The sequence below is a fragment of the Acomys minous genome (assembly GCF_964271855.1).
Source record: "Acomys minous genome assembly, chromosome: 13".
Lineage (NCBI taxonomy): Eukaryota > Metazoa > Chordata > Mammalia > Rodentia > Muridae > Acomys > Acomys minous.
In genome coordinates this window covers 56,470,892-56,730,751 of record NC_140495.1, presented here as the reverse complement: position 1 = coordinate 56,730,751, position 259,860 = coordinate 56,470,892, and the positions used below count along the sequence as shown (strand labels likewise).

General features: G+C 43.9%; 9 protein-coding genes and 2 long non-coding RNA genes across 43 annotated transcripts; 5 read left to right on the top strand and 6 right to left on the bottom strand.

The window, feature by feature from the left end:
- Positions 1–5,496: 5,496 nt before the first annotated feature.
- Positions 5,497–10,832, top strand: LIPT1 (lipoyltransferase 1). 10 transcript variants are annotated; one of them, XM_084753267.1, is made up of 3 exons: positions 5,545–5,629; positions 7,855–8,014; positions 9,374–10,832. In XM_084753267.1, the coding sequence occupies exon 3, from the start codon at positions 9,375–9,377 to the stop codon at positions 10,494–10,496; it is 1,122 nt and encodes a 373-aa protein (XP_084609393.1). In that variant the 5' UTR covers positions 5,545–5,629; positions 7,855–8,014; position 9,374; the 3' UTR covers positions 10,497–10,832. The 10 variants fall into 10 exon arrangements, with proteins under 10 accessions (XP_084609391.1, XP_084609393.1, XP_084609388.1 ...); XM_084753269.1 differs by lacking the exon at positions 5,545–5,629 and adding an exon at positions 6,465–6,594; XM_084753265.1 differs by lacking the exon at positions 7,855–8,014 and having other exon boundaries at positions 5,497–5,629.
- Positions 10,833–14,066: 3,234 nt separating this feature from the next.
- On the bottom strand, positions 14,067–26,815 carry MITD1 (microtubule interacting and trafficking domain containing 1). 2 transcript variants are annotated; one of them, XM_084753273.1, is made up of 7 exons: positions 26,516–26,815; positions 21,105–21,206; positions 17,814–17,950; positions 16,998–17,084; positions 16,192–16,307; positions 14,692–14,752; positions 14,067–14,531 (listed from the first exon to the last, which is right to left on the bottom strand). In XM_084753273.1, the coding sequence occupies exons 1-7, from the start codon at positions 26,664–26,666 to the stop codon at positions 14,436–14,438; spliced, it is 750 nt and encodes a 249-aa protein (XP_084609399.1). In that variant the 5' UTR covers positions 26,667–26,815; the 3' UTR covers positions 14,067–14,435. The 2 variants fall into 2 exon arrangements, with proteins under 2 accessions (XP_084609399.1, XP_084609400.1); XM_084753274.1 differs by having other exon boundaries at positions 17,034–17,084.
- Positions 26,816–26,836: 21 nt separating this feature from the next.
- MRPL30 (mitochondrial ribosomal protein L30) lies at positions 26,837–39,427 on the top strand. 3 transcript variants are annotated; one of them, XM_084753287.1, is made up of 5 exons: positions 26,837–26,943; positions 33,160–33,236; positions 36,223–36,303; positions 38,632–38,778; positions 39,158–39,427. In XM_084753287.1, the coding sequence occupies exons 2-5, from the start codon at positions 33,186–33,188 to the stop codon at positions 39,359–39,361; spliced, it is 483 nt and encodes a 160-aa protein (XP_084609413.1). In that variant the 5' UTR covers positions 26,837–26,943; positions 33,160–33,185; the 3' UTR covers positions 39,362–39,427. The 3 variants fall into 3 exon arrangements, with proteins under 3 accessions (XP_084609413.1, XP_084609414.1, XP_084609415.1); XM_084753288.1 differs by lacking the exon at positions 26,837–26,943 and adding an exon at positions 26,950–27,129; XM_084753289.1 differs by lacking the exon at positions 26,837–26,943 and adding an exon at positions 26,971–27,040.
- A 3,100-nt stretch (positions 39,428–42,527) lies between these two features.
- Positions 42,528–67,921, bottom strand: LYG2 (lysozyme g2). Of its 11 annotated transcripts, none has more exons than XM_084753279.1 (7): positions 55,089–55,162; positions 54,576–54,648; positions 48,092–48,232; positions 46,633–46,829; positions 45,551–45,689; positions 44,348–44,475; positions 42,528–43,759 (listed from the first exon to the last, which is right to left on the bottom strand). In XM_084753279.1, exons 1-6 carry the CDS (start codon positions 55,155–55,157, stop codon positions 44,357–44,359), a joined length of 738 nt encoding a protein of 245 aa, XP_084609405.1. In that variant the 5' UTR covers positions 55,158–55,162; the 3' UTR covers positions 42,528–43,759; positions 44,348–44,356. The 11 variants fall into 11 exon arrangements, with proteins under 11 accessions (XP_084609405.1, XP_084609406.1, XP_084609407.1 ...); XM_084753280.1 differs by having other exon boundaries at positions 44,352–44,475; XM_084753281.1 differs by having other exon boundaries at positions 44,357–44,475.
- Positions 67,922–68,560: 639 nt separating this feature from the next.
- Positions 68,561–85,944, top strand: LOC311581272. The gene is made up of 4 exons (XR_014773726.1): positions 68,561–68,747; positions 69,367–69,408; positions 84,262–84,390; positions 84,944–85,944. It is a non-coding gene; the product is annotated as an uncharacterized lncRNA (long non-coding RNA).
- LYG1 (lysozyme g1) lies at positions 76,078–84,368 on the bottom strand. Its single transcript, XM_084753386.1, has 5 exons — positions 84,290–84,368; positions 82,340–82,444; positions 79,021–79,214; positions 76,464–76,596; positions 76,078–76,334 (listed from the first exon to the last, which is right to left on the bottom strand). Exons 1-5 carry the CDS (start codon positions 84,330–84,332, stop codon positions 76,216–76,218), a joined length of 594 nt encoding a protein of 197 aa, XP_084609512.1. The 5' UTR covers positions 84,333–84,368; the 3' UTR covers positions 76,078–76,215.
- Positions 85,945–86,275: 331 nt separating the features above from the next.
- Positions 86,276–86,707, bottom strand: LOC311581288 (large ribosomal subunit protein eL33-like). Its single transcript, XM_084753393.1, has one exon. It carries the CDS (start codon positions 86,639–86,641, stop codon positions 86,309–86,311), a length of 333 nt encoding a protein of 110 aa, XP_084609519.1. The 5' UTR covers positions 86,642–86,707; the 3' UTR covers positions 86,276–86,308.
- Positions 86,708–123,784: 37,077 nt separating this feature from the next.
- TXNDC9 (thioredoxin domain containing 9) lies at positions 123,785–132,151 on the bottom strand. Of its 2 annotated transcripts, none has more exons than XM_084754128.1 (5): positions 131,510–132,151; positions 129,978–130,191; positions 127,887–128,005; positions 125,637–125,891; positions 123,785–124,219 (listed from the first exon to the last, which is right to left on the bottom strand). In XM_084754128.1, the coding sequence occupies exons 2-5, from the start codon at positions 130,164–130,166 to the stop codon at positions 124,102–124,104; spliced, it is 681 nt and encodes a 226-aa protein (XP_084610254.1). In that variant the 5' UTR covers positions 130,167–130,191; positions 131,510–132,151; the 3' UTR covers positions 123,785–124,101. The 2 variants fall into 2 exon arrangements, with proteins under 2 accessions (XP_084610254.1, XP_084610255.1); XM_084754129.1 differs by lacking the exon at positions 131,510–132,151 and adding an exon at positions 131,279–131,430.
- A 382-nt stretch (positions 132,152–132,533) lies between these two features.
- EIF5B (eukaryotic translation initiation factor 5B) lies at positions 132,534–178,588 on the top strand. 2 transcript variants are annotated; one of them, XM_084754123.1, is made up of 24 exons: positions 132,534–132,722; positions 146,844–146,960; positions 147,054–147,138; positions 147,889–148,552; positions 151,059–151,276; positions 151,651–151,801; positions 156,093–156,188; positions 157,047–157,142; positions 158,117–158,191; positions 161,253–161,530; positions 162,443–162,550; positions 163,061–163,171; positions 164,859–164,926; positions 165,950–166,091; positions 170,380–170,511; positions 171,210–171,392; positions 171,523–171,684; positions 172,448–172,579; positions 175,399–175,530; positions 175,621–175,697; positions 175,784–175,948; positions 176,935–177,073; positions 177,809–177,970; positions 178,165–178,588. In XM_084754123.1, exons 1-24 carry the CDS (start codon positions 132,688–132,690, stop codon positions 178,270–178,272), a joined length of 3,636 nt encoding a protein of 1,211 aa, XP_084610249.1. In that variant the 5' UTR covers positions 132,534–132,687; the 3' UTR covers positions 178,273–178,588. The 2 variants fall into 2 exon arrangements, with proteins under 2 accessions (XP_084610249.1, XP_084610248.1); XM_084754122.1 differs by having other exon boundaries at positions 161,250–161,530.
- Positions 178,589–178,966: 378 nt separating this feature from the next.
- Positions 178,967–257,950, bottom strand: REV1 (REV1 DNA directed polymerase). Of its 8 annotated transcripts, none has more exons than XM_084754114.1 (24): positions 257,646–257,950; positions 256,377–256,439; positions 241,331–241,394; positions 240,474–240,600; positions 222,566–222,734; positions 214,666–214,818; positions 211,576–212,279; positions 209,292–209,399; positions 207,745–207,861; positions 203,000–203,108; positions 198,397–198,525; positions 196,295–196,449; positions 192,617–192,736; positions 188,060–188,280; positions 186,780–186,952; positions 184,716–184,818; positions 183,214–183,379; positions 182,777–182,979; positions 181,945–182,178; positions 181,447–181,567; positions 180,733–180,950; positions 180,488–180,644; positions 180,213–180,315; positions 178,967–179,833 (listed from the first exon to the last, which is right to left on the bottom strand). In XM_084754114.1, the coding sequence occupies exons 3-24, from the start codon at positions 241,382–241,384 to the stop codon at positions 179,722–179,724; spliced, it is 3,756 nt and encodes a 1,251-aa protein (XP_084610240.1). In that variant the 5' UTR covers positions 241,385–241,394; positions 256,377–256,439; positions 257,646–257,950; the 3' UTR covers positions 178,967–179,721. The 8 variants fall into 8 exon arrangements, with proteins under 8 accessions (XP_084610240.1, XP_084610241.1, XP_084610242.1 ...); XM_084754115.1 differs by having other exon boundaries at positions 203,000–203,105; XM_084754116.1 differs by lacking the exons at positions 241,331–241,394; positions 256,377–256,439; positions 257,646–257,950 and adding an exon at positions 224,617–224,731 and having other exon boundaries at positions 240,474–240,601.
- Positions 209,419–238,656, top strand: LOC311581663. 2 transcript variants are annotated; one of them, XR_014773836.1, is made up of 4 exons: positions 209,419–209,803; positions 217,903–218,078; positions 218,346–218,520; positions 238,156–238,656. It is a non-coding gene; the product is annotated as an uncharacterized lncRNA (long non-coding RNA). The 2 variants fall into 2 exon arrangements; XR_014773837.1 differs by lacking the exon at positions 238,156–238,656 and adding an exon at positions 233,733–235,057.
- Positions 257,951–259,860: the final 1,910 nt, after the last annotated feature.

Genomic DNA, 259,860 nt, shown 5'->3' with positions numbered 1-259,860 from the left:
AGGATATAAAGCCTCGCGAGACGTTAAATACCGTATCGACAACTTTTGACCCCAAGTTTGTTTGGCCTTCTTAACCGGTGTGGTATTTTTTGGCTGTCCAACTGCGTTACAATTGTATCTTGGCCAATTTTATTTATTTATTTTAGTTTAGCTTGAAAAGATACTTTTGTCTGACTGCTTCTGGAGACTTTAACCTCTCCTACCCATCTTAGCCCAGTAGCTTTTTTTTCCTCCCTCTGTTTTTACGATTAGAATGCAAAGTAAATGGGTTTTATGGTGGCATTTGCGTTCAAATTTTGTTTCTGTTGTTCCTCCTGCCCTTTTTCCCCCTATCCCCTCCCCTCCTTTCCTTTCCACTCCAATGGCTCCTCTTCTACTTTCATGCCTCAAGTGTCCAGTGAACCCCTGAACCCCTTTCCCCCCTCACCTGCAGTTTCATGACCTATACTCACACCCTTATATATTTTCTGTATACAAGAAAGAGCATGCGGTATTTAACTTTGTGAGTCCGGGTCAACTCAAAACAATTTCCAAATCTTATTTTCCTGCAAACTTCATGACTTCATTTTTCTAAGTGGGCTGGTTGATTTTTGTCAACTTGACACAACCGAAACATATCTGGAAGGGAGCAGTCTTGCTTGTGGAGTCGCCTCCATCAGATTTGCCTGTGGGTGAGCCTGTGGAACAATTTGATTAAAGATGGACCGGGGGGGGGGGTGTGAACAGCCCACTGCGGGCCATTGTCCCACTCCTGGGCACTGAGTTGTTGAAGAAAGGTTCCTGCTTCTGCTCCTGTTGGCGCTCCTGCCTTGACTTCCTCTAATGATTGTGATCAGGGAGTATAAGCCAAGTAAGCCCTTTCATTCCAAAGTTGTTCTTTGTTTTTTGTTTTTGTCATAGTGTTTATCACAGCAATAGAATGCAAACTAGGATACTGTGAGAATTCAAAGGGTTAGTATTAGGTCAGGACCCCCAAGACCAAGTTCTCAGCACAAAGATTAATCGGCCCCAGGAGGACAAAGTGCAGGGACAAAGACTGGAAAGAGAGGATGAAGGAGAAGAGGAAAGGGGAGGAGAGGTATTTGTCTCAGGGGGACAAAGGACTGCCCCTGGAGAGAGAGGAGGCAGACCTGGCCCATAGGTAAATGGCTTATAAAAGTAAAGAGGGGGGGTTTAGGTGTTTCACTGTGACTGGGCATGTTGGTGAGTTAAAGGGAGCTTTTGATTGCTTCTTTGGCTTCTTGGCTACAGGTTAATTTTTTTTCTGCTTGTTTTTATGCCTAAAAAAAGTTTATTTTCTTTTTTTTAATTAATACAGTTAGCATGTAAAAATAGATTTATAGGACACATATATGTACATATATAAAATTGCAAAATCCTGCTTTGCGTTTTCTCCTTCTATTCGCCCCCACCCTACACCCCACTTGTTCCTTTTCCCCTCTCCAGTGCTCTCCCTTCTACTTTCATGTCATTTATGGGTTTTACCATTTTTTTCATGTATGTTTGGCTTATATGTGTGTGTTTACATGTATATGGGAACACACTGATGTATGCGCATACATGGGTATCCTGAGGTTGACTTTTGGTGTCTTCCTTGATAACTCTTTACTCTTATTTATTCAGACAGGATCTCTCCAAGGTCCCAGAGCTCGACAGTTCTGGGTCATCTAGCTAGCCAGCCTGCCTCAGGGATGGTGCAGGAATGGCAGGAAAGTCGGCCTGGCTTATCTTAGAGGAGCTGGCTTTGGTTTCTAGCACCAACATAGGGGCTCAAACTATAACTCTAGTTTCAGGCATACAATGCCCTCTTCTAGGCTCTATGGACACCATGCACAAGTAAACAAACAAACAAACAAACATGATTTTTAGGTTGATTACAAGGAAATCAATAGACTGTACATATCATCCCCCAGAAGAATATGTAAATAAGTGTAAATGGGAGCTGGAGAGATGGCTCATTATACAAGCATGAGATCTGCACTCACAGGCTCCACGGTCTCAGCACACCCATTAGACATACAAGAGCCTGTAACTCGGGTTTTAGAGGGATCTAGCACCCTTTTCTGGGCTCCCTGAGCACTGCACCTATACACACAAACCCATGCATAAACACATAATTAAAGATAAAAAATAAAATATTTTCCTAAAAAGGAAAATGTAAGTACTGGGAGGTAGAAGGTGCCTTTGTATTTTTCACCACCTTCAGCACTCCACTCAGAGAAACATCGCCTTGAACTTGCTGGCGCGCCTGTCACCTTTCAGTAATGGAGTTGAAGCGTCTCCAGTGCTTTACAGAGGTCCTCACACTCCGCTGATGTCCTGATGGCACTTCTGCTCATGCACCAGCTCCAGTGATGGATTCAGAAGTGAGCGATCGATCCCTGTATGCAAGGAGCCGAGGAGAGTGGGTTGGAGCCAGTGTTACCTCGAGGCCCCAAGAGAATAAAAGTGGAAGGCACAAACCAAGAAAGGAAGGGACTGACACAGGCTGGCATCACATGGGCTATGTAAAGAAAGTCATCGGGACGTATTACCAAAGAACCCAAAGGCTGCTTTTGGTCAGAGGATGTGTTTAGTGTAGCCAAAGCCCATTAGGAAGCCTAACAAAATGAAGGGCGACAAGACCCTTCTGAATCCAAGGTAGAGGTCTGTGGACTGTGCCTGAGCCCTGTCAGCCCCACAGGTGTCTTTACTAACACCTGTGCTATAATTATGGGAAACTTTTTAGCAAGTAGTATAAAAGGGGGGTTAAGCAAAACACGAGTGTCCCACACCTTTCTGGCCAGTGCTTCGTTACGCTCGCTGTTCGGGGACTTTGCTTTGGAGCCGGTTACCTTCCTACAATAGGTTTATTGTTTGCTAGCTTGGTTTATTGTTGTTTAGTTTTGGCTTTGGTTTGATGCTGGGGATTGAATCTCAGGCATTTTACATGCTAAACCTGCAACTCTACCACTAAGTTCCATCTCACAGTTTGAACATGTTCTTGTATGCTAACATTTAATGACTATATCTACTGTCTAATTGCATTATTTCATTATTATTAAGGGATAGAAAAAGGCATCTTGGGATGGGATGGGAACAATATTTTCTTAAAGCAGGCCAATACTGAAGAGATGAATCTTGGGCTGGAGAGATGGCTCAGCAGTTAACAACACTGTCTGCTCTTCCAGAGGTCCTGAGTTCAATTCCCAGCAACCACATGGTGGCTCCCATCTATGCTGGGATCTGATGCCCTTTTCTGGCATGCAGGCATACCTGCAGATAGAGCACTCATATATATAAAATAAATAAAACTTTTAAATTTTGAAAAAAAATAAATCTTGACCTTAATATGAAAAAATAGTTGAATGGAATGTGTTTCTGTCCTTCACAAAACATAGTTCTTTATTGTTTTTGCTTGTTTGATTGTTTTGGTTTTTTCCAAGACAGGGTTTCTCTGTATGTAGCCTTGGCTGTCCTGGACTCGCTTTGTAGACCAGGCTGGCCTTGAACTCACAGTGATCTGCTTGCTTCTGTCTGCTTAGTGCTGGGATTAAAGGCGTGTGCCGCTGGGCCGTGCTCTCCCCCACGCCCCTCTCTCTCCTCCTTCTCTTCTTCCTCCTTCTCTTCTTCCTCCTCCTCCTCCTCCTCTCCCCTCCCCTCTTAATCTTCTGTGCATGAATGTTTTGCCTGCATGTATACCTTTACCCTGTGTGGCTGCCTGGTGCCCACTAAAGCCAGAAGAGGACATCAGATGCCCTCAGACTGGTGTTGCAGTTGCGAACTGCCATATGGGTGCTGGGAAGTGAACTCGGGTCCTCTCGAGAGGAGCCAGTGCTCTTAACTGTCAATCCATCTCTCCAGTCCCCAGAACGTAATTCTTCAGAAAAGAAAAAAAAATGCAGAAAACCATCCACTGTTTACTGCAATAGTCAGGATTGATAGGCAACTTAGCAGAACCCAGAGTCATTGAGACAAACTCTGGGCATGCCTGTAAGGAAGTTTCTAGACAGGGTTAATTGAGTTGAGGCAGAAAGACCCATTCTGAATATGGGCAGCATCATTCTATGGGCTGGGATCTCAGACCAAATAAAAAGACTAAGAGGAGAGCTAGCATTCCTTGCTTTCTGCTTCCTGGCTGCTAATCCAGTGTGTCTAGCCGCCTCATACCGTGTCATACCTAATGCCCTCAAACTGCAATCCCCAACCAACTGTTTCTTCTGAGTTAGGGTGCTTCTGTCAGATGTTTTGTCAAAGCAACAAGTAATGAGCTCGCCTAGTCCACCTCTGACCCCATCTCTCTGTCCCAACTCTGACCCCATAGCCTGACTCTGTAAGAAGCTGCCGCACTATTCCAAAACTTACAACTTTGCATTTCTGTCAGTTTCCAGCTTTGAAACTATTTAAAACTCCTTGTTCCTTTAACCCTTTGTAGTCATTCTGTAACCTACCTATATGCCTACGTATAGATTATTTGTGATCTCAGAATTAACATAGTAGTTAACATTTAAATGAAAGAACCTGGGCTGAAGACCATAGCTAATGCTGTTAATTCCAGCCCTTGGAAGACAGAGGCAGGAAAATCTCTGTGAGGCCAGCCCACCCTACATAGTGAGTTTCAGACAAGCCTAGTTTACAAGGTGAGGCCTTATCTCACACACCAAAAGACGTTTTGGGATTTTGAGGTTGCTTTGTTGTTGTTGTTTGGTTGGTTGGTTTTTGAGACAGAGTCTCTCTGTGTCCTAGAACTCACCACGCCCAGCCTACCAAAAGAAGTTTTGACAGGAGCACATGCCTTTGATCCCAGCTCTCTGGAAGCAGGGGCAGGCAGATTTCTGTGAGTTCAAGGCCAGCCTGGTCTTCCAATTGAGTTCCAGGAATAGCCAGGGCTATACAGAGAAACCCTGTCTAGAAAAACAAACAAACAAAAAGACAAAGGCAGAAGGAGCAGTGCGGTCACCAGAGGACTCTGTTGTCCATCCATGTTTGAGTGTTACTGGAAATCTCGGTAAGGAAGCTGAAGAAATAGGAGAAGAGGGCAACTGGTCAAAGGACAGCTACCTCCTAGTAGGGAGTGCAGAACTATGAAGGAGATTAAAAGAAAAAACTCTACCATCTTGGGTTTCAAAAACTACAGTTTAGAAGCAGAGGACACAGTATGTGGAGCAATTTCAATAACTATCAAGATTCCTCAAAAAAAAAAAAAAAAGATTCCTCAGAGATAAATGGAACAGGATCCCTTCCCACTTCCCACCCTCATAATGCCAGCCAGCCAGAATGACCTCGTCAACGTTGCAGTAACAGGCAGGAACCTTGTCTGTGACAGAGCATTACACACCCCAGATCAGCTCTGGCCGTTCACAGTCCTAACAGCGCCATTCTAACTGACAGAGAGACGGTTTTCTGAGGATGGTTGAGAGATGACCACAGATTCTTTGGGCTTCACTCACCAGGATGTGGGTCTGGCTTTGTTGTTCCCGTGGCGGAAAGAATGTGGCTGGAGTGTTGCTTCTATCTGCTTGACTGGACCTTCCCAGAAGCTAAATAGCCCCGCCTGAATGTGCACAGAGACCGTTTTGAACTGCACGGTCTAGCCAATTCTTGCTGAAGGAAATCAGCAGAGGAGTCACCCAGTTTGCCCTTGTCACGGGTAAGTCACTCCAGTTTGAGACAACTTGCCACCATGCAGTAACTAGCAGGAAATACTGCCTTAGACCTTGGCTGCTGAGGAAGTGCCCACGTATTAGTTCTGGAGAGTTTTGCTGCTTTTCAACAGGGATTTCCTATCCAACAGCGCTATGGAGCACACAAACCGTAAACATTACTCCCTGGTCTGCCCAGTCCAGTTTATTATCAGGTCTGTATTGCGGGTAACAATTACTTCTTCAAATGCAATTTGCCTTTCAAACTGATCTTGAATTTCTTCACGTTCACTATAAAAAGGAGATATGTAAAGCCCAGGGCATTGCCTACAAGTTAGTAAATTGCTGGCAGTAATACCTGGTATGTGACCTGCCTGCTGTGGATTCCTGGGGACTTGTCCAAAACGCACTCCAAGACACGTTCCTCTCTTTGCTCCGTCCTTGACAGCCCTCGTCTCCGCTGTCACTCAGGGAACCCCATCTGTACTAAGACTTTACATCTTTTGCTAGTTATTCAAAAATGGCCTGCGCCCTTTCCATGAATCTAGTTTTAAATCCCTTAAATTTAGCAAACACTCTTAAAAACCTATCACGGACTGGAAAAAAAATAGGAGCGTCTACTTCATTCTTGACCACGCCCCTTCTAAGGCCTGAGAGTGGTTTTCCAGGGGGCGGGGCCTGTGGGCGTGTCCGTGCGGGGCGGACCTCTATGGGCGTGGCTGGAGGGGAGGAACTGAGTCACGCGTGCTGAGTGCTCCGGGTCTCAGGTGTACTTGACAGAGCTTTGGTTTGCCAAAAATCTGCAGCGAGGCGAGACCGGAAGTGGCAGGTGGGTGAAACCGGAAGCAGATATAACTAGTTGTGGCGGTTCATGCTGATCCAGAGTGGGTGCTGCAGATACCACGCGTGCGACAATTGGGCTCCTCTGGCGGGACTGATGGCTCTGCAGGTTACCGGTGGCGCTCCGTACACTGTAATTTCACTATTAGAAACAATTGCTTTCTAATAGGGCGGAGCATAACCTAAGCAAACTTAAGTCGGTAATGACTTTCCGGGCTTGGATCGCATTGTTGGGGAGGTAGCAAAGTAGTATTTTGGTAGGGCCTTGTGAGGAGGGTGGGCTTGTGGATCGATCTGGAGCTGCTCTCTGTCATGGAGAAGCATGTTTGGTAGTGCAAAATGTCTTCTAGAACACAGAAGTAAGTGCTTTCTGAGAAAAAAAATTATAACATTAATAATGAAGATGAAAGCAGAGGGCTGGAGTTTGCTTGGCGTTACAGCTCAAACCTAGATTGAGCAGGTTCCTGAGCTCGGTCCCTTGCACAGCTAAAGCTTTTAAAATACAAGTGTACATGGGTGTATCAACTACACTCTAGGGCAGGCACCATGCCCAGGAGTTGCTGGCCAACACAGAACAAACTCCATGGGTTTGCTTGCTTCCTTTCTTTTACGCTTTTTGTTCGTTTTGTTTTGGCATTATTTGTCTCGTTGATCTTTTGATTGTTTAACTTTAGTTTTGGAAGATTTTGTTTTTTAAAGAAAGAAAAAGCATAAAGTTGGGTGGGTAGGGAGGTGGTGGGACCAGAGAAAAGGGGGAGGGGAAGACGCATGATCAAAATATATTGTGTGAGAAAAACATTTAAATATATGAATGTAGGGAAATACACAAAGTGACTTTGTAGAAGCAAAATTCTACCAGGCTTTCAAAGGCGGGACTGCTTCATTTAGTTGGGAGTCAGTCTGCTACAGGAGTACAGAAAAAAAGAAACACATTTGTCCCAGAGGGTATTTGTATTCCTTGAACCCAGAGGCAGAGCTCAAGGTCAGCCTGGTCTACAGAGCTAGTTCCAGGACAGCCAGGGCTACATGCATGTGCGCACGCGCGCGCGCGCGCACACACACACACACACACACACACCCCTGCCTGGGGGTGGGAAGGAAGATTTATGTGTTCTAATAACTAAAATAGTGTGGCACATGATAACCATCCCATGTACCTCCTTAGCCTTGACTCACATGGAGGCCCAGGTGGACAGTCCGTTTAAACTTGCCTCCCATACAGATGTCCAGTGCTCACTGTTCTAGCCCTGTTTTTCTTTCCCGTGACCCTTCCCACTTTTCATGTAGTTCATTGATGAGTCCCAACTGCCAAGAACAAAACATGTCATGTAGTAAATGTGGACTTTGTCACGTTATTTACTCTTGTTGTATTTACTTCACACTCTGTGCTTAGGCCTGCCTGGGTGGAGACGCCTTAGGTACTACTGAAGTGCGCGAACTAGACACATGTGCAGCCGTGCATTGGCCTAACGCGGGAACTAGGACAGTTCTAGAGCGCTTGCCAAGGCCTCGTTTTTGGCTGGTTAATTGTGGACTATAGTTAATTTTCCAAGGTAAATTCCAGTTTGACACATCTTTTAGGAATCCTTGTAGACTTGAAAGGCTATATGTTAAACGAGAGAAAAAAAAGATTGGAAGAGAAGCCCTATACACAGTTGTCTCAGGCTGTCTCCTGTTGGTCTGGTAAGAAGGGTAATGCATAGTGCACTTAGTTCAATCGCCTATGTGCTCTTGAATTGAATTCAGTTAAAGGCAATAGAATCAGATAGAGATTAAACTATTTGCCTAAAGCTATTCAATTAGTAAATTGCCAAGCCAGCATTAAAAAGTAAAAGCAACTATTTTACCTTAACCTCTATATACGAACAAGAGTGACAGCCTTAACCTTAGGGAAGGATATCATGAGGGCTTTTCGAATCTCAGCTTCCATGGACACATTCTAGTCTATTAGTGTTCAACACATAAAGGATCATGGGAGAAGAAGATCTTAGGCCAGTGAGCCTGGACAATCACTAAGCTCCAGGTTCAGTGAGAGACCCTGTCTCAAATAATATATAGTGGAGAGCAATAGAAAAAGACTTCTAACATACGCGCCTCCCCCCCCCAAAAAAACTGATATAAAAATTATGTTGGGTGGAAGTAAAGAACGGTAGCGTATGTCTGTGCTCTGGCTGAAGCTAGGCAAGAGGACTGTTCGAGCTCTGTGAGACCATCTGTCTATTCTTGGGGAGGAGAATGATTGAAATAACACCACCATTATACTTTTAGGGGAAAATGTGTCTGTGTGAAGGCGTATATACATGAACAGAAAGAAAGCAGGTTGTTTATACCAGAATGTTAACTGATTTTTGTTTGTTTGTTTGTTTGTTTGTTTTTCGAGACAGGGTTTCTCTGTGTAGCCTTGGCTGTCCTAGACTCGCTTTGTAGTCCAGGCTGGCCTAGAACTCACAGCAATCCACCTGCCTCTGCCTCCTGAGTGCTGGGATTAAAGGCGTGCGCCACCACGCCCGGCATGTTAACTGATTATGTCCAGATGCTAGGACTCTGGATTCTTTCATTTCCTCCCATTTGCTAATCTGTTATTTTTTTCTCAATGCAAATGTGTTGTGAATTCAAAATAATTTATTTGGCTTTGTTTGTTGTATATTACTTAATGTATTTACTCCATACACTTACTGTATGAAAACTGCTCACATATTTCATTTTAGTTGAAATTATCTAAAGCTTATCTTCATTGATTTCCTTTGGCCACGGGATCATAGAAGGCCAAGGGTAAAGCTGAAAGGCAAGAGAGGCAGCCAGTCTGGATCCTTTGATATGCTTTGGAATAATTGACCAGTAGCTAAAGAATAGAATTTGATTTTTTTTTCATTGAATTAATTTACCTTCTTCTTTTGTCTTGTTTTTAAAAGCATGCTAATTCCATTTTCAATGAAGAACTGCTTCCAGTCACTTGGTTACCACAAGGTCCCAACAGCTGGTTTTAAAAATCTAGCCACGCGTGGGCTCATTTTACAGTCGATCTCTAATGATGTGTATCAAAACCTGGCTGTGGAGGACTGGATCCACGACCACATGCGCCTGGAAGACAAGCCAGTCCTCTTCCTTTGGAGAAACTCCCCCTCTGTCGTCATCGGCAGGCACCAGAATCCATGGCAAGAGTGCAACCTGCATCTGATGAGACAGGAAGGTGTGAAACTGGCTCGGAGGAAGAGCGGAGGAGGAGCCGTGTACCACGACATGGGCAACATCAATCTCACCTTCTTTACCACCAAAGCCAAGTATGACAGAATGGAGAATCTCAAACTGGTCGTGAGAGCTCTGAATGCTGTCCGACCCCAGCTGGATGTGCAGCCGACCAAAAAATTTGACCTGCTGCTCGACGGGCAGTTTAAGATCTCAGGAACTGCGTCAAAGATCGGCCGGACTGCGGCGTACCACCACTGTACCTTGCTGTGCGGTTCTGACAGGGCAGCTCTGTCTTCTCTGCTGAAGAGCCCGTACCACGGGATAAAGAGCAACGCCACGCCCAGCATCCCTTCCACCGTCAAAAACCTTCTGGAAAAGGATCCCACGCTGACCTGTGAAGTTCTGATGAGTGCTGTTGCTGCAGAGTACGCTGCTCGTCACCAGATGGGGGACCGAGTTAACCTGATAAACCCCGCAGACGAGGCAGCGTTTCCTGGCATAAGCAGCAAAGTGCAGGAACTGCGAAGTTGGGAGTGGCTGTACGGGCGGACCCCCAGGTTTAGTGTAAACACCACGCTCCGTGTGTCGCATGAACAGGCACATTTGGAAATTCAGGTGTCCATGGATGTGAAGAATGGACGGATCGAAACGTGTGATATTAAGGCACCTGGTCACTGGTTGCCACTGGAAATTGGGGACAGATTAAACTCGAGTTTTATTGGCAGCAAATTCTGCCCCATTGAGACCGCCCTGCTAACGAATCTGTTAGTGAGAACGTGTCCGGACGACCATCATTTACACAGTAAATGGAATGTTCTGTGCGAAAAGATCAGGGGAATAATGTGACCCTAAGTGTCTTTCTTTTTACTGGCAGTTTCAGTGAGAGAATTTAAAAAAAAAAAAATCACAACTCATTTCATGTCTGTTTAAAAGAGAAATAGGGGTGTCAGATTTGGCTTGTCTCGGTCTGGAGGTGGCCCGTTCCTAGCTTCCTCTCCTCAGCTTTTGTCACAAGCTTTGACTGGTGACTTGATGCGTCTTCAGACATGCGCCTTTCTGGCCTATCTTCTTCAGCATTTCTCCCTTCATTAGACTTCAAAGAAGAAACTGTGCCCCTTTCCTTAAAGATGCCTCCCTACCGGGATTGTCTTCTCCTTCTTGTTTTTAAGCCTGTACCACCGATGGGTTGTTTGTGTGTTTGTTTGTTTACTTTTTTTAAAACAAAGGGTGTTAGGTAGGGGTTCTAGTGCTGGGCTAAAACACCACGACCAGAAGCCACTTAGGGAGGAAAGGGTTTCTTTCATCTTACACTTCCCCATCATAGTCCATCATTGAAGGGGGTCAGAGAAATGCAAGGTTAAAAACTGAGGCAGAGGCCGTGAAGGGGTGCTGCTTACTGACGCTCAGCCGGCTTTCTTATAGCCCCCAGGACCACCAGCCCAGGCGTGGCTCTGGCCATAGTGAGTTGGGTCCTTCAACATCAACCGTAACTCAAGAAAACACACCACAGCCTTGCCCACAGGCCAGTCTGGTGGGAGCATTTTCTCAATTGAGTTCCTTCTTCCAAAATGACTGTACCTTGTGTCAAGTTACACAGGCTTGGACATGCAGTCCTAGCCAGCGTAGGACTTGCTATTTGGACCAGGCTGGCCTCAAACTCAAGAGATCTGCCTGCGTTTGCCTCCTGAGTGCTAGGATTAAAGATGTTCACCCCCACGCCAGGCATGGTGGCACATGCCTTTAAGCCCAGCATTCGGGAGGCAGAGGCTGGTGGATCTCTGTGAGTTTGAGGCCAGCCTGCTCTACAAAGGGTGTCCAGGACAGCAAAGGCTACACATAGAAACCCTGTCTTGAAAAACAAAACAAAAAAAGATGTGCACCCTCAAGTGATGCATGTTTATAATCTTGCATCTGGCCTTTCTATTGGATCTTTAACCAAAGTGAATCCAAACATCCTCTTCCCTAGACTTCCTGCTAAGACCCCTTTCTTCTCATCTTTTCTCTTCCAACTTTTTCATATTTCAAACTTCTTCAGGGAGCACCATCACCTGTGGCTGCTTCCTACCTCTACAACTTAGCCATGCCCACACTGTTCCTACAGTACTGGGCATTTATCGGGTGCCCAGTACTATATACCAAGTACTGCTCCAACCGTTCACAGTGTGTGAAATAGACTGTGACCTCAGTAATTGGCAAGTTTAGTAAAGCGGTGTTTTAATTTTTTTTTTTTTTTAAACATGGAGCATACCTTCATTTAGTTCAGAACTGCGATTTTTTTTTTTTTTAAAGGAATGCTTCCACATCTCAGTCTGCAGCTCTTGTGGTAGTTGGTGCTCTCGTCAGGTAACCAAAGTTTCTGATGCTCAACTGAGCATTCCTCCTAATGTAATCATTTGGGAGAGAGTACAGATTGACGTTTAGGAGGACAGTAAGCACTGTTGTTTTTGTTCCGAAGGCTGAACCCAGGCTCTTGGGCCTGCCGGGCACACGCCCTACCCGGCCGCACAGGGTCAGGCTCCCAGGCCTGCCGGGCACACGCCCTACCCGGCCGCACAGGGTCAGGCTCCCAGGCCTGCCGGGCACACACACTGCCCGGCCGCACAGGGTCAGGCTCCCAGGCCTGCCGGGCACACGCACTGCCCGGCTGCACAGGGTCAGGCTCCCAGGCCTGCCGGGCACACGCACTACCCGGCTGCATCCAAGACAGGGAAGTGTGCTTGAGGAAAACACAGAAAGCAGTGGGCAACTGGGTTAAATGCTTGTGAAAGGTTATTACATTTCAAAAGTGCCCATTAGACGAGGATGGGGTTAAATAAGAATGAGGATAAAATGGAGAAGTGGGTATGATCGTGATCATATAATATACACACATGAAAATGTCACAGTAAGCCTGGCACACATACCTATAACCCAGCACCCAGGGAGCCAGAGGCAGGCAGATCACTATCTAAGACAGCCAAGGCTACACAGAGAAAGCCTGTCTTCAAAAAAAAAAAAAAAAAAGAAAACGTCACAGTAGAACCCACACTACTGATAATGAATATATGCCAATAAGTTAAACATAACTTTAAAAAGTGCTCATCAGAGCTGGGTGGGACAGCACACACCTCAATCTCAGCACTTGAGGCCTGAAGCAGGGAATTGTCATTCTGAGAGCAACCTTTACTACAGAGTGAAAACCCAGGCTTAAAAGATGCTGTGCAGCCAGGCGGTGGTGGCGCACGCCTTTAATCCCGGCACTCGGGAGGCAGAGGCAGGTGGACCCCTGTGAGTTCGAGGCCAGCCTTGTCTACAATGCGAGTCCAGGACAGCCAAGGCTACACAGAGAAACCCTGTCTCAAAAAAAACCAAAAAAAAAAAAAAAAAGATGCTGTGGAGTTAAGGTGGTCTTACCTTACCCCTGACCTTAATGACCTCACCGGAGTGCTCTGGGCAGCAGCTAAGAGTGAAGGGCATGGAAACACAGTCGGTGAGGAAATGTAAAACCAGCTCCTCTGAGAAGTTTTGTTCATGGGAAACAGAGAGCAGGGCAGCAGCTTGTGGGATGTGTGTGTCACTGGCTCCTCACTAAACAGGATCTGGTCTCCCGGGTAGGGGCAGGCTGCCTGAATTGTCAGAACTGTGCAAAAGAGATTTCTTCCTGGTGGCAAGTTTCTGCTCTGGCTGGTACCACACTTCAAGTCTTCTCCCATCCTGAGGTTCCTGGGAAAATGCCAATTTACTGGAGACCATTATTTCACCGTCTGATAGCATCAGAGAGCGGTCCAAGCATCTCTGAGAGACCTCTGGGTCCTGCCAGCACAGTTACATGAGGATAACTAGACAGGCTGAGCTGACTTTATGGAGCTCTGCAGTGTGGGACACTGAGAGTCAGAGAACATCTCCCTAAGGTTATCACTCATTGTGTTTTTAGAGGCAGGGCATCATCCAGTGCAGGTTGGTCTGAAGCTCTGTATAGCCTAGCATGACCTTGAACTCTGGATCCACCAGCCTCTACCTCCTCGATGCCGGAGTACAACCATGTTCCATCAAGCCTGGCTGACAACTATCTATCTTAGCCGTAACCACTGTGCTTGCTTGTGGTACTAGAGATGGAAGGCAGGACCTGGCACATGCTAGGTATGTGCTATACCCTAAATGACATCTTCAGGCACACATAACACATTTTCTTCTCGCTATTAGGTCTTCAGCGCATCTGTCTCTTACAGGCACTGTAGTCTGTGGCCTTCATTCAGCATCTCTGGACTCCCAGGAGCAAGAATAATATCGGCTGGTCTCATAACAGTTGTACAATACTTGCTGACCCACTCCTCAACCGCACAGACACCAGTAAAAATCTTTCAATTAACTCCATGACTGAAAGTGAAACACTGTGAATCGATTGGGCAGCATATTTACAGACAAGGGGATCCAGAAAACAGTAGAAACTTAAACATTTATTGTTAAATGTATACATTGTAAAAATATGTTCTAAGTGAATAAAAAGAAACAAACCCAACAGTTGCTTGCTATGGTTTGACTGTGATCCCCAAAAGTTCATGAGTTAGAATCTTGGTCCCTAGTACAGCAGGATAGAGGGGAGACCTCTAAGGTGACTGGCTCTGCCTCACGAGCGTGCTTGATCTTGTTGTGTTATGCCATGTGGGATGCAGAAGAAAGCTCCTCCCCAGAAGCAAAGCCTAACCTTCTGTTCTTTATCCATCATCCAGTGTGCGGCACTCAGTTACAGCAACAGAAAACGGGCTGAGACACCTCAAGCAGAGATGTGTTACATGTTATAACATGTCATAATTTTCTTGTGTGCTTGTTATGAAAAATGTCCACTGTTGTTTCATGGCACGGTCTCAGGTCTAAATCACAATATCCAAGAGAAAAGCGACCCTGTAAAGAAAAGAAGAGCACTGTTAAAAACGGCCCCTACAGGAGGCACGCATGACGTTCCTGTCTCAAGTGCCAGCTACTCTGCAGACTGAGAGCCCAAGAGTTCATCAAAACAAACAAGAAAGCAGCGCCGACACTTAATCATAAAACCATATCCTACCTGTGGCCTCTTAAAATAATCAAGTCCCCTTCCGATTTTAATCATCCATCCATTGTTGAACCTGTTGAAATTAGTGTATAGTATTATATTCCAAAGCCACAGTGGGCTAAGAATCAACAAGATTTCCCCCTAAATAAAGAAAACATGAGTCAGCCGGGGTCAGGCAGAGCTGAGTGCAAGGGAAGCAAGGACAGCACTCAACTACAGCAGCTAGCCTGACCAGGCGGGGACACCAGCAGCTAGGCTGACCAGGTGAGGACACCAGCAGCTAGCCTGACCAGGCGGGGACACCAGCAGCTAGCCTGACCAGGTGGGGACACCAGCAGCTAGCCTGACCAGGCGGGGACACCAGCAGCTAGCCTGACCAGGCGGGAGAACCTGACGAAATGGAAAGCTACTTTTGAATTTCAGCTTGCTCGAGCTCTTCTCTGATAATTAGTGGTTTTTCAGGCATCGGGATGCATGTGGAGGGTTTCAGAGGTACCTGTGCTGGCTGCTCCTGTTGTCAACTTGACATCTGGAATTAACTAACATTCAAATGGCTGTGCCCACCAGTGAGGGATTTTCCCCCCTTTAATTAAACTAGATGAAGTGGGAAGACCCACTTCTACCCAGATCATTTTTGGGGGGGGTGTGAGGGGTGGGGGGGGCTTGCCTTGAATCTGGGCCACACCTTCTGCTGCAGCCTTTGTAAAGGACATGGAAGAAGGAAGCTCGCTCTCTCTGCCTGCTTGCCCTCACCTTGCTAGTCCACGCCTTAGGATTCCAGTGTCTACTGAAGACCAGCCGAGACCCCCAAGCCTCATGGACTGACCAGCTAGTGGTTCTTGGACATCCCGTGGGTAGATAGCCACTGGACTACCCGGCCCATGGCCTGGAAGCTGGCCTGAAAATATCTCCTTTAAGTGTTTTCTTCTCTGTTCCTCTAGGGAACCCTGACTAACAGTGCCACTATGCAGAGATGGGGACTGGGACCCGAGGGCAGCCCAGACCCTCACCTCGGCTTCAACGTTAACAGCATCACCACCCGTCTGCATATTTAGCTTCTGATTAGAAACAAGGGTCCCCTTGCCGTATCCTGTGAGATGACTATGCTGAAGGGAAGGAAGGGGTCACTAAGAAGCTGCATACGTGTTTCCTGACTGACAGCACACTACCAGAACATACCACAAGAGCCACCCCAGGGAAACAGTAACTGCAGTAGGATGGGAAAGGAATTAACTATCTCCTGCCATAACGCTGCCTATGGTCTGCACAGAAGAACTTCCCACGTGACCCAGGCCCGTAAATATTATTTGATTAAGAGATAACTGACTGACCCTACAAAGGCAAGCCAAGGTTTACTGTCCAAAGTGCAGTTACTAAACTCGAGCTTGATTTGAAGTGTGTGTGTATATATATATATATATATATATATATATATATATATATATATATATATATATTACATTAGAATTCTTAAAGTATATCTGAGCTAGAGAAAATAAAATATACACTAACCTAATTTCTCGGTCATGTATAGACGAAGAATAGCTTACTTCCAACAGCACTCCATGACTTCTGAGGGATTGTTTTATTTCTTCCAGGCCGCTACTTTGCTGTACATTCCCAAGCGCCTATTGGTGGCATGAAACATACCTTACTGCATCTACTATCGATAACTTAAGTTATGCCTGAACTATACAATAAATACTACAGAGAGGATAAACTGAAAAGAGTCTATATTAATTTCAGCATTACTGCCTCAAAGGAACAACCAAAGGATGGGCAGTTTTATTTTTAATATTGTTTTTATACAAACAACTGTTTTCCTAACGTGGATATCACACAACTCCATCCTACCTTGGCCTCCCCACTGCTCAGAACACAGGCTTGTGCACTGTGCCCGGCTCCCTTAGATGCACTTTAGTAATGACACTCCGTCCTCCACGTGGGGCTACTGCTTTAACTAATCTTAGAAATTATAATTATTTAGATGCACTTCTACTTAAGTCAAATTTGAGAGAGATGCAGCAGACGGTCTAATCCCAGACACATGGAGTAAGGGACAGAATTGTCACGCGTGCAGACTGCATGGTCACTGACACCCGAGACTAAGCTGACAAACAACTCAACCTTACAAAGCTCAACGAGATGGCCAAATACGAAGTCAACACTCTCAAGTCAATAGCCTTTTTCTTAAGCTAACTCTGCTTGGTACGCTACGCGGTGAGCTATTGCCAAGGCCATCGTCTAGTGGAAGGACTGGACTAGTCACTGTCACTGACCCAGTAAGTTAGGAAAGAGTGAGGGTTTCAGATACCTACTTCATCCCCGGAGGTGAGAAGGTGAATAGTTCTTACTTTACATGGCTTCTTAATGAGCATCTCACAAAAGCGGAGGAAGTTGTACAGCTGAAAGGGGATCGGGATGGATTAGTGCCAGCGCCACAGTCTCTCCTCAGTGTCCAGCAAGCTGAAGAAAGTCTGCAGCTCTGCCCCTACTGCGCTGTCCCGGAGTGCTGGCGGCATGCCTGGGGGAATACCTGGGTGCCTCCTTGGTGGTGCTTCTTGAGGACCCACCACTGAAGAGATGTTTTAGGTCAATACAAGTAGAGGCGGAGTGCTGTTCCGCAGGGACAACGCAGGGAAACACGTGAAGGACCCCAATATAGCCAGTTACATGGCAGTTTTAAATGTCAGCTGCTATAATGAATTATCGGGCACTGGGCACAGGAAGGGGTAATAAAACACTGCACTTTTATAAGCACTGTATCCTAAATGGAAAAGGCGATGTCTAATAAAACTATTTAAAAGAACTGATTGTCGGACACCCTCCCCCAGCCAGATACTAAAGCCCACAAATGCTTGTGCCCCTCATTCAAAGGGATGTAGTGCCAGCCCAAACCTGCACACTGCATCCTGGGTGCTCCAGAGCACCTCAGACAACCGATGCTCCCTAATTCAGTGTAAGCGCCACGCATTACCATCAGACTGCCATGCTTGCTTATGTTCGGTACAGATGGAAATTTTAACAGTAGCTTTGATTCTCCACTGAATGCAAGGATAGGAAACCCATAAACACAGACTGCTGACTGCTCATTTAATGTTAGATTTCTCTATATTTTAGTACATTCCACTCACCTGATGAGTCTGTCTAATATAAGGGTCTTCTATCCAAACCTCTGTAACCGTCTCATGCAGGTATTCTTTAAAAAGGGACTCGTAACTGAACCCAGTTGCGTTCTCTTCGATTTTAATTTGTTTGTGATATTTCCCATCTACAAAACACAAGCTACAGTAATGTGACCAGTAACTACTTTAAGAAGTTACATCTTAAGCCGGGCCGTGGTGGCGCACACCTTCAATCTCAGCACCCGGGAGGCAGAGGCAGGCAAATTGCTGTGAGTTTGAGGCCAGCCTGGTCTACAAAGCAAATCCAGAACAGCCAAGACTACACAGAGAAACCCTGTCTCAAAAACCCAAAAGAAGAAGAAAGAGAAGGAGGAGGACGAGGAGGAGGAGGAGGAGGAGAAGAAGAAGATGATCTCTTTTCTCTTGTGCGTGGGCACACATGTGGGTGTGAGCATGCCATGGAGAATGTGCAGAGGTCAGAGCACCACTTGTGGGTGCTAGCTGGTTCTCCCCTTCTTCCACGTGGGTCCCCAGAGGTTGAACTTGGGTCTTGACATTTGTTGGCAGGTGGGGTTCTACCCACTGGACTATCTCACTAGTGCCTGTGAACACCTTCCTTTTACACAGTTGATAAACTGGACACAGTGATTAATCAGGGTTAGTTACAGTCTTTTAAACTTACCCAATAGCTATGGCAAGCCTTCTCTGTCTCATGCACATTGCAAAATGTTTCATACACACAAGGAAAGAAGATAAACCACCTATTCCAAAGGAGATTCCGGCCTTCACAGAGGCTAGCAAAGGGGACTATCCAGATGTGCCCCGCCCTCCCTTTTTTATTTTTTTGAGACAGGGTTCCTCTGTGTATCCCTAGCTATCCTGGACTCACTCTGTAGACCAGGCTGGCCTCGAACTCACAGCGATCCCCTGCCTCTGCCTCTTAGGTGATGGCATTATACCCATCATAGCCAGCCAGATGTTTCCTTCTTAAAATTAAAAAAATATTTACTTTATCAAATGTGTATGAATATTGTGCCTGCATGTATGCATCTGTACCACATACATGCAGTGCATTTGAGGTCAGAAGAGGGCCTTAGATTTCCCCAGAACCAGAGTTAAAAATGGCTGTGAGCTGCTGTGTGGGTTCAGGGAACTGAACCTGGGGGTCCTCTGTAAGAGCAGCCCCACAAGCGGTTACCTGAAGAGGGTTTCCTCAAGAGAGGCCTGACTGTGTGGAGGTATGGCTAAGACCCTGTCCTTCAAGAGAGGGCTGACTGTGTGGGGGTGTGGCTAAGACCCTGTCCTTCAAGAGAGGCCTGACTGTGTGGGGGTGTGGCTAAGACCCTGTCCTTCAAGAGAGGCCTGACTGTGTGGGGGTGTGGCTAAGACCCTGTCCTGACTGTGTGGACATGTGGCTAAGACCCTGTCCTGGCGGGCAGAACGACTCAGCTTTTTTTCCAGGCTTGCCATTTCATAGCTTGTACTTTCGTGGCTAAAGCCAGTGTTAAACGCAAACAGTACACTGGAGTTTAGAAGCAGTTTCCAGCACTTTAAGAGTGGTTTTATTTTTTAAGATTTATTTATTCATTTTATGTATACAAGCACGCTATCTTCATGTACACCGAAGAGGGCATCAGATCTCATTATAGATGGTCGTGAGTCACCATGTGGCTGCTGGGAATTGAACTCAGGACCTTTGGAATAACAGACAGTGCTTTTAACCCCTGAGCCATCTCTCCAGCCCTAAGAGTGTTTCTTTAAAGCTTTGTTTTGAAGACAGGGCCAAATGTAGCCCAGGCTGGCCTCAAACTCCTTACATAGCTGAGGGTGACCTTGGATCTCTTATCCTTTTGCCTCCATCTCTCAAATGCTGGGACCCTAGGCCTGTACCAACACAGCCTGGCTGTATTTGTTGGTGTTGTTTTGGTTTGGTTTTGGTTCTAAGGCTTTCTGTTTGCTTCCTTGTTTGTCTGCTTGCTGTTGGTGCTGGGGATTGAATTTAGGGCCTTAGCATCCTGCAGAATGTGTTTTGTTTTTAAGATTTTTTTTATTTATTATGTATACAGTGTTCTGCCTGCATGTACACCTGCAGGCCAGAAGAGGGCACCAGATCTCATTATAGACGGCTATGTGCCACCACGTGGTTGCTGGGAATTGAACTCAGGACCTCTGGAAGAACAGCCAGTGCTCTTAACCTCTGAAGGAGCTCTGTTAGTGGTTCATGCTATGAAAACTAAAGTTCTTATGAGACTGTAAAAACAAAACAAACAAAACCCACTTCATTGGAGTTCCACGTGTGCTCCTGTGTCTACCAGAGCCAAGTGGGCTTTTCTTATCAAGGAGCTGAGTATCACCAAATGAGTGAAAGCATAAGAGCAAAGGCAGAAGGTGGCCACGCCCACTTACACATATGCTCATGAGCTGGGAACTCATAATAGATCCAGAGGAACTGCAAATTATTAGGAATATATACCTTTTTTCCCCCTTCGAGACAGGGTTTCTCTGTGTAGCCTTGGCTGTCCTAGACTCACTTTGTAGACCAGGCTGGCCTGGAACAGAGATCCACCTGCCTCTGCCTCCCGGGCACTGGGATTAAAGGTATGCACCATGCCAGGAAGGAATATATATATTCACAGCAAGGTTTGAGAAGCCACTGGAGTTTCCTTAGCTATTCTAATGATTTTCATCTTTTCATTAAAGGAAGTACAAACCCAGGATCCACATTTAGTACTCTTCTGCAATATTCTTTTTGTTATTATTATTAATGTATTCAGATTACAACTCAAATGTTCTCCCATCACTCGTATCCTCCCGTTCCTCTTACCCTCCCACCCCCACCCTATTACCCTCCCTTAGGTCCATGTCTGAGGGGGATCTCCTCCCCCACTTTATGGTCACAGGCTAACAAGTCTCATCTTGGTAGTCTGTCTATTCCTTCTTTGAGTGCCACCAGGGCTCCCCACCAAGGGGAAGTCGTCAAATATTCTTAAATTGAGGTCCACAAATACACTTCACAACGATCAACGAATAACCTTTAAAATGGCCAAGTTTTCCTCAGATGCCCAAAGGATGTCTGAGTCCCCATGTCCCAAACTGAAAACCAGACACTGTTTAAGAATAACTTCTGGATGAGGGAGAAGGAAACACAGGGCTAAGACATTAAGCTCCCAGGTTCAAGTGGCCCAGACCACACCAACCCCCAACAGGCAGGAGTCTTGGACCCAGGACCTCAAGGAGCACCAGACTCTACACATTGAAAAAAGGAAAAACAACAACAACGACAACAAAACAGCCTTTTACCTTCTTTTTCTTGATCTAAGTATTTCTTTATATTTTCTGCTCTATCCATATAGCCAGAGATTTTCGTTCTGAGAGCACATCTTTTAGTGGAATCTTTGGTGCCTATGAATTGGAAAAAAGAACAGGGCGTTTTTTCAAGTTCCAAAATGGCTTTTCTGTTTAGTCCAGCAATTTGTCAAGTTTTTCCACAAATTCCCTACCCTTTACAATGTACTCAGATTCAGTGTGCCCAGGTGAGGATCGCAGCTTCAACACCGTGCACCTCTTCCTACTTATCCGTAGGTTGGAAAGCCTAACACAATTAGAAGGTAAAACACCATCTACCAATTATCAACCTCTCTTTCAGACCTCCACATCATAGTTTCCCTAGCCACCAACAAAGCCAACCCAAACAAACAAACAAACAAACAAAACAGTAAGTTATTTTTCCCAATATATTATCAATAAAGCTCACTCAGCCCTAAGCCCCAAACTACATCGGTTCCCTCCTTCCTTTGACGTTATTCATAGTTGCGTAATTATCTTTTAATTTCATTGTTTAACCATCTCATGTTGATTTGTGAGCTCAGCCTCTAGTGGATGCTAAGCACATGAGTTATCACTGAGCAAGAGCCCTAGGTCTCTGAATTCATCCATGCTACGTACCCAATATGGAATCGGTAGAGCAGGAAAATTAAACTGGTAGACTGTGAACTCTTCTACAACCCTCAGTTGAAGAATGCCTTTTTATTCTGAGTCGTCTGCTGTATTCTTAGTGAGTAAACTGAATTTATGCGTTTGTGGCAAAAATATCAGAGAAGCGAAACACCCTTTTAGGTTAGTTCATGCTCGTGTGTTTTGTTACTGATTATCCCACCAATTTTGATTATCTGGCCAAGGAGTAGTTTAGTTTTTTTTCTAGCTGTCACTATCTACTCCTTTATAGTTAAGAGACACCCTGTAGGAGAGTGCCTTGTACCTCTCACTTCAGTATCTGTTGATGCTCCATGCTGCCAACAAGTGACTCATGGCTTACAAAGAGGCGATTTTCTCCATCATCATTTGCTTTTTAATCTAGTTATACACTTCCTTATTTACCGATCAGTGTGGACTTCTGGGTGTTTCTGTTAACTTGTGGTGCACGATCCAATACAATTACCTTTTATCAGCTTTGGCTCAGACGTGTTTCATGCTGGTCCTTTTGTCCTTTCCATATGGTCTGATCGCTTTTGAATTCTTTCTTACCCTTAGGTTTTTGCAAGGTAGTTGTTGTTTTAAGACGAGATCACCCTATGTATCCCAGACTGGACTGGCACTGCAGAGCCTATGCCGGCCTCAAATGTGTGATCTTCCCACCTTCTCCTCCCTGCTGCTGGCATTACAGATTGTGCCACGAGGCCTGGCACACCTCCTTGCTTTTGATGCATCTTTCAGAAACCTGCTTCTTTTTATGAAGCAGGTTTGGGGGCAGTCCTACCATTGCTTCTAGGCCCTCTCAGCTAGAAGTTCACATAGGTTTGCTAAAATGCATACTTTTAAAAGTATTTCTGTTTCTATCTGACTGCATGTGCATTTTGGTTTTTTGTTTTGTTTGTTTGTTTCGAGACAGGGTTTCTCTGTGTAGCCTTGGCTGTCCTGGACTCACTTTGTAGATCAGGCTGGCCTTGAACTCACAGAGATCCATCTGCTTCTGCCTCTGCCTCGCTGAGTGCTTGAATACAGGCGTGTGTCACCACGCCCAGCTTGCATTTTAAAACATGAGTTATGATGATAACTTTGACCTAGTAAAGTCTATTCCGCAGCCTTCCGCTTCTCCTTACGTATAACTTCCTTGACTACTTAAAAATATTTTCTTCACTTAATTGAAGGGTACACATACGGAAGTTACAGGAATCCTACCCCATAACTGTGTGAGAAACAAAATTACCAACTAGCATACAATACGTGCATGCATGGAGTCATCTTTTTTCTCCTTTCTCACTCTCTTTCTTTTTTTCTTTCTTTCCTTAAGGTAGGATCTCATGCAGTCTGGTGTGGCTTCAAATTAGACAAGTGTCCAAGAATGACCTTGAACTTCTGGCCTCCCTGCCTCGCCTCCCAAGTGCTGCGATTATGGGCTTGCCACACCATGCCCAGTTTTATGCCGTCCTGAGGATCAAACCTAGGGCTCTGTGCAGACTAGATAAACATTCAGCGAACTGAGCTGCAGCCCCAGGTCACTTATTTCCTCTCCCTTCCTTACGCAGACAACTGAGGGGCTCAGTTGGGGGGCAGACGAGTACTGCCCGTCACTCTTCATCCTGCCCGGTCTCTTCTCCCTCCCTCCTGCCACTTTCTCACCCACAACACTTTAATTATAATGATTCCCATTAGTTTCTGGCTCCTTCCTTCCTGTATTTCTTCTGAATAAATAAACATCTCCTCTCTTCTCCAGGATATGGTCTAAGTGCATCCCCTCCCTCAAAGCTTTTTGTTTTTGTTTTGTTGGGTTTTCTGGTATTTGGTTTTGTTTGTTTGTTTTGATACAGGGTTTCTCTGTGTAGCCTTGGCTGTCTCTGTAGCCTTGGACTCGCTTTGTAGACCCAGGCTGGCCTTGAACTCACAGCAATCCACCTGCCTTTGCCTCCTGATGCTGGGATTAAAGGCGTGCGCCACTACGCCCGGGTCACAAAGCTTCCTGAGTCCGTGTGACAATGTCAAGAAGCACAGAGCCTCAGGTGACTGTGGTTAGGACTCACTGAGGTACCTACTGTGAGGGATTAATGCAGTTCCCCTAAGGGGCCAGGTATCTCCCCCAAACAGTTGCTACAGAAGCATAAGATGGGCCAGCAACGCGGTTTGGCAGGTCCAGGTGCTTGCCACTAAGTCTGAAATCCTGAACTAGATCCCTGGGACACAAATGGCCATGAGCAACGACTCTGCCAAGCTGTTCGCTCACCTCCAGATGTGACATTTAATCACTAGTCCCAGACCTTAGGCCTTTTCTCAATTGAGGTTTTCCCCTTTCAGGTAAGACTAGCTTGTGTCAAGGTGACATAAAACTAGCCACCACACCTAGGAAGGAGAGCATTAGCCAAAAACGGACAATGCTTATATTTTGTAAGTGTGCTCAGTAGTTTTATGTCAACTTGACACAAGCGCAAATCATCTGAGAGGAGGGAACCTCAATTAAGAAAATGACTCGTGGGCTCTAGAGATGGCTTCAGTGGTGAAGAGCACTGTCTGCTCTTCCAAAGGACCGGGGTTCAATCCCCAGCGCCCACGTGGCAGCTCACAGCTGAGTGTAATCCAGTTCCAAGGAATCTGACACTTACATACCAATGCACATAAAATAAAAACTAAAATAAAAATATTGAGAAAAAAAGAAAATTAGTTACTCACTGGGAGTTATGGCACATGTCTTTTAATCCCAGCACTTGGGAAGGAGAAGCAGGCAAATTTCTGAGTTCAGGGCCACATGGGTTTACACAGAGAAAGTTCCAACAGAAAAAATCCTGGGGCAGGGGTGTCTCCACAGGTTTGTGCTATAGGCAAGTCTGTAGAGTTTTCTTTTTTCTTTTCTTTTCTATTCTTTTTTTTTTTTTTTAAGATTTATTATGTATACAATGTTCTGCCTGCACTACACATGCACGCCAGAAGAGGGCATCAGACCTCATTATAGATGGTTGTGAGCCACCATGTGGTGCCTGGGAATTGAACTTAGGACCTTTGCAAGAGCAGCTAGTGCTCTTCACCTCTGAGCCATCTCTCCAGCCTGAGTTTTCTTTATTACTGACTGATGGGGAAGGGCCCAGCCCACTGTGGGTGGCGCCATGCCTGGGCTGCTGGTCCTGGCTTCTATAAGAAAGCAAGGGGAGCAAGCTAGCAAGCAGCACCCCTCCATGGTTTCTGCATCAGCTCCTGCCTCCAGGTCCCTGCCCTGCTTGAGTTCCTGTCCTGACCTCCTTCAGCGATGGGCTACAGTGTGGAAGTGTAAGCCGAATAAAACCTTTGCTCCCCAACCTGCTTTTGGTCATGGTGTTTCGTCATAACAATATAGCAATAGTAACCATAACTAGGACAGTAAGCTAATTTAAAAAAAAAAAAAAGGTTTTGGAGGTATTCCCTGTGTGTGGATAAAGCTGCTCCCAGAAACACGACCTACTAAAGGTAAATCTCAGTGCTGGGAGTGGGCTACCTACCTAGGTGTTGGCCACAGAGACCTGTGAGGTTTCCCCAAAGCAATACAGGAATTGCCACTGCTTTTGAATGCCCACCAAAACGAGCTGGCAAGACTCTTGCTGAAAACACCACATACCTTGGTCACAGGACAGAGATACCGAGCTCAAACTGGCTTGAAAGCTTCCTCCTTGTTGGATAGCCCCACGGGGCTGGAAGGTGCTACACTGGGCTCTTGGGGGAAAGCTGTCTTACTCGGCCACACACGCTGTTAAAACCAATAAGCTGGGCAAACTGAGCCCATTGGTGCAATAGTGGCAAAAAAAGTGTTCTAGGATAACCAAGTGCTCTCTGGTTGGGTCTGATGCCTGCTTGACAGAAGGGAATTCCTATCTGGCACTTTAAACCTGATTGAAAGTCCAAATCTGTGGAAGTCTTAGGTCCTAGGGGGAAAGCTACTGCGGTTGATTTATTAAATCAACATGATGTATCTGTCAAACTGCCTTCTACATCACTGTTTATGCCCATAGAAGAAATATAAATTACATATTTTACAGCTAATATAAGAAAATGATAAGATAATAAGGTACCAGTCAGCAGACATTTGAATATATGTATCATTATACAATATACAATGAGATCATTGATGGTAGAGGGAGAAACAGTGTATTCAGTGGTATAGTCGCTGGCAAAATGCACATGTTCCTGTAAACAAACTTCCACCTTAGCCGGGCGGTGGTGGCGCACGCCATTAATTCCAGCACTCGGGAGGCAGAGGCAGGCGGATCGCTGTGAGTTCAAGGCCAGCCTGGTCTACAAAGTTAGTCCAGGACAACCAAGGCTACACAGAGAAACCTTGTCTCGAAAAACAAAAACAAACAAACAAAAAACACAACAACAACAAAAAAAAACAAAAAAAACTTCCACCGTAATGAAACTCATTGGGGCATATAGTTGGGGTGAGTGCAGTAAGGCAAGACAGAGGGAGGAGAAAAATCATGTAGCAAACTGACAACAACAACAACAAAACTCCAATTCATTGGGACGCAAGCCCTATCAGGGCTCATATCTTATATTTGATTTATGCCTCTTACAAACAGTGGCCGGTGCTTCTTCGGTGTAACATCAGTCTATTGCAAAGGCCGCCACCTCCACTGTCTTGCAGAATATCAGAATATCCCTTCTGATTTTGGATGCTTCCTGGTAGTCAGAAAAGTTTCGTTTTCTCAAGGCTCACTCAGTCCCAGACAGAGCGGAAATCGAAACCAGCTCACCTTTCAGAACCTGCAGGAGCATGTCAATGCCCTCCTGGTAACACACCAGAGCCTGCTGGTACCGGGACTCGGCATCCAGCTCCACTGCCCGCTTTAGCACCGCCACCGCGGCGGTGCTGTCGGAATCCTGCCCCAGGCTGGACTTCGCCATCTCTGCGAGAACTGGCTCCACCACCTCTTCTAAGGAGGGGGACAGGCCCACTGCGCTTGCAGGAAGCGCGCACGTAACACCGCTGCGCCTGCGCAGTCATCTATGGCGCGTTGTGAATGGGAGCCACTAAGCCGGAACGAAAATATCTTTTCAGGAACCAAAGAACTGTACGCACTGTGACCGCAACGGAGTGGTTTGAGTGTCGCACTGGGTCCGCTGGGCTCCGTTGCTCTCCTTCCGGTTACCCGGGCGTTTGGAGTGGATTCAGCTGTCGCGGGTGAGTGCGGCTGCGGGAGCTGGAGGCGGTGTGTGCTTTTCACATGGACTTCTCTGCCGATGCTGATTTCCTTTTCCGTTACGAGTTGGAAGTCCCGGCAACCCATTTCTTGACCTTCTGAAAGCAGCCGGGTTGTCACTTTATTCGCGGGTTGCTGCGTCCCGCGTCTCTGAGAGTCTCACTCTTGTAAGTTATAGGGTCGAACCATCCAAGCCTGGCCTCTTGGAAGTGTTGTAGCTTTTCGGTGCTTCTGGTTTGTTTATAACTCTGGGACGCTCAGTGAGCGCCAGTAAAATGGGTTTTTGTTTTGTTTTGTTTTTGTTAAGAAGGCAGAACTTACTTAATTTTAAGTTGTTGCGACTTAGAATACAGAGTTTTGGAGTTGCTGTTTTACTGCAGACTGATTTTGCAGGCTGCTCTGATCGTCAACTATCCAAGCTGCTGCTTTTTATGACTAAGAGACCGTTAGGACTGCTGTCTACTACTTTTAGGCCCTGGGAATTCATGGGAGATAGTGATATTTGTTGATTTAAGAGATATCGGTTAATTGCACCGGAAATTCTGTGTTCTGTATTTTCAGGAATGTCCACTCCTCGTTATAGATGTGTACCTTGTCTCTTTAGAAAAAGAAAGAAATTAATGAGCCATTTCAGAGCTGGTGGTGTAGTTTAGGAGTAAAGAGCTGTTTACATGCATAGTCGTTGTAAAAAGCAAAACAAACAACCCCAAAACAAAAACTAAGAACAAAGCGTTAGGGGTGAGGCCAAAAAAAAAAAAATGGTTTTGATAACCTTCAGTCTTTTCTGTGTATACACACATATTAACATATTAGAAAATATAAATAGGTTATATGTCCCATGTGATAAATGGTATTTTTCAGTTTGCTTTTATGTATAGGCGTTTTGCCTGTCTTATCTGTGCACCATGTGCATGAAGTGTCCAGGAAGGCAGAAGATTGCCAGAAACTCGGGAACTAGAGTTACAAACTGCCACGTGGTCACTGGGAATCAAATGTGGGTCCTCTGGAAGAGTGGCCAGTGCTCTTAAGTACTGAGCCGTGTCTCCAGCCCTGTGTTTTCTGGTTTTCTGGGTTTGCCACAGTACAGAGGAAAGCTGCTGTACAGTAGATGGCAGCACAATTGCTTCATGATCCAAGGGGTACAGCTAGTAAGAATAACATCTACTGAAAGTTTTGAAGATGGATGTGCCGCTCAGAACACTGATGTTCTGTATACAAGGCTCCAGGTCCAGTGCCCAGTACCTGCCTCCCCCTCCCTGAAAACCCAACAACAAAAAGCAGTTAGCTTTGATGGTGACACCTGCGTATATCTGAGAATTAAACTTCAGCAGAATATCCTGAGGAGCAGAAGCTGCTCTGAGAGACACATCTGTCTCTCAGCAGATCAGTATAGAGTCCTTGGCTCCTGGCACTGTCCTGTGTTTAGAAGAAAACGAGCCGCTAAATGGTAAAGCTTTCAAGGCAGACAAGGGACCGAGAGTGCCTGCAGTGGTATGACTGAAGATGCTAAACAGCTTGGTGAAGGTAAGCCTTACTCAGAAGATAAGAGTGAAACTGAAACATCAAGACCCAGGTAGACCTCGAGATGGTAAACTCGAGCCAAAAAACTGAAAAAGGAAGTCAGGGTTATTCCAGCCACTCAGTAGGAAGAAAGCACTCCAGCTTGGCTGGGTCCAGGTTGCTGCAAGGCCAGCTACCCTGTGAAGAAGCAGGGACGTCGGCTCAGCAGTTAAGAGCACTGGCTGCTCTTACAGAGGTCCTGAGTTCAGTCCCCCGCACCCACATGGCAGCTCACATCTGTCTGTAACTCCAGTTCCAGAGGACCTGACAGTCAGTCCTAGGCATATATACAACCAAAACCAATAATGTTTTAACTTAAAAAAAAAAAGCAGGAGTTAGTAGGAGATGTAGGGGAATATGGCAGTGACAAGCAATGGCTTGGTATGTGAGGGTTAAGGACTTTTACTTTTATCTTTGAGAGATGCCAAAGATGCTACGAGGTGTTGAGCCCAGGCATACCAGGCAACCGTTCTACCCATGAAACATATTCCCAATCCCACTTTCATTTTTTTTTAAATGAATGAAGTTTACTTTTAGCCAACTTTAGATTTCAAGAGAACTGGTGATGCTTAGTATAGGGTTCCTGTACCTTCCATTGCTGTTTCCCCTTTTAACATCATATTACTGTAGGGTGCTCATTGCAACCGCTGAGCCAAACTGGTACACATCATTCGCTTCTTTTGCGTTATTCAGACAAATTTCTTTAGTTCTGCCTGGTGTCTTTGTGTCCTTTAATGCACCAGGGTCCTACTCAGACACCAGTGTGGTGTGTATGAGGCAGAATGGCAGTAGCTCTGGAGTCCCTTGTGGCCAGTTTCTCAGGTTACTACTTTGTGATGACCTTGACAGTTTTGACAAATGAGGTATTTGAAAATGTACTAATGAAGTGGTTTCTACACTGTCTTTGTTAGGGTTACAATTGCTACGATGAAACACTATAACAAAAAGAAAAAAGAAAAAAAAAAGCAAGTGGTGAGGGGAAGGAGGCATTTGGCTTACACTTCTGCATCACAGTCGATCACTGAAGGAAGTCAGGACAGGAACTCAAGCAGGACTTCCGGCAAGCTGACATAAACTTAGCCAGCACACACAGTGACCCTCAGTTAGGCACGGTATTTCTCCTAAGTGCGTATGTATGGGCTTCGAGGTGGACGGCATCTCATTACATGTTCTCGCGTCAAGTACAGGGACTGTCAGCACTCTGTTTTATGTTGTGCTAGGTCCCCGTTATGTAGCTCCGGCTGGAATGCTGCCCACTTTTATCCCTGATCACCTGGTGGAGGTAGTGTTTGCCGATTTGTTTTCTATGAAAGTGATTCTCCTTTTCTGTGCTGCATTACAGGGGTGAAGTCATTCGGTGTAGCTCACACCAAAGCAGTGAGTAGTTTTCTCTGCCGCCTTGAGGGGAAGTAGCATTGTAAAAGAATTCTGTTCTTTTACGGCAGCTTTATTTCTCTTTTCCAATTAATTTACCTATGTAGATAAATGTGGACTTTCCCATATTTATTTTTTGGTTCTGATTACAAGGTGATATTTTTGCCAAGTATTTGTTGAAATTGCTTCAGCTTGGCCGTTGGGAGTTCTTTCCGTTGTGTCCGTGTCCCTGTCATACACTCCCATGGGGTGTCATTTCTGAGTAGCTCCTTTCTGGTTCTTCAGGTGGTAGAAGCTGTCAGCTAGTTCTTGAAGGAGCCCTGATGGGTCCTTTGAAGAGAATGCTGTTAAAAGCCACTGTCTGAGTGCAGGGTGTGTGCATTGCTGCTGATGTAATTGATTTAGGGTCTCTCAGCAAGACAGTGAGCCCATGTACACATACTTGTGGGGGAGCAGGCATGGGGAACACAGCCCCAGAGGTTGACTGGGGCAGAAGTCGTCAAGAGGGGTCTTTTTTTTTTTTTTATATTTATTTATTAGAGTATACTGCCTGCATGTACACCTGCAGACCACAAGAGGGCACCAGATCTCATTATAGATGGTTGTGAGCCACCATGTGGTTGCTGGGAATTGAACTCAGGACCTCTGGAATAGCAGTCAGTGCTTTTAACCACTGAGCCATCTCTCCAGCCGGTCAAGGGGAGTCTTGAGCTCTCAATGACTAGCAATCAGATTGCTTCTTTGTTTATACAGGTTTTACAGAGCAAAGACAGACTAATGATTATTCAAGAAGTACAGATTATATTATTTTGTCTCTTTACATGTGTTTGAGTTTTCATCATGTGTCCAGGGTTACAAGTTTAGGCAAAATTAGAATGTACAAATAAGACAGATTTAATATTATTATTGTTGTTGTTGTTGTTGTTAGCCCTATAACTCGCAATTCAAAGAATCTACAGAAGGTCTCCACCAAAGCAAGCACATTTATTATATGATAACCTGCCTTTAGGCTGGCAATATTTGTAGTTTTAAAGCACTCCAAACAAATAGAAAATATCAGAACTTGTATTTTTTATGAATAGCAAATGTTGATACGTAACTCCTGTTATTTATATACTTTCATCATCTACACTATTAAGTAGGAAAAGTTATTTTAGTCAATCTATCTTACTTAATGAGTTCTATTCCTGTGGGGTATTCCTGTGGGGGCATACCCTGTACAATCCCCCCTATCTTTAAACCATATTTTCTCCTGGACATAAGGAAGACTTCCAAATAGGGCCAGATAAAGTTTATTTCCCTAAAAATAGAAGGGATAGTTAAGTTTAGGACTTTCCTTAAAAGACTCAGACATAATTTTCTCAGGAAAAGATATAAAGTGAGTCATAATGCAGAAAGTCCCCAAGAATGCAACACACAGAGACCAAAACCTAAAAGTGAGAGCCAGAATGACAGCAATCACAGCATTCGGCTTAGTTTTGCTGGAAGTGTCAAGCAGTTGTGCTGGCTTCATGGCATGTGATGTTTCCAGTGGCAGTGGCTGCACCACAGAGCTATGGTTATGTCCATATTTGATGTTTCCAGTGGCTATGGCTGCGCCACAGAGCTATGGCTATGTCCACATACTTCAGTGGCTGTGGCTGCCACAGAGCTATGGCTATGTCCACATACTTCAGTGGCTGTGGCTGCCACAGAGCTATGGCTATGTCCACATACTTCAGTGGCTGTGGCTGCGCCACAGAGCTATGGCTATGTCCACATACTTTAGTGGCTGTGGCTGTGCCACAGAGCTATGGCTATGTCCATATACTTCAGTGGTTGTGGTGAGCTAAACACACACTCCAGCTTCGACGCATTGTACTGAACCAGACTAGCCTTTCTTCCTTTGTTTTCCTAATAGTAACTTTCCTCTTCAGCAATAATCTGGCCCCTCGTGAAGGTTTTAAGCAGAGAGGTACAATTTAATGAGATGAAAGCAGAGCTGGAGTGGAAGGCAGAGGGCTAGTTCCATAGACTTTCTTGAAACCTAACTGAAAAGCTAACAAACCACACTGAATGAGTTGGATTCACAGATGCTTGACTTGGAAAAAGCGTGAGGAAGTGGCTTGGCATTTAAGTAGTGTCGCTGTTGAGCAGTTTCTCTGAGGTCCAACTCTTCTCAGGTGATATCTTGGATGTTTCTTCCAACTCTTACTGCGTTGACATCACAAAAAAACAAAAACAAACAAACAAAAACGGTATAGACCTTGTGAGCTAGAATCTGGTCAGGATGAAGTACAGTGCTAACCCTTTCTGGGGGCGTAGAGCTAATATTGCTGATGTTATATAAGATACTTAATTGTAAGGTAGGTAGTGTTTTCTTCGGAGGAATAATGATTCACACATGCCCAAGGTGTGTGTCCAGTTCATGAAGTCATCTGTCTGCTCTCAGTGTGCAACAGGCTACCCCTGTTTCATGCCTATCTTATAAATAGGACTTTTTGAGGTTACAGAAGCAAAGCAGAAGAATCATTTTTTAAATACAAATATGTAGAAAAGTGATCTATTTTTGTGTGTGTACATATGCATACTAGTGTGTGTGCCTCTGTGCATATGTGTGTGGAGGCCAGAGACACCTTCTTTAGATATCTTGCGTCTTCTTTGTGAGACAGGGTCACAGCTTGGAGCTTTCCGGTTTGGGTAGGCTGCCTGTCCGGCGTGCTCAGGCATCTGCCTGTTCGCGGCTCCCCTCCAGCTAGCCCTGGCTTCTTCACAGGCCTGCTAGCTCAGAATATTGGGTTGGAGCACATGGTTGTAACTCCCTCCCCCCATTTGCACTGTGTCATCCAGGATGGCCTGGAACTCAGAGTCTTCCTGGCCCGGCTCCCCAGGGTAGGATTATAGGCATGTGTCACCAGTGCCCATCTGTGCATAGGCTCTTAGTGGCTGGCTACCTTGGGTAAATGATGACTTTCTGGGAGCCCTTTTCCTCATGTGTAAAAAACCAGGCACTTGGCTCTGATTCTAAGAGATGGAATTTCTTCAGTCCTGTCCAGTTTCACATTTTCTGTGATCTTTCTGACAAAGAAAAATGACTAATACTCATCGTGACAAGTTTTGAGTGATAGAAACTCCCATTTCCAAGTTTGTGGAAGGAGCGTAAACGCTAATCTCACTAGATGAAAATAGGTTTACTTAATGGCTACCTATGGTTTTCGCCACAGAAGGGGGAAATCTGCCCGTATGTGATGTATTTGACCACAAATCTGTTTCCTACTTCTCAGCTTCTAAGGAGAAGAATCACCACCTAATGGCTGGGGTTTTGCGCTCAGTATTTCAGAGGCCTCCAGGCAGACTGCAGGTAAGTTTTAATGTTTCTCATATAGCTAGGGCTGACCTCAGACTCACTTGGTAGCTGGGGATAACCGGTGTGTGCCCATGTCCATTTCCCCAGTGCCCAGTGTCCTGCAGTGCTGGGGACTCTGCTCTATGAGAGCCAGGCAGGCACTGTGCCAGTTGAGCTACAGCCTTAGCCTAACATGTGGTTTTTTATTTTTCTCTTTTTGATTACAAAACACAAAAGCAAGTTAGTCTTCTTTTGTTTGTTTTGTGTTCGAGACAGGGTTTCTCTGTGTAGCCCTGGCTGTCCTGGATTCACTTTGTAGACCAGGCTGGCCTTGAACTCACAGAGATCTGCCTGTCTCTGCCTCCCAGAGTACTGGGATTAAAGATATGCACTAACCAAGTTTCTGATATAAGTTAACTGATGCTTGTTTGTTCTAGTGTCTTGTGCTAGAGCTCAGAACCTTGTGGACAGGGGCATACATGCCCTGGTTTATTTCTGCGTTGTGTGCTATTTTCCCCTAAGGATTTTGAACCACTATTCATCTTTTCCTGTAGATCAAGACTATAAAAAAAAAAAGCTACTGCTGCTTCCTCTTAGTCTCCTTTAATGTTACAGGTTTAGGGGAGACCCTTCAATTATGAAAAGAATATATTTTCTTTTTTTCTTTCTTTCTTTCTTTCTTTTTTTTTTTTTTTTTTTTTTTTAATATATCTGAGTACTCTATCTGCATATACACCTGCAGGCCAGAAGAGGGCATCAGATCCCAGTTTAGATGGTTGTGAGCCACCATGTGGTTGCTGGGAATTGAACTCAGGACCTCTGGAAGAGCACCCAGTGCTCTTAACCTCTGAGGCATATCTCCAGCCCCCAAAAAGGAGACATTTTCAATCACAGAAAGTCAGATAGACATAAAAACAAGCAGAAGATAAGCAATCTCCTGAAAATAAGAAATATGTTCACATGTATCTCCTCTAGTGTTTAGAGAGGACAGTGGGAGGACTAATGCACTCATGGAGACCAGGCTGCATACAGTTCCAGACAGCTTCCGGCTGTAGGGGTGGAAGCGTCAGCTACTTCCAGTTAGCTTGTGAGTTCAGTAGGATTTCCTTTTTGGCTTCTGACCTTGGTCCTCTGGGAGGCTGTGTGTTTCACATCTTAGAGCTGTGAGCAGCAGACGTGGGATCAGAAGCACAGGGTTCCTGGCACATGAGAGCCAGGGTTCCCCTCTTACCCTATCTGGCCTTATCCTTTAGTGTTGGTGTCAGTTCTGTAGCTCAGGGAAGGCTGAAAGAGAAAGGCTACATAAAAGGCTGTGGGGAATCTCTTTCCAACAGCAACAGTAAAGTAGGCTTGAGCAGTAAAAAAAAGAGGTGGGCGCTGGTCCTGATGGTACTGTTAGGGCTAGGAAAAAGCACTCATAGCGGCTTTGTGTGTTTGTTGTTTTGAGACTGTGTCTTGCCCTGTAGACTGGCCCTAAACTTGAAGCAGTTTTCCTACCTCAGCCTCTCAAGTGCTGGGAATACAGGTGTGAGCCACCACCCCTACCTCATTTTGGACTTTTTGTATATGATTTTGTTGAAGATAAATTATTGCCTAATGCCTAGTGTAAAAGTTGGTAAACCATGTGTTGTAGAAAATATAAAAATATCTAATAATGTTTATTATTAAATACCTACAATTGCTACGGCAGTATTATATAACCTGCTCTCATAATAAAAGACACAGACACCTGTTGTGTTTTAGGATAGGCCTTATTTTATCTGGCCTTGGGCAGATACTAACCAAATAAATGACCTTCCATTACCTCCCAGCCCCTAGCCCATGTCATCTGCTTTAACCATTTCTATCTGGGCCGCTTCCCATCCATAGTCCCAAAATATTTGTTTATGCTGCACAAATGGGCCGCTTCTGTCCATGTGGAACTTGAGCACTCCTCCTGCCATGGTGAGTCTGTCCCATCAGGTACCTCTCTCCTTCCCAAGATCCTTCTGTCTCCAGAACCTTTGCTCCGCCCTTTCCTTCTGCCCTCCCCAGGTGTAGGCCTTTTATTGGTCAAACAGGGCGGCAGAGTTATTCAGGCAGACTTGGGGTATGTGACAGCCTGCTCAAAAACAGCAAGAATCCTGGGAAGCCGGGTGCAGGCGGTTAACACACGCAGAGCAGCAGACCATGCCGTAGCACTTTGGGGAGGGCAGAAATGAGGGAGGCACGCCTGGGGCAAGAGGATCTGGAAAAGAGAGGAATGGGAGCTGAGGAGAGAGAACAGAATCCCCAGGGGATAGGAGAGAGCCACGTGGGCAGGAGGAGGGACCCTGAAGCTTAGCATGGAAAGCAGCGGCCCAGATGAGCAGCATAACAAGCGTTTGGGATTATGGGTGGGAAGCAGCCCAGATAGAAATGACTACAGCAGATGACACTGGGCGGGGACTGGGAGGCAATGGGAGGTGGCTTAGGGCGTTAATATCTGCCCAGCGCCAGGTAAAACGAGGCTTGTTCTAAAGCGCTACAGGTGTCTGTGTCTTTTATTGGTTATGATAATACTGATGTAATAATTTTAGATCTTAGTAATAAACATTATTAGATATTTTTATATTTTCTACACCAACTATGGCCTCCAGAGCAAATTCAGGGATCATGACTTACTTATAAATCAGATTTTTTGAAACACCCACTCCTATTTGTTTGCATAGCACTTGCTACTACATTCATCCTATGATGGCCGAGGCAAGTCTTGGCAGTAGAGAAGCCCCAGAGGTAGAAATATTTGCCTCCGCTCCCTCAGAAAAGGGAGTCGTCAACCCCCGGACTGGGGGGTCTATGTGTGTGCTTTCTGCTTTGCCGTCATTAGTGCTTAAATGGGAGGCATCCACTCAGTAGGGAAGCCAAGTAAACATTAGCTGCAGTAGATTACATTAGACCAGACGTTTGTCATCTACAGCCTGGTAGATATGGATTTTTTACACTAGGCAGAGTTCTAAATAACAGGTATTTTCTGCTCCAGACGGTGAAAAAAGGTGTGGACTCTCTGACTGGCACTGACTGGATTCGTCACAAATTTACCAAATCAAGAATCCCAGATAAAGTAAGACCTGTTTCTTTGTAAAGATACCAGTTTTATAAAATTGCAAGTTATTTGAAAATTTATTGCAGTGTGTGTGTGTGTGTGTGTGTGTGTGTGTGTGTTGCATTGGCCTGTGTTTCCTTGTACATGCATGTGTGTGTGCACTTGCTCTGGTTTTGTGTGTGAAGGGCTAGAAGACAGCTCTGTGGAGTCAGCTCTCCTACCATCACGTGGCTCCTGGGGAATGGAACTCAGGTCATCCTGCGTCAGGCACACGCACGCTCAGTCCGCTCTCAGGCTGCTAATGCAGGTTCTCTGCTAAGTTCTGCGTGCATACACTACAGTGTAGACTGACGCGCCGTAGGCTGGTGACTGTTCTGCTCCTGGTCCCGCCAGCCTTCAAAGGAATGGGCTCGGATTACTTCCTGGTCTGTGTATCCCTGCTTATCCCTGCTTATGGTTTTAGACAGTGTGGGGTTTTTGTTTTTTGTTTTTTTAAAGATTTATTTAATTATGTATACAGTGCTCTGCCTCCATGACACAAGAGGTCATTAGATCACATTATAGATGGCTGAGAGCTACCATGTAGGTGCTGGGAATTGAACCCAGGACCTCTGGAAGAACAGTCAGTGCTCTTAACCTCTAAGCCACCTCTCCAGCCCCTACCAGTGTCCTGAGAAGACAGGGAAGCTTGTTGGGGCTTCACTGTGTGACTTCATTTTTACTTACTAAATCAGTCGTTAGTGCTTGAGTCTTGGAGGTTTGTTTGTTTGTTTGTTGATTTGTTTTTAATTTTAGATAACATGGACTAAGTCTCCATTGATTTTGTGTTGTTTCCATTTTGTTTGGATTTTACTTGCTTTTAATTAATTAAAATTTATTTTGTAAAACAGTTAATTATACAGAAGAAAATGATCAGAAAGTATGAAGGCTTCCTCTCTCCAACACGCTCAGTTTCCCCTGATACTTAACATTTTGCACTGATACAGAGCAGCTGTTAAAGTAGATGAAACAGTGCAGACGTCGGCTAAGGCCATCGCGTGCACTGGGCCACTCTGTATGCCGTATATCCTGTGGATTTGGGCAAATGCACAATAACATGTATTCGCTATTGCAGTGTCACATAGAAACTTTGCACTGCAGTGCCCTAAATGTCACTTGTGTCCCACTGTTAACCCCACCCATAACTTCTAAACCCTCTCAGTGCATGATCTTTTTACCCATTTTCTGGTTTGACCTTTCCCAGACTCTCACATAGATTCGTATATTCTGTGCACACTGGCTTAATCGTTTGTTTATTCTTCTGGCTGCATAGCAGCCCACGGCAAGGCTTTGTATGGTTTACTTATGTGCTCACCTACTAAGGACACCTGTTGCTTCCAGTTTGAGGTGTGATGAAGCTACATAAATGCTTGTGGACTTGGTATGGCTGTTGGGTGTGGGTGTATTGAGTAGAGCGCAGTTGCACAGTAAAGGCCATTTTGGCCATCAGGCCTGCTGGAAAGGTTGTTTTGTTGGAGGGGAATGAGTTTATTTATGTTTCTGCTACTGTATTCTTATTTATTTTACTTTTAGATACTTAAATTTTCTTTATGGTATAACAGCCTGGCTGCCTACGTGTATGTGTACCATGTGCGTGCCTGGCGCCGTGGAGGTTAGAAGGCAGCAGCAGGCCCTGGGAACTAGAGTGAGATGCCTGTGAGCACATGTGGGTGCTGGGAACTGAGCCCAGCTCCTCTACAGACGCAGCCCTTGCTCCTAAGAGATGGTGCTGAGCTGCCTCTCCAGCACCATCTTTGATGTGATAAAATATAGGGAACAAAATTTCCATTTAACCCTCAATTTCAGACCTTGAGTTTTTCAGCTTTGGAGAGTTTTGTTTATAGGAACTGTGTGGGCCAAGCGTCCCTTTCTGAACACCCGAAGCCAGCAGTGCTCTGCACTCTCTCGCTGCTTAAATCCTTTCATGTCATCCAGTTGCTTCTGCTTTGTTCAAAAGTGAAAACAAAATACACTTGTTTAGTATTTTTCTTAAAGTCTGTAAATCTTAGACTGTCTCAACTCTTCAGTCTGGGGTTGAGGACTACATAGAGATTAGGGATGGGATCATTGCTTAATTTTGTATGTTTATGTGTCCATTATTTAAGGGAAAAATAGGCAATATATAAAAGCAGTAAGTTGGAAGAGTTATCTTTGGTTGGTTGGTTGGTTGGTTGGTTTGGTTTTTTGAGACAGAGTTTCTCTGTCTAACAGTGCTGGACTCGCTTAGTAGACCAGGCTGGCCTTGCCCTCACAGAGCCTGCCCCTGCCACCTCATGCTGTTTACCATTTGTAATTCTCCCTCTCTAGGTGTTTCAGCCTAGCCCTGAAGATCATGAAAAATATGGAGGGGACCCCCAGAACCCTCATAAGCTGCACGTTGTTACAAGAATAAAAAGTACAAAACGGCGTCCATACTGGGAAAAAGATACGATCAAGATGCTTGGACTACAGAAGGTACACAGCTTTCCTGCCAGTTACGCCAGTCGCCTTTGCTTCCGCCTCATGCCACACTGCACGTGTTTGCTATTTCTTATGTTTAAATGTGTGTTTGTTTGGGTTTTTTTTTTTGGTTTGTTTGTTGGTTGGTTGGTTGGTTGGTTGGTTTTTTTCTCTGTGTAGGCCAGGCTGGCCTCAAACTCATAGCAACCCACCTACCTCTGCCTCCCAAGTGCTGGGATTAAAGGCGTGCACCACCACACCCAGCTTAAATGTGTTTCTTAATGTGACCTATTTATAAGTTAGTTTGAAGAGGGTGACCCTTTAATTTAATGTTTTCTGAGCTAGTACTGCTGCCTTCTAAATTGATCTATGACATTGCTCCTCTTATTCATAGGCGCACACCCCTCAAATTCACAAGAACATCCCTTCAGTGAATGCAAAGTTGAAAGTGGTTAAACACTTGATACGCATCCAGCCCCTGAAGCTGCCACAAGGACTTCCCACTGAAGAGACCATGTCGAGCACGTGCCTCAAGAGCACTGGCGAGTTGGTGGTGCAGTGGCACCTGAAGCCCGTGGAGCAGGAAGCCAAGTCCTGATGCCACACAGCCCGAGATGGAATGCTCACTGTGGAAACCGTTTTCATTAAAGTCTGTGTTAACCCAGTTATGAAAGCAGCTGTGGCTCTTCCTCCGCATCTGCCTGGGGCTTCTGATGTTGTCACTTGGTTAAATTCTCTTCCTTCGTCCCCTAAGAGTGGGCAGGAATGGCATGTTTTAACATCCAGCTGTAGGCCTGACAATTGCCATCATCTCTTTGATGAAGAGAGAAGAAACTGCTCTCTTCTTTAATTGCTTTCTTATTGAAGTCTATAAATGTGAGAGGCTACATAGTTGTCAGTCCTGTGTAGCTGTAACAGAGTACCCCAGGCTGGGGAGCTTATCAGCCAAGGGCTAAGCACTGAAAACTCCAAGCAAGGGCAGCATATCTCATGAGCAAGCTCAGCTACTGACACCAAGGATCCTTACTAACTCAAACACTACACTTTGGAGCTTAAAACAAAATGGCCTGCTGGGAAACTGCTAACGCTTTTCGTGTATACCTTTGCTTCAGCAGAACAAATTTACACAGAAGTGAGTGTTCTATCTAGACAGAGTGCAGTAATACAGCCAGCTAGAGCTGCAATTCCAGAACACATGCTATGTACAGAGTGCAGTAATATGGCCAGCTAGATTAGACCTGCAGTTCCAAAACACATACTATGTACTTTAGATGGAGGCCGTTACAAGAACCAAAACTAGTCTCTTGGGTTTGTTTTGAGATAGGGTCTCACTACATAGTCTTGGCTGGCCTAGAACTCAATACATAGACCAGGCTGCCTGCCTTCCACTCAGAAGAGATCCATGTATTTGTGTCTATGTGCCTAGTTGTTCCTTGCGGCCTCTTATGTCTACCCTAATCCATAATGAACTCATCTTAAATCCCTACATATGCAAAGACCCTGCTTTTAAGAAACGTGTGTGGGAGGTGGGGTATGTGTCCATAAGTGCAGGTGTGTGAAAAGAGCAGAAGAGGGTGTCAAATGCCTTGGGTCTGGGGGTACAGACGATCGTGAGCCACCTGTTGTGGGCACTGAGAACCAAGTGTGTGACCTCAGGGAGAACAGCATGTGCTTGTAACTGCTGAACTGTCTCTGATTTCATCTCTCTTTTTCAGACAACTGGAAAAATAGGATATTTTAAGAATTCTAGAGGAGGCTGAGTAGTGGGAACCTGTCCTCTAGCAGCCCTGCGTTTTTCTTTGTCCTCAGCAACATTAGCATACTTCTTTGTCCCAGTGTCCTGTGCCAGGTCGTAACGTAAAGTACCTCATGAAGGCACAAGCGTCATGTGAACTATGGGCCGAATACCAGATTTTATCTATTAATGAGCTCAAAGGTGATTGCAGCTTTAACTGTAAGTATGGAATGTCTGGCATGCGTATAACATGGAGGAACTAGGAGCCCAAAACCACTTTTAAATGCTGTCTAGTTGGAGCAAAACCTACCTGCATACTGCCCCGGAACATGCCCCTGCCTCCAGTGTGCGTGGAAACACCTGTCTACGTAGGAACCGTTTCCTGTCGTCCCTCTGGTTAATGTTAATTGGAGATCGGAAGAAACCACATTGGATTGTCTAAAGGGTACAGTTTGGGTAATACTCCTAACCCCAACAGCTGGAGGGTCTGAGAAGAAACAGCTCCACAGGGCACGGGCTACTGTGGGGGCTGGCTGTCCTTACACAGGTAAAGCAGCTTGCAACACATGGTTTCTGCGAGTCAGAAGTGTGGTCACAGCCTCGCTGAGCAGACTGCCCAGATCAGTGGTTCTCAGTCTGCCTGATGCTGTGACCCTTTAATTCTAGGACCCGAACCATAAAATTATTTTCGTTGCTACTTCATAACTGTAACTTTGCTACTGTTATGAATTGAAATATAAATACCTGTGTTTTCCAGTGGTCTTAGGTGACCCCTGTGAAAAGGTCATTCAACCCCAGAGGGGTCATGACCCACAGGTTGAGAACCATTTAGAGTCTCACAAAGCTGTGGTAAATAGTTAATAATGTCAGGTTCTCAGAGTTAGGACTGAGCTGGGATCTGCTTCCAGACTCTGAGCTTGTTGGCAGAATTCACTTCTTTGTGACTGTGGAACTGATGGAAAGTCGCCTCTCTGAGACCAGCACTGGAGGCAGGTAAAGCAGGCACGTGTAAGCGTGTAAAGCAGGCACACGCATGCAGAGCCATCTCCAGGTCACAGGCTGCTGGCCAGAGCAAACCACAGGCCTCGCCCCTCTCAAGGAAGAGAGAAGTTACATGTGTGGCTTGGAGGGGGAGCAGCTCCTCACAGTGCTCCAGCTGAAACAACTCCATCCTGTGGTGTACACCAAGGCAGGGCTCTCTGGGTGACAAACTCTTCAGACTGGGTTCCTCTGCTTTACTGGTGGCAGACGTTGTAAACACCAGGTCCTTGGTCCTGACTTCCTGTCTCTCAAGATTACTTCCCTTAGGTTTATGTGCTTTGGCCTGCGTTTGTCTGGCCTCTGGTGACCATCTGACCATTTTCTCATAAAAGTCAGATATAAGACACTGGTCACCAAATGAAGAACTTTACCCTTAAAATAGCATTGGCAATTAGTAAGACAGGAAGTAAGTGATCTTAGGCACTAAATCTTCATATTCCGTTTGGTGGTTTCCTTGTATGGAAAACATTGTTAGTTGATAAAGATAATTATACTAAGTGCAGTAATTACAAAGAAACACAAGGGGTATAGTTTTCACATGATCCTGTATGATAGGGCATGCCTATAATCCCAGCACTGTGAGATTGAGGCAAAAGACTTAGGAGTCTGAGGCCAGCCTGGGCTACATAGCAAGACAATTTTTAAAAAATACACTTATTCAGATGGTGTATAAGAGAAAACACAAAGCTTTATCAGTTCAGTGTTTCCACATTTCCCGACCTCCCTCAGTTGGGAAGGAATGGAGGGAAGGGAGGGGCTGGGACGTGATGTCACTTCCAGGGTGTGCCCTCCATGGCTAGACCCTCCATCTCTTAAAGGCCAAGTTGGGACCAAGTATTTAATGTTTTGGGGGCCACTCCAGCTCCAAGCAGTCCTACTCACCTCAATTTGGAGAAAACGTTAAAAGTGAAAAGTAAACTTTACAATCAGAAACCTGACCCATAATCAGTATGTCTAAAAGGAACACAGGCAACAAATATAAAGAAAATTGAGATGGCTGAAGACAAGGAAATTTAATGGTACATGTTTTGGATTAACATCTCAGGTTAGGCAGTGCTCTCAGTAAATTCCTGGGTGGGAGGAGGATGGAGACTCAGATGGTTCGGCTGTGTCTAATTAGCCACTCTAATAGATTCTGCAGAAGACTGGCCCAGGGACCAGGGCTCATGACAGGCAGGTGTATTCTTTCCAGATTATCAGTAACATGGTCCTCAGTCAGAGATGGAAGCAGGAAGCACTGAAACAGCGTTCCGTGCTGTGTGAATCGAACATGCCAGGGCCTCCTGTGCCCCTTAGCCTCTCGGGATTCTCACTTGGTCTTCCTGTTATACCTGTAGCTTCTCACTCTTGGGAGTTTACACAAGAGTGTATATTTGTACTGTTTTACCAGACCAGACTAGCAAGAAACTACACCCTCTCCCTACAGGAGGGCACCTCAACAGCTGACCATCAGAGGGGCAGAGGCTCCACTCCTGCGCCGGCGTAGTGGGCAGTTGTACAGTGAGTGCTTGGCACAGTTGCTCACTGCTTTCCTGCAAGGTTGAGTCCCCTTGTCACCTAGGGTAGCTGGCTTGGTGACACCTATTATTCACTCACTCCTTACCACTGTACCACTTTATAACAGTGACCACCCCACCCCCACCCCATACATCCACATTTTTGTCACAGGTCTGGTTCTGAGGAAAACAAACCAAGAGATCTTTATGTGTGGCCTCCTATAGGACACCTCTCTGTGACGGTCAGAACAATAAGCCTGGGAAACAGATTCAGGGAGTAAGCCAGTGAACTATTTCCTATTTTGCAAGCACTTGAAGGTTATCCAGGCTACACCTTAGCTATCTTTGCAATTGTGACATCAAAGGGGCTGGCGTTGGACGAAATTAGTGCTTCCACGGTGAAAGCCAGAAGAGATCATCCCGGAGCAGCGTGGCCATCTGAAGAACATCTCAGATGAACACACGCGGGGACCAGAACAGTGACTCAAAAGCTGGTAGAGCTTGGGCCCTGTCAAGTCCTAGGTGATGATTACACAGCAGGCATGGTGGCCCACAGCTACAATTCCAGAATTTGGGAAGCGGAGGCAGGAGGATTTCAATGAGTTTGAGGACAGCTTGGGCTACAGAGTGAGGCCTTGTCCCACTGCTGATCGTGGCCCCTTCTTCAGGTGAGGTTGAGTGGTCACTGGGCAGAGAACGGGTCGCCTGGATCTTTCCAAAGTGGCTAAAGGAAGGATGGTAAAACTTTGGCTCAGAAGCTGAAAGCGTCACAGTCCAGCACGTTACCAGGCAACCAAACCAGCACTGTCTCCTAGAGAACTGTGTCCTCCCCAATCTACTGCCCCATGGTGGATCGGAGACGGACGCATCTCATGAGCAGAACCCTAGCACCTGGGCTGGATACTGGGAAAGGGACAAAGGCTTCTCATTAGTAATTCTGGTAGACGGGGTAGAGGTGATCATTAAAATCATGGGCTAGAAGACACACATGCCACGTGCCATGATATTCACACTGACCGCAAAGAAATTATGTGTATGTATGTTTCCTAGGAACCACATGTGAAGTTCTGGCTCTTTCTTTTCCTTGTGATAAAGATGGAACCTGGGGGCCTTGCACATGCTGAGCAAGAGCTCAACCACCTCAGCTACGTCCCCGCCCCTCTTCTTTCTCTCCTTTTTCTTACATTTCTACTTTTATTAAAGACTTTGGAGATGAGCTTTCTTTCATAATTATAACCATTTCTTTCTTGTATTGAGTGTATTGAGCTACTATTGAACTTTGGGAGAGGGACGAGCTGAGAACCTCACTCACTCACTCCACCTAGAAGCCGTGTCTTTTGTAGAATTTAGCTCGGGCAATAACATCATCGGCTAAGTCAGCTTCTATGTCTGCAGGAGTGACAACAGCATCCGTTCCCGACTTAAAAGCAGTCAGGCCACCTGAAATGAAACACACAGGTTAGATGCCAACACTAGCTGCTAGCAAAAGTAAGAGGTGAGCGCACAGGACGTCACCTCGCCATCAGCCTTCAGGCAAGGATGTCACCTCGCCATGAGCCTTCAGGCAAATAGTCCAGAGGAGTGAGGTTTCTGTTCTCCCTTTACATAGCCCAGATCTGGCAGAACTAATACAAGATCGATTGTAGCATTTTCTCATTTATTCAACAGTTCACTCATGGGTTCATCTGTTCATCCAACATGTTTTTAAAGCACCCCTTATGTGCCAGAAACGGTTCCTCACTGAGTACAAAGTTCCCAAGATCCCTCATGACTTCTCGCGAGGGCTTGTGTACATGCATGCACTGTCTGCCCCTAGAAGCTTATCTTCAGTCATTATATATTTAAAAGTTTGTGCTTTATGCTGATGTTGTCATTCCTGCCTTTGAAGAGATGGGAATAGAAAACTCTTTGAGTTCTGACTCTTAAAGAATGGGAAGAGAGTGCATGTGAATATAGAGGAATCCTGATCCTATAAGAGGCAGACTGCGGAACTGATGTGATTGGATGGATAGAAAGAGAAAGGTTTTCTGCCTGCGATGGCTGGCTACGTGAGTGTCTCTGAAGACAAAACAAACAAAAACATGGTGGTGGGGCAAGTTCCATCTGAGAGCTGCCTAACTTGAGGGGCTCTGAGTTTTCACTTCGACTTCTCAAGTTATTTGAGGCTCTGAAATTTCTCACAGCAAAAGTTTATTCACACATTTTGGAAAAAAATGGTGTTTAGCTCAGGAGAAAAAAATATGAGACTGTAAACACTGTTTATAACCATTGTGTTGATGCTTAAGGTGTCATTCAATGGCTTGATAGTTAATCAGAGGCACAATTTAAAAAACAACCCCTTCCAGGAGGGTAAAGGATGCAAAGTTGTGTGGCTCACAGGAAGCTAACGCATCCTTTAGCTGGGCTCCCTCCTAGCCAGCCCAGTGGGGGATGTTCCCAGGGGGCCTGGGGCACAGTGGCTCTTAATAGTTTCAGTCACCGCTCCTTTAAATAAGGTGCTAGGCAAGGGGCTTACCTTTGAGGTGCTGGACTGCATTCCATGTGGGGAATTTCCTCTGGATTGCCTTAAGTTTTTCTGCTAGAATCCCGGCAGACTGTAGAAGGTGTTCTTTGCTGTCCCAGGAACCAATAGGATGATACAACTTTTTATCAAGCTAGAAAATTCAAACAATCACATCAGTATCTGGGCAAGGCAGCATACTTTCTGCTATCCCTAGGTGTCCTCCCCTTCCCTGCTGTAGTAGAGTTCACAAACTGGCTTTGGCATCTTTCTTTTGATCCACAAAAGTCTATATTCTAATGCCTTGTCCTTCATAGACAAGAGAGACAGAGACAGCCTGGTGTGGGAGAAGCTCACTAGGTGCATTCTCATATGGCAAAGGAGGAAGGGGGAAGGGAGGAGAAGGAAAAATAATTGGTTTCCAACCTCTAGACAGTCTCCATGAAAACAGTTATATGCAGGCAATTCAAATATAATATTGTTTCTAGCCAGGCTTGGTGACACATAAACCCAGCACGGGGGAGGCAGAGGCAGCAGGCACAAGCTCCAGGCCAGCATGGAAAACAAAGCAAGTGTCTGGTTGGCCAGAGTTACAGAGTGAGATGCTGCCTCCAAACAAACAAATAAGAGGCCTGGAAACAGGTATCTAAGTTGTTAGGCTCCGCTCCGTCCAGTTGATCCAAATGAACAGAGATGGACGAAGCAGGGCTTATTTGTGGCATTTCGATTTGTGTTTGTGAATTTTACTACTTTGGGAGCCCCAAGAGGACAATGATTATTACTGTCGTTTTATAAAAGTCAATGAGAACCTTCATAAAAATTTCCTGGTCGAAGTATAGTTCATGTTGTTTATGTTAGATACAGGTATAGTTGAGATGGTGTAGTTACGATACACAGGAAACATTTTAAAGTAGTTCCCCCATGGCTGCCTTGAATGAAACACCACAGATGCATCGCTGTCACAGCAAAGTGTGCTGCCTACTACATAGGTATGCCCAGTCACTCGGGTGTTCGTTTCTGGAATGGAGTTTGAGTCTGGGCCGAGCTTCTGCGAGGAGATATGATGTTAGGTTGATGGAAAGTCTCAGGCACCCTACCTGCATCAAGCCAAATCTCTGCCCCTTATGGTCCCAGCCATTTTGCAGGACGACTCCACCGTGGCTTTCCCTGGAGATGATGGCTGCGATGACAGCTGGGTCAATGCAGTGCCTCTGTCCTACTTCTTTGATGAGGACCCGGTAAGGCTTTATGGCTTTCAAGTCCATCTCGGCAAACATTTCCGAACCGTGAACCCCTGTATCCAATGAAAAGAAGCTGTTTCCTCCACTGCGGAAGACGTCTACTGGGAAAGTCTACAAAATCAGCCTCAGCTTCTGACCACGCCCACAGCATATGACCATGCCCACAGTGTATGACCACACCCCTTGCCCAGAACACTCCTTCTAATAGCCTTGGGACCTCTCTAACCGCAGAAACCCAGCAGGTGCACCAACCCTGCAGGAGCCGCTGTGGCTATTTCTCCCCCCTCCTTCCTGCACTGATGTGCGTTGGGAGGGCCAGGAGTCTGTTTTAACCTGGCTCTGCAACCAGCTAGCTCTATGCGGGAAGGTGAGATGACTTTGTTGAGCATCTGGTCTGTGTACTGAGAACAGGGGCTTACATGCGACCTCGCTTGAGGAAGAAGAGAAGCATCCAGAGCAAGAAGCTCTGCTTAGAATGGTCATGCACCATGAGCTGGACACAACAAAACCCAAACTGAACCTCTTATTTATGGAATGGTTTCGCTGTGTTAGACATGGTTTGGAAAGAATCAGGAGAAAAGAGAAAAAAAGAAAAGCGGTCTGTAAGGTTGGCTAGGACTTCTTTCTTTCTTTCTTTTGGGAGGGGTTGTTTGTTTGTTTGTTTGTTTGTTTTTCAAGACAGAGTTTCTCTCTGTAGCCTTGGCTGTCCTGAACTCGCATTGCAGGCCACGCCGGCCTCGACACCTGCCTCTGCCTCCCGAGTGCTGAGATTAAAGGCGTGCGCCACCACCGCCCGGCTTTTTCTTTCTTTCTTAACTTTCTATTTTATGGAGACGGGGTCTCACCGTGTAGTCCTGGTTGACTTAGAACTCAAAATATAGAGCAGTGGTTCTCAGCCTTCCTAAATGCGGCAAGCCTTTAATACAGTTCCTCGTGTTGTGGTGACCCTCGCCCCCCAACCATAAACCTATTTTCATTGCTACTTCGTAACTATAATTTTTGCTACTGTTGTGAATACTAACAAATACCTGATATGTGACCCCTGTGAAAGATTTGTTTGACACTCCCACCCCAAATAGGTCACAAGCGACAGGTTGAGAACCACTGGTATACACCTCAGATCCATTTTCCTCTGACTGGGGAGAGTTAGGATCAAAGTGTGCGCTACCACACCCAGCCTATTTTGAACTTTTAATTTTGATTCATAATTGTTATTGTAATGTTGGTACCCTTTCAGAATGTATTACCTCCTAAAAAAACCTCTGCAGATGGCAGTGGTGATGGGGGACAGGACTCCGCTCTAGTTTGTACCTACCACAGTACATCAGACTGTTTATGTCACAGGGGGCCCCGAAAGTCTCCATGGTCATGATGTCTCCGTAGCAGCCATGGTACAGGCGATGAGGCAGGTGAGGGTTTACCGGGTGGGTGAAAGGGTATGAGCCCCCGGAAGTGCCTGGAAGGCAGAATGAGTACTTATGTAAAGCCTGCCAGAAACTATTGCTTGACCTGGACACACATACACACACACACACACACACACACACACACACACACACACACACACACACGGAAGCTGTGCAACAGTATAGAGATCATAACTTATCCTGCTCAACTCCTTTCCCTACCAAGAATTCATCCAACAAAGCAACAGTGGCCCTTTCCCATTTGATTGCAAACTTCTTTTTTTTTTTTTTTAAATAATGTATTTAATTTTATTTCATGTGCATTGGTGAGGGATGTCAGATTTCTTTGGACTGGAATTACAGACATTTGTGAGCTGCCATGTGGGTGCTGGGAATTGAACCCAGGTCCTTTGAAAGAGCAGACAGTGCTCTTAACCACTGAGCCATCTCTCCAGCCCGCAAATTTCATCTGAAATTTTGTTTTAACTTCTGGACTTTATTTCAGAGGAGCATGGAAATGTGTGTGGAAATCGGTGTGTGTGTGTGTGTGTGTGTGTGTGTGTGTGTACGTGTATTGCAGTCCTCATCAGAATGCAAGTGGCTGCAGGATTTTTCTCCCAGTCCTGGGATCAAACCCAGGCCTCCCACGTGTGAAGCGTGTTCTCCAGCTCCGAGCCGTGTCCTGCCCACCACAGACATAGTGAAAGTCTTAAAGCAACTTCTAATATAAACATTTCTGGCGCTGTCCACAGTTAAGCGGAACCTTTGCCTTGTTTAGAAAAACAAGAGGGCACTGTGAGTGCTTCTGTGACTCTCAGTTGTGTCATGTTGGTATAGGCTAAGGTTCTGAATCCATTTGATGACATTAGGAGTAAACGGTTTAAGTTAGCATAACAACTTATGTCAAATATGTCTATTTTCTACTGTGCAATTGTAACGTACTTAGTTCTGTTTTGGATCCCACTACTAAAAGGAAGATGACATTATTTCTATATTGCTGTGATGCTTTCTTAAGATTGTTTCAAGGCTCATTATATTGTATTTTTAGTGATTTTTAATTATCTTTATTTTTAAGATTATAATATAGTTGTGTCATTCCCCCTTTCCTTCCTCCAAACAAACAATGTTTTTAAAGATAATTGTATTGTCTCAATCATGCTAATAACTTTTTAGAGGTAAGAACTGGGAGCCAGGCATTGGTGGCTCGCGCCTTTAATCCCAGGAGGCAAAGACAAGCAGATCTCTGTGAGTTCAAGGTCAGCCTGGTCCACAGTGAATATAACAGTAGAAAGACTTTACTTTTCTAGAATCAGGCATATAACAAACAAAACTCTTATTTCTACTATTTATTTTATTAGGAAACCAAAGAAATTCTATTTGATTTGGCTTTCTTTCTTTCTTTCTTTCTTTCTTTTTCTGAGATAAGGTTTCTCTGCTTATCTGTTCTGGAACTCTCTGTAGACCAAGCTGGCCTAGAACTCACAAAGATCCACCTGCCTCGGCCTCCCAACTGCTGGGATTAAAGGTGTGTGCCACCACTGCCTGGCTTCAAATCAATTCCAAGGATTACATTTTTAAAGTATTTTAAAGTAAAATTCTGCAAAATATATGTATGGATTTAGCAAGATTGTGTGTGTGTGTGTGTGTGTGTGTGTATACATACATACATACATACATACATACATACATACATACAACAACAGCAAAGGAGAAGATGTCTTGAATTTGAGGAGGAGTGGGGGAGGACACAAGAGGATTTGGAGGAGAGGGTAGAAATGGTGTAAACACAATGCGTGAAATTCTCAAAAAATTAAAAACTGTTTTAAAAGAGGACGAAATAGGAAGGACGTGGGTGTGGATCTGGGCAGACTATGAGTGTATTACCCACACATATAAAATTCTAAAATAATGTAGTAAAACCATTACTTAAAAAGCAACGAAAACACAAACGTAACCCACCCACTCTCTCGCATTCACGAATAGAGTTGCGAATGGACCCGAGTTAGGCAGCAAAAGCACCGTGTGAATAGGGCCGCTGAGAGAGATCACCTGCGTGATGAAAGCAGAAGCCGTCGTGCGCTGTGAGGAAAACGGGTTCCTACGTGGTGCGCAGAGCAGAGCTAGCACACAGTCACCTTCTGTCGGCCTTTACTGGCCTATCTTGTGCCTACAGTGCGTGTGGTAAACATCAATGGCCTTGCCAGACTTTGGTTCCTGCATCAGGGAATTCAACCAGCCCAAACGGAATATCTCATGCCTGCACAACCACGTAAGGCTGACTTTTCGCATCATTCCTTAAGAAATAGGAACTATTTACACAGTGTGCAGAAGATGACTTAAAATACAAGCGCTGTGTAGGGTCTGTGCAGATCATGTTCCCTTTTATTTGGGTAAAGGGTGGAGCACCCTCAGATTTTGGTATTCACAGGAGTCATAAAGCCAACACCCCGTTTCTCAGGAACAACTGTACATCTGACTGAAGGAATAATGGATTCCCCTAACACAGGAGCATCTAATATTTGAGGTACCTGGTTTGGGGATGAAACTACAGAACAAAGAATTCCATGCAGAAGCTGGTCCTCTGCCTGCTTGCTTCTCTGCCACCAAGACAGTGCCATTGCTTGCCTGGTACTTCATAACCCTCCTGGCTGAATCTCCGTGCTCTACTGTTTAGAGTCTATTCTCCACCAGAGTGACCCTGGGGACATAGATGGCACGTATCGGTCTTCTTTCTTAACCTTCCTGGCTTTCTGTCATCACTCAGAGAGATGGCCAAGTCTATGTCTTAGTTAGTTAGTTTTGGTTTTTCGACATAGGGTTTCTCTGTGTAGCCTTGGCTGTCCTGGAACTCTCTTTGTAGACAAGGCTGGCCTCGAACTCACAGAGATCCGGCTGCCTTTGCCTCCCGAGGGCTCAAACTAAGTCTTGCACGTATGGCCAAGTACTCATTGCTTCATTCCCCTCTACTTTGCTTCATCTGACCCGTAGCTCCTCCCCAGCCTTCCCTCCCCTCATTCTTAATCACTCCCTGTCCTCATTCTCAAGCACACAGGCAGGCTTCTCCCACAATCCTTTGCACAAGGGGTTCTGTTTGGAGTGCAACTCCTCCAGTGTCTACGCTTCTGCACAGCTTTCAGATATGTTCAAACATCAAGTGATCAGTAAGACACATAAACAGAATGCATAGAGAAAAATGAATACATCGTTAAACATGAACGAGGCTCAAACACACTAAAAAGAACAGATGTGTCGGCACATTTCTTTTGTTTGTTTGTTTGTTTGTTTTTCAAGACAGGGTTTCTCTGTGTAGCCTTGACTGTCCTAGACTCACTTTGTAGACCAGGCTGGCCTCGAACTCACAGAAATTTGCCTGCTTCTGCCTCCCAGGTGCTGGGATTAAAGACATGTGCTGCCACCACCCAGCTGTGAAATGTTTTGTTTGGTGTTTTGTTTTACTTTCTGTGTGTGGATGTGTTGCTTCCCTGTATGTCTGTGCACCAAGAAGAGGGCATTGGATCCCTGGAACTGGTGTTAGAAACAGTTGTGAGCCACCACGAGATGCTGGGAATCAGATCTGGGGCCTCTTAAAGAGCAACTAGTGCTCCTAACTGCTGAGCCGTCTCTCCAGCCCCAGGCAAGAGGGTTTGATGTGTTGGGTTTGCTCTAGAACACACACACAAACACACACACACACACACACACACACACACACACACACACACACACACAGAACAAAGCAAGGTAGGAGGGAGGGTTTGATAAGCGTGGCAAAGGTCTAATGCCGTTAAAGCTGGTTATGGCTTTGTGAAAGGTGACTATACAATTCTCTGTTTTGTAGGGTTGAAATTTTCTACAGCCGAAAGAATTTTTAGACCTGGTAATGTAGTTCAGTTCATAGAGGGCTTGCCTAACTTGCCCGAAGCCCTGGGTTTATCACCAGCAAGCTGTACACTGGGAATGGTAGCCCATACCTGTGACCCAAACACTCAGTAGGTGCAAGTGGGGATGGGGGAGCAAGGGTTCAAGGTCGTCCTTGGCTACATAGTGTGCTCAAAGCCTTGGCTTCATGCATCACTATTGGCTACACAAAGGAACCCTGTCTCAAGAAACTATATATATATATAGTGTATGTATGCATGTATATATATATATATATATAGTGTGTGTGTGTACACATTTATAGTTTATATTAATAGATATTAAATTTTTTTCAAAAGTTACTTTAGCAAAGGGAGTGGAGGTTATTGCAGGAACAGAATGCTTGTTCAACATGAAGGAAGGTTTGCTCCTCAGCACAAAAACTATTGCTCTGTCATAGAGCCTTTTATTCACCTGTATTAAAAAGAATCACCCTCACACTTCATTCCTCAGCCCCCATTACCTACATTACTATAACTATATTGACAGAATCATCCCCAGTCATCACAGTAACCTGGGATACTTATAAAACATGCTTGCCCCTGGGCTCCTCATACCAGGTCTACTGAGTCAGAAATTTTAGCCCAAAGGCCAAAGAGCCTGCACTTTAGCAGCATTCCCAGCTGACTTTTATGCCTGTTTGAGAGCCATTGCTTTCAGGGACCACGGGCTCTCTACTGCTTGTGCTAACATCGTCGGCACACAGCTCTGTTAAGACCTGGGCATCCTCCACCTGTGCACAGATAGTACAGCGGCTCATAATTAGCGTGGTGGCTAGGCAGCTCTGCTCCCAACTGGCAATTAGAAATGAGCAAACATTTAAAAACACGTTCTCTGCTTTTGACCACAAGGAGCTGCAAATTATTGTTCTTGGGGTGGGCTCCCACTTCCGAGTTTTGAAGTGAAGATTTTGGAAGTACTTTCTCTTCAGTTTATTATGACAACTGGACACTGCTTACAAAGGGTCTACATTTTTCTTAGGCTACTGTTTCTATGTTTTCTTTTCTTATTTTTTTCATCTATGTATCTTTTCTTTCTTTCTTTCTTTCTTTCTTTCTTTCTTTCTTTCTTTCTTTTCTTTTTTTTGAAAAATGTCACCCTGTAGCCCAGCCTAGCCTGGAATTCACTATGAAGCCAGGCTAACTTCAAACTGTGGCAGTTCTGCAACAGCCTCCTGAGTGCTGAGATTACAGGTGTGAGCCCTACCCCAGGCTCATCGCTTCTTGTTCACTGTCCCTTACTGTCCCACTAACCTTCTATAGGTCCAGAGTTCAGTTCCCAGCGGCCACACAGTGGTTCACCACCATCTGCTATTGCAGGGTTAGGGTAGCCAATGGCCTCTCCTGCCCTACAGGCACACACAAGGTGCATAGACATACATACACAGGCAGGCAGAACACCAGACACATAAGAGAAAATAATTGCTAAAAAAAAAAATTAAAAGAATCTTTTTTTTTCTGGCCTCACTGGCCAGCTCACTCTATCCCGAGTACCACCACAGTGCTCTTACCAAGTCATTCCTTCTATCCAGCGGGCTCTCCCTTCCTCATGTGAAATCACCATACACCAATCATTTCATGACCTTCCCCAAAGCTCTTCAGTTTTGAACTTCCTGACTGGATGTGAATTTTTCCTTCTAAACTCCCACACTGATGGATTTTCCCCCTCTACATATACTCATTGAATACTTTTTTTTCTTTTGGTTTTTCAAGATTTTTTTTTAATAGCCCTGGCTGTCCTAGACTCACTATGTAGACTAGGCTGGCCTCGAACTCACAGAGATCCATCTGCTGGGACTAAAGGTGTGTGCCACCATGCCTGGCTCCCACTTAATAATTCTTATTTACCCACTGCCTGGCATCAAGTTTTCTCTTCATGAGCCTTGACTCTTGCACTGTTCCATATCCCTCTTTACAACAAACCTAGCCAAACAGGTGCACTGTCAGAAAGTACATAGGTTAATTAGAATTTAATTGTTTTAAATCCCCACTAATATCCCCTTTGTGTGCTTAGCAAGCAGAAGGCTCTCTTAAAAATAAGAAGCAGTTGGGCCAGTCAGTGGTGGCACACACCTTTAGTTCCGCCACTCAGGAGGCACAGATCTCTGAGTTAGAGGCCAGCCTGGTCTAGAAAGTGAGTCCAGGACAGCCAGGGCTACACAGAGAAACCCTGTCTCAAAAAACCAAACCAAAATAAAAAAGGTGGAGAATGGTGGTAGAAGAAGACATTTGATGTCACTTCTTACCTCTCCCTGTGTGTATGTGCCTGCATGCATGTGTGCGCATGCACGAACTCACACTCACCTACCTGTACACACATACACGCACACACACAAAGAAAATAAGTAAGTAATTGGTTAATAAGCAAGCAGGCCAGGAGAGCCTACTCTTTAGTTGTGTGTAATCTCTGTCCTTTCTCACTGTGCTCGAAAACAGACACTCTGAGAAAAAGGGGAAAAACCAATCAGCTACTTACCAATGAGGGCTAGAAGGCCGCAGAACACTGCCAAGGGCACCATGGTGATGACGCTCATCCGTTGAGACCTGTCCTGGTTTGAAACAGAAACATTAGTTTTGAAACCTGAAAGTTTTCAAACAGGAAGTTCTTGTTGTTTAAAGAATAAATCGAGGGCCAGGCATGGTGGCACATGCCTTTAATCCCAGCACTTGGAAGGCAGAGGCAGGTGGATCGCTGTGAGTTCAAGGCCAACCTGGTCTACAAAGCAAGTCCAGGACAACCACGGATAACACAAAGAGACCTTGTCTCGAAGAAGAAAGAAAGAAAGAAAAAAGCCAAAGGGGGAAAAAAAAGAATAAATTGAAAAGCTTGGAACCATTTCCAAGTCAGCGTCTATGTCCCAGCTTGGCGACAGCATCCCTGCAACCCGCGCGCGCGCGCACACACACAAACACACACACACACACACACACACACACACACACACACACACACACACTCCTACAGAATCATATCTTATACACACCTTACCCCACATACACTTAGCAGAGGGCTGGTGCATCCTGTCTTTTCCCAAATGGCTTCTTCCCCTGGCTTCATTTCCAAAGCACCCTCTGTGTTTTACAGGATGGAAGGAAGGAAGCTAGCACTTACCTCCCTTGCAATCTCTTGGGGGGAAGTCTCCCGCCGGGGAAGAAGCCTTTAGCAGCAGCAGCCTGTAGATTAAGATTTCACACACTGATGGCCTTTACTAGAGCATGTCCTACAGCGCAGGCACAGCAGTTGGAGACTCCATCAGGCAGTGGCTTGCTGTGCCTCTGGCTTTGTTCAACTGTGCCGATCTCACTGTGGCTCCACCACCAAGAAGGAAGCTTTTAAATGCCCGCACCTAGACTCGCCTGCCTCGTCTACTTTTGCCCTGTACCCGTGATTGGCAGAGGAACTTTATATATGATTTAAAGGCCTCTCTTTAAATCATTGACCTCATTAGACCTGATTATAGTAGTCCTTTGAATTTAGGTGGCTCCTTTTAATAAAAGGACTTCAAAGTATTTATTGGCCATGATGGATTATTGAATCTAATGACCTCCCAGGCTATGCTGTAGGCATCTATGTGGTGGATCACTTCTGGAAACACTAAAATGGTATTAAGCACACGTATTGTAAAGTTGAGAATAAGATGCTGATAGTTAGCTAGAAAGGAGAAATAAACAAGAAATGCTAGCTCATTTCAGGATGGATAATTCACCTAAAATGCTGATTTCCATGTTCCTGTACCATAGGACTCCCACACAAAGATGTCACACAGTCTTATGCCAGCATGTCACTTGACTGGGTCCTGGCTCCAGATTCACCTCAAACAGGGAAGCTACCCGCTGTAGAAGAGAAATACAAAGTCGGGGAATAGCGATCTGAGTGCTCCTTGCACTCACTGCTTTCTATGTATGCACATGCATGTGTGTGTAGAGGCCATGGGTCAATACCCCACTGCTTTCTATGTGTGCACATGTGTGTGAGGGGGCCATGGGTCAGTGCCTCACTGCTGTCTATGTGTGCACATGTATGTGTGTGTAGAGGCCATGGGTGAATACCCCACTGCTCTCTATGTGTGCCCATGCATGTGTGTGTAGACGCCATGTGTCAGTACCTCACTGCTCTCTATGTGTGCACATGCATGTGTGTGTAGAGGCCATGGGCCAATATCAGTGATTTCCCTTTTTCACCCTTACTTTGATTTCCGAGATGGGGGCTCTCGCTGAGCCTGAAGATCACTAATTAGGCAAGAATAGCTGGCCAGGGCACTCTTGTCTCTGCCTCCCAAACATTAGGAACACAAATGCATGCCGCAGTGCCCAGATCTTACCTGTGTGCTGGGAATCTGAATTCGGGACCTCTTCTTTGCATGCTCAGCTTTGCTGACTGAGCCCTCTCTAGCTCTGTCATTTCTCCAACTTTCCAAGGAAGTAGGAGAAAAAGGGTTTTCTGGGGGGTAAATATATCTTCAAGGAGATGGTATCTTTTTCCTCACACTTCTAAGAGGTTAAAACACACAAGGAAAATGGAAGAACAGTTTTATACTAGGCAGAGCATGTTTCCCAGAGTGGAGGAAGAAGTCCATCCTGGATCCCTCCCTGTATCAGAGATGTTTTCAAGACCACACACAAGTCTTCCATCCACCAGGAGGCGGATGACAAGGGCACTGAGCTAAATGACATTCCAGCTTCCTAGGGAAATGGCAGGGCCTAGGAGAAGTTGCCTCCATGGAACTGGTCTCTGTATCTCAGGACACCCACTTCTGTCCTGTGCAAACAGGAACATTCAGGAAGGTGAGGCTGGAATGCTCTGAGCTGAGGGGTGAGCCCTGATCTCTGCATTGGGTCTCAGGGAAATGACTCACAGAGTCAACACTGTGGTCAGGGCTGCTCATTAATAAGGAGTTTTGCACAGGACCAGCTGCCCTGAGGCAGCCTTTAGAAGCACAGAGGTTATTACCGGCAACCACGCCAACAATACCACCTTGCAGGTCACACTGAGGCATAGTGGTAGCGGACTGCCCAAGTGCTGTCCAGGGCCGAGCTGGGCAACTGACATGAGCCTTTCAGGACAAACGCAATGAGAAAGGTCAGGAAAGACGTGAGGAGAGAAAGAATTTAAAGGTGAAACCAGGGGGAAGCTCATGCTCTGCCTAGATGCTCCTGAAAGCTTCCAGCATTCAGAGAATACTGTTGAACATGTAGCACACCCAGTTTCTCTATCTACCTCTGGAAGTGACGCTGTGCATCCTTCCAACACGAGGACCACCCTGTCCATACCCTTGGCAACTTCAACTATTGTTTTCAAATGTGAATCATTCTGCTTGGTTCAAATTGAGGGAGGGGACTTATTTGACAGTCTTTAAATGCCAGACTCCTTTGTACTTATGGTATTCCAACTTCCAGCAGCCCTGTGGGTAGGTCTTATTATTTCAGAGATAAGGAAACCAGGACTCACAAAAAGTAATTGGCTTATCAAAGATGGTGCAGTAACTGTGGGCAGAGTCAGGATTGTAACTCAGGTCCACGAAACTCGGTAATAATGTTTTCCCCAAACAGCTGAGGAATCACTCTCCAAACTAACCACCCTGCAGCAGCTGTTACAGCAGCTCCAAAGCCATCTGCACACAGCCTTACCTGTGCTCCGAATAAACAACAGCAGCCACAGAGGGCCACACCGGCACCTCTGTGGATTGCGCAACAGCAGCCACAGAGAGCCACACCAGCACCTCTGTGGATTGTGTAACAGCAGCTACAGAGAGCCACACCGGCACGTCTGTGGATGGTGTGTGAGTTCTAAGGCACAGATTAATTTGAAGGACCAAATCCATCCATGTCGCTCTGTTTTCTCCGTAAGGATTCAGTTAGTATATGCTGAGCTTGAGCAGTAGGCTCAGCAGAATGCCCACAAAGGCATGATAAGGGTGGCGGTACTCGTTGATTTCAATGCCTACACCCTGCTGACCCAGAGGATGGCAGACTTCTAACACATGAGAATCCTAACAGTAGCTTGACACTGAAAAAGAAATGACTCTCCTTCACTTTCCGAGGACGGCAAGAGTGACTGACGACTCCCAGAAGGGTCTCGAGGTCTCGGCACCTTGCACAATCTCCACTAGTGGGGATTTCCCAAATAGAAATGGAAACCGCATAAGCAGCATCCTTGCTATGCAAACAGAACTGCCCGTGCCCAAGACTCTTGAGTACAGCAATCTCTGGTAGCCTCTGATGAGCTCTCATCATTTTACTCTTCTGTGTCTGGAGCGAAAAGGCTGGACAAGAGCAGATATGCTATGAGCAAAACGCTGCGTGTCAAGCCCTCTCTACCTGCCCAAGGATGCACAAAGGAGGGTTGTGTAGCAGAGCGGCTCGGATAGAGACTAGGTTTGTGATTCAGTTTTTGTCATTGTTCACCCTAACCACAGTGGCAGTTAAGTCACCATGTGCTTGGGGATGACTTTCGAAGTGAATTTTCTTCCCTATCTTGCAATGAATCAATAGCAGAACTCTTTTATAATGTGGAGGCCCAGGATTTACATTAAAGACCCCACTTTCACCCATTTTCATATAGAGATGGGTGGTATAAATCAGTGGTTCTCAGCCTATAAGTCAAGACCCCTTTGGGGGGTCCAACAGCCCTTTCCCAGCGGTCCAAATCAGATATTTACATTCGATTCATAATAGTAGCAAAAGTACAACTAGGAAGTAGTGATGAAATCAATTTTACGGTTGGGGGTTGCCACATGAGGACTGTACTAAAGGGCCACAGCGTTGGGAAGCTGAGAGCCACGGGGACAGAGAATGGTGCTGTTTGACGGCCTGGCTGTTGGTCTCTCTTAGATTTCCTGCCCAGCTGTCCAGGTCATGGCGGACAGACAGACTGCCTCTGGAACTGTTTAACCTTGCATGTGTCGAGACTTGCCTGGGAGTTTAACACAAAAATGGGAATGCTAGCAAATACATTGCGTTGAAAGTCAAGATAGTTTTCATTAGAACTGTCAGTCCTGGTAGCTACCGTTGATAGTTGGAAGCCAGGTAGTGGAGGGGGCACAGCTCGGGGCGGGGGTCATGATGCCACCAAGGATCCATTGCTGCGGTGCTCAGCTAAAAGTCAACTACATCTGGAAATTGTACAGAATGTCTACCTTTTCTTCTTGTGCCATTCTGACTTCCTGTTTTCTCCGAGGTTAGTGTCGCATGGCACCATATCACTGACAGGCGATAAAGACTTGAAGTGATGTCATTTCAAGGCACAACTGAGACATTTAACCAGGATATGCAGTGCCTTGTGCTCCTGAGAATGAAGACAGCACACATCCTTGCAAAGCCCATTATTTTCACAAGAAAATGCAAACATTTGAAAAATCCATACCTTTATAATGGGGAAGAGGGTGAAACTTGCATGAATGTTTAAGACAAAAAGTAGCATCATATCCAAAAGCATCTCTTTCAGCTTTGTCTCAAGGCTTGCTTTACTCCTAGTGGCCCCGAGTGGCCCTTATAAGCCTGTACATTGCCCCTTGGGCTGTGGCCAGACGCCCCACAACATGTCCAACAATATCATCTGATCTTAGCTAAAGTAGGTTCCGGCCTATGGAGTGCTTGGATGAGACAAAATTAAGAAGCACAGCCATTCCCCGCTAGTGTGGTCATGGGTCTTAAAGGAGAACCTACAGCCACCACCTAACTAAACCAACATGGTCTCTACTCTCTAAATTTTTGTCTCAGCCCTCTCCAAGGAAATGTCCTTTGTAACATTCAAAGGCAGTCAGTGCAGAAAACCACAGCCAATCAGTGCAGAGCTGTGGAGCCCAGTCCCAGTGGGCACATCTGCAAAACACTCCCACACCCAAGGCTCAGGGAACATTGTGGAAGAATGGGTGGAAAGACTGTGGGAGCCGGAGGATGAGGGCGTTTACTGTGAGATGATGTCTCCTAGTAATGGCAGCAGCTATGCCCATAAAGTCTCACCGAGATGACTCATGCATAAACACAAGGATGTGCTAAAATGGGTTGGAGAAAGACTGTGAGGCCCCAGCCTACACAAAGAGCAGACGGCAGCGAAGGCATGCTGAGTGTAGGGAAAATACACCAACAAGTAACACTATTCAGACTGAGCAGGTGACATTTAGGATTATATATGTATATACATATAGGCATGTGACAAAGTATTAAAAAAAGGTCATGAACTTGGAAGGGGGGATGTATGAGAGGCTTGTTTGTTTGTTTTGTTTTGTTTTGTTTTGTTTTTGAGACAGGGTTTCTCTGTGTAGCCTTGGCTGTCCTAGACTCCCTTTGTAGACCAGGTCAGCCTCCAACTCACAGAGATCCACCTGCTTCTGCCACACAAGTGCTGGGATTAAAGGTATGCGCCACCACGCCTGGCGTATGAGAGGGTTTATACAGTTGGCTCTGCACCCCATAAGCATGTGGTGGCACATGCTTATAACTCTGACATCTAAGAAGGAAAGGCTGGAAGATCAGAAACATAACAACATCTTTGGTCACAAAGGAAGTCTGGGGCCAGGTTGGATACATTAGACCCTGTTTCAGAGACAAACGCATCAAATACATGAGCACGTTCCAAATGGAGTCGCAATTTGCTCCCAAAGAGGCATACTGAGAAAGCTGCCTTTGTGTCCTGAGCTAAGCTAGGCTGGTCCTCCTCAGGCTTGCCAAGGAGTCCAGCATCCCAAGGCCCCATGATCCACTGTCTTTCATCAACATTGCCGTTGGTGCCATCTTGTTGCCTGCGAGTACCATCCACAGACCTCCGTTCTCAAAGGGAACAGCCAAAGACGATGGCCGTGCTCCCTGAACCTTCCTGAGCCTTAATTTTCTTCCTCTGCTAAACGCGGATGATAATGATGCCTCGCAACTTTGTTTTGGAGATAAAAAAATAAATTATACACATGGGAACATGTTATAAACCGCGGTGCCTCCTACTCAAGCTGCTCATTATCCTGATGAGCTGTTCTCAGGCTCAGCTTCTTGTTGATTTATTCATTTGCTTGTTGACTTAGCCACCGGCTCAGGAAAAAAAATTAAGGGTTTGTTTATAGGGCAGGAAGTGGGAGGCAAAGTCTTCCTTTAGAGTCAAAGGGAATGGAGCAGGACAAACTGCTGGGACTCTGCAGCTCTCCTCGTGAGACCGGAGGAAGGGCAGGAGCAGAGATGGCCGCACATGTAACTAGCCCAAGGCACCTGTTGCAGGCACCTGTTGCTCAGCTCAGGCACGTGCTGACGGCCGTAAGCTGTCCGAAACATATAACAAAAGGCACTTTGGTGTCCGAGGCTGGAGGCAATGCAGAAAGGGAGCTCTTTCATGAAGATCTTCCTAGAAACCTCCATCCAAGCCCTGAGATTGCAGGACTTAGACATCTGGTTGCTTTTGAAACATGGATTGACTTAGGTAAAGCTTTACACGAAAGGTGAGTTGCTGTATTGCCTAGAAAAGCAAGTTCACACAGTGGCTTGTGTATCCATCAAATGCTGAACCAACATTTCAGAAAGGAAAGTATACAAAGGTCCAAAAAATCTTGTGGGAAACGTGGTGTGTATGTGTATGTGTGACACACATACACACACACACACAGACACAGCACACACACACACACACACACACACACAATAACAATTTAGTTATCTCACATATTGATAACAATGTAAAGAACCCTCAGTGGCTCTGGGAGTGAGCCTCCGAGTGCTGCTACAGCATTCCGGGAGGGAAGATCAATCGTCCCTGGATAGAACTGAAGAAGAAATTGTTCAAGTTGAGCAGGTGCTGAGGGTGCTGAGCAGGTGTCGGCGATGGAAGTGCCTGGTGGTCGGGCTGTGATAGACGAAGGGCTGACTACCAGGCACCAAGTCAAGAAGTGGGCACCCAGTGCACGTGCCAACATCTCTCTATCTGGGAAGAAGTGCAGGAAACTCCTGTAGCAGATCGGCCTTGTCCAGAAAGAAAAAGCAGTCACGGAAGTGGAAGCCCCTCCAAGTCAACCAGGACTAGTGAGCACAGCCCAAGTGGCACAAAAGATGATACAGGCTCCCCAGGATGCAGATACAGAGGATCTTGGAGATGAGAGCTAAAAGTTCCTACCTCTTCTACCGGAAGGTTCTCAGCAGCAGCCAGGAGGACTTAGAGGATGTTAGAGAAAATATCGTATTTCATTATCCCAGACACCTCTTCTATAATGGCTTTCTGACCTTCCCCGGAGGTATGTATTAGGAGGATATAGAGAAAGACTGGAGAGGGCCCCCTCTAGCAGTTAACCCGTTTTGCAATAAAGCTCTAATGAAATATATATATATATTTCACTATTGAAATATATAAGGGTTTGGCTTCTTGGAGAACTGCTTAGCTGTTTCTTATAAAGGTAAAATTTCCAATGCCAAACACAGATTTCTCCTTAAAGAGGAAGGGAGAGGGGGAGGAGAGAGACAGAGAGACAGCGGGACAGAGATATTACTCTGAACCAAATATAAGCGACCATGACCCAGGAACACAGATTCTGAGTCCCCTGAATAGCATGTCACACTGTAGAGTGATTACATGTCTTCTGTCGTTACAGAACAAAAGATGATCCTAAGTCAGTGGATTTCTGAAATGCATTCTTGGGGCAGGCTGGCAGGCACGGAAGGAGACTGCTATTGGTCCCACACACTATGGCATTCTCAGCTTCAGGCTTGGTGGAAGCTAGGGGCCAGAGCCTGTCCGGTGACTGAAAGGGTGCTAGGACAGATGTAGATGGTAGGCAGGAATGGCTACTTAGGAACTAAATACAGCTCAAGCTAATGTTGGCTCTGGACGTCCCAGCATCCCACAATTACACATTCTAATCGGTCCATCTGCTCGTGGAGTCTTTAACACCGACGCAGGCTTGGCTATACTCCCCAGAGCTGCGGTGGACAGGTCTCCCCGCCGGTAAACGTCCACAGCGCTCACTTCAAAAGGTGAACCAAATATGAGTGCCCATGGATTGAGAACAGAGATTCAGGTTGCCCTTAGTAACATATTCTACCATGGAGGGGTGAAGGGTGGGAGAGTTAGGGTGAGGGGGTTGGGTGGGGGGTGACCCAGGAAAGGAGATTCTGGAGGACACTTGAAGTGGAGGACAATTTCTTCCTAAGCCAACTTCTCCATGAGCTGAAACAGCACATGACAGCTCACCCATGCGCACATATGAACAACTGTGTGATAAACACAGCCTTGCAGAATGCTTGGCATTAAGCATGACTTTTTCTTGGGAATTTCACACCTATAGGTCAGGAATTCCACTCTTACTACTTATCCAAGGGGACTAAAAAGAAAGGTCTCCAAAGAGGTTAACAGCTTTACTCTTAACAACCCCAAACTGGAAACAACACCAACTCAAAACAAAACAAAACAAAACAAAACAAAACCTACCAGTGGAAGAATGATTTACCAATTCCAGCATAGATTTTAAAAATAGAATGAGGGGCCTGGAAAGATGGTTGGTGTTTGCTGTGTCAGCATAGAGCCTCAAGTTAGATCTCTGGCGCACATGTTGACTTGGGGTTTTTTTTTTTATTTCTTTCTTTTTTTCTTTCTTTCTTTCTTTTTTTTTCTTTTCTTTTTTTTAAGATTTAATTTATTTATTATTAAGCATACAGTGCTCTGCCTGCATATACACCTGCAGGCCAGAAGAGGGCATCAGATCACATTATAGATGGTTGTGAGCCACCATATGGTTGCTAGGAATTAAACTCAGAACCTCTGGAAGAGCAGTCAGTGCCTTTAATCTCTGAGCCATCTCTCCAGCCTCTTTTTGGTTTTTCGAGGCAGGGTTTCTCTGAGTAATCAATCGCCTTGGCGGTCCTGGACTTACTTTGTAGACCAGGCTGACCTCAAATTTACAGCAATCCGCCTGCCTCTGCCTTCCTAGTGCTGGGATTAAAGGACATGTGAGGTTTTGTTTTGTTTTGTTTTGTTTTGTTTTGTTTTGTTTTGTTTTTGTTGTTAAGCGGGCATGTCACATACGCCTATAACCCCAGCATTGGAGCTGTGGGAGTGAGATCCTAGCAGCTTGCTCCCAGCCAGTCTGTCTGAAATGATGAGAGACTCTGTTCAGTGAGAGACCCTGTCTCAAGGAAAGGAGATAATGATAGAGGAAGGCATCCAAGATCCTCCATGAGTGTGAACACAGGCATACACACCGGAACACATACACTACACTACATTACACACACACACACACACACACACACACACACACACACACACACACACGGGGGTGGGGGGTGGGGGGAGGGAATGTATAGTCAGTAGTCAGGCATGATGTCTCACTTTAATCCCAGCACTTGGAAGGCAGGTGGATCCTTGTGAATTCAAGGCCAACCTGGTCTACAAAGTGAGTCCAGGACAACCAAGGCTACACAGAGGGAAAAAAAATCAAATATAACATTTAAAAACAAGCCAGGGGGAAACACCATTTATTATATGGTGGGTCAAATACTCCTAAACCATTGAACATGTCTAGGAATAGGCCTGTCTGAAGGGACTCTGGCTAGGAATGGAGAAGGAGGGATGGAGATTGTCCGAGAGATGTGCCACAACTGTCACTTACATATTTAATGGAGAGGAAATTGTAGCAGGCCGCTTCATCGTGGCGTATGCTGGGACTGACTTGGACAGGGTCAATGGCAGTAGAAGATGCTGATGGCAGAAGAAGGGTTCCTGGATAAACCAGGGTTGAGGGAGTGGGTTCAAACGTAAAGATGGAGACTGGCCTCAGAGAGGAAAAAGAATTTCTCTTCCATTGTAATAAAAATGAAGGGAAAGGCCAGGCGTGGTGGTGCACGCCTTTAGTCCCAGCACTTGGGAGGCAGAGGCAGGAGGATTGCTGTGAGTTCAAGGCCGGCCTGGTCTACAAAGAGAGTGCAGGACAGCCAAGGCTACACAGAGAGACCGTGTCTCGAAAAACAAACAAACAAACAAACAAAAAGAATGGAATTAATGGATGAAAATGGAGAGACCATCTTTCTTTCACAGTTCTTAGCTGTGATGTAAGAGATCATTCACTCTGAGAAAGAAAACCATGTGCAATGGAGGTGCAGATAAAGTAGGAAAGCTGTTTTGGTTGATCTAGAGAGATGCCCGGTAAGAGAACCAAATGGACGATGGGGGCGGGGTGGGGGTGGGGCCACACAGGTCCACAGTTCCTGGAGTAACGTGGGGGGGGGGGCGCCTCCATAAGCCACTTGGAGGCATCCTAGTGCCAGGCAACCTGACTCAGTTGACTCAGCAACCTGAATATATGGTGAGAGAAAGGAGAAAGCTGGATGGATCCAAGGCTGAGGAAAGCAGGAAGAATGTTCAGGAGGTTTAGTGCAAAGACATAGACCAGCAAGCTGAAAGGCTGCCAAGAAAATGGTAGGAGGAGTCAGGGGTGGAAACTGGTAGGCAGCGAAGGGAAGGAAATAGGGGCCAGTGGGCAGGCTTTTTAGTTTAAGGTTCTGGAAGGAGAGCCTCGTCTGCCTTTCTTTTGTCAAGCTCCTGCTTCCTTTCTGGTCCCTGAAGTCTTGTTACTTAGGCCACACGGAACTCTCTCTTTCTGGATGCAAAATTAAGGATGAGAGGAATAAAGTGTGCACAGTGCTTGGGCTGGCCCACGTCCCGGGGGACAATGAAGCAGTGTTCAAGCGTGGCCCTGGGCTGTCTGTGCAAAGCTCTGTGGCTTTCCTTCCATCAGGACTGTGCTCCTCCCAGGTGCAGAGGAAGCAAGGGTTAGAGCCCCCAGCTAGAGGCTTTTTAATAAATAATAAGTTTCCTTGTTTAACAACAGAAAACTGTTCATGATGTGTTGTTCAACTCTTTGCATAAGGAGGTTATTAAGTAGTTCTAGATGTTTTAAGTGTTAAGTATACGTATATGCAGACACACAGGAAGTCAAATGGAATCTTCTGCCATACCAGATATCATAAAATTGTTTTCTGTGGCTAAAAAGAAAACCAGAAATGTCTTTCCACATCTCCACCAAGGTTTTCTTTCATAGGCATAAACTGGAGATTGTCTTGTTTTACTGACTGAGATGGGATATCTTTTTTTTTTTTAAGACTTATTTTGTTAGTGTTTTGTTGGCGTGTATGTATGCTTGTGTGGCACATGTGTGTGCCAGATGCACCGGGAGGCCAGTGGAGGGCTTTGGGTCCCCTGGGCCTGGACTTACAGATGGTTGCAAACTGCCACGTGGATGCTGGGAACCCAAACACAGTCCTGTTGGAGAGAAGTTAACTGATCTTAACCCCCTTTCCCCCCCAACCCCAGGCATCTCTTCAGCCCCAGGGCATCTCTTCTTATTGCCTGTGAGTTTCTCCTCTGAACTCCCTGCTGAACTCTTTTGATTCCTTTACATTGTTATCACTGGCTTTTTTTTTCTAATTTTGAAAATAATATTCTCTATAAATGTTTCACTCTTGTTTGTGGGGTTGGGCATGTGAGCCACAGCGCAGAGTGGAGGTCAGAGGTCAGCTCTGTGGAATTGATTCTCTCCTTCCTCCTCACCTGGATTTCAGAGATGAAATTTTGGCCTCCAGATTTGCATAGTCAGGTGGCAAGCTCCTTTACACACCAAGCCATCTTGCCATCCTAAAAAGTAATATACTTTTTTTTCTTAATATACTAAAGTCCCCATGCTAGAAAAGACAGATGAATATGGAAGAAGGTTGGGAACAGGAGGAAAAAAAGATAAAAAGAAGAAATTGTGTAGCAAGAGATAAAGCATTAAAACACAGTAATTCTCCAGAATCCTGCAAAAACTTAATGTAGCTCTCAGATAATTGCTTTAAGATAATTTAGAACTTTAATAAATCCCGCTTGGTCTGTAAAGTTTGGCCAAGTCTGACCCCCACCAACCTGGCTTCCCTGGGTCCAAAGGGCATCTCCCAGAATTCTACCCCCTTCTGTGGCGGGGAAAGTGGAATGGTAAATCACAACGGTTCCTACTTCTCAGAGTTAGCTTTGGGGTCAGAAGCTGGACTCTCAGTTTAATGGAGTTTAAACTAGAGGAAAAATAGCTTTAAATTCTCCTTCATGATCCTGTGTCCCTTCACCTCCCATCCTGCTTTGTCACCTATCATTCTGTCCCCTTTCTGGACTGTAGGCTACACCCAGCTTTCCACAATTCATGTCCAAATCTGCTTTAATCTAAGCATTTTCTAAATATCACACAAAGCTTAAAACTAAAATCCACCATTTCTTCCTCAAGTCTGATAAAGCTGTCCTGGGTGTTTGACAATGAAAGCCTGACAGACTGAGCCAATGATGAGAAGAGCAAAAGTGACAGCCAATATTTAGCCCTTTCCCTCCTGGGATAGGCAGAGCTCAGGGAGCAACAGGACCCTCTATAAAAAGGCTCTCCCTACAAAGATGGACAACTGTCTGTCTTCCTCATTAGAGAGGCCATGGAGACAGCAGGGTTTGGACTGTAACAAGTTCCTTTACATTCTTCAATGAGTAAGGGTGTGTGTGTGTGTGTGTGTGTGTGTGTGTGCACGCGCGTGCACATATGTGTCATGTCTCCTGTGCTTCCAAGGAAACCTACATGGTCATCAGAATTCTGGGCCATTACAGCTGGTAGAACAACTGGAAGAGAAGAAAAATAAATGTGCAAAGGAGCCCTCCATGAGTCCCTAAGACTGTCTCTGAAGGGGTTAGTCTTCCTGACCTCGTTTAGTTCCAGTCACCTGAGGAGCCGAGGAGCCGAGGAGCCGAGGAGCCGAGGAGCCGAGGAGCCGAGGAGCCGAGGAGCCGAGGAGCCGAGGAGCCGAGGAGCCGAGAAGCCGAGGAGCCGAGGGGCCTGAACTCTGCTCCTCCTTCTTTCTTCTCTTCTTCTTCTTCTTCTTCTTCTTCTTCTTCTTCTTCTTCTTCTTCTTCTTCTTCTTCTTCTTCTTCTTCTTCTTCTTCTTCTTCTTCTTCTTCTTCTTCTTCTTCTTCTTCTTCTTCTTCTTCTTCTTTTCCTCCTCCTGCTCTTCCTCCTCCTCCTTCTCTTCTTCTTCCTCTCAAGAGAGTCACAGCAGGAGAGGAGGACAGATCCAGGAGTGGCTGCCTCTGCTCCAGGAAGAAGACAGCAGGGAACTGGGCAGACACAGCCTCTATATAGGGCTTCTTAGGGGGGTGGAGCTTTCTGGAGCAGGGATTTCCAGAGTGGGGATTGGTGGGATTTCAAGCCTGAGCTGGGGGAAGCTCAGGGACTGGTGGCTTTTTATCCAGACTTCTCATCCCAAATTACCATCATCTAGGATGAGTCCTACTGAGGGGCTGGAGACGGCAGATACAAAGGTCCAGGGGCTAGAGGGGAGGGAGTCCTGCTGGAGCTTTCTCAGGTAGAGGTTGGGCCACTTTTCTGCCCTGAGGGGTAATAAAGTTTATACAAGGTGTCCAAAACTTACAGAGTCCATTGTGACGGCAGCAGGACGAAGCAAGAAAGGACATCGTCATGGACAGCTCCCATGGCGGCAGCAGAGGGCTTTCTGAGGCAGGAAAGGTGTCTGGCTTTCATAGAGCGGTTGGCAGAAGCAGGAATCATCACCATGGACAGCTCCCGCTGAGCCGCTGGCAGGTGGCAACATTTTCTCTTCGAAGCCCCAGGACTGGAAGGAGGGGCTGACTGCCCTGAGGCTGAAAGGAGGACCAGCTGTAGGCACTTTAAACTTCTGTCACAGACCTAGGGGAGGGGAATAGGATGAAAGAGGGAGGGAGGGAGGAACAATTGAGATGTAATCTGGATAAATTACTTAAATAAAAAAATAAAAAATAAAAATATTTAGTGGCTGGAAGAGGGCATCAGATCCGTGGAGCTGGAGTCTGTGGCTGTGAGCACTCAGCGTGGGTGCTGGGATACAAACTTCAGTTCTTTGCAAGAGCATCAAGTGCTCTTAACAACTACCCATCATGCAGCGATTTTATTTCTTTTTAAATTTTATCTAATTTTGCTTCAAAATGTTCTCATTATTGGGAAATCTTTTCTTGCTTTTTTCTTTTGTTTTTTGCTTTTTTGTAATTTTTATAATATCTTGTTCTTTCCTTTCCCTGTCACAACATTCTTCTCTGTGTCTCTTCTTCAGTTTCTCTTAATTACTCTTTCTTCTCTTTATTCACTCTGTCTCTGCCTGCTTTCTTTATCGCATTAATTTATTATTTTTATATTTATTATAAAGGTTTTTATTTTTGATATGGTGTTCTGTGTAACTTAGATTAGATTTGCGCTTGCTATGTAGCTAAGACTGGCTTTGAACTCTTGATTCTCTTCCCTCAGGCTCCTGAATGCTAGGATGACAAGCACGAACCTGGCTCTTAGGTAAATTTTAACTTCATAGCACACTCCACATTGTTTTGCCCTCCGTGTTTTATGGTCATTAGTGATGTATTATTTATTGGGCACTACCTAGGGCTAAGTGTATTTCTGCATCTTGTTTGAGTAGATGCTGCTGCTATTACAGCAGTTTGTTTTCCACTCTGTGAGTGGTACTGAAGACTGGGCTCTCAAGAGTGGGCTGCTTAATAAGGGGATTTCTCAAATACAGCCAGAAGAGATATTCAGGCCAGAACACATGCAGATCACAACACACAAACGTGACAGTGGAAGGTCCTATCATCTTTCCAAAAGATTGTAAGTCCTCAACTACTGAGTTCAAAGATACAGAAATGGGAAAAAATCTAGACAAGGATTTTTTAAACTTTAGTTATAAAGGTAGCCAGCAACTTCAAAGTTGCACAGACAGGCATGTGAACAAGCCAAATTGATTGACCTGGGAGTTGCAGGGCGTCAATAAGACAGAAGAGAAAATTAGAAGAGCGACTCAGGCAATTATCCACACAAATGACAAAGTCAGAGATGTCTAAGAGAAAGTCAACAAAGAGTAAAATAAAAACACAACAGAAACTATTAACATAGATGAACCAAGCAGAATAAAAGCAGCGGGTGAAGGATGAAATCAAGGAGTATTATGGTCAACATCAATAAACCAAAACTATAAAGGAGCACAACTTTCAAGAATTCTAGAAAATAATAAAAACAACAACAAACATAAGAATCCACAGAACAGATGGAAGAGCTGAGTTTAAAACAAAAAACACTATGAAGCTAATCAACAACATAGGAACAATTTCCCCAAATCTAGAGAAGGAAGTAGACAGCCAAACACAGAGGCATTTGGATTTCCTAGTAGACATAATTTAAGAAAAGTATCTTGATGACATTTATGAAAATACCCAAAACAAGGAATCAATATTACAAGCTACAAAATAAAACACCAATCAACTGGAAAAGTATATGAGGATACTATTAGATCTCGTGTGAGCTGTTGCTGGGACCCAGGCCCAGGCCCTTTGGGGGCAGGGGTGAGCTGGTGCAGAGTCAACAACACAGACTCCGGGAGTTCGGCAAGTGGCAGAAGTAGACTTGTTTATTGCAGAGGTAAGGCACGCCTTTATACCCCACTCCCAGTGTCCCATTGGCTCCCAAACTGTGAGATGCTGTTGTGGCTCCTCTTCCCTGGTTACCATCATGATGTCACCAGTTTCTTGGCATGCCTGGGCATGTCCAGTCAGGTCTCAGCTGACTCTACATGGGCCTCCTTCTGTGCATGCATGGTGCCAGGAAGGCCTTGTTCTTGCTCAAGGCAGGTCTCCTTCTTCTTATACTCAGCAGTCCAGAAATCCAAGAAGCATCTTAGAAGAAAACAACTGCCCACCAACATTGCTGCATCCAACAAACATATCTTTAAAACTAATGCACAAACAGATACATCTCAAGATGACTACAGACTAAGGCAGTCTATGACCACTAGTCATCATTACAGAAAATCCTTAGGGGAATGAATACTATCCGCAGAGGAGAGAGAACATTCTAAACATGAGGGAGAGAAGATATCTTATGAGAAGAAAAAGATGAACAAAGTAGAACAAATAAAGGGTTTATCATGTCCAGCACAATAAATAGCAAACCAGTAACACTGATCATAGAGAAGACAAAGAACAAATAACAGTTCAAGCAATCAGAAGAGCAGCCAACAAAATGACAGGAATTAACAAACCTCTCTGGAGAGTTCTTTTAAGTGTAAATGGCCTCAACTCAAACAAAAGAACAAGACCCAAATATTTTCATATCCAAGGAACACATCTCACTAGTAAAGACACTCGCATAAGGAGAATCAAAGAAAGTCCATTTATCAAGCAAATTGAAGCTGAAGCAAATGCGGCTAGCTGTTCTGATATCAGATAAGGTAGACTTCAACCAAAACTAGTTAGAAGGAATAAAAAGAATAATATCAGTAGAGTGAACAATTCAAGACTATGTAACAGTTATCTATTCACACCAAATGTTGGACCTCATAAGACAACCACAGTTAATGGGCACAAGAAGTCATTCAAGCCCTGATATAACACATGAACTCAGTCCTCATCCTTAGCTATCTCATCAAGCTAAGCAGCAACAACGGCATTTCAAAGTTAAACTACACTATAGATGAGATGACTTTAACAGGTATCTATAGGCTATTCCATACATCACAAGTTCTCAACGGCCCATGGAATCTGCCCTGGACCATATTGCATTCTAGGGGCACATGGTAGAAAGAAAGAACTGACTCCTGTAGGGTGTTCTGTGGCCAACACACACACACACACACACACACACACACACACCCGCGCGCACACACACACACAATGGCAGGCGCATGCCTTATCTCATACAAATAAACAAACAAATAGAAAAAGTTTAAAAAATAAGCATCTTTTTAAAAAACAACAACAAAGCTGGACGTGGTGGCACACGCCTTTAATCCTAGCACTTGAGAGGCAGAGGCAGGTGGATTGAGTTCGAGGCCAGCCTGGTCTTCAAAGAGAGACCAGGACCGCCAAGGCTACACAGAGAGACCGTGTCTCAAAAAAATCTAAACAACAACAACAAAAAACCCACCCAGGTGATATTTCCTGAAACAAAAAAGCTTCTGCACAGCAAAACAAACTATTAGCAGTGACAAGACAGTGTTCAGAATAAGAGAAAACATTTGACAGCTACACATCAGAGGATTAATATTTAGCATCTACAACCCCCCCCAAAACTTCTGGTCTACAAAACGAGTCCAGGACAGCCATGGCTACACAGAGAAACCCTGTTTTGAAAAACCAAAACCCAAAACAAAACAAAAACAAAAAACACCCAAACAAACCCAAAAGTTAAATAAGAATCTCCCAAGTCATCTAACTGATAAATAGGCCGATGAACTGAAGAGGTGGTTATCAAAGAAAGAAACACAAACAATGGTCAATAAGCACTTGAAAAAAATATTCAACACTCAACACCTTGGCCACCAGGGAAATGTAGGTAGCCAGGAAGCACAGTGCCCTTTGTCCTGTTTCACTCTTCCTGAGAGAATGGCTGGCAGGCAGCAGGTGTTCAGTAGCATTTGCTGAGTCCTGTGTAATCTATGCCCTACTTCTCAAGTGGCCTTTGACTCCATTGCACCCTCCCCAGTGCTCCCACCTCAGTAGCATGATGCCTCTGGTATGCTTCCCTTGGATGAGAAGTGCTACTCACATGTACACATGCCAGGCCCATTGCTGAGCACACACATCCACAGAGGGAGCCAGAGCATGGCTCCAGGAGGACGTTATTCTCCCTAATGTTTCCCTACACAGATTCATAGCTAGAGCTTAACCCTCTATTTTCCTTATAGCAGTGAAATGTACATCTCCAAAGGGGACAGTGCATTCCTTTGGGCTTCTCTATGGTGTCTTTGATGGGAATCTATTAGCTGGATTCAAGCTTTGAACATAGGACTTGGAGCAGAGAGTGGGGTGACCAAAAAAGAAAGGTCAGGGTTGGAGGATGCCAAGGGCCCCAGAGTTCACGAGCAAGACAACACAGAAAAAGAACATTGCCTACTTACCAAGTGCAAGCCCTTTGTTTGTGCCCAATGCACAAGTATGTTTGGCCACCTTTTCTTTTGCACGGACTGCTGACTCTAGAGGGGTTAGAGGCAATGGTGTGGTGCCTCATGCATTACTTAACACTTAGGAATTTCTTCCAAAGTTATTTAGGGGCGGATCAAACATGCTTGACATGGTGATGACTGTAACAGAGTGACACTGAAGTGCTGAGATTGTTAAATTGACAGATGGGGATAAATAGACACTGTCACAAATTCAAACATGTGAACTTGCTAATTAACAGTGTAGGACACGGTCAGTGTTCTTGACGTACTCTCCCATCCCCTGACTCTGTGGATGACTGGGGTGGCCTCTACTTTAATTAGACTTTGTCTCCGATAAAATACATGATATAAATAACACAATGGAGGAACACTTTATCCAATTCATGGTTTCAGAGCATTTGGGCTAAGGTTGGTTGGTTTCATTGTTTTTACTTCTATGGCAAGGCTGAAAGATTATGATGGAAAGAAATGGAAATTCTGGGATGGAGGAGAGAGGGGGAATGAGGAGGGGGAGGAAACAGGGAGAGAGAGGGAGGGGGAGGGGGAGGAAACATGGAGGGGAAGAGAAGGGGGAGGGGGAGGGGTAAAAGGAGAGGGAGGGTGAGAAGGAGAGGGAGGAGGAGAGAGAAGGAGGGATGGAGCGATGGAGGAAGAGAGAGAGAAAGAGACTTCAGACTCTTTCAGTGACCTACTTTCCTCCCTGGTCACAAAGCCCATTCAACTGTGAGCTCATCAATAAATTAACCAATTTATGATGCTATATTCTCATGATTCAATCATACCTCAGTAGTGCCACTAGCTGAGGACCAAGCCCAAGGGAAGAGCTCAGCTGAATTCCAGATACTTTGAGTAGAAAATTAAGGAGTGTTTAGCTAGAAGAAGAAAGGAAGTGGAAATCTTGGTGAATGAAAAAAAAAAAAAAAAAGAACAAGGACATGATGCTTCAAGGTATGGTTGAGGAGAAGGTTTATTGTAGCTGTAAGGGAGAGAGCACAGCCAGAGGCATCTGGAAGGATCCAGAGTGAACATGGCCAGAAGGCTGGACCAGGCAATGAAAGAAGGAGGGCAGGGAGAGTGAGAGAGAAAAGCCGGATGTGCTATGAATCCAGGAAACCCAGAGCACCAAAGAGGGCGTGGAGCCAAAGAGTTTAGTTGTACAGGAGAGAGAAGCTGGGGAGGAAAGTGACACGCAGAGGGTGGAGAGATTTAGGGTAGAGGGCAGGCTGTGCCAGCTGGGATGACAGGGTAACAGGTCCTCAGGATGCTCAGAACCTGGCTCCTGTGGGTGTCTTCTTTGATATGTTAAGTAGGCACCTCAGCCATTGGTCCTGAGTTTGAGACCTAATACTCAAAGGACAGTGAGATGGCTTTGGAGTTAGGATGCTGCTGCACAGCTGCTAATGTTCCCCAAATATGTTTTACCCAGTGCATGTGACTGGCCACTGTCAGAACGTGGGCCTGCACCTTTCAGTTAGGTCCTACAGCCTGAGTCAGGCCATTCCCGAGACACAGAAGCAGTCTGTGCTGCACCTGAAGACTTGGAGGGTGTGGTCGCTGGTTCCTTGTTGTCACACTCTGTGTCACATTGCTATGTTGAAGTACAGCTTCCTGCCACCCCTAAGAGGTTATAAAAATCAGCCCAAGTGCTTTGTTCTGAGGACTTTGTTCAGAGATGCTCAGGGGGATCTGCAGGGGTAGGCTTAGGCTGCTCTCACTGTTTCTCCCTGAAGCCTTTCTCCAGGCTGCAAAGGAAAGCCCCCTCCTTCCCCTTAAGGCCCCAGTGTGTTTAGATTTTTCCATATATGGTCTTGTTTTTGTGTAATATGCTCCTTTCTACCTTACAGCCCAATCATGGCCTCAAGGGCCTCTAATAAACCTCATCGAAAGAAATTGTGTCAGTTCCCTTTTCAACCCAACTGTCAGTGTTTTATGATAGTCACCGCCATCTTATTCTGGAAAACACTGAACTTTTCCCACTAAGCTTTTGTCTAACAAAGTAATAACAGGGCAGCCAAGTAAAATATAAGAAGTCCAGTTAAACTGAAATTTTAGACAGTGATAAATTTCTTTTTTATAATTAATTAATTAGTTAATTAATTAATTTTCTTTTAGTGAATAAATTCTTTTTGTTCCATTAGCATGAAACTTAGACTAGAAGGATCATTTATTGGGGCTAGAATGGTGGCTCAGTGGCTAAAAGCACTGCATGATCTTCCAGAGGACCAGGTTCAATACCCAGCACTGACAAAGAGGCTCAGAACCATCCGTAACTTCAGTTCCAGATGATTCGATGCCCATTTCTGGCCTCCACAGGCACTGCATGCATGTTGTTCATAGACATACATGCAGGCAAAACAGCCATATATGTAAAGTAAAAGTAAACAAAATTCTTTTAAAATTAAAAATGTTATCATTATGGCTGAAGTAGAGATGGCTCAGTGGCAGAGCATGTGTTCAGTATACATGAGGCTCTAGGTTCAAGCCCCAACACTGCCCCAAACTCAGTGCTTAAGTGGAATTGCCGTGTAATCTGGCTTTCCTGAGCTTTTATTTGCTGAATATGGCAACTGGATTCCTTGATGCATAGGACGCATCTCACAGAAATCCACATTAGAACTAGTATTTTGGGAAGTGTTTTACAAATCCACAGTCTAGCCGGGCAGTGGTGGCCCACGCCTTTGATCCCAGCACTCGGGAGGCAGAGGCAGATGGATCTCTGTAAATTCGAGGCCAGCTTGGTCTACAAAGTGAGTCCTGGGCAGCCAAGGCTACATAGAGAAACCCTATCTCGAAAAAACAAAACAAGGGCTGGAGAGATGGCTCAGTGGTTAAGAGCACCGCCTGCTCTTCCAGAGGTCCTGAGGTCAATTCCCAGCAACCACATGGTGGTTCCCAACCATCTATATTGCAACCTGATACCCTCTTCTGCAGATAAAGCACTCATATGCAATAAATAAAATAAATAAGTCTTTTTAAAAACCAAAACAAACAAACAAACAACAACAAAAATCCGCAGTCTGTAATGCAGGTAATGACTTTTCCTTTAATAGAATTCATGATGTTCTGACAGGCATCAGGTCCAGCTCAGAGTTGTGTCTCAGGCTACACCAGCTAACCATATCGGCAGAACAGGTATACGATGGTGAACCTGTGTTTCATCCAAGGTGCTAGAAGCCGTGATTCTTGAAGTATTTGGCTCGTGCGAGGACGTCATTGCAGAAATCACAGCTCAGGTCCTGGTCGCTTCGGATAAAGCTGGGACCCTTACTGTAGGCACAGAGTCCACCTGAAATTCATGTGACAGGTTAACCCTCGGGCGACACCAGGACAGGCAGAAAGCTCCGGATTCCCCTACCCGAGCATTGAGTGCTGCTCAGCAGCAGGCAGCGGGGGCGGAGGCCCCTAGTACACCTACCTCTGAGGTATTGGTCGGGGGTCCAGGTTGGAAACCTCTCCCTGACCTGTTTGATTATAGATGTCAGAGTCTCAGTTTTCTGGGAAACCCAGGATTCACTCTTCCAGGATGTGGGAGGGTAGACATTTGGGCCCTAGGGGGAATGAGGCAGAAGAAGAGCCTGGTGAGCGAGGTAGGCAATGAGGTCGCATTCTCGCATTCTCTACCACCGCAGGTGCTACACTCTCACCTCCCTTCTGCTCCTATGGGGAGAATTACTGTCCAGAACACTTGAGACCAGTGTTGTCCAGGACATGGAAAAAATGAGACGCCTGTGCCCTGCAGGTGGGAGTGCAATAGTTGTCATACCATGGACAGCCGTACAGAGGCCTGGTCTTTCAAAAGTTCAAATTAGATATGCTGTACAGTCTAGCAATGCCAGTTCTGGGTGTTTATTTAAGTGAATAGTCTTGGCCTAGCATATGGGGGGGGGGGTAGATGGAGGGAGAGAGAGGAAGAGAGAGAGAGACAGAGAGACAGAGAGAGAGAGACAGAGAGAGAGACAGAGAGACAGAGAGAGAGACAGAGACAGAGAGACAGAGAGAGACAGAGAGACAGAGAGAGAGAGAGACAGAGAAACAGAGAGAGAGACAGAGAGACAGAGAGAGAGAGAGAGAGATTTTATTTAAATATCTCCTGTTACCTCAGTGTAACAGAGAGAAGTCAAGCCAGGGGACAAGACGTTAACGCATGTAGAATCCAGTGTGATGCCTTTCCCCAATGCGGCAAATCTAACTCCAAATGAGCCAGGAAGGGGTCCTGCCTGTGCTGCAGGCATGCAGGTGACCAGAACGCTTGACGGTGAGCCTGACCCTTCTTGGATGCAATAGGTCACCCCTTTCACAGAAATATCATTGGACTGAAGAGAGATGACTGAATTTAGGGGAATTAGATTTCACAAAAAAAAAAAAAAAGCAAAAAGGGGGAATTAGATGGCACAGTCCTAATAGCACAAGGCATCCTTGGCCAGCGTTTTCTCTTTCCCAATGCAGCCTGACAACAGTGACTCTTCTGTGAGCTCTGTTCCTCAACGATGACTCACTGCCCTGTCTCACCAGATTGCTGATCGGGTTCACAAATCAAAGTGACATAACGGACACAAGGTACTTTTAAATTGACGTTCATTACGAGTAGCCAAGAGAAGCCAATTCAAAGATCATTAAGTAATAAATTTTCCTAAAAGCTTGAAAATGACAAAATGAGCCGGGCGTGGTGGCACACACCTTTAATCCCAGCACTCAGGAGGCAGAGGCAGGCAGATATCTGTGAGTTCAAGGCCAGCCTGATCTACTAATCAAATCCAGGATAGCTAAGGCTACACAGAGAAACTCTGTCTACCCTGTCTCAAAAACAAAAACAAAATACCCCCCCCAAAAAACAGTAACAACGAAACAACGAAAATGACATAATGCCCACAGATTTCTCAACAATGGGGTGAGAGGCAACAGGACCCTCCATCCTCATTTTCACCCCAACAGCGGCTCAGCTCAGCCCCAGAAGACTCTGGTGAGTTTCATTGGGTCCAATGAATGAAAAAATAAAACTCAACTCTCAGAAGAGTTGCAGAAAAAGAAGACAGAGAGAGAAGAATTTAACGTTGTTGAGACCTACCAGACACAGCTACTTTTCTACGTTATCCCATTGGCTCTCTGTAATAATTCTATTGGAGTAGCCTCTAGGGGCTGGAGTAGAGACCAGAGGTAGACGCCCACTTATCAGGAGCAAAGTGTAACTCCCTGGCACTGCCAAAAACAGAGTGGAATTTTATAGGTAGGACACCACGCCCAGTGATGTAAAATGGCCCACTCCGTATCACACACAGAAACTCCAGAGCAAGGATGCAATCTGTGGTCTTCCTTTTGATCTAGTGCCTCATTGGGAACACAGATGGCGCACGCTTGGTGGTGTGCCCTGGCAAGAAAGTCACTCACTCTGTGTTCTGTGCCACCTATGGTGAAGCCGTAATTGTGTACCCTTGGAGTTGTGTCACTATGCAGAAAGGCCACATATTCTCCCTCCCTCCCTCCCTCCCTCCCTCTCCCTCTCTCTCTCCCCTCCTTCTGTGCATGTGTATCTGTGTTTGTGAGTGTGTCTCTGCATGCATGTGTATGTATGCGTGTGCATGAGTGTGATGTGTGTGTGCATGTGCATATGAGTGTGATGTGTGTGTATCTGTGTTTGTGTGTGCACACGTGCATGTGCACATGTGCACATGAGTGTGATGTATGTGTGTGCACGCACACTCGTGCGTGCCTGTGGAGGCCAGTGATTGCTATGGAGTGCATTCTTCAGTCTGTTCCTAAGCATGGAGCTCACTAATTCCGCCTCAGAACAGTGAACTCTAGGAATCCACCAGCCTCCACCTTCCCAGTGTGGAGATGACAGCCACAAAGTACCATGGCTGGCTTTCATGGCATGGATGTTCCCAACTCAGGTCTTCATGCTTTCCCAGGAGGAAAGAACTTTGCCAGCTGAGCCATTTCCCCAGCCCCGGTGACCTTGATGGATGGAGCCTTACCTGTACCACCCCAACTCCATTGCCCACGTTGCCCATGCCGACCACCAAATTGCCACCCTGAGACTCCCTTGACAAGAGACCAGCGATCACTGCAGGATCCACACAGTATTTCTTGCCAGTGACTCTTATCGTGGGTTGAAATTTCAGCAGATATGGTCTGTCTATTTCAGCTAGCCTTTCAGAGGCACGGACTCCTAGAGAAAACACAGACGGGAGCATGTGACTGGGGGTGATTTAGGCTTACACTTAGACCTGCGGCTGCGAACCCCAAATTTAAACCCCTGATCTCAGATTAAGACTTTTTCTGGTTTTATGTTGAGGTCTTTAATCCACTTGGACTTGAGTTTTGTGCATGGTGACAAATATGGGTCTACTTGCATTTTTCTACATGTAGACATCCAGTTAGACCAGCACTATTTGTTGAAGATGCTATCATTTTTCCACTGAACAGATTTGGCTTCTTTGTCAAAAATCAAATGACCAAATGTGTATGGATTCATCTCTGAGTCTTCAATTCGATTCCATTGATCCACCAGCCTATTGCTGTGCCAGTACCATGTTGTTTTAATTACTGTTGCTCTATAGTACAGCTTGAGATCAGGTATGGAGATTCTTCTGGAGGATCTTTTATTAGATAGGATTGTTTTTGCTATTCTTGGCTTTTTGTTTCTCCATATGAAGTTGAGAATTGATCTTTCAAGGTCATCAAAATATTTTGTAGGTATTTTGATAGGGATTGCATTGAATCTGTAAATTGCTTTTGGTAACATGGCCATTTTTACTATGTTAATTCTCCCAATCCATGAACAAGGGAGATCCCTCCATCTTCTGATGTCATCTTCAATCTCTTTGGGACACATTGGCACAGGAGACAACTTCCTGAACAGAACACCAACAGCCCAGGTCTTAAGGTCAACAATTAATAAATGGGACCTCATGAGGCTGAGAAGCTTCTGTAAGGCAGGAGACACTGCCAAGAGAACAAAGCGACAGCCTACAGACTGGGAAATGATCTTCACCAACCCTGCATCTGACAAAGGTCTAATATGCAAAATATATAAAGAACTCAAGAAATTAAACACCACCAAACCAAATAACCCAACTGAGAAATGGGGCTCAGAACTAAACAGAGAATTCTCAACAGAGGAATATCGAATGGCTGAGAAACACTTCCAGAGGAATATCAAATGGCTGAGAAACACTTAAAGAAATGCTCAACCTCCTTAGTCATCAGGTAAATGCAAATCAAAACAACTCTGAGATTCCATCTTACACCCATAAGAATGGCTAAGATCAAAAATTCAAGCGACACCACATGCTGGGGAGGATGTGGAGAGAGAGGAACATTCCTTCATTGCTGGTGGGAATGCAAACTAGTACAGCCACTCTGGAAATCTATCTGGCGCTATCTCAGAAAACTGGAAATAAGGCTTCCTCAAGACCCAGCTATTCCACTCCTTGGATATACCCAGAAAATGCTCCAGCACACAACAACAATATTTGCTCAACCATGTTCATAGCAGCCTTATTCATAATAGCCAGAACATGGAAACAGCCTAAGTGTCCCTCAGTAGAAGAATGGATAAAGAAACTGTGGTACATATACACTATGGAATACTACTCAGCTATTAAAAACAAGGAATTCCTGAAATTTGTGGACAAATGGATTGAACTAGAAATGATGATGAGTGAGTTAATCCAGAAGCAAAAAGAGTCAAATGGTATATACTCACTTATATCTGGATACTACCCCCAAGGGGTATGTCTCATGAAAGTCTTCACTTACCAGGAAAGTGGGACAGAGGGAAGGACATCCTATTGGGACTCTAGGTGAGAGAAGCATTGGGAGAATGGGGAAATAGAAGGATCCAGAGGGCCCTAGAAACCTACAAGAAGAACATTATGATGGGTGGATATTGGCTCAGGGGTCCTGCTCAAACTATGGCACCAGCCAAGGACAAATAGTGCACCAAACTTTGAACCCCTACCCAGATTTAGCCAATGGACAGGGCATTCTTCACAGTTGAGTGGAAAGAGAGGACTGACTTTCACATGAACTCTGGTGCCCCATATTTGACCACGTACCCTGGATGGGGAGGCCTGCTGGCACTCAGAGGAAGGATAGCAGCCTACCAAGAAGAGACTTGATACCCTATGACATATACGAGGGAGGAGGTCCCACTCAGTCACAGTCATAGAGGAGGGGAATTAGGGGAAAATGGGAGGGAGGGAGGAATGGGAGGATACAAGGGAGGAGATAACTATTGAGATGTAGTATGAATAAATTAATAAAATATACTTTTAAAAAAGACTTTTTCTGAAGGCTGGAGAGATGGCTCAGAGGTTAAGAGCACTGACTGCTCTTCCAGAGGTCCTGAGTTCAATACCAAGCAACCACATGGTAGCTCACAACTATTTATAATGTGCTCTGATGCCCTCTTCTGGCCTGAAGGTATACATGCAGGCAGAGCACTGCATCCATAACAAATAAATAAACCTTTTTAAAAAATAATTTTTTGTGAGCCAGAATCAACACCCATGCATCTCCTGATGTTGGAGTCCAGTGGCCATGAGCTAGGCTCCCTCCCATCCATGGCAATTCTGTAGGCACAAGCACCACTGGTCCAATCCTGAGAACCCAGAGAAGGTTTTCCAAGAAAACACACAGCGCCAGCATAACATGTCAAGAGGAAAGTCTAACCCTTCAGGAGGCTCTTGGTGAGTCTCCCTGGAAATTTTTGCTCAGAGCTGCCTGACTTTCAACCCCTACATGATGGTAAGGAATCATTCAAGTTTAAACTACAAATAAGAGTTAAACATAAGGCTGGGCAGTGGGCTGGAGAGATGGCTCAGTGGCTAAGAACACGGTCTGCTTTTCCAGAGGACCTTTGTTCAATTCCCAGCACCCACATGGCAGCTCACAACTGTCTACAACTCAAGTACCAGAGGCCCCAACACCTCACACAGGCATACTTGTCGGCAAGCCACCAATACACATGAAATAAAAAATAATACGCTTTAAAAAGAGGGTTAAAAGCAGTGCTGATTTACACGGATTTGCCTCAGTTCTAGTTTCTTCTATAGCTCACGAAGCACTCTCTCCCCATGGATGGAGTTTGTAAAACCTTTGTAAAGACGGTTATCCCAACTTCGGAAGAGCCCTCGGAAAAGTACGTGACTGCTTAAGTCTACTTAAGCCCGGGCCCACACAGGGCTTCGGAGTCCATGTTGAGCGTTCTTTCCTGCCAGTCCTTAGTGTAGGACCGTGAGAAGGAGAAGGAGTCAAGAGAAAGGAACAGATACAGAGCTTGTGAACTACCGCAGTAAGTCAGGCCATAGCGTCTTCCAATCCCGCAAGATGCTCCTGGGGTATTCATGGTGCGGATGTTCCCGTAGCATCCCCAGTTGCTGCTTTCAGAGGAGCCTGCGGATTGAGAAAAGTTCAGCCTGAGTTAGAACGCTGTGAGTGAGTCACACCGATGAAACAAACAACACGGTAAAATCGGCGAGAGCTGGGGCACTGCTCTACCCTCGAGTCTCTTTTGAAATTAAACTAGTGGTACACCAGAAATATATCACCGCATTGCTTGGATTTTAAGTTTTCACCTCCTTTTCTGCAGACATGAGGAACTGTTGGAGCAGTTCCTTCTCTGCAAAGCTCGAGCGCTGTCTCATAGCTAGCTCATTGGTCGGGTGAGGTATGCACGTTTGCTCTGGGGAAACATGTATTTTAAAGCCAGAGTCTTCTTGGCATCTCCCTCCAGCCCCCAAGTAAAGGCATGGTCTATAAACAGGGACTGGGCAGGGGGCAAAGGTTGAAGAGAGAGAGAGAGAGAGAGAGAGAGAGAGCATGCAGACAAGTGATAGGATCAGGTCTCTGTTGGAGGTCTCCTTTGTCTGCACCTTCTCTTCTGTCTTGCATTTATCTCCCAAGATGGCTGCCTTGTGACTCTAGTCATCACTCAACGGGAGGCATTGCTTTAACTAATTACTTGGCTAATTACGGTAATTAATGTTTTTTGAAACAGGCTTCATGCAGCCCAGGTTGACAGCTATGTAGTCAAGGGTTATCTTGAACTCCTGATTTTCCTGCCCCAACCTCCCAAATGCTGGGATTACAAGTGTGCAATGACCAGCAAAGCCCAGGATCACTCCTGTCAGTAAAAATTAAGCAGGTGTCCCTTTTAATGCCCGAGACAGTGCATGCCTGTCTTCTTGATTGTTGACAAATACCCCTAGCGTGACAGTTGATTGTGTCGTTGCTCTCTACCTTGCCAACCTCTCCCTAACCACACTGGACCATTGTCACAGCTCCTTATATTCCCCACGCTTGACACCTTACAGGAGCTTTAAAATGTTGGTTGAATGAATTAGCACATATATAGTAAATAGTAAATCAATAACTATTTCAAATAAAAACCAAGCCTTTTTACTGTTTGCCCTAGCTACAGCCGATGTTAGAGCCAAAGCTGAAATTCTCTGTCACATCTGGATTCTCCTAGCACTGCTTTTCTGCTTGACTTGTGTTGAGTCATGTAGGAGGCACCTCAATCTCTCTGTGGAAATCTTGAGTCTCTAAATACATCCAGCATTGTGGTGTTGGACCCTTGGTCTCTGTTGCCATGTGGTGGAGATTTACAGACACCATGGAAGCAAAGCCCTCCTGCGTCTGTGAGGAATTGGCTAGATCAGGCAAAGTGAGCTGGGAAGACCTATCTGCTATGTGGGTGTTACCATCTCATGGACTTCTGTCCTGGGCTGAACCATAAAGAGACAATGAGGTGGGCAGCAACACTCATCTCTCGCTTCTTCCTGAGGACAGATGGTACCTGATGACCGGCCTCCTCAAGTCCCCACTGCCGTGGCCTCCCCAACATGATGGACAATAATCTCCAAATTAAGCCTTTCCTTTTGCAGCTTGCTTTTGTTCGGTTCTCTGTCCCAGCCATGAGTAAAGTATGTAACTGGTATAGGATGGAGTGGGAGTTTCTGTAGCAGCAATGAGCAGCTATCAATGGTGATGCTTAAAGCCTGGTTTCAAGCAATGTAGTTGCAAACCCACACAATTGTAGGGAGCCCCATTCTTTCATGGGACACGTGGGTGTGTGCTCATCAGTTGCTATCCCTAACTGCAGGATTTATCAGACATCTTAGAAGAAAAATGATGCTTTCACTTTAACTGTGTAAACTGAAGTATAGCATTACCTTTTCATGTTTTTTTCTCCCTTGTCCATTTCCAAGTTATTTGGAAAAAATGAAACACACTCACCAGTCAGGGCCAAGAGGCCCAGAAGCAGCCACAATGGAGACATGCTGAGTATCTGGTTCTACGGCACCTAAAATGCTTTTAAAATGGAGATTAGCTTAAAGGTATGAAACAGCAGTCGTTGTCATAACAACACATTTTTTCTATGGGCTGTGTGAATGAAAAGAGATCACCCCCCACCCCACTCCCTGACCGGCCCTCTGCACTCAAAGTACAAAATGAGTCACTTGAATCATTACGGAGATGCAAAAGTTGGGCAAGTGCACCATTTAGCCTTTTACTAGTTCACAAGCCTGCTACAAATCTGTGATCTTAGCACTCAGGGAGCAGACAGGAGGATCTCAAATCCAATGGGGGTACACAGAGGCCCTGTCTTATAAAAAGGGAGGGAAGAAAGGGGAGGAGAGAAAGGCTGGGTGCTAATTATGTGTATGGGGATGCACGTCCGCCCTTCCTGAGGCAGAAGTACTGCAAGTTCAAGGCCAGTCTGGGCTATGTAGTAAGACAATTGGGGGAATAAACAAAGCTGCGATGCTTTGGTTCTTGGCACTGAGAGACACGATCACCTGATTTAGGATGTTGAAAAGCAATTTACACGATCAACTGTGACACTGAGACGCAGGATTTTGTGTTCATGGTTTCCACTTTTCTCTTTAGGTTGGAGAAAAGGATACGCCTTCCTCAGCGTCTTGGAATATACCCCAAGGAAGAAAGGAGTGGGGACACCTGCCCTATTATCGCTCTGATCCCCATTCCGGGGAATCCCAGACTCCCTGGATCCCCTTAAACTGTGTTCCTAAGTCTCTTTTTGTGACACTCCAGGATCATGGTCCAGGGAGGGTGGATAGACAGGGCCCTAGAAAGTAGGGCACAGGCAGGTCCCCAAGATGGAATTAGGAGGTTCTCCCTGCACTGGAGACTGGCCAACAAGAACGGTCAAGCATGTGCCACCATGTTGTCTTTTTATATCATCCTAAACAATTCTTCCAGAAACATAGCACCCTTCCTCTCCAAGCAGCCTTGGCTCCCCCACTACCTCACTACGCAAATGTCACAACCCACCCACTGTAGGTGTAGGTGTTTCCCACCGTCTCCCTGGTCAGCAAAACTGGGGATGTGTCATTTTGACTCCCTCTCTGTCTCCATCTCTGTCTCTGTCTCTGTCTCTCTCTGTCTCTGTCTCTCTCTCTCTGTCTGTCTGTCTCTCTCTCTCTCTGTGTCTGTCTGTCTGTCTGTCTGTCTGTCTGTCTGTCTCTCTCTCTCTCTCTCTCTCTCTCTCTCTCTCCCTTCATTTATTTGGTGTTGGGACGGAATCTAGATCCTCTTTCATGCTAGGTAAACACTGCAACTAAGTTACACCCAGTCCATCTTCTAAGTTTAACCATATGGGTGGGTTCTTCTGAACATGCAGGGTGAGATGTTCCCGGATGGAGAGGCATTCAGGAAGTCACCTGACTTCCACCTTTACAAACTGAGAGAGCTCGTGGCCCTACAGGAAGCCGTCCATTCTGCATATCTTTTAGAGATGGCCTGTCCGATTTCCCCTGGTTCCACAGAAACGTCATGCTTAATGACTAGAAATGTTTAGGAACTTGGAATGTCAGCTTCACCCGCAGGGGTGCTCCGATTTCTTCCCTCAATAAAAAACAACCATGTACTCAGCATTTCTGGTCTCTGTAAGGGAGGACAGTCAGTCTCCAAAAAGAACCGGAGAAAGAGCTGCTTAGGGACAAAATAAATGTTCAAATCCTCACAAAAACAAAATGCCTTTTCTTTTGCTTTGCTTCTGTTGCTTTAATGAAGACTATTACCAACAGCAACATGGAGAAGAAAGGATCTATTCTGTTCTACAGCTTAAAGACCATCATTAAGGGATATGGAGACCAGGGCAGCCACTCCAGCGTGGCAGGCACTTGAAGCAGAAACCACACAGGAGCGCTGCTTACTGGATTGCTCTCAAGCTCACACTCAGCTCCTTTTCTTTTTTTCTTTTTCCACTTTTATTATTTACTTTTCATTAGTTTAAATCCGAGAAGGGTTCAGCATCACACAGATTCTGTGTCCAATGGCCTTCACAGGAAGGTTGCTTCGGAACTTGGCACGAACCATGCCACTGTTTCCATGAGCCTGAGTTACTTTTCCCCAGATCACTCTGGTTTTGTTTGGTTTGCCTCCAGGAGTCACTGTGCTGTTTTTTGCTTTATACACGCAAGCACATCTCTTGCCTAAGTATAATTCAGTTTCATCCTGGACATAAACACCTTCAGTTTTAAGAAGAGCTGTGTGCTCTCTTTGGTTCCGGAGACCTCGTTTGTAGCCAGCAAAAATGGCTTTGCACCACAGCCTTCCAGACATAGTAGCATTTTAGAAGTCCTGTTCCCAGCAGGCCTGCACAGGCGCTAAGATGGCGACTCAGCTCCTTTTCTTACACAGCCCAGGACCCCCTGCGTAGGAATGGCACTGCCCACAGTGGGCTTGGCCTCCCTCATCAATCACTGATCAGGAAAATGCCTCTCCAGACACACCCACAGGCCAGTCAGCCGGACTCTTGTTTCCCACGTCTTCTTCTGCTGAGGCTTCCTCTTCCCGAGTGTGTTAAGTTGATAATCACGATCACCCATCAGCTTCGTAGAGATGTATCATTGTCTTTATAGAAAGCTCCTTTAGAAAAAGAGCTCTGCTCACGTCCAGATGCCAACACTGGAGCATTTTAATTCTTTTTACTGATTTTCCAGGCAAGAAAGATGCTTCCTACTGAAAACTTAAGAGGAAAGACATAGCTTTCGTTGCAACACAAGAGTTACCTCACTTTCCAAGTGTGGAACCTGTGTTGCACAAGCCCTTGACTGAGTCTATGTAAACACACGCACCAGTTACTTAGCAACACAAAGCCACCTTCTGGTGTCTCCTGTGGTCAGATATGAAGAGCAATTATTTTCTATTGTATTAGGCTCATAGCAGAAAACGACAAAGGACTTCTTGTATGGATAGACAAGGTCATCCATTCATAAACAGCATGCAGAGTGACTCAGACTTCATGACCCAGTTTGTCCGGGTGTCACAAGTACTCCATACTTAAAAGCTGAGGCGTCCCAGCGGTGTGCTCAAGGAGTGTCCCCTGTGTACAGAGGACCCGTTTGTTAGTGCCCCTGCCACTCCCCACACTCAGAAAATGGCAGCAAAGGAAAGAAAGGCACCCTGATGTCAACCACATTATCGACTATGACAAAGAACTAAAGAACAAAGGCAGCAAGGGTGTGTCAAGCTGCAGCAACAAGCCACCTTCGGAACAAACAGCCCGAGCATGAGAGCCAGGTCATGTTCTTCATAGTCTCTGCCAGGACATCTTCTCCTACCTGTTTCCCCCCACTGGGCTGTAATTCCTAACGCATTGTACAGACCTGTGATGGATAAAGACCATCAGCTCTTAACAACCAGGGCCAGGAAGTAGCAGTAAAGGCCTCTGGCATGTACAGTCCCTCAGCAGAGAAGTCCCAATCCTTTTCTGCAAATGTCATGAACGTCACCTTAACCTTGAAAGATGTCGGCTAGGACCTCGGAGGTCGGGTAGGGGGGTGCTCCAGCCAGCTCGGAAATGTGTTGCATCAACCCGGTGGTGTCTGAGAGATGAGCGTGGCCCTGCCTCACTGTGGCCCTCATTAGATCTCGAAGAACTGAGAGCTGAGCTAGGTAGCCACATTAGACATGGCTTCTCACTGCAAGTTTAGCTGTTGCTCTTGTGCTGTTGCTAACCCACCTCTCCAGCCACCTTCTCTGGGTGGGCTAATGGGCCATGCCAGCAGCATCCTTTCTCGCCCATGCCTTTCCTCACTTCTTACATGTATGTGGTAAAGACCCAGGCCACTGCCCTGCAGACTGCTTTGCACCAATGATCCTTACATTCAAATGACAGCAGCAGTGGCAGTCATAGGCATAAACGGCTTCTGCCACTGGGGTTGCATTCCCAGAGGAGTAAAATCTACTTTGTAGACCACAGTATAAGGCGGCAGCATCTCACGTCTTTGCTCACTTGTGTTTTGAGATAGAGTTTCATAGCCTGGCCTAGAACTTGGCATGTAGCCTAGGCTGGCTAGTGTTCCTGCCTCTGTCTACTGAGTATAGAGGTTACAGATGTGAGATACCAGGTCTTGCCTAGGAACCCAGACTGCCCTGGAACTGGAGATCCCCTAGAGTCACCCTCCTTGGTGACTGCTAGGATGGCAGGTGTGTGCCCATGTACCATTAAACTGTTCCTATTCCCAGATTACATTTTCCCGTGGCCTGTGAGTACACACACTCTCTCTGAGCTTGGATGCTGAGCTGTGAGCACCAGCTAGGAAAACTTAGAAGGTTTGAGAAAACCTTTTCTCTCCTTGTTGGCAAGTTGTAAAGGCTTCCTTTACCGTGGAGACTGTCTGAAGGGGGCTTCTGTCTGTGTGCCTCTGTTTCGCTTTCCCATTATGCTAGAGTTAAGAAATCTGGGAAGGCTGGACATGGTGGCACACACCTTTAATCCCAGCACTTGGGGAGGCAGAGGCAGGCAATCTCTGTGAGTTCAAGGCCAGCCTGGTCTACAGAGCAAGTCCAGAACAGCCAAGGCTACACAGAGAAACCCTGTTTTGAAAAACCAAAAAATTAAATCAAAACAAAACAAAAACAAAGAAATCTGGGAAGGCTGTCGTCCTTGTGTGAGCTCAGGGATATCCCCTTCTGAACAAATATTATAGAACTTTAAAATATACCTGTCTCTTAAGTCTGATAGCCAAGGCTTAAACTATTAGACGCACTGGTTTTAGCTCTTTCATAGCTTCCAGGAAAAAGCAGGGCTCTGCAACAGACACCACCCCTAAACCCCATATACCACACTACCACCCCCCACCACACTCCCGCCTTCACCCCGCCCCTCCCCGCACACTTGTGATGTCCGAGTCAATGTTTCACCCGTGAGATTGTGCGGGGAAAGGAGCAGGAGGTTTACCACCTGGCAAGGTCCCAACACTTTAGTCCCTCGGCTTTAAAAGAACGAGAAGACTCTATTTGACCTGATGTCAGCAGAGAGAGTGGAGACACACAGCCCCACAGTCGTGCCCTCAGCACCTGAGGAAGTCCTTCAGACTTTTAGGGACCTCAAGCAGGCAAACCTGATCACGGCTTTGACATAAGGAAGATTTTTTTTTCAGGACTAGACAGTATGAAGCAAGAGTTGCTGATTGTAAGGAAAATATTTTAACACCAGCTGTAAGCTTGAGGGCTAGGAGAGAGAGGCACCCAGGGAGAAAACAAAACACACCTAAGTGTGGCTATTGGCTTCCCCCCCCAGGAGAATAGCAAAAACTAAAACATGCCCAGGGATGGGCTCCCAAGGGGAGTTGCAGTTAGCGTTTTATCGTTAGCTCTGTATGCCCTTTTTGGGGGGTCTCAAGCCATATCTCAAAAGTGGTTAACAATCCCCCTTTTTCTTTCTTCTGATAAATGACATTATGAAGCAGCTCTGGAGAAGCTTTGAATGGAATTATAATCTGATATGGTGAAGCCAGGAACCACTTAGGATTACCCGCGGCATTTAGGACATCTTTCCTGTAACTGTGGTTTCTGGTTGAGATTTCTAGAAGACCTCAGGTTTTGAGAGCTGGAAGGGAGCAAAGCAGTTGCTGACCATTCGGGAGTTCTTGCTTCTCTGCTGGTGAGAGACCTCAACCAGACTCCAAAGTAGGGCCTCCTTTCCCCATCATGGTCCATAGTTTCCCCCATCTTTTCTATATGGCCCCACTATTGCTATTGGTGTTAAATGAGCACATATTTTGTCCCCCTGTTCCTGCTCTTGCAAATGCACACATATTCAAAAGAAGCCCTGTGCAAGGATAGAAAGAAAAGTAAGTTTGTATAATGATTGTACTGACTAGGAGGAATTTTTCTACCGACTCATTTTTCTAAAGCCTGGGTTTTCTGGCAAGGCCCTTAAGTTTCATTTGATCCAATCTTATTTACTCAGAAGCAAAGCCACAGTCACTATCAATTGACTAGCATATCCTGGGGTTTTCATCTTAAATAAGCTCACTACAAGTCCAGTGTCAGTTTCGCACTCACCTGTCCTCAGTCAGAGCTTCTTCTTCTTAGAGGAAGCGAGCACATGGCACTTTATATAGGGTCCCAACTTGCTTCCTCTTTTAAAAAGTGTTGACCTCATCTTATTATAAGATTTACAGCTAAATCTCATAAATTATAGTAATAATCATAATAATTACAAATACTTTGAACTCATATAGGGATTTGTTCAAGAATGTCCTGGCACTCTGCACACATCAACCAATTAGTTTTTTACCACACCTCAGAGAACAGATCCTAATTGCAGGTTCAGGGTGGCACGGTCAGGTCCAACATCTGTTTTTATTCACACCCATTTATTGGTTCGGTGTCATGGAAGGAAGCAAGAAAGGAGAGAGAGAGAGAGAGAGAGAGAGAGAGAGAGAGAGAGAGAGAGACAGAGACAGAGACAGAGACAGAGACACAGAGACACAGAGAGAGACAGAGAGACAGAAAGAGGAGGGAAACTGAGACAGGAAAAGACAGAGAAGAGGGAGAAGATGCTGGAAGAAGGAAACAAAAGAGGAAGGGAGGAGAAAGAGAAGGAGGAGGGAGGAGGGAGGAAGGGGACTGGATCGCCGTAGCTTCCTGGTCTGTGCTTGGGATGGGGAGAGCTTCTTGTTGAGTTTACAGCTCAGCATCCCCACCGCAGATGTTGAGAATTTGGATTGTGTTGCTCCCTATCCCCGGCTGAGATAGTGTGAGGTCTGAGTTCCCATACCAGGGAAAGAGGAGGGCCCCAGGAGGCTGAGAGGCTGAGGAGAAGGAGAGTAACTATAGGCAGAGAGAACATACTTCACTCGCCAGTTCATGGGATGCTGAGCAGGCAGACGCCAGCAAATGCCCAGGCACATGCCTGCGTGTAGTCCAGCACACAGGCCACAGAGAGACACAAACAGGCTGTGTGGTGAAGGAGACGGCTTCTAACCTCAAGACCATTTTTATACAGATGCACACAAAAGTGGTATTCTCCCAGGAATAGTCCTATAACAGATTGTGTGTGTGTGTGTGTGTGTGTGTGTGTGTGTGTGTGTGTGTGTGTGATTATTATTACCATCACAAACCAATTGAGCATCCAGTGTCAGCCATTTTTGTTATAGCCATAGCCCCCCGGTCCAGTGTTAGCCATCTTGCCCATCCCAGATATCCTATCAGTGCCATGTTGTCTAACATAAATAGGCCAGTTCCCTGCGTTCCTTGTGTTTGTTTGTTTGTTTTTGTTTTTGTTTTTTGAGACAGGGTTTCTCTGTGTCACAGCCCTGGCTATCCTGGAACTTGCTTTGTACACCAGGCTGGCCTCAAACTCAGAGATTCACCTGTCTCTGCCTCCAGAGTGCTTGGATCAGAGGCGTGTGCCATGCCTAGTTATATTCTCCTCACTTTAGACAACAGTTGCCTCATCAGAGCAGGCCCATAGGAGTGTTGTCTGAGCCAACAATCCACAGAAACACTAGTTTTTAAACATTCTATGGGGGCTGCAGAGATGGCTCAGAGGTTAAGAGCACTGTCTGCTCTTCCAAAGGTCCTGAGTTCAATTCCCAGCAACCACATGGCGGATCACAACCATCTATAGTGAGATCTGGTGCCCTCTTCTGGTGTGCAGGCAGAACACTGTATATGTAATAAATAAATAAATAAATAAATAAATAAATAAATAAATAAAATCTTTTTTTAAAAAAATAGCCTTCAATTATTAAAAAAAAAAAGTTCTATGGGATCTCAGAACCTTTAGTTTTCCAGGCTTTCCACTCTTGTTGTTGTGATAAGACACCCTGACGCAAAGCATCTTGGGAAGGAAAGAGACTGAAGTTGGGAAGGAGCTAGAGAAGGACTGTAGAGGAGCAATAATTACTGGCTAGACCTCTGGCTTGTCCCCTGACCCCTGCCTCAGCAACCTTTCTTAGGTAGCCCAACTTCCTAGGAATGGCGCTGCCCACAGTGGGCGAGGCCCTGGGCCTGACCACATTAACCATCAATCAATATAATCCCTCATAGATACAGCCACAAGCCAACCTCATCTCGATAACCCCTCAATTAAGAGTCTCTCAGGTTACTCTAGGATATGTCAGTTTAACAGATGCACTGTTGGGGACAGATGGCAGGACCACAGGTTGGGACACTATGGGGAAGGATAGAACTTGAACAACCCGGCATTCCTGAACTCTTTGTTTTTGTTTTGATTTGTTTATTTTATGTGCATTGGTGTTTTTTTACCTGCATGTATGTCTGTGTGAGGGCATCTGATCCCCATGGTACTGGGGTTACAGACAGTTGTGAGCTGCCATGTAGGGGCTGGGAATTGAATCTGGGTCGTCTGGAAAAGTAGCCAGTGATCTTAACCGCTGAGCCAGCATTTCAGTCTGTCACTCCTGAACTCTTACGTCTGAGAAGGGAGTATGAGAATCCATGATTCTTCCTCCACATTGGGGCCAAAGGGGGGGGGGGGCGGGCATCATGCACCTCACTGAAAACCATATCCTCGCCTTCCCAAACAGGACCCAGGGCCTTTTCTTTATTTTGTTCAGAAGCAGCAACTAGGACACACAAGTAATTAAAATTTTTTATTATAGTGTGGGGAAATCAAGGAATTCCCTGGCTCTAGCTACAAAGACACCACACCATCATCACCAAGGGCATGCTGGCGTCCTGGGAATGTGCCTCTGGTCAGCAGCCAGCATGTTGCCTGGCAACAGCCCCACAGAAATGATGCCCAACTGCATCCTCAGGTTTGCTCAGTTCTTGGCCAGATTTCTTGTGTGTGGCCTTCCTTTCAAAGATGTAGTTTATACTAAACAAAAACAAAAACAAAAACCTTCTGTCCTAAGACAAAGGGAGGACTCCAGATGCCCAGTGTGTGGAGATGGCTGTAGAAAAGAAATGTAGCTGGGCTTAGTGACATGCACGGTAGTCCCGGCTCCTGGGGGGAGGGGATGGTAGGAGTATATGGCTTGAGCTCAGAAGTTCAGCCTGGGCAACATAGTGAGGCCATATCTCAAAAGTGAATGGAAGAGTAGAATGGAGAACCAGGAGCAGCGAGGATAGAGAAGGGAAGGGGAGGGGAGGGGAGGGGAAGGAAGGGAAGGGGGAGGGGGAGGAAGGGAAGGGGAGGGGAGGGGAGGGAAGGGAAGGGGAAGGAAGGGGGAGGGGGAGGAAGGGAAGGGGAGGGGAGGGGAGGGAAGGGAAGGGGAAGGAAGGGGGAGGGGGAGGAAGGGAAGGGGAAGGAAGGGAAAGCAAAGGAAGGGGAGGAAAGGAAGGGGAGGGAAGGGGAGGGAAGGGAAGGGAAGGGAAGGGGAGGGGAAGGAAGGGAAGGGGAGGGAAGGGAAGGGAAGGATGAGTAAAGGGAGGGGAGGGGAGGGCAGGGAAGAGAAGGGAAGGGGAGGGAAGGGAAAGCAAAGGAAGGGGAGGAAAGGAAGGGGAGGGGAGGGAAGGGAAGGGAAGGGAAGGGAAGGGAAGGATGAGTAAAGGGAGGGGAGGGGAGGGCAGGGAAGAGAAGGGAAGGGGAGGGAAGGGAAAGCAAAGGAAGGGGAGGAAAGGAAGGGGAGGGGAGGGAAGGGAAGGGAAGGGAAGGGAAGGGAAGGATGAGTAAAGGGAGGGGAGGGGAGGGCAGGGAAGAGAAGGGAAGGGGAGGGAAGGGAAGGGAAGGGGAGGAAAGGGAAGAGAAAGGAAGGGAAGGGGAGGGAAAGGAAGGGAAAGGGGAGGAAGGGAAGGGGAGGGGAGGGGAGGGGAGGGAGAGGAAGGGAAGGGGAAGGAAGGGAAAGCAAAGGAAGGGGAGGAAAGGAAGGGGAGGGAAGGGGAGGGAAGGGAAGGGAAAGATAGATAAGGGAAGAAAAGGGAAGGGGATGGGAGGGAGGGAAAGGAAGGGAAGGGGAGGGAAGGGAAGGAAGGGAGAGAAAGGAATGCTTCCACGTGGTAGCACATACCTATAATCTCTGCACTTGTGAGGCGGAAGCAATAGGATTATACTTTTTGGCTAACTTGGGCTACATACCAAGAAACTACCTTAAAATACACAATGGACTAGTACTCAGATATTAAAAACACAGACATCATGCAATTTGTAGGTAAATGGATGGAACTAGAAAAGATCATCCCGAGTGGGGTAGCCCAGACCCAGAGCCTTCACTTATACATGGTATATACATTCACTTATACATGATATGCCTTCACTTATACATGGACAGTAGCTGTAAACTATGGTATAACCATATTACAATCCACAGAGCCACGGAGCTAAGTAACAAGGAGGGCCCAAGGGAAGATGCTTGAACCTCACTCAGAAGGGAAAATAAAATAGACATTGGAGGTAGACAGGGGGGAACTGGGTAGGTGAGGGGAGAAGGGGTGAGATTTAGGAGTGGGGGGGGGCTGGGTGAGAGAATGGAAGTCAGAGGTGGGGGGCATCTCTGGGACTTGCTGGAGACCTGGACTGGGGAGGCCCCAGGAATCTATGGAGACCACTCTAGCTGAGACTCCTAGCAGCAGGCGATATGGAGCCTGAAGCGGCCACTCCTGTAGCCAGGTAGGACTTCCAGTGGCCGAATAAAGACCTTCAACCCAAAATTTGCCCTGCCTGCAAGATGTACAGGGATGAACATAGAGCAGAAATTGAGGGACTGGCCAACCGAAGACTGGCCCTACTTGAGACCCATCCCATGGGAGAGAACCAATTCCTGACACTATTTTTTTTTAAGATTTATTTATTTATTTATTTAGTATACAGTGCTCTGCCTGCACGTGCTGCTGCAGGCCAGAAGAGGGCACCAGATCTCATTATACATAGTTGTGAACTACCATGTGGTTGCTGGGAATTGAACTCAGGACCTTTGGAAGAGCAGACAGTGCTCTTAACCTCTGAGCCATCTCTCCAGCCCCCCTCCTGACACTATTAATGTTACTCTGCTGTGCTTGTAGAAAGCTTAGGCATGACTGTCCTCTGAGAGGCTTCACTCAGCAGCTGACGGAAACAGCCAGACATTAGACAGAATTCAGCGAGTCATATGGAAGAGTTGGGGAGGTGATTGAGAGAGCTGGAGGGGGCAAGGACTCTCCAAGAAGACCTACAAAGTCAACCTATCTGGGCCCATGGAGGCTCACGGAAACTGGACCACCAACCAAAGCGCATGCATGGACTGGTCCTAGGCCCCCTACACATATGTATCAGCTGTGCAGCTTGGTCTTCATGTGGGCCTCCCAACAACAGGAGGCAGGGCCCTCTCTGATTCTGATGCCTGCCTTTAGGTTCCATTCTCCTACCTGCGCTGCCTTGTCTGGCCTCAGTGGGAGAGAGTGCACCTAGTCCTGCACCTACTGTAGCAGGGTGGGCTGGTACCCATGGGGCACCTCCCTTTTCTCTGAAGAGATGGAGAGGGGACAGTGGGAGAAGAGGGGTGTGTGAGAGCAGGCCAGGAAGAGGAGATGTGATCAGGATGTAAAGTGAATAAATAAATACATTTTTTAAAAAAATAGTTTGAGAGCCGGGCGTGGTGGCACACACCTGTAATCCCAGCACTCGGGAGGCAGAGGCAGGTGGATCGCTATGAGTTCGAGGCCAGCCTGGTCTACAGAGGGAGTCCAGGACAGCCAAGGCTACACAGAGAGACCCTGTCTCAGAAAAAAACAAAACAAAATTAGCTTGAAAGAATCATGCACCATCGAAGCCAGGCATGGAGGCGCACACCTTTAATCCCAGCACTCAGGAGGCAGAGGAAGATGGATCGCTGTGAGTTCGAGGCCAGCCTGGTCTACCAAGAGAGTCCAGAACAACCAAGGATACACAGAGAAACCCTGCCTTGAAAAAAGGAATCATGCTCCATCTAGCATTATATTCTTTGTCTCAGCCCAGGACTAGGTCGAGGTGGGGGAGGACTTCCCACCGTACCTCCTTAGACCCGGCCTTAGGCTGGGGTCTGCATGGTACTTGCCCACAGCTTCCCCGAAGTGAAAACAAAGTTTGTAGACAATTACTTCAAGGAGCTTTCAAAACAGAATTGTTCTACACAGCACAAGAAAAAAACAAAAAACAAAACCATAGGCTGGAGAAATGGCTTAGAGGTTAAGAGCACTGGCTGTTCTTCCAGAGGACCTGAGTTCAATTCCCAGCAACCACATGGTGGCTCATAACCATTATATAGTGAGACCTGGTGCCCTCTTCTGGCCTGCAGGCACACATGTAGGCAGATAGGCAGAGCACTGTATAGATAATAAATAAATAAATGGTTTTGTTTGTTTGTTTTAGGTTTTTCAAGACAGGGACTCTCTGTGTTAGCCTTGGCTGTCTTACACTCGTTTTGTAGACCAGGCTGGCCTTGAACTAAGAGACCCACCTGCCTCTCTGCTTCCCGAGTGCTGGGATTAAAGGTGTGCACCACCACACTGGCTCATAAATAAATCTTTTAAAAAACAAACAAACAAACAACAAACAAACTTCCTAGAAGGGCTGTGCTTTCCTGTCTCTCCAAAGCATCAGAAAGTGTCTGCTTGTCCTCATGGTTTCTCCTCTGTAGTGTCTTGGCAGCCTCCTCCTCCTGCTCCTCTTCCTCCTCCTCCTGCTCCTCTTCCTCCTCCTCCTGCTCCTCCCCATCCCCTTCCTCCTCCTGCTCCTCTTCCTCCTCCTCCTGCTCCTCCCCATCCCCTTCCTCCTCCCCAACCCCCCTCCTCCTCCCCATGCCCCTCCTCCTCCCCATGCCCCTCCTCCTCCTCTTCCTCCTCCTGCTCCTCCCCCATGCCCCTCCTCCTCCTCTTCCTCCTCCTGCTCCTCCCCATCCCCCTCTTCCTCCTCCACCTCCTCCTCCTCCTGCTCCTCCCCCATGCCCCTCCTCCTCCTCTTCCTCCTCTTCCTCCTCCTGCTCCTCCTCATCCCCCTCTTCCTCCCCATCCCCCCACCTCCCCATGCCCCTCCTCCTCCTCTTCCTCCTCCTGCTCCTCCCCATCCCCCTCTTCCTCCTCCACCTCCTCCTCCTCCTGCTCCTCCCCCATGCCCCTCCTCCTCCTCTTCCTCCTCAGTTTTCTCTCCTCCTGGCACTCAGCATTGCTGTGACTCCAGTAGTGGCATTTGTGTCCCACAATTCTGTACGCAACTTTCGAGCATCCATTGCCTGTGCTATCTCCAACAATTAAGCAAATACACTTGCCCCTCTTTTTTCAGGTTATTTATTTATTTATTTTTAATATTTATTTATTTATTTACTTAGACACGTCTCACTATGTAGCTCTGGCTGGCCTGGAATTCACTCTGTAGACCAGGCTGGCCTCAAACTCACAGAGATCCTTTTGCCTCTCCATCCTGAGTGCTGGGATAAGGAAGTGTCTGTGTGTGTGCGTGCGTGCGTGCGTGTGTGTATGTGTGTGTGTGTGTGTGTGTGTGTGTGTGTGTGTGTGTGTGTGTGACCACACCCAGCAATAGCCCCTCTATTACTATTCATTTACTCATCTAAGGTGGTGGCTGAGGAAAATGGAGTCCTTGGGAATGCAAGGTCTGAGTTTAAGGCTTGGGTGTGGCTGCCCATCAGAGTTTCTCCTCCCATGGTGCCCAGAGGCATTTGGCTCTCATATTCTGGAAAATCCTTCTTAGCCAGGTAGCTCCTGTACTCTTCCATCTTCAGGCTTCTGCCACCCTCTGACCCTCCCTCAGTGCTGAGGAGACTCCTTTTGAAGAACTCTGTTTCTCAGCGATGACTTCCAACTCCTTGTCCACTGTTGTTTGGGTTCCTTAATTCCATGAATCTCCGTACAGCCCGCTGGGTTCTCAACAGAAAAACAATAGTCACAGTCACAGTTTTTAAAGTGGTCTTTGGCTGTTGGGCAAGAGAGAAGAGACTCGTTGTAGGCCATGCAGAAGGCTGGCTGAGAGATGCTTGCTGGACTGGGAAAGTAAGACAGAGCGTAGACATACCAGCAATTCATTTTAGGAGTGAAATTGACAGGTCAGAGGGATTGACGCAAGGTTTGGTGGCAGATGCCTTTACTACCAGCACTGGGGAGGCAGATCTCTGTGAGTTCGAGGCCAGCCTGGTCTACATAGTGAGACCCAGTCCTAAAATATAAAATAAACAAACAAATAGATAGATAAATAACTTTTTTAAAGAAGGGTAGCACTGGATGTCAAGGACAAAAGGAAAAGAGGCCACCAACAGCTGGAAGAGTGGTCCTATTCTGAAAATTTTTAGACAGGGCAAATTTGTAAAAGACTAGGGAGGGGATTTCAGATGCTGAAGCTTTGCTGTGTGTTTTGTGTCTAGGATTGCCCCCCACTTTCAAGCCTCTTGCAGTACAGGTGAGTGCCACAAGAGTAGCCAACATGACCTTGCCTCCTGCGTCATGGTCTCACTCATCGAGGATAAGATAATGATCAACAGATTGTTGAACTGACTTGTGGATCTTATATCTGCTGGTAATCGAGAATTGAGATTAGCAACCTGTGGTCCCAACGCCCCCACCCTCTTTGTAAATAAAATTTTACTGGACCACTGTCAGGGCCGTTTACACTGCCTGTGTCTGCTGTCTGCTTCAATGCTACAACAGTGCAGGTAAAAGCAGTCCCAACCGATCAATCACGTGTTCCTCCAGCATATCTGGATCTTTAAGAAGAGCTTCCAGCCAAAGATCCAGCATCTCCATTTGGCCCAAGGCAGGTGAGAAAGATGAAGCAGTTGCTCACAGAGAAGGAATGATAGGACAATCTTTTTTATTTATTTATTTATTTATTTATTTATTTATTTATTATACAGTATTATGCCTGCATATAACACCTGCAGGCCAGAAGAGAGCACCAGATTTCATCGCAGATGGTTGTGAGCCATCATGTGGTTGCTGGGAATTAAACTCAGGACCTTCTGAAGAACAGGCAGTGCTCTTATCCTCTGAGACATCTCTCCAGCCCCCGAAGAGGACAATCTTGACAGCACCCCAAACCAGAAAGCTCCATGGCCTTCAAGTCCAAGCATATCCCTGTCCTCATGCTCAGTTGAGACAAATCAGTTGTCTTCTACTAAATTTGTATTAGGACAATGTCGTTCGCAGTGAAAGGACACATCTGATTGATCATTATGTGTCCACTATTGATCTGTGCTTCATCTATTCATTCAGACATTTCTGGGATGGCTTACTTTGTATCGGGAGTGGGGATGGCTGACAGAGCAGGAAACAAGACAGCCTTAGTCTGTGACTGTGAAAAGCTAACACTCCAATGTAATGAGTTAGGTTTGCAGTTTTGTGGGAGACATCTAAGTAAAGACATTACTACAGCAGTCACGGCTCAGAAATGAGGTTTAGGTTGGTTACTATAAATCTGAGAGTCATTGCTATATAAAGGGATTTAAAGACGGGGGTGGGGGGTGGGGGGGTGGGAGGGAAGTCATTGCCTAGGGATGTCAAAAGAGAAGTAAAGCATCGTGTGAGCAGCCCCTGGAGAGCCCCAAGTGTGGTGTGAGCCCCAAGTGTGATATGAGCAGCCCCAGGAAAGCCCCAAGTGTGGTGTGAACAGCCCCAGGAAAGCCCCAAGTGTGGTGTGAGCAGCCCCAGGAGAGCCTCAAGTGTAGTGTGAGCAGCCGCAGGAAAGCCCAAAGTGTGTGAGTAGCCCCAGCAGAGCTCCAAGTGTGGTGTGAGCAGCCCCAGGAGAGCCTCAAGTGTAGTGTGAACAGCTGCAGGAAAGCCCAAAGTGTGTGAGTAGCCCCAGCAGAGCTCCAAGTATGGTGTGAGCAGCCCCTGGAGAGCCCTAAGTGTGGTGTGAGAAGCCCCAGGGAAGCCCCAAGTGTGGTGTGAGCAGCTCCAGGAAAGCCCTGAATGTGGTGTGAACAGCCCCAGGAGAGCCCCAAGGGTAGTGTGAGCAACTGCAGGAGAGCCCTAAGTGTGTGAGCAGCCCCAGGAAAGCCCAAGTGTGGTGTGAGCAGCCCCACAGAGCTCCGAGTGTGGTGTGAGCAGCTCCTGGAGAGCCCCAACATTTCAGGATATGCTAAAAGCATTTGGTGAAAGACCCTGAGCAAAGGAGAACAGGAAAGAGAAAACCCAGGGAGTATGAAGTCACGGAAGTCAACCCAAGAGACTGAAGGAGTAAAATGTGTATTTGTCAATTGCTGATGAGCAGAGAAGAAATTGAAAAGAGACCATTGTATTCAGCCAGGTGGAGGTCACTCGTTAAGCAGGCAAGAACACTTTGTAAACAGGAACATCCACATTTGTTTTGGTACAAGATACTAAAAGCTTGACTTAGTCTGCCGTCAACACTAAGGAAGATTTCTTGTCCTGGCAAGTTGTCTTCTGACCCCTATGTGCATGCCGTGATGTGTGTCTGTACTAACACACTTATACATACACTAAATAAATAAGTTTTAAAATAGATTTTAGCTCAGCCAGCAGGAAGTCGGCGGTAGGATGTGTTTCAGGTATAATTTGGCTCAGTAGTCCAACCCCTGAGTCATCGGGGCCCTGGAATCTTGTCTCTCCACTCAGCTTTCCTGAACATCAGCTTCATGACAAGGTGCTCTCCTCCCCGACTCACCAGAATGGCTTCCGGTGACTTCTGGGTTCACACTTCCTCATTTCAATCCAAAAGAGAAAGAAATGATCCTTTTAGGAACTCTCAGAAATATTGAGAACGTATCTTTCCCACAAACCCTTTCTTCTGGCAAACTGGCTCCTGTTGAATCAGACATCCGTCCCTCATCGATTACAAGCAACAAATATAGCTGGCTGGGGGGTGTGATACTGGGATTAAGTGGGACCTGGGCTTAGAGCCTAGACAAGAGGAGCATCTAAAGTGAAATCAGATACCCCCAAAGCACCCAAACCATGTGCCAGGTGTCCTTGGACAAGCCAAAAAAAAAAAAGGAGCAAGCAGGAGAAGATGAAATCCTCCATGGGGGTGAAGGTCTGGAGACTGCCTTCCGAGAGGCGTGCCTGTGCTGAGAAGCAGACAGATGGACGGTGAACAAGGACCAAGTATTTTAGCATCTGTTTTTAGTAGATCATCTCTGAACAGAAGGGATCCACCTAGAAGCCAAGGTTAAAATGCACCAAAGACACACACACACACACACACACACACACACACACAAACAGAGCAAATTGTGTGTGAACAGGAGGAAGTGTGGACTTGTGAGATTGTGTGGGGAGCTGCCTTTTACTGGGAAAGGGGCAGAAGACTGAATTTGAAAGCTGAGGGGTTGGATGGCTTGGGCAAGTTCATGTATTTGAGCTCAGACTTTGAAATGGAGAGATATTCTTGTTCAGGGGACTCTGTGAGAAATAAATCAAATAATCTTTGTAAACAACTCAACGTTTTTAAAAAAAGCCTTCTTCAAAACTGTGAGAAATAAATCAAATAATGTTTGTAAACAACTCAACATTTTTAAAAAGCTTTCTTCAAAACAACAACAACAGCAAAAGCTTTCTCCATGCCTTTTCCTCCCAACTCCGATCAACTCCACTAACTTATTTTAAGCCAGTGGCAAACATCTGGCTAAGTTTTAGGTGGGGAGTTGAGGTTAGTGAGACACTAAATGAAAGGAACAGAAGGGAGATGGAGAAAGATGACATAAATTTATATTTAAATTCATAATTGCAAGCCATTTGTCATTGAATAAGCCGTATATTCCTTATGGAAAAAATAATAATCAACAAAGTCCTTGTGGAGCTCGTGGAGGTGGCAATTAAAGCCATCCTGCTGACTAGCACTGACTACCCGGAAAAGAATGCTATGGGTGGCGTCTTCCCAGGTAAAGGAAGGACCAAGGTATCATTACCTGTCACTCACTTCCAGCTTCGCAAGCTCCTGAACAGTTCTGACTGCAGATGCCAGGAAGAAAATTGAAGGACACAGGCAGGGAAGAGGAAACAGGCAGTCCATCATCAACCACAGCTTCTGGGCACCACTAACTCGCTTTGGGAAGAAACAAAGAAAAAAAAAGCCCAAAATTATATAAAGGAAGTAGAAGCAGAGCCCCTTCTTACACAGCACCAGGTCAGGGTGAAGAGTTTCCAATGATGGGTGCTTGGAAGTAGAGTTTGTTGGACAGATATCTAATATTTTATATTTAATTATTATTTTTGTGAAATCAGTGGTTACTCCTTAACCAGCTTTATACCCAAATAACCGCACAGAGAGACCAGGATGTATTTAATTAGCCTATCGCACAATGCTGTGCAATAATTGCTCAATCCTAAACCCCCATCCTAGTGTAGTTGTTTCCCATGTTATACTTGCTTTTAAATCATCTCCTTGGCCCGGTTCATTTCTCTTGATGTTTCCCGGTCTCTCCTCCTGGCTCCATCCTCTCCTTCCTCCATTTTTTTCCTCCCCTCACTGGACCAGGATGTCCCACCCTATTCTCTGTTATTGCTCAGCATTGGCTAGTTTGTTTTTATTGACAACACAGAGAAGAAATGGTGACATGTTTACACAAGCTTGAGAAAGGAGATACTTAGAATAAACATCACAATGCCAGGAGGTATCAGCCCCCCCAGAACTGGAGTTACAGGTGGTTGTGAGATCCCTGGTGTGGGTTCTAGGAACTGAACTTGAGTCCTCTGTGGGAGCCATCTCTCCATCTCTCCTCATGCTCTCTTGAGATGTTCTGTTGACTGCTCCCTAGCATCTTCTGTGGTTCCAACCCTGTGTGGCCTTTTGTGTTACACACATCGGAGTCCAGGAATGCTCCTGGTGGCATCTTTACAAGAGACTGCTGCTTGGGTCGGATGCTGTGGTGACTCTAGTAGCATCTCCTGGGAGAAAGTGTGTCAGCTCCTCCTGCCCTCCCATGAGGCTCTTCCTGGACAGAGGCTTGGGGTCCAGTGAGCTAGCTCAGGACATGTACCAGGTGCTGTCGGTTGTGGCATGCACTCTCTCGCTCACTTCTGGCAGGAAGATCAGGAGGCGTTCCCATTCCCATACCTTGGAAAGGCCATGTCAGTGTTTTCTGAGAGCAAAGGAGGGGATCAGTCTGACCTGATGTGCACATTTGTCCTTTGGGCCCACTGGATGGGACTCCATGGCCTTATTAGCCTCATCATGATGAACACCGGAAATGATACGATCTTCAGTTTCCACACACCTCAAATGTGGGGGTTCCTGGACCATGTCTCCGGGGAATTGACGTGGAATTATCGAGATGGAGCATGTTAAAAACCAGAAATAAACTCGAGATTTAAAATCTCATCCTGAGAACGGAAGGTGTGGGACAAAGCTCTCTCCTGGTCTCTGTGCCGGCACGGGACAACCCCCAAGATGGTTACAGGTGGTCAGTCATGTGAGCTTGTCACCTTCCCTGTGTGTGTCCTTCCCTGTGTAAATAGAGCCAATGAAACACGTTCACACCCAAAACCCCTCCCCACCGCCCAAGGTTTATAAGTCCGTTTCACATGAAATAAAGCACGCAGCAACTATTTCGGCGAAGATCGTCTGAGACTGGCTGAAAAGGGCTCCCGTTCTCCGGGAAGAATTCATCGTTGAATGCCCAGACTTGACTGTCACGGGATCGTCGTGGCCACTGCGGAAGCTTGCCTGGTCGCCGGAGGGCATCTGCTGCTGTTGATAGGCGAGCCAGCACACATCACCGTTGCCATCTTTTGTGCCGCCGCCGTGCCCATCTGCAGTATCAAGTTTCCCGCTCTTCACCGTGGCTCTCTGAGTTGGACTGCTGGTACCCGACGGCAGTGAAAGCCTGACCTGATTCAGGTGAGTAGAATGGCGGCTTCAGGCACAGTCAATGGCTCACAACCACGGATGGCAAGCAGAGAGCCCCACTGGCTTGCTTCTCCTTCCGACATCATCTTTCTTCCTCCTCCAAAGTCCTGGGGAAGCTTGCTCTTGATGCACTGAGGACTGGAAAGACCGAATGGATGAACAGAGACGTGGGTCAGCCTTTCTAGAGAGAGAGACACACACACACACACATAGAGAGACAGACAGAGAGACAGAGAGAGAGAGAGAGAGAGAGAGAGAGCAGGAAAATCCATACACTCTGGGGCAGAGAGAATTCTCACATCTCTCTGTGGGAAAGTGCCCCCGCTGTGTCTCTCAAGTAGGGAAGAAAGCTGTGGCTTAGGAAGTGTAGAGGTTGCCAAACTTACAAACCAAACTAAGACATCCAAAAAGCAAGGAATTAAACTTTAATGTGCGTTCTGTGTAGTTGGGTGAGTCAAAAGGCAAAGGGGGGGAAGCAGGGCAGGAGAAGGACAGGTGACCTGAAGCTCCAGGGGGAAGGGGCCACCCCCTACTCGAGAGCCTGGGGATCTTAAGGCCTGAGTTGTGAAAGAGAAGAGGAGACCCCAGGACATGCCTTCTGTTTACAGCAAATCTCCTGAGAGCCCCCTCTCTGGAGCAGGAACAGCCCCTTGTTAATCTTGGAAGTTCCTAATCAAAGCAGAACCAGGTCTGTGACCCTTTTCACCAAATGGTCGAGGCCTGTTGGGAACAGAAGGGAGTCACTTTCTTTTCTGTGTTAACCTGAATTCAGAACAGGACTCAACCTTTGTCCAGAACTTTCTGATGAACAGCAGATGCCCGCAGCGCCGGGGTGAGCTTCTAGCTTCTACAGTGAACACTTCCAGTGGTGAAGGCTGGCTGGCACTCAAACACAGAAATTATGGCGTGTGTGTGTGTGTGTGTGTGTGTGTGTGTGTGTGTGTGTGTGTGTGTGTGTGTACACACATGTGTACATACAGGTGGATGCCACAGAACACACATGCAGGGCAGAGGAAAACTACTAGGAGTCACCATGTAGGCCCCAATGATTGAATTCCTGTCATCAAGCTTGGTAGCAAGCATCTTTCCCTGTTGTAGCATCCTACCAGCTTAAATTATGGAATCTCCTCCTCCTCCTCCTCCTCCTCCTCCTCCTCCTCCTCCTCCTCCTCCTCCTCCTCCTCCTAGGTTTAAGTATGCAGTGTTTTGCCTGCATTTATGTCTTCACACCAGAAGAGGGCACAAGATCTCATTATAGATGGTTGTGAGCCACCATGTGGTTGCTGGGAATTGAACTCAGGACCTTTGGAAGAGCAGGCACTGCTCTTAACCTCTGAGCCATCTCTCCAGCCCTTTTCTTATTATTTTTATATAAAAGTCAAAATGTGACCAGAGATTGTTACTGGAAAAAAATTATATTTCCTTGTTTTCAATAAAGTCAATAAAAGAAATTATAACCTAAATCCTTTCTTGTTTTCTTTTTGTTTTTCCGAGAGAGTGTTTCTCTGCATTGCCTTGGCTGTCCTGGACTTAGTCTGTAGTCCAGGCTGACCTGGAATTCACAGAGATCTGCCTGTCTTTGCCCCCCTCCTCCCCCAAGTGCTGGAAGTACAGGCTCGCACCACCACGCTTAGCTGTAACCAGCTGTAACCAAAATCTTTTTTTTTTCTGTTTTTCGAGACAAGGTTTCTCTGTGTAGCCTTGGCTGTCCTAGACTTGCTTTGTAGACCAGGCTGGCCTTGAAATCACAGTGCTGGGACTAAAGGCATGTGCCACCACACCCGGCTTGTAACCAAAATCTTAAAGACAAGTTTGATTGCTTAAAATTGTAAAAACTGAAACAAAGGGATGTCTAGATTTTCCATGGGTTAACGAAAAGTAGTAAGAATTTTGCTTCTTTTCTTGTGTGTAGTTTCTGGGAAAGAAATAAACCAGTCATTCTGTGTAGGAGAGTCTCCTGCCAAACTGTGCTGCTTTCTTAATAATCAAGTCTTAATTCATTACCTGGTTTTACAACCTTTTTTGTTTGTTTTGTTTTTAATACTTCGCTGGGAAACAATATCTATGTTTCTGCTTTTTCTTTCTGTTTGAGGCAGGGTCTCACTCTGTAGCTCAGGCTAGCCTTGAACTCGCCATGTTCCTACTTCTGCCTCCCAAGGGCTGTAATTTAAGTCTGGGCTACCGTGTCTGGCTGCACTTCAGCATCTGGGTAACATCTCTAAATTGTGTTTAAAAAGCACTGGTTACCAGCTTTTGAGTACTTACATGGGTCCAGGCATACAACAACTTTCTGCTTCCTGTTCTTTTAGATTGAATGAACTCTGCTAGGGAATACTTTTCAGTATAGAAGCTAAAATTATTTGGACTTGAATTTATCTTTGTCTGAAAGGATTAGGGAGAATGCCTATGGATGAAGGCTGGTCGTTACTTTGTTTTACATGTCTTCTAGCTTACATGTAGAGAAAGAGCAACAGACTTAGGAACTGAATGATCAAACTGATGTTATACGTATATTTTAAATTTATACTCATAGGGTATCCTCTACACATATTGGTGTGCTAATAAATGAAAGAAAATGCTGAACCAGTGTGGCAAAAAAAAAAAAAGAGCAATAAAAATAAGGCAAATAGGATCTGGCAGCACCATTGCACGTGTAGGCACAGAGTGGCTTCAGGCAGAAGACCAGACGTGCGATCAAGCCAGCCAAAAATCCCAGCATGCACAGGGATGGGCTCATGAGGTCCCACCCTCAGCTGATGCTGTGAGAGCTGATTGCTGCTGGGGAAGGAAGAGTCAGTTTCCCTGAGAGGCTCCTCATGCTGTAGTTGACGGTCCTACATCCACATCAGACGGCAGCACCACAGGGACTCAGTAGGGTTTTTTACTTTTTGTTTCTTTTTAAGAGCTACATGAAGTTGGGAGGGAAGTTGGTGGGAGGGCGGGGAAAAAATTGGAGGAGAGAGAGAACAGGGATGGATTTTAGGAAAATGCATGTATTTGTGTATGAAATTATCAAATAATAAAACAAGAGGCTATAGGGAAAGCAAGGCACACAATGCACAGAGTTTAAACTGGCTATGAAAAGCAGTTTCAGAAAGCAAGCCAACAACCTTATGTATTATTCCAAGCACTTCCTACTATTCATCAAATAATGGCTGACTCTTTGCCAAGCACTGAACTTGTGCAGCTTCTGCCTTTAAGAAGTTCGGGACCAGGTAATGCATGGGTGTTTATGACATTTCCCAATTTTATGATGGGTTAAGTAGGGTTAAATCACCGGTTCTCGCCTGAGCCAACGTCAAACCTTCATTGTAGACCATAAAATTCCTTAGAATCTGGCCAGCAGCAAGGGCTGATGAGGAAACACTATGCAGAGCTCTTCCCGGTCCACAGGCATGGAAGTGAGAGATGTGTCCAGTAACTAACAAAGCTGTCTTTCATGTTGTGACTCACGTGGTTTGCCTAAAAGGCCTTAGACATGGGAACCTGTTCCCCATCATACCTCACCACGGTTGACTTCTTCCCAGGCTGCAAAGCACTTTCACCTATTCTGCTGTAACCCCGTGACAAGTGTAAGGCACGCATAATAAATGCCCGTGCAGATGACTAAACTGTGATACTCAGTAACAGGATGGCTCTTCAACTTAACAGCTCGTGGACAATGGTTGGGTTGGGTAGGGTGGACCTGTTTGCCTTCAGTCACATGTCAACGCCTTAGAAAACATGGAAAGCTCTTTCCCTGAATCTTTGGGAGGAACATCAGGATTTGGGAGCTACCATCAACCATGGTCATACAACGTGATTATTATGTGGGAGCCAGTGTCCACCATGGCGCCTTATGGGGTGATTGTCCTCAAATGATATGGGACATTCCATAAACATAAGGACGCCATCACCCAGTGGAGTCAGGACAAGGCTGGATGCTGCCTCAAGAGTGCTGGAAGCACAGATGCCACACACTGGTTTTTTGTTTGTGTTTGTTTGTTTGTTTTTTGTGAGTCTGTAATAGTTTCCAGTCAGCACATGTGATGTCTGTCTGCTTTGCAGTTAACTAGAAGTGCTGTGTTGTTCTGTGGCCTTTTAAATAATAAGACCAAGGTAGAGCAATTGGGCCACTTTTCATACGTGTTTGCTCTGCAGAGCATCATGGGTGTTTTCTCTATACTTTTGAAGGTTGAGATTTTTGCTGTGTCTGAGCATAGACAAGGGCAGTAGCAGACTCATCTCAAGGTCTATATTAGTCAGAGTTCTCCAGGTAGAACAGATAGGAGATGTATATAGGAAAACAATATTTTACTGTCATTGAAATGTTTAATTTGTTTCTATCTAGTTGCTTCTTTCTTTTGAAGTAAGATCTTGCTGTGTTGACCAGGTTGGCCTTGAACTCATAATCTTCATGTGCCTTAACTTCCCAAGCAGCTGAAATTACAACTATGCATACAGACCAGATGTCTATTTTAAGAATTTTAAGAGGCTAGCAAGTCTAAGATCTACAGACAATAGACCAGGGGGGAGGGGGGAACCAGTATTCACGTTCACGGTTAAGGCTTCCTGTTGGTAGAGTTCCTTCTTGCTCAGAGAAGAACCAAGAGTCTTTCTAGTAGGGTCTGAATTTATAAGATGATGCTCTTTGCCTCAAACACGGTGTGTGTGTTAGCACATTGCCCCCAGTCTGCCTAGCAACCTATGATGTCATTACCTGCTTGCCACTAGGTAGGCCAGCTGCCCAGGATATAAAACGGGCAACCCCACCTTGTCTTTCTCCCTCTTGCCCCCTTTCCCTCTCTTACCTCTCTCACTCCCCTCCTCGCTCTTCTTTCTATCTTCCTCTTCCTCTCTCTGTCTCTGTCTCTTTCTCTCTGGAGTGCTCCTCCTAATCCCCTGCTCTCCCACACTCTTATAATAAACTTCTCCGTTTATCTGTTGCCTGGCATCTCACTTTTAATCATTATATTGGTGTTGGAAACCGGGGAAGGATACTTTCAGCACTGGCGCTGAAATCCCTTCTATTGAACCCTCTCCAACAGATCTGCTTTCTCTAAACTCTGTTCTCAAGCCACTGCCAGCCCTCACTCCCCTCTCTGCTCTCCCAGTGGGCAGCTGCGGCTGCTCAGCTCTTCCACCACCCACTGCCACCTAGTCCCTATCTGCCTGTCGGAGCTACACCATCAAATCGCGCATGCTGGTCCACACGCAATTCCAGTTCCATCCAAGGTTAGGAAAGCATAGCCCCTAATGCACTCCCCGGGCTTGGGCCAGACTCTGGAGGCTGCACACCGAGCACTGACTCGGCCAAGGTCCCCTCCCCACTGCGAGTCCCTCTGCCTGCCCCAGATGTCCATCCTTGCTATGGACAAGGAGAGCTCACCCCAAAGATTTTTCATGCTCTTAACACAAAGATTTTCCCCCCAAGCCTCTGCTAAGCTATATGTCTACTGCCTTTTTATACAATGTATATTTCACTGCAGATTGCAAACAGCGATGGTGCTAACATGTCCAAAATGTATCTCCCTTTATGAACTTAAAGGATTCTAGTAAGCTACAGGAAATCCACCTCTCAAGTCAAATGGACTCCAGATAAATACTACCAATCAACAGTCTAAGTTTCCCACCTATTGATTGTTTTAGAGGGTGGGATTCCTCCCCCCTTCACTGGTTTTGGGACTCCCTTTCCTAATTACGCGATTGCCACCTTTCTGCACCCAACACTGGCTCGACTAGTAAATTCCCACTCAGCGTAAATGCTTCCCTTTGTCTGACAGACTGTTGTCACCTCCTGGTTCACAGGGAGCAGAGGTACCCAATACTGGTTTGCATGGCTGCAGCTGGTCTTCCTCACTGACGTGCAACTAGGACTTTTCCCATTGGACGAGACCATCTCCCACACTAAAATCCTAGTGCACTAGGTGACTGTCTCTCTGGGCTCAGCTCGGTCCTATTTGAGCTGTCCTCTTCCCGGGTCATTGGCCAGCATCGACGGATGACTGGAACCTGAAACAGTTGGCACCAGTTTTTTTGTTTGTTTTTGTTTTTGTTTTGTTTTTTGTTTTTGGTCACAATCCATTTTTGGAGACCTCCTAATGGATTACTGACTTCACCTCCCTATAGGAAATAGTCCATTTGCCGCCTCTCCAGGCTCCTCTGGAATGCCTTCTGGAAAATTTGAAATCCCTATACCCACATTAAGGACTGCTAAGCTTACACTCCTCGGCAACCAAACTTGGACAGATCCAACACAAGCCTTCTTAATCACAGCCAGTAATTGGGTAAGATGGGAGGGAGTTCCCCGTGTTCAAGCCTTTCCTCTTCTTTGTTCTCCCAAGAGTCTCAAATGTACATCTAAGGTAAAATACAAGGAACTTCCCTATATTCAAGTTTTTCCCTTCTTCACTCCAAAACTTCCATCTCTGCTCACTCTCCCAAGAATTTCAAATGTCCACCTAAAGGGAATTTTCTCCCTAACCTACTAACTTTGTCTTCTGCCTATATGCGTGTGTGTGCATGTGTATATGCTCCAGTTTTCTGCCAGACTTCCTACATCCAGGACAGTGTCAAAGCAGCTACCTACAGTTGCTCCTGTCCAACCTTCACAGACCGTGTCAGTGGGACCTGCACTGTCCCTCCTAGCCGCAGGAGTTCTCAGACCCTGGACAGCAAATGCAACAGCCTGCTCTTCCGGGACATGGCCAACATTTCAGCCTTTTAACTCCCTGTCACCTCTCTACTGTCAGCAGGAAGCAGTCAAAGACATTGATTTTTTTCATCCCTCATCCATTTACAAAAGACTGGAATGGTGTGCTTCAGACCTGGACAGACCAGGTTCTCCCAGCATTCCTCAGTCCCTATCTGCTGCAGGACATGGCTGGCATACCCTGCCCTCTACCCTGAACTTTCCAGGAAAAGAGCTCTTCCTTTCCTTTCACCATATCATCTGGACATTTATTGCTCTTGTCTCTCTCTGACCCCCCTTCCCCCCCCCTCTCTCTCTCTCTCTCTCTCTCTCTCTCTCTCTCTCTCTGCACCCCTACATGTCAGCCAAAGTGTTTCCAAGAAACCTACATTATTATTATTATTATTATTATTATCATCATCATCATTATTATTATTATTAGTTTTTTAAGACAGGGTTTCTCTGTGTAACCTTGGCTGTCCTGGACTCACTTTGTAGACCAGGCTGGCCTCGAACTTACATCGATCCACCAGCCTCTGCCTCCCGAGTGCTGGGATTAAAGGTGTGCGCCACCTCGCCTGGCCAAGCCTACATTTATATACTTTAATTTACCTTTACATGAAAAGCAATGCAACATCCTCATTTTTTTTTTAATTATAGGAAAAGGGAGGAATGCTAGCATGTCAGTCTGCCTAGCAACCAATGATGTCATGACCTGCCTGCTACAAGTTAGGAGAACTGCCCAAGGTATAAAAGAGCAAACCCACCATATCTCCCTCTCTCTTGCCTCTCTTGCTCCTCTGTTACCTCTCTCACTCTCTTCCTCTCCTTTCTCTCTTCCTCTTCCTCTCTCTGTCTCTGTCTCGTTCTCTCTGGGGTGCCCCTCCTCCTCCCCACTCTCCTGTGCTTCTGTAATTAGCTTCTCCATCTCATATCTTTGCCTGGCATCTCATTTTTAATATTGCAGTGTGGATATGCTTTGTACAGAGTCTGATGATTAAAATATTAATTTTATCCCTAAACACTCTTACAGAAACAATCATAATAATGTTCGACCATGGTATAGAACAGAACAGTATGCCGGGCGTGGTGGCTCACGCCTTTAATCCCAGCACTCGGGGAGGCAGAGGTGCGCAGATCACTGAGTCTCAAAACAAAAACAAAACAGAAAACAAAACAACAAAAAAGAACAGAGCAGTTTTTGTTGTTCATAATTTTCCTACAAATCAAACAAGCCCTGTTTACTCCAGAGTTCAGCTGTGCCTGCTTGCAAAAGATTATCCCAGCTGGGCTTGTAAACTGTTTACACAGGGGGAGGGTCAGGCTTGTTGACTGTTTACCTCCCATGATAGGAGGAAGGGTTCGGGAAGAGTCACAGGACCCTCACCAGAGTGTCTAGCCACTCTATACTACCTGCTGTATACAATTTTGCTCTCCTTTCACATGGCTTCAGGTAGGGGCTCCAGTTTATAGGCCAGGGAAGTCTACAGGACAGGAAGATCTATCCATGAGCCTATGGAAAAGTCACTGTCCCTGCGGGGTAAAGGCTTTCTGATGCAGCCTTTGGAGATGGAGCATCTACACTCCTGTAAGGAGTCCCTTGCTTATGCTCTATAAGTCAGTCCAATAAGTCCATTGCTTCCTCTGAGTGGATTCTGGTGAAATTGTGCCTTGTTGGCGGGGGAAGTTAGGAAGAGTGACAGATACTGTTTTTTATCTTTCCCAGGGAAGAGATTTTAGCAACAGCTGTGCCAAGACACTTGAGTTAATCACATAGGAAGGAAAGAGGGTTATTGTAGCTCACCGTTTAAGAGGTCTTAGTCTACAGTTCCTTGGCTCCATCACTCTGGGCCTGAAGTGAAATTCAACATTATGTCAGGGAGAGCATGTTGGGGAAAGTTGCTCATTTCACGGACATCAGAAAGGAAGCCAGAGGAAAAGGAGAGTAGCTACCAGTGTTCCTTTCAAGGGCAGTTTTCCAAAGATCTAACTTCTTTCCTTCTTTTCTTTTTTTTTGGGGGGGTGAGGGGCGGTTTCGAGACAGGGTCTCTCTGTGTTAGCCTTGACTGTCCTGGACTCCCTTTGTAGACCAGGCTGGCCTTGAACACACAGAGCGGCCACCTGCCTCTGCCTCCCAAGTGCTGGGACCTGGCTCAACCTAACTTCTTTCAAACAGATACCAGTGCCTAAAATTTTCACCACCTGCCAACAGAATCACCATTTGGGGATTCAACCTCCAATCTATTATTAGAGTCCAGAATGTGCTGAAGGAAAGACCCTAGACTTAAATAGTATGCAAACAGCAAAGAGAGTTTATTCTGCAGAAGTCCAGCATGCTGGGGTCACCACTTAGACAAAACGGCAACCCCAAGGTGAGCGTGAGTGCTCTTTTTAAGGGCATTCAGGGGAATTCCAAGAGGGGTTAGGTAATCTTTAACATTATTTGAGCATTCAAACTGAAAAAGTGAGGGCAAACTGAAAAATTGTGGGCAACCTTAGTCAGTGGTCATGAGCTAAAGAGATTTCCAGACCAGCAGTAAATCATCCTTAAGCAATTAGACCAGCAGTAAATCAACCTTAAGCCATCTTATCTTCCTCTGAACAGGCGGTTAGGCTGTCTCTGACTGGCCTATGTCATTCTCTGCAGTATGCCTGGTAACCACTGAGCTCATGTTTGAGGAATGGGGGCTTAGGCCCCTGTCATGGAGTCGGCTCAGCTTCTTTAACCAGGCCCCCTCCTTATGAGCGTTTGAGAGACAGTCCAAACCTAAACTGTAGCGGCATGTCTCAAATCATCACCCTTTTTGTGAGTACATCTGATTAACTGTTACAGGGTTCTGATGAGGCTTCTTCATGTAGGAGTCCAGAGGTTAGCATGCTGCAAGGTAACATCTGAGGTCACAATCATATACTGTACAGGGTTATACTATGACCCTTAAACGCCATCATAACAGGCTGAAATGGAGATATGTGTGAGACACACAGATATGTTCAGACTGAGACCATCAGTACAGGGGCGTTTGATGAAGGTACTCTCTTCTGAGGCTCAATGCTTCCAATATAGCTTTGTTAAACCTAAGGCAGGGGCTTATGGGAACGATCAAGTCCACCCAGTGCAGCCCAGTGCACAGTAATCTGTGGAAACATCCACACTCTATGCAGAAGTTCATACTCAGTGAGCAAGCTACGAGCATCAGACAAAAGCTCCCTAAGGAACATGGTTACACTCTAGGCCTTTTTGTCCACAAGGCTAGTTAGTCTGTGATCCCTCTGAGGGAACAGAAAGAGCCCCACTTTGGATGAATAGGTGGATTGTAGAGGTTGATGATGTTGCTGGCAGAGAATTTATGAGAAAGTCTGTTACTTACACAAGAGTTTGCTGAGAACCGAGTGGGCAAAGGCATGTACAGGCTTGCTACAGTGGGCAGAGAGAATGGCTTGAGCCTTTTTTTTTTTAAAAAATGTCTTGAGCCTTTGCACTGACTGAAATGGAATGGCTGGAGGAAGTTCTCATATGGTAGCTGGGAGTCCATGAGGTTTGGATGTTTAGCTAGCACCGAATTTTCACTGTCTGAAAACAAAGGCAGCAAGATAACTGAAATCCCAGAAAAGGAGTTCAAATTCCCACTTTTAAAATGCTTGACTTCGTGGTGCTGTAAGCCTGACTAACAACCCAGGCTTGGAGAGGTAGAAGGCCCAGGCAGTAGGCATATTTCTGACAATTAAGCTGACATAGCATCTTCCAAATAGTTTTGTACGTACCATAGACAAAAGAGGTCCTATAGCGGAGAAGCCTCTCCTTACAATGGGGAATGAATGAGCCCCGTGGCTGCCCAAGATACAGCGCCCAAAGCGACAGGTATAAAATGAATTATGTATATATTAATACAGAAAATTATACTGGCAGCAGTTAGCCATAAACCAGCTATTTTACAAACAAAAGACACAGAAACCTGTTAGATTTATTAAAAGCCTTAAAACATTAGAGCTGGGCAGATATCAACCCTCTAAACCATTTTGTCAGCTTGCAATACAAAATCCCAAACATTTGCACATTCCATTTGTGCTGTTCTGCTCCATCAGGCCAGTCCTCACAGCAAGATGCTCTTGGCCACGTGCTCCTGGTTACCCAACTCTTCTCTGTCTCGGTCTTCCTCCTCCTTCCGCTCGTGGTCCTCCTGAGAACCAAAACCCAGGAACCTTCACTCTGCCTACCTTTCTTCTGCCCAGCCCGGGCTGTCAAAAACTTTATTAACCCATCAGGAACAACTGGAGAATATTCCTTACATCACGTGGATACAGGAGATGGTTCAACATACATAACAATCCTGTGGCAGGGCAGTAACCAGATCTCAGGGCACTGAAATAAGCATCTGAAAACACAGTGCACAAGGCCCTCCTCCAACAGACAGGTATGGGCCCAGCTATAAGCAATCACTTAGCCGCCCTCGCTAAAGCTCAGGTAACATTGTGAAGAGGGGCCAGGAAGGATGTAAGAACTGTTAAGACATGTGAAGGGCCATGAAATGCCAATTCTCTAGACCCAGCACAGCCATTGCAATCGCCAAATTAGTTACTTGCACTGGGCGCTCACAAGATTAGCCCAGTCTATGATCAGTTGACCACACCCTTCTCTCTGGATATTGATGGATCCTTGGAAAAGAAGAGTCATTGTCTTTGTGCACCCACTGCTGAACCCACGGGGCTCCAGTGGATAGCTCCAAAGCCATGGTCACATGGATGGCCCTAGTTAAACTGGGGTGGTGGGTGGGTCCTTTTATCCTCTCCAAACACACACACACACACACACACACACACACACACACACCCCTAATGCACCTGGTGGTGGCAGCAGATGATGCCGTAAGACATTGCTAGGACCCTGAGGGCAGCCCAACCGAATCGCCTGTGCACTAACACTATGCCAACTGGTGTCACTATGCAGTTCTTGTTTAGGTGACCATACTGTTGAGATTTCTTTTCTGTTCTTTTTTTCCTATTGAGATCTCTTAAGCGCAGTTCCCCATCATATATAGGAGACAATATTTCACAGCAGATAGCTCAGTCCTCTTGGTCTTACAGGCTTTCTGCCCGCTTCTGTAACGTCCCCTGAGCCTTAAGTATAGGGACTGTGTTGTAGGTGTATCAGCTGAAGTTGCGCACCCCATGGTGTGTTCTCTGCATTTTAATGAGCTGTGAATTTCTGTAGGAGTCTCCATGTGCTGCAGAAAGGGGTTTCTGTGCCAATGAGTGAGGGCTTCACATTGTTGTGGGTAGGAGAATAAGTATTAGAGATGAAATTAGAAATTACCCCGGTTTAGGAAAGGAGCAACACGTAGTAGGTAATCTTGTAGGGCGTGAACTCTCCAGCCACGGGTGTTGGCTGGATTCCTAGTGCTGAGTGGGCCTTACCTACAACAAGACAGCTGCTGGTTGCCCTCCAGACTCGAGTGCCACCGTTGCTCTTTTGGGACTATCTTGCAGCCGACAGGCCTTACAGCTGGGGAGGACAATCGCTTGCTTTTCTCCCTGAGCAGCTTGCACAGCGGAGAGCTGGTCCCCAGGGAGGCTTCCTCCAGGACAGCTCCACCTCAGGTCCTCCAAGCTCTCTGTCTCCAATGGAAAGCACTCGTAAAATCCAAAGATGTGGATTATTACTATGACCTCATAGCTATACAGAAAGCTAAGATTAAACTACTATTAACGGAAATGCATAGAAAGCCGTTGTTGTGGATTGGGTTCCTGAACTAGGCCCCACTAGGGCAAACCAAAATGAGTTGTGAATGTTAAACACTATGTGTTAAGGATGCAAAAAAATTACCAAATAGACCAGTTTTCTAAGGCGACTAGTAACAAGGAGCCATTAAAAAAAAACACAACAACAACAACAAAACAAAACAAAACAAAACAAAAAAACCACAAAAACAAAAACACTCCAATAACTTTAGTGGCAAGAAATTCTCTGCTTTAATCCTTAAAAGGAAAAGTAGCCTGGTGTCTAAGCAACCTGCTTCTTCCATTCTGTCTCCATGTTCTTTAGCTACCTTGTAAAACCCAAACTTTGGGCCAGAGAGATGGCTCAGCAGGTAAGGTACCTGCTGCCAAGCCTGATGACTTGATTTTGACCTTTGGAACCCACATCGTAGGAGAGAACTGACTGCTACAAGCTCTTCTCTGACCTCCACACGTGCACTGTGCCCATCACCAAAAACAGGCACCTATAATAAGTAAATTAAAAGTTACAGAAAACAAACCATAAAAAATAGTGCTAGCAAATGCACAAAGGTAGCCACTCATTAATTTACTTATTTATTGGGTTTTTTTTGTGTGTGGGGGGAGGGCATTGAGACAGCATTTTTAAAAAAAAGATTGATTTATTTATTATTACTTATACAGTACTCTGCCTGCATGTACACCTACAGGCCAGAAGAGGGCATCAGATCACATTATTGATGATTGTGAGCCACCATGTGGTTGCTGGGAATTGAACTCAGGACCTCTGGAGGAGCAGTCAGTGCCCTTAACCTCTGAGCCATCTCTCCAGCCCCAGGATTTTTCTGTGCAGCTTTGGCTGTCCTGGACTCGATTTGTAGACCAGGCTAGCCTCCAACTCACAGAGATCCGCCTGCCAGTGCCTCCCGGGGTGCTGGGATTACAAGCATGCACCACTGTGCCCAGCTTTGTATTTTTGTGTATAGCATGCATGTGTGTGTGTGTGCATATTTGCATGTGTAGGTGTGTCTGCATATATGTACATATACGTGGAGGCTTGAGATAGAAGCTGGGTATTTTTCTTACTTGCTTTCCTTACTAGGGCAGGGTCTCTCGGTGAAGCTGGAGCTTGCCAATTTAACCAGTCTAGCTAGCCAGCTTGCCCTGGGGAATCTATTTCTGCCTCCCAAATGCTGGGATTGCAAGCGGGCCACTAGGCATGCCCATCTCTTTTTATGTGCATACTGCCCACGCTGAGTACATCACCAACTGAGCCATCTGCCCAGCCTGCAACCTTACTTATTACCATCCTGAGTGCTGGGGTTGGAACCTGCAGTCTCACAGGCTAGGCAAGCACTCCCCATCTGAGCTTGAATTTGTACTTTTAGCTGGGCCTGGAAGGAACTGCTCATTTCCACCAGACTGAAATCTTTTTTTAAGATTTACTCACTTATTATATATACATCGCTTCAACTGCATGTACACCTGTGTGCCAGAAAAGGGCACCAGATCTCATTATAGATGATTGTGAGCCACCACAACCACCATGTGGTTGCTGGGAATTGAACTCAGGACCTTTGGAAGAGCAGACAGTTCTCTTAACCTCTGAGCCATCTCTTCAGCTCCAGACCGAAATCTTAAAACTCACACATCTAGCAAATTGTTACTAGGCAGCGGCTGCAAACTAAGGCAAATGGCTGGCCAGGTTGGCTCCCGTCCACAGGGGCTTCTCCACGGAGATGCTGGATGTCTGCAATGCACGGGGCTGCAGAGCTTGGTGGCCAGGCTCCAGCAGCAAGAACCCAATCAGCTCCGCGGCACTCACTGAGCACTCTCGCGGTGTTGTGCTGGCAGCAGCCTCACCCAGTTCCGTGGCATCTTCTTCACCCCAAAGGAAATTCATAACCTGACCTGCTCCTCCCCAGCCCCTTGTACTGCCCCCTGCTGCTCCCGTTTCTCTGGGAATGTCTCTTCTAGACAGTCTCTATAGCTCCTACTGTGTGCACGCTGTCTACTTTCCCATAGCATAGTGTGGCTCTGGGGCTGTTCACTGGGTTATAGCTCCTCTTAGCTTGCTTTCCATTGCTCTGACAAACACCGTGATCAAAAGCAATTTGGTGATGACAGGGCTTAGTCTATTCGTCTTAGAGTTTACAGTCTGTCAGGAAGGAGAGTCAGGGCAGGAACTTAAGGAAGAAACATGGAGGCAGAAGCTGAAGTGGACGCCATGGAGGAGTGCTGCTTCCTGACTCTCTGTAGCTCACTCAGCCTGCTTTCTTATTCAACCAGGACCACCTGGCCAGAGGTGGCACGGCCAACAAAGGACTGGGCCCTCCCACGTCAATCATTAACTGAGAAAAGGCCCCACAGTCTTGCCTGTAGACCAGTCTGATGGAGGCATTTTCTCAACTGAGATTCCCTCCTCACAGATCATTCTAGCTTGTATGAAGCAGATAAGAACCAGCACAGAGCATGCGCTGTATTTTTTATGGCTCGGCACCGGCCCATTATACATCATAACTTGTTTATCCATCCGTCCATTGGTGGACGGCTGAAAATATTGATTCTGGCAGTTTTATTTGAATTTTTAGCATTTCAGGGGACTGAGGGATGGGTCATTGCATCTACTTTTGCTGGCAAGGACCATCACTCTTACACATATAGTCATATATATATATATATACTGATTGCATTATATTAACATTTCTCTTGTTATGTCCTGACTATCTGAACTTATTGTTTAGTAGATTATTAAAATATTTCCTAGTATGATAGTTAACCCAGAGATAGCAGTGCCCACCTATAATCCCAGCACTGTGGGATAAGTGACAGGAAGACAAGTAGTGCAAAGTTAATTATACTATGAGTTGAAGGGTAGTCTGAGATGCGAGTGACCACGTCTCTCATATATACATAGTGCAAGCACACAAAACCTTTGCGCATATTCTTACGTATTTGTGTGGGAGTGAAGGGCGGTGCTGGGGATTGCCCCCATTGCTCATACACGCACTCTACCACAGAGTGAACGCCCAGTCCTAGCTGGTGCTTTGCATAATAAGTCATGTGGCTGGATGCTAAATCATGGACTCATAATGATTTCTTTATACTATGTACAGCATGTCGCTGTCTTTTGGGATAATGTGGTGTGTATAAAAAATTTTAACAATTCGACTTCTTTGCCTTAAAATCATCAGACATTTCAAAACATCCCCCCTCTTTCTCTTTCTTTCTTTCTTTCTTTCTTTCTTTCTGTAACAGATTTGGAATACACTTCTCAGTTCGGCTTTTCTAATGGCTCAATTTCACCAACTACACAGGGTGCCTTTCTGCTATGTGACTTCAAGTGTTGCATCTCAGTGAAATATCATTGAATTACCATTTTGGTATTTGTTCTTCCTTGGTTTTCTTTGGTCACTCATGTAATATTTATGATGACCTCTTTACTTGGCTCTGTATTTAATACTTAATTTTTCCTTTTTTATGAGATTCCCTTAATTTCATTCTATTGTATCTCTCTCTTCTGCTGTTGCATCATATTTGATCTTCATCTTAAAATTTTTGTTTTGTTTGGGCTTGCTTTGTAGACCAGGCTGGCCTTGAACTCAGAGATCCACTTGCCTCTGCCTCTGCCCTCTACATGTGCTGTGGCATAAATGGTGTGTGCGTGCACACGCGCGCGCGCGCGCGCACACACACACACACACACACATGTGTAGAAACTGTTAAATTCTGTTGTTGTGATAAAACTGGCACATTTTTGGTTTGGCTCTCTTCTGGTTTTACTTGAAAATCTTAGAAGGCAATCCACTCTTGGGGCCAATCCTTCGTAACACTGAGTATGGTATGGAGAAAGCAAACTATTAAATAGTAACGGAGCCAAACAGACACACCTGAATGAAACTAAAGTCCATTAATGTATCACCTTTGACTGTTAAACAGAAAATGACAAGTAATAGAGAATGTCATGAACTTAAACTTCATTTAGGGTGCCAGCCGGGCACACCTGTAATCCCAGCACTCAGGGAGGCAGAGGCGGACAGACCACTGTGAATTCAAAGCCAGCCTGGTCTACAATAGAATCCAAGACAGCCAAGAAAAAACCAAACACATTTAGGGTAAATGTGGCAACAGCAGGTAAATGAGATGAAGTAAGAAGGCAGGGGAGATGGGAAAACAGAAGTGACACTAAACGAATGGAAATCAAAAGAGGAATGGAGAAGAATGTTGTGGAAGGGAAAAGAGAAAGATTAGAATAGAAAAATACAAATAATAATAAAAATGCCAGATTTTTCCAACTATGATAAAGTTCAAAACCAAAATTAGCTAAGTGTTAAGAAGTCCATCTGGGCATGGTGGGACCACCTGCCAGCATCCTGGAGGCAGATCTCTGGTTCAGGGCCGGCTTGGTCTGCCTAGGGCTAAATAGAGAGACCCTGTCCCAACCTTCCCTCTCAAAAAAGGGAGGACAAAAAGCAATAACAAACCAAAGACTTTACCAAGTAAAACAAAGTCAAATACTTCTGAAAGTTTAGTTCAGAGGAACAAAAGAAGAAACAGGGGGAAAAAAGATTGCCTAATAGTGAAAAGTGCATAATCAAAATTAGATGACTCCATGAGGAGCTAAACAGACTAAAGTAAAAGACCATAAGCTGAACAAAATGTAAATACAGGGGAGGGCCAGCTCAAAGAAAGGACAGAGAGAGAGAGAGAGAGAGAGAGAGAGAGAGAGAGAGAGAGAGAGATGTGTGTGTGTGTGTGTGTGTGTGTGTGTGTGTGTGTGTGTTGGGGGTGGGGGTTCAGGGTCAGAGAACTGGAGCCTGACATGCATGTGTGAGGTGAGGGCTGTTAAACCCCAGGGCTCTTTTCTAGGTTAAACCTGTTGGACAAGTGTCAGATGTCCACAGGACCTGGCTCCACTCTAGCAGTGTCCCTTGTGTAGTAGAGCCTTCTACCGGCCACACTTAGCATTGCAGTCTGGATTGGACAGTCTCACCGCTGACACTCCCAGAATCTATCCTTAGAAGTGGCTAAGGTGAAGCCTTCCAAGGGCACTGGGACTGTGGAAGCAACGAATCCACCACGTTCTTTCTCCGTACTTTTACTGTCTTGCTGGGAGGATGCAGCTGTGGGAACTTGCCTACCGGAGCTCCAATCTTTAGGCTCAGTAGTACTGCTACCTAGGCAGCATCAGTGGCTGGTCCACGTGCAGGGTTCCGCATTTGCTCTCCATTGATGCGACCAGCAACCAGGGCAGGGCTTTTTTTCCCCGTGCACTGTTAGCTGTCAGCATGTAAGCCTCACACTCCCCAAAATCACCTCCCAGGTGTGTCTGTCCTGGAACCTCAGCTGACTGAACTTCGGCTCAACATCACGCGGTGGTCCTCCATTCTCCGGCTCCCAGTGTAGTTCGGTGTCTCCGCGGGTCTCTACTGCAGACTTATCTGCTGGCGGAATCACAGTCTCATCAAAGCCCACAAAATGGGGCTTCCCCGAAGGTAGGACTGACTGCCCGGCAAACCTGACACAAGCCCTCACCATTGCGTCAAGCCTGCGCACGGCTGGGAAAATCCGCGCCTCCCTAGACTGTTTCTCCACTTTTTGACCTCTGTGGATCTCTGAACCGCTTTCCCGTCGCTCTCGCTTTAGAATGCACACTACTTTTCTCATTCTCTCTCCTCTGTTGAGTCACAAAGCCAGCTTTGGATTTACCATGTGACCCGGAAGCCTTCTGTGAACCTGCCTGGCTTTGCTTTAGCTCAGCATTGTCAGGGTAATGGTTCCCACTCGTTTTTCGGTTGTGGCTAGAGGATGAACTGCATAATTTAAAATTTTCTTTGCCTTTGCGTATTATCACCAGACTGTCTCAACCCCATAGGCGCCCAAGTAATGACACGGAAACTTTTTATTATTTATATATGAAAGCTTGGCCTTAGGCTTGTTTCCAACTAGTTCACTTAACTTAACCCATTCATACTAAGATCTGGCACGTGGTTCATTACCGTTCCTCAGTCCCAGCATCCTCCATGCTTGATTCTTTCCCAGAGTCCCTCTCTCTGGCCAAAGTTCCTCTCTTGCCTGCTGTAGGCCATTCAGCTCTTTATTAAATCAATCAGAAGGCGATGGTGATGTTTACAAAACACCCAGACAAGTGGTGCTTCAGAAAAAATAACAATGCCAAAGTCCGTCTGTTCTCAACTCTGCCTGTACAGAAGTCAGCATCTGAATAACACAAAGACCACCTTTATACAGCGCACAAGATCATCCCCCCAGTGTGAGTATGTCTACGTCTGACTCCACGTGTGTAGGTGCCTGCCGAGGGCACCAGAGCCCCTAGAGCCAAAGTTACAGGTAGTTGTGAGCTCCCACTGGATACGGTTGCTAGGAGCCAAACTTGGGTCCTCAGTAAGGGCAGTGTGTGCTCTTAGCCACTGAGCCACCTCTAGACCCCTGCTCAAACTTATTTCTTGCTTTTGTAGTGGGTCTTACTAGAAATTTTTCTTTTATAGATTTATCAGTATAGAGCCTACCTCATTATACGTATGTATGTAAATACCATGTGTCTTTGGTGCCCTCAGAGACCAGAGGAAGGCATTAGAGTCCCCTGAACTGGAACTAGTGGGTGGCTGTGACCCACTGTATCGATGCTAGGAATCGAACCCCAGTGCTCCTAACTGCTGAGCCATCTCCCGGCTCCTTTATGCTTGTTCAGTTACTGTTCTTTCCTGTTTAGATTGTTTTCAAATCCCAAGTCACCTCTAGTTCAGCTCACCTGTATTTCCTGTGCTGTGTGTGTATGCTCACCGACAACTTGCAGCAATTGCTTCTCCCCTTCCTCCGGTGGGTCCTGGAGTTGGACTTGAACTCAGGTCCTCAGGTTTTGTGGCAAGCGCCTTTGAGCACTGAGCCGTCTCACTAGATAACACTACACTCACTCTGCTTACCAAGAGGTTCTTATTTGTTGATGCTAAGTACAAGATCTACCACTGAGCTACACCCTTACCTCTAGAGGTTTTTTAAAAAATCTTTTTGTTTGCTGTATGCTGTTACCAAATACCATAGTTTGCAGACTTACACTTTTAATAATTTTTACTTATGCTAAAATTATTTTACTGAGCAGCCAATGGAGTGCCTTATGCTGCTACTCCAAAAATGTTGTTACTTTTTAACGCATGTCTCAGCACGCAAGCAATGAGGCAGTGTGCTCAGAGCTGAGTCTCACTGGTTCAACATGCCGAATCCGGAGTACACGGGCAAGTCTTTAATAGTTCCTGAAGCACATTCCATGAATGAAGTGAGGGTTCACTGACAGTGCATATGACCCAATCTGTTATAGAGACAGCACTCAAGCCCTGGAGCAGTTGGTTAAATTTCTATTTCTAATGCAATAGATTAAAAACACAAATGTGACTGGTATAAAGATAGAAGAATTACGTTATGATAAAATCAATCAGAAAAATAGAGAATCCAGACCCTTCCCAGGTAATTTAAAATATCTGTTTCTCTCAAGTTACACATGATGACCACAGGCAAATCATAAGGATGTCCTTCCACATGGTGACAGTGTACGCGCTGGGGTTAGAGTATCAGATGGTCAATGGGCTGAAACCAGTAGAATTTAGAAAATACAACGCTGAAGGAAACACACAGACGGTTTACAAAGTATGGCACAGTCTAATCATCATCAGAATCAGAATCATATTTCTTTCCTCGGATAGTTTTCTTTTCCAGCTTTGTGAAGTTTGTCCCAAATTTCTTTTGGCTTTGAAATGGTGGCTCCATTAAATTTCCACTAAAAGTGAAACAAAGTTTAAAAGCATTTTATTCTTTATGACTTAATACACTCAGGATGCTATTCTGTAAAAAGCATTAATATTAATGGTTAATGTTCATACCTCATCTAACTGTAGCATATCAAAGTTGAGTTTGTGATCATGATTATTATTATAAGCATCGTTTAGGGTAATGGAGATGGAATCCTGGTGCTCTGCACTGAGGCAGAGAGGACTCTGGGACACCTGAGCCTGTGCCTAGCCCATGTTAATGACTGGCAGCACTGCTGAGCTCCTGAGGTCCTGCCCTGACTCTTCATGTGCAGCACCCAGTGTTTACATCCCACACATGAGCACAACTCACGGAATGCACCATCACCAGCTGGAATTGGTAAAACAATGCCAGAGAAATAAATGATATGAGGCAGTTTTGTGTGTGTGTTTAGGGAGTACCCTTGGCACCCAGGATGCGGGTTTTGGAACATCATTTGCAGGCAGGCACGGTGGCTGCATGCCTGTAACTCCAGTGGCCAGCAGGCTGAAGGAGACGGACGGTGAGTTCCAGGACCATATGGGTTATATAGTGAGAGACCGTTCTAAATGAGTGGTAAAAAAAAAAAAGGGAAGAAATGCCAGGTGTGATGGCATATGCCTTTAATCCCAGCACTCGGGAGGCAGAGGCAGGTGGATTCCTGTTGAGTTTGAGGCTAGCCTGGACTACAAAGTGGGTCCAGGACAGCCAGGGCTACACAGAGAAACCCTATCTTGAAACAAACAAACAAACAAACAAACAAACAAACAAACTGCCACTGAAAGGAAGCATGACTTCTTAGAAACCCAGCTAACTGTAGGCAGAGTGCAGAGCAAGCTTCCCTAGAGCACCTGTCTGGTCCTCCTGGGAGGCTTCAGAGGATGACGGTGTTTATAGACTAACCCTGAGTGAAACCACCTACAGCCCAGCCCAGTCACTAAATGGGCAAGAAAGCACATGCAAGCGATGCAAAAGTTCCTTGTCAAATTACCACAGGGCACGATGGCGCTGTAGCACTAACCAGAGACAAGTCATCTGATGACATCAGCACTAAGAATGACGTGTGACGTAGCAACTAACCCTGACAGGAGACTGGAGTCTGATGCTGAGAAACACAAACTCCAATCTGGGGGGCATCTGAGAAATTAACTAGCTTATACTTCTCAGAACTGTCAGTCTTGGAAATTAAGTTACAAGTTGTCACAGAGGCTAACTGAATGTGACACACTTTCCAGACATGGTGAAGACTAAAGGGTGGCGGTACCTTGAATGGGTTCTATAAAATACAGCACTGCTGTTCAGTGCCTGCGCTGGGGGAGGTGGGGAGGCAAGAAACAAACATATCTAAAACTACCACCTAGAAATGGTTAAGCCATATTTTTTGTTTGTTTTTGCTGAAGGGTTACCTGTAATTGATAACATCAGAACAACCAAGTCTCCACTCTAAAGTTTCCGTAGTGAAGTCATCTGTATTTCCTAGGTCGGTGAACCCAACAACATAATCTTGTGTCTTGCCGTCTCTCAGGAGTGCCAGCGTTGGGAGGACTTTGATCCGCAGCCTCTCACAGAGGAACGGCGCCTTTTCCACATTCAGCTTCAAAAACTTGGTTTCAAGATGTTTTTTGGACAGAATTGCCAAATGTCTGTCTAGTATTTTACACCTGTAAGTTAAGAGCAGAAAATCAAAAGCTAAAGGAAGCATCAGTGTGAGCTGAATTTTACAGCTTTTCTGTTTGCGCCTATAATTTTATAAATTGTACTATTTAGGATAAAAACAAAAATACAAGTTCTTTGTTCTCATATGCATGAATGTTTCCTGGTGTCTTCACAAGGACGGAGGAGGATAGATCTGAAGCTGAAGGAACTCACAAGAGGCAAAACCCCAGCTGCTGTCACATGTGGAACTTAGGATTAAGATTGGGAGTCACCAAAAGCTCCTGCCTGAAGCTCCTCAGGTGAAGCCCACTCTGCACACATAACCCAACCAACTGCACCTCCAGCTCTGCAGTTATTTTCTTGTGTGTTTGTTTTTTGAGACAGGGTTTCTCTGTGTAGTCCTGACTGTCCTGGACTCACTTTGTAGACCAGGCTGGCCTCAACTCAAAAGATCCACCTGCCTATGCCTCCCAGTGCTGGGATTAAAGGTGTGTGCCATCATGCCTGGCATCTGCAGTCATTTTTAATTAAACCTTCTACTGAAGAGGAAGTAACATTTTCTTTAAATTAAGAATTTTCTCCCCCTCCCCCCTTTTTTTGAGAGGAGGCTTCTCTGTGTATCCTTGGCTCCTAGACTTACTTTGTAGACCAGGCTGGCCTCGAACTCACAGAGATCCACCTGCCTCTGCCTCCCAACTGCTGGGATTAAAGGCGTGCACCACCACGCCCCCAGTTTAAAATCTATTTTAAACAAACCAAGCTCCTAGTGTTTTTGAAACCGACTACCAATCTTTTAGGCTCAATAGTTTTTTCTTATTTGTTTTTTGAGACAGGATTCTTCTATGTAGGCCTGGCTGTCTTGGAACTGACTCTAGAACAGGCTGGCCTCAAAGTCAGACATCCACTCCCTTCTGCCTCCTGAACGCTGGGATTACAGAAGTGTACCACCGTGCCTGGTTTTTAATAGTTCACTTTTTTTTGTTGTTGTTTGTTTTTGGTTTTTTCGAGACAGGGTTTCTCTGTGTAGTCCTGGACTCTGTTTGTAGACCAGGCTGGCCTTCATCTCACATCAACCCGCCTGCTTCTGCCTCCTGAGTGCTGAGGTTAAAGGTGTGTGCCACCATGCCAGGCAAAATCTGGCTAATTCTTAAACTGTCAATTTTTAAAGGTTGGTAATTAATCCATTTTGAAGGCACGTGCGGACAGAGTCCTCTGTTTTGAAGACACAGCCTATGGGGCTACAGAAGAAGAGTTGTAGACCAGCAGCACATACAAGTCCTTAGTTCTCTCCCTCTCTAAATATATAACCTGGTAGCTGGGCGTGGTGGCGCACGCCTTTAATCCCAGCACTTGGGAGGCAGAGGCAGGTGGATCTCTGTGAGTTCGAGGCCAGCCTGGCCTACAAAGTGAGTCCAGGGCAGCCAAGGCTACACAGAGAAACCCTGTCTTGAACAAAAAAACCAAAAACAAACAATCTCCCCCCCAAAACAAAAACCTGGGGGAGGGATGCTACTTTAGCTTTTAAAGGACCCCACTTAGACTCACACATTGGGAAATTACTTCTAGCCAGCGTGGCAGTTCCAACTACAGTTCTGAAAGGCTTGGTCAAGTCACTGTCCCCTTATCAAGAGGTCAAAGGCGGAATAGATAAATAGCAACTGTGAAAGCCGTTGCCCTCCAATTCCCAGCATCCTAAGAACACAGCATTGCTTTGGTGAGAGCGCTAAGCATGAGCTTTAGGATGTCTTTAGTTACATGGTGAAACACCGGAGGACAATGACCACTTACACAGAAACACCGACTCTCAGGAAGGCCGGCTCATCTGTCTGCATGTGGCTGCTTTTAAGGTAATCTTCACAGTAAGGAAAACACTGTGATGACATCACCATGAGACAACCGGGCAGTTGTTCCCTTCAGTGTCCTCAACTGTTCTAGGTCAGTAGTGTGTCTCTAGGCAAATGTCTCACCACAGCGGAGACAATCAGCGGACGCAATCTTACCTGAACGTGGTGTCTCTGTAGAAATGGCAAACCACTTTCTCACTCTCCTTGACTTCTTGAAAGAAGTCTCTCTCGCTGACAATTTCTCTGTACTCTCCATGTCCCTTAGAAAGCCATTCCTAAGTTCAAGAGAAGCAAGATTAGACCCAGCTGAAATGTCTTTGAGTGCTTCTTGGTATTGTCGGTGTCTTAATCACTAAATAATCTGTAATGAAATCAATTCTATCCCATAGCAGAAGGCAGTCCTTTTAGCAATGAGCTTTCCTATAATTCTAGTGGCCATGGGTGCAAAACTATCCTGCGAGCAGGAGTGACTCCCTATCACATGGGCTGAATTAAGACAATTTCCTGTCTTGGAAATTTACTTGCATCATCAGAAGTTTCACAGTAAGAATTTAGGTTTGAGAGACAGAAAATGAAAATACCCATTTAACTTTCGTGTGTGTGTGCTCTTTAAACTCTTAAAATTTGTTTGATCCAAATTATCACAAAAGTGTTTTCCTGTTTATTTTTGTGATGCTAAGGACAGATCCAGGAAAAACAGCACTCTAGGCAAGAGCTGTACATTGACACACACACACACACACACACACACACACACACACACACACACACACGCAGTTCTACACTTAAAAACATAATGTTCTTACAGGCAACTGAGGAATGCTGACCCAACACTAAATGGTCAGTCATGAAAACGTACATACAAGTAACATTACAGACTGAGCAGGCTATATTTAATATGTATGTATATGCACACACATACAAGGATATAACAGAGGTCATGAACCTGAGAGAGAGGCAGGTTTGGAGGGAGGGCAGAGTATGGAGAACTGACGTAATTATAATCTCAAAAGTAAGAAATAACGTCCTATCCAGAGCAAAAACTAAACAGACAAGACAGAAGAAAGCACCTCAGGAAACAGACCCATCAACCTGGAGGACAGTGCAGTTACAGCAGCTCAGGAGCTTAGGAACCATCTGCTTCTGATGACAATTGCAAACACTAGCCAACCTCACATCTAATTCAGCCTTCCCAGCCCAGGCAGGGCCCTTGACAACCAAGCCTGGGAAACCCTTCCAGTGCCTTCCACCTTTTCTGTGGCAGAAAGAACGTCACCTCAATTGATTCTCACTCTCCCTTTCAGGCAGTTGGTTTTTAAAAAAAAATAGCTGGAGAGATGGCTCAGTGGTTAAGAGCACTGTTTGCTCTTCCAGAGGTTCTGAGTTCAATTCCCAGAAACCACATGGTGGCTTACAATCATCTATACTGGGATCTGATGCCCTCTTCTGGCCTGCAGGTGTACATGCAGATAGAGTACACATACATAAAATAAATAAATAAAATATTAAAAAAAAAAAGCAACAAGGATGACAGAAGTTTTAATGCTCTTCCCACCATTTACTGAATTAGGGTTTAATGATCTTTCTGAGCCTTCGTTTGTGACAGAGCAACCATCTCACCGAGCATTCATGACAATGACAAGACAGAACTGGGTACGGTGGCGCATGCCTTTGATCCCAGCACTTTGGAGGCAGAAGGAGATGGATGTCTGTGAGTTCTAGGCTCGACATGGCTACACTGTCAGATCCTAACTCCCCATGGCCCCCAAAAGGACAAGACAATCTAATAAAAATGAACACAAGCACCAGGCGTGGTGGCGCACGCCTTTAATACCACCAGGGAGGCAGAGGCAGGGGGATCGCTATGAGTTCAAGGCCAGCCTGATCCACAAAATGAGTCCAGGACAGCCAGGGCTACACAGAGAGACCCTGTCTCAGAAAACCAACCAACCACACAAGCGTGACCCTTAGCAATCTCTTCTCGCATGGAGAACCACGGTATGTCTTCAATTTTGACATGTGGGCCCTAAGCTTGGTCTAAGAGACAAGTTTTAATCTCTTTTTTACACCTCAGTGCCTCAATCAAATGCTACATCTTGCCTAAGTCTCCCTCGATGTTTCACTCCTGGGAAAATATTTAACAGAGGCAGGGACTTGAATTCAGAGCACCCTAAGCACCGAGGCAGTGCATGTGCAGTCAGGAGCACGGAGCTACGGCGCTGTCAGGGCCCAGGCGTGGGAGGTTACTTGTTTCTGTTGCTGTGCCTTCCTGAGGGCCGCCAGTCTCTTCTCTTTGAGGAGTTCTAGTTCATCTTCGCCGATCTGGTCCAGTTTCTGGATTTCAGAGTCCAAGTGGCTCTCCACCAGCTTGGCAGCCTGGAGGAACTGGTTCTCTAGGACTTCTGAGAGCATGTCGACGGATCCGTTACCTTCCATTCTCCTAAACGGCTCTGGCTCGGTGCTGGGAGGGTCACAAAAAATAAGCATTAAGTTCACACTTTTGGGCTTTTGTTGTTGTTGTTGTTGTTTTTAAAGACAGGGCTTCTGTAACAGGGCCGGAGACCTTAACTCTACAGACGCCATGTCAGAGACACCGTTCTAACCTCAGAGCCCAGCACACAGGCCCTAACACCTGCCAAAACAGTAATAAAGGCGTAAACCATCTAAGACCGCATCCACAGTTCCAGGATCCAGTGACGCCCCTAAATGCACTAACCTGCTTTTTGCCTTCTGTAAAAGCCTGCCTGCCCCCTGCCCCCTGGGCTTGCCGCCCCCCCCCCCAACCTCCTTACGACACTTAGTCTAGGATTCAAGTACGGGCAACAGAATGGTGCTTTGATAATGGGTGGGGCTCCTCAACTTAATTAAAGCAATCAAGACAATCCCAACACCCCAGCCATGCCCACAGGCCAACCTGAGCTAGCCAATCTCTCATTGGGTCTCTCTGCCCAGGTAATTCAGATTGTATCAAATTGATAGCTAAAACAAACTATCTCACAAGCAAAATCAGCCTGGGCATGGCAGCTTATGACTGTAACCTTGGGTCTCAAGGGCAACGGCACAAGGACCATCCCTGGATACATATAGAGCTATAGGGACTAGCCTGGGCTACGTAAGACTTTTTTTTTTTAATGTAATCCTAAACCGTCTAAATTCCAACTGTAAGCTCCTCATCGATTCTAGACAACTGAAACGAAGCCGTATTTCTACGATCCTTTACCCCCTGCAAGAGAAATCTAAGATTGTGAGACTCTCCAGACTGGACTAAACGAAGGGATCTGAGACAAGCTCCTCAGAATCTGCCATTATCTGGGCACAGCGTTCGCTTATCCCTGGCGTTTTCACAGGATACCTTTAAATTTAAATCCAGAGTTTCATGAGAACACAGGCGACCAACAAGAGCTGCGCTGGGTTAGGTGGTGGTTAGGTGGTGCCTTTAGACTTGACTTTCTACTTACTGAACCAGCTCGAACATTACTCTTACCGAGGAACTGGAGGGCCGACACCTATTTAATTCCCCTACAAACTCCCACCCGAAGCCCATGTACCTGTCAGTAGATTCTTTGCCACTCCCTGGTGGAGGAGTTCCGGGGGGAAGACGCGATCGCGCATTACCTGGGGCGCATGCGCCACAGCCTCTCCGGCCGCAAACCCGGGGTCCTCCCTTCCTCCCAGCCGCCGCCCGCCACACCCCGCCCCGCCCCGCCCGCTGCAGCCGGATGTGCAGCCGTGATATGTCCTTCGTCCAACACTGCAACGAGCCGAATCCTTTGCCGCACCTGGACTGTGGGCGATGCCTACGGAGAGGGGCAGCTGCACATCAGAAACACCGACCAGGCTCACGCAGGTTTCAGCCTCACAGTAGTAGCTAAGGGCGACGGCGGAGCTGTCACTCCCGCTTTTTCCATTGGCCACAGCTCTCTCGCGACACAGTATGAGAAGGGGCGGTGACGGATGACGGAAGCCTCGGCGAGTGCGCCACCCGGAACTACTGGATTCGGCGTCAACGCTTCAAGTGGGCGAATGGCTGGTGGGATGGTCGCTAAGGACGCTGGGAATTGTAGGTTTTCTTGCGCACAGGCTGCGCGTCTGGCCTCGCAAAGCTGTTGCTCTTGAGTGACCGAGGGGCTTCGTTTTCGTTGTGTTTAATAGTTTCTAAAGCGTACCTCACAGTGTATTGTAAATTTGTTCATAGATGACACCAATAACATCGCGCAAAAACAGATGGAGGATAACTTCACAACTCCAGGGTTTTCCCTCCTGACTTTCTTAAACAGATGAATTTTTAGAACTTGCTCATACGAAGATTCGTATTAGGGGATCGGCTCGCTGTACCTCTGTGTCTTTTTCCCTTTAATAAATATACACAGTTGATAATTCATGAGTGCTATTTTACGTCCTGGGTGTATATCCTTAACGAACTCCGGAGGGCTCATCACTGGCTCCTTGTGGTCCCGTACTGGACTCCCTGCGGCTGAGGCCATATAAAGGCAGGAGGGAGAGTTTTCGGTCCCTCTTCTGCATCGAATGCCAGCCCCCGGGGGACAGGAAGGGTGCCTCGATTGTCGCCCCCCCCCCCCCACCAGGTTCTAGAATCCCGGAGCCGCCGGGCGTCGGTGCGTGGCGGACGCTTGCCGCTAGGGGGCGCTCGGGTTCCCACCTGGCTGGCGGCTCAACTGAAGACGCTCTATCCGCAGCGCCGCTCTCGATGAGCCGCGCCCTGCGTCCCCACGCCGAGGCGGCGGGGCGATGCGCTTGCGTGCTGAGGGCTCACACCATATGTGCCCTGTCCCGGTGCGCGCGTCTGTGGAGGAGAAGCCGGGTGCGAGAGGCGGCGGCGGCGGCGGCGGCGGCGCGAGGGGGAGCGAACCGAGCGGGCATTGGAGTCAGCGGGGAGGCAGTGGGTCTGTGAGACGCCGAACCGAGGGGCCGGCTCTACGAGCGCCGCTGACAAGCCATGGGGAAGAAACAGAAAAACAAGAGCGAAGACAGGTATAGGCAGCCGGGCTCGGGCCGGGGGGTGGGGGTGGGGGGTCCTCGGGGAGTCGCGCGGGGCTCGGGGCCCTGCTGGGTGGGCGAGCCTCGACGGGGCGGGTCCCGCGGCCGGGGCTCGGGCTGTCGCCGGTGTCTCGGTGCCGGGCGGGGGGGACTCGGCAGTCGTTTGGGCGCCCCGGGCTCTGCTCGCTCAGGCCTACGGGCCCAGGTGAGTGCGAGCCGGGCGGGCCCTGCGAGCTCGGGTGGGGCGGCCCGGGGAGCCCCGTGAACGCCTCCCGGGGCTCTGCTCGGGAACTTCGGAGTCGCGGAGAGGTAGCCCAGCGGCCCCTCCTCCTGTATGCCAACTTGGAGAGACTTCCGAGGGCTATTTAAAGTGCCGGTTGCCCGGACTCCATGCCTTCTGGCTTTCCATCTTCCGGCCTGTCTTTTTCGCTTGTTTCTTGGCTTCCTAAGCGCCTCCCTTAAGGACCGAGGAGGGAAGAAACCAGTCGGGGACGCTGCTTTCTAGTCTTTTCAAAAGCCCCCCCTTTTTTTTAGGGGAGGGAGTGTGTTATAACTCGGGCGGAGACTTGGGAAGCATGTCTGTGTCACGTTCGATTACATTCTTTCACCCTTTTCAGTTGAATTTACTTCCTGGGAGTCTTGCGACCATCTGTTCCTTTTCATCTTTGCGCAGGAGCCATTTAACTTAGGTTAAAACCCTAGAGGTAGACTGAACTCAGAACCAAGTCCGTGGCGCTTCATCATCGTGGCTCACGCAGACGTGGTTTTGAAGTTAAAGTGATTAACTGTAGGTTGGAATGCTAAGGTTGTTTAACTCACAGCTGGCTGACTGACGAGTAGAATTCAAAGACAAGCCTCGTATTTTTTTGGTTGTACGTCTGTTGTAGACCAGAACTTGGGCCTCTTTGTGACATAGTTGTAGTTTGTGAAGAATAGATTGTTATTATAGATTTAAGTATGGGCATTAATCTTGACAGAGCAGAGAGGAAGCTGGACAGGAAGTTACTGTTGGTCAAATCAAAAGAATAGAGATAGACACGAGTTTATGAACATATTTATAGGATTTTGGGATACATGAGCTACATTTTTTACTATCTATCTTCACTCTGTATTGTATGTCGCAGTATTAAAGTTTCACAAAGCCTTTATGTGTCTGCAGATGTTGCCATCACGTTGCCAGTTCTAAATTACTCACTTGTTGGATTCGCTGAACCAAATCTAAGAGACCTTTCATTTGTAGCCTCATCAGGTGTATCTGAAAGATAAACGCTTGGGCTGGGGCCCCCTGGAAATGAGACGGAACACAACCACGGTTTGGTTAGGAGTGAGGAGTGCGAACTAGTTTCTTACTTATCCAGCTAGCAAAGTTGTTAAACAATATCACACACAACTCTCTGTGGCCAAGGGGGATACCTTGAACCGCCTGATTCCCAGTCACCTCCTAAGTTCTGAAATTATGGGCATGGTTTTTATTGTTTTCTTTTCAAGAATTTTTTTCAGTTTATTTATTGGGTTCAGGATTATACCATGCTTGAATTTAAAAATATGTATTTATGTTATTCAATTTCCAGTTTTGACTTACTTGTGAGGCTCTTTAGCGATGGAGGAGGGGAGATAGTAATTTTTGTCTATAATTTTAGTCAAGGGTTAAGTTTGTTAGTATACAAAGAGTGGAGCTGGAGCCCCCTCCCCTGCAAGTAGTCTGTGCTTTACTTTGCCTCATCTGAAGGAAAATGATAAGAGCAATTTCAAAACTTTAATTTCCTCTTGTACCAGTGTGCAGCTAGCTTATGATGTATTGCTTTTACCAGCTCTTTGCTTAGGTTCCTTTCAGCTTGTACTTAAAAATATGATGCTTTGTCCTCATGACTAAAATTGCCTGGATTTTCATATCTCATAGGAGGTATTAGGTTGGGGAAGGGACTTCACAGCTTTGTGAGTTTTTTTTGTTTGCTTTTTTCTTTTTGTATATTTAAATTATATATATATTATATGTATATATATTTAAAACCTATTTTGAAAAAAATTTTAAGGGACAGGAACAAGTGTAGGAAGAAAGTATAAGATGAATATGCCCCTTTTGGGAGAGGTCTTTTATAAAATGACATGTATCTGGTCTTTTGTTGTCCTCTGAGGCTCACTGGTCTGGAGATGTTTTTCTGCTGTCACACTTCCGGCTTCCAGGCACTGTCAAGCCAGCACATTCTGTCCAGGTGGAAGTGGGTGAGAAGTCGGCAGCTGCTTGGAGGGGGAAGATGAGGTCGGGAGACAATGTCTAATTCTTGCAGAGAACACAGCTTACCTGATTGGTCTTGTCCATGACCCTACATTTAATCCTTACTTTAACTTTTAAGCCTTTCAGTATTGGGTTCTAATTAATTTTACCTATCCGATTTTTACATGGATGGCATATGTTCTATTATATGAGTAGGTGAGATAGTTAGACTGTTTCATCTGTAGTTTAGAATTCTGGAATTCGATTTAATCTTTTATAAACCTGAGAACGAGCTTTCCCATCAGATGTGTAGCAAGTTTGTTTTTTTGTTTGTTTGTTTTGTGTTTTTTTGACTGAGGAAGTATGATGAGATAGAAGGTAGGATTCTGTATATACCAATGAAACAAAATGTGAGGCAGCATTTTCATTTATTCCCATAACCTTCCCTGTCTCCAGTTTGCACTTTGATAGTGTCTGAGATGGTGCACACTTTAATGATAACCTGCTGTTTCTGTGTGTAGTACACTGGACGGCCACTCACTGATTATGGGCAAGGGGAGTGAGAATCCAGAGTGTCTGTTTTTTACTTTTATTCATCTTTTCTCCCCAAGTCTATTTACAGGTAATAGTAAGTATTGTGGATCTTTTACTTTAGAAGAATCTTGTCTGTACCTTAATTAATGGAATCAAAACAATCTCTTCGCAAATACAACCCCTCCCGAATACAGGGGGAAAGAGAAAAATTCTCCCATTTATCTGGAAAACATCTATCCCGGAAGTTAGGTGTTTGGGAGCCAGCGTGTTAAACAGCCATTCTTTGCTTTTAACTACAGATGTTGCTCTGTAATTATTGACAGATTCCTCCCTATGGGTGCTCTGCCTATCGTGCAGAGTGTCTAACGTAAATGATGCTTTAGTGCCAGCCATTTTTTCAGCCAGTATAATCAGGTTAATAAGCTATGTGGTAGAAAGTGTGATTTGTGCAGCTGGAGAGATGGCTCAGTGGTTAGTTAAGAAGAGCCTACTGTTTGGCAGACAGCCCTAGTTCAGTTCCCAGTGCTTATGGTAGGTGGCTTACCATTGCCTGTAACTCCAGCTCCAGGGGATCAAATTCACTTCTGACTCCCTGGGGCAAGGCATTTCACTCACACCTGTATAAAATTAAAAATAAAATAAAGTAAGAAATGTGAATTGTAAGCAGTTTGTTCCAGGAAGATCTGTGGCTGTGAAGCGTTGTTGGTACAATGCCTCCTCCAAAAGAAGCTGAAAGATTCAAGTTGAATATCTTTAAATGGAAAAAACCTGAAATCCCAGGTACTTAAAAAATCCAAAGTTTTCAGTACCAGCATACCACAGGTAGAAAGTTCCACACTTGGTCTTATGTAATGTGTTATAGTCAAAATGAAAGTGTGCCTAAAACAGTATATAAAGTTGTGGTCATGCTGTTTGTTTAAGATACACTGAAACAGCTGGATGGTGGTGGAACACCATATTTAATCCCCACATTCAGGAGGCAGAGGCAGGTGGATCTGCGAGCAAGGCCAGCCAGGTCTATAGAACTAGTTCTGGGGCAACACAGAGAAACCTTGTGTCAAAACCAAACAAAACAAGACAATATATATGAAACATTACTGGCTTTAGTGTTTAGATTTGTGTTGCCCCCCCCCCTTGAGCATAAGAAAAACATGCATAATCTAATAATTCTCTTGGCTTTGCTTTACTTTTTTTTTTTCCTCCATGGGTACATGAGTGAGAATGTGCACCTCAGAGGACAGAAGAATGCATTGGATGTACTAAAAGTTGGAGTTACAGGTGCTTGTGATCTGCCTGACTCTGGTGCTGGGAAGTGAATTCTGGACCTCTGCAAGAACAGCAAGCTCTCTTAAACCCTGAGCCACCTTGCCAGCCTCTCAAGTATTTAGTGACATGCAAATGACCTAACTTGTGCCTTGTAACAGATAGATTCTTTTAAGAGATTATAGTAAAGATGACTGGCCCGGTGCCTTATGCCTTTAATCCTAGCATTCGAAACAGGGCAGGCTGTTGTAGGCTGAGATTAAAACTTTATTTAGGGCTCTTCAACATTCAACTTCACTTCTAGAATGGTAGTAGGAAAAAGGGGTGGTGGGCCTGTTTAGTATAGTATAGTCCAGTCCAGTAGCCAACACCAAGCAGCACACGAATCTGTAGAGGTGGCACAATCCAGCAGAAACTGCAAGGCTCCGCTGAGTCGGCACGTTTCTCTTGAAACAAAGCGTTGCACGGTGAAGAAATGCCGAAAGCCTCACCTCACTGTCCATGGTTCCTTTTATACTGCTTCCCACCTCCACACACCTCTCATGTGTCTGCTCCCAGCAAATCATCACATGCCCTCTCACAAGACATCTTCCAGAGAAACAGCACATGACACAACTGAGTCTTTAAAGAAATCAGAAACTTCCACTTCACTCCTGGTCTACATAGTAGATTCCAGGCCAGTTAGAACTACAGTTTAGACCCTGTCTAAAAAAGAATAGTAAATAAAAACAATAAAGGATTATAGTTAAAAAAAAATACTGGATTTTATTAAGCAGTGTCTACTGAAATCAGCACTTACTGTTTGCCTTAGTATAATTTTAATAACACACTCAATGTAGAACCTATGCTGTAAATATAAAGAGATAAGTGGGCGCAAGAGCTGAACCATCTCTTGCCCTCCTTTTGTGGTGCTAGGGCTTGAACCTAGGATCTGGCTGTACTAGGTAAGTGCTCTACCACTGATCCATAGCTCTATTTTTTTTTTGATACTATCCCTTGTAACAGAAAAGTTTGATGTTTTTTGTCTTTTATGCATGTAGTAGTATATGATTGATTGTGTTTCTGTGTTTGTGTGCATGTGTGAGTGTGAATGTGTTGAATCAGTTTGGCAATATTGAGACTGATCCTACTTGGTCATGGTTGGTAGAATTTGGTTGATATATTACTGATTGTCTTTCTTAGTTATTTTCCTATTGCTATGAAAAGACACCATGATGAAGGCAACTTAATAAGAGAAAGCATTTAATTGAGGGGTTGCTTACAGTTTCAGAGGGTGAGTTTCTGCCCATTGTGGTGGGGAGCATGGTGGCAGGCAGGTGTCATGTTGGAGTAGTAGGTGAGAGCTTACATGTTAAGAACCCCAGATGTGGAGAGAGACAGGCACACACACACACAGACAGACATGGATCTGGTGTAAAACCTCAAAGTCCACTGCCAGTGACACACCACCTCCGAGAGGGCCACGCCCCTGACAGAGTCTGATGTGAAACCTCCAAGTCCACTCCTGACACATCTCCTCCATCAAGGCCTCACCTCCAAATCCTTCCCAAACAGTTCCACCAACTGGGGACCAAGCCTTCAAATCTGTGAGCCTGTGCGGCCGTACTCATTCAGACCACCTCACTGATGAACACATCTTTTACTTTACTTTTAACCTTTATATAGTTTGCTTAACTCTGTCATTTGGTAAATAAAGTTGGATTAAAAAATAATTTTGACATTGTGTCTCTGTTGTTACTGTTTGTTTTGAGATAGGCTCTTCCTGCTTAGGGCTAGCCAGGTACTGCTGTGCAACTCAAGCCTGGCTAATTTGCAGGAGTCCTCTTGCCTCAGCTCTGGGCTGCTGGGATGTAGACCTGCATCGCCACGTCCAGCCGACAACTCTAGAGTGTATAGTCACTTGGTGCCACTTGTGTCAGATGATAGGAAGTCATGAGTCCTTGCATTTTGACCAGCAGTGTGCTTAACTGCAGATACAACTGTGGTCCTTTAAAATTGCAACAGGACAGAAAAGTTCTTTTCTCTCAAGAGCTCTTAATATGGTACCTTATGTGATACCTCAAAATAGAATATCTTATGTGGTACCTAATATGGCACTCTTAATATGTGCTTATGAATACCACTGGTAAACGCTACAGTGCTGCCAGTCATACAAAAGTAGAGCATGTACAGTGTGTAATATTGTATGATAAATGCTCTGTGTGTATGTGGATTCCATCCAGTGGTGGGCATTCTTTTGGTTATTGTACATAATGTTGCTATGAGCATTTGGTTATAGATGCTTCTCTAAACACCTGTTTTTAGGTTGAATATGAACTTTATAGGTTTAATGATAATTTTTTCAGTCTCCAGTTGCTTTCTTAGCACTTGTACCATCAACAGCAATGTGTAAGAGTTCCAGTTTCTTAATATCCTTGCAGAGATCCGCCTGCCTCTGCCTTCTGAGGGCTGAGATTAAAAATGTGTGCCATCACCCGGCTCTGAATTTCTTCTTCTTCCTCCTCTTCCTCCTCCTTCTCCCTTCTGTGTAAAGGCCAGACATGGTGTCTGTTGCCTCTTCTCCATAGTTTGCAACAAAATGGAAAAAAAATTGAGAGGAGGCAGGTGGAGCATATTTTAATGTCTAGACATATATGCATAGACACTGGGATCTTCTGTTAAGCATGGGAATCTCATCCCTGATTTCAATTATGCATTTAAAGTTGTTAAATATCTTAAAAATAACAAGTAACTAAAATTTGCCGTCATGAGTGCGTACTAGATTAGAAAAGCAGGAGCATGCGGTGTTCCTACCCCTGAGTGCTAAGGGATGATGGTAAGGAATGCCTAAGGCTTTCAGTTGCTGTTACATTACCAGTCATTCTGTGTACAGCTCCAGCCAGGCCTGTGTGATGCTGGTGGCTTGATGAGCTGGCTGTTCAAAAACATCCTGTCATGACACCTAAGTGTCTGCATCAAACGTTTTGCTGTTGTCTGTTTTGTCCTGTTCAGAGTTTGTTTTATTCTCATCCCCCACCCTTTCTCTCACCTGCTTGTTTGTAATGAGAAAGAAAGGGTATGGATTTGGGGAGGATCTGGAAGGAGTTGAGGGAGGGGAAACCTTAATCAGGATATATTGTATGAAAAAAAATTTATTTTCAGCCAGGCCTGGTGGCACAAACCTTTAATTGCAGCACTTGGGAAGCACAAGCAAGTGGATTGCTGTGAGTTCGCGGCCAGCCTGGTCTACGAAGTGAGTCCAGGACAGCCAAGGCTGCACAGAGAAACCCTGTCTTGAAAAACAAAGCAAACATACAAACCCTAAAAACAAAATTAAAAGAAAATGTATTTTCAGTTAAAAAGTAAAGTAAAATAAAAAATTACTAACATTTATTTGGTTATACTTGGCAGTATATGACGTAATTTAGGTGGTGATAATGACAAGGACAGTGACAGTCCATTAGCAGTAAGCACCAGCTCAATGCTGTGGGCTACAAAGACACTGAGTTTACTTTTCAGTGAGCACTTAACAAAGGTGGCCAGTTGTTCAGGACATAAGATGCATTGCTTATTTATTTACTATTTTTCGTTTATTTATTTTTGTTTTTTTGAGACTGGGTTTCTCTGTGTAGCCTTGGCTGTCCTAGTCTACTCGCTTTGTAGACCAAGCTGTCCTTGAACTCCCAGTGATCTGCCTGCCTCTGCCTCCCTGAGTGCTTAATTACTTTTCTTTTCTTCTGACGAAGTCTTACTGTGTTGCGCAAGCCAGAATGTCATCTAGGGATTAAGTGTTCTCCCTGCCTCAGCCTTCTGCTTATCTGGAGCTATAGGTGTGTGTCATCATAGCTTGCCTCAAAATGCTGTTTCAGATACTAACAGATAGATATATGGACTCCATGGGGACATACACTCACACAGATAAACATACATACAAACAAAACTTTTAAAAAGTAAAAAATATGCAATAAAAAGTTTTGTGCAGGGATTAAGGATACTTTCTCTGCATTGCACTGTACATTGTAATGGTGATGGGGTTTCTGACTCTTATAAAAGGTGTTAAGGCATCATAAGGACATTGTTCAGTTGGGAGAGAGGGCGTGTGTGTGCGCGCGCGCATGCGCATATACATAACTCTTAGTTCACTGATGGGTTATAGTACTGGAGACAGACCCGTTGAGGGGATCCTGGGAGTAAGACTGGTTGGAGTTGGTGGTTGAAGGCAGTGGGAGCTAGTGAGGAGCAGTGACTTCTGGGCTTTCTGTTCCATTCTTTATGCCTGACTGTTGCTGAGCCTGAGTAGGAATGACTGTAGAAGGGACATGTCAGAAGGGAGGAGTGAATGTGCCAGTTAGCGGTTTGATGCTGGGACTGCTGAGTGAACAGCAATTCTGCCGCCTTCTGCCTTTTCTTTTTTGGATGTTGCTGAAAGTGTTTGAGGAGAGAGGAACAGAGCAACGTAGAGTGAAAAGAGGCAGCAGCGGGTTTAAGAAGTCTGGCCTTCTCTTCGTTCACTCTGGGACTTTGGACAACGGTTTTGCCTCCTTGCAGGTGGCCAGAGGCAGGAGTGTTTGGATTTTGTTTTTTTTTCTATGCACACGCTTGGCATTTCTTCAGTTTAGGAATAGGAAGAAATGTAGGGGTGTTCCAATAATTATTGTTTTATTGTAAGTCAAGACTTTCCCAGGGGAGACACACATCTGTTCACTCCAAATGGGGAGCCCATGAAGGAGCAAAGTACAGATACTATCAAGTCCAACTTAGTGAAACAATGAGTTGTACTGGGGTTGCTTACAAGACTCATAGACAGCTGTATCAGGAAGACCTACCTCAGCATGGGGGACGGCTCACAACAGTGGCAACATGGAGCACATTGCACAGCCTACAGGTAGCTCAACAGATTGGAGAGTGTCCTTTCTATGTGACTCAGTTGGTCTAAACCTCTTCGAGTTAGCTTGGCTGGTTTCTGCTGCTTTCCAGGCAGCTGGTATGGCCTCAGAGTTTACTTCACAGTTTGGTTAGTCTGTGAGTGACCTTAGGTTCATGGGGATGAATGTGGGGGTCTGGCTTGTGAATCTGGTCAGTTTCATGGACTTCCTGAAGCTATTCAAGTTGTTTACTTTGCTTAAGAAGGTTCTCTGAGTGATGGACTGTTTTATTCTCATAGAGAATTGCTATGCAACATCTGTTTTCGAAAGGCATCTCAAACTTAGGGACTTAATAACAGTCACCATTTTTGGGGTCCTGTGCATTAGCTGCTTAGGAGGATATTCTGGCTGTCTTCTGTGATTCCAGTCATGGTGGCTGTAATGGAGTCATCTTTAAGCTTTATGAGATTTTTTGTCCTTCTGGTTGTTGGTTATGGCTGGTCTTTGGAACCTCCATTGGATTTGCCATTGGAACTCAAATTTGACTTGTTGGTGTGACTTGAGCATTCATACAAGCTTAGCAGAGAGCATGAGAGACAGAGAATAGAAACTGCTGCTTTAAGGCCTTGGGCTGGAAAACTCTAGCATTACTTCTGTCATGTTGGTAAGCAATCAGCAAACTTTTACCTCACAGCGAGGATCAGCTACTGTCCCATTGCCGTAAACAGACAGCGCGGCCAAGGCAACTTTTATAACAAAGCATAATTAGGGGCTTGTTTATAGCTTCAGAGGGTTAGTCCATTAGCATGATGGTGGGAAGCAGACAGATACGGCACTGGAGCGGTAGTTGAGAGATTTATATTCTGATCCACAAAAGCAATGGGGGCGAGACGGACAGACAGACAGACAAAGAAGGCTGGGCATGGGCTTTTGAAACCTGAAAGCCTACTCACAGTGACACACCTCTTTCAAAAGGCCACACCTCTTCCAACAGGGCCACATCTCCTAACCTCTACCAAGCAGTTCACCTAACTGGGACTAAGCATTCAAATATATGAGCCTATGGGGTCATTCTTGTTCAAACCACTATAGAGCATCAGAAAAAAAATTGAGCATTGTTGTCCTTTTGGTTTTGAACTCCAAAATAGTTCCAAGTGCTAGGATAAGAGATGTATACTATTGTGCCTTGCTTTTGAACCAGATTTTAAAAAAATCTACAGTGTACAAAGCAGTAGCAGAGAAGAGGGGCTGAGGTGAGCGTCTTAGACATCTTAGGAGTTTGGATAAAGGTGAGAATTTGTAAAGAAATTGCGTCTCTTGTGTCTTGTATAGCTTCACATACATTAGACAACAGGTCAGTATAAAGTGCACATCATAGAATGAATTAAATGCCAAGTTTGGAATTGGCAGGAGACATATATGAAGTTATTTTGCTTTTACTACTTTGCATTAAATATTATTTGTAATATTTGTGTTTAAAAAGCTTTATACCGGGCTAGGTGTGGTGGTGCACACCTTTAATTCTATCATTCAGGAGGCAGAGGCAGGCAGTCTCTGAGACTTTCAGGTCAGCCAGTGAGACCTTGGTTCCATAAAAGGGGAAGATTTTATATTATACAAGTCTCTAAATGTGATATATGTCTTAATTGCAATATTGTTATATTATTATTACTAGTACTATTTTTGGTTATTAGTAATAGCTCCTATGGAGATTTATAATGAAAAAGATCAAGCAGGCCAAGGAGAAATACCAAATACCAAAGTTGGGTGCATACTTGTACACATTAGTAAGAAATATCATATCTTGGGGCTGGAGAGATGCCTCATCAGTTAAGAGCATTGTCTGCTCCTCCAGAGGATCCAGGTTTGATTCCTAGCACCCACTTGGAAGCTCACACCTGTCTCTAACTTCAGTTTCAGGGCATCTGGCATCCTCACACAGACAGACATGCAAGCGATGGACATAAAATTAAAATAAATATTATAATTTTATCTTAAAAAGAGTTTTCATAGTAACATGATTTAAACTACATATTCCATTGTTAATGCAAAAGATAAGGTAATAAAATAACTTACAGAAATGGATCTATCGTTTTTAGGCTTATAATGATAGTTTTTACTGTTTTAAATGAATTGAGCACACATTTTTTGAGGTATAAGTGCCATGAAATGCACAGATATCAAATGTACAATCAGTGGGTTAAGTATGTGTCCTTTTGAGTAAAATAGACCATTTCTGTTGCCCAGATCATTGTCTCAGACCCTTTCGTAGGTGATCGTTCTCCCTACAAAAGACTTGCTTAGGAGTCACTGTAGTTTTGTCATTTATCTCAAGTTCTAGGAATCACAGTTGGATCCCCACACGTGCCCATGCTCTTCTCACTGAGCTGATCCTGTGAGTTTACTGTCATCATAGTTTTACCTTTCTAGAGATGCATGTAAGTCGAGTGATACTTTGTAGGCTGTTTTTCCTGACTAGGTTTTATTATTATAGTGACTTTGAGATACTTCTGTGTTAGAGTACATAAATCATTCCTGCCCCTTTTTAATATTCAGTTGTGCGGTTTTGTGTGTGTGTGTCTTGGTTTCTTGAGACAGGGTTTTTCTCTGTAGCCTAGGCTGTCTTGGACTCGCTTTGTAGACCAGGCTAGTCTGGAACTCAAAGAAATCCGATGGCCTCTGCCTCCTGAGTGCTGGGATTAAAGGCCTGTGCCACCACCACCTGGCCAATTTTGCATCTTAATGGTTGTATCTCTTCAGATTTTCTCATTTAATTGTGTTGCTTCTTGATAAAGGCTCGTGGGAAGCTCAGTTATTCTAGGGCAATCCTTCATGTACTTACGCTGCAAATAATTTCTTTAGACTTTGATTTTGTTAGTAGTGTTAATTCTGTTTAAAGAATTAATCTCTTATTTGGAGATTGTTACAGTCATGTACACTTGTAAGAAATAGTAGAATGAATCAGTGTCTGTAAGCTAGGTAGTAACTTTAAACTGAACTGCAATGCCATGACTCAGACGATGATACTGATTAAAGCCACTGGTCATAATCATACATGCTTGGCTGCATTTACACTCCTGTGTGTGTGTATTGTCGTATGCACTATCATTATACCTGTAGCTGTGGTAATGGATATAAAAACCTACAGATACAAATGATAATGTACACCAGTCCTGTGAGTGATGCGCTACCTCAAAATGCCACAGGTTGAAACCTCAAGCCTGCCCCCACTGACACTCCTCCTCCAGTAATGCCTAGTCTTTGCCAAACAGTTCTATTAATTGGGGACCACGTATTCAAAGAAGTGTGTAGTGGAAGTTTTAGTTTCTTTTAAAAACTCAGTTATGTAAACAGGTTTTTGTTTTAATCCCAAGTGTGGGATATGGGACTGCCTTAGCCTGTCCACAGCTGTTAACAGCCTCACGATGCTCCGAGAAGAGTGTGGTCCTGGCCAGCTGCAGTGAGTTTAATTCTGAGGAGGTGTAAGTATCAGAGCACACAAAGGACTCTGAGAGAGACAGGGAGGCCTTGAGGAGATGGACAGACAAAGAAGTCGCCTACTGATTCTGCTGGGCTGCTGGATATCCTGACAGCTGAGATCTAACCAGCTGGAGCTAAGTCTAAAAAGACCTACATCCCCTATCCCTTCTAACCTTCTTTCTCTCCTACTTAGGGTTGGGGGGTTGGAGGGAGGCAGAGGCTTAAGGAACTCCAAATAAAATAGTCAAAAGTAGTGCCTGCATATGCGAGTCTCTGGGGCCTTTCTCATTCAACCCACACACTCCATTAACATATCAGCATGATATATTTGGTATGTTTAAGAAACTGGTATGAATTAATTCTAATGCTGAATTTATTTAGATTTCTTTTGGTTTTACTAACTGTATTAAATCTGTACCACATGTTTGTGGTAATTTTTCTTTAGGCTTATTTTATCTGTGATAATTGATCAGCTCTCACAGTGTCTTGTTGATGTTGGTGATTGACTGAGGCCGTGTTTATCAGGCTTCTCCTCTGCGGAGTCCTATTGTCCTTCCCACATTTAGTCTTTGGAAGGCTGACACTGTGCACAGCCCAGAGTATCAGAAGTGGGAAATTGTGCTCTACCTGTGGAATGTGGAGTTTTGTATACTTTACTTAGCCTTTGCTTTTTACTCATTTGCCCTTTTGCTTCTCTCTCAGCATGAACTAGTGACTATTATTTTATTACTTTGTCCTGTAAGTCAGGTTTCTTTACTGTTTGTAGTTCCGGGCATCAAATCTAAGGTCTCAGCACATAGGGGCAAGCATGCTAGCAACCACTGAACTATCCCACCATCCCTTGACTTAGAATTTAATACCGTGTTTAACTCATTGCTCCAGTTAACGGATGTGCTATTTTCACTGGACATTGGAGTTTGAGGCCAGCCTGAACTATACACAGCAAATCCAAAGTCTTAAAAGTACAAATAATGCTGGAGATGCATGGCATTATGTTTAATCTTCATTATACGCTCAAAGAACACTTTAAAAAACATTCAAGTAAGGCTTATCATATTATACTTGGTGGATGGATGTGGCTGTGTTTGAGTTTACTGAAAAGTCAGAAGCGAAGTGATTTTCTGTTATATCGGCGTTACGAGCGGTGTGCGCTTTAGTCACGCAGCCTTTTGTTGCTCCGTTCTGTGCTTCACTCCATAACATTGTTAGTAGTGTTGAGAGAGTGTCTATCAGTGGGCACCACAGGGCTTGACTTGGAAAGCATTCAGGCGCTCTCAGCTTTTTGTTACTAGCCACAGTATTTCAGACTTGATATCATGCAAATGCAGTCATGTGTTCTATTATTGTAGGCTATTTGTTGCTGAATACAAAGAAGACCCCTCACAGTCTTCTGATGAGACAAGTACAGTTTATGTGAGGGGTGGCAATATTTTGGAAGTGAAGTGCAGCCTTCAACCTCCTCTTCAGAAACTGTTTTAGTGTGAGATTTTGGCAGGGATTCCCTTAGAGCTGCTCTTGGTTATTATCTACATAAGTTATTTCTTTCCCTTCACAAACAGCCTAGGCTGTTTGCTTGGTCATTTTAGAACTAGGGCTCCTGATTCACACCTTTCTGGTTTTGCTCTCAGTGACCTTTACAGAAGAAGACAGAGATCTGATAAGTATGTGCCGTGCTGTCGTGAGAGCTGGATGAGCTTTCTCTGTGCGGCCAACGTGTCTGCTGTGTGCATGAACTGTAGATTGCTGGCTGTTGAGTAACGTTTTGGTCTTTGTTTTAAGTACCAAGGATGATATCGATGTTGGCGCCTTGGCTGCAGAAATAGAAGGAGCTGGTGCTGCCAAGGAGCAGGAGCCTCAGAAGTCAAAGGGGAAGAAGAAAAAGAAGCCAGAGTTTGAGTACGTTTTAAAAGCATTCAGTGTCTCATAGCCTGAGTATTGGAGTCATCTAATGATTCGAGTGCTTCAAAATGTATTTTACTTGTTTTGTAGTGAGAACGATATTCTGAAAGAATTGGAGGAGCTGTCCCTGGAAGCCCAGGGCATCAGAGCTGACAGAGAAGCTGCTACGGTCAAGGTGAAAGAGGCACCTGCAGTCTCCTGCCGACCCGTCTTCTAGTGATGCTTTGGCAGCTGCCTGGTTTGCAAACCTGTGGTTGTAGATATGTAGATAGTTTCTATAAAACAGGTTAAAGGGAGGAACCAAGCTTTCAGAAAAAGCAATATTCTTTAAAGCCTTTGACAAGTAGAAAATCTAGAGGTTCTTAATGTTGTGTTGCCTGTTCATAAAATTGGTACATTTGGGCCAATGATAAAATTTCCCAATTCCAGCTTCAATTGTCTATGTATTTTTTTCATTATTGTTTTGATTTTGAGATGTATGGTGAACATGAGTTGTACACCTAGTGTCTTTTGTGTGGTTGGATTTTTTTCCTTTTTTAAAAAAGATTTTATTTATTTTATGTATATGAGCATTTTGGCTGCATCTATGTGTTGTACACCATATGTGTGCCTAGTGCTCACAGAGGTCAGAAGAGAGGGCATTAGATCCCGTGGAGCTGAAGTTACAGATGGTTGTAAACTGACATGTGGGTGCAGGAACCAAACCTGAGTTCTTTGCAAGAGCAACAGTTGCTCCTAGCTACCAGCTGTCTTTCCATCCCATCCCCATACTTCTTACAGTGTTGTGAAACAAGACTAAAGACATCATGCTTGCATGAAAGGTGCTGAGTAGTGTGCACTGCCGGAAGCACCTGCCCCTGAAGAGGCCCCGTTACTTGTAAGGGGTGACAGCCTGTTGATAGCTCTAACAAGGGATGCTTTTCAGTCTACAGAGAACAATGAGGAAGAGCCTGCCTCAAAACAAGATAAAAAGAAGAAAGGACAAAAAGGCAAAAAAACAAGTTTTGATGACAATGATAGTGAAGAATTGGAAGATAAAGATTCAAAATCAAAGAAGAGTACAAAACCTAAAGTAGAAATATTCTCTGGGAGTGATGATGATAATGATTCTAACAAACTGTCTAAAAAAGCCAAAAAGGCTCAGAAATCAGTTAAGAAACGGGATGGGTCTGAAGAGGATGAAGACAACAGCAAAAGAAGTAAAGAGCGCTCTAGAGCAGACTCTTCTGGTGAAAGTGGCGCTGAGTCGGATGAATTTTTGCAGTCCAGAAAAGGACAGAAAAAAAACCAAAAAGCCAAGTCGGTTCCTAACATAGAGAGTGGGAATGAAGATGACTCCTCCTTCAAAATCAAGACAGTGGCCCAGAAGAAGGCAGAAAAGAAAGAGCGAGAGAAAAAAAAGAGAGACGAAGAAAAAGCAAAATTGCGGAAGCTGAAAGAGAAGGAAGAGCTAGAGAAAGGCAAGAAGGATCAGAGTAGACAGAAGGAGCCTCAGAAGAAGGCCGAGGAGGAAGCTGGGAAATCCAAGGCCACTCCTGATGCCGGCGCTGCTTCTGAAGAGAGAGGAGACATTCCTACAGCTGTGGAAGGTTGGTGAGCACCACAAGTCTCTGGCTCATATCTGTTCTAAGTTGTGATTGTCATGTTGTTGTATTGTTCTGTGGTTTGTCCTTATGTATATGCATGTGTGTGTACACTCTTTTGTGCACATGCGTGTGTGGGTGTACTTTCCTGTGCACATGCATGTGTGGGTATGCTTTCCTGTACATATGCATGTGTGGGTGCACTCTACTGTGCTTGTGTGTGTGTGAATGCACTCTACTGTGCATGTGTGTGTGTGCACTCTCCTGTGCATATGTGTGTGTGGGTGCACTCTCTTGTACATATGCGTGTGTGTACACTCTCCTGTGCATATGTGTTTATGTACGCTCTGCTGTGCACATGTGTGTATGGGTACACTCTCCTGTGCAGATGCATGTGTGGGTGTACTCTCCTGTGCACATGCATGTGTGGGTATGCTTTCCTGTACATATGCATGTGTGGGTGCACTCTCCTGTGCTTGTGTGTGTGTGAATGCACTCTACTGTGCATGTGTGTGTGTGCACTCTCCTGTGCATATGTGTGTGGGGGTGCACTCTCTTGTACATATGCGTGTGTGTGTACACTCTCCTGTGCATATGTGTTTATGTACACTCTGCTGTGCACATGTGTGTATGGGTACACTCTCCTGTGCAGATGCATGTGTGGGTGTACTCTCCTGTGCAGATGCATGTGTGGGTGTACTCTCCTGTGCAGATGCATGTGTGGGTGTACTCTCCTGTGCAGATGCATGTGTGGGTGTACTCTCCTGTGCAGATGCATGTGTGGGTGTACTCTCCTGTGCACATGCATGTGTGGGTATGCTCTCCTGTACATATGCGTGTGTGGGCGCACTCTCCTGTGCTTGTGTGTGTGTGTGAATGCACTCTACTGTGCGTGTGTGTGTGTGTGTGTGTGCACGCGCACACGCTCTTGTGCTTGTGGATATGGAGGCTGATTTAGGTCTCTACTGCCATCACTCTCCATCTTACATTAAAAAAAATATTTCTTTATTTTTTGATATTATAATATCACATCATTTCTCCATTCCCTTTCCTGTTTTTAAACCTTCCTATATACCCCTCTTTGCTCCCTTTCAAATTCATGGCCTCGTTCAAATTCATGCTGGGAGACTCGCAGCAATGGCAGAAACTAAACTCCTACAGTCTCACCAAGACGACTGTCTAATGTGAGTTGAATAGGGACAGCTACAGACCGACACACTGAAGTGGACAGGCCCATGCCTCAGCCTGCACAGAACTACAGGGCAGGCTCTCACGGAACATAGTTTTACTGACTCCACTAGGCTGGCTGACTAGTCAGTGCCAGGATCACTGCCTCTCTCTCCTCCCCTGTATCAGATTACAAATGTGTGTTGCCATGTCTGGCTTTCTGTGTGGTTGCTGGGGAAGTGATCTGAATTCCCCATGTTTGCATGGCAAAGCACTTTACTCATGAAGCCATTTCTCCAAGCTATTTACTGTTACATTACAATTTTCATAAAATTTTATTACGACTACCAGTTTTGTTATTAATGATGACGAAGTGGCCAAAGGAAAAAAATTCCCTCCCAAAATTCACATCAGATGATAACTCTTCTTTCAGTTAAAAAAACAAACAAAAACAAACCTAGCTTAACCTGAGAAATATTAAAGTAAAAAGTAAATTAAGAGACTTAAATTAGTTAAATCACTTACGTGACAATGAACATGATTTTGTTTCTCTTTTTTTTTTAAAAAAAAAAGCAAATTGATTTCATTTGTTTTTATGTGTGGACATGTGTGTGCCACCATGTGGGTAGAGGTCAGAGGACCTTCAGGAATCAGTCCTCCATTTACCATGCCAGTTTCAGGGATCAGGCATGGTAGCTTTCACCTTCCCCTGCTGAGTCATATCACTGGCCCCTGTTCTTTTTGGTAATTGAAATAAAAAAATTGAAATAAATTGATCAGCAATTGAAATCTGAAGTATTCTAGTTGATTGCTTTCTCAGAAAAAAAAAAAAAAGGTTTTCTTTAGATTAGAAAGCTTTTAGTTAAAAAAAAAATTGACCTACATTTTTAACCGCTGAACTTTTATTTGAATTTTGAGGAGAGACACCATCCCAGGAGTATCACAAATTTTTATATCCTCATCATTTTCATCATCCTCATCTAACAGAATGAAATGGCTGTAGCACCTAAATGGGCATAAGCTACTTTGAGCCTTTAGGATTTCAGACATGTGCTGTAGTTTCCAGACAGAGACACCTGACATGCAGTGCTGACAGAGCCTGTGTGTCATCTTGTGTTTATCAGGATGACTCAAAACGGTACTAGCATTGGCAAGTGCCCCAGGGGCCAACTGTGATGTCTGATGAGGTGTTGTAGGTACCTGGGTGTCAGGACGCCATGATGCATGACATTCTAGAGAACTGGTGACAGAAGCCTTGTCCCACAGCGGTCCTTGAATTGTGGCTAGCATTTATTCATTGTCATAGAAATCAACTTGAGTGCTTTGGTTTTATTCTTTTTGGTAGATGACAATGAAGGAGACAAAAAGAAGAAAGATAAGAAGAAAAAGAAAACAGAAAAAGATGAAAAAGAGAAAGAGAAAAAGAAAGGCCCTAGCAAGTCCACTGTTAAAGCTATACAGGAAGCTTTGGCTAAGCTTAAGGAGGAGGAGGAGAGACAGAAGAGAGAAGAAGAAGAGCGGATTAAGCGGCTTGAAGAACTAGAAGCCAAACGAAAAGAAGAGGTATGTTTTCATGAAATTGCGAACACAGACGGTACGTTTTACCTAACTCTGTTCCCTGTAACAGTCTCTAATGTACATCTAAAAAATGAATAGTTACATGGGCGTTTTAGCTATACTAACTGCACTGATGTAAATAATAAGAAAGAAGAGGCACAGGAAAGCCTTGCTTACCTCCCTCCCATGCAGACACTAAGTTAGGCATGTGTTCTGACCCTAGTGTTAAAGAACAATGCCCAACATTTAAACTTTCTCATTTGTAACCGTCCAACATATTTCACATGCATTTTAAGAGTTTTAAAGTTTGTGTTGTTTATTTTAAATTTTATGGTTCATTCAGCTAGTATGTTTTTTATATGCCATATTCTCTTGCTTAGGAACGATTAGAACAAGAAAAAAGAGAAAGGAAAAAGCAAAAAGAAAAAGAAAGAAAAGAGCGCTTAAAAAAAGAAGGGAAACTGTTAACCAAGTCCCAGAGAGAAGCCCGAGCCAGAGCTGAAGTGACCCTTAGACACCTCCAAGCTCAGGGTAAGTATGCAGAGCCTTACACTGACCCGCTCGCCGCAGGCGCTTAGACCTCTGCTGCAGGAGCTTGTGGTACAGGGCTGTGGGGCTGAATCTGGGAAGCTAGGCAAAACTGTAAGGATTAGGTGTTAAGTGCCACTTTATAGGAGAAGGATTTCAGTACTGTGATGGAATTTGTGTGCAAATAATATATTTCTGTGAATTAAACCAAAAGTGAGAACTTATAACCAGTTTTAACCCTTTTCCATTTTTTTTTAACCCCTTTATCTTCTGATTTTTTTCCTGGGATTCTTTGAAGTGAGTCATAGATACATTTTTCCTCCCAGATTATTTGTATATCTAGCAAATAAGATTATTATAATTAACATAAGTAGAATATATATTTTGAGGATGCATGTGTGTGTGTGCACATGGAAGTCAGAGGTCAACACTGAGTATCTCAATTGCTTCTCCACCTTGTGTTTTTGAAACAGCATCTTTGCCTGAACTTGGAGTACGTGGCTGACTGGGCTGGGTGTGCTGTTGCTGGCATTTTTTGCCTGCTTTTCACTGTGAGTGCTGGGGCCTGAGTACACATCCTCATGATTGCCCGGCTGCAGTCTGTTACCTAGTGAGCCAAGTGCTTAGCCCATGAGTTACTTTATTTTTGATTTCTTTGAGTTTTCAATATTTTCCTCTGTCTTGAAATCCGGTTTAAATGGGCTGGTTTAAATCTGGACCCAGATGTGAGCCACAGATTGCATTTGGTTGGTAGGTTTCTCTTTCAGTAGTACCACCGTGTAGCAATGTCAGGATTGATGAGCAGCCCTGGTTACTGTAAATAAAGACTCCCCCCAACCCAGCTTTCTTAAAGGAATCTCAAGCTAAGTGCTTACTTCTTTTCCCCTCCTAACATTTCAAAATACTCAGTGTCTGACAACCTTCAACGGTGTCCCTTGAGCTTAATTTTGGTTTTTTTGTTTTTGTGAATGTATTAATTTAATTTAGTGGACATAGTTGATTTTATCTCTTGAAGTCATAGTGCATTTGATACTCTTTATAGCATCTCCCTCCACCCCAAGCGGAAGTGCCCAGTGTTAATTGATTTCTTCCTTCCAGGGTTGCTCGTGTTTTTGTTGTAGGTTTGGAGTCAGCTATTTATTCAAAGAGCCTTGGTTCCTGTCCTAGTTGATGGTGTTTAAAGATGACAAATTGTTCACATAATTGTGTTTCTAATTGATAAGACTAAAAGTAGTGTTTTTGCTCTTGAGAAGACTTCTTTCTGGGTAGTCCCTTAATTTCTTCCTTATATGCCTTAAACTTTTATCCAGTAGTCATGTAAGAGATTTAGTTACAATTATATCAGTAGTTACTGATGCTGTGCTGACCTTTGACAACGCTTTCCCCCACAGAAGTCTTATCCTTTGAATCCTGTCAGACAGGAAATGGTGATGCATTGAGCTTAAGCATTATGCTGAACATTCAGAGTTTAAATTTTTTTTAATGAACTCTTTATTATGTTTGTTCCTAGATTTTAGAAAATGTATCGTTAGCTGAGGATATAGCTTTAAAACCAGTGGTGTTAGAGGGTATATTTGCACATCAAAAATGAGATGTTACTGGTGGTTATCTAGAAAGCTGAAGGCCCTTAGAAGATATTTAAGTGGAACAGGAAGAGAATAATTTTCCAGACTCAGAAATGCTGTTTTATTGGAGTAGCCAGAAATGCTGTTTTATTGGAGTAGCCAGAGATGTAATTAGATGGAAATTAAGGTTTTAATCTAATGATGTGAATCTTTGCAATAAAAGACCCATCAGTGTTGTCTCACCATATTCTTGAAAGGCAGCTCGCTAATAGAGATGAGTTGCCACACCCATTACCCAGAACAATATAGAACTCATTAAATCAGAATGTGCTTTTGGATATCTGTGGGGAGGGGAGCAGGTGTGTTCTGATAATATCTATGAAAATTGTTCCAGGTTGTGAGTCAACTGCTGAGCTCACACAGGAAAGAGCTCTTGGAGAGCTTGAGTGTGATGTCTTGGTTTGCTAGCACAGCTGAGTGCATAGAAGTCCTGGCTTGATCACAAGTGTAGTAATTAAAAGCCCTATCTAAAGAGCAGTCGGTTCAGTAAGTCTAGGGTGGTATTGCACCTGCAGTTTTCTCCTTTGGCCTAAGCTGTTTACCTGGTGTATACGGGCTGCTCGGCAGGGAGGCTGTACTGTGTACTTTTGTGGCCTCTTCTTTGTTATCAGGGTTTCAACACTGATCTTTGCAATCCTGGCCTGTATCAGTACCTACATATTTAAACATAGTCATACTTTTTTTTTTCTTTTTCGTTTTTGAGACAGGATTTCTCTATGAGACAGGCTTTCCTGGACTTGCTTAGTGGATTAGGCTGCCCTCAAACTCACAGAGATCCGCCTGCCTCCCGAGTGCTGGAATTAAAAGGCATGTGCCACCGTGTGTGGTCACATATTCATACTTTGAAAGTTAAAAACATTGTAACTTTTATTTTTTTATTTCATTCAAAACCTATGTCATACAATCCTGCTGCTGTTTGTATCATAAAACTCTGAGAGGGATACTGAGTGTCTGTTTGACAGGAGCAGAGAAGAGGCTTGTAACATGGGAGTGTTTGTAGGTCTGTACCAGTAATGGTAAACTGAGAGGAGTGTATAATGTTACAAATGAGATTTGACTGTGGTCTGCTCTACTGTCTCAATTTAACAGTACGTCTTTACTTCCTTCATTTGGGAGGCAACATTAAAACAATACAAATGATAACCACAGCAGTCCTGCTCTGATCTTCTGGCTGCTTCTCTTTTTGTGGCTCGTTAGTCTTCACCTGAGCTCTCTCTTTCTGCAACCCATCTCTCTCTGTTACCGTCCTGGTAAAACTGCCTCCTCTCTCTGAAAAACTGCCTGTTAAGTAGCTTTGCTTTCACCTGTTTTCTCGTGAGAGTTGGGTGTATCCTATTTTGTCAAGACATCTCTGATTTGTTACTTTTTCTGCTATTCAATTAGATATCACTTTCAAACATGAATGATTCCTTCTACCAACTAACTTTACCTTTATTTGGGTATCACCATACCTGGATCTGAGCTTTCCTTTACCTGATACTTGCTCTATACCATGCTGTCCTTGAACCTCAGGTGTGTTTGCCTCTGTCTCCTGGATTAAAGGGGTGTTTGTATTCCAACTGGATCACAGAGACCTAGAAGGTCTTTGGATGTGATCTCTTGCCAGAACAGTCATGTTCTGAATTAACATTCCTGTATACCTCCACGTGTGTCCTGTGGCATTGTAGACACCTATATACATACAAATTAATATAAAGGAACCCATAAAAGGAAGGAGAATTCACAAACACCTTCCTTTCTTCATATTTTATAAAAACCATTGAACTTATATAAAGATCTTTTACTTAGCAGTTGGAAGCATATTCCTTTTTAACAATAAATTGTAAACAGGAAAAGAATTCTCAGTCTAAGTCCACTTGAGAGAGCAGCCGACAGTTTTAAACAAAATTAAGCACATACGTAACTTCTGTCTCATTCAAGAGAAATAACTCGGGAAGAAGCCTGTGGGTGATATTTACCTCTGTGTGGGTAGTGAGCCGGTACAATACAGGAACCTGGCAATTAAAAGGTGGAATGCTGGGCCATGGTTGGTGGCAGTCACTTTAAGCCCCAGCACTCTCGAGGCAGAGGTGGTTGATCTTGTGAGTAGGTTAGCCTGGCCTACTCAGTGTAAAATCCTGTGTAAAATAGAATAAATTAAAAAGATGAAGTGCTAACGATTCACATATCCATGCTGATGACAAGAGCCAGACTGAAGATATCACTTATTATTTGACATTTTGGGAGAAGCTGAGCAGGATGGTTAGAGCAGATGAGTGAGCTGAGGCTGAGGAGGTCTGACTGAGACAGTGCACCGTGCCAGAGCTGCATTGTTCCTTCATGGCGATGCTGTTTGCAAGGCCTGTGCACTGGTTGGCTCTTCGTGTGTTTAAATGTGAATATGCAGACACCCTATGCAGAATCCAGGTTTGTCTAGGATGCTCTTTTGTAGTCTAATAACGTGTGTATCTTTGAATTGAATAAAATAATGTCTTTTAAGATCCTTTCCTTTTGGAAGTGCTGAGATGAACCAGGGTCTCACCATGAGGTCCACATTGACCTCGCACACAACAGGTAGGGTCCTTCCCCTCCCAGGTGCTGCCTTGCCTCCTACTTTATATACTGTCCCTCCAGTATCAAGTAAAACTTAACAGTGCAAACCTTATGTTTTCCTCTTTTTACTCCCTCAGGCGTTGAAGTGCCATCAAAAGACTCATTGCCAAAGAAAAGGCCAATTTATGAAGATAAAAAGAAGAGGAAAACACAACAGCCAGAAAATAAAGAAGGTTTGTATATGAACTAGCCTTTGTTTTAGAAAAGATTCCATGTGCCTTTTCCTCACAACTTTCAACATTAACTATCTTTGTGCAAGCATGCATATATGTAGGGTGCTAGGGACTGAGCCCAGCACCCTGCTGAGCCAAAGGGGCTCTGTTAGTTGGCTTTATTCCCAGCCCTGGAACTGCATTTTCCTATCCATTGTTTGATTCTTATGAGACAAAAGAAAAAGCACTTTCAAGGTTAGAGAAGAGGGCTCAGTAGCTGTAAGAGTACTTGCTGCCTCGTCATGAGGACCAGAGTTAGCATCCTAACACTGGGGAAACAAGCTGGGAACCCCGCCGATTCTTGTAACCCCAGCTCCCAGGATCCAGTGCCTTTTCTGGCCCACACGTGGGTGGTGTGCATTGTTATTCACACACATCAGATAGATCTTCAAAAATACTTCAGGTGTTTTGTTCTGTTTTGTTTTGTTTTTTGTTTTAAAGATAAGGTTTCTCTTTGTAGCCTTTGGCTCTCCGAGACTGGCTTTGCAGACTCGGTTGGCCTTGAACTCCCAGAGATCTGCCTTCCTCTCTCTTCTCACGTGCTGGGATTGATTACAGGCCTGCACTGCCGTGCCCGGCGTGTCTGTGTCTTATTATGTGAGTAGGTACCGTTGAATATGAAGAACAAAGTATACAGTATTTTTCTTCTTGCTCTGTGATTCTACTTTCTGCCTTAGCTGAAGCTGATTTCCTTTATAAGTGCTATCAAATGTTTCCCAGACTTAGGAAGACACGTGTGGTTACGTCAGGGAGTCTTACACTGTACAGAGTAGAATGTTCGGAGAGAAATTACAGACTGCACTTTGTGCTCCTGTTTAGCATCTGAAGGTTTGGAAGTAAGTGCTGCTGTGGAAGCTGTGGAGCAAGGAGTGGCAGACAAAGAAGAGACACCTCCTCCTCCTGCTGTTGAACCAGGCCAGTAACATCAGGTTCTCATGAACTCCTCTCAGACAGCGCTCTTGTCTTGTATGTTGTCGTCACTGAGTAGTTTGGAGCCAACTAAATTACTGGCTTCAGTGCTTTTCTCTGTCAATCATTTTTTGAGTCCATCTCTTTTCATTTCTACTTTGACAAAATATCCAAGCAATACTTGAGTCAGTTTGGTTTCTTTTTAGTAGTGTCAGTAAAATGTCTGTGAAAGACAATGAAGGGTTTTGGGATTTCTTTATTTATGGATCAAATATCTCTTTAGCCTTAAGTTTTTACATTTATGCTTTAAAACAAATTGGAAATACCTTAGAACACTTTAACAACCACAAAAAAATACATTTTGAAACCCTAGAGGTTGGTTCCTACTTATTAATCTAAATGTGTTCAGCTTATTCATTTATTTGTGTGTGTGTGTGTGTGTGTGTGTGTGTGTGTGTGTGTGTGTGTGTGCGCGTGTTCATGTGTACATACAGCTTGTACAGGCTGGCAAATTTTTTTGGCATTTTTCTTTTTTAGCTAAATATTGTTGATGTTTCTAATTTAATTTATTCAAATATAAAATGTGGTTTTAAGTTAATAATGCATATTGAAACTATATTAAAAATAGTAAAATGGGGCTGGAGAGATGGCTCAGCAGCTAAGATCACTGTCTGCTCTTCCAAAGGTCCTGAGTTCAATTCCCAGCAACCACATGGTGGCTCACAACCATCTATACTGAGATCTCGTGCCATCTTCTGGCCTGCAGGGGTACAAACAGGCAGAGCACTGTATACATAATAAATAAATCTCTTATAAGTAGTAAAATGTTGAGTCATAGTCAGTTACAGCATGCTAGGAATATTGAAATAATAATGCCAAATAAAACAGTCAGATAACCTTTTTTTGTAATTGAACACTTCTGAAAGCAGCTGCTTGCTCTCCAGTCCTCTCTTGTCTGAAATACCAACTTGTCCTTACAGAGGAAGAAGAAGAAACTGAGGATCCTGGGTTAGATGACTGGGAAGCGATGGCCAGCGATGAGGAGCGAGAGAAAGGTAGCTCATGAGTTCCTATTAATAGGTCCACTGATCATATACCACATGTGTCCTGAATCCTGAATGCGTGTCCAGAAGGTCATCTCTAAGGGGTAACTGCCTAGAGCACTGTCCAGACAGTGTGGTATGAGTGCCTTGTCACTAAAGCTCACGACACAGCCAACAACACGGGCACAGATTGCAGCGGTTCCTGTTCAACGGTGAATAAGATGTGAAGTGTTGTCTTTTATGACTAAAGCCCCCCCCCTTTTAAACTTAATCTATTACTGTTTTCTCTCATAATTTTGACAATGTTAGCTCTTTGATTTTTAAGATCTTTTCTCTTTTTTTTAAACTAAAATTTTTAGTTAATCATGGTCTTCACCAAAGTCTGTTAAGTTTTGATATTAATATATTTTAGTTTCCAGTATTATATATTTTACCTAATTTATTTATTGTGTTTTTAACCTATAGAATGTGGTAACCAGAGAATACCCACAATTGACTGATTGCCACCCCCCCCCCATGTGTGTGTGTGTGTGTGTGTGTGTGTGCATTGAACCCAGGGCTTTGCATTAACTAGGCATTCTACTACCACTGAGTTAGTTCTCACTATAGAAATACAGTGGCTCGTGCTTTACAAGCCAATGTGTCCTTATATATCTTGTTTTCAAATGTGATAAGCAGCTATTTAGTCTGTAGAAGCTTGTTGTCTTGGTTTTTGTATTGGTATTAATAGTTGTTGATTATTTTGCTCAAGACTTTATTATTCTGAGAGTTTTTGTGTTTAAGTATGAGTACACACATGCATGCATACTCTCCTACGAGCCTATGTATTGAAAAGGTCTCCCATAGTGAGTATAGATTGTCTGTTTTCAGAGTTGTTAATTTTTACTTTATGTATTTTGATTCTATGTTTTCAGGTGAATACAGTCTTAGATCTTTCTGATGGATTGGGCCTTCTATTAATATTTCCAAGTAGTGGCTATTGCCATCTGAAGTATTTGAGCTAAGCCACTCTCAACTTACATAACTGTTTTCTGTCTGTAGTATTCTCCTTATGGCTTTAAATGGCTTTGCCCTAGTACATTATTATGACTTATCAAAAATAGAGGTGTGTTTCCCAGGTTTGGAATCTGAGAATTCAAGATCATGGAACTGACAGTGGTGGTGGCATGGAGGGCCCTCTCCTCTCCAGGGAGGTGCTGTATTGTTGCCCCCTTCAGGGGGAGGAGCACTGCTGTCACTTGGTGGGAGAGTTGAGTAAAGTGTTTGCATTAGTCACCTCAGCAGTACAGAGCGCTGATGGCTTTGCTTTCCCTCTCAGTAGCACTGCATTTAGCCCATAGCTAGCACAGTTTCTCAGTACAGTTTACCTGACTATGTTGCAGCGGTGCCATTAGCACCTGTAATTAAAGAAGTACATTGGCCTTTAAGCTTTTCATTTTCATTCCTACGTCTGTTTCTAACAAAATAGTTTTATAACCATCTTGTGGATTGTTGGATTTTGTTATTCCTCCTAGTTCATTCTCGGCTCCCGCGCTTTTCTAATTCTCTGTTTTACACAACTTTTGAGATACAATCCTATTATCCATGTCAGGTGTTCTAGAACTTGCTGTGAGCCAAGGTCTTTCTGCCTCTACTTCTCAGGGCATAAATTTTTCATTAAAAAATTTTAAGACAGTATCTGTACCTAGTCTGGCCTCAAATGTGAGACTCCCTCTGCCTTGGCCTCTGAACGCTGGGATTATAGGAGTGTGCTATCCTGACTGGCTTAATTTTAAAAAAATATGCTATTAGAGGTTTAAAAAAAAAGATTTATATATATGAGTGCTCTTTCTGCATGTATGCATGTATGCTAGAAGAGGGCATTAGATCCCAGTATAGGTGGTTGGGAGCTATCATGTGGTTGCTGGGAACTGAACTCAGGACCTTTGGAAGAGCAAACAATGCTCTTATCCACTGAGCCATCTCCGCAGCTGCTATTAGAGACGTTTAACTTGCACATTTCAACTAACAGTGCCACCTTCTTTCCATACAACTTTAGAGTACTTGAGCATTTATGCGACTACCAATATGTATGCCATTGCTTTTTTTCTTTCCAAATTCTGTTGTTGTTGTTGTTTTTAACCTCTGTTATTTGTTCTTATTCTTTATTACATAGTAGATTATTTCTCTGGCTAGAAGAAATTTTACTGTCTTTTCATTTTTCTTCCTGCTTTAATATCACCCTTTAATTTTGCATCGTTTTTCCTTTTTGACTCAGGGTCTTAGGTATTTCTGGTTTGTCTTGAAGCATAGAAAACTGAGGCCCTGTGTCAAAAGGGAAAAAAATACCATTTTTGGAGAATTTCAGATGTGGAGACTTTTAAATTAAGGGTACTCAGTCTGTACACCAACATTCTGTATAACAAATGCATGGGCTCATTTCATTTTAGATGATCAGTCAGTGGGCAGTATGTTTATAGTTTACTCACTGTTACTTCTAAGGTATAGAATTTTATCCCACAGTAACAGTATTAGAACCCAGTGTTGGCCACTTATCCCTTCCTCGCCTTCCCCACTTCAGTCTTGGCAGGTCTGGACTTGTAATGTCTGGCTGTTAGCACTGCAGCAACTCCAGATTTTTTTTTTAAATCAATTAAACTTTTTATTTTTTACATATACATTTATATTATTATACATATATACAATAAACTACCTATAACAAGAAGAACCATGACACAATAGGAACTATATAAATGTTACATTCTTAGGGTTTTGGCTATTTGTATTTGGCAACTCCAGATTTTAGCTGCTGCTTCCAGATTCATCAAAGTAGCCCAAGGAGAAAGCAGTGGTCAGCATTGTACTCAGCTGTCCATGGTGTCCTGCTGTAGGTCCTGGCATATTGCTGCCTCAGACTTCATTATAATAAAGATAAATATTTGGTATTTATGATATACAAAGCGTATGTAAGGCAGCTGCTGTAATTAGTGTCTTCTCACTTATTTTTCCTCATATATATAGTCTCTATTCTTTTGATATAAATCTGATGTTAACTTTCATTTATTTTGAAATCAATTTATTTTTCTCAAAGAAGGAAATACAATTCACATAGAAGTAAAAGAAAACCCTGAAGAAGAGGAGGAGGAAGATGAAGAAGAGGAGGAGGAAGAGAGTGAGGAAGAGGAAGAGGAAGGAGAAAGTGAAGGCAGTGAAGGTGATGAGGAAGAAGAAAAGATGTCAGATGAAAAAGATTCAGGGAAAACGTTAGATAAAAAGCCAAGCAAAGATGTCAGCTCAGAATCTGAATATGACTCTGATGACGACCGAACTAAAGAAGAGCGGGCTTATGACAAAGCGAAGCGAAGAATTGAGGTGCTTGTCTCTGCTCTCTTCCCCTCCAGTCCTTGTGGTCATTGGGTTGGAGCTGAAGGCTGAGTCAGTGCTTTAAGAAAGTACTAGTGTGACTAGTATCTCTAGTTCTGTAATGTTGAACCAAGGTGTGTTCTTGACGTTGGTCTAACCCAGGAGCTTCCCTTCCTTACTTAGACAAGATGTAGCATGCTTCATCAAAATCGTTTTCATTTATTCCAAATGTCAGTGTCCTCTGTGCATGGTTGCTTACAGATGCTTGGTGTCTTGAGCATTGCCGTCTTATCAGGCAGATGCTTGCCTGGAGTGTCTAGCTGGTCAGTGTAAGTAGCTGATCCCAGTTGTTGAAATCTGGAGTGCTGATGAAGCTTCTTTGCTTAGTTGTTTTTATTTTATTTTATTTTTTCGTTCTTTGAAGACAGGGACTTGCTAGGTAGCCTCACCTTCTGAGTGTGAGGATTACAGGATATGCTATCACATCCAGTGTTTCTTCTGTTTAGAAAAGTACATGTGCCTAGTTAGCCTTTTGTATTTTTTCTAGTTAATACAGGGAGTGGAGATGTGACTTAGTAGGTTAGGTGCTTGCTGCACAGACGTAGGATTGAATTCGACTCCCCTCCCCTGAGTGAAGTCAGGGCACAGTGGAATGCGCCCGTAGTGTAGTGCTCAGGTGGTTAGAGGGTCGTGAACTCAGGTCACCTTCCACTGCACAGCAAGGTAGAGGTCAGTCTGGGCTTGTAGGAGCCCTGTCTCTCAAAAAGAGACAGATAAGTAGAAAGCAGTTTTGTGTGGTCTATAGCCAAAGTGCAGGGATAGAATAGCCTGTAACATCTTTGAGCCACAGGAAAGTAGAAGAGATGAGCCTAGGGGAGGACTTGAAGCAAGATGTAATTTGTGATTTCCTCCCACTTCTAGAAACGACGACTTGAACATAGTAAAAATGTAAATACAGAAAAGTTAAGAGCCCCCATCATCTGTGTGCTTGGACATGTGGACACAGGGAAGACAAAAATTCTAGATAAGGTAAGAAAATATGGGCATTCATATTACTTGAAAAATCAGTAGTACCCTGAAAAGCTTTAATGTCACAGAGCACGGAGGGCCTATAAATCTGCTATCTCTGTTTCCTTGCATGCAAGAGGGATTAGGAAATAGACGCTGATAAAGGAAAATGGCTTATAGAGCTCTTTACAAGTTGGCCGAATGGGATCATGGGGAGGAAAATGGGGGCCATTTTTGAAAGAGGGAAGTGGTTTTGTGTGATGCCATGTAATCCCACTTTTTTCTAGGGCATGAAAAGTTCTTTGTTCCTGGCCTCCTCCTTTGATAGGTACAGACTGGGGAGCCTTGTATTCTTTTAAGATCGGCTTCAAGGTCAGAGACAGGAGGCCCACACATGTTCTCTTCTCTCAGAGCTTTGGTCACTGGAATACAAGAGCTGTCTACAAAGAATGAGTTGCCAGTTTCTTACTCATTGCCCTTTCATCATCTTCCATGCCACAATACCAATCTCAGTTTGTTGTCTTCTCATAGCTCCGTCACACGCATGTCCAAGATGGTGAAGCGGGCGGTATTACACAGCAGATTGGTGCCACCAATGTTCCTCTTGAAGCTATTAATGAACAAACTAAGATGATTAAAAATGTGAGTTGCTTTACATGTTATTGTTTTGTTGACATAAGAAACAGCTCCCACTTCAAAAAGCACAAGATAGTTTGTTTTGAAACCGATTATTTAGTGAGCATGGCCCAGGAACACAGCTTCAGGTTACACTGAATGTCAGGTTCCAGCTCGGTCGCATTTAATGAAGTTTTTATAGTAATTGAACGAAGTCATGAATCAAATGCTTTTCAAATACAGTGATAGAAGAACTAGGTATGAGAAACGCCTCCTATAACCCCAGGCTCTCTGACAACTGTGGAAGCTTTGGGCACATTCCCAAAGGATTTACTTAATAGTCAACTTTGAGCCCCCCCTGTTGGCCATTTTCACCTAGATCCTGCTCTGCCCCTTCTCACCTAGATCCCGCCCTGCCCCCGTCTCAGGGTGCCCATTGTTCTGGATGCTCATAGTTAAAAGCTGATCTCTACACATATGTGAAAGGTGTCAGGTTTGGGGCTTAAGGGGACTGCCGAGATAGGTCTTTTTAAATAGAAGATTTGTAAGAAGAGTCATGGCTCCATAGAGAGGGCCTGTTTGAGGAACCAAGGGGCTTTTGAGGGGTGCAAAGATCTGGTTCCAGTTATCTAAGGCTCAAAACCAAAGGATTGTAAGTAAACACGGAAATAAATAAAGGAACAGCAGCATATATTACATGCAGGATTTATAATCCTAATATTGATGTCTGAGTCAGGAGGATTACTGCACGTTGAAACCGACCCTGTGTGTCCAGGGCCAGCTCACCACCTACCACTGTAGAGTGAGTGAGTGAATCAGTGGTTACTATATTCTGGTACATTGTCCAGGTAATCCAATGCTAATGTTTAAAGCAGGATGTACATTTATTAACAGTTTTTATCCATTTGGTTAATATTATTAAAATACTATTTTGAGATAGTTTTGGTACTTTAGATTTGCTTAAAAATGGACTAGTTTTTTTTTTTAAATGTGTGTTTGTATGCAGGTGTGCTGCACATGCCATGTGGGGACAACTTTCAGTTGATCTGGTGATCAAAGTCAGTAGTTCAACAGGCTTGTGCTGAAAATGCCTCTAGCCGCTGAACCATCCAGCCCCAGATAAATTCTGTAGAATCTGAGTCTTTTTGTTACTGTTGTTTGTGATAGGGTTTTCCTGTGTAGCTGTCCTGGAACTCACTCTGTAAACCAGGCTGTCCTTGACCTCAGAGACCTGCCTAAGTGTTGGGATTAAAGGCGTGTGCCACCATCGCCTGGCTAAGTCAGCTTTTGTAGATACTGCAGGTGCCGGCTGCACTCTGCCGTTTGTATCAGATTTTCTTAAACTACTTAGACTTACATACAACTTCCAACAAAAATGATTTTCTTTTCTGTGAACCCTATTTTATTATGTATGTGCATCTGTATGTATGTGGCTGCCCATGGAGGCTGAAGGGCCCTGGGTCCTCTGGAGCTGCTGCCACAGGGGTGTGAGTTGTGTGGTGTGACTGCTGGGGTCAAACTGGAATCTTCTGCATCAGCGAGTGCTCTAAAGACTGCGCTGTCTCCATCCCTACTGTGCTGTTTGGGTCTCTTTTAAGATTATTCCTTTGGAAGAAGGAAGTCGTGATGCTTTCAAGTTTTGGGAATTGTTTTGTAAAGAAGCTTTCATTGTTTTGACTTTCCTTAAACTCTACGTTTTTCTCTACATTTTTAGTTTGACAGAGAGAATGTCCGGATCCCAGGAATGCTGATTATTGACACGCCAGGTCATGAGTCTTTCAGGTAGGATGTGACACGCCTTTTGTCATCACAGACACTGCATCACCAGTGATCCTAAACATTAACTTTGAATAGTTCCTTTGTATCTGTAGTGTCATAATTAACCTTTTCATCATCATTGATTTTATAGTGTTTCATGTGTTTTCTTGGCTTTTACAAAAGAAAATGTTTTATAGTTAGTGTCCCTTTTTGTGAATTCCTGCTCTAATTTCTGCAGACCATTACAAAGGGTATGTTGTTTTCACTTCACTATGTACATACGTACACACACACACACACACACACACACATACACACACACACACACACACACCACATACCCCTCTCTCAGATGAACTTTTAGCACTAATTTATCCTAGCAGACTCAGTTTTTGTATCTCTCAGGTGAGTGTTGGGCAAATTAAGGAATGATGCATCTCCATAATGCATACACGTTGGCCCGCATCTCCTGCCCCGCATCTCCAGGGTACAGCTGAGGTTCTGGGATAGATGAGGAAGATTGGGTCTATGCTAGGTATAGCCAGACTCTTCCGTGCTTGTCACCTTTGACAGTGTGGTATATAACAGCGGCTCACAGCATTCACACTGCTGGTGTTCCAGTGAGTCCCCTTTCCTGGTGTGCCTGACAGTGGTCATCTGTTACATTTCCATGTACTTTCCAGTTAAACATTCTAAAAGTCTGAGGTTCAAAATGTCCCAAATCTGAAACTTACGGTGAGCATCATATCTGTTCTTAGAAGGGTTTGATTTGGATTTTTAGGTCAGAGATGGCTGTCCTGTGGATGTATCCTAGAAGTGATGCTGTGTGTTCAAGAGGATTGTATGATCTGCATTGCAAATGCTGTGCTGTTTTCTGCCACCAGACCATCCTCAGTTCTGCACTGTGTGGTGCTCACAGTCAGCCAGTCCCCTGCAGAGCCAGAGGCTGTGCTTCTTCTCTTGTCTCCTTAGGATTTACAGGGAATTTAAACTTAAAGAAAAATCTTGCACAGATTTCCACTTATATGCCTTTTTCTTTTCCGACAGTAACCTGAGAAACAGAGGAAGCTCCCTTTGTGACATTGCCATTTTAGTTGTTGACATTATGCATGGGCTAGAGCCCCAGACAATTGAATCTATCAACCTCCTCAAATCTAAAAAATGTCCCTTCATTGTTGCACTTAATAAGGTAAGCCCTCAATTTGAAAATAATTTTTTCTAAGACTTTATTTTTAATTAGAGTGTGTGTCTCTGTGCGGGTTTGTACATATGTGAATGCTGGTGTCCAATGGTTCCAGACAAGAGTGACTCCCGTGGGGCTGGAGTCGCAGGTGATCGTGAGTTACCTGACATGGCTGCTGGGGACTGAGTTGGTTCCTCTTGCAAGGCAGTGTGAGCTTTTAACTGCTGAGCCATTTCTATCCCATGTTCTGACTTGAAAGATTTAAAAGAACATTTCATATTACGTATCTGCCCACTCATATTTATCACAGAACTATTTGTAGCCATCAATGGATGAATAGATAAATAAAATATGCCATATGTACAAAATGGAATATTACTCAGTCACGAGGAAGAATGAACTGGGGATGGAGCTCGATGGTAGATTGCTTGCATGACATACACAGCCAGACCATCACTCAGTGCTAAGAATGAAAAGATTCCATTTTCAGGAGAATGGATAGAGCTATAGAGCTGAATAGTATCATGTTAGGAAGACAGACACATTAGAAATGCTACTTTTTTTCATTTACAGATTCTAGATTATTCATTTATTCATTTAATGTAATTTTTATTTTTGGTTTTTCAAGACAGAGTTTCTCTGTGTAGCCCAGGCTGTCCTGGAACTCACTTGGTAGATCAGGCTGGCCTTGAACTCTCGAGTCCCACCTGCCTCCTGAATGCTAGGATTAAAGGCATGTACCACTACCACCCTGCTTAGATTTAATTATGAGAAAGCAAAAATAGAAGAGGAACTGTTTAGGAAAAAGAATGGAATCAAGTGAGGAGACGACAAGGAAATAGGGAATGGGGAATTTGTTTAAAGTATATTATATACTTGTATGAAAATAAGATACTCATTTTATGCATTAATACTTAATTCTCATTAATATATGCTATTTTTAAAAACAAGATAGAAATCTAGCATAACATGTAAAAAATGCTGACTTAAAAAAAATCCTTGTGTCTGTGCCAGCTTTGACAGGACTGTAGTGTGTAGTGTGTGATCTTCTTGGTTGTTAGTTTATTATTAGTACAGCTACCCCTCCCCCATGGTGTTAGCTGGACTGTAACTTTGATTTAAAAAAAAAAAAGGTTTGTTTTTTTACTCAGGATAATAGGGTCATATTCTATTATCTGGCAGTACCACACTTGATCAATTACTACTGTAGCATATATGGCTTCTAGTTCCCAGTTACTTATTAGTGAGGTAGAGATGGTCATTTGTGTATAGTCATTTATTTTTGTTTTAAGTAAATACTTAGGAATAGAATTGCTGCATCATACATATGGATGGATGTTCAATCTTTGAGAGACCAGTTTTTCCAAACAGAATCATTTTGCATTTCAGCCGGGTTGTATCTGCTCTAGAGTCTCTCGACAGCCTGCTGGCAGCGCTCTGGGGCTGCTTGTGGGTTTTGCCTGTTTCGAGATATGATCTCATCTGAGTTTGTGACTCTTCTGTCTCAGCCTCAGCGTGTCATCACATCTTGCTGTCAGTTTGTGAATTTGTGCCTCTCAGAGAATTACCTTTTAAAAAAACAACCCCCCCCCACACACACCTTTAAAGATTTAGTGTGAGGTGTGTGAGTGTACCCGAGTGCAGGAATCCTAAGGCACTGGCTACTCTGGAGCTGCATGTACTGGCACTTGTGAGCTGGGAACTGAACACAGGTTCTCTGCAAGAGCAATAGGTGCTCCTTACATCTGAGGAGTCCCCCTCCCCCTTTCTTTTTTTAAGATAAAATTTCCCCTCAGTAGCCCCAGGCTGTTTTTGTGCGCAAGTGCTGCTATGCCCAACTTCCACAGTAAGCAATGCTGGGATGATATTGTTACTTTCATTTGGGAAAAGAAAATACTAATTTATTCATCTTGTGTTTGCCCTTGATCTGCTCATTGTACAGAAGAATGTTGTTGAACATGTGTGTGGGGATTTCCAGATCCTATTGCATTGCCTTTGATCAGAGGACACGCGCAGCAGGAGGAGTCATTATTCTGGCTATGTCAGTGTTCTGTGGCTGGCTTTGATGGGGCTGTTTCACTTGACCGTCATTTCTCTGTTGTCACTGATCTGTGGGACTGTTGCAGGGGCCTTTCAGTCTCCAGCTGCGCTTTCCATTTGTCTCCTAAAGTTCTGTGCATTTTCACTTAGTGTATTTTGAAGGTATCTAAGGTACACATAAGATTGATTATTGAGTCTTGCTGACATGTTGCTTTTATGTTTTTATGAGGTCTTTCACCCTCTAGTCTTGTGTAATAGTAGTGTGGCTACTTCCCTTTCCTTAGGATTGCATGCATAAATCTTTATTGCCTTCCTTGTTTCACATTTGAGATGCCTTCTTTGTACACAGTGTGTTTGTCTTACTTGTCCAAAGTACTAATCTTTCCCTCTAAGTATCAGTCGTCTGCATCCATTGCACCTGTCGGCACAGTGCTATCTCACAGGAGCTTGTTTTCTTTTCCACGTTTTCCTCCCCTTTAAACATTTGGCTGTTTCTTAGTATCACATCTTATTGTCAACACTGGGATACCAAGCTCTTTGTGTAGTTTGCCACAAAGTAGCCTTAGGTTTGCTTTTTAAACTTGACTGCTGCTCTACATTCCTTTTGAAGTTGTAAAAACCTTACAGCTCTTCCCTTTCTCCTGTCCTTTTTGTTGTTGCTCTTTTTTTTTTTTTCTCTTGAGACAGAATTTCTCTGTGTAGCCTTGGCTGACCTGGACTAACTTTGTAGACCAGGCTGGCCTCGAACTCAACAGTGATCCACCCGCTTGCCTCTGCCTCCTTGAGTGCTGGGATCACAGGTATGCACCACTCTGTAGCTCCTTTTTTATTTACTGTAAACCCACAATTTATTATTTTCAATTTAATTGCTCAGTTCAGTCTTTTAAAATAGCAAAACAGGGCCTCAAGAGCTCCTCCAGGGATCTGTGAAAGCCTCTGCCCTCCTCAGGCCCTTGCATTCATGCGCACACCCCCTCACAGACAGACACAATACGAGTAAATGTTAAGACAATAAAACAACAGACTCAGTCTTGGTGTTTTATACCCACAGTTACCGCGGGGCTGTTTTAAGATAGTCTTCCGTATCTCAGTTTCCTGCCAGTGGCATTTGGTGTTTCCCCCTTACTGTATTTTAAGCTTTAAACATTGTAACTCTTTTTTTTAATGTGTTATTTCAGATATTCTCTGCTGAATTTTCTTGATTCTGTTTCTTTAATTATTTGGTATTATTCTAGGACAGTCCTGGTGTGTCAGCTACTTTTCTTAACCTTGTCACATGACAAGCCTCCTAAAGTGATAAGAGTATTTTTCTCCCCTCTCCCATCATATTTTTCTATATGCTTCAGTTTTGCTAGCTTTTAATGCTCTGTCTTCAAGGTCATTAATCCTCCTCCTGCTCCTCCTCCTTCTTCAATAAATTTGGTGTTTAAGCTCATCCCATGGCTTTCCTTTCAGCTCTACAATCATTACAACTTGTTCTATTTTTCAAGGTTAGAACTTTGATGTTGAGTATATTTTTAGAAATTATTTTAAAAGTATCAAGCAGTAACTCGATCCTACTGATCATCTCAGGTGTGCTCCTCCTTACTGGGTTTTCTCTTAGTAACAGATGAATCTGCCTCTTCACATCGTCAACATAGGCTGAGCTCAGGTGCCAACACTGTCAATGATTTGGTGATTATTTTATTGTCCTTACCACTCATGGAGAAGATAAAGATTATGAAAAATTAGTATCTTTTAAACTGATGCATAATTGGATAGTTTATGGGATTCAGTGTATTTCGAAACTGTTTGTAATTAGCATTTCCTTCACCTGAAGCATCCCACAGGTTGACAACTGCGGGAAAATAGTCTCTTATTATTAATCACTTATTCCTAGTTTGCGCAAGAAAATAATTGTTATGTAATCTTCCTGACAGTGGCACTTGCTGTAGTTTTTATAGTCCTTGCCTATCTGATAACTTACCAACTCATTTTGGAATTTTCAAAACAGTACATGTTAATGGTCACAGGATAATTCTAGAACCTTCCGTTTGCAAAGAGCAGTTTTATACAAACTCATTAGACAGCATGTCACTTCAGCACTTCTCATTCAAGAATTCATTTGCAGTCTCTGATGGGGCCTTTTGTACAATGAAATGGCTGAGTACATTCCACTGTGTGTGAGAGACGAAGAGAAGCATCAGGAATTTTGTGGAGTGTATATCCTTTAATGTTGTTGATTTTTGAAATATTTCTGACACCTGTTTTTCAGATTGACAGGTTATATGATTGGAAGAAGAGTCCTGATTCAGATGTGGCTGCTACGTTAAAAAAGCAGAAGAAGAATACAAAGGATGAGTTTGAGGAGCGCGCAAAGGCCATTATTGTAGAATTTGCCCAGCAGGTAGGGAGAATTTTATTTTATTTTTTCATTTTTGTTGCTTTTTTGTTTTTTCCAAGACAAGTTTTCTCTGTGTAGCCCTGGCTGTCCTGGACTTGCTTTGTGGCCTCAAACTAAGAGATCCTCCTGCCTCTGCCTCGAGTGCTGGGATTAGGTGTGCACCACTGTGCCAGGCAGGAGGATTTCTTTCTGAAGAACCTATCAGAATGTTTTGTTGTCTGTTCGTTGAGGTCACTATTTTTCATTAATGCAGATTTGTTTCCAGGACACCTGGGTAATTTTTTCATGCATTATTTTGGTGTTTTGTTGTTGGTTACTCTAAGATGGTATAAAACTCCAGGGCTCTTGATCTTCTTTTCCTCAGCCTCCTATCTGACAGGGTAGTGTGTGCTCATCCCATTTTTAACATCAGAAACTGGTGCTTGACAGCTCTCTGTAGCCTGAGCATTGACTTAGAAACTGCCCCCCCCTCACCAAACATCTATACAATTATTTCTAAATTGTGCATGTTCAGGAATTGTTGTTTGTTTTTAATGCTGTGCATGGGAGATAGGGTCTCATGTCTGCTTAGGTCAGCACTTTACCTCAGTTCTCTGGGTGTCTTTGTGGAGTTTCAAAATGGCCAGTCATCTGCCTTGTTAAGTTAACCCTCTTCCAGGTGCCTCTCCTTACACAGCGTTTTGGGCTGACTTTGCTTCTAGGGCTTGAATGCTGCTCTGTTTTATGAGAATAAAGATCCCCGCACCTTTGTGTCCCTGGTTCCTACCTCTGCACATACTGGCGATGGCATGGGGAGTCTCATCTACCTTCTTGTGGAGTTGACTCAAACCATGCTGAGCAAGAGGCTTGCACACTGTGAAGAGCTGAGAGCACAAGTCATGGAGGTAACCACCAGGCCTCCTTCCCCGCCCTGCTTCCCGCGCACCCCTTAACAGTGCTTTGGGTTGTGGGTGCACACTGCTCTATATTTAGTGTATGTGTGTGTTTTGTTCCATTTGAAAACATGTCTGTTAGGTGAAAGCTCTCCCAGGAATGGGCACCACAATAGATGTCATACTGATCAATGGACGTTTGAAGGAAGGGGACACAATCATTGTCCCTGGAGTAGAAGGGCCCATTGTCACTCAGATCCGAGGCCTCCTTTTACCACCTCCTATGAAGGAATTACGTGTGAAGGTAAGCCACCATAATGTGTGTGGACAGGGGACTTCACAGTGTTTATTTCTGCTGCTGTTCTGAGGGGTTATTAGGACTTACTATGGATAGCCAGCCTTGGTGCTTCGCGGGTGGTCATGATTAACAGAGTCTCACCGTGGACACTGTGAAAGTGGAGTTGTCCTTGGCACTTGCCTTGCACTTGGCCCTTCTGAACTGAAAAACACTTCAGATTTACATCACACGGTGTCACTGTGTTGTGCTGCCCATTGCTCTGGGCGTGAATGTGTGCGCTGTCAGCCTGTGGCGTGGGCTTCCCTTCTGCTGAACTTGAGCCCATGTTCGCAGTGTGTGTAGGACCCATTTCACCATTGCCTCAGCAGTTCTAAGCCATACTCTTGCAGCCTTCACCTTTCACACCGCTGCCTGCTCTATGGCGCCATCACGGGGAAACCCTTCCATTCTAGTTGGTGCCTGTGTGCTGTAGCCGTGGCTTTGTGTCCATGCCCTCCCCTTTCATTACTGTTTTCACAGATTTTACTGTTCTGAGCGCTGCCTGTTTCTGCTTTATGTGTTGCAGTGTCTTCTGTTCTGACCTGTTTTGTCTGTTTTATTTTGAGAAGCATAAAGACTTAAGCTGAATGCTGAATTTACTGATTGCTCTCAAGTTGTCGGTCTTGTCTCGGGCAGGGTTTGAGAACTGCCTTCCCATTCTGAGGTCATAAAATAGAGCAGTGCTACCACTATTCAGACACATTCAGTGGAAATTTTTTTTAATCTCTAGAACCAATATGAAAAGCATAAAGAAGTGGAAGCAGCTCAGGGAGTGAAGATTCTCGGGAAAGACCTTGAGAAAACCCTGGCCGGTTTGCCTCTCCTGGTGGCCTACAAGGACGATGAAGTCCCCGTTCTCAAGGTAAGGTCATTAGCTTAGATTAGTTTCTTTTCCTTCCAGTGCTATTGGACTACCCAGTGCCCACACGACCCTTAAACTCATGATTTTCCTGCTTCAGCCTTCATCTGTTTTTCTCATTTACTATGTTTTTATTTTAATTAAGATATTACATCCCTTCCTTTTCCTCCCTCTAGGCCACTCCCTGTCCTGCCCCCCTAACCTTCCTACACAGCTCTCCCCCTTCACCCCCTCATGTTGATGGGCTTTATTTCACATGTGCACGCATGCGAGTGCACGCATACATGCATAAATATATATAAATACAACCTGCTGAATCCACTTAATGTTGGTTGTATATATGATCTCCGGACTGACCATTTTGTGTTGGATAACCAGTGTGGGGCTTGTCCCTAGCGGAGTCTATCCCCCTTCTCGGCAGTCATTAGTTTGCTGTCTAGAGGTAGGAACCCTTGAGTTTGCCCCCTTCCTTGTTAACAAGTCTTTGAAATCGGGGTTATTCAGGTTCTTACGCAGCCATACTATTGAGATAACTTCCTGTCATTTATAGGAGACACAGCAGAACATCCTGGTCCCGTGATGTTCCCAGTGCTTGGGTGTAGGCAGGAACTATGTGTAGATGTATCCATTGAGGCTGGGCTCCCCATGACCCATTGATTTCTAAGTTATGACTGATTGTGCTTTTCTGTTTGCTATAACACTGTGAACATATGAATATGCTCTAGTATGCTGTTAGGATCTACGAAGGTCAGTGTAATATATGTGACCTCACTAGCCCTGGGTAGTTGTCTAGGTTTCTGGTACCAGGCCTGAGCTCCCTACCAGGCCTTAAGTCTACCTAGACAGCATTTGTTTGCCATCAATTTGTGAACATCACGTATCATCATGCTGGGCTCTGTCGGTTGCTTCCGCTCCCTCCGGTACTATGGAAGCTAGGCCTCATGGAGGCTCTTGAGTTAGATTCAGCTCAACTTTTCCACGTCCTGGGTCATAAGTGTATGGTCCCTTCAGCAATAATGGCTCACCCTCAGCCTTTGGTAGATAACAAAGAGCAAAAGCAATAGAATATACTGTTCAGGGAGCTTCTTGTACCATCTTGACTAGAAACTCAAACACAAGTTTCTCGTGCCTCGGACTAGAGCTTTGTTAGTCTATGCTCTTGTGGGGAGTGTTGTCAGCCCATGGGGCATAATTTCATGTGTGTGATTACTGTGGGAGTCATGTTAGGTCGTCACACTGTTGAGGTGTCCTGAGTGTGGGCTGATGATGCACTAACGGTGGCTTTAGGAGGATGATTTGCTGGCTTACGAGCTCTTGCCGAGGACCCGGGTTTGATTTTCAACACCATGTGGTGGCTCACACCACCTGTAACTCTAGTTCCAGGGACCTGACCCCATTCTTCCTACCTCCAAGGGCATGCATCAGGCACCTAAAGGTATACATATGTGTATATACTTACATGTATGATATATATAAAACCTTAGGTCAATATGAAATATTCCTTGAGGCTTTATGCAACCTCTGCATGCCCCCTCCTGTTGTTTTGACTCCCTCCTGATTCCTAACTACAGTCCACTCCCATTTCCCCAGCTCTTCAGACCACCTGTACCCTGCTGTTCTCCATATCTCATAGCTGTTTTGTGTCAGGATGCTCACTAAATGGGCACCTTGTAAAAGGCACTCCTGTCCTATTTCAGGAAATAGTCGCTTTCAAATGATTTGTGATATCATATGAAGTTGTATAAATTTATGTGCCTGATTCCAAATGTTCATTTTATCCTATTAATAAAAAGGCCAATGACTCACTTAGTGTACATGCACACATGAAGCTGTCAGTTGGATCTTAGCACTATATAAAAACAAGTACAGGGATACAGGAAAGATCCAGACCTAGCAGGTGGAGGAAGTTAGATCAGAGGCTCATGGCTGTCACTGGTATTTCAAGGTAACCTCAGGCTTCATAGAATCCTGTTTCAAAAATGGGCAGAAAGGAGGCCACAAATCCTTTAAAAGTAAAATGGTTTGGAGAGATGGCTTAGCAGTTAGGGGCACACTGGATCCAAGCATCCACATCTGGTAGCTCTAGGAGAACCCACTGCCTCTGCCCTCTAAGGATACCAGCACTTACATGTATCCAAATACGGGCATACACATGCTTTTTTGGAGGCGGGGCATGTTTAATTTTTGCATTATAAGTCTTGCTATGTCTTGAAATTTTGATTTCCTTCCCTCAACCTTGTATGTACTGGGGACATGCCACTGGCTGTTCTTAATTTAGATATCTTAACACAGGCACCTTTCTTTGGTACCAGGAGTCATTTTAAAGCCTATTTATCTGATGGGAAGATCAGTTGGTCCATATCCAGTGAAAAGCAGGCTTTAGTCATAGCTTTTTTGCTTCCAAAGAGAAAGGAGAACTGCTGCTACTAGCAGGCAGGCAGAATCGGACCACATCATGAGCGAATACACTACCTCAGGGCTGAGGTGGGACAGGACAGGCCCAAGTGTCGAGTGGATCTGCCTTTAGAAAGGTGATGAGTTGGATAATTTCAGTTAAGCTTTACGGCTGCCGTTCATATTGTGGTCCTCACAAAGGATGACATTCTGCTCTGTAGAAATGTAGCAGTTTCTCTTAGTTAGCTTAAGGCAGAGAGGTGCAATGGTTAGTACAGAGCGAGGTAGGCTACAGCCATAGACTCTCTTCTAGAACAGACTGTCATGCTTTAATTCCGCATTAAGGTGAATGTGTAGCCAGAGGGAAAAGTTAATTCTAGGTTGCTGAAACTCGAGGTGTGTCTTGTCACATTTGATTTCTTTTCAAGGATGAATTGATCCACGAGTTAAAGCAGACACTAAATGCTATCAAATTAGAAGAAAAAGGAGTTTATGTCCAGGCATCTACATTGGGCTCTCTGGAAGCTCTTCTTGAATTTCTGAAAACATCAGAGGTGCCAGTAAGTAACTACCCAGTTTTGTGAGCGTAGTGGTCATGTGCTACCATTACCTGCTGCATGCACGTAAACCTGGACACTTTTCCTTTACAGTATGCAGGGATTAACATTGGCCCAGTCCATAAAAAGGATGTCATGAAGGCCTCGGTGATGCTGGAACATGATCCTCAGTAAGTACTCGGCTCCTGATTGTCTCACTGACCAGCCTGTGACTCTACCTAGCGCTCTGAGTGACTTTGATGTTTCTGTGTTTCAGGTATGCAGTAATTTTGGCCTTTGATGTAAGAATTGAACGGGATGCACAAGAGATGGCTGATAGTTTGGGAGTTAGAATCTTTAGTGCAGAAATTATTTATCATTTATTTGATTCCTTTACAAAATACAGACAAGACTACAAGAAACAGAAACAGGAAGAATTTAAGTAAGTTGACGTTTCTGTTTACTTTGAGTCTTTGGTGGTGGATTTCAAAATACTGACAAAGGAAGCAAGACAACAAAAGTGTGGCATTTGTGTCCTCAGATGCTGCATCCTGAAGTGGTATGTTATAACCCAGAACTGCAGTCTGGGCAAACACTGGGCAAACAGTGTATGAGTGCATGTGTTTGATTGGGGTAGGGTAAGATAACAAGCAGGTCCTCTCTGGGACCTCAGTTTATTACGTTTCAATTTGGCAGGCTCAGGTCGCCTCTGTGTAAGCTGGGAAGTGAGCCAAAGGATTCTGAGGGAGACGAAGCCCTTCCTGTACAGACCTTCCAAGTTGGTTGTGTCTGCGTGACCTGAACAGTCTGCTGGGCTCCCTCCTCCTGGGCCTTTCAAGGCCTCCCCATGAGTGAGAGCAGAGATGAGTGCTCTGAAGCAGATGCAGAGAATGCACTGTGACTAGAGTAACAGTCTGAAGCTGACTGAGTCTTCAGGAGTGTGAGGTGCACAAAGACACAACAGCACTTACAGCAGCCCAGCCACTTCAAAGAAACAGGCCTCTCATATTGTAGGAATAACCTCATTAGGCCATGAGAGAGATCGAAATTTTGGAGGCTTATTTTTCTTTTTTCCCCCCTGCCAAGTTGTGCAGTAGCAATTACATTTCGGGGGGGGGGGGGGACACAGTTACTCAAGTTACATGGACCTGGGTGGTTTAGGGAGTCAGTGGCAGGAGTCTACGAAAGATATCGTCAGCGTCACCTAGGGGACACTAACTCATGTGCTTCCAGCATGTGACTGACAAGGACAAACAGACATATCAGCAAGTTCTGCCCATGTTCCAAACATCAGGATATGGCTGGCAAAATGTCATCTTTGGGGACGAGGCACCGTCATTTACTTTGAGCAAAATGTTCCTTAACGTAGCTTTGAACTGGGTCAATGAATTTGTGAGCTTGAGATGTTTGCTTTCTCTTTACTTTCAGGCACATAGCAGTGTTTCCCTGCAAGATGAAAATCCTCCCTCAGTACGTTTTCAATTCTCGAGATCCAATAGTAATAGGGGTCATTGTGGAAGCTGGTCAAGTGAAACAAGGAACACCTATGTGCGTACCAAGCAAAAATGTAAGTTCCAGGTTGACATCAGTGTTCTTAATCTTAGGTACCTGCCTGTTGACCCTGTGTCTTGTCTTCCCCTAGACAGTGCCAACTCAGTAATGCCTATTTACGTCTCTGGTTTGTTCACTGTACTCCTGGGCGGAGAGTCCAGCTCAAACATGTTACTGACTTACTCCTTTGGGTTTGTCTGTTCCCTCAACAGACGGACTTACTGAGAAGTCTACTCTTAATACTTGCATATCATGTAAACATTGTCTCTATGTAAATAAATGGCTACAAACGTGTTCTCCTACCTCCCAGTCTTGCTGCAGAGCGTTCTCACAGCCCTTGGAAGGGTGTGGTAGGCACATCATGTTTATGCTTAGTGCTCAGCTTGCCCAGTTTGGCCAGTGTGTCATGTGTTGTTACCTGTTGTTGAGACATGGCTTCCTTAAGCACTGGCAGTCAGTGGCTCTGTAAATCAAATGCCTCCTGTGCCTTCCACAAGGCAGCCAAGCTTCCACCTTTTTTGTCTGTTCAGAGCTTATTTTCAAACTCCATTGTCACCTTTCTGACTTGTTGATTTGTATGACTAGGATCACAAAATGATACCAGGTCAACAGATGTCTTCAGAACATGAAGGATCTTTGCCACCATTAACCCTGCAGTGTCCACAGTAGAATTTCTCAGCACCACCCAAGTTCAGCTGTCATGGGGGCCTCTGGAGAGCATGACTCCCTGACACTCATCTTTCTCTTACAGTTTGTTGACATTGGGATAGTAACAAGCATTGAAATAAACCACAAGCAGGTGGATGTTGCAAAAAAAGGTCAAGAGGTCTGTGTCAAAATAGAACCCATCCCTGGGGAGTCTCCCAAAATGTTCGGGAGACATTTTGAAGCTACGGACATCCTTGTCAGCAAGGTAAGTATTTTAGCAATAGTGCCTACCATATTTTAGAAACTTTAGTCCTTTTACCCACCTGGATACCTCCTTTATCAGTAGCTCAGAACTGAAATGTGGCTCTGGGAACATCAGGTGGTTAGTGCTGCTGACAATCCCTGGGACTCTGGGGCCACTGGCTTTCACTGGCTCACCCTGTGCCTGGGCTATTGCAGATCAGCCGGCAGTCCATCGATGCACTCAAAGACTGGTTCAGAGACGAGATGCAGAAGAGCGACTGGCAGCTTATTGTGGAGCTGAAGAAAGTATTTGAAATCATCTAATTTTTCCACATGGGACAGAATTTGGAGTAAATGTAATATTATGTTGTGATATTACCAACGGAACAGACATATTTGGACGCTGATGGACTTAGGTGTATAAAATGTTTTCCATGAGAAACCAAGCAACTTACACTGGTTTGACAGTGGTCACTTCCCCGCCCCACAGTCCAGCGTGCCTGCACTCACCCTCCCTCCCCTCAAGACTTGGCTGCTGTTTTAAAGTTTGCCCTTCCTCAAATTTGGATTTTTATTACAAATCTAAATCTCTTTCAATTTTATACTGATTAAATCAGTCCTGCAGTATTTGATTAACCAAGCTTCTACAGATTTTGTGATTCTTTGGACTTTTTTGATGTAAGAAATATCTTTATGGGTATTCTTTCCACGGTGACTTCTGCACTCCCATCCTTAGCGTACTTCTGCCGTACACTTTGGGATTTTTCTAAGTAGAAAACTTAGGCATTCTACTATTTCCTTATCTGCTTTGTGTGCAGCCACAGTGGCTGCTGTTTACTGCTTGTACTAGTCATGAGAGCTCATTGTAACCAAGCTGCCAATAAAGAGGAGACACTGCAGTCCAGTAAGCTCTGCTAGGCTTCCGTGTTAGTGTAGCTCTCATCCTCAGCACCTGATAACACTTACCCTGGGGGGGGTGGGGTTGGGGGGCTTTTTCATAGCCTAATTGTGGTCTCTTGTACATTCCATCATTTTGTGTTAAAGTGGCAGTAAGTTATTGGAGGTCACTGCTTCCTCACAGTGATTTATTCACACGTCTCAAGACTATATACCTCGCTGTAGTGAGCCCTGAGGAAGGTGGGTCTAAATGAGCCACCAACATCCTTTGAAAAAACCTGTTGTAGAAAAACTTCAACTTCAGAGTGTTCAAAGTATTCACTACAATGCAATTTAAAGTGTCATGACAAAAAACTTATTTTAGCTATTTCAGTTTCTCAACACTGTCTTGGACATAGATTGTTAGTATCTGGGCCTGCACTCCAGGTAATAAATCTCAGGTCAGAATTTTAATAGTTTTCCTGGTTTGGACAACTAGTAAAATCCTGGCCTGGGGTTGCTCAGCAATTTCAAAGCTTTTGCACATAAAGCCTGTGGCATGCTGGCTCCTACAGCTGAGTTTTTTAAGGATTCACAAAAAAAGCCTGTACAAAATATACATACAGTTCTTTATTAAACAACTGTAAACACTTCACTGTAAAAATCCATAAAACTTTATAAACAAACGTTTTGTAAATAGAATCTATGCTACAAGTAAAAGAATTAACACATTATTTACATGCAATACTGACAAATTTGGCACTTTTTGAAAAGAAATGTACAAAACACTTGCTTAAAAAGAAACCTGAAATTATAAAAACTCAGAGCATCACTATCATGCACTTTGCAAATACCTCACAAGCACTGATGGCAGAGGGCACCAGGCTCTCTGGACATTTAGGTAACTTTGAGTGTGCTTCCATAAGTTTGCTGTAAAACCACCTGAACATTGTCAAGAATAAAGTCGAATGCCATGTTCCATACTGACTCCACCGACTGCTGCATCAACCTGAAGGTGAGAAAGAAGAACCATTAAAAAGAAAGAACTGAACGCACCCTTCAGATCTTGCTGGGTGTAAAAATAAACCAAACCAAACAATCTCTGACCTCAAGGCCAGCCTTGGCTACTAAGTAAAACTGAGTCTTAGGGCAATAAACCTGGTTTTGTATTAAACAGATAAAAACCCAGATAGGGCCCTCAGAAGTATTTCATCCTTGGAAGCGGTTGTTAGTAACTTACTACCCTGTCAACCTTTCCCTGTACAGGAGGGAACCAAAATTTCAAAAAGTTGACCCAGGAAGCTTAAAAATATTCGTATACCCTCAACTGAGTATTAGGACATGCTTTACTTTTATTCTCTTTTAGTAAAAATAGTTAATAAACTTACCTTTTCATGTATTTTATAACTAGATCCAACTTTTCCAGATCTTTTTCTTCTATAAGGTCAGTGCAGTATTTCACAACTTGCAGAATGTCTTCTTCCATTGGGTCTAGGAAGGAAGAAAACCTAAAATGAGGGCCCCAGTGTCCTTCAGGGGAAAGTCTGAAGCTAGCCACACCCTTGGTTTACAGCTTTCAAAGCAAGTCTTACGACTTAAGAGAGAAGTGGGCTAAATCTGCTGTGGTCGGTCATGGTCCTGACTCACTCAATACCATGCCAACCTGAGATGGTGGTTATCCATTCCTTGAGCAAGGTCTTCACATCACCAAACTCCACAGCTCCAGCTAAGTTGGGTGCTGCTGGTCTAACACAACTGCCATGGCTGGGCTGCGAACCAGAGGGGTTCTGCACACCAGGGGTGGAAGCGGAGAAACCTTCCTGTTTAAAGAAGAGCGAAAATGCTGTATTCAGACAGGGTCACCTACATTAAAATCTAATAAAGGCCAGTCTTCCCCCCCATAGTTACCAGGGGTCTCTCAGAAGCCATTCCTTCCTGTTTGAGAAAACCGTCCATTAACTTTTGGGGGCTCCCACAGGCCCCTGGCAGAGGTTTTGCAGGGCTGCTCAGCAGCTTATTTTTCAAAGGACTCTGGATCTTTCTAGGAGAACCAATGGGGTTTTTCTTCTTGTTTCTCTTGTCTTTCACTGCTGGTGGCTTTAGCTGAAGTAAGGGATTCCTCGGCACTAAAAGAGAAGAGGTACGAGATCCTCAGTGAACCTAGACAACACCATAGGCTCTTTGCCCTCCCAGTACACCCTACCGCCAAGAGCGGGAGGTCAGGAATTTCAGCTTAAACCTGGGCTCTGTCTACACTGCCTCCAGCTCAGCTGCAGACTCAGTACTCTGAATGTGTAGTGGAGTGGCTCTAAGAAGTAAAGGAAACTTTGAGCAAGTACTCAGGCTTTGAAAATGTGTGTTCAGAGACCCATGCCCAGAAGCTTCCAGATTTCATGCTCTGAACTTCACCACCTTTCAGAGAAGTCTCAAAGGACAGCTAGCTAGCTGGACACCCCCACAATCCTGTGAGAGCTGAGGTCAGCACAAGCACTAACCGGCAAGGACCAGCAACACGCACTGCTGGTTTGACTCCATCTCTTGAGATACTCGCTGGAATGAAGAGTTAGACCTAACACAATGACGCTAGCACTAGTCCTCTGTGACCTGTCAGCTCTGTCTTACCAGATGTGCTGGCTGGCTGCTGATGCGCAGTGTCCTCTCCCTGCTTTGCTCTTTGATCATACGCTGCTTTCAGCTCCTTCTGAAGCTCAGCAGGAAGGGCAGCGAAGACATCAGGGTCCACCTAATAGGAAGAACAGTCACACCTAAGTTATTCTACATGGTAGCTAGACTGTTCTGAAATGACTCTTAATACCAAGCTAGGACAAAACCGTCCTAGAGACCATGGAAATGAGCAACCAGGAGCATGCACCCAGGTCAAGTTCCTGTCGCTTGTACATCTTCACCCTCCCCCTCCTCAGGTGGTCCAGCGAGCTGCATGCCCTGTTTCCCACTTCTCTTCCCACAGGTTCGAGTGGCCAACCAGTGCCCGCAGGCGTTCTTGGTATATACAGTGCAGGGGCTCAAGAGCTGGGTGGGTACAGGGGTGGAAAGTGAGGACGGAGCTGGAAGTAGGACAGGCGAGAAGACTATGACAGGAGGTCCCTGGCATTAACTTACTTGCGAAAATGCGGGAAGGGCTATGACATTGATTCCTGTGTCACTATTAGGTTCGTGAGACTCTGGTATTTGCAACAAAACCGTGCCAACAGGTTGAGGCAATGCCCCTGAACTGCAGCCATTGATTGGTTCTTTCTTCTTGGTGCCACGTGGTTCTCCTTGTTGAGCAGCATAAGCTTGTTCTATTTGTTCCCGGAGATCAGGGGGGAGTGCTTCTAAAACAGACTGATCAATCTGTAAGACACCAAGGTTTGAGGAACAACAAAAGTACAGAGCACCAAGCCTTCAAAAACCTTGGCCCTGCTCACGCTCTCCTGACTGCTGCTGAAGTCTGAAGGTGAGTGTACTTTAGGAGCCAGCATGGCCACATAAACAAGTCCACATACACTCACATAATACCTTGCAGTAAGAACTCACCCATGGAAAGGGAACATAAAAATTAACTTTTGGATGGGAGATTTCCCCCCAATTATAATTATGCTACAAGATAAAAGGTGACTACAGAAGCACTAGGCAACTCCTCGCTCTTGGCCTGTCCTTCCCTCCTTGTCACCAACAAGGAGCTCTAACTCACGCAGGAGTGAGAGCCGCCCGTTTCCCTAGATCTGGGGGCAGCATGTGCATCTCCATGTAGCCTTTCTCTGTGTAAGGAGCAGAGGTAGAGAAGGTGATGGGATACACATGAAAAGCACAAAGCAGCAGGACTAACAAGCAGATGAGGGGCATAGGCAAGAACAGTGTATGGCACACGACATGACTTTGTATGCCAACCTACAAAATAAAAAACAGAGTTTCCTTAAGCCAGCTTTGTACTTAGTACCAAAACACATACCTGGGATGGGGATGGGACCTCTATACTCAGGTTAAGTCTTGACTGTCCACTGATGGGAGAGTGCAGACCATTCCATTTCCTTGAACACTCGCCTCTGTTTGTGTCAGGACTGACACTAGCAGCCAGATGTGCAGGAAGGGGTGACAGTAAACTACACGCTTTAGAGGCAGAGGACACTTCCAGATCCATAGCAGCCAGAAATACTATAATTTTAGAAAAAATAAAAATCAAATACCCTCTTTAGCTAATCTGAAGGGGAAAAAGCCACTGACCTGCCCCACCCTCGTCACTAAATTCTCTGGTCCTTGCACATAGTTTTAGATTCTTAATTTAGAATGTAATTTTTACTTCTTAAAAACAAAAAGATTTAAAATGGAACTTCTTACTCCCAAAGGCCTTAGTGGGACAGAGACGAGTGCACATTAATGGCTACCCACCTTCCTTGTGCTCCTCTCCAGCGGGTTTCTTAGCTTTCTGAACTTGGAAGAGGTCACGGACAGAGTGTGGGCGACCAGGGAAGAGGCTTGACTGAACTGATGGGCGACTTGAACATGTGGAAGGATTTGGATTAGTAGGAACCAACTGATTCACTTGAATACCAACCTAGAGCCAAAATAAAGAGAATGCTTCTAAAAAAACAAAAGTGAAAATAAGAGTTCAACTAGACAAATTTCTTGGTCTGTCTTTTGGTGCTACAAACACAGAGAGATGAAGATGGCACACAAAGTCATCTCGTGTGTGCCACACACTGCTCTCACTCATGCCCCTGCCTGCTAGTCAGTCCTGCTGCCTTGTGCTCTGTCACCTGTATCCTCTCACCTTTTCTACTCTTTATTCTAGATCGTGTTTCTAGGATAAAGAGGTGGAATGAAACTATGCAAACCAACAGTTTATGAGTTATCCCACAAATGAGCTTCTTTGTCTTCAGAGTACTGGGTTGTACTCAAACATGACAAGACTTTTAAAATTAGAATATTCAAACAAGTGGATTTTGGTATTCCACAGGTTTTCTGGTTGGCTAAGGCTTTATTCCATTTATTAGAAGGGAGAGGATGGTACAGTGCACGTGTGGAGCTCCTGTGACAACTGGGCTTGGTGGCAAGGTCCTTGCACCTGCTGCCCTAGCCCAACTAAGGCTTGATATGGCCTAATTATTATTAGGGCCGTATAACACCTGTTATATTAACTAAAGCCATTACCTGGGACAAGACAGATATTACCTTGTAAGCTATTGTCCAATAACTCCCAGTCTCTATCCCAGTCCATCTGCTTCTAACAATTTCTGTTTGTGCTTTTTCCCCATCCATAATCCCAAAATACTTGCTATTGTTCATTTTGGCTATCTCTTTCCATGAGAATTTCAGAGTTTCTTTTCTGGACCCATCTGGGTCTTTTTCTATCCCATGGTGATTCCCTCCTTCCTCTTCCTTGGTCCCATCTCCTCTCCTTCCCAAGATTCTCTCTGTGGGAAGTCCACAGAGCCTTCACTCTGCCCCTTCTTTCTGCCTTGCCCAGGTATATTTATTCAGCCAATCAGGAAGGCAAGGTTCAGGGCAGTAACAATAGCTTGGAAGCCAGCAATTAGCATCAGAATCCATCAGACCAATCTCGAACACAAGCTCAGGGTGTGGAGTTTAACTTCTCCATACACTGTATAGTAATTACAGAGCTGAACAATAGCTCGGTGATAAGAGTGCTTGTCCATTGCTGGGGATGTGGAGGGCACGGGGGAAAATTCTATGCAGAGAAAAAAAAATTCTAACAAATACAACCTCTCAAAACTAAGATGATCAGGCATCATAAGACGTCCTGCCTCCCTCCTTGGACTGCACTGAAGAAGCTAAAGACCTGCACATTCACTTGCTCCGCATCAGGACCCAAGCTCAGATGAAGCCCAGGCCTCACACTACAGAAAGGCGGCTCCAGTTGTAACACTCACCCCTCTCATATCCGATATATTCAGTTTCATCGTGTGGAACATGTTTAGAGTAGCTTTTCCAATTACTTTTGCACTGTCTGTTGCCTGGTCCAGAGTTACAGTCCTGTAAGGATTAGAATTACTTTCTTAAGCATACACGTACATTCTACATATAGTCACTAAAAGACCAAAGAAACACGGCAAAGAGTTACTGAGCTTACAAGTGACTGGAACAACAAGCCAGTAACACCACAAGCACAGAAAACATACACAGCGCTGACACTTTAAACAGCCATCAAGACTTGATAAACCAAAAGCAGACAAATTTAGGAAAAGGAAATTATTAGTTAATGCACATAAAAATATACAATGTTGCAATTAAAACATTGCATGTTGGAAAGCCGGAATAGTTGGATTCCAAGGGAAGTTTTACTTCAAAAAAAGATACTGAGGTTACAACATTTAGAGGAGAAATGAATTAACTTGTTTTTAAAGATTTGTGGCTAAAGAAATGGTTCAGTGGTTAGAAGCCATCATGAGGATTTGAAATCTGAGGACCTCTTTTTCTTAGAAACTCTCTTGCAGGAATCTGATGGAGTGTTGGAATTCACTTCATCAGTTCCCAGGGAATCGCCCTCTTCTGGCCTCAGCAGCACCTGCATTCATGTGCGCACATCCACCATTATGAATGTAATTTGCTCTTAACCCATACACCATCTCTCCAGACCTCTGGTTTTTTGACTCTCCATTATATTAAAAGGAAAGCCACTGAATAGTTCCTACATCTACATATCATCACTCCAATGTTACTTTCTCTAAGAATGTTTATAAATTCATTTAAAAAAAATACATGTAGTTCCTATGACAAATGCTGTTATAGCCTGGCATAAAAGCCAAAGACTATAGTGGAGACTAGGTCTGTGCGGAGCCTTGAAGGATGCAGCAGCAGCAGCCTGACACCTTAGGTGCCACTGTGGTTCTTTTGCATTGGGCACATTAGCCCAGCGCAAACAAAATTATGGTATCCTAGTTCTTCCCAGAAACACACATAAACTGGACTTGGTTCTTGCCTCCCTCTCACTGCAGATAACTGCAGTTTGCTGAATACAAGATGCATTTTAAAACGTGTCACAAACCACACACAAATTCTAACACTAAGTGACTTACAAATCAAACATCAACATTTCTAAAAATTTATTTTTATTTTATGTGCATTGCTGTTTTGCCTCCATGTATGTCTGTGAGGTTGTCAGATCTTGGAGTTATAGACAGTTGTGAGCTGCCATGTGGGTGCTTGGGAAGAGCAATCAGTACTCTTAACTACTGAGCCATCTTTCTAGTCCCAAACATGAAGGTTTTTAAAGGAAAGCTTTCTGCAGCGTCCAGAGACAATTCTGATTGCTCTGCATGATTTACTGAGGGAGTCTGGAACATCTCAGTCAATCTTTCACAAACCATATCAGTCTCCTTTGCCTGCTAACATGCAGCCCTTTTCCTTTCTACACACTCAAGTTAACCTGGAAAGCCCCCAAGGAGCCTAAGCTGCCACCTGGCTGTGACTTGGTGTGGTCTGTTTACACAGTCACGTTGGGAGCCTGGTACTCAGTGTGGTGGTGGTGATTTGGACCTAAAGCGACAGGGACAGGAACTGACTGGATCACTGCTCTAGGAAATAACGTGGTGGTGTCACTTGGTTAGAGGTGGTTATGCAGAGAAAGCCTGGCCCTTGACACCTGCTTAGCCTCCTGTCTCACCTTGTGACTATTATCTGGGCTATGTTCCTGCCACTGTGATGCCATTGGCTGATAGACAGTTGAGAGGGTTCAGAATAGTACCAGCCTCCTGAATAGCCGGAAGTTGAAACTAATACATTTTTTCTTTAAAAATACCCATCAGCCTCCGGTATTTGGCAGTAGTTATTAAACCTAAGTCAACTGGCTATGGGATGTGGCCTGACTCTACAGGATATTTAAAAACACCAGGATAGGTAAGTTTTAACTAAAACTACTGCTACTGATTTTATTTTGTATGGTTCATCATAACTTGCACAGAATATAACTACTGACTTTTTAAGAAAAAGTTTACCTGGCAATGTTATCACAAATTCCATGGCCTCCAAACTTTGCAGTTTCTACGGGGGCCCCTGGCTTCCGTACCATGATTTTCAGAGTCAGGCGTTTGCCCTTCATGCTAGCAGCTTCAAGTCGTCTTTGAATTTCTTCTGAGAGACTCAGAAGGAAAGTTTCTGCTTCCTTTGGCTACAGAGAGAGACAAAGATGAAAAGACACTCCCATATTATCAACCTGATAGGCCTTCTCAAGGGTCACAGCTCTTGACAATGAACCCATCTCATTTCCTCATCGTAAGCACTGACCCCCGAGAGCACTGTGCACACCCTGACCCGTGCGTGCGCTAACGTCAGAGCTCATGCTCGAGTGCACTGAGTGCTCTGTAAGCACTGACCCATGAGAACGCTATGTAATTCTTAAAATCCCTGAAGAAATGAATCCCAACACTCTTATCAGATTCCTACAAGGCAGTTCCAACAATAAGAACTTATCAGATTTCAAGTCCTCATCATGTGCAGTGTTTATGGAACTAAATTCCAGAGATGTACCCAAACCCAAGTGTCTGTTATGGTGAGCCAACACCAGTCCACCCACACACTACCACCATTCAGAGCAGAGGTTCTCAACCTGTGGGTCGCGACCCTCTGGGGTTGAACAACTCTTTCATAGGGGTCACCTAAGACTACCCCAAACCACAGATTTATAACTGCAGCAAAATTAGTTATGACATACAAATGAAAATCATTTTATGACCTGGAGTGGTGGCGCACACCTTTAATCTCAGCACTCAGGAGGCAGAGACAGGCGGATTGCTGTGAGTTTGAGGCCAGCCTGGTCTATGAAGTGAGTTCCAGGACAGCCAAGGCTATACAGAGAAACCCTGAAGAAAGAAAGAAAGAAAGAAAGAAAGAAAGAAAGAAAGAAAGAAAGAAAGAAAGAAAGAAAGAAAGGAAGGAAGGAAGAAAGAAAGAAAAGCTTTACAGTTGGGGGTCACCAAAACATGAAAAACTATTACCGCACTGCAGCACTAGGAAGACTGAGAAGCATTGCTGTGGCGGCATCAAGGATCAAGTAAAGGAGACCTGCCTCTAACTATAGTTTAAAAACATCTCAAAACCAAACATGTTTGTCATCTGACTCCAAAGCAGAGTTTTGTGTCTTCCTTAAGACCTGGGTTTTAGATTCAGGATCTACCTTAACAGTCACCAAAGGCCTGCGAGTACCAACAGTCTTAATGTCTATTTCAATTACCAAGAGCTCTGGAGCTCAGAAACAGGACATGTAAAGACACGTTACCTGGGTGAACCTTATTCCGTAGTTGATCTCAGCTGAGACAGACTTCCTCTCCTTCTCTGTTCTAACTGGTCTATCGTCCAAGCCACGGCAGAACCTATACAGCATCTGACCTGTTTTGGGGCCAAATTCTTTCTGGAGTTTTGCCATGGTCATGCATTGCAAATCTCCGCAAGTTCTAATCCCCAAAGATGCTAGCTTAGACTCCATTGAACGTCCAACTCCTAGAAAAAGGAATACATACACAGATGTTGGCAAACTAGTAAACTCTTGGTCATTTATTTATGCATGTATAAAACAAAACAAAACTTAAGTTTTATACAAAAATCTCACGAATCATAATCACGACCTTATCCACAAATCAGTAATTAACAGGCTCTTGTTTAAGAATTCTTTGGTCTGAACCTACAGACAGGGTACAACTGTGCTGCGAGGCTGATGATTACAGCTACCCCTGACTCTGGACTGGAACAACAAGAGGAACGGATGACAGACCTTCATCTCAAAGGGAACAGAAGTAGTAACAGTGCTTAGGGACTGAGGCTGCTAAGCAAGGAATGTTGTTGTGGCAAGGGAGAGAAAGCCATTTCACCAAAAGCTAACTGGCCATCTTGAAGAGGTGGCAGGATCCTTCCTATAGCCGGGCCACCGTATAGCAGTCCCTGTGGCCTCCAATACAATGTACAAAAAGTTTCAGCACTACCCAGAACATTGATGAGTTCTGCTGCCCTACACCATATGCAAGACAGTAAAGAGAGATAGACATCTGGGTATGGTGGCTCAGCCCTGTAATCCCAGCACTCGGGAGGCAGAGGTAGGCAGATCGCTGTGAGTTCAAGGCCAGCCTGGTCTACAAAGCAAGTCCAGGACAGCCAGGGCTACACAGAGAAACCTAAGGGGGTGTGTGGGGGTGGGAACTTGAGAAAACCGTGTAGAATAACTCAGGTAAACTATATTCTTATTTAAATGACTTTAAATCATAATATAGTTACTAACAGTAAAAAAAAAAAAAAAACTATGTGTCTTGTGCTTTCTGTATGCTATAAAAAAAAAAAAAAAAGAGCAAAGTCTGCTGCTATCTTGTGTTCAATGTGGCCAGGTAACTTTTGATTCTATCCTGAGGTCTTCAATGGCAGAAGCACCTCAGTCTATGGTCTGCCAAGAGAAGCCCTGGCACAGTGAGACAGGACACAGGCGAGGAGCTGCAGACGTCTTTGGCATGGAAGTAGGCCAGGCGAGTTGAAAGCATGAGAATCTATGTACGTGGTCTCAACCTTCCTAATGCTTCTGACCCCACTGCTATTTCCTAACTATAATTTTGCTACTGTTGTGAATCATGATATAATACTTCTGGAGACAGAGGCTTGCCAAAGGGGTCATGACCCACAGGTTGACAACTGGTGATCTAGATCCTAGTGGGAAGGATGTGGGCTCCCACTTGTGACATTTACAGTCCGAGTCAGAACAAAGGGCAAGCCAAAGTCGATCCTGACCCTGCGCTGTGTGTATGTGCACGTGATGGTGTGGGAACGGAAGATCCTGGAAACTATCAGCCACTGACAGGTGCAAAGGCTACTCACTTAAAACTCCCCAAATTAGGCAAAATCCACCTAGTCTAATGGAATCATTGTCTCTATATGGAAAGCTGACCTGGAGGGATGAGAGGCTCCTGCAGTGGAGGGGGAGGCAACGACAGACTTCTGCGATAGGGCCAAAACAATTGCTAACTTAATGCAATGCAGCTCAGAGTTCATAAGGAAAGGGGCATCTAGAGAAAGTAACTAACTGGCACAGCCAACCAAGAAGGAAGAAAAACAAAAAGGGAATGTGCTGTCTTAGAATCTACTTTCTAAGAAGAGAAAAGCTGTTTAAGCTCCTGGCCAAGCAGCCTGGGGATCATCTGCACCTGCCCTGGAAGGGAACCGTGCTAAGCAATGATCTCTGCCGACACAGCCAGGCATTGGCAGTCCACTTGATACAGGAGAAAAAACTTCAAAGAACAGTCTTAGTCATCCACGTTACGGGTGTTCAGTTAAATGTCAGTGGGGATGGAATGTTTGTGCCTGTGCTGTCCAATCCAGTAGGTACTTGCTTGAGGCTTCTGACTACAGGTAACATGGCAAAGCCAAATGAGGAGCCTGTTAACTGTTAACTGTAAATGCTGGGAGGCTGCAGAGCTGTAGCCCTGTGTCCAGTTGGAAGTCACAAACCCTCGCCCTGACCCTGTGTGCAAGCCCGTAATAGAAGATTACACCCACAGGGTTTACAGCTTTGCAAAGACCCAATAGTCCTTACTATGGAAAGCGTTCTCAGAAATAATCTTTTCCTTCACTGGGTAAGGCCTCACTGAACAGGGATGACATGCAGAAGACTAAGTAAGTGCGTAACAAAAATATTCAAGTCAATTCAAACTTTGGGAATTTTATAAGAACCATTCTGAGTGGTAAGGACCTGAACAGAAAGCCAATCTTTTGTTTGTTTGTTTGTTTCTTTTTGGTTTTTCAAGACAGGGCTTCTCAATTTAAAACTGTAAAATGTGCTACCACAACTGTTTACATTGTGCCAATAAGGTAATTTGCTATTTGATCTTATAAAGGTAAGTATTATTCAAATGAAATCTCAAACTGAACATCAGAAACAGACCACACATTTCTAACAGCATTACATCATTTTTAGTTACTTACGGGGGCTACAGAAATCTTCTGCAACAAAACTAGCCCACCAAAAAAATGGCATTTAGGTCATTTACAATCTGGCTATAACAAACTCCTAAGTAGTTCATATACGTTTTTATTAGTTTTATAAATATACATCTGAACATTCTACTAATCTACTTGTACACAGACATGGAGAAAAGTGCTGGTCTCCATCTCCTTGTAAGTTAAAAAAACAACAACAAAACAAACAAACAAACAAAAAAAAACCCCTCATAAAATAAATCCCTACTTTTGGCAAAATAAACCGATGAAATGGAAGTTTTTTGTTTTGTTTTGTTTTTTGTCAAGGTCCTGAATTAATGAAAACAGGTTGAGCTTTCCCTAATAAGGTTCATTCATTTTCTACTTTTGAAATGATTTAAATCAACTATAAACTCAGAAATCTATCACTAACTCTGCTGGTTGAATTTGTATTTTTAATGTCATTCCTGGTTCCCTATTCTTTCTTTCTGGAGTTTCCTTTTGTAAGGCCAGTGTTAGGTGGGGCTAGAGACAGGATCAACGGGTAAGAGCACTTACTGCTCTTGCAGAGGACCTGAGTTTGGTTCCCAGGACGCAAGTCAGGCAGCTCAAAATCACCTCTAATTCCAGCTCCAGGGAGATCCAAGACCACTGGCCTTCAGGGGCAACCTCACTCACATGTACACATCCCCACACAGATCCACATTCCTAAGTACATTTAAAGTACAGAGAATTAAAATCAACTTTTAAAACCAGTGCTAGAGGCTGGAGAGATCGCTCAGAGGTTAAAAACATGGTCTGTTCTTCCAAGGTCCTGAGTTCAATTCCCAGCAACCACATAAATGGCTCACAACCATCTATAGTGAGATTTGGTGCCCTCTTCTGGCTTGCAGGAACATATGCAGGCAGAATACTGTATAAATAATAAGTAAATCTTACAAACAAACAAAACAAAACAAAAAATCAGTGCTAGGAATCAAACTCAAGGCATCAGACATATACCGCTGAGTGCCTCACCACTTAATTCTACCTGCACTTCAGAAGCATCATCTCGCACAACAGATGAGCACTTCTGTAAACCTTTGTTTTCAGCTTAGAAATACACTACTTGATTATGAATCTAAAAAAATGAAAGCTGAGATGATGGTTCACTGGAAAGATGTACTTGCCTGACAAGCCCGATAACCTGAGTCCAGTCCCTAGAATGCATAGCTAACGGAGAGAATTGATTCCACAAAGCTGTCCTCTGGCCTCCATACAGAATGACATATATGTGCACAAATACAAACTCAATAAAATAAAAAAAATAGCTTTTAAAAGACTAAGTTAATTTCATATTTCCTTTAAACTTATTTCTGAGAATCCTTAATCTTGTTACTTAAGAAATCCCATCTCTGTTCTTTGCATTTGCCCAGGGTGTTCCCCAGCTTACACCGCGGGAATGTCTAGACGACAGGTCTCTGTGCTAACACCTAGGTCATGAATGTGGTGCTGGGATGGAACCCAGGGCCTCTGCCATGCTTAGGGCGGCTGCCTACCAACTTAGTCACATCAGTGAGAACCTGCAAAGTAGAACTCACTAGGGGAAAACTAAAATATGTAACAAATTTATTGACAGGATGTTCAATGTAGTATTTAATTTTCTTTTTCATGACCCTTAATATTGTATTTGCAGAGACAGGAAAGTTGAGCATGGTAGCACATGCACTTGGGTGCTGAGGCAGGGTGATCCAGTCTGAGGCAACCTCAAGCCACGTTATCAAGACCCTCCCTGAAAAAAAAAAAAACAACAGTCCCACAAGAACAGAAACAAAGGCACAAAAAGCACTTATGCATGCCTATAAGGCATCACAGGCAAATGCTGAGTAAGACTTGTGCTTACCCGGTAGGTTGGTAACGAGCTGACCTCTGATGAAATCATCAACTTCTTCTGGTTGCAGGTGGTACTGGCCATCTGGCTTTGCCTTTCTAGTCGCCATTCTAGCAAGAAGAATATTAGAACCTAAGGAATTGAAAAGGAAAAACATGCTCAAGAAATACCCATAATCATTTCTTAAATTTTCATGAAAAAGACACATGTGAATTGAGTGATTCAAGTATCTGTAAATAATAAACTAATGCAGTTTTGATAATATGCAAACAAGGCACACACACACACACACACACACACACACACACACACACACACACACACGTATATATATTTGGTAGTTTCATTTAATATTCCAGAATATGGCCAATATGCTATCTGATAAGAGGTTTTCCTTTATTTTAAAACAAGTATTATTTCAGTGTTTATTCCTGATGGATGTACAACAGAACACACAGGGAGGGGTAAGCTGGGTGTGGTGGCTCAGTAAACAATCTTAACACTCAGGAGGCTTAACCAGCCCATTGGCTATGAATCTGAAACCAGCCTGGGCTACAGTGTGAGGTCTGATCTCAAGTTCCCTCCCCTCCCACACTCAAAACAGTCGTAGATTTATAGAAAACCAAAGCAAAAATAAAAACCGGTTAATTTTCCAACCCTAAGGCCCAGCATATGTGGGGAAAACAGGTCAACAAAGCTCCCAAGTCAGAACAGGTGAAGTGTGAGAAGGCTTTTCAGGTCTCCAAAGTACAGGGGAAGGCCAGCAGTGAATAAAAACAGCAGGCGGCCTGGACTATGGAGAACGGCTGTTAGGCAGTGAGCTGACTGTTAGGACAGCTTTTCTATGACAACAGACGCATCAAGACATTAGTAAAGTCGTGTACTAACAACATGCAGAAGAGTCATGGAACAACATACCATAAGTATGGATTTCCTGTAAGGAGTTCAAGTTTAGAAAAGTTATTATCAAAATGATAAATCTAGGGAATTCAAAGGAAAAAGAGCAAGGAATGGATGTACCAAGTGGAATTCTAGTTTTAACTCCATTCTTAAACTGAAAATGTCTTTATACTACCACTTGTAGATTAAAAGTATGATTAAAAGCAAAAACTCCAAACTGTGTCTGATACTGAAATACAGAGATTGGTAGGAAAAGGCAGACTGATAGGGACCCACAGGCTAACAATATGGAGTGAGAAGGCAGGCTAGACAGTGACTATAAACAATACCAATGCAGTCACCATGTGTGCAGGTTCCAGTGTGCTACGGTGTTTCAGATGCCCTCTATTGGTGCGGTGTCGGGAATGACTGTTACAGAGACTGTCAGAGAATGCCCTCGGATCACATGGAAAGCCTGCTCCATGGGACAACGCTGCAGCTTCACTACAATCCCATGGCTGGGGGTGTGAGGCAGACCCGTTGGTGTTATTTTGCTAAATGGACATGTTGTCATATTACCTGCCACAAATATTGATGTTTATGGCCATAAAGTATTTGTGCTACTCTCACCCTTGGTCAAGTAAGCGTCTTTCTAAGAATCCTAAATGGTCAAAGACTGTTGAGTGCTCAGCCCTAGATGGCTCTGGGAACATCCTAGAAAAGGGGGTGGGGAGGCCTAAGAGCTAGAGAACAGCGAGGAGGGCTGACAAGGGCACAGGGCATTCAAGGACTCACAGCGACTCCAGAAGGGATGGTCTCTAGTCAGGAGGCCTGGCTGTTGGGGAAGTAACTTACTTCAGGGGTTTGGGGTGCTGCTAGGTTTTATACGCAGGTAGATGCTTCCACAGTCCTGAGCATGGCAGGGCAAGTGTGTGAAATCAGTGACCATTAAAACAAAAAGAAACAGAAGCAGGACCTGAAAGTGAGAGGGAACCCGGAAGTACTATGTGATCAAGATACACTGCAGACGTGTATGAACTTGTCAAAGGAATAAACAGAGAATATTGCTAAAAAAAAAAAAAAAAAAAACCAAAACCAAAACTCAGCAACCATGCTTGGGTGAAATGAAAGTCCCTTTTGGGCTACCTACTTTTCAAAGAAACTTCCAGGGAAGGCAATCTCTCATATGCACATACGAGACAGCTCTAACTCTAACTACATCCTCATCAAAACGTCAGACAGCAAGTGTGGTAGTCAGGCACTGCCAGTGCAGAAGACGTGCGTCACTGGGGCCACATGTCAGTGCTGGGCAGCAGGCAGCTGAGATTCCTGGGGTGTTTCAGCAGCACATTTGCCGCTGACCTCCGGTATTGTCAGTCACGGAGCCTTTCTCTCCCATTTTGAGACAGGGTCTCAGCACAAATCCAGGTTGGTCTGTGTTCTGCAGGCCTCCTCCCTCAGCCTCCTGAGTGCTGGGACAACTAGTGTGTCATCACACCTGCAGTCTCGTTCTCTAATCAATGCAGTATTAACATATCTATGATGTCACAGAGTTACCAAGATAAATCTTACTGGTTCTGAAGACAAGAATCTGAGGAAAAGGGTTTATGAATGAGAACATAGTGATGAGACTAGAAACTAGAACAGCGACAAACACAGCTTTACGACCACTTCTCAAGCCTGCAGGACAAGGTGTGGCTCTCTGTGCTTGAGAGGCCAGCAAGACAAGAGTTTCTTGGTGCACAGCTGAGTGGGCTGAGGTACGCAGGAAAAGGTGCCACAGAGAGCCTATGCTTTTCAGCTCTGTAAAGGTCATAGCCTAAGTCAACATGAGGAGCACAGGTGGAAGCAGCAGCTGAATAAATGAAAGACAGGCTGGAGAGGTGAGGAGGAGGAGCCCTGCAGAGAGCACTGTGCTTGCAGGAGAGGTGAGGTGGAGGAGCCCTGCGGAGAGCACTGTGATTGCAGGAGACGTGAGGAGGAGGAGCTCTGCAGAGAGCACTGTGATTGCAGGAGAGGTGAGGTGGAGGAGCCCTGCAGAGAGCACTGTGATTGCAGGAGAGGTGAGGTGGAGGAGCCCTGCGGAGAGCACTGTGATTGCAGGAGAGGTGAGGAGGAGGAGCCCTGCAGAGAGCACTGTGATTGCAGGAGAGGTGAGGTGGAGGAGCTCTGCGGAGAGCACTGTGCTTGCAGGAGAAGTGAGGAGGAGGAGCCCTGCAGAGAGCACTGTGATTGCAGGAGAGGTGAGGTGGAGGAGCCCTGCAGAGAGCACTGTGATTGCAGGAGAGGTGAGGTGGAGGAGCCCTGCGGAGAGCACTGTGCTTGCAGGAGAAGTGAGGAGGAGGAGCCCTGCAGAGAGCACTGTGATTGCAGGAGAGGTGAGGTGGAGGAGCCCTGCGGAGAGCACTGTGATTGCAGGAGAGGTGAGGTGGAGGAGCCCTGCGGAGAGCACTGTGATTGCAGGAGAGCAAAAGGCAGAGGAGACTCAAGCTTTACTTCAAGTTCCATGCAGCTTTTAAGTTTCTGTTCAAATTTGAAAAAAGCCAAAAATTTTAATTTAACTTTCTCCATTTTTTTTTGAACAAGAAAGAAATCATACTAACTCCCTTACTGCAAAAATATTCTGTCACCAAACACTTACTTGCATTTTCAACATTTTTTTTCCACTGCACAGCTGTAAGCAATGCTAAAAGTACGGGAAAGACCACTTCTGCAACAAGTAGTTAGGCTATTAAAATTCCTTTAAATTAGGGGATATTCAAGGATTCCAAACTTTAGATAAATCAAATACATGAGAAGCCATATACTAACCAATTCCAACAGAGGCAGGACATTTAGTCTTGTCTCTGATTTCCATACGAAGGGCAGCTGCAAATTCATCAGGAGTAAGTTTAGTCTCTGCAAGGATGTCAGCGATGTCCACCAGTGCTTCATCGCAGCTGACAGCTTCGATGCTGTGCGTGTAGCTAACAACACAGAGCAGAGGCAGAGGGTGAGTCATACCTACGGTCTGCTCTGTGACATATTTAAAGGCAGAAATAATTAGAAAGCAGAAATGGCATTTTTTTTTCCTTTGTTTTTTTCAAGACAGGGTTTCTCTGTGTAACAGAGCCCTGGCTGTCCTGACTCACCTTGGAGACCAGCCTGGTCTAGAACTCACAGAGATTCCACTTACCTTTGACTCCCAAGTGCTGGGACTAAAGATGTGCGCTACCATACCCGGCAAGACAAGGCATTTTTAAATACTGAAAACAACAAACTAAACTTCTAAACTTAAATAACCCACCCAGTGTGCACTATTTAGTTATCTAACTTTTTACTACAAAGCTAGTATTCTAACTACACAGCAAATACTCCTACAGCAGAAGCGACTGTGCTGAGCATGCCCTTGCCCATCTGAATGACTACACAGTGGTAAACGGATCACAATGACCAAATGCCTGAGAAAACATCAAGCATGGCTTATCAGAAACCAGCTTACACACATTAGTTCAGTAAGTGCTGTTCATCTAAAAGCAAAATACAACTTTAAACTATCTAATATCTATTAAATCCCTGAGACTCTATAGCTTAGAGCCAGTCAGCCTAACCCTGGCTAGGAGAAACACACCTGTATTTTCAAGTGCTTTTGCTCCTTTTTACAGCCTTGTGTGGTCTCCCTATATAAAAGACTACTTGTTTTTACAGAAGAGACCATGCAACAGGCCAGAAATGACAGACAGCCAAAGAGGCCTCACTATCAAATACTGTCTCAATACACACCTTTTGTAGGTTACAAACCATATAAAGACCTACTTATTCAATAAATAAATGCTACTTAGGCTAAAAATGTAAGAATGAAGGTTTTTGTTTTGTTGCTGTTGTCTCCAATTCTTATGCCTGCTCTTCAGCTCTTTTCCTTGTGTTGGTTTGCTTTAGCCAACTTTGATGTGATAGTTTTATTATATTTTATGTTGTTGTATCTGTTGTTAGCTCTTACAAGCCTATTATTTTCTTATGAGAGACAGAGAGGGAGCGGCTCTGGATGGGAGGGGAGGTGGGGAGGAATTGGTCTTGTAGAAACTATTTTTACTATGGGGGAGGCGCAGAAGTGAAGACAGAGGCAAGCACACGTCCCAGATGTCAACACAGCTGTGCAAACCTTGGACCAATACCCTTATACTGTACTGAAGCAGGCCTCAGTCAGTACTTACATCACTTCAAAGGTTTTTCAATTACAGAGACTTAAGCAGTTGTGAGCAGGACCTCATGTAGCCCTCTACACAGAAACTGCGTAACTATGGCATTAGAGCATGTTAAGTTATTACATAATTCTTTTCCTCAAGCTAATTAATTAGCCATTTTAAAACAAGTACAAAAGACTTGCTTCTATAAAAACTAACTTTTTGGCATGCTTAAAGATCTTAAGATAAAAAAAAATATTTTGAACTGTCTCTCCGTACTACTGACTCAGCAGTTTTAACCGTACTCAGTTACAATGTAGGGTCTCCCTCCATGACCCTGGCTGGTACTGAAAGGCAGGGATATAGCACATACTACTGCACCTTGTCTGTGAATTCTAATTTTAAACAAATTATAATTCAAATGTAATAAAAGAGAAGACCCAAGTGAAACAAAAACATAGCAACAACAAAATAGCTGACTTCTTTGTCCATCTGGTTTCATGGGAAAGAAAAACAGGTCCACATATACTGGTAGATTTCACATCACGATCAGTAGCATCTGAACAGTGATACGGTGCACACTTTTCCTTGAGACTGAACTACCAACTACTGAAGTTACCTTAAAAAAGAGGGGCAGGCTAAGAAAAAGGCTCGCAGGAGAGACAAAAACCTAGTGACTCTCACAGTGCTAGCAAAAAGAGGACCCTAAGAAATATCAAGAGGAGGGGTAAAGCACACTGCACACAGTACCTTGCCAACGTTTCATACATTGCTTGAGCAACTTCCCTGCACGCATGAAAGTCATATGGAACAGCTTGCAGATTAGGACATAGCTGTTTAGCATGCCCGAAAAACATTCCATTCTTAATGCCAACTTGTCTAGAAAGAAAAGAAAACACAGTGGAGATTACATCTAGGCCTTTGGCTGACAAGCAAACACCAAGTGTGTTGTTATTGCCCCATGCCACTAATATACAATTTCCATGTAACTCCCCCTCTCATTAGGGGTCAACAATAGGCATTAGGAAAATTTACAAGTCCCCCCAACAAAAAATAATACAATTGTCTCACGAGAGTAAATGACATCTCTTTTGTTTATAGCTAAACACTTCTAAAACTTGACCTCTGGCCCCTTTGCAGAGATGCCAGCATGCCATATGCTGGTGATATCACAACCACCATAGAGCAGGAATGTGCTGTCAAAACAATTTTCTTCTCCTAATACATGGCACAGTGTAGCCAGGCTCATCCCCCAAAGACAAAGCATATGAACAAAAGAACTACACAAAACAGTGCTATGCGACAAACAGACAAAGTGTACTCATCCTATTACCACCCAATTCCCAATTGACCAATTCCAATGCTCCTCAAGTGGCTCCACAGTGGTTGAGATGCCAACAGCATTGTATGGTAGGACATCACTCTGGGCAGGAGCCAGGGTTCCACAACTTTGAGGGACCTAATTGAAAATGGTAAATTTTAAATCTATTTTGTGTCTCAATGCCCCACATTACCTTTGATATTTGGAGCATTCAGCATAAAACTATAATTATGGAATTATACATAATTAGATAAATTCCATTTTATCACTCTGTAAAGAATCAAGAAAAAAATCACAGTAAAAACATAAGCAAAATAAATCAATGTTTCACCAGATTACATAATATTGCATAGAATGATCACAGTTATTCTGTACATCCACTCAGTAATATTCACCAAGTATGGACTAGCTGGAGGTGTGCCCACTTTAGAAGCAGGTCCAACTGTCTCTTGGCCTCTTGCCTAAGATCAGGTGAGTAATTAGTCTTCTACTGTTATTTAGAGGCTTTGGGACTCTCCTAATAATCAGATCACCACAGAGAACTACAAAGAATTAAAAAGCCTCTCAAGTTACTCAGAATCAAATCCAAAACTACATCCATTATTCATGTAAATAAAAGTAATAAACTACTTCAGTATCAAGTTTCAAGTGGACAGAGGATCTAGAGAGAAGCAAACAAGGACAGGAAAGGAAGTAGTGACTGACAGTAGAGGTAGCTGTAACAGCTGCGTGCAGTCATGTCATAAGGTGCTGGGTGTGCCCTACTAACAAACAGACCCCAAGATGTTTGTGAGCACATTCCTGTATCTACCCTGCTTGATCTGAGTTAGAGTCAGGAGCCCTTAATAAACCAACATGCTTATCAACACAGAGAAGTGTAAATACAAGAGTTCAGATAGGTACACAAAATTATTAGCAGAAAAGACACGGTGGCACAGGTGCTGCCACCACACCCAGGTTGGCTGTGTTTTAGGATCTGACTCAGGGCCTCGTGCTGGGCAAGCATTCTTCCAACTGAGTGTGAAGCCACTGCACACTAAGAAGAAACAAACCCAGGTTTCCCAGTAACTCAGGGAACACAGATTCCCCTTGAGTAGATGTTCAGGACATTACGATTTGTTCACAGAAAGGAAACCAGTAATGGCAATGGCAAAGGAGTCTGCCAGGCAGGCGTGGTGCATGCTGGAACTGCAGCACTCAGGTGGTGGCAGCAACACAATTTTGAGTCTGAGGGCAGGCTGGGATACAGAAAAAGTTCCAAGCCAGCTGAGTTGCACAATGATTACCCCATCATAGAACAAACAACAAAGCCTGAGGTGGCTCTAACAGAATGACCCATGCCCTCCTCCTCACTAAAATCCATACAGAGTAAGTTACCAAAGCTGTGCGTTTATGTATGTGGTGCAAAGTAGAATTTATGTCCCATTTTTAACTACATAGCACACATTCTTACTGCAATAGGCTTGGGTAAGACAAAGCTCTCTGGGATTGAATTAGGCAATATAAAAAGAGGAAAGTATCAAATCACCATTGATGCTCTTTCAATATACTACAGCCCACAAATCCCCATCATTAAATAACTGTAAAATGTTTTTATAAAAGCACATGAAATCAACAAAGAGGCTAATAATGTCTATTTTCTTACTTGAGAGGTATACTTCTTTAAGGCACAGCCTTAAATATGCCATGCAGCAGAAAATGACCCTGAGCCCCTCCTATTGCCACCTCTGGCTCCAAGTGTTGGCATTACCGTCATGCACCACCATGTCTGTTGCTGAAGTTAAAAGTAAAACCTAACACTTCCTTCAGCACTATCTACTGTCTCATCATGCACACACTTGCTCTTTACAGTACACACAATAATTAATCTCCATATACACACCCACTGTCTAGGGTTGTTCACCACCTAGTCACACTTCACTCTCAAAAATATTTCTCTGACAAAATCCTAAGATTTGTTTAGAATAAAAGGGGTTAAGAAATTGTTTTGGATACCTTCATGAGGAAAAGCATTTTAGAAAACAGAAAATTACAATAAAAGAAAAAAACTCCAAGCGGCCACCAAGAAAAGACTTGATACCCTATGAGCATATACAGGGGGAGGAAGCCCCCCTCAGTCACAGTCATAGGGGAGGGGAGTAAGGGGAAAACGGGAGGCAGGGAGGAATCGGAGGATACAAGGGATGGGATAACCATTGAGATGTAATATGAATAAATTAATAAAAAAATTTTTTTTAAAAAGTAAAAAACTCCAAAGATGTGGGTTAACTTGGTTTTGTTTTTCAAACTCATTTTCATCTCGTTAGTCAAATCTGAAATAAACACTTGCTATTAACTAGCACTTACGCGCCTGGTCACACACTATCTGACCCTCATCTACCGTCTCCCCAGTTATTCTGGCCTTCAGCTTGGTAGTCATCACCTGTGGGTCAATACAAACAGACCACCCAAACACAGAGGCCCATGAGTGCAGAGCTAACAGAACCAACAACACAACTACCCCTGGCAAAAGCTTGGAAGGTCCACCCAGCACTCATCTTTCATCTGGCTGGTGTTGACCAAGACCCGAAAGGGGGTGTGGTAAAGGCCTGAGTGCTCCCTTTATGAACTAGCAAGGACGTCCTTGTATCCTCCAAACCCCGGTCACCACTGCCTACCTATTAGCACCTAGTACCATCCCACCCACTGTATACTAAGGCCCAAATTCCCTAATGCTAAATTCCCTGTTTTACCTAGTTATCTTTAGTAAAGTAAGTTCCAAATTTTTGGCCACATTATCAATTGACAATAGATTAGGTTTTATTCAAGATAAAAGTAAACTTAGTGAGTATAAATTTGGCATATCACAAAATACATAATTATATTTATGCATGCTTAAATATAATATATTTTATTAATATAACACTTTAAGAAAATTACCAGAATATTAAACAAACTACTGATTATTCTATGTAGGGCTCAGACATTTTATCAGATCAGACTTCCTTAATTGTCCCAGATTTAAAATAAAACTAATTTAGCTTTCTTCTATAATTATTGAATTCTTCAACATGCATTAATGATACCAGTGCTCACTGTGTTATAAAAGCAATAATGTCTGAGTTCACTTATTAAAAAGAAAAGATTTCTCTAATGAGTAATTGTCACTTCTACTTTTATAACTGTTACAATTTTTTAAAACTCCAGTTATTACTATTATGTGTATGATGGCACACAAGCCTCAGCATGTTTGTAGAGGCCAGGAAACAACTCTGGAGTCAATCACCTCTTTTTATCTTTATCCGATTTCTAGGCACTGAAGTTAGGTCATCTTGTTTGTGTGGCCTTTGAACCGCTGAGCTCTCACTGGGCCTACATAATTTCTTAACATCTAAGGCAGATTATATTTATGGCTTCTGATTATTGTACAGTAACTGCTTATATAAAAATTAGTGGTAACAAGTTTGTATGTTCTTATTAATTTGAAGTGAGAATAGGTCTGATGGAAGAAAGCAATTTATTTATGATTTAAAAGGCAAACAAGTTTCAGCTTAATTTTCTGTGTCCGTGTGGTCTTGAACGTATGTCTGTGCACCGACAGAAGAGTTGGACTGCTTGGAGCTAGAGTTAAGAGCAGCTGTGAACCACTATGTGGGGCAACAAACTGACCCTTCATCTGCTACAATAACTGCTTGTCACTGTTGAGTAGTTCTCCGGCCCAAGTTTAACTTAAAAAAAGAAGTTTTTATTTATAAGAAGACTGAATAAATAAGGCCCCACCAACTCCATTCAAAAATATATATGCAACTTTCAATTTTATGCCTGAAAGACAATGAACATGACAATGCAGGATCTATCATGAGGAACTACTATGTTATTTTAAATTATCAACATGGTAATGTAGATGAAAGACTCAGGCTAAAAATATTTCTTTTCACAGTATGTATTTAATATGTTGAACTCACAGAGAGTTGCCTTGCAAGACTTAATCTTCCTATAAGCATATAAAAAGCCAACTATCCAAGAATTAGAACTCACTTAGCTTCTACATACCTGGCTTCATAACTACAAGAAGCAATTTCAGCTTTTGACAAAACAGAATCAATTCCATTTGTTTGTGCAGAATCTTGATTCTCCCACAGTGATGAATCTGGTATATCTGCTTTAAAATAAAATTTAATTATTATGTTAAATTTTATTTCCCTTAACTTTTATTAAAGAAATGTTTTCTATTATTTTCAGATGCAAATGTTTAAGTTCCAAACACCTGAGCTAGGTACTATTTCTATATTTAGTACAACAAAACTAATGAAATTATTCTTTCATTATATTCTTTAGCAACAGTCAGATAAAAACATACAATAAATTCAAAGTATCCTGTCCAACATGGTTTCCCAGGGTAGCCCAGGAAGATGAGCTCCCTGCCCTCGCCCTAAGAGGACTATGCAGTTCACTGTGCTGGAAAGAAGCCAGTGGAAAAAAATGGTTCTTGATGCTTTTTCTTGTTATTTCCTTAAAAAAAGTCCCTATAGATCTTAAAACTAGTATGTTAAAAGTCAAATTTCTGCCAGCCATTTGATTAAACAGTAACTTAGTAAGTAATCCTTTTTAGAAATGTTGGTTTCTTGTTCCTCATATTCAAAGTTAAGCCAGTGTAACTAGATGACCTCATCTATACACTACATACACACATGCACACACATGTAATATGTATGTATATTATGTAACTATATCTTCATACACTCTAAGACATTTCATCCTAAACGTGAGGGTTTTGCTTTTATACACATCAGGTAAAAACAGCCTAACAGCTTTATTTTCTATTTTTTATTTAACAATTGCACTCTCAATTAAAAAACTTGAGCTCAATTACAATCAGTAGGAACTGCTTTACAGAATGTAATTCTAGTCAATAGAACAACAGCTCACCACAGCATTTCTAATATTCAAAACACATCTGCAATTCTCACCAAAGCACATAAAAGTCCCTGGCCTACAGAGTACATGGCTGCATGACACCTGAGATTCACTAATAATTGAGTAGTCAAGTACCGTTTTGGTCATAGTCTCAGGATAATACAATTCAGTTAAAAATAAAGCGTGCTTTTACAGACCTTTCAATAAAAAACACTACATTTTTAAAAACACAATCTCAGTCCTGTCTACTCCATAAACAACACTGTTAGTAAAGCAAGACTCAAACCTATCACTTTAGCTAATTCCCAACAAACCTACCCTGAACACACTGTAACACACACAGCTAACAAACCTACCCTGAACACACTGTAACACACACAGCTAACAAACCTACCCTGAACACACTGTAACACACACAGCTAACAAACCTACCCTGAACACACTGTAACACACACAGCTAACAAACTCAACACATTTTCTACTAAGAACCTCAATGTTCCATGAAAAAACAGCCAAGTTATTTTACCACCAGAAAACAACACACAGTATCTGGCTTCATGTGTACAATAACTCTTATCTGATCAATATCCACCAACACCTCTGCCTAATATACAACCCATGCAAGTATTTCCAAATCCTAGCACCCATACATGAATACCACAAATAGAAGCCAAACTCAGACCTGGTATCTTGGTGGGAGTTGAAATGCTACTTGCATCTAAAAATAAAAACAAGAGTATACAATGTGAGCTATGATCTCTGGTAAAATGTAAATATATGACACACCCTGACAAACAAGACAGAAATGAACAGATTGTTCAGTGCTTCTGACAGTCCACTATCTAATCTGTAAGATTTTAAGGGCTGCAGTAACAGACCAACAGAGGTGCCACTGAACAAACAGAAGACCACAGCCACGGTGTGCTACCTTCCACAGGTATAACGGAATCAGGCTTTAAGAGAAGTTACATGACCTTTATGTTCAAAAGACTATTTAAATAAGACTCTCATTTGGAAGTTATAGAAAGTTCAGGTTTGAAGTGAAAACAGAGTGTGGTCCATGCGCCCCCAATGCCCTGGCCTGAGAGGCAGCACCGTGGTGTTCCTCTTCCCTGGGCTGGCTGACCTGTTCCACAGTGCAGCAGAGTGCGTGCGTCTCTCCACCAGCGGAGTGAGTTGCTTCGTGTGAGACTCGGGGAAATGCAGGGGCACACTGTCCTCACTGGAGGGCAAGGTAGAGAACTGCTCATCAAAACTTGACAAACTAGACGGGCACATGGAGAGTGTGGAGGGACGCTTGGAGGAATCAGAGGCCAGGACACAGTCTGTGAAAAAGAAATCGCTGAGAATAAATCTATGACTAACACGAATTTTTAAACTGTTGCTCTTTAGAATGAAATTGAAATTGTTGAAGGGAGAAAACCATCTGCACCCTGGGAATCCAGGGAGGGGTAAAAGGTCCCAACCACGAAGTGCAGAGGTTAACTGGTTCTGAATGAAATCATCAGTGAGATGATTCCAGGAAACAGCTCGGCAAAGGAAGTCACAGACAGATGAGGTGCCCTGGTTACATTGACCTAATTTCTGAATACAAGGAACAAGAAATGAGTTTCCAAAAAGACTAAAGATGCTTTTCTGTCCTAATGTTCTGACTCATCTAACCACACAAGTGAAAATATTAGAACTGCCTTCTACAAAGCAGGTGTGTATAAGTCAAAGATCCTGACTTCTAAGCTGACCATGGTACTTTTAATTTGGGGTGCTATGTTTAGTAATGACCCAGAGAAAGTAAGATCAGGAAGACTGGGACAAGGGCACTGGGAAACAAGCTCTGGGCACAGGCTTGGCTGTAAATGTAATAAAAGGCAGCTTAGTCCTTATGTATAGCAAATATTTTTGTAAGGTCCAATGGGTCAAAGGACTTAAGACAGAAATGAATGTCATCAAGGTAAAAGAGTGTATGTCAAGGCTCACTGCCACTTTTTGTAAGGAGAGGAAAATCTGGTTTTATCAATTTTCAATGGCAAATGGAACATTTCCTCTAACATCTGGCTTCTGGTGTATCACCCACAGAAGTGAAGAAGATACAAATTATAAAAGGCTGTTAAAATATTATGAAAATCCAGTGGCTACAAAGATGAAGATAATTAAGTAACCAAAGAAAACATTCTGCTACAAAACCATGTATGGCCAGATGGTGACGGAAAGCAAGACAAAAGAACATCAGCTCTCTGCTCCTTTCAGAGAGCAAGCACCTGCCGAGGTCTGAATCTAGATGCAGACTGCTCAAACCAGCAGCCAACTTCGACTCTACCCATCAGACAGCAACAAAGCCACTTAGAGACGCCACCAAATATCATGTACATCTGGTTTCCTTTTCTCATTTTGACAGTTGTTTGGCGAGTATTCACTTAGTATTCGCTACGTGGCAAGTCCTGAGCACTTCCCTCAGCTACACACTTCCTGCTTTCTAGAACTTCAGCTTTTATAATGGTCTTAATAATACCATGTAGAAAACACAGAAAGAAAAAAACAACTCTGTACAAAACTACACTAAGAAACTAACCCTAGACCATAAAGCAAAACCTCTACCAACTCAGAAGTCACCCCACGATCTGCTGACAGGAAGACCTAGAATCTCAAAAGTCTCTAAAAACATTTAACAACTAACAAGCCTAAGAAACCTTGAGAAATGGACACACTCATAAAGTACAAACGTGTGTTTACAACTACTCTTTCCAACGTACACTGTGCAAGCAGGCGATTAACCGACAAAAAGACTAATTCCAGAAAAAAAAAAAAATCAAATGTCCGGACTCTCCTTTTGTCTCATTAGGGTCTTTTCTGAAATAAGCCCAATGTTTTATATCTGATAAAACAGGGAACTGAAGTGACTGGGGTAAAACAAAATTAAATTCTTTCTACTATGTCATATGTCTTTCTTCTAATTAATGTTTTTCTAGGAGAATGATCTTTTAAAATATTTCTGGTTTTACAAGATATTTCACAGGGAAACCAAAGACGTTCTAGGTAAATATTTCTTTGGAACTTTAAAGTAGGGCAATAAAAACACAGGAAGATCTTATTGTGAATAGAGCAGTTTTCTAAGACAGTTATAAAAACATTTCTTCTAAGAAACAAGTTCACTAAAAGCCACTAAAAGCAGGCATGTCATAATCCTGGCATTTAGACTCTGGATGCAATAGAGGCTGTCTCCTTTCCTGAGCCAGGCTCTCCCTGGTCTCTAGGCTTCCCTTGACAGTACTCCTGCTGCCATGCCCAAAGGCTGGGCTTAGTTAGGTACTACTGTGTCTAGCTTTAAATTCTTTCTTTTTAAGATTTATTTATTATGTACACAGTGTTTTGCCTGCATGTACACCAGAGGGCACCAGATCTCATTATAGATGGTTGTGAGCCACCGGGTGGTTGCTGGGAATTGAACTCAGGACCTCTGAAGAGCGGAAAGTGCTCTTAACCTCTGAGCCATCTCTCCAGCTCTAGCTTTAAATCCTTAAGAACACCAAAGAACACAAACTTCAGTGTCTTCACTGTGACATATGCAAAATGACTAATAATCTACATCAATGTTTCTATAAAATGATCATGTGTTTCATTCTCAATCTAAATGTATAAGAAGCAGATTAGCCAATGTTTTAAAGATCAGACTTCACCGAGTCCCAGGGAAACAGCATCATTCAACTCCAGAAAGCATTAGGTATAAAGCAGATCCAGACTTTGTTTTGATTCAAGTTCTCCCTAGCATCTTTAAAACCTTCAACCTGAAAGGGCTAATGACTCTAATTGTACTTGTCAAACATCAGCACCACAGCAACATCCAGGTCACCACAGAAGCACTGCGGCTTCACAGAGCTCATCTGTACCTGCTTTTCCTCTCAGGACTTTATTCTGGTAAAACTGCCACTCCAGCTGGGGGTTAGCACCAGGACGTAGAGGTGCCTTCCCTGTGCCTCTGTTACTTGTAACGGCCACTGGTTTTCCTGTCAGAAAAAGATTAAATTGTTCCTCTAAGTACAAAAGGATGTTAAAAACATGTCGTGGGATTTTAATTAATTAACATTGTCCTTTAATCACACAGTCATTAAACCTTAAATAAAGCATACAACCATTACCATATAACATCACCTAAGGTTTTCAGGTAACCCCCAAAAGCGACAAGCTCGGTGACTTTTTCCTAAAGATAGGGTCTAAGTTCTGGAATTCCCTACACAGACCAGGTTGGCCACAAATTCAGGTATCGACCTGCCTCTGGAGTGCTGGGGTTAAAATACATGCCACCAAGCCACCAAGCATGGCTCTAGTCACATTTCGGATAAACTGACTCAATACAAAAGCAACAGAGTTAAGTTTCCCATGGCTTTTGATTCCTTAAAATGAAAAACAGGAAAACTCAGATACCAGGTTCTGATTGTAGGAGTCGACTATTAAAGAAAAATTATAAACAGACTTTTCTGGCTCTTGTAAAAAGAGGTTCAACATCTATTCTTACAGTTTTAATTCTATAGCAAGAAAAATAAATTAGAGATTCATGCATAGTAATCAAAATCTGATTTAACATATAACCAAATGTGAATTTTCGGACTCCTAGTTTCTGCTTTGGTTAAGAACATCACTTTTTATTTGTGTATTAAGTTACAAGACAGCTATAATGTTTTAAAATTGGCTTGCAAGTGGTATAACACAGGCCTAGAGGGCAGGAGGCTCAGAATAAACAAACACACACTCAGAACCTCCCCGTCCCTCCACTCAAGCAAAACAAAAACCACAAAATACTAGATAGTAGGTTGTCCACAGCTAAAACTGATCCTTTTGCACTCTAAACACCCCTTTCAGGGCTGAGGAGCAACTACCTGGGACAAAAGCAAAGTTCTGTTGGGAGTCTAGACTTTCAGTGCTCTAACTACAGTTTGTTTACATAAGAGAAAAACTGACTTTAAAAAGAAAATGCTTATGTAGCTGTCTCATCCAGAAAGAACTAAGCAGCACATAAATAACCCTGAAGTGTCATTAGAACAGACAGCTTGCCTGGTGACTCAACTCGGTACCAAATTATTAGAGCCCAAAAGTAAGGGTGCCTGTCCACTTTAGGGAGGAGAGCTTTTTGGACAAGAAAAAGAACAAAGTCTGAAGACACAAGAAACCACAAGGTTCCCTTAGCAAACAATAAAGAGAGATAGAAAATACCCAGAAGCCCTCATCTATGTGAGATAAAGAGACCTTAATTTAAGACATTATCTGTAGATCTCAACTTATATCAAGCAATAGTTTTCTAATTTGCCTACACCTCTGATTACAGAATCTAGACAATTTGAAGAAAGGAACCAATTTGATCAAGGAAACCACCCCCAAAAAACCTTTTCAATTAGGATATATAACAATGTATCAATTTTCTTAAAACAAGAATACAGACCTTTGAGATCTGGTCTGTTTCGTATACCCACTGATACAAAGAAGCAATCCATATCAACATGCATCACACAGCTCTGATGTCTGGGTGAGCTCAATACTGACATTCTGCCTAGAAGGAAAAAGAGAACATTCAAACCCAAACTAATTATTCTCATTAAAAACAGGTTTAGTTAATTCTAAAAATCATATTTAAGAAGAATGGTATCAACACAACATGCAATGTACTGTGGACTATGTACCACCATGACAAAGTTCAGTTTCTTCAGCTTTTCTGATAGAATTTTAAATCCATTCTAACAATACCATGTTATCATTTCCTAGTCTACTTTGCAACAGTCTTAAGATTCTGATCTTATTAGATAATGTTATGATTACTTATAACAATTTTGATACGGCAGATTCACATTAGTTTCATGGAACTAAGGAATCTTTGATGAGCTCCATTCCCCACATTCTATAAACCTTCTTTAACGAAACAACAGTTATAACGGCTACTACTGCCCAGTGCTCCTGGTACGTATATTTGTGTATCTATATACAAATGGGATTTTTCTTACACCATTAGATGTTGACTACTTCTGCAGCATGTTTATTACATTTATGGAAATGAAAGTCAGTATTATCTTTGAATAACCCGAGATGTATTTTATAGGGATTACTCTAACCCAAGTATTAGGACAATGTTATTTTATAATAACACTACTATTACTCCTCCTGGTGTTCCAAAATGTAATAGTATATAGGTCCCTAAATTTAAAACCCTAAAATCTAAGAGTTTTTAAGCTTGTAAAAGTTCTGATCTCAGAGAATATTCTTGCATATCAGCTTTATGGTGAGTTTAAAAACAAAAAAAAAAATCTTACTCCCTAACAAATAGGCTACTTCATGTACTAACTGTGAGACATTTGTGTAGTCTCACTATGTGCAAGGCACTGACTCTTTCTTCATCTTATCCTTAAGTGGACAACCCATAAGCTGGACAACACTGACTACTATTATTCCTCTTGCAGAGAGGAAACAGGCAAGAAGGAAAAATACCCATTCATGTTCTTGCTGCAGAAACTGGCAGAGCAAGGACTTGAATTCGGGCTATGTTATCTAATTCAAACCTTTGTTATTCTCTACACTACCTTCAGAAAGATTTGCCAAGTAAATTTTAATAACCATAATCTTTCCTTCTCTGGCAGTGCTAGATATTAAACTCAGGGCCTTGCACATGTCAGGCAAACAACAATCACAATTCTACTGTACAAAAGTAGTAAAAAACACAAGGTAAAAACTCAAAATACTATTAAATATTTAAGGGGTACAGAATATGTAAATCAAGTACCTACCAAATGCTTTCTTACCACATTGAAATTTATGAATTTATTCCCAGTCATGGACCTAATTCATAACAGTATTTTAAAGCTTTCAAAGTTAAGTGACCTTCAGGTTAAAAGGACCAAGACATAACATTATCTAACATCTATGGCATTACTCTGAACTATTTCAGAAATACTTAAAAAGCATTTTGAGTAAAAGCATGTTGGAATATATCAGACAATATAACAGCAACAAAAACTCTCACGGAAAGGCCCCACAACTTTCCAAAACACCATTAGCATCAGATATGCCTCCCTTTCCACAGTATGAAGATTACTATCACATAATCTTAGAATTCTCTTTTTGCCACATGCCAGCAAAAGAAAAAAGCCAAGCCCTTTGTCACAAACAACCGAACCTTCAAACTGGGGCTAAACTAGAACTTGGTTTACGTAACAACTGTCACCAAACAGTTTCTTTTTGGATTCGAGTGACGAATATGAAGCACATATGCAAATTAAACAATCTGTGTAGATATAAAAACAATCTCACTACGTTTACCACTGTAAGCACAACAATTATATGTCAGTGTTTAATTTTTGAAAGTGCATTATGAAGCAAGCATCTAGAAACCCAGTTACCCACACCGATCAATTTCATTCTCACAGGTTAGGCATGGATTATAAAACGTAATATACAGTTCAAAACTTCAACAATTTATAAAGTCTACATGGGGAAGGAATGCTTGGGATCCCAGTTCTGACAGTGCTGAAGTATCCGACATTTTCGGTTAGCCACAGTTAAATCTAATATAAAAAATAGGAATAAAGTTTTCAGTCATACTTACTGTAACTTAATATAACCTGGCATTCCTGGAGGCTTTTATATTAAGAAGTTTATAATGATTAGAATATCAATGAAAACATCAGAACAAAATCATCAAATATAACTGTTTTGAAGAAAACAATTTTAGTATCTACCTGTGTCAGTTACAACAAGGGAAGACCTGCCTGTTTTCATTTTTTTTAACTTTTCCCTTCCTGGAAAGATACCACTACTTTGTCTTTGTAGGGTATTGACAAACTCAGTCAATTCACACTTCCATGTTGAGATGTGATGCAGTCTTGAACGAGAATAGAAATCTGAAATAAAGTTGTAGTCTGATGGTTTGGATGGCACTGAAGGTGCTACCTTACTAAGAGTCAGAACAGAAGTGCTTTTTGTGCTTGAAGGCCCCTGAACAGTGGAGTGGTGAGCACCATTGATTTTAGTGTTACTGTGCAAAGACGGGGAGAGAGAATGAGTTCTGTGTGGACTCCGCAAAGCATCTGCATTTCTGGTGCTGTGCTGCAGCTGCGGCACTGTGCAGTCTCTGAAGTCAGTGTTGCTCTTCTCTGTCCTCTCCTCCTCCCGGGTGGAGTCTGAAGAAAGCTTGCTGGCAACGCTGTTGCCCACAGGCACCAAGCAGTCCTGTGTCTTTAAGGCACCATTAGAGCTGTGAGTATGTCCATTAAAAATGACAGCGGTGTCTCTGGGATGTGTTATTCCATTTTGTTTCCTTCCTGTAAGTGTGTGTTCCAGATCCTCAAAACCAAAATCATCGTTTGCATCTTCTTCATCCCAGCTGCTCAGTCCATTTGCTTTTACTTCCGTTTCTGTCTCAATCTTCGTAATTATGTGATTTCTAAAGTATAAGAACAATTTAAGTTAATGTATCTGACTTGAAAACTTAAAATATAAATTCTTTGTGACTTACTGCTTCCCTCTTAAATACTGAAAAGTTAAACCATAAACACTATTATTTTTGTTTGAACAAAGGGTAATTCTTACCCAAACTAAAGAAACAGGAACATTTTTTCCCTTGTTTTCAAACTTTTTTTTCTTTTTTGAAAACAGGATTGCCTACCCCCTAAGTGGCTTTTTACTTAAGGTTAACAAATACTGAAATTACAGGCATGCACAGGCACGTCCAGTAGTGTTCTGTAACTTTCTCTAAAAAAAAACAAAACAAAACAAAACACAAACTAACTAGAATCTATTATCTCTAAATTGCAAAGCACAGCACTGTAGTTCCTTCACTATGTGAATAACATCTATTTCATCAAATGGCCGTGAGTGTGCCCTGAGTTCCTGCTCCTGGTTTACATCTGACTTTCATGCAAGCCACTCTCTGACTCATTACACCCAGATAACACAGGGGACTCTAGGCGGCTCCCGGCAGCATGAGAGCTGCTAAGACTGCATTCAACCACACACTCACTGCCTTACCACTATCCCAGGTGCCATATCAGAATCAAGTACGCAGTGTTAACTCAGTAAAATTTGTAACAAGAAAAATGACGACACTTGAACAAATAATCAAGAAAAGTGTATTTAGATGTCCCAGATATCCAAAGGCAATCTGGATCACATTATGGTCACAGGCTTACAAATGCATAATCTCTGACAAATGTTACACTAAATTCACATCCCGGCTACTCTGTGTTGTTGTTTTTTAATCCCCACCCATTTCTACTTGTCTCAGGCTCTGGCTAAATCTTTCATAGACACTGACAGGCAATTCTGAGTACATCCAACTGTCATAGAGAGCCAGTGAAAGAACAACAAACTGGAAACAACGGGGAAAGCCTACTCAGTTCCAAATCAGAGGAGCTTGCCCTGAGGTTAAGGAAAGAGAAGGAAGTGAAGAGCCACTTACATACATTTAAAATGTAAACTACAGCTAGCCCTCACCAAACTCCCATAAGTTAACAAAAGTGATATAAATGTTTTTCTTTTAAAATCTAGCCAGGTGTGGTGGCACAGGCCTTAAACCCCAGCACTAGGGGAGGCAGAGGCAGACAGATCTCTGTGAGTCCACGGCCAGCCTGGTCTACAAGGTGAAATCGAGGACAACCAAGGCTGCTATACAGAGAAACCCTATCTCAAAAACAAAGCAAAGCAAAAAAATCTGACAATTATCTTTTTATGTCAAAACATTACAACTCTTTACATGAATAATACCAGCACATCCAACAAAAATACATATGTTATTGGCAAGAAAATATACCACTTTGTCTGGTACCTCAGACAAAGACACATTTGGACAATAGCTGTGTAAGAAATATAGCAAACCATACATCTAATCAACTAAAATTATTGTTATTTGTATTGAGAAGTCAGATCATGAAAGCAAATTCTTTCTAAAACTATCAACAGAAATTGAGAAGAATCTATTAAACAAGATATGCATTTTATGCATTTCCCTCAAGGTTATTAGTGTATATTTGACAGTGGTTTGAAGACTAATAGTTTGAAGCACATTAAAAATTTTTGGGGTAGACTTTTAAGTGAGTATGTTAGGTAGCAAGTGATGAGAACAAAAAAAAAAAAAAAAAAAAAAAAAAAAATCACAGAAGGCAGTGATACAGAATCCTCCCAGGTTAGATTCCTGATCTTTCGGAAAAAATAGACTCAACTCCCCAAGCAAGCAATTTAGTAACAAAGGAGAAGGCTGGTGGTAACGAACCACCTGAGATAAGGCAACACACCACTTTAACTGTGAAAGGATGCACTCAGGATTTCTGCAATTAAAACTTAAATCAATGTATTTTTTTTAAACACCACATAATAAAGTCCAGATTCACCCACATCTATAAAGATCAACATGTAATATATCTGCAGACTTATAGTTATAAATGCTTAATTTTTCAAAAATATCTTGCAAATATAAGCATTTTAATTATTTTTCTATGCATGGAGCATAAATACAGTTGGAAGTTAGTTGATTTTTTTTTAAGAAAGTAACATTCTGCAGAAAATTCTTGATAATATTTTCATGAAAATCCACAAAAATATTAAAAGATCAGCCAACAAGAGAATTTAGTATTATTAGAAATTAGAAGTGTACTTCCCAAATTTTATTACAAAACTGATTAATTTATAGGAAACATAGCCTTACACAGATTTTAATATGTTTATGAAAGTTGAATGCCCAGCTTTTAAAATATTTGCTTCTATATTCAGTAGAACAAGGACCATACTCAATACTAAAGCATTTTTTTGTTGTTTTCCAATCTACACAGACTTACACCCTGTTGTTGAGCTGTTTGGCTGTATTGCTTGGACCCGGCACAGGGTCCTCAGGCTTGCATACAGGACTAAAGTTGAGACTCTTCTGTGCACTGGATGGCTTGGTGTACAGCTGATACGGGATGCAGGACAAGAGTCTCCCAGCTTTGATGCTGAAACAAAAAGGCAATACCAATTCAGAGTTTCAGACTTAGGTGAAAATGAGCTTTAAGAAAAGTCAATTTAACAACCCACCTGCTTCCTACTTTATTCTTATCTGTTTTAGTGGTCTTAATACACTATTAAATACATTAAAAGTAAAAACTAAAGTTAAAGAATATAGGACAAAATAAAGAATTTCAATATTAAAATAATAACTTAAGAGATTTTTGTGTATCAGAGACATGTGTAATCCCAAATGTCCATACAGCTCAAACACGTGACTAAAATCTAAATGAACTCTAATACTCCAATATTAAGTGATACTGGCACAGCCCTTTTACACTTCATAGCTAAAACTGACTTAACAGCTTGTTTCTATACGCAGCGAGAGTCCCATGTAGCTGAGGGCTGGCCTTAAACCCCTGCCTGTGCCTCTCAAGTGCTGGGATTACAGGCATACCCTGTCTTCATTAAGGTGTCTAAAATTGATTTTTGCTTGCTAATAAGTTAGGCGTTTTAGTGACTATCTTTTCAAATATCATCTTACTTTTAAATTTTCAAATAACTGACTTAGAATGTTTAGGCCAATAACCAAAATTTAAAGCAGGTAGATCTTTAAGTATAAGGAAATGTTTTTCTTTCTTTTTCTAACATCACATTGAAGGGGAGAGAGAAGAGGAAGGAGGGAGAGAGGGAGGGACAGCGACAAGGACAGATGGAGACTCAATGACCCAGTGGAAGTAAGTCAGATAGCAGCTTATGTGAGCCGTGTTTTGACCTTCACCATATGGTCCTGGGGGATCAGACTCAAGGCTGTCAGACTCAGTGCCTAGAGTCTTATCACAGAGACCTCACTGCAGCTCAGTCAATGTTTTTTCATTTAGTCTCTGGTTTATAAACCAAAAATACGTATTAAAATTTTGTTTTAAAATTATTCAGGTAAATAATAAAAACCTAAATAAACTTTTATCTCATGAATCAGAAAGTCTCAACATTTTTATTTTCTTACAATTTTTTCTACCTTTTGCATAGCTTGAGAGAAAGAAGGAAGGAAGGAAGGAAGGAAGGAAGGAAGGAAGGAAAGAAAAGAAAAAGAAAGAAAGAAAGAAAGAAAGAAAAAACTGTTGGAAATAACTGAGCTGCCTTATAAACAACCAATTTAAAAATATTTTATTTATTTTATGTATATGAGTGCTCTGTCTGCATATGTACCTGCACAACAGAAGAGGGCACCAGATCTCACTACAGATGGTTATGAGCCACCATGTGGTTGCTGGGAACTGAACTCAGGACCTCTAGTAGAATAGACAGTGCTCTTAACCACTGAGGCATCTCTCTAGCCCCCTTGACAACCAATTTTAAACTTGAGTCAAAATTTATAATGTAGGAAAATATCCTCGCGAGAGTCTCTAAAAATAAAGTCACACAGCTTTTTGTACCCTTTGTGTAATTATATTGGTATATATTTAAGAATCCTAGTGAATAAATGTACTTTATACTATATCTAAATGCTGAAACTACTAAAATATAACAGTAAAGAACATACAAGCTATAAAACATTTTAATTTTTATTTACCTAATGGAATATCAAGGTATACCAAAATTATGTTAAATTACAGGAATCAAAAATCCTGAAGTTAGAGTTTTATTAGTTTATTCTTTGTCACACCAATTCCCCACTCCCCTTTAACTGCCAAACTCTGGATTTGCCCTCTTAGAGCTTCATTCGTGACAGCTCACCTGCTCCCTGCATCCTCCAGCAGAGATACTTAACACTTAAATGAATCCACTGTAGCTCTCCACCCTTTTCATCATGGATGAGAGGAAGGGACAGCACAAAAACACACCACATACACCACTTGCACATATTGAATAAAACCAAGAGGCAAAGAACAATAAAATGCTGACCCTTGTGCTTGTCTACCTTAATGACAGCAGGCAGAGTGACACAGATCCTAAGGTCAGTAAGCACGCAAGGGTATAAGAGCATGTTCAACTCCTAAGTGATGTGGCCCAGCAGAATTAGTCTTGTAAGTCCACGGAGTGTTAGAATGGGAAACAGTCAACTGAAATACTACAGGCCTCAAGTCACAAATCCTTAGAGAGTATTAGTAAAAGGAGGCCAGAACACAACTGTGTATCATAATGTTAGCCAAAACAAACAAACAAAAAACTTCATAATTTGAAACCAAGCAATTATATATCACTTGTACACCGATTACCCATTAATTAGGAATTCAGGCATTTGGGTAAAACATTGTATGATTTTGCTGTAGCCAGGGAAGTGGTTCACTCTTTAGTGGTGGCCACTTTGAGTGTGAGGACAGCGTGGGGTCCCTGGCACCCGCATGAGCAATCAGTTATTGGTGGTGCACGCTGGTAACCCTAGCTCTAGGAAAGCAGTCTAGCTGAAGGGCTGAGCTCAGGCTCAAAGACCTTGCCTTTAAAATATTAAATAAAAACATAAAGGCTGTCTTTCCTCCAATGTTCTCCACCTAACGTCAACCTCAGCCATTTTACACATGCACGCGCATACACACACATGAACAAAGAGCATGTACTGAAAACACAATATCTTTCACATTTTTCTCAGAGATTAATTTCTAATCTTTACTAAGATTTTGCTTAACCTAAACACAACGAACCCTACATTATCAACTGTTCTTATAAAAATAAAAAAAGGAAGGAAAATCTAAATACTAAAACCAGAAGAGATAACGTATTCCTCACTTTCCCAGAAAATGCTGGTGTGTGGTTTTCTTACAGCAGTGAGTTTCTCCTGTCAGTGTCTTCTAACTGAGCATACCTGGTCTGAGCCAAGAGATGTTATGAATCCGGTCACAGGGTATAACTTCTATACATCAAAAGATGTTATGAGTCAGGCCACAGGGTATAACTTCTATACATCATGCACGCACTGCACAACTTAAATACTCATCTACTTAGGTGAGGTGTTTTTTTTTTTTTTAAATCCTACTTAGCATAAGCTAGCCTAGAACTCAAAACCCTCCTGAGCGCTGGATTTGAGGAGCAGGCAACCACGCCTGCCTGCCTGCCTTTACTGAGTCTTGATTCCTGCTTTATCTTTCATGCAGCCCAGGTAAAACTCTCTCAGCCAGTGCACTGACTCATCTCTCCAGCTCCAAGAGCACACTTCTCATACCATACCGCCTGTAACTGCTTGAGACACAGATGGCCTAAAACACTGGTGTCAGCTGGAATTAGTCTACTGAAAATACTCTCAGAACGTGTACTACTGCAAGAGAATACTGTAAGCATCACAGTTGACTGTGGAGTATGTATTTATAGTTACACTGACTGTAGTTAGGAACCCAAGTTTTAGTTTGTGTCAATATAACCTAAAGATTGTTAAGTACATTATAAATAAACTGATGTACTGTTTGGGAATTGGGGGCAGGGAGGATCAACTCTGGGAATCAGTCCTACTAGCAAACTAGTGAACTGGTCTAACTTGAAACAAAAACAATACCTTGATCTATCCCCACTCACATCTAATCTATGCTGAACTTAACCACAGGAGGCTGAGTCCCATGGTGGAAGACTGAACACAAAGACCTGCTAAGAAAGCCAGAAGCAATCAGTAAAAACTGAGGACAGAATTCTTGACTCGTGCTCCCATGCACATGACAGGGTAGATGGGCCAACAGCGTGATGACGTAAGAGCATTTCTACACCACGTATCAAGGTTCACAGTAAGTTTGTCTCAGGGAAATATCAAGACAAATATTGCAGTGAAATAATTTTATTCTTTAAACTAATGTACACAGACTACTCATTAAGAGTCCCCTGCCTCTTGGAAGTCAGGGCTCTCTAATCATGCCTCTATTAGCTTAGGTTTAATGGCATACTTAGGGGCTTCTAATGAAAGCAGCACTCTAAACACCTTTAAACTCCTCAAAGGAAAAGAGAAAAACCAATTATAGAATGGTATGTACCAGCTGTTAAGTAACAAATATGTGTAACAAAAACCTCATTTAAATGCTGCTGAGAAGAGACCAACATGACTAGTGTACAAAACCAAAGTCCTATGATTTAACTAAAACTACTTCATGCTGTAAAGACATAACAGACATTTGGCATTTGTTTTATATATTAAGATTTATGCCCCCACAAAAGATGGAAAAAAATCCAGTTACACCTGAGTCTACTCCTCTATACCAACCTAGACAAATGGTACAGATTAGACACACACGAGTCATAACAGCTAAAGTCTAAGTCTAGCTGTGTCTAGGACATAGCAGCTAGTTACTGACTTTGTCTTCTCATCCAAAACTGAGGCCAAAAGGCCATCTAAGTAACTTCTACTCTCTTAAGAAATGGTTAAGCACCAACTCTGAACTTTAATAAAATTTTGTTTTAAAATGTGTAACATCTCAGCTGTTTTACATATTATGGTATCTTCTAAGCTGTACTCAGTAAGGACTGGAAAAAAGAAAATAATTGTAATAAGCAATATCACGGTAAGCAGATAAAGCCCCACTTAAAAGCCCTGTTTCTTACTGTCAAGTTTCTCTCAATCTTTCCAAATGGAAGAACCACAAACTCAGATCCAAGTTCTAGCCCTGGAGAACTGGCAAAACTGACCACACACTTCTTCTCTGGAATGAGGCTACTCCTTACCTGGAGAACTTCACACAAGTCTCCTAAGGAGACACATGGCTAAAAGCCACGATTATTAACTCTATACAACAGAACACAGCACAAGGGGAAACACTGGCGGGATGGTCTAGGAATGGACCTTTACATTTCATCTCCCCAAAGTTTATACATCTTTTAGTCTGTTAGATATGTCTGAACTTTCTAAAAGTAGTAAGATGATTTTCAACTCTTAGAATTAAGATTTACTGAGTAACAGTTAATGGCAACAGCTTCTCGGACAGTATGTCTCTACAACGTGTCCATTATGCTTCGTCTGCACAAATCATTTCTAGTTTTCACATAATCACGGCAGATGCAGATATTCACATTAGTTTTTTACATTAATTAACTTTGCTAGTGTGTACATGTGTGTGTTTAAGCATGCCACAACACACACATAAAGGTCAAAAAACAATTTGCAGCCGTCAGTTCTACCATGCAGATCCATAGGGACCAAACTTGGGTCCTCAGACTTGGCAATGAGTGCATTCATCTGCTGAGCCATCTCTCTGGAACACACATTCTTTTACAAGAGGAAGCAAAGGTTTCAGGTAAACATAAAAAGTTTCTAAATCCAGATTATATGGGTAGAGTTATTAAATTTGGACATGAACGCAAACTTAGCCCCAGAGCCTAAGGTCAGTCTTTTCTCCTATCAAGTTGCTCCTCATTTTTAGCAATTTATGTGACTTCATTCACTATATAGTGATGAGTCAACCCTGTGAAGTACATTCACAGACTGTGTTAGGATTAATTAAAGCTACAATTACCAAAAGGGAGAAAAAGAATTTGGGGCTGAAAAAAAATTTTTTTTGTTTGTTTGTTTGTTTGTTTTGTTAAGAGCATGTACTGGTCTTGCAGAGGATCTGATGCCTTCTTCTGGTCTCCAAGGGCACCTGTATGCACACGGTTCACACACACACAGACACAGACACACACACACACACACCTTAGAAAGGTGCTAAGTTTGCTTCATTAGTACCCTATGACTGTGTTCTTTTTTTAAATGTTTTTTAAAGACTTTTTTTTTTTTTTTAAGATTTATCATTTATTTATCATTATGCATACAGTGCTCTGCCTGCATGTACACCTGCTGGCCAGTAGGGGACACCAGATCACGTTATAGATGGTTGTGAGCCACCATGTGGTTGCTGGGAATTGAACTCAGGACCTCTGAAGGAGCAGTCAGTGCCCTTAACCTCTGAGCCATCTCTCCAGCCCTTGTTTCTTTATTTTATGTATGAGTGCTCTATCTGCATGTATACCTGCAGGCCAGAAGAGGGCATCAGATACCTGTACAGATGGTTGTGAGCCACTATGTAGTTGCTGGGAATTGAACTCAGGACCTCTCAAAGAGCAGACAGTGCTCTTAACCGCTGAGCCATCTCTCCAGCCGCTTGGCTGTGTTCTTATACACTAAAGAGAGTGCTTCTGTGCAGCAGGCAGCCTTGGGTATCAGTCCTCACTTTCCATCTTCTCTGAGGCAAGGTCTCTTTATATGCTGCTGCTGCTGCTGCTGCGAACATAAAACTGGCTGGCCCACAAGCTTCTAGGGCGTCTCCAACCTCTGCAGGCCATCTTAACTACAGGTGTTCTGCAGCTCTGGCTTTATATGGCTTCTGGATATAAGTGAAGGTTTTCATACTTCTACTGCAAGCACATTACCTACTGAGCCATATCTTAAGCACCTCATAGTACGTATGTAAATTATATAAAAATGTATATAAGGTTTACATGTATAAAATTTCAAGCAATTTTGTTGTTGTTGTTGTTCGTTTGTTTTTGGAGACAGGGTGTCTCTGTGTAGCCCTGGCTGTCCTGGGCTTGCTTTGTAGACCAGGCTGGCCCCGAGCTCACTGCAATCCACCTGTCTCTGCCTCCTGAGTGCTGGGACTACAAGTGTGAGCCACCACGCCCGGCATAAAAATCTTTTAAAGTTTGGTCCATCCCCAAAGTTCCAGAAGACATATTTAAGTTAGAAACGACTGTAACTAAATTTGCTCACTGGTTACATTTTATCATTTCTAAACTAATAGAAGAGAAAAGTAAGATCAACAAAAATTAACAGAATCCAAATGTCATAATGCCTAGCATCCAAAAGACGCTACCAAGACTCTGCCTCAAAAACCCAAAAACTAGTAAGTACACTGTTAAAAAGAAGAAACTGAGGGATGTGGTTTTGAGAACAACCTGTATAATACCCTACTAAAACAAAACAAAGTAACAGAACTGATTGCCAACTGGTCTCCTCTGAACCCCAATCTCAGAAATTCAGGTCTACATTAGCATGCTATATTAACATACCAAGGGTTTTAGTTTGTTTGTGTTTTAAGTCATATACTGCTTACTTTGCGTTCTATTGCTTTGAGAAACACCATGACCAAAAGCAAGTTGGTGAGGAAGGGGTTATTTCACCATATAGTTAAGTCAGGGCATGAACTCAAGACAGAAACATGGACGCAGAAACGGAAGCAGAGCCCACACAGAAATGCTACTTGATGGCTTGCCTTCCAGGAGTGACAGCGCTGACATTAGGCTGAGACATCCTACAAATCATTAATCAAGAAAATGTTCCAGATTTGCCCATTGCCAATCTGATGGAGGAAATTTCTCAATTGAGGTTCCTTCATCCCAACTGACTAGTTTATGTCAAGTTAACAAAAACTGGCGAGCATCAACTCATTATAAAAAAAATAGGTGCAATTTACTCTGTATAAAGCTTACTGTTTTGTCTCTCCCAATAGAATGAAAGCTCCATGAAGTAGTGCAAGGAGTTTTGTTAACTGGTACCTCCCAAGTACTAAGAATTCCACCTAGCACCTAAGTACATAATTTGCTGAGAAGGTAACACAGCCTGTCAAGTCCTGCTTGTAACTGCCTGTTTGTATCACCTCCTCGGTGTTCTGGCAGCTCAAGCTGCAGCACCATTTGCTATATTTTTGTATTTGAAATGGCCTCCAAGGCTTCTCATGTGTTTAGACTTAGCAGGCACACGCTATTTGAAGGTAGAGCTGGTTTTTACAACACTACAACAATAAAAGCACTGCAATTTTAAAAGAACAATTACTTGTTACAATTTAACCAAGAGTTAAAACTTACCTTTCTACAATCCATTCAGGTCGAATTACTTTTTCCCCCTTTAATTCTTTAATTTTGGCATTAGGAAGGTTTGTAGCAATAATGTGTGTTGTTTTGGATCTAGAGTAATACACATGGTATTGACCTCCATGCAACATCATTAGATTTCTCAATTCCTCAGCAGAAGGATCTGTAAGAATCAGTATTGAAATACATTAATAGTTTAATGTACAAGGCACAGAATGTTAGGCTGTAATACTCCTTTAAATAGGACTTATAACCAATACTAGTGCACTTTCTCCTTGGCCATTAAACAAAGCTGAAAGGCAAATAACCATGATGAAGCTCTGCTGCCTTGGCACATGATTCTCTCCTGGCTGTAGGAGACACTAAAACAAAATATCTACTGCTAGGTGACATCTAGCAGAGCAAACAAGGACCCAAAACAAGAACCAAACACTAATATATCAAATGTTTAAAACTTTTCAGCACACTTAGCATTTTTTATGTTGAGATTTCATGTTTTAAAAAACTAACAAACTAGCCATGGCCCTGTCTTCTCTACCCTGGGAGCAGCTCTCTCGCCTTGGCCCCTCACCCCTGAAAACATGCCTGCTCCAAGTTGTCTCTACCAGTTCCCTCAGCAGCAGCACTTCTCAGCTGCTGCTGTCCGCTGTCGGCTGTGAAGCTGAGCTGACCATGGGTGGACACTGACTGACAACCCAGGGCCTCAGCAGCTTGGCAGTCCCGCATCCTCTGACCTCACTCATGCCTAGTCACAGCTTCTAAACCAGCACCATTTCAAGGGACACTGACACAGCCACCAAGTTCACCGGGGCTAGGGCTGTTACAGCTGGGGTGGCTGGCTCTGGCTGTGGGTTTGGGGCTGTTTTGGGAAGTCTCACTCATGACTGGCTATGCAGCAGCTCTTATCCTACGCGATTCTGGGCTTGCCCACTCAGGCTCCTTTGCCCAGCGGTGGCCTTTCTCGTCCTCTTCAGTATGTGACCAGCTGTCTCCAGTTCAAGCTCTCATAGTTCTTCTGTGTGCTGCCTGCCATGTGTGTTCTATTCCCTGTACTTCCCCAGGAAGTCTAGGGGAAGTGCTTGGCTTAGGGTTAATCAGGAAGAAGACAAATAAATACTGTACTAATAGGTACAACAAAAAGTTAATAACTTAAACCCATGGTTTACTTTCCAGGCTTTAATTCATTAACTACTCCAGAGTAATATATAAGAAGATTTAGATAATTACTCATATTTACTATAAGCAGACTCACTATGGGGCTTGTAAATATATTTACCTCTGTAAAAGCTTAATAAAATTTCAAAAATATTTTTAAAATTAACAATTAGTTAATATCAAAGGCAAACAATACACTTATGCAAAAACAGTAAACTAAAAAACATAATTTTTATTTATTTATTGCTGTTACATATGTGTACATGATACATGTGAGCGCATGATATAAAGCCTCTGCGCCCGACTACCATCATCTTGCTGAGTTACTGTATTTTCGGATCATAAGACGCACCCAGTTTTTAGAGCAGGAAAACAAGAAAAACAGTAAAAACAGCAATCAGACCATTAAGGAGCACCCTAATTCCCACCCCCTACTTTTAGGGGGGAAAGAGTGTCTTATGGTCCAAAAAATACGGTAAGCTGTGCTTGTGGTCACCACAGCTGAGCCTGCTGGCTGCTGGTGTGAGCACCCAGCCACGCTTCCCACCCAGGGCCGGCAAGCGGCCACAGGCACTCTGCGAAGGACGAGCGCCAACAGGATGGCAAGGCTGCGGGAAGGGGGCTCTCTCTACACAGCCATGGGAAATCATTCTCTATGCGGTGTGCAGACCTTCCAGGGCCGCTCCTACAAGGTCATCCACATTTCTCCCTGAAACCCTCCACCCACTGCTGTGCACGTCATTCTTCAGGGCAATGGTTCTCAACCTGTGTGCTGCAAACACAATCGGGGGTGGGGGGCTGGGGGTGTCAAAAGACCCTTTCACAGGGGTCACTGTGACAACTGCAGAACAGGGCATTTACATTATGATTCATAACAACAGCAAACTTACAGTTATGATAATGTTATGGTTGGGGTCACCACATCATGAGGACCTATATTAGAGGGCTGCAGCATTAGGAAGGCTCAGAAGCACTGGTTTATGGTAAACTGGTTTATCATGGGACCTGGTGAGGAGGAAAAGAGACCATTCCTTATGTTCTGTGTCTCCCACTTACTGGGAGAAAATTCTTCCAAAAGCAAGCATCCCACAGCATTTGTTTTTTCAGGTTAATAGGACAACTTTGTGAAACTGGTTCTCTCTTTCCACCTTTTTATGGATTATGGTTCAAAATGAGGTCACCTGGTTGGTGAGGCAAGCATCTTTACCCAATGAGCTATCTCACTGGTCCCAAGAAATATTCCTTTTTCAATTCTGTTTCATATTCTTAAGTATAGAAAATATCTTAAATACCTGAAACTTTAAAAGATAAAAATTAATGTGGCTTACACTTTCCAATAATAGTAGTATGTGTGGCTCACTAAGTCTGTGACTTCTATTCCTAGTACCGCATTAAACTATTTCTTTTCAAAGACTTTATACTTCTTTCATCTATTATCCTAATGAACGCCCTAGTTCACACCTGCCCCAGCAACAGCTGTTCTCTGGAGGGAATGTTTACACCAGAGCCTCTGTATCCACCTTGTATTCCAGCAATGTGGTTTTTTTTTTGTCTTAATTTTAAATAAATGCTTTTTAGTGTAGCAGCTGTCTAATTAGGTTAAGTGTCGATCTTTAGGAGAAAAATTGAGGGAGGTGCATGCCCATTTAGAAGTGTGGGGCTTATCTAATTTTCAGGAAATTCTTGTAGTATACATAACTCATGCGACATTGATGACAAATACTAGCACTATTCTATGAGGTGTGCCACAATGCAAGCTACAGATAATTTAAAACTTACTAGCAACTTTAGTAAAAAAAAAAAAAAAAGTCAGCAAGGTGAATACAGCAAATATTATTTTGAAATTTAAGAGATATTAAAAAATGGACCTTGTGGATGGCACAGGATTTTAATCCCAACACTTGGGAAGTAGAGGCAGGTGATCTCTCTGAGTTTGGGGATAGACTGTTTTACAGAGCAAGGCTTAGGCAAGGCAAAGCTATATAATGGGACCCCCTTCTCTAAACCAACACCAAAAAAGGGGCACTTTTGTATTTTCTACATTAAGATCCTAGAGTCCAGAACAAATTTTGTATTTAAGACATAATTTAGAGTAGCCAAATTAATACATGTAACTAAGGACCAATTAAGATGGACAATGTAATAGAAAAAAAAAACTGGAAACATAATATGCTTTTGAATAAAATTAATTTAAAAATCACAAAAAATAAACTATGGCAACGTGACTTAGTGTAAGAATGGCAAAGTGGCATGGCTACAGGCAGCACGCTGTGCTTTGTTTTCTGTTTAAGAGATTCCAGCACTGGGGATGCCAAGGAAGGAAGAATCTAAGTATAATGCAAGCCTAGAAAACATTCTAGAATACATTATCTCAAAACTCAATAAATAAAACAAAATATACCAAGTGACTAGATTACAATATCCTGATAGGGACAGCAAATCCAGTAAGGAGTGCAGTGGTCAGAAGCAGAACCATGCATTAATCTATTACTTTCCAAAACCACTTCTCTTAAAAGATTAAACTAGAACTGGGCAGTGAGATGGCTCAATGGATAAGGTACTTACTACCAGGCCCAGGGGCCTGCGCTTCATCACCAAATCCACAAGGTGGAGAAAGAGAACTGGCCCCACACTGCCTTCTGACCTCCACAGGAGCACCATGATATATATGTGCGCGTGCACCCTGGCAGGCACTAAGACACAACTCTTTTTTAGACAGAAAACACCTGGCAGACCTCTAGTCACAAGGTTTGTCAGGAACACATTAACAACAATAAAGCACCCCTCTTTACTAGTTACTGCTTGACATCTAATTATTCCAGCAATTTAAAACTTGGAAATCTGCAGAGCTCACTGTCTTTGACTGAATAAAATTAAGAGAGCTCTCTGGGTTCAAATTTGAAAGCTCTTGCAAATTCTTGAGTGTAAAGTGAACTGTGAAATTCACTATTGTTTAATGGAAGATTACATCAACTATTATGTCTGACTGACTTGGGTTTAATCTTGGCTTTAACGCTATATTTGTTTTGTTTTGTTTTGTTTTTCAAGACAGGGTTTCTCTGTGTAGCCGTGGCTGTCCTCGACTCTCCTGTAGATCAGGCTGGCCTCAAACTCACAGAGATTCCTGTCTCTGCTGGGACTACAGGCTTGAGCCACTACCGCCTAGCTGGCTTTAACACTTTTTGTTTGCAACCACGGATATGTTACACTAGATTTCTCCTATTTCTTCATAAATGAGTAGAGTTGTTATAAACAAGTCCAGCACAAAGGAAGCACATGGCACAACATATTACTATAAACTGTGATGACTCTAGAACCTCTCGCAAGTTTTGCATGTGTACTAAGCTGAGGCTCTTGTCCCAGACCGTAAGAAAAATGACAAGATACATAAGTGACTCTGATTTTCACACAACAATTGAACTGCCAATAAATGCACTGTGGGTAACAAGCCAGGAACTACCACTCTACCAGCCTAACTGCCTGATATCCATAATAGCTACTGGCTGTCCTTATTTTTTCTAAAACTTTTCAAAAAAGTATTTTTCATTCATCCTATTTTTTAATAAAACATTCCCACACAATAATTGAAGATTTACATAAGTTCAGTTTTACACTCAATACTGCACTTTGATTCAATAAATATGGAGGTTTTTAGTAAAAAAATAGAATGGCTGGGAAAGCCCCCTGAATCTACATGGCATTAAACACAAACAGGACCTTTCTCGGGCAGGAGGGCCTCTTCCAGCAACTACGCCAGTCAGCTTTTCTTCACAGCACTCACACCATCACCTGTCTACTTGCCACTTGTCGAATCCCCAGCCCCTGTGAGTGTGCTTCCTGGAGGCAACAATCTTGCCCTCCAGCCTTCAGATCACTATACCACAAAGCAAGTGCTCACTAAATGTTCATTTAATCCATAAATATCCTTAATGCGTCACAGGCTCCATCCTGGAATTCAGCATTTTACAGAGTGCAAGTGGCGGTGGCTACACGTCAGTTCCCAGAAGGCTTACACAGCCATGTACAAGTGAGGCCACGGTGAAGCCCTGTGGGGGACTGTGGGGGACTGCTGAGATTTACAGTCCAGCTCTCACCTGTTAGCTGTGTGGATCTTAGGAATGCTGCTTAAATTCCGCTTGCGTCAGCCATTAGTGTTACAGAACTACTTTTATTATCATCCGTTTCTTATCCTAACGCAGGATGTTGGAAAGAGCACAAAATTGAGGCTGTTCTCCTCAAACAAACCATCAACATTGTTTTCAATCCACAATCCTGTACCTACAAGTCTTATTCAGAGATGCCCCTGATAGCCAGGCATAAAAGAATAGTTCACGCCAGGCAGAGGCAGGAAGGAGATTTCTGAGTTTGAGCCTAGCTTAATCTACATAGTAGTGAGTTCCAGGATAGCCAGAGCTATCCTGTCTCAAAAATACAGACAGACAAGCAGACAGACAGAATAGTATGGACAGAAAGTGTAAAGTCAAAGCAAACCCAGATTGAGAGAGGCTGTCTTCCCCAAGTCTTATCATGGTATCACACATCAGGACATCACCCCCACGTTAGCACACACCAGCCTGATCGGGGTGAACAGCAGACCATCTCAAGCATCTAGCAAAACAGCTAACACCCCATTCCCCACTACTAACCTCCTGATTAGGGTGAACAGCACCGTCGCAAACGTCTAGCAAAGCTCACACCTTAGACTCTACTACAAACCTCCTTGAATATGTTAATTTAAGAAAATTGGAGGATTAAAAAAAACCAACAAAATTGTTACCTACAAATCGCTACTGACATTTTAGTGAAGGTCCGTTACATTACTGTTTCTGAGGTTCAGCAGCTCCACACAGGTCTTTAGCAGAAGGAAAAACAGCACTCATTCTAACAAGAAATTCTATAAGGCAATATGTCAAAAATAGTTTCTAAAAGTTCAGATTCTACAGTTCTAAACAATCAAGTTATTCACTGGATTCATACAATAAAGTTTTTTTTTAATAACTAATGTCAATTCTAAGCCTATTAATTTTATAACAATCCTTATATTGACATAATGGAACACTTTCAAATCAAAGTCGTTGTACCCCCCCTTGCCCCCAACTGAGACAGGATTTCTCTTATGTAGACCTGTCTGTCCTGGAACTTGCTATGCAGACCAGGCTGGCCTCCAACTTATAAAGATCCACCTGCCTCTGCCTCCAAAGTGCCGGGATTAAAGGCATTTACCACCATTGGCCAGCAAATGTGCATTTTTTTTAAAAAAAATGTAACTTATTTATGTGTATGAGTTGGCTTATATGTATGTCTGTACACAACATGCAAGCACTGAGCACCCTGGCCCCGGAGTCACAGACAGTTGTGAGCTGCTACATGGGGGCCAGGAGCTGAACATGGGTACTCTGAAAGAGCAGCCAGTGCTCTTAACTGCCCCTCAGTGGTACTGTTACACCCCATATGAAGTAGGCAGCACTGCGAATGTATGGTGAGAAGAACTGTAAGAACTGCAAACACCTGGCTGTTTTCCTATTACAGTCTGTATATACTTTCTCTAGTACAACAATGCCAGGAAGGAGTATGTTGGTTTTACAGAAAAACTAACATCACAATATGTTAAGCTAATTTTCTACAGTGGTACACAGCTTGTGGAAAACTCACAACTCAACTTTGGACTTATGCCTCAAGAAACTCCAAACTTTAACACACTAACACACACACACACACACACACACACACGCACACGCACACACACACACACACACCCCATGTGCAATATGCTGTCCTCAACAACAAAATCTATCAGTTGTGTAAAATTTGTGATTTTTTTACAGCAATAATTCTAAACATTTTATGCAGGAACGTAAGATTGGGTGCTAATTTCTTTAAACCATTATATCAAACAATGTTTTCTAAATGTTTTTTTTAAAAAAGTGTGTGTGTGTGTGTGTGTGTGTGTGTGTGTGTGTGTAGGTAGGTAGACAAAAGAAGGGTACCATGGACTGCATATAGCACCCAGAGGACAGCTTTTAGAAGTCTGGTCTCTATTCTAGGAATCAAAACTCAGGTCATCACGTTTGGTGGCAAGCATCCTTACCTACCTTACCTTAAAATATTTCACCAGCCCCAAACAATGTATAATCTTTAAAGACACAATATACATGGCACCCTAGTATAAAGTGGTTTCAGTAAGTGTTGATAAGGGATAGTGCAGTGTAAAGTGCTTGCCTAGTATGCCGAAGGTCCTCAGTTCAATCACCAGGACTGCCTCCCAAAATAAAATAAGTATTTACTAAGAAAAGGTAAAATTTTCTGTCTCCAATGATAGTAAAACTCAATTTTTTTTCCTTTCCTATCAATGAACACTTATTGGGTTGAGCAGTGGTAGTGCACTCAACACTCAGGAGACAAAGGCAGGTCTACAGAGAAACCCTGTCTTGGAAAGCCAAAAATGAGCAAACAAATAAATACTTATTGGTATGTCCATTTTAATTGCATCAACATATATGTCAATTTTCAAACAAGCATTCACCTCTCTGGAGTGCAAAATAAAACTATTTTGGAGTCATAACCAAGAAATAGTAATTCAGGAAAGAAAACTAGCTTTTAGTGGATATTCCAGTTAGCCACTTGTTATACTCAGAACAATTACTTTGAAGCTACTATTATGAAAAGGTATTGACCGCTCACCTGGGTCCTCCAGGTAACTAAAATGAGGTTAATAATCTGCCCGAATCTTCTATGTCTCATGCTCAGCTCTGTGTAGGTATGATAATGACTCGTTTGAGGAGCATTTGGGGAAAGCTGTGACATGTAACCTTTAGTTAGGTTTAGCCCCTTCAAGGCTAAATGCAGAGTCATAATCCTGAATCCTCTAAGATGCCTACTTGAGGAAACAATCATCTTACAGAATTACCATTCCTCTCAAGCAATGACAATTAATATCTTATGAACCTAAACTATCTTGTAAGGCCAGTCCTAAGACAATAGGCAAGCTGACTGCTGGCCTGGAACTCACTACGTGTGCCATTTTCACAGGAGCTGAGACTACAGGAGTGAGCATCCACAGCTGGCAGCTCTGGTTGATATATCTCGCCCTAAATCTTCCTCTCCCTAACCCAAACGCTTGCCAATACTACAAACACCTGACTTGGGGTCTTCCTAGTAGACACTGATGAAATCCCCTTTTCCTGGTTCCACCAATTACTCAGCTCTAAACTGTGTATTGCAACAGGTGGCTGAGCCTAGCCATAAAAAAGCAAAAGTTACAAACTTGCTTAACCATCATTATTAGAATTTCTCAGTTGAACCTCAGTATTTTCAAATCTCCAAGATCAGTAGTTCTCAACAAGAACAATACACACAAAGCCACAACTGAGGCTTTCCTCAACACTGCAGTGTGATTTCCGAGCTCAGAACCTGCTAATGCTGATGTAAGGGATATGTCTAAATGTTACTGACTACTGAAAAGAGCAGAAATGTATATAAGGGGTAAATTGATACATTTTTATCAAGTGAAGGCCAAAATATGTCATAATTTCCTGTTCCTATGAAGATGTTGTATAAAGTCAATATAGAAAAGCACTATTAAAAACAAAACAAAATCCAAAGTAACCATTGTCTATAATCCTAACAACTGAGGCAGAAAGAATGTCAAGATCTCAAGGGTAACCTGGGCTACCTGGTAAAACTATGCTACAAAACAACAATAAAAAAAAAAAAAAACGGGCTGGAGAGATGGCTCAGAGGTTAAGAGCACTGGCTACTCTTCCAAAGGTCCTGAGTTCAATTCCCAGCAACCACATGGTGGCTCACAACCATCTATAATGAGATCTGGTGCCCTCTTCTGGAGTGCAGATGTACATGCAGGCAGAACACTGTATGCATAACAAATCTTAAAAAGAAAACAAAAATGTTTTTATAAGGCTGGCCTATAGGAAAGTCTGTCAGGGACTTTACTGACTAATGACTGATGTAAGAGAGCCCAGCCCACGGGTGTGGGGGACACCCCCCCCAAAGGCAGATAGTCCTGGGTTATATTAGAAAACAGGCTGAACAAGCCAGTGAACATAGCTTCAGTCCCCTGCCTTGCCTTCTTTCAGTGATACACTGTTGCCTGAAAGTATAAGCAAAATAAACCCCTTTTCCTTTAACCTGTTTTATCACAGCTATAGAAACCCTAACTAAGACACTTGTCATGCAAAAAAAGGTCTTTGGTTCAAACCACCCCCACCAGTACAATAATAATAAAATTTAAAAACTAAGTCCCCCATTGCTAAATTGTCTGATGTAAAAAATAAAATTCAAACCACTTTCAACTTTTTATTTACTTTATACACAGAAGTTAACTCTGGATCAAATACCTTATCTAACAAGACACAATTCATGACGAAACAATGGAAAATCTGTACTAGTTTTTCAGATGCCAGAATTGAATGATTTTCTCATTTTTCTTTCCAAGATAGACTACTGGAGAGGAAATACAATGTGAACAAAATGTTTCTATAGCAAAAATGTTAGTAACAAATAGTTACTGACAAGAATCATGATTTGGAAAACTGCTACCACAGAAATAAAGATTCTGATACTCTCTAAACTCATACTAAGGTCAGGAGCACTGGCTGCTCTCCCAGAGAACCTGGGTTCATATGGTCACAACCATCCTAACTCTAGTCCCAGAGACGCAACGCCCTCTGCTGGCCTTTGTGGGCACTGAATGCATATGATGTGCAGGCATACATGTAGGCACAATACCCAAATACACAAAATAAAAGGAAGGGGGAAAAAGTAAACTATTTAGCAGCATTTCTTAGGCAAAATGTTGTTGTGTTCCTAATGAGAATAAAGGCACTCTAGGACAGACTATCTTCTGAATCAAAGCTTAAATTATAACTCAACAAATCTCTTTAGTTAACGAAACATCTTAAATTTCAGGGTTAACTGATAGCAGCCATAGTAAGTACTTAACATATCACTACAGTACAAGTAGAGTGTATACACCACCAAAGGGCAGCACATAAGGGGGCACCTAGGCCTAAAGCTGGCATCCAACCACAGTAAATGCCCTCTCCTGATACTGCAACAGCTGTATGTAAGTAAGGCTTATGGAAGGTTTGCTCATCTAGTTAAAACAGTTCTGTAAATAAAACACAAATCTTGTGTAACAGGTTTCCTAGCTAGATAGGTATGGAAGACACTTTGTGCACTATTTCACCCTTCATGTCCAAAAAACTTAATTCTGATTGTTTTATATTACACAGATGGTTAAAGATGTAAAGTCAACAACTAGTTGTCTGCATTCTCACTCTGACCCAACCATAGAACTTATAATTTGAGTCTCACAATCTTATCAATTAAAAAATAATGTAGCATAAAAAGTAATAAAAATAATAATGTAGCAGTCACCGAGGGGCAGCAGCGGGTGGGGATAGGCGGTGATGAGTGCTGAGGGCTTTCCCTGAGGATCTAATGCATGGAGAAGGAACACAGCTCCTTCTTTAAAACCAAGTATAAGCACACCTGTAATCCCAGCACCTCAGAGGCAGAGGCAGGTGGATCTCTATGAGTTTAAGGCCAGCCTGGTCTACAAAGTGAGTTACAGGACAGCCAGGGCTACACAGAGAAACCCTGTCTCAAAACAAAACAAAACAAAACCCAAGTACATACTTGGGCAAGGCCAGTAATGGCCCGGGGCCAGAGACTGGGGAGCAGTAGCTCCCAGATCCTGAGAACCCAACTCCTTCCACCGTAAGGCTTGGTCATGGTTATCAAAGCCGCTGTGTGCTAGGTCTGTGAGGCACTTGAGATGCCCTGTGCTCCCTTTGTGCAACTCTGCTAGATAAGCTCCCTGCTAACTTCCTCCCATTGTGATAATTTCTACTGACACTGTCCTGTTTTCTTCCTTTTATGAATTTTGTACAAAAGATGCTGTATTTCTTATTAATCTTATCTGTGCGATCTCCTGATCATAAACTTTCCTATCATCTCCTGGTCACCTCTCTCCCTGCTGTTCCAGGTCAACTGGAGTCACCAGTCCATTATCAGAGGGACAGCATAAACACACCCTTCTCCTTGTCACTCCTGCCCAAGATGCCAACAGCTATTCTTCCTCTTCTCCTGACAAAAACCACTGCTCAAAAATGCCAGAGAGGTCCAACCAAATAAAGTTCTAAATGTCTGGAGAACGGTTTCCTAGTACCTATTAGGTGCAAATGTCCCATCAGGTACCAGCGTAACTACAGAACACAGCAGAAAGCAATACAGAAAATCCCGACACCAGTTACATTCCTTCACCTCTGAAACACAGGTCAGCCTCACAGGAAAGGGAGATGCATACAGTCATACCAAGTAATTTCTAGCAGGCATCCACATAGAAAAATTAGTTTCGTCAACATTAGATGGACTCCTCTCCTTCACCACCATATTCACAAACTCAGACAGCATCAACGTCTGCACTTAAATCTCTCCCTTGGCATGAACAGCAGCTTCACTGTGCACACCATGCCTGTCCACTTGCCTCTTGACAAACGTCAGCAGTGCTGAGGTCACTGGGCCTGGATTTTATCCTTATGTTGTAAAGAGTAAAAGTAAAACTTGCCGCATCTTTCTACATCAACTGTCCTGCCCAACAGAAAAGTGCAATTACTGTCGCTCAAGATTAAAGCATAAACTCACGTAGAAAAAATAAACACACCCAGGGCCAACCTGCCACAGACAATTGTGTACCCCCAGGCCTACGATATGGCCCATTTCTTCTAATGCATAAGAAAACTGGGTTACAACACATTTTCTGTAAAAAACGGATTTTCTTTTATGTGTGTGCCAGCTGAGTATGAGTGTTTTAGGTTGAAAAAAACAGGTGTGAGTAGACCTGGATACAGTAAGCATTAGCAGATGCCTGCGCCTGCTTGTACAGCCTAACAAGCTAGTCAGACTCTGGTCCCGTCTTTCATGATAAAGTCTCAATTTAAAATTTTTTAAAAATAATGCAAAATCTTAACTTTAGAACAACAAAATGTCTCAATTAATACATAATATCAGCCAGCAGGCCTTATGCATCTGAGAAAGGAGATTTTGAAATAACCAAAAAAATTTCAGCTCTAGCTTTGTAGCTGCCTCTCACTCCTGCCAGCCAGAATGTTCTTTGTGTTGAAATGTCCTTAAGGCTTCAAATAGGGTACTCTGTGTCCTCCAGGGCATTCCCCACATATGTACACGGCAAAAGGATCTGCTTCCTCAAAAGCCCAGCTTAATTACAGTACTATTTACATTTTGGAACTGACATCACCCTCACCACTTCCTGTGGGCTGTTCCACAGGATCCTGGAAAGGCATTCCACATCATGAATGAAGAAAAAAAAGGACCATCTTACCCCATGAATGTGTTACCCACCTTAGGAATACAAAAAGTTCCTAAGTTTCACATTACAGAATTCACTGTACTGCTGCCCTCTGCTCTTAAGGGAGCCCTCTCCAATCTCTTTTGGGAGTGTATACTTAAGACACACCCTTCAGGTATCAACTAATTTTTCTTTTTCTTTGTTTCACATTTCTTCCCTTGTTACATAACTTAGACCAACACGAAGTTTTAATAATCATAGTATGATGTAGTTTCATAAAGGGGTAATCTTTGAATGTTTAGTTTTTGTACTACAAAAAGATTAATAAAATTTTAAAGTATGTGCTAATTTCAATAAATAATAGGAACAGAGAATGAAAAATGACCATTTATATAAGCATTATTATTGAAAATATTTTAACATTCTAATATACAAATACAAAACTATTTTTACAAATAGTTCATTCAACAAATACTAATTAAACATAAATATGATGGTGAGTATTGAGTATTAACTTGACTGGGGGAGGATGAGCATATGTGAAAATATGGAGCAACTGGTACAGAGAACGAATAATGATACTGACTGAGCTGGATACGTGACTGGTAAGGATGCAAATCAGAGTATTCATACTGCTAGTGAGAATGTGAATATTACAACTTAGGAAAGTCGTATTTTCACAAGAACTAAATATACAAGTACTTTTGTGTTCATACAAAAACACACACATTTATAGCAAAAACTAAGAATTACTCTGATGTTCTTAAGTAGGCAAATGTTACACCGTGGCACATTTATAATATAAAATACAACTATATGATACAAAGGAGGAAAAAACTGCTGATGGATTTAACAATTTTGACACATTACCAAAGAATTAAACTGAGTAAAAAGGGTCGTCATCACAGAAGAATGCAGACTGTGTCCTATGTGTGTATGGAAAGAGCTATGGAAAGAGAGAAGTGGGCACGGCTACGGAAGGGCAGCCTGCAGGGTCGTGTGAGGACCACCATGTGCCTGCACTGCAGCAACGCCACGTCCTGGCTGTGGCCTCACTCTGCTGAGATCTCTGCAACTTCTCACAAGTGCTTCGGGTCCGGTGGCAGACCAACTCTACCTCAGGAAAATAAGATGGAATGGAGGATGATACCCAGTGTCGACCTTGCACTCCACGCATGTACACAGACCTTCATGAGCACACATGTACACATCAAGGGAGACAAAATTAGCTGGCAAAGCTTTTTAAGCTCAAGTTATTCAACTAATTGGATCAAAGGAATTGAATATGGAAAAGGTACAGCTAGGTCAGCTGGAAGCTCTACTTGGAACATGAATAGAAGCGTGTGGGGAACAAAAATGGATAAGCAGGATCTCAGCACCTCTGAAGCAGAGGCGGCGGGTCAGAGTGGGTGAGGAGGGCTCTGTTAGCATACCTGCGCACTGTCGGGACTGCCCACCTCAGCCCCTGATTATTAGAACCACAGGTGTGCAGCACTTCATCCAGCCTAAAGCACCACACTATTTTAACATCTACTTATTATTTTATGTAGAAATATTTTTCCTAGCTGGGCGTGGTGGTGCATGCCTTTAATCCCAGCACTCGAGAAGCAGAGGCAGGTGGGATGCTGTGAGTTGGAGGCCAGCCTAGTCTACAAGTGAGTCCAGGACAGCCAACAATTAAAAAAAAAGAAAAAAGAAAAGAAAGAAAGATAGATAGATAGATTTTTCCTGTGTGTATGTATGTGTACCAAGTATGTGGCTGGTTCCCAGAGTCCAGGAGGGGGAGTGTCATATCCCTTGGGATTGGAGTTGATGATTGTGACCCACCAAAGAGGTGTGGGAACCAAAATTGGGTCTTCTGTACGAGCAACAAGTGCTTTTTTTTCCCCTTAACTTTGTGCTTGTTTGGTTTTTTTTTTTTTAATTGATTATTTGGGAATCTTGCATCATGCATCCGATCCTGCTCAACTCCCAGTGCTTCCGTGTCCACTCCCTCAGTAAAGAAAAGAAAGAAGTCCATTTTGTGTTGTCCATGCCCTCACTGGCATGTGGTCTAGTGACAGGCTCAGAAAGGAAGACAAATCCTCCTCCACCTGCACCCCTACCAGACAACATCAATTGAAAAGACTTGCAGTAGTCAGGGAGGGGCAGCAACAAGTCCTCTTAACTGCTGACCCAACTCTATCAACCCCTAAAATACTATTTATTGGCTAACTCAGTACACAGAAACTGTTGTTTTATTTGTAAAACTACACAAAGTACTAAATCAGCATTTTTTCCCCTAAAAACAACATCACCTTATATCACAACCTCTGTCCCCCTGACTGGTTCCTCTGTGTAACCCTGGCTGTGCTGGACTTACTTTCTAGACCAGGCTGGCCTCAAACTCAGAGATTTGCCTGCCTCTGCCTCCCAAGTGCTGGGATTAAGGCGTGCACCACCATACCCAGCTTATATCACAATTTATATCACAGTAAAATTCAGCCTAACTGCAGAATTATTGTATAATACTAACAAGAACAAAAAATTACTATCATTATCTTAAAGGCAAGAGACAAAATAGTGAATCCTAACAAAACTGTTTTATATACCATACAAAACTTAGTGACATAAAAATGGGATCAGAGCTCCAACCACACCATCAACACAGTGGCAATTACTGCAATCTTGCTCTCCTTCACTTCCTCCCACATGAATAAAGATGCTATAGTGAATTAAGGACTTGATTAACTAGTGATTACAAAAACTACCGATTTTGGTTTGTTTGTTTTGTTTTAACATTTTTAGCCTTTCCGTGTACATATGACCAAAGTCTAAGGAACTTAAGTTTGCTAAGGTACACTCAAGAAACTTTCCTATTTTCTACAGGTGAACTGTGGAAGCTGTACCAGCATCCACTCTGAGGTAACACTTTACCAGCAAAACTTACAGTGACACCCAGCATGCTCTGCCCTTACCAGCCAAGCAAATAATCAGTCTGATTAATACGTAATTTTAACTCAGCAAACCTTTTCTGAATAGTTAGGCTCATTCACCACAAAGACAACAGTACAATACAACAGTAATGAAAACGTAACTCTTGCTTCTGTCTATACGACAGGCAACTACACTGAGGTCTAATGAGTGCTGATGTGCAAATACATGAAGAGCCACAGCCCTAGAGGAGCAACGCAGAACCATTTAAGCCAGTGTGAAGACAAACAGGCAATCGAGCAAAGTGACGCATGAGCAGAGATCTTAAACGATAGACAGGTACCAGCCAGCTGCGCAGCAGATTAAAACCATCATCCTGACACACACACTGAGAGCTAGTCACTGGGGGAACATGCACAAGAAGGACCATAATAAGACTAAGAATTAAGAAAAACTTGGGAGTAATTCCTAATAAACAAAGACAACAACTAAATGATCAGAAAGAAAAAAAAAGCTAGGTTGGGTAAATGAAAACATAGAAAGAAGTTACTCGGTGTCAAGATAAAGAAAAATAAAGTTACATAAAAAATAAATAATGAGGGGCGGGGAGAGAAAAACTGATGGAACGGACACACTAGGCACAAAGTGGGTACGTAGGTAATCTATATATAGCAAGTTCATAGCTGAAACTGTAAAAATTACATTTCCAGCTGCCTTGTCCCACCAGCTATTACACGCAGTAAGAGTAAAGACAGCTGGTAGAAGAGACAACAACAGCAAAGGATAAGTAAATGACACCATGCTTCCAGACTGAGAATCATGGCCCCTGCCCGACCTTCTTCAGCAAATAAAAAGTTCTCAGTTACATGCACACCCTTCACAGGCACAACAGAACATTAAATTCTTTCTCTGGGAAATCACAAGCATGCACCCCAAAGGACTTCAGGGCCAACCCTAATGCTGAGTCCCTGCATGAGGCCCTGAGAGGCCATGAAGCTATAAAAGTGACACACTCCAAGACACTGGAGGTGCTAAAGCTGCGACATCTGCTACGGAGAGTTGCTTACATGAAGAGGAACCGCCTGTGAGAGAGAGATTTTGCAGGCAGAAAAGCTAGAGGGGTGAAGCCATCTAGGCCCTCTGATATCAGGTAAGAAGCTAGGGCAGTGGTTCTAAACCTTCCTAATGCTGCGACACTTTAATACAGTTCCTCGTGTTATGGTAACCCCAACCATAAGATTATTTTCACAGGCTGGGCATGGTTGTGCACGCCTTTAATCCCAGTACTCAGGAGGCAAAGGCAGGTGGATCACTGTGAGTTCCAGGCCAGCCTGATCTACAAAGTGAGTCCAGGACAGCCAAGGCTACATGGAGAAACCCTGTCTCAATAAATAAATAAATAAAATTTTTTCATTGCTACTTCATAACTGTAATTTTGCTAGTTATGAATTTAATGTCAGTGTCTGTCTTCTGATGGTCTTAGGCAAACCCTGTGAAAGGGTCATGACCCACACACAGGTTGGAACTGCTGAGACAGAGGATTTAGTATTTTGTATATCAGTCCTGCTTGGTCCAGCATTTCCTAACTATGCCCCCATTCCTCTTTTTAGGAATGGTAATGTATATTCTGTACCATGTATGTTGAAAATAATTTGCTTTTAGAATTCACAGGGTTTTACTGAGACTGTGGAAGACTATGGGGGCTTTTAAAGTTGGATTAATGCACTTGGCATTATAATAAGACCACTGAGCCTTCGAGGCCTGGCAGTGCAATGTGGTGGGGTTTGAATGAGAATGTCGGCCATGGTGAGGTTACAGGGTATGCCTTGCTGGGGACAGGCGCTGAGAATATGTAGACTCTCCCTACCAGTTCACTCTCTCTGCTTCATGTTTGGGGTGAGACCTCTTAGCTTCCTACCAGGATGGTCTCATTCGTCTGGAACCGCAAGCAAAAATAAACTCATTTGGCGCGAGAGATGGCTCAGTGGTTAAGAGCACTGCCTAGTCTTCTAGAGAACCCAGGTTTAATTTCCAGCACTCACGTGGCAGCTCACACCTATTTGTAACTCCAGTTTCACAGAATCCAACACCTTCACACAGACATACATACAGGCAAAACACCAGTGCACATGAAATGAAAATAAATAAGTAAATAATAAATAAACCAAACTCTTTCTTCCATAAGTTACCTTGGTCATGGTTTGTTTTTATTGTTGTTTTGTTTTTTGTTTTTCAAGACAGGTTTCTCTGAATAGCCTTGGCTGTCCTAGACTCGCTTTGTAGACCAGGTTGGCCTTGAACTCACAGCAATCCGCCTGCCTCTGGGATTAAAGGCGTGTGCCACCACACCAGGCTTGGTCATGGTCTTTTATTACAGCAACAGACAGTAGCTAACACAGATGATAAATAACTGAAGATTAAAAAACAAAACAAAACAAAAACCAATTCTCAACCCTAAAAAGTTCATGATAAAATTGGGCACCAAAAAAGTAAAAAGTACTCCACCTGTGTATCCATTAACATAGATGGCAACTCCACTAAATATTGCAGACGGTGTCCCCTCCTTCCGCTTAGCAGCATCTGAGCGAAACTGCTCCTCCAGCTTCTGGACCTTGGCAGCCATGTACCCACCCTACAACCAAGAGAAGCAACGACAGTCAACCAGTTACAGCTGCCCTGCTACACAGTTTTAACTCCCTCCCAGATTTACAAATAGAGTCTCATGTTTTTAACCTTAAAATTAGCTTGACTGATTTGATTATTATGTCTTTAATAATAGTGGTACACACTTATCCAACTTCAAGCGATTTGTTATTACTGATTATTAAAACTTTGTATGTTCATTATAATTTTTTTCTAGAAAATAGAAATATTAAAAGAAAATTAAAATTGACACAACCCCAGTCACTAACTAACAATTTGGGAAGCTAATTTCAAGCCTTTCTATGTCTCTCGATACTAATTAGAATCATAGGTAATATTCTTTTATTCCCACTACTTGAATATAGGTTATCATAACATATAAAGCTAAGCAATAACTGCAATGTTTTACTATATACAGATGATTAAGTGACAACACCCTGTTTACTGGATACCTATGTATTTTTTCTATTTCTCAGTATTATTAGCAACGCTGAGATAAAATACATTAAAGTGGAATATCTACTTCTTCAGAGAAAAATTCTTGACAGTAAATAAAGTTTAAGGGTTAGCATTTATGAACAGTGTTAAGGTTTTCAATGCATTGTGAAAACCACAAAGAATTGGTGTATAAAGTTACATGTTATACCTTAAGCCACATTATAAGCTAAAAAGAATGAAACCTATCTAGACAGTTAAATACTTTATTCATTATAACACACCCATTTTTCCCAGCCATCATTTTCAGTTCGCTTCCTCCATCCACCTCGCCTCATGGTGGAGCTTCTGTGTGGAGAGAAAAAATAAGTTAGTTTTATACCATAATGTACTCTTCACTGATATTTTATCAAGGAAAATCAGGAATTTGAAAATTCAAATGTCCAATTAATGTAAGACAAAAGTATAATGCCAAGTAAACTTTCCTAAAATGTATCACTTCCATGTTGCTTTGTAAGTGAAATCTGTCCACAGAATATCGTGCTCACAGGATAAGCCTCATATTTAAACAATTTTCAACTGGGTGTGAGGGGGTAGGGTGAGGGAAGGATCTATGCACTCCTGAATAACAACATTTAACATTCACTTTGCATAAAACATCAATAAATCCAACTAACAGTCACACTTACTTGTTACCACTAGTTAAACAATCTACTAGGATACTCCCTTCACCATGTGTCCTAGGATGGCTCTTAAACTGTGTCAAGAATGCACACACAGTCTAAGGCATCTGTCCTACAAAATGCACCTCCCAAAGTTCACTACAAAAATACAGCATGGGGAATGATTATCTCGACAACAAATAAATATGGCATTGTTAAGGCAACACTTAATCAACTGTACCATACAACACCAAGACTACCATATGCTTCAGTTAAGGCATTCATAGGTCAACAGAGACTCTAAATGAATCCTTACAAAGTCAAATTCTTCTAGCCACAAGGTGAGCCATCACTGCATCTTTCATAAATTAATAAAATATTTAGATTTTTTCTGTAATTACATAGGTTTATATTAAAGATTATTATTTGAAGCTTTATGTACACTGCCACAGTCAAATTAGCTTTTGGTATGACTTACAAGAATCTTTAACACTTAAAACATAAAATCTTATACACACATTAGCAGATACTGTTTCAAGTGCTCCTGGTTTTTTAAATGCCCTTTGATTTGGTTTCTCTTCCTGACGTTTGTATTAACAACACATTGTACAGATAAAATATAACTAAAAGACACACAGAAATTGTCAGCTAAGTCCCACTATTCAGACAAAACGATATAAATGTTTTAGGGGCATATTTAAAGGAGCCTGAGAACAAATTACTACTAACTCTGTGGACAGCATTAAGTTTGGTGTAAGTTTGCTCTAGGTGGTACATGTGTGTTCAATGTATTCATTATCAAGCTCAGAACTGCACTGTGTGTGTTTCTTTAAATGTTTCAGCTTACTTTGCCAGTCCTAAAGACATCATCCCTTAAGAGTCTAAGAAATTCCTAATACAAAATTCCTGGTATCAGATAAACTCTGAATCTATACACCTACTTTAATGAGAATCCTGGTAATTTGTATGTCACAGCCAGTAAATGTAACTATTTGCTGTCAGACACTTCAACACTTAGCCCCCAGCAGGCTGCACTGTTTAGAAATATGGCCTTGCTGGAGGAAGTATGTCACTGTAGGCAAGTGTGACAGGCTAAAGACTGCTGCCATTCCCAGTCGGCGCTCTCTGTCTGCTTCATGCTTTGTGGTTGAAGATGTGAGCTCTCAGCACTCTGCTCAGCTGCCATGCTTCCAGCCAGGATAGACAGTTATTCTCCTGGAAGTATAAGCCCAAATAAACTCTTCCTTTTGTAAGCTGTCTTGGTCATGGTGCGTGCGTGCGTGCGTGCGTGCGTGCGTGCGTGCGTGCGTGCGTGCATGTGTGTGTGTGTCTGTCTGTCTGTCTCTCCACCCACCCACCCCCTTTTCCCGGAAATAGGGTCTGTGTAGCCCTGGCTGTCCTGAACTCACTTTGTAGACCAGACTGGCCTGGAACTCATAGAGATTCCCCTGCCTCTGCCTCCCAAGTGCTAGGATTAAAGGCGTGTGCCACCACCACCTGGCTCATGGTCTCTTATAACAGAAAATTAACTACTGTACTATTTCCTTGCTAAATGAAAGTAAATCAAATAATAATATACCTTTAAATTTAAGGCTAGGCATGGCAGTACACACCAATCATTTCAGTGTCTGGAAGGTGGAAGGAGAATAAGGAGCTCAAGGCTAGCCTTGGTTACATCATGAATTCAGGACCAGCCTGGACTACAGACATCCACTATCCGTTTTTAAAAATAAAAAGGAAAAAGGAAAAAAAATCAATTCATTTGATCATTCATTTAAGAGCACCTTATGATCGCCAAGGTTTCTGCTGTGAGAAGCCAGTAAAGTATGACACCGAGACAGACGCTAAGACTATGGATATGGACCAGCAGTGCAGCACTTGCCTGGCATTCAAGAAGCTGTGGGTTTGGTACTGAAGGAAAAACATAAATGAAGCAAACCCCACAAGAGATGAAAACTAAACAAAACTATGTTTTTTAAAGAAAATTGTGCCAAGGCAAAGAAGCCTACCAAAAAGTGGAAATTAGTCAAAAATGAGAAGGGAACAACAATTTACAAAGACCTGCCACTTCTCCCCAATGGGAGTCTTTCCCCTCTGATCATCTGTCAACTCCAGAGCAGTGGGCTATGTTTTTAACCAACACCATACTACATAATGAGAACATGACTCTTACAAGTCTTCCAAGAATACCGATCTCCACATTTGAGGTTAGGATCTCAGAAATAAGAACAAACTAAAAAGTAAGCCATCTAAACTTCCCAGAAATTGACCCCACCTCACATTAGCTTATCTGTGAAATGGACTGAGGCAACCCTGGGAAGAGGCACCTGAACAGAGCAGCTATAACCCACCATGATAGCACTTTTGTTTACTTGTCTCTACAACCAATTTACAAATATGACTGTGACGCAAAGAAATAAACTATACAGTTGGGCATGGTGGCATTCACCTTTAATCCCAGCACTTGGGAGGCAGAGGCAGGTGGCTCACTGTGAGTTCAAGGCCAGCCTGGTCTACAAAGTGAGTCCAGGACAGCCAAGACCACACAGAGAAATCCTGTCTCGGAAAACAAAACAACAGTAACAAGAAAAAGAAAAAAAAAAAAGACAAAGAAATAAACTACATAAATGAGAACCAACAAAAATCTTAGTGAGTAGTGAGCTTTAGACTTTTGAATAAGCATGCTATGTTCAAGGAGATAAAACAGAGTTATAAAAGTTTTTAGCCTTAAAACAAATTACTGATATGGTGGATCATGCCTGTAGTTCAAGAGTCAGAGACAGGAGGATAGCCAAAAGTTCAAGGCCAGCTTGGGCTACATAGGAGTTAAAGGTTCCAGGCCAGCCTAGGCTACAGAATAATAAATTCTCTTTTTTTATGGGAGGGGAGAGCAAAGCAAGGAAATACTAGTGTTATAAATGAAAATGAAGATTTTCAGCAGCAAGAGCAATGGGACATCCTTAACCACAGAGTTAGCAATAGGTGGCCCTGCCACTTAACAACCTCTACCATAAGGCCAAATACAAGGCGAGTGACAGAATCAGACAATATGCACACTTATCCACACCTCCATCGACACTCACTGTCCTACTTAGGGTTATTACAGTGACTAAAAGCAAGTTGAGGAGGAAAAAGTATGTTTGTCTTACACTTCCACTTTGTAGTCCATCACTGAAGGAAGTTGTGACAGGAACTCAAACAGAGCAGGAATCTAAAGGCAGGAGCTGATGCAGAGGCCATGGAGGGTGCTGCTTACTACCTTGCTCATCATGCCTTCCTAGCTCAGCCTACTTCCTAATACAATCAAGGACCACCTGCCCAGGGGTGGCCCCACCCACAATGGGCTGAGACCTCCTGCATCAATCACTAATTAAGAAAATGCCAGATAGGCCTGATCTTATGGAGGGAGGCATTTTCTTAATTGAGGTTCTCTCCTCTCTGATGACTGTACCTTATGAGCTGACATAAAACTAGCCAGCACATTTGTAAATATACGTTCTCATTTCACTGAGACCAACAAAAATCTTGTTTCACATTCTCAAATACTATAATGGAAATATATGAAATTGCCATTAATTGTACATGTTATTCGGTAGCCAGAGTGTTTCAGGCCAGCTAGGGCTACGTAGTGAGAGCCAGTTTCCAAACAAAACAAAACAAAAACAAAACAATTTTCCCAAGACTAGAAAGATGGTTCAGGGGCAAGAGAAGCAGAGGACCAGAGTTTGGCTCAAGCAACCACATCTAACAACCAGCTTTAACTCCAGCTCCAAGAGATCTGACACACTCTGCATGCCACCAGCACCTGCATTCACACACCCCACCCACCAAGCACCTGCCATGCACACATACTTATACATATAAAAACATGAATATTTAACAAAAAAAATTTTTCTGAAAATTCAGAATCAAATGCTGTGGTGTTTAACAAATAGAATTATCAAAAACATCTCTTGAAAGTAGTACAGACAAAGCCAGCACTTGGACCACATGTGATAGCAACAAGAACCACACAATATATGGGAATTAAGTATACATCATTTTAGGACTGGTAATACAGTATTAAGTAAGGAAAGAGCTAAGTAAAACTCTATTCTTATAAATTATAATGTCATGATATAAAAGCATAAATTTCTGTTAATCCATAAAGATCACCAAAAAGGAAATGGTTTATCAGTGTCTCTGCAGTCTTACCTATACAAAGGGTCTCTACTCCAAGAGACTGGTCTACTTAATTAAATAAAACTGTCCCTGAAGGGAAGAGGGCAATGAATTAGGATAATAATAACCTCAGAGAAGTCCTTTAAAAAAAAAAAAAAAAGAGCTGTTTTCATTTTCTTTCTGAGCAACCTTTTCAATTACAATGTGTCTTCTTTACTATGCCTACTCATTAAGAAGCAATGGCCCTGATCAATTATCAAGACAGACTTGTAAATAAAAATCAGCTTGTTTTAAGGTCACTGGATTTTCCAAGCTAATTTCTTGGTGCTTGATGATCTCAGGTAAAATGAGAAAGTTTCTAAAACTCCATTCACAAACTAAAATAGCCTACAACTTCTCTGTATCCTGCAACATTAACAGAGAAGCTTCAATGAAGATGTCAAAAATTAAGTTTAAAAAAGTATGATAAAGGGAGCTGGGCGTGGTGGCGCACGCCTGTAACCCCAGCACTCAGGAGGCAGAGGCAGGTGATCGCTGTGAGTTCGAGGCCGGCCTGGTCTACAAAGTTGAGTCCAGGACAGCCAAGGCTACACAGAGAAACCCTGCCTCAGGGGAAGGGGGAAAAGGGTTAAGGTTGGAATACCCTTTTCCCAACATTTAGGGTATGTCCTCAGAAAACTTTATAGTCATTTATTACAGTATTCTACCCTGCCAAAACAGAGTGAAATCAAATTAGAACTGACTTAGAAACCCCCTGACACTATAGAAAACATGTTACTTAAAACAAGCACCCAACCTCTATAACATAATCGAAATTGAATGGTCTAAGCTCCAAGCCCAGCTTAGGAACTACCACCTAGTTGTGGTACAGGGTGACTTCACGAGCACGAAGTCTCAATTTCTTCACCTATTAACAGGAAATGTGACTGACTAGTGCTCAGAAAATTCCCTTATAAAGCCTGTGGAGGAATGCTAAGTGAATGTATCAAGTGGCAAAAAAGCGCTGTTTAGCCAATCATCTGGGCAGAAGGACAGGAAGTAGAAGGTGGGGACTTCCTGGACGGGAGGAAAAAAAGTTTGAAGGTTGGAGAGGGAGGAGGGCTTTGGCTGTTGGAGGAGGACCGGGGGGACTTGACCAGAGGAGGACGATGGGGACTTGACCAGGACCGGCCCAGGGGTCATAGCGGCAAGTGCTTGGAATATATGTACAAGGTTTAGAGTAGTCTGTTTAGTTTACCAGTAGATTAGAATCAGTTCTGGACTCTGCCCAGCGAAGTGCTGCCAGCTTTAAAGTACGTTTCAGTCTCCCTGTGCCAGTTATTTGCTTTGTAGGCCGAACGGATACAAAATACTGTAACGGGGATCATATATGGACCTACGGTAGAAAAGTGACCAGAGTAAAGAAAGAGAACTGGAGGTAAAAAAGCAACCAACCCAACTTGAATAAAGAGTCTTCTCAAAGGTTAACACAAAAGAAAACTTTGGGACAGACTGTACTGATTTAAACTAATCAGCAAACAATAAGTTTTCCTACTTCTTGTTTTCATGCGACAGGGGCCAGATATGCTTCAACCACTGAAATGTTCTGCAAGCTAAAATTGCAAGGATATATTTAGGTAAAAAATATTGAAGACCAGCCAAATTAGTGACTATCCATCACTAGCTATGCCAGGCCCACTCAACAGGCAGTAATAGCTAGTCAGGCAGATGGAAGGGAAACGGTAGAGCAGCTGGGACCTGCAATGTTTACAGTAGGCTTCCTGACCTACCTTACCCCAACCTAGGAACAGTCTTGCCAGAGCCTGCCTGCTTCATCTGTATGTAGCAGGATTACTCAAGCATGTGTCCTCGCTAGGCACACCAACAGCAACCCATCCCAGACTTGGATGTGCATGTAAAGAGGCTGCTCACACCCCATCAATAAGCTTCATTTGCCTGCTTCCCATGGTTATTGGTAAGTTTCATTTATTTTTACTTATTTTTAGTTTTCTGACATAAGGTCTCTATATCCCAGGATGGCTTGGAACTCACAGCTATCTTCCTGACTCAGCCTGAGCCCTGGCATTAGCCACCACATTTGTCTCTTAATTTTAAGATTATTATCAAAGGAACAATCGTCACCAGTAACAATCATTTTTATGCAAAAGTGGTATTTCACCTATTGACTAAAAAAGAATTACTAATACCATAAATTATAAAGAGTTCATCACACTGACAAAACTCTCTCAAATACACAGTGATCATTAATTAATCTGGTATTTGTAACCCCTAAATATATGGACTACTAATAAATGAAACTCATGCCCGATGGAACACATCTGTAATTTCAACACTCGGAAGATCGAGGCTGAAGTGTTATAGCCAGAATGGTCTGCCTAGTAGTAGTCTTGGCGGGCTGGGGAGGGGGAGAGGAAGAGCAGGCCAGGCACAGTAAGTCGTATCTGTAATCACAGTACTCCATTAAGAGGATTTTGAGTTCAAGCCAACAGAGGCTAGCTACGTAGCCAGACTCTGTCCCAAACAAACCAGTAATCAAAATAAGTGTAACAGCCTTCGAGTGACGGTCAATCAGTCTCATTATTATAGTCATATCTAGTTGTAAATCACTATCTTACTTTCATTTAAATAGTTATAGGAAATATTTGTTGACTAAGATGAATATACAATGAATAATGAATGTGCACATTTTAGTAACATGACATTAACTCATAACGTGACACAACACAAAGAAAGCCACCCCATCTCTAGGAAAGGCTGAAATAAGTTTGGTTTGGACTCGGTCCCATCTCTCTATTTTCCTCTGACCTCAGCCATCACTCGCCCAGAGACTTACTGAGCACGGAGTGGTACTGATGACGCCCAAGCTTGCAGCTTTAGGAATGAGGACGACCCCCCCTTTCCACCCCCACTCCAGCCATAAACAAACAAACAGCAACAACAAAGGCTGTCTAGGCAAAAAAAAAAAAAAAATGGCATTTGGTTCTAATTTTTCAATCTTTCTTTCACATTTCCTGTACTTCAATGGATACAAAGTTGGCAACTGTAAATTACATTTCCTAGGTGTCTCTAAGGTCAAGAGTGTGTATGTGACTACGCCTTGGCCAGCGAGGCATGAGCCAGCGCGACGCCTGCCGTGTTCCTTGTTATGACCTTCCCTAGCACTGGGGATCAAATGTCCTACAGTTCTGAAAGCTGCCTAACTCTTTATCAAGAATGCAACGTCAAGTAAAAGAGTTTCAAATGTAATCCCTACAAAATGGCTGAGCAAACAGAGGAGCCTGTGGCCCTGGACAGGATGAGAACTGAGATGCTTGCCCTCTGTGGATTAGCTGCCTACCTCTGTACTGTCACAGGCAGGGGAAAAGCCTCAATATTGTTTGCACTGAATTCAAAGTCTTTTCCAGCAGCTTAGTCTGTGCCCTAATAAACTTAAGAACACTGAAATATTTTAGTGTTAGTAATCTGTTCCACATTTAAATTAACTATACATAGATTTTAAAAGACAGTAAGGTGTATAATAAAACTATCTGGATGCAGTTAAGGAAAATGCCAACCAATATTTATTTCTACTGTCCTTGTCCTACTTAGCTTTGCCAACTTAGCAGAGCTTAGACTCGTCTAAGAGGAAAGCCTCCACTAAGGAACTGCCTAGATCAGACTGACCTGTGACAGGTCTCTGAAGGATTGTCTCCATTGTTAATATAACAGGGCCCAATCTCCTGTGGGAGGCACCGTCACTAGGCAGGTGGTCCTGAGCTGGGTAAGAAAGCTAGCTAAGCATAAGGTTATCAATAGGCAATAGAGCAAGACAAAGAGTCCAAAGAAGTAAAATACCATTAGCCATGCCTGTGGAAAAACAGCAAATAAATACCTGTAGGAAATTACACAGTTGCAGTAAATCAGAGTAAACTTTGAAATCACAGGATTTCAAAGGTCACACATACAAGTCTAATGATAGGGACACAAGTCTAATGAGGAACACAAGTAATGTCAAAGAGGGGTTTTTCTCTGGAGCAGTGGGTCTCATACCTGAGCACCAGAATCCCACTGCGCCCCGTGAACACAAACACAGACCACTGCGCCCCAACTCAAACGATTCTGATTCAGAGGTTATGGGTATCTGGGTAGGGCTGGGAATTTTTATATATTCCAAAAACTCAGAAAGTGCTGGTCATGGGCTGGTTTTGCTGCTATTTAAAGTGTACACAGAGGGAAATGCAGACAGACTAGAGCAGGAGCTCAGGAGAAAAGAGGCATGTGCCACACGGCGCTCTGCCTGACGAATTCCACAGGATGTGTACTACAGGGGACAGCCTTTCCTGTCTGCTCTCCCACTCTCCTCCCCTCCAATTCCAGACCGGATTAATAGTTTCCTTCAAATGCACTTTCATGTGCAGCTTTCAAGGTAAGTAAAGTATAAGCCAAAATGCAAGATTATCAGAGATAAAGTCCTACACAAAACTGAATACTAGATCCCACCTTAGAGGCACTGACAGAATGCAATCAATGCACAGAGAAAGCAACCAAACTCAGGTTGGAGAGGAAAGCCAACAAAGCAAAACGAGATCTATGCTGAGGACAATAATGAAACAGAGGCCTGGAGTATCACTTAAATCTTACTTTACTTTTAGGGAGGGCAGTACAAATGTCTATGCACAAACTGCAGGGCACGGGGGCAGGAATGCTCATCTCATGCACTCCACTGCACAGTTTACTGCCTCTCTAAAACTCACAAGGTAAATGAACATCAATAGCGTGCAACTAAAAGTAAATTCCTTGGAGAAACTGAAGTTCAAAAATATCATCTAACTTGGTGTTGGACAGATGGCTCGGGAGCAAGATGATTGCCCTTCAAGTATGATACCAGAGTTGGGGTCCCCAGCATCCATATAGTAAAAGCCAGGCATGGCAGCATGCACCTTTAATCTCTGGAACTCACTGGTGTCTAGCCAGCCAGCCTAGCTGAATGAATGAGCTACCGCTTAAGTGAGCACCTAGCTCAGAAAGTAAGGTAGTGAGCAATTGAGGAGGACGCCTAACTGCCCCCTAGCCTTCACATGCACATACCACACAAACACATACATACCCTACACGCTCGCACCCCCGCACACCTCCTATCCTATTTTCTCCAAGACTCTTTTCTCACTACTCTTTAGATTCACTGTGACTGCAAATGAACATAAAAAAAAGAGAACATTTACATCACGAAATTTCTGGACTCTTCCCTCGCCTTCATGCTGAGACTCCTCACATATAGAAAGGAAATCACTGCCTTTAAAGATGAGATGCTATATTTTTCAAGATCCTCCAAGTGTAATGCGGTTTAATTTAAGTTCAGTTAGTACACTCTGCTCGTTTTGGAGTCTGTCTGGTTTTGAGACTGGATCTCATGTAACCAGTCTGGCCTTAAACTCACTAGGTAGCTGAGGATGACCTTGACCGTGCTGCTGCTGCCTCTACCTCCCAAGTGCTGGGATTACAGACATCACACTACAATGGCCACTACTATACTGTAGCTAACAGATTCTGAGAAAGTTAGTTTCAAGTGAATTTAATATGACCTTTAAGTAACAATTAGAAATAAGTTTTTTATTGGCCATAAAGGGCATGCAGAACATTAGCCTCCACTATCGCAGCTTTGAACAGTGTCAGCGCTCCCTCTTTAAGCACTGGAATTCCAATCGGCAACATTTTACAAGTCTCTGGAACATTTTATAACTCTAACAAATAGATTAGCAATACTTCCATCTCAACCACAAAAATCTCAGTTTTTTCACTAAGTAGCAGTAATGTGTGTGTGTGATTAAAAATTATGATTCAAAGAAATTCCAAATACCAAAATTTTCAGACAAGTGAGCTTTTAAAACCCAGAAAGTATCTATATACCCAACTTACAACTATGTAAATAAATGTTTGCCTGAAACAAACATCAGCTTGGGTTTTAGATTCTATACATCAATAGAAATGTTACAATCCTCAACAGAAAGCAACCCCTTCAGACATAAGGCAGGGGATAGCTATTTCCTCTGAACTTAAATAGTCCTTTTTGGAAAGGACAGAAGGCCCTTGAAACCCAGGAAGTAAGGCTAAAACTTGGAAGTTTTATGGGGCCTTGCCCAAAGGCTGCACAGCAGTTAATGACTTACTAGGATGCAGCTCCGTGGAAGAGCAGCTGTTTCCTCTTACGCTTCATACCTCAATCCCCAGCACACGGGGAAAGGGATCCTGCACCCAAAGAATCCAAACCAAATCTTAACACATAATTCTGTGTCTAAGAGGCAGAAATGAAGTTAGGCCAACCTTAGTAATCTCAGATGTAAGAATGACGGAGTTTGGAGAATTAGTTGAACCTTCAAGAAGCTCCTCTTAAACTCTGAGTGTGATCAAGGAAGACTTACTTACCAGAGAGCAACATGCTGGTTCACTTTCACACTAGACTCAAGTACGATCGAGTAGAACGCTCATACCAATCACAGACAGTTTTTGTCCACCCTGCTCATGGAGAGCCATGGGGCCAGACACTCAGATGATAAACTTCAGTCCAAACACCAGACCACGAGTAAAATAAGAGGAACAACAGTAACAAAGCCTGGGTTGTGGCACATACATGTGCTGGGGAAACAGGCTCCATGTCCTCCCTAGCCAGCCAGTTCAATTCCAGGGCAGTGAAACCCCTTTTATCAAATGGGTGGGTGGCACCTGAGGAACAACCCCAAGGTTGCCCTCTGGCTTCCACACATGAAAGCTCACACACAGACACCCGGGACTAAACTACACTTTAAAAAGGGTTTTCATGAGCCAGTAAGACAGCTCAGTGAGCAAAGGTTCTTGCAACCAAGCCTGACGTAAAGAGTTCAATACTTGGGACCTACACAGGAGCAGGAACCTGACTCTGACCAGATGTCCTCTGATCTCCACACAGACAGCATCCCACCGACACAGATAAAGAAATGTAATTTTTTAAAGAGGGTTAAAGCATGTGTTATTAAGCATCAGGATCCAAGTCTGATCACCAGAACCCATGTGGTAGGAGGACCTAACTCACACATATAGACACACATACACAAAATAAACGGATGTACTTCAAAAAAATAAATAAAAGGTGTTCCAAATCGTCTTCCTGGGCAAAAAAGAAAGCACAAATTTTAACTATGTTATATGACATTTTTTTTTGTTGTTGGTTTTTGTTGTTTGTTTTTTCTATGTAATCTTGGCTGTCCTGGATTCACTTTGTAGACCACGCTGGCCTCAAACTCATAGCGATCTGCCTACCTCTGCCTTCTCAAGTGCTGAGATTAAAGGTGTGTGCCACCACACCTGGCTTATCACATTATTTTTAACTATTTCCCAGTATCAGTTTTCTATGAATATATTACTCAGAACAATGTAACTTTAAAAGCCACAAAATCATCCATATAACTCTTAACATATTTAAATGTTGACATTCTCTCTTGAGAAGCCCAGACTCACTTTTCTCTTAGGTTTACAAAACTTGCTTGTGCACTTCTACCTCTACCCCTCTCTCGTGTGTGTGTGTGTGTGTGTGTGTGTGTGTGTTTCCCTTCCCTTAATTTCCACACTTAAATCTGTATTAAACTCTTTATAGATATAGTTCTGGGGACTGGAGAGATGACTCCACTAAAAAAAGAGAGGGAGGGAGGGAAGGAGGGAGGGAGACAAAGGTAGGTATGTAGAATACTGACTGCTAGGTTGTTTTAAGCGCCAACTTGAAAACCAAAACACAACATGTAGGGAAAACTCCTCATGATGGCAGAAAACATCACACTAAAGATGATAAAACATCTCTCCTTTCTAAAGGCTAGGGGAAAAAAAACCAGACTTCCATGAGATCTTCAAGCATTTTCCTGTCAGAAGACAGGAAGCCTCCAACAAGTTTCATCACCACAATCATATTTCCAGTAAAACCTCAAAGCAAAACCTATGAAAGCTACTCTGGTATGTGGCTATTGGGACAATCACTTAGCATCTTCTTTAGATTGAAAAATAAAAATAACTCTTATACACTAAGACTACAGAGAGGCTACCACTCTCAGCAGTTTATTGTATATTAGACATATAGAGAAAGTATTTAAAAAGTCAAAGCCAACAAAATTTCTTTCAAAAAAATGTAAAAACTAATTCAATTTTATCTCCCGCTAACAATTAAAAAAAAAATGTTAGAAGCTAGGCAGTGGTGGCACAAGCCTTTAGTCCAAGCATTTGGGAGACAGAGGCAGGAAGATTTCTTGAGTTTAAGGCCAGCCTGGTCTACAGGCTGATCCAGAACAGTCAAGGCTACACAGAGAAACCGTCTCCAAAAAACAAAAACATGTCAGTATGTGAAACTAGATTTTTAAAGTTATTTGTTTTTAGGGCTGGGGGGAAGGCCCAGTAAGTAAAGTGGCTGCTTTGTAAGCATGAGGACCTGAATTCAGATCCTATCCACATACCATCTGTGCAGCACTGCACACTTCTTTCCAGCTCTGCACGTTGGGGTTTAAGAGCCAGCCAGCCTAGTCACAATGGCAGGCTCCAGGTTCAGTGGGACTGTGACTCAAAAGCTAAGGTAGAGAGCAACTGGAAGACGTCGGACATAGACCTCTGGCCTCCACAAAGTATAGAAAACTCACACCTATGCACTTTGACATGTATTCAACTGCTCACTGTAATGCTGTAATCACCATGTACAGCTGAATAAAATGAGGCAACAAAAGTCCTGTGCAGGGTCCTGGACTCAGTAAATGGCAGCAGATAGGATCTTGACTGAAGTTGTCAAATATTCAAATCAACCTCAGCATTCATTTAGTTAGCAATCTTTACTGAGAGTCTATTAAGTACCAGGAACAGCCTCGGATAAAATAACAAATAAACTTAGTTTGATCTCTACACTGTAGTTAGGAAGAGAGAGCCAACAAATCTAATGGGATTAAGTGAAACGTGTATTTGATAATAAATAAAAAATAAAATAAAAAAGTATATTTAAGAGCAAACAACAACAAAAAGTCACACAACTCGAAGAGAGAACCCTGCTTCTGTTTTAGGGCCCATGAGAAGCTCCCGCCAGTGAAGAACAGCAATAGAGACCAGATCAACCGCCCTCACCCAGAAGACGAGTCCAGTGTCTGGGGAGCATCCTGAGCTCAAAAGAGAAAAGTCACGGGGTAGAACTAAGGTGAAGTGGGCAGCCACCCCAATGGCAGAGAGAAGGCGCTTAGATGCAATTCTGTACATAACCCAGAGCTTTTGGAGGATTTTAGGCAAAAAAAAAAAAAAAAAAAAAAAAAAAAGTCAATCAAATCTTTCTCAAAAGCTCATTCTAGCTGTTATGTGAGGAACGGCAGGTGAGATGAGGGCACCAGTGAGGGCGCCACTCCAACCACGTAAGGAAGATAACACAGAACTTGAGACTTGGATGTGTGCATGTTCACAAGATGAGATACTAAAAGAACCTGCAACTTGTCTCTTAAAAAGACTGAAATTATCACTCTTCTCATGTTCTCAAGTTGTGTTCAAAGAAAATTAAAATGTTAATTCCACATTAATGTTTCAGTTGCTGCTTTTTACAAGAAAGAAAATTTACATAAATTAGGTCATTTTTGCTTGTTTGCTTTTCAATATTCTGTCTAACTTACCCTGTGATTTACTCTGCTTTTGTTTCAGGTAGGGTCTAATTATGCAGGCCCTAACTGGCCTAGACCTCACTATGTAGATCAAGTTGGCTTCAAACCAGCAGAGAACCGCCTCCTCTGCCTGTCTAGGGCTGGGATTAAAGGTGTCGCAAGCAAGCCCAGTTTACACTACCATTTACAAGCCCTTACATTCTAATGAAGCACAGAGAAAACACACCAACCTCCAGGGTCTGTTCACTGTAGACAACAGGTACCCAAGGGGTCCTGTGATTGATTAGTTTTCCCCTCATGCGTTATCTTGAGCACGCCAGGCCCTATTCATACACTGCCACAAGAGGACACACTTACTGAGTGCGTGCTCGAGACTCACTGTCTCATCAAATGCCTTTCACGTAAGAGCTAAAGTATTAGCTACCCAAGCTGGAAAATGATGTCTTCACGGTGGCGCATGCCTGTAATCCCAGCACTCAGGGAGGCAGAGGCAGGCAGATCGCTGTGAGTTCAAGGCCAACCTGGTCTACAAAGTGAGACCAGGACAGCCAACACTACAGAGAAAAACCCTGTCTCAGAAAAAACCAAAACCAAAAAGAAAAAAAAAAAGAAAGAAAGAAAGAAAAGCTTGTCCAAGGTCACACAGCTAGTAGAGACAAAATCCAAACCCATAGCTAAATGCTCTACAGACTGTGGTTGGCTACTATAGATATACGTAGTCATTGGAACATATTAACAGTTTTTGGTTTTTTTTTTTTTTTTTTTCTGTTCAGAATCTTAGTTTTCAGTTGGGGTTAAGGGAATGGAGTTACATATTTAAGCACACAGAAATTAATCTCAAAAGTGATTCCCACATTTTAAAAAATTGACAAATCGGAATTATTTACCATAAAAAGGAGTGAAGTTTCATGATATGATACACGAACTGATACAGACTGACCTCAGGGGACCTACAAAACACAAACAAGAAAACAGTAATTAAAGAAAAATGGCAAATAAAAGGCTAAGCAGTGAACTAGTGCACTATTGCAGACTGCATTCCTGGATGGACAGCCTCAGGCAAGCTCAAGTGTCCAGCAGCAGGTAGCACAGGGAGCGCGGGAGGGGCATACTAGCCGCATCTGCCTAGGCAAAGCCAGGTTAATGTGGGAAAGCAGACTCCAACTTTTGGAAAAACCCATCTAAGGTAACATTAAGCTGAGCGCCATAGGAACAAGATTCCGGTAGGTCTTAACTCCACCTGAAGGCGGAACTGACATTCTCGGGGACAGGAGGAGCCAGAGACCAGGCAGATAATTTAAGAGTTGCTACATGGTCCTTAGTAGTTACAAATCCTTCTTCTGTTGCATCTCTATTTTTACCCACACACCATTTCTCCTTTATACCTGGCCCAAGAAAAAGAAGAGTTAAAAAAAAATCCTAATTAGTCATTTATCACCTGTAGTGTTTTAATTAAACAATTAAGGAACGCCACTACAGGAAAGTCGGGGCTTTCCAAACCGGGCATAGGAAGAGCCTCCAAACACAGACCAAGCCCTTCCCTTGTCTATACCTCCACTGTTATTTTAACAGCGCATACAAGTGAGAGGAGAGCACCTGTGAAGACACTTGGGGACAGGTGTCCTGCTTAGGACGGGGACACATAAGTGACAAGGAAAAAGGAGAGAGGAAAACACTGCCTCCGGGAATGCCAGAGAGCACCGGAGAGTGGGAAGCCGGTGCACCGGGGCCCAGCGGCGAGCGGAGGCCGGAGGACTGCGGCGCCGGCGCCGGGCGCCCCTGCCACGTTCTGCAAACACTGGTGGAACGGACGCTCGAACGCGCGGGTGAATGAATGGCCGGCCAGGCGCCGGCGCAGGACGAGTGAGTTGCGACGCTAGTGGCGGGACTCGGACGCAGGGCGGGGGGGTAGGCGGGCGACGGAGCGCGGGAGGCAGCAGCGCCGGGGTGGCCGCGCCATGGCGGAGGGGGAACGGGAGGTCACGCGTTACATAACCCGGCGGCCTGAGGCGCAAGGGCGGCGCGGCGCGCAGGAGGCCTCGGAGCAGCGCCCCGGGGCTCCCCGGGCCTCGGCGCCTCAGGCCGCGCGGGCAGCAGCGGCGGCGGCGGCGGCTCGGCGCCCCTCCCCCCCACCCGCCGGCCCGGGGGTCGCTCACCTTCCGCGCCGCTCCAGGCCACCATGCCCGGGCCCAGCCGCCTCCTCCGGCCTCTCGGGCGCCGCCGTCGCCGTCACACTGCGCCCTCGCCGCAGCCGGGAGGGACGCCGGGGAAGGCGGTCGGTCAGCCGGCCCGCCGAGCCGCACCGCGCGGCCCACGCCCCTCCCCCCGCGCCGCCGCCGTCGTCGTCGTCGTCGCTCCCGCGCGCGCCCGGCTCCCGCCTCCTCCCGCTCCTGCCGCGGCCCGCCGGCCGGGATCCGCTCGCACTCACCGGGCGCGGCGCACGCGCGCTGCTCGCGCCCGGCCCGAGGCGACCCGGGCCCCGCCCTCCTCTCGCGCCGGCGCCCGCGGGGGGGTGTGGGGTGGGCGGGGAGGGTTAGCGCCTCGGCGGCACGTGACCGCGTGGCTGGCTGGCGGGCCGGGCGGGGGAGGCGCGGCCCGGGAGCGGCCGCCTCTGCGCCTCCCGCTGGGGTCGGGGCACCGGGGTCGGGCTGGTCGATCAAGCCGCAGCCACGCGCAGCCCCGCCCCCTCCCCGCCGTGCCCCGCCCGGGCTCCCCAGCCGCCGCGGAGGGCGCCGGGGCGGGGACTAACCCGTTCCCGGCCGCACTTGGGTCCGCACCAGCAGCCGTCGCGCAGCGCCCCCCAGCGGCGGCCAGGACGCTCGCAGACCCGCACGCGCTCCGTCCGCCGGCGGAGAACCGCGGCCCACACAGTTCAGCGGGAAGGCGCGCCGCGCCGCGCCGTGGGGGTCCGCCTGCTGGCTGCCAGCTTTGGCCGCGCCCCGGTACGACACCCCCACCCCAGTCTTTCCACTGCGTGTCCCGCGTTCCACCTGCGGCTAGTAGCCTTTCCCACGTGCAAAACACACACCCGAAGAAAATTGCTTTCCCCTGTAATGTTTTTTTTAAGGTACACACGCATTTAAATACAATTCCATCTTCCAGAAGAAAAAAAATCGTCTCATAAGCATCATTTCCCCCGCCTCTGTGCCGTCTGTTCAGTGGGAGACTGCATGGGTTACTATGATAGTCTTTATTGTTGGACCGCTCAACATGAAGCCAAACAACTCCTCCCCCAAGGTTCAACACTTTCCGTTTCTCCAACTTCGACATTTGAAAAGAGTTTGCAAGCATTTAGGAAACCATCAGTACTCTTTTGCAAACTGACATTGCAAACCTGAGGTTCCCTTCCCAGAGAGACAGCAGACATTCAAATAAAATCAGCATACACACACACGCACACACACACACACACGCTTCAATTTTATGTACATATATGTATATAAATATATCAGTGATATACATGTCGATATCTGTCTCAATTTTCCCTTCCACTTTCCCTTTGTTCCGCTTGCTCACTCTCCTTTATAAACTCAACTTCTCCTCCCTACCCCTAGAAAGTTGCATGTTTCTCTGGACCCACAACTGCACAGAAAGACATAGGGTAATTTCACACGTTTCAGACTGAGCTCCTATCTGCAACACCAGCAGGTCCTGTATTGAAATGCTACTGGGGAAAAAAAAACAACAATGAGGCTTATGAGTAATTAAAAAAAAAAAAAAAGGCTCTACACAGTAGGTATTTCCACTAAGGAAAGTGACAAAACTTTATTTTTTTAAGACTGAAAAATGACCTGTGAACTCTATAAGGAACGGGCCATTGCATTTCAATTTTAGTTTTGTTCCTATTCTTTCATAACCAAAAATTACTTTTTATTTTTCTCAAGCACATAAATAAATAAACATAAACTGGCTATCCTAGTTTGCTTTCTACTGCTGTGACAAACATTATGCTCAAAAGCAACTTGGGGAGAAAAGGGTTTATTTCATCTGACAACTTACAGTCCACCACGAAGGGAAGTCTGGACAGGAACCCAGAGGCAGGAACTGAAACGGAGACTATGGAGGAGCCCTACTTACTGACTAACTCATTTCCTTTCTTCTACCACCAAGGCCCCCTGCCCAGGGTGGTACCACCCACAGTAGGCTGGACCATCCCTCATCAATTATCAATCAAGAAAATGTCCCACAGACTTGCCCACAGGCCAGTCTGATAAAGCCATTTTCTCAGCTGAGGTTCCCTCTTCTTAGATTACCCTCCCTGGCCTCAAGGTGACACAAAGTAACCGGCGCAGCTGGGCAGTGCAGGACAGTATCAGCTGCACCACAGTAAGTACTGGTGTGCAGGAGAGGACAGGAAATGTCTTTCTCTGT

Bases quoted from the DNA above. Each gene is read 5' to 3' on its own strand.
- LIPT1 (XM_084753262.1), top strand. From the start codon at position 5,778: ATGGAGCACACAAACCGTAAACATTACTCCCTGGTCTGCCCAGTCCAG. The intron at 5,837-9,373 runs GTCTGTATTGCG...TGTTTTTAAAAG, and splicing joins CCAGTCCAGTTTATTATCAG to CATGCTAATTCCATTTTCAA.
- MITD1 (XM_084753273.1), bottom strand. From the start codon at position 26,666: ATGGCGAAGTCCAGCCTGGGGCAGGATTCCGACAGCACCGCCGCGGTG. The intron at 21,207-26,515 runs GTGAGCTGGTTT...TCCAATTCATAG, and splicing joins GCTCCTGCAGGTTCTGAAAG to GCACCAAAGATTCCACTAAA. The intron at 14,532-14,691 runs GTAGGATATGGT...TTTTCTTTACAG, and splicing joins ATTATTTTAAGAGGCCACAG to GGTCGCTTTTCTCTTGGATA.
- MRPL30 (XM_084753287.1), top strand. From the start codon at position 33,186: ATGGCTGGGGTTTTGCGCTCAGTATTTCAGAGGCCTCCAGGCAGACTG. The intron at 33,237-36,222 runs GTAAGTTTTAAT...TTTCTGCTCCAG, and splicing joins GGCCTCCAGGCAGACTGCAG to ACGGTGAAAAAAGGTGTGGA. The intron at 38,779-39,157 runs GTACACAGCTTT...TCTTATTCATAG, and splicing joins AGATGCTTGGACTACAGAAG to GCGCACACCCCTCAAATTCA.
- LYG2 (XM_084753275.1), bottom strand. From the start codon at position 55,157: ATGAAGCCAGGGGAAGAAGCCATTTGGGAAAAGACAGGATGCACCAGC. The intron at 45,690-46,632 runs GTAGGGTGCCTG...TGAATTTTCTAG, and splicing joins AGAGATTTGGCTTGATGCAG to CTTGATAAAAAGTTGTATCA. The intron at 44,476-45,550 runs GTAAGCCCCTTG...GTTTCATTTCAG, and splicing joins TGCAGTCCAGCACCTCAAAG to GTGGCCTGACTGCTTTTAAG.
- LYG1 (XM_084753386.1), bottom strand. From the start codon at position 84,332: ATGTCTCCATTGTGGCTGCTTCTGGGCCTCTTGGCCCTGACTG. The intron at 82,445-84,289 runs GTGAGTGTGTTT...CTCAATCCGCAG, and splicing joins GGGCCTCTTGGCCCTGACTG to GCTCCTCTGAAAGCAGCAAC. The intron at 76,597-79,020 runs GTAAGGCTCCAT...CATTCCCCCTAG, and splicing joins ATGGAGTTGGGGTGGTACAG to GGCCCAAATGTCTACCCTCC.
- LOC311581288 (XM_084753393.1), bottom strand. From the start codon at position 86,641: ATGTCTGGAAGGCTGTGGTGCAAAGCCATTTTTGCTGGCTACAAACGA.
- TXNDC9 (XM_084754128.1), bottom strand. From the start codon at position 130,166: ATGGAAGGTAACGGATCCGTCGACATGCTCTCAGAAGTCCTAGAGAAC. The intron at 125,892-127,886 runs GTAAGATTGCGT...CTTAACTTACAG, and splicing joins TACAGAGACACCACGTTCAG to GTGTAAAATACTAGACAGAC. The intron at 124,220-125,636 runs GTAACCCTTCAG...TTTCACTTTTAG, and splicing joins TCTGATGTTATCAATTACAG to TGGAAATTTAATGGAGCCAC.
- EIF5B (XM_084754122.1), top strand. From the start codon at position 132,688: ATGGGGAAGAAACAGAAAAACAAGAGCGAAGACAG. The intron at 147,139-147,888 runs GTGAAAGAGGCA...GATGCTTTTCAG, and splicing joins GAGAAGCTGCTACGGTCAAG to TCTACAGAGAACAATGAGGA. The intron at 148,553-151,058 runs GTTGGTGAGCAC...TCTTTTTGGTAG, and splicing joins CATTCCTACAGCTGTGGAAG to ATGACAATGAAGGAGACAAA.
- REV1 (XM_084754114.1), bottom strand. From the start codon at position 241,384: ATGAGGCGAGGTGGATGGAGGAAGCGAACTGAAAATGATGGCTGGGAA. The intron at 214,819-222,565 runs GTAAGTTTTAAC...TTTTTGTTTCAG, and splicing joins CCTGAATGGATTGTAGAAAG to CATCAAAGCTGGGAGACTCT. The intron at 186,953-188,059 runs GTAACGTGTCTT...CTCTCTCTGTAG, and splicing joins ACGGAATAAGGTTCACCCAG to CCAAAGGAAGCAGAAACTTT.